The following is a 288,358-nucleotide window of genomic DNA, read 5'->3' on the forward strand; positions in this document are numbered from 1 at the left end:
CGTACCAGTTGTATATCGAGTTATGCTAAAGCATAAACATAGATTCGTATTCAACTCCTGCAAAAAGCATGTGTAACTCCTCTCAAGAGGAACGACAGACGCGTGTCTGGGCTTCTGATAACAACTTGAGTTGGGTTGATTTCTGAAAGAAATGTGTATAAATTAAGGGGTTGAAAGTAAACAAAGACAGAAGAACAAATATAGCTAAGGTTGCTTATGCGGTTCACATGCAGCAGGACCAGGCTCTCTAAAAATGAACACATCTAAAAACACACTTCACCCTGAGGATAAACTCAGAAAATCAATACCTCATTCTTTTTTTCAGTTGCTGTCACTTCTTTCTTTTCAGATAAGTGCTTTTTTTTAAATTAAACTAGTTTGTGTGACAGAATATGCTTTCTGCTTGACGAAGCAGCCGCTATGCCCTCCGTAATTATCGGCACATTGGTGAATATGAGCCACAAACTGCAGAAAAAGAAAAGTAGTCTTTTTGTATTCTGAGTTGTAGTCTTGTTTACCCAGCGTGTGCTACCTTTTAATACCTATTTACTAGTTTTCTTCCTCTTCTGTATATCTGTCGTCTGTCCACCATCTCCCCTCATTCACCCTCCCTCACGCTCTTCCTTCACTCCCTCCTTCAGATGGCCGTCCTCCCGTCTGCGGCGGTGACCCTCGGCCCCTCTCCTCCTGGCTCCGGGTGAGTCAGCTCCCTGGACCCCAGCGTCTCGGCCTCCTTCCTCCCCGTCCTCTGCTCCCATCTCCTCCACCACGTGCTCTTCATCCTCTTTCTCCTCTTCGTCATCCTCCTCACTTCTCTCAGAGTCTGACTCATCGGAGTTGTCCTCTTCCAGGTAGCGGTAGCCTTTGACCTGCGGACACAAATGATATATTAAAATCGACGACTGAGGAGAGTTGCCCTCGAGTCAAAAATGTGTTTGCTCACCTTTTAGTCGCCAGTAAAAAGTTTTACAATAAATAAAGATCTGACTATAATAACAATTCATTGATTCTCGCACAACTGACTGAGATTATTTCCATAGAGGACTGGACATATCACTGTTAGCAGGAACTCACACCGGGCCTTATGAGTCAAGGCCTGGCCACTGGACACTCACAAGCTCCCCTCCAGGGTCTGGCCCAAGGTGGGGGCCCCAGTTGGTTCTATATGTAATAGGGATGCTGATTTTGAATTTTTTTTTTTTGTAAAAGCAAAACTGTACTTTTATTTGGCACTTTTCTAAAAGCTCTGTGGATGTGTTATTTTTTTTAAAATGATTCGGCTACATAAAAATGTTCTCAATATAACCTTTAAGAACAATGAAACAACTTCACAGTAATAGTGAAAGTGTCAGGTAATGACATTTAGGGAACATTGGTATCGTCAACCAATAGTTTACATATAAGTCAATCCAATGTCTCCGTCTAGCCTATATATGTTATATTTCCATTCCATAAATATTTTTAATTTAGCCTACATTAAATAATGTTTAAACATATATTTTAAAATATTATCATTATATAATCAGGTGATCCGGTTCCGTAGCTCTCTGTTTGGGCCCCATAGTGGCAAGGAGGCCCTAGGCATGTGCGTAGAATGCCTGTGCGTACAGTAGATCCGGCACTGTGATTGGTTACCTTGTGCCGTGGCCGAGGGATGCGAGGCAGTCTGAAAGGCACTTTCCTGGCCAGCCGACGCTCCATCAGCCAGTAACAGTAGCAGGCCAGCAATAAAGTGGCCAACAGGATGGAGAGTTTGGCCTGAGGAAGAGGGACAAAACGGGTGAAGAAAGGATTTTTTCCTTTAAAATGTTGATCCAAATGATGCCTCTATTCTCAGAGGTGTTTTACTTGAGACACATTAAACAGTCTCTAAACACACACACACACACACACACACATCATCATACCCTCATAGGCAGGTTGGACCAGAGGTAGACTATGAAGATGGCGATGGCCTGCCACCAGTGATAGATGGTATAGACAAAGTCTAGCCGTTCCTTTTCCTCAGCGTACAGCATACCGAGCAGAGCTGTCACACACACAGAGAGAGGAGTTCATGTTGACATCATGTCATGTGTGAACAAAGTTAGTGTGGAGGACGTACAAACACCTCGGCCGCAGCCGTTACTCACTGCTGACGCCCGTCTTGTTCAAGGCGGTGCCAAGTCCCCACAGCGCAGCGATCACCAGCAGAGGGCCCAAATAATCTGGACTTTTAGGAGGTGGAGAAAACACCATTAGAACCACCAGCAGCACCACATGCACGACGGCGCCCCCCACCAGACACACCCAGCGAGGGAGGCGTAGGAGGCAGAGGGAGAGGGAGGAAAAGACGGAGCAGGAGAGGCCATAGACGACTATAAGGAGCCACAGATAATCCAGGCCCAAAACGCAGACGCCGTACGACTGTGGAAGGAAAGAAAGAAAGACATTAGATGAAACACATATTTTCTATATTTCCTATCCTTATTACTAAAATGATCTGTATGCTCCTTTATGTGTTTGGTATCTGTTTATTTGTCATCTCAAACTATCTAAAGACACTAAATAGGGATGTCCCGATCCACTATCAAATATCGGGATCGGGGTAAATAAAAGGCATTTTTTAACTGATTGCATCGGCTATACTGAGCCCGATCTGATCCTTGGTTTTACGTCAGCTGTCACACAAGTGTTCTTACTCGCGAAGCTTTCGTGCACAGCAACACAACAAGTGCAGTTGTCGTCAACTCTTCAACTCTCCTCTGAGCTCTGTGTGTGTGTAAGAGCGGGGCTGCGGCGAAACACCACACACCATAAACAACAGGTAAACGCAGTGTGAGACTGTTTATTGATGTTATTTACCTAATGTATGTGCACTCGTTTCATTTCAGCTCAGAGTGAGAGTCTCTTGCTGTCATTACGGTGTGTGGTGTTTCACCAACAACATCATCATAAACGACATCGGCGACAACCACATTCACCACGCCACTGCAAGTGCAACAAAAAGCACAGCGAGCAAAAAGCTAATAAGAGTGATTTATCAATGTAATCCTCGCAAAAGATGATACAGACAACAGAAATAAACACTCAACGGAATACTGTTCATTCAGGTATCTCAGACAAGGCAGCACCGAAGCAAGGTTAACTTTTAAAGGGAGAGAGAAATTCCCTCTAGACAGCAACAAGGCCAAAACGATTATTTTTATACTTGTTATATTGAATTAAAAAAAAAAAACATCAAGGAATAGCTATTCAGGCAATTTTAGTCTTAATGTAAAAGCAGAGTTATTCAATAAAGAGGGTAAGTCCCTCCCCTTCCTGTGGACCACCATGGGACCTTATTTCTTAAAAATATGTACGGTAGTCAAAGGCAAGAGACAAGCGGTTTCACACAGAACTAAACGATACTACGGCAAACTGCGACTTTCTTGACGTGCAAAATTATGTTTTAAATTGACAAACATCATATGTGTGATTCATGACGCAATTCAAACCGGATCAAAAAATATTTGTCTCTCGCCGTTGAATACCGTTCATATTTTTTCTGAAATAAAGTCCCATGGTGGTCCGACGGAAGGGGCGGGACTTCACCTCTCTATTCAGCTGTATTATCTAGGAAAATACAAGTACTGAATAAAGACGCAGTATCGGCAGATACTCAACATTAAGTGACTCGGATCGGGACATCCCTAACTCGAACAAAATTACGCAATGCAAGTAACAAGCTATTCTGCTCTTCAACAAACTTGTTTGACAGCACAATACCAGGGAGAATCCGGTGACGGCAAACAGCACTTCAAATCCACTGTAGATGAAGAAAGGGCAGAGCAGTCGCAGGCGGTAGTCTCTCAGGTGTTTGAAAGGCAGCTGGAAGATGTTTCCCCAGCCAATACTGCGAAGGTCGATCTCTTCTGTCGGGCGGTAGGCAGCTCCACACAGCACAAGGAACTGTGGGTGGCGGCAAAAAAGCAATCAATTTAGTTTGAATCATTTGGAATGATTGTCATGGTTTTGTGCGTGCTTTGCTTTGAAATATACAGCAGTTCTTTCCAGCCCATTGTAGGACAAAATAACCAGCTGCACACACAGCGCTGAATAAGCCTTTGTATCTCTCTTAAGCCCTGCAACTACCTTCAAAAAGCCAAGCTGGGATAAATACGTTGGCCAATCAACACAATTTTCTGTACATTGACAACAATCCATTCCTCAAGCCAGACATCTAAATTGCTCTAAATTGTACTAAGGTGTGGAACTGAGAGAGTGTTTTTTCTGTTACCACTTTGATACTTTAAGAAAAACTGTCTCCCTCTGTTTTCATCTCTGAATGTAGCACTTGAAGTAGATCAGCACGTTTGATGAAGTTGCTGTACTTGCATGATTCTTGTACCCACATGGCTGAATGCCATTATTGTAAGTCGCTTTGGAGAAAAGCGCCATTGACTGGTTGCCCAATGGATGCTGGGATAGGTTCACCCAATGCATGCTGCCATCAGGGACACGTGCATCACACATGCATCAAACATGCATCACACGTGCATCACACGTGCCGGAGGGGGCACAAACATCCAGGCCATGACACTGCCGTTTGCCACTAAGGTGTCACAGACCTTGCGGTAAAGACAGCTCAACTTTGGAGCGATATTTACCCCCTTTCCCAGTAAGGTAGCATGACATGTTTGGTAACAACGGATTCATCGCAATCTCAAGATTCATATGATACCACTGTCTGTCCACTGTCTTATAAAATTGAAACCCGCAAATGCCTTCAATTGACAGTCAAGTTAATGCCAGTCAGATGATCCACCATCATTTTCAGAGGGTCAAAAGTCGAAAAGTACAAACCAAGAACTGAGGAGAATAATTCCAATGTTATAAATAGGCCTACTAGTAGGCTGCAGTTTAATTTTTGGCCTGTTCAAACAAGACAATTTAATTTAAAAGATTAAATGTTGTTTTTTTAGAATGTGTTAGTGTTACTTTTACATTCTGGTCAGTCTTTTGTTTTTATAAAAACAAGATTTGATCTTCAAAAAATCTTTTTCAAAAAAGGAGTCAAGGTCAAGACACTATGTCAATCCTGTATGCACAAAAATAACAATACTTTGCTTTGCTTCTGTGCGTGCCAAAAGAGGTTGATGGGCACCAGCTAAAATCTTGCCTAGGGCACCAAACTGGTCAGGGCCGGCTCTCTCTGTGTGTGTGTGTGTGTGTGTGTGTGTGTGCGTGTGTGTGTGTGTGTATGCGTGTGTGTGTGTGTGTGTGTGTGTGTGTGTGTGTGTGTGTGTGTGCGTGCGTGCGTGTGTGTGTGTGTGTCGGCGAGTTTGGATCTTACAATGATCATGGCGAGGAAGGCGAAGCCCATGAGGACACTCTCCACCTGGATGAGCAGCATGGAGCGAGGCAGGCTGGTGAGCACGGTGGTGTTGAAGCCAGGGATCACTCCACTGATGTTTGCTCCTGTCAGAGGAAGAGGACGGTTCAGCCATTAGACAGGAGGTGATGGGGAAACATCAACCAGCAGGTTTCATGACCTTTATTAAGTCAGACCTGAACACATGAGACTGCATCTCTGCTTTATGGAAAAAACTAAAAACATCACACAAGTGTCTTAAATGTACATTGAATAAATAACTAACAGAGCAGCAGCAGTGTGTGGTCATGGTTTTGTATTTTGAAGAGGTCGTCTGTGGTCATGTGGTGGTGTGAACCTCTCTACAGCTCTCTTTCCTACTATTATTGTTTACAAAAAAAAGGAAGCAACGTTGCCAGAAGTGAGATCCAAGTTAAACATGCCAGGAAAAACACTTCAGCTTTAGCAGAAGTGTTGCACTTCACTAGTTTCACAGCAGCTTTGGGTGGCCAACTCGTGTTTCCTTTAGCACCTTGCTGCCTGCTAGAGCATATTGGATGAAGCGTATATATTCTACTTGCCTGCCTTGCACATGCTCTCCTACTTCATGCAATCCTATGAAACTGCTTTTCTGTGAAACCATGAGTCAAGGACAAACCATGGGGAGATATGAGCATTTTTTTAGTGTGGTTGTTTCTTTTTTGTTGTTTTTAACAAACTTGAAATGAAACAAAAAATGTATACAAAACACAATACAAAATCTTTATGAGATGGTATATTTAGAAATACAGACAGTCAAGCACTTAAAGTAGGTCTGTCAAAGTTAACACAATAACGTGTTAACGCAAATTTGTTTTAACGCAATTAATTTCTTTAACGCATTAACGCAACTTGCGATTTTTACTGGTATCATATGAAACTAGAAAACCTAAGGCACAAAAGTAGGCATCCAGGAATGAGGATCCAAATGATGCCCCTATTCTCAGAGGTGTTTCACTTGAGACACAAACACACATTAACCCCTGAGACCCAGGGGACCAACTTGTCCACCTCTGTCTTTCAGAGGCTGTAACAGGTGAAACTGGAAAACCCAAGGTATCCATTGGTACTAACCAATCATAGTCATACTAGCTTGTCGCAAAAGAGGTTAAATAACTGTGAAATGTGCGATGAAAAAACTGGCATGGCCATTTTCAAAGGGGTCCCTTGACCTCTGACCTCAAGATTTGTGAATGTAAATGGGTTCTATGGGTACCCACAAGTCTCCCCTTTACAGACATGCCCACTTTATGATAATCACATGCAGTTTGGGACAAGTCATAGTCAAGTCAGCACACTGACACACTGACAGCTGTTGTTGCCTGTTGGGCTGCAGTTTGCCATGTTATGATTTGAGCATATATTTTATCCTAAATGCAGCCCAGTGAGGGTTTCTGGACAATATTTGTCATTGTTTTGTGTTGTTAATTGATTTCCAATAATAAATATATACATACATTTGCATAAAGCAAGCATACTGTATTTGCCCACTCCCATGTTGATAAGAGTATTAAATACTTGACAAATCTCTCTTTAAGGTACATTTTGAACAGATAAAAAATGTGTGATTAATTTGCAATTCATCACAATTAACTACGGACAATCATGCGATTAATCTCGATTAAATAATTTAATCAATGGATAACCCTACTGAAAACACAAATTGACATATTATCACATTGTGAAGTTGTTAGCTCTGTTTTGGTTTCAACCACCTCCTGACAAAAAAATATCTGGCTCTTTAGCTGCTGAATGCGCCACTATAGCCCTGTTCACACCTGGCATTAACACAGGTGATACGATCACAAGTGGATAGCTCTAAGTACGTCAGTTCACACCTGGCATTAGAATGTGTCTCCACGCCATGCGTCCATGTGTCCACTTGTAATCGGATCTCATTATAACTGGTGTGTTAACTGCATGCCAAATTAATCAGAGCATACAAGGCCAAATTGCTTCCTAAGTTACCGTATGACCGGCTGCTGACAAGCAATGTAGCATTTAAAAGGCTATTTTTTAAATGAAGTCCACATAAAACGCACCGGGGCAACATTACATCACTTCCAGCAAACTTCACATAGAACAATGAGAGCAAAACAGCATCACTGATCTGTTTTAACCACATAGTCTCTGGTCTGGCTCAGCTAAAAACACAAAAACACCAAATCCATCAGCACCTTAACGTGTCGTTCGCTACTGATCCTGTTTATTACTGGTGCAGACAACCTCTGCACCGCTCCGTGCGTGTGTGTGTGTGTGTGTGCCACCGCACTCAGTGAAACACGTGACAAGAGAATGTCAATGATCGTAAGACATTTTAACAGTGCCGCCGTAGAATGAATATAACGGAAACACGGTTCCATCATCTTACAAGCTGTTGCGGATCACCTCTCAAGGTGAGCAACACACACGTCAGTTGAGTAGGCGGTCCTTCAATGTGGCCCAGGACACACTTTATGTACACACTACTGAAAGAATGTGGTCATTGTGCAAAGCTAAGCTAACCGGTGGCTGGCTATAGGCAGACTGCTATCAATCTTCTCATATAACTCCCTGCAAGAAAGTATTTAAGCGCAACATATGTCGAACTGTTGCTTTATATATCTCATTGGACAAAATGGACTGAATCCTTATACGCTGTTCTCCTGCACTTATTTATCTGTAATCATTCATCGGTGGAGGTGAAGGGACATGTGTCCTTACCACAGAAAAAGACGTTGCGGAGAATGTGTGTGCTTTCATGCAGGTAGTTGTTGAGGACAAAGCGCATGGGGAACTCCGCGAAGACAAAGCTCAGCTGATGAGAAAGAGAGAGAAGACACGGATCGTGCTTATTAGTTTCTGCAGCTGTACAAACTTCTCTTCACCACACGCAACAGGAGATGAATTGAAGCATTAGTGAACAAAAGATGGCTGAAGACTCACGTTGAAGATGATGTTGAAGACTGACTGGAAGACGATGATGTACCTGTGGCACGCTCCCTTAGGGAGCTTCTTCTGCTCCTGCACATGCTCTTCCTTGTAGTTGACGTACTCGTAGTACTGCTGCGCCATCCTGTATGTGTTCGTGTGAGAAGATCAAATTCACAACACATTCATTAAAACAAACATACTGCACAATCAGGTGTGTGTTAATTTGAGGCCTGTGTGGGAGTGTATGTGTTCACCCGCGCACTCACTATATGTCTACACGATCACTTTACCCCTGCCTCGGCGTTATGAGGTGCTTATACTGATCTGACCCACCGCAAAGCTCTCATGTGCACCCTCAACTTCCCACCTTCATAACTAAGTTCTGCTCTATAAATAGTGGATAGTAGGGGTGCCCCACATTTCCACGTTCTGTTTCTTTCTACATTCAGCTTTAGAAAAGCTCTATACTTGAGACATGGGGGGAAAAAACTGAATTTGGCTTGAGGGAATTGTGTTTTCTAAGCAGAATCAAAAACAAAACAATGCTTTGCAAAATAACAACCAAAAAAAAGTGCTGACAAAAAAAAAGATATGTCAGCTTGACTTCCACAGCGCTGCACAACAAAGTGACTTTGAAAAAAAAAATCTCACTCCACTTGAAGATTTTAAAGGGCGGGTCCAACTGTGTTCTTTTCCGTTTTTATCAAATGGAAACGCCCAATAAGCCCTTGCGAAAAGCAGTGACGTAGGTTACCAAAGTAAGCTAATCAATGAGGTTATGAATAATGTGAACGCTAGCACTTGCTGAGTCAAAGTTAGCTGTGTAACTGAAAGGGTTAGTTAGGATTATTTGAAGTGGGGTTGTATCTGTAGTCACACGTTCTGCGAGGTAAAATGACTGTTTTGTTGAATGGAGTCTGGCGGTGAGGTAAAGCGGCAGTGGACGGGAGCAGCAGAAAAACTTATTTTATTCACCAAAAAAAATGTATCAGTTTAAGTTTATGCTATATTTAGAATATTTTCACCCCTTTATCTTGCCATCAGACAGCCCTTTCTGACAGGCGACTGAAACCGTTATATCGTTGTCTTCAAGACCAGACCAGACATTAATTTTACCTCGCAGAACACGGGAGTTGCTGGTCTACCGCTGCATTGATCGGTTAGTTTGTTTGTGTTATTGTGTGACTTTCGGATCTGAACTAACGCGGCATCCACAGCAGTACATTGCTTAACTTCAGAGCATGTCTAGTGCTTCCACATGGCTCTCAACATGGCGACGGCGGCTCGCAGCTAACAGTGCCAACAGCGCTAACTACGGCAACAGTGCTGACAGAGTTAACAGTAACCTGAGGGGGAACCGGAGGGTGGTTGCTACGTTTACGCGAAGACAGCGTTATCAGCTGTAACCGCCGTATGAGAGCAATGCAGAGCGGTGGCCTTGAGCTAGCGAGTGGGGCACGCTCATTAGCACTAAAAACACGCGTGCTATGTCAAAAAAGCACGGAGAAGCTCTGATTAGAGGGAGAGAGACTTCATTCTCTGCTCAGGTAGACATTACTCCTCTATATCTTTAGTTGTTTGCTGCTATATCACTGCTCTAGATATTGTAAAGAGCACCTTTAAAGCTTTGACGGTAATTAGAAATGGTGAATATTAATGGTTAGATTCAGGGTAAAGGTGGTTATAAAGTTATCTTTAGGCATTGTAAGGTGAGAAACAATTAAGATAGAGAAGTTGAAATTTAGGTATTATTTTGGTGCAGTGAAGTAAGAGCAACTATCTGAGGCTGGTTGTCCCCGGAAGTCTAACTACGCTGGTAGACCTTCAGTACACTCTGTGTGCTGTGAAATAGCGAGGGTCAAGCTTCCGCCTCTTATGAAACATCTTCTTTATGAAACACCCTTCCACGTCCTGTTACTCACCTTGTGATGTAATTTCCCAAGGATGCCCAGAGAGGCACAATGGCCACGCCGATGGCGACGGCTGATGGAACCAAGGTGTAGTACCGCTCCCAGTAATTGGTTGAGACAAAGAGTGCATAGATTCCCGAAGCCAGGAACATCATCCACTTAGTACCTAGAAACCTTTCAGAGAGAAGAATATAGTATATATTGTTATTATTGTTATAGAGTATGTATAGGCAGAGCAAGGGCCTTCAGATAAAAAGATAAAGGTTTTATTATTTGTGTTTGCGTGTCTACCTGATAAGTACGGGGGTGTACAGCAGGCCTATGATGGGCGTGACGTTGATGCCCATCAGCATCTTGCGATCGATGTCCTCCAGGCCTAGGTTGCTGTACTTCACTTCACGGTAGGTCATATCATAATGGAGGATCAGCTGCATCTGCAGAAGGCCTTTAGCACACACACACACATCATTTACACACACAAAAATAGATCTAAAAAAAATATTAGAGTAAGTCTGCCTGTCTGTGTGTTTCTTTATCCATTCCAACGTGTATTTTTCAATCAAACCCACCCATGTACACACTGTACACAATCATGGCTCCAACACTGGCTGCAAGAACATTCTTGATGACTCCCAGCCTCTTCCTCCTGTAGTATTTCCTCTCCTCCTCCTCCTCATTGTACTCTGCCTGCGGGCCCAGAAACTCCTCCATCTGAGGAAAGAAGGAGGAAAAGTTAAAAACTTTTTAATAAGAGTGACGGTGGTGGAATGTTATCACACTCATGAATAAGTGAGTATTTTGCACTGGAAACCTGAGAATCACAGACTGGAGTTATTTTTCACAGGACGGCAGGGAGCTCACCTGGCCCTGCATGTTATCTTCTTGCCCCACATCCAGCAGTTCATTTATGACGCCATTGGAAGGTACAAGCTGATCAGTTTCCCCGACCAAGTCTTCTTGATCAGATGCCTCCATCTAGTGACCAAAAGGAGCAGTACACTGGTTCATTAGACGGTTCACTGCTAATCATCCAAACCAGTCAATCACTGAAATGTGTTCGTAACATTCCTATGAGGTACCTGTAGGGTTGTTGAATCTCTTCTGTACATACTAACAAGACTACATTTAGATGTTTGTTTTCACATGCCACAAAAATGTATTTCGAGATAAAATCTGGATAAATCTGAATTCTCAGTATTTCTCTTTGAAGTTATATGAACTTTTCATTTTATGAGATGGAGCAAATAACATGTGCATTAAGGCTAAACACGTCTCCATGGCGCACATCAGCCATCTTTTTGATGACACTATTTAATCTCTTTTTATTAGGGTTTACAAAGTTAACACAATAATGACGCGTTAACGCAAATTCACTTTAACGCCACTAATTTCTTTAACGCGTTAACGCAACCTTTGATTTTTAGGTTGTAGCAGGCTCAGGTTTTAAAGCTAGAGTGAAGATATCATCATCTGAAACTATAAAACCTAAAGAATTCATTTGTACCAACCATGGCATACTAGTTTGTCAGGAAGGAGGATAAATAACGCTCAAAACCTGCGCTAAATTCTGGCGAGGAAAAACTGGCATGGGCATTTTCAAAGGGATCCCTTGACCTCTGACCTCAAGATATGTGAATGAAAATGGGTTCTATGGGTACCCACGAGTCTCCCCTTTACATATTACATATTTCCTGTGTTATTTGTAGCCTTTACATTTCATATTTGTCATTGTTTTGTGTTGTTAATTGATTTCCAATAATAAATATATACATACATTTGTATAAAGAAAGCATATTTGCCCATTCCCATGTTGATAAGAGTATTAAATACTTGACAAATCTCCCTTTGAGGTACATTTTGAACAGATACATAATATGCGACTAATCGTAATAAATTATTTCCATCAATTGATAGCCTTATTTTGTTATATAATACATCTCACAAATATTAAATAAAAAAATTAGTTAAAAAATAAGAAAATACCCTCCTCTGCTCTCCCAAACAAGTGAGACTACCTTCCCCCTTTTCTGACACCCCCTCCTCCCCTAATAACTTTTGTGGGGTCCCTAATCTGGTCAAAAAATGTGTGACACTGTATTGTTTTAATAGCCTAGAGCTCTTAAAAATAATGCTTTGCTTTCTGTGCTACTTTGGAAAAAAATAAGTGTTTAGTACTCTTATTCACATGTTGGCGTGTGTATCGGCCGGTATCATCAATCTGTTGCGACTTATTCCTGTTTATTCATTATTTCTTTAAGCGTGTTATACTGGGTCAGTCATAATCAGCTGTGGTTTTATTACTATTGTTATACTTGGGCTATGCATCTTCTATATTACTGCTATAATACTCCAATAATACTCCAACTGGATCATTATAGGGTTAAGGTGGTGTGTTTAGTGTTAATAATTAAAGTGCTTTCCTGTGTTATTGGTAGCCTGTAGTAGGGTATCATTCAGTGTCCCAGTCAGGATGCTCCTACATATTATGCAGCAGGATAAAGAGACACATTCTGAATTTATGCAGTTGATAAAAGATACTAGGAGATATTGGGTTGGGGGGTCCTCCCCCAACCCAACCAACATGGTTATGTGGGCCCCACATGGGTTATGCTGGGGGTACCTGGGTTCCAAGTGGGTATGGGCCGAAAATGGGCATCTTATCTGGGGCCCACTTGGGTTAACTAAGTAGTTCCCACGTGGGCTCCCCAAGTGGACTACCCATGTGGGTCCTAGGTGGGTCACTAATGTCAAATTAGTGCATGGGCTCAGAATGGGCAACACAAATGGGGCCCACTTGGGTCAACTAAATTGATGTAAAATTGCATAGTCAAAAATGATTTTTGATTATGCAATTTTACATCAATTTGGACCATTATTATTATTAGCCTAGTTCAATGATTATTTTATTATTTACACATATCACAGTTTGTCTGAACATTTTATTCTTCTGGAAATGTTAGCCCTACAACAGCAGATTCAGAAAACTTTTAAATATTACATTAATAATATTTGTTCAAAAAAAAAAGAACTTGACAACTAACCTACATTGTTGTAAAAGAGGATGTGACCCACAACATGTTCCCCAAAATGTTAGCAAGAGATAGTTCTCTTATGGTCGCTACATACAGCCTATAGCTGTACAGTAGGTTGATGAATATCCTAGATGTAAATGGACTTGCATTTATATAGCGCTTTTCTAGTCTTTAACTGCTTTTCAAGTCTTTAATTGTAGTGTAAAGCTCTTTACACTACATGTCAGTATTCACCCAATTTGGGGTTAAGTGTCTTGCTCAAGGACACATCGACATGTGACAGGAGCAGCCGGGGATCGAACCCCCGACCTTCCGATTGGTGGACAACCTGCTTGAAGAGTCCTAACGTTAAGAAGTGCGTCAGAGCTCCTGTAGTTTTATTCCTTGATATCGCTTTTATATAATGTTTGACATAACGTTCCCTATTGGGACTTATTGGGGACGGTATTAGTTCACACGCAGTTTAAGTTTAAAGAGCACACCGAGTAGGAGTTAACTCACCTGTAGTTACCTATAACGTGCACTTCTTTTAACCATGTAAAGCTACAAACACCTTGATAATCACTTACCATGTTTCTCTCGCGGGGCTCCTCGCGGGCAGCGGAATGAAATGTGTCCACCTGCGTGACAGAAACACGACAGACCTCCTCTGTCCCTGTGTCTCTGTCCCCTGTGTCTCTGTCCCTTTAGGTTTCTGCAGCTGTTAGTTCCCCTTTCCAGTGTACAAGCTGCAGGTATAAATACAAGTTTCTCGAGGGAAACGAAAGTCAGCAGTGTTCACTTCCTCACACCAATCTGCCTCACTGCTTCTCTTAAAGGCACACACACATGTTTATATTTATATGCCCTAGCTGTTTTCTTTGTGGCAATAATAGTGCGAGATTACTACCAAAAAAACAAGAACAGAAAAAGTGGGTGGGACAGAGAATAGGATTTGTTGTTTTGGCATCATTGGGCAAATATTCTATAATAACCTTTCAGCATATTGTAATTCAAGTGATCTGAGAGAAAAATAGACTTCTGGACCTCCTCATGGCTCTGCTTTCAGGCTTTAAGCGTTCCTATTGGCTGTTCATTCAACAGAGGCAGCTGTCAATCACTCCTGAACTCCGATCAAACGTCAAACTAGGCAGCGCTGATCAAATAGGAATTAACATTCTGTTACTGTAATGCCTATTTCTTGTGTAAAATGTTTTCAGTAGGGCTGTCTATCGATTAATAAAAATAATAAAAATAAATAAATACAAATATTTAATCACGATTAATCGAATGATAGTCCAGAGTTAATCACGATTAATCACAAAATTAGTCACACATTTTTTATCTGTTCAAAATGTACCTTAAAGGGAGATTTGTCAAGTATCTAATACTCTTATCAACATGGGAGTGGACAAATATGCTGCTTTATACAAATATGTGTACACATTTATTATTGTAAATCAATTAACAACACAAAACAATGACAAATATTGTCCAGAAACCCTCACAGGTACTGCATTTAGCATAAAAAATATGCTCAAATTATAACATAGAAAACTGCAGCCCAACAGGCAACAACAGCTGTCAGTGTGTCAGTGTGCTGACTTGACTTTGACTTGCCCCAAACTGCATGTGATTATCATAAAGTGGGCATGTCTGTAAAGGGGAGACTCGTGGGTACCCATAGAACCCATTTTCATTCACATATCTTGAGGTCAAAGGTCAAGGGGATCCCTTTGAAAATGGCCATGCCAGTTTTTCCTCGCCAAAACTTTAGCACAAGTGTGGAGCGTTATTTAACCTCTGTCACGACAAGCTAGTATGGTTGGTAACAATGGATTCCTTAGGTTTTCTAGTTTCATGTTTTGCATCTTCACTCTAGCTTTAAAACTGAGCCAACCTAAACTACCTAAAAATTGCAATTTGCGTTAATACGTTAAAAAAATTAGTGGCGTTAAAATGAATTTGCATTAATGCGTTATCTTGTTAACTTTGACAGCCCTAGTAAACACATTTACCAGGCCTGATGGAGACACCAGGCTCAAACTCAGCCATATATCCATTTTTTCTACATTAACTGGCAACTTGATCACTGACAACACTGACTTCACTCTAGCTTTAAAACTGAGCCCGGTACAACCACCGGAAGATCGATTGCAATTAATGCGTTAAAAAAATTAGTACTGTTTAGCTGTAAAATGAGAACGTTTGCTCCGGCTGGTGGGCGGTGCTTGGTATTTCTTCAACTGATCTCAACATGGCTGCCGGGTCACAAACTTTCTCATTTTACAGCTAAGCAGTACACTACAAGATGTTTCTGAAAACATTTGAGGAGAGAAATAGGCATTACAGTTAGAGAATATTGATTAATATTTGATCAACGCTGCCTAGTTTGACCGTTTGATCAGAGTTTGTGAGTGATTGACAGCTGCTCAGAGACAGCAAGGCTCCAGCTCGGCTCTGATTGGTTGTTTTCTTCTGGTCTGTGAAATCTTGCAGATGCCGTTAGGAGCACCGGAGGATACCGGAAGACAAAGAGGACAAAGAGGAACATGATCTTTTCAGATTACCTGTCTCATGCACTACTGTCAGGATAAAGTGACCGTTTTATAAAAATAACTTTTTTTAAATCATATTTGCTCCATTTCTACCCACTGCAGCTTTAAATATCCTTATAACAACACTCATGATGTTAAGATAAATGATGACAGTTTTATTAGAGTACTTAATAACAACGAAACACTGTGCAGCTTCTCCAATATGCAGCTAAAAAGCTGCGTCACTGGCACAGTGGTTAGCACATGAAAAAAAAAAAAAAAAGTTTCACAGTCAAAACATGGTCCAGTCACATACAGCACAACACAGTCTACACTATGAGGGGTGGAAGTAACACAAACTAATTGATAAAAATAGAAGTGGTGAAAATGCATGTGAATTAAAAAAAATGGAGATAAATTATCAGGTGATTTGATTCATTTAAAGCCGATTGTACTAAAACAGTTGTGAAATGATTAAAACAGAGCCATGTTTCATCATTTTCACCATCTTATATTCACCATTTACAACACAGAATTGGCATTTATCATTTAAGGAAAGTGGCCTCGAGGGTGGAAGTAACAAAAACTAATTGAAGAAAAGGGGAAGTGATGAAAATGCTTATGAATTAATATTAGAAGTGATGAAAATGTATGCAAATTGAAATGGAGTGATAAATTGTCAATCGATTTGATAAACTTGATTGACATTTTATTTGAAAGTGTTGCTCTGATAATCAACTGTCGACTGTTCATCATTCACAACTGACATTCATCGTTTACAGCACGCATTTTTGTTACTCTCGCGCACTCAGCCAACCGCTCTACTCTCGACTTTTTCAGTCAGTTGCCGTGGTTTCTGATTGACATTTTGGGCGGAAGTAACAAAAAATGTGCGCGCTGTAATCGACAAACATCATTTGGGTTATCAGAGCAACACTGTTTCAAATAAAATGTCAATTAAGATTATCAAATCAATTGACAATTTATCACTATTTTTTCAATTCGCATACAATTCATCATTCCCATTATTAGCCTAATTCACAAACATTTTCATCACTTTCCTTTTTTTCCACTTTCCGTTTTTGTTACTTCCACCCTCGAGACCACTTTCCTTAAATGATAAATCACAATCGTGTGTTGTAAATGGTGAATGTAAGACGGGGAAAATGATAAAACATGCCTTTGTTTTCATCATATCACGTCTGTTTTAGTCAAATCGGCTTTAAATTAATCAAATCACTTGATAATTTATCACTCCATTTTTTCATTTCACATCCATTTTTACAGCTCTGTTTTTCAATTCACATGCAATTACATTTTTGTTACTTCCACCCGTCATACTACACAAGCATTGAGTTGAGTCCATCTTCGACACACGTCCGTGGAGCCAGAATGGCCTGGCTGGCAGTCTGCATCGGAGTAGTTGTAACAGACGAAGCCAACGCGGCACCGATCAGGGCTGAGTGAGAGTAAACTATGCATAGTGTCTTGTATAAAAAGACAAACAATACTGCTGTACATTATCCATTCAGTGCATGCCCTGATCCATCTGTATTTGACTTACTGTATTTCAAGGTTTTGTACAGAACTGATACTACCATATCTGCATAACAGACAACTTGTATCTACCTGAATACCATGTTGTGTTGCAACCTCATGAAGAGGGCCCATGTTTACTTACACCCCCCCCTTTCGTAAAAGGGTTCAAAGGGTGATGTGGGAACAAAGACGAAATGCAAATCATTCTTAGTGTTTGTTTAAACCTGCCACAAGTACCAGATGGTTGGTACAACAAAGCAAAGTATTTGAGTTTCTGCAGTAGAAGCAGCACCCTTCTCGCACTCCAAGCAGCTAAAAAACAAGCACAAAGTATGACTTAGAAATAATATTACATGTCCTTTCTCCTTTCAGGTGACTTCTTGATGACCGGGTCTAGCTGAATGTAAAACTTCATTGGACACATCCAGAGAGGCTGGTGGAGCAGTGAGCAGTTTCAAGGTGTCCGCGTGCTGTCGTCGTTCCACCAGGTCCTCCAGTCTCATCCTGTCTCGTCCTCTACTGCAGTAGAGTCTCTCAGTGGACCCTCAACAGCATTATTTTTTTTAAATTTTTAACTTCCCTAATAAAACCCACCCACTCAGTAAAACACAAAGTCTCTCATCTTAGAGAAACTACATATGCTGACCCCATCCCATAACCTTTTAATCCCCCACGATGCTGCTCTACTTCGTTTCCGTTCATCAGCGTCTTTATCCGCTCCCCAGGGCCGCCTTCCTCATCACTTCCTCGTCCTGGACGGAGAGCTCTGTCAGCTTGCGTCCCAGCCTCTCGTGGAGGTCCAGGTATTTGGCCACACAGCGGTCCAGGCACACCGCCTCGCCCTTCGACAGCTCGGCCTCTTTGTAATGTGGCGGCACGCACTTCCTGTGGCAGGCGTTGGTCATTCTGGGAAGAGAGGAAGCCGGGAGACAGACGGATTTGAATTTTATTCCATGTGTTTACCGGGCAGTTTTATTATACTTGAGCACCTTAAAAAGGTACAACTGATAACTTTGGACAGCCTGATGGAGGTGCCAGGGTCAACTTGATCACTGATGACACAAGAGATACCATGTGATACCAACGTCGGTATATTATTGGCTATGGGCTGCACAATGAATCGAATATTAATCGTGATCACGATTTTGGCTTCCCACAATTAAATGAACATGATCGACTGCGATATTGACGTTTAAAATGCTTCGCTCATAGAAAACTCTGCTGCATAAATCAAACGCTTCCTAAACTACCAGCTAGAGATGCACCGTCAGTCAGCAACCGATCGAAGCCATACAGTTTTCAGCAGTCTCATATTTCCAATTTTTTTGTCGGTCACACACACATGTGCAGCCGCCGCATGGTGGTTTTACGTCAGCACACAGCGGCACAGTCCGTAACGTCACACATACAACATGTTGTCGGTGTGGAAGTTCTTCAGCTGAGTGAAGAAGACATAAAGCTGCAATTTTTTTAACAACTGTAAGTCCAAAATAAGCTGTGGAGGAACAACATTAAAACATTTGGAAACAACAAACTAAATCAGACACTTATTTTATTGTGATTCATTCCCATGATGCTGCTCAGAGTCATCACAGCGACCGGCTCGTCTGCCGACAGCAGCAGAGGATCCATGGAGATACATTATGGTACATTCAAGATATGGGCGATGGCAAATTATAACCCTGTCATGATGCGTTCAAATGTACGCTTGTAAAACTTAGTTTTTGGTGAGAAACTCAAATAAATCCAGTTGTTTGAAGGAGATGTTTTTACAGCAATACAAAATAGATAATAAAGAGGGAATTATGACCTGTTAAACTTCCTAACACTAGCTCTAAGCAACTTATAATACATACAACTACTAATGCCAAAAAAAATAGTCAATGCTGTATAAATATAAATATATATAAATATTAAATATAAATTTAATCAAAGCAAATATTTAAATAAAAATACAACCATTGATTTGATAATCATTTGAATTGTGTTTGTATGCAAATAACCACAATAGATGACAATAACAAAGCAAAAGGATAACATTTAAGAGTTTTTGACAGTTGAAATGTAGCACAACATGGAAGTGAAAGCAGTGCTCTGTATATTTAAAATGTGAAGTTGCAATAAAAATATTTTGTCCCTAAAATCTATGAATAATTGTCATAAATAGCCTGATCTCTATATTGATCAAAATAATCCGTATCATCATTTTGGCCATAATCGTGCAGCCCTATTATTGGCTCACAAGCCTTGTTAGAAGTGGTCAGATATCGTCCACAGATATAAACAAAACATTCATTTTGGAACCGTCAATTTATAAAATGATTAATTCACAATCAGTTTTTTTTTTTATAGGAAAGGCCATACTTTTATTCAGCACCTTAATAAAAGCTCTGTGGATGTATTATTTTTTTTTTTAAATATTCGTCTACATAACAATGTTATCAATATAACCTTTAATATGATGTCCCACCAATACTGGCATATACTCAACGCCACTTGGTAAAACCATACAGCTCCATCTGCTGGAATCACTCAGCTTCTTTTTTAGATGGTGAGTGCAACTCTGCTTGACTAAATAAAAGCCCCTACTGTAGGAGTAGAGATTGTATGTGATTATAGCATCTATAAAATTATTCCGGCATTAAGTACTTTTCATATTGTATTAAGTAATCTCATGTACAAATGTATATGCCGGCTTAATCCCTCTGAGAGTGACGTCATTTTGCGGTTGTCTAACATCAGATTTGGCACCACACGGTACCAATCACAGCTGTGGAGGCACTGCTATAGTTCTTTATATGTAACGCACTGATCTATGTATATATTTATATTAATATTATTAATATCTTTTAATCATGACTTTCTATAGTGCTTCCTGTATTGTAATGTATTATATGTAATGTCTTGTTTTTTTTCTTTTTTTTTCTTATCAGGACCTTGAGTCTGCAATAAAGATTCAATTGAATTCAATTGAATTAGAGCTGCAACTATTATTTTTCATTATCAACTGATTTGACAATCAGCTTGTTATCGGTGGCTTGTTCAGTCCTGTAGGACATTTTATCTTTATGTAACGATGTAATGAATCTGTCACATGTAGCTGAACTCATTGATCCAGTAATCAGGCTGGGCGAGCATCATATGTAGGTTCCTCTTCACTAATATAAGCCTAGTTAACCTTTAGATGAGCCTTTGTTACCCTGTAACGACCAGTGTAATATTAATATTAATAAAGACAATGAGACGGTTTACTACTGACAGAGAGGTAGCATACATTAGAGATAGCACAAGTATAGTTCTGTATATGTAAGGCATTGATGTATGTATATATTTATATTAATATTTTTAATATCTTTTAATCATGACTTTTTATAGTGCTTCCTGTATTGTAATGTATTATATGTAATGTCTTGTTTTTTTCTTATCTGGACCTTGAGTCTGCAATAAAGTTTGAATTGAATTGAATTAGAGCTGCAACTATTATTTTCATGATCAACTGATTTGACAGTCAGTTTGTTATCGGTGGCTTGTTTTAGCTTTATGTAACGTTACAGTAGCAGCAGTCGGCCTGACTGATCAATGAATGTGTCTCATGTAGCTATAAAGTCATTGATCCAGTAATCAGGCGGAGCTATCAGCATCTGTAGGTTCCTCTTCACTAATATAAGCCTAGTTAACCTTTAGATGAGCCTTTGTTACCCTGTAACGACCAGTGTAATAAAGACTATGAATGAACGCAATGAGCCGGTTTCCTACTGACAGACGGGTCGCATACATTAGAGATAGCTTTATGGTTAGCTTGTTTGGGCTCTTACCGGTTGTACATGTCAGCCATCATCTCCACCTCCAGCTCCGCCGCCAGCTGCTGCGCCTTCATGGGATCCATGTCTAGTCTCTTCAGTCTCTTCACACACCCGGAGCTTTCACCACCAACACGCCGTCCTGGTGACCCTCTGCAGCGGACAGCCGGCAACAAACCTCCCAGGTGCTTCTTCTGTAACCTTCAAACCTGCAAGAAAACACGTGTGTACCGTTTCCTGCTCACACTTCCGCTGTCAATAAAGTTGGATTTAAACGGCAGGCAGAGATATTGCGCCCTCTCCTGGTGGTCGTGTCTAGAAAGGGAACCAGCAAATGGGGGGTAACTATCGCGAGACTAAAAGGTTGGATAGGTTCGTCGGGGAAGGGAGTCTCGCGAGAATCAAATCAGATTTCGCAATTTGCTGGTTACCTTCTAGACATGACATCATCTTCTTACCTTTCTGTATCTCCAGGAATTCATTTATATTTAATGGTGTAAAAAAAAAAACACAACAAACATGCATGAAAAGACGGATTTTTTTTTAATAAACCATAATAATAATTACATAATTATGTAATTTACAGAAAACACGGTGTGCTTTACAAATACAGGCTCAAAATAAGGTTTCTTTTCAACAATAGTTCCTTTCAGAGAGACACAATGCAGCTAAGTGCTTTTACCTTAATCAGTCTGACAATTCAAATCTTACTGAACATGTACAATTAATAAAATTATTGACAAATGTGAACAACAGTAAGAACTTTTTTTTCCCTTTATGTAATCGATGCTTTTAGCATATTATTAATGGGAATTAAACATCCATTTGAACCTTGTATGTTGAACTAAATGAAAGTGTCAAAACCAGCGCACAGCCCGTTATTCTTGCTTATAATCGCCAGACACTGACTGATGGTGAAAACAGAAAAAGGAAGGACATAAAAACATATAGCTTCACAGCATAATGGCCTGGTATCTCTGTGAACCTACATAAAACCAGAACAAAGAGAACATTAGGAAAGTGCTGAACTAATCACACAACATAGTAAAAAAAAATAAGCACATACAAAGGTTACTCTGCCTCATCTCCAGTTACATCAATGTCATTCACATCTTCCTCCTCTTCTTCCTCTGGAGTTATTTCCATGTTGTCGAGTCCATTCTCACACTCTACAGTCTGAGGCACTTTGTCTGGAGAGTAAAGCAGAACGTCCACCTCCACTTCCTCCTCTTCCTCGTGGTCGCAGCCTGAGCTCTTGCTGAACCCAACAGTGTGGGACAGAGGTGGACTAGTCCTCTCGGGGTTCAAGTTGTGGTCCAAAGGCACTTTGTCTTCTTGAGGCAGGTGCAGGTCACTGTGAGACGAGCCTTCATTGTTGATAGCAGTCTGCTGTGTTGTATCTGGAACTCCTGCATCACAGGCTTTTTGTGCTAAAAAAGAAAGAACTAAATTGGATTATCTAGAGTAATTGGGACATTGTTTTTGAAAATATACGTTGACACTTTGAGCACCACAAGCCGAGTGCTATCTGGTTCCATTATATTGGAGAGAAAGCATGCATGTCTACGGCCGATATCTCCAACACTCGGCAACTCAAAACAATCTTGATTGATAAATAGCACCACAGGTAAGAGGCAAAATATGAACTGTCCCTTTAAGTACATTTTGCTGATAATAGATTTGTATTTTTACTTATGAGTATGAATGCAGGACTTTCTTGTAATGGAGTATTTTTACATTGTTGGATTAATACTTTTACACAAGTTAAAGATGGGAGTACTTCTTCAACCACTGCTACGAGGCTTGATACCACTAAGGCTAAATTGGAAAAATGTGATTCGGATGCACCAAGCCTGTAAACAGGGTTCTACCAATACTTGAGTTTTTGAATGTAATGCTGCATGTCTCTTTATCTTAACAGCTCGTCTTAAAACTAGCCCAACATTCAAGCATCTTGTGGTCGTTGCCATCAGTCACAGTGTCATTCTTTATATTTCCACCAGATGGCACTAAAGTATTGAGGACGGACACTGCCTAAATCAAAAATAAATTAATAAATGACTCAATAAATAAACAAATGTCATTAAATGTAGCAAAAATCATATTGAGAATAAATGTAGCCATTAATTAATTGATAAAAATGTGACATAAACTGATATTTCTGTTTTAACTTGCTTCTTTCTTTTTCTTTGTATTGATTCCCTTATTTATTTACTCTTCTGTTTAATTTCTCCTTTATATATTTATTTTTATACATCTATCATTTTTTGCATAATTTATACATTTTTGCATTTATTTTTTATTTTATTTTTGCATTTATTTTTTATTTATTTTTAAATGTATGTATTTATGTATTTATTCATTTATTTATACACAATTTTCTCTTTTCATTTCATTTCAATTTATTTCCCCAAACTTGTTTATTTCTGTATCATTTTCTTTATACATTTATTTACAAATTTCTTTTTACATTTCTTTATGAGGGGGCCGTCATTCAACGTGTTTCGTCTTGATAACAATAAAGAAGCAAATTAAAACAGAAATATCTATGTCACATTTTATCAATTAATTAATGGCTACATCAGTTTTGCTACATTTAATACATTTATTTATTTATCGAGTCATTTATTCATGATTTTGGCAGGTTCCGTCCTCTATACCAAAGTAGGTTGTTTTTAATCTTACACATATTGTAGTAAAAAATTAGTTTTTCCAGCCTAACCAATAAATCAAAGATTCAATGGTTCAATAGTTGCCGTTCAGCTTTTCTCATTTTTCATTTCATATTTCCCAATTTCTACTCTCACTGTACACACTAAAAAGGGCTTGAAAATTCTGCCAACCATGACTACAGGAGCAAACACGTTACCTTCATCAGGATTCTTCCGTGGCTGATCCGTCTCAGCTGCTAACTTGGCCCCCTCTTCTCCCAAGACGTCAAAGGAAAACACTGCATCATGGGATTCATCACAAAACAGACTGGTCTCCTGACTAGTAGAAATGTTTCTCACATGTAGCTGTGATTTGCCATACTCTGCTGTTGGTTTGTTGAAAATCTGATTGTGATTTTTGTCACCTGTGACATAGACGAGGGCGTGAGACTCTTTAATCCCGTCCCTGTTCTGAGGCTGAGCAATGTCCACTTCAGTCTCCTTAGTTAATTCTTCACATCTGCCACCACACGCCTTCCCTTCTTCTCTTTCGACATCTCTTGCAGTTTCATTTGTTTCATTGGCTTCTTTTGACTTTCTTGTTTTTGAGTGTTGGCGTTTGATAAGCTTTTGAAACTCCTTCAGATTGACCATCTGTGGCCGTTTGGGTGCCCCAAATTTACTTCCCGCTGGGATTACATCATTGTTATTGCCTTCCTCAGCATTTATGGTCTTCTTAAGTGGAACTGCCTCCGCCTCACTTCTATTCCTGATCCGTTTTTTACGCTTTCTCTTTGGTTTTTCGCTCCCCTCCTTTGGCAAATTGCTGTCAATTTGTGCCTCACTTTTTACATCGCGGCTCTGTTTATCAATGACGGCAGGACAGCTCTCTGGAGGGCTCTCTTCGACCTTCTTTTTCCGTGGCCTTCCGGGTCCCCGCTTGAGGATTCCTTCTTTATTCACAATCTGAGCTCTGCCGGCCCTGGGTTTTAAAATTGAGTTACTTGGCATCTCTTGAGGTTTTTTTAAGAAGCCCCTGGTCCTGATCTGTGTCTGGTCAGTGTTGAGATCCCCGCTGGTTCTCTCTCCTTGACTTTCTGTGATGGTCGATGGTTCATTTGGTTTCCCTACTAATTTGTTTGCCGGGGTTGAAGAACTGGCGGCCATTTCTCTTTCCCTCGCCAGCACGTTGTTGCTCGACAAACTGACTGAACAAAGGCTCAGGTTGATTTGCCGCTTTGTTCCATCGCTGACTTTCACAAGCTTGAATGTATGGAAAAGAGAATCGGCTTCTTGTGGATGACCTGGGCGCTTCCGCTTCCTCCTTTTAGGCGCTGCAGCATCACCTTTAGTGTCACCTTGTCTACATTTTAAACTTTTCTTCATCTTCCTGGGATCAGATTCCAGTTCTGCCACATCTTGATGACCAGCAGATACTGCTCCTCTGTCTTCCACTTCGTTCACAGTACAAGATGCTGCCCGGGCTCCACCACTTTGTGGATTCAACTCCAGATGCTTCTGCCATTGCTTCGACGAAGAGCTGCGGTTTGTATCCTGTGGTGAAGACGTACTTTCATTTGCTTTGTGAGTGATGGCACTGAGAGGAAATTGTAGTGATCCAGGGTTTACTGTGAGCCAGGGTCGCCTATGTAGAGACGGCTGTGGCTGCATTTTATCGCTTTGGTCCGTTGAGTTGTTGAGGGCAGGCTGATGTTTTGCTGCTGAGGTAGATGGCTCTAATGGAGAGAGACATGGAGGAAGCTGCAATTCATCCATGCAAGGTAAAGAATGCGAGGACTGCGCCTCATTTCCATTCGTCAGGGGTAAAAACTCTAGGATGTTCCGACTATCTTGTGAAGACGGTTCCTGGCATAGTGGGTAATAAGTAAGGGTAGTAAGTAGCTTCTGCCCACTGGAGAAGAGAGCTGTGGGTATGACTGATGTGGTTGTGGGTACTTCAGGATATGGACAATTTTTACTTTTGGACGGTGGCATGACCTGGTGAATAGCTCCATCTCTTTGCCCCATTGGTGTGACAGATGAGTGATACTGAGAGGAGTGCTGCTGCTCCTGCTGCTGGATTAGCACAGCAGCTGGCTGTACAGATGAAAGGCTTGAGCAGCTGGGCTGGTTCTGAGCTGTAAAACAACAATAGACACCTGTACAACAGGTGAGAAGACTGCCATCAATCCATCTGGAAATTACAAAGCTGAGGTGGTTGGTGCTAGGGTGGGGGTTTTGGATTTAAAACAAAAACGATCTCCGTCCAGACGAGCATTTTAGAATTAATCTCCGTCCATACTACCATGCCTGAAAACGCATATCACATGACCATTCACACACACTGGGCATGCACCGTGCCGGTGTAAACAGGAAGCAGCGCTGGACACGGGAATTAATGTAAAGCGCTCGAATAATTGCTTGCTTGCTTCCTGCGCATGTAGGCAGTACTAGCATTATAAAATGCTGAATTTAACTGCACAACAGCTGCTAGCATAGACAACAAGGTCACAGACGCTTGTAACTCGTAACTGAAATTAACCACCGGTGGTCGAGGCTGATGTTTGTTTTCTTCTAGAAAAGGTTAGACGGACGGATGGACAGCGCAGAGGCATAAAATCACAGATAAAGGACTACATAGATTCAACACCCATCACATGTACAAAGCTATATTAGTAAATATAAAGGGGAAAAAGTCCCAACATTTCTGAAATTTCTTTTTCATTTTCCCAATTAACAAAACTCTCCCTCTTTGGATTAAAAGTGGCTACTAAGTTCATTAGCAGGAACTCTCTAGCTTGCGGGCCCCACTGCTAAGCAACATATTAACTTACAATTTATCAACAAGGCAATTGTAAAAGATAACAGCCTACACATCTTGTCAGGGGAAAAAAGTATATATCATAAGAAAACAAATGCATCTAGGTACCTGTATCGGTTGATGAGAGACCAATTTGCGTCCCAAAATCCTGGTAATACACGCACCCTGCTGGACTGACGGCAGCATGCATCCGACTCTGCTGTCGCTCGTTCTCTGTAACTGGGACCTGGCAAATGGCCGGTGCTCCGTCATGGTTTGGTGGAAGATAATGAGATTTCTTGCAGTCCCTCTCCAAGTTTGGCAGGATGTTCAGGCCCATCATGATGTCCTCCAACAGCTTCTCTATCTGCTCGTCACACTCCTCTGCAGTGCCCGGAGGCTGGGGCAGTGGGACTGACTCGAGGCCGTCATTTTGGTTTGGGGCGAAGCAGTCACTAGAGACAAGCTGGGAGGCAGAGGGGGTGATGGGGTGAGGTGGTGGTTCGGGGGAGATGGCGGTAGCATGTTGAACAATCTGGGTCTCTGGTTTATGAATTGGGCCTGGCTGGACAGAGGAGGGATGAGGCTCACTGTTTGTAAGGTCGGTCTGCGGCCTTTTGTGGTTGGACCCATTCTGTAGAAAGATAAAGAAGAAGTAACATATCTGTTATCATGTTTAGTTTGATAAGATTCAATTCATATCCGAACTAGGGCTGTCAAAGTTAATGCAATAACAACGCGTTAACGCAAATGCATTTTAACGCCATTAACGCATTAACGCATCTTGCGATTTTAAGGTTGTAGCGGGCTCAGTTTTAAAGCTACTGGTATCATATGTAACTAAACAATTTAAGGAATCCATTGGTACCAACCATGTCATGCTAGCTTGATGGGAAGGAGGATAAATAACGCTCAAAACCTGCGCTAAATTCTGGCGAGGAAAAACTGGCATGCCCCTTTTCAAAGGGGTCCCTTGACCTCTGACCTCAAGATATGTGAATGAAAATGGGTTCTATGGGTACCCACGAGTCTCCCCTTTACAGACATGTCCACTTTATGATAATCACATGCAGTTTGGGGCAAGTCATAGTCAAGTCAGCACACTGACACACTGACAGCTGTTGTTGCCTGTTCGGCTGCAGTTTGCCATGTTATGATTTGAGCATATTGTTTTATGCTAAATGCAGTACCTGTGAGGATTTCTGGACAATATTTGTCATTGATTTGTGTTGTTAATTGATAATAAATAAATCCAATAATAAATATATACGTACATTTGCATAAAGCAAGCATATTTGCCCACTACCATGTTGATAAGAGTATTACATACTTGACAAATCTCCCTATAAGGTACATTTTGAACAGAAAATGTGCGATTAATTTGCGACAAACTATGGACAATCGTGCGATTAATCACGATTAAATATTTTAATCGATAACAGCTATAATCAGAACCATAATCCTTTATTTCTGTTGTCATTTTATTTATTATGTAATTCCTAATAATTATCAGCGTGGCTGTGGTGCTGCTGATCTCAGGTGGAATCTGGGAGCGGATGATGAAACAGAGCTGCTGTCCATCAAGCCTCAGGCAGCTGCTCTGGCAGTTACTAAGTTAGGATTTTACCTGACGTTTGCATCACGCTGCCTTTGACTTCTCCCAGAGTGCAGCGCCTGAGCAACTTGCCAAAACTTCAGTCTGTCCACCTGCACCACCTCCTCCTTCCTCTGCCTACTCTACTCTCTCCAGAACGTGCATCATCAACTCTGACCACGGCTTCCGAATAACTAACGTCTTGTGGTTTTGCATCACCGTGTTTGTTGCACAATAAATTTGCCTATGGCTTTATTCTCTCTCTTAACACTTACCTTCCGTAATCCCATTCCTTTCGCAAGCAAAAAAAGACAGTTACATGTAAATAGTGAATTTGTTTCAAAAGATAAAGTTATTTGGTTTGGTGTGCATTTCATGAAAAGAGAGACCTGGCACTCAGCACTCAAAGCAATATGAGACAACAGCACCAAAGAGACGACATTAATTGTATTCACCACTGCAGGTGCATCAGTCACTGCCAAAATGATTAGGGTACACAAAAAAAAAGTACTGCTAATTGGCTAATACGACCCAGATTGTAGTTGTGTTTGCAAAGGTAATTTAGATACTTGTGTCTTCAAAGAAAAAGTCATAATAATTATAATGGAAATTATATTCCCTGTAGACCTTTTCATTGCCATTCTGTTGCTGGTGACACAGCTTTGTTCCAAGTTTACCTCCTGACAGCTACTGGATTAACCCTCTGAGACCCACAATAGACCCGTTTTTGTTTTTTATAGGGGGGTACAGGTGGTCTGTAGGGGGAGATAGCAGGTCAGCAGTAGATGTCACATAGAAGTGGTGTACATCATATGAAAGCTGGGAACCACAAGAGTCTCAGCTTTACAATGATACCCAATTTATGTAATTCCAAGACTGTTTAGGGATTTTTCACAGCCAAATTTTAGCCTAATTTTGGAGCGTTATTTAGCCTCCTTGCGGACAAGCTAGCATGACATTGTCGTTGTTACCAATGGATTTCTTAGGTGCTCTAGTGTCATATGATATCTGTAACGTCACTAGCTCTAAAACTGAACCTGCTACAGCCTCTGAAAGATAGTGAAGTCGGTCTGGATCGCCCGCGATCCCACGGCTCATTTAGAATGTTTATGTTGTCAAGTTTGAAAAGGTCTATACCCACAATGCATAAACATGAGCTACTGTCCTTAAAAAATATGTAATATCTTGCAGTTGCTGTGTCGTTCTTTTGGTAAATGCTGTGAAACAATAGTCTTGTTCTATCTCTGCACTGCCATGCATCACCAAGACTAATTATTATGGAGTATTTATTGCACTTGGCAGATTAAGTGATTCTAATTGTAATATAAACATCCAATCAAATCCAAGTGAATTGGATGAGAAGTGTGTCCGTGTACAAAAACACAGTCATACTTATTTACCTGTTTCAAGGAGGTAAGAACTGACAACGTCTCATCTGCGTCTTGAAGGCTCACAACCTCCCACACTTCTCCTTTGGTCCTCCTCCTCAGCTTCACCTGCACGGAGGGAAGAGAATATGGCGATGACGAAAACACCAAGGATAAAAACGAGTGGGCTTCCTACACATTTGTTCTGACAGACTGACGGCATCATGAACACATCAAAGCTGAGACGTGACAAAGCGTGTCATGAAACTAAATCCTCATTTCCTTTCTTCTCTTTGTTTGTGAAACGTAGGAATCCCGAGGCATTTTTACAGTCATGACTGCGCTCGAGGGGAAATGGAGACATGACTCAAACCTTTAGACAACAGCGGTTGAGTGATTGTGACACCCTGACAAATTTGCTTGATGGAAAATGAATCGTTCGCTACAGTAGGTAGTTGCAAACCGACAAAATGATCTCTAATCTTTCAATTGCCTTAAGACAAACGTCACACACTGGTTAAAGTGAAAGTATTCCCAGAATGTTTAGATCACAAATTGCATGACAACTTCATTAAATGCTCGCAGCAGCCTCAGTTAACAAACCAAACCTGTCTGTGAAAAGTGTCCCAAAGGAGGCAAAAAAAGGTATTTTTCAGCATTTTTATGTCTTCATTACAGACAGTAGACAGACGACAGGAAATGAGAGGGAAATATGTAACAAGATCCCCAGCTGAACTTGAACTGGTGACATTGCGGTTCGTGGTTGGCACCCTTACCCCTAAGTCATGGGTGTGCCCCGTATTTTGCCATTTTAAAATGCCAAATTGGCACTTCCTGCAAGCGAGGGAAGTCTCGATACTTGAGGGGGTACAGGACTTTTGTCTGTTGAGGTGTAATTCTGCCTGATAAACTTTACTGTCCATCACAAAGAAGGGGAATTTTGTCCTTGAGTTTGTTCACAATCAATCTGTAATCTCACCTAATAGAGTGCTACAGGAATGAGTCCTAAAACCCAGAAATGAGTCTTCTGGTTCCCTCGTCTGGAAGTCAATGGGTTTTTTTAATGGGTTTTTAGTTAGATGCCTGAAATAAGGTCTGTGGTTAACACGACGACATAAAATACATCAATAAATACCCCACTTGAGAATTTTGAAGCCTTTATGTGTCTTAAAAAAGGTGGTTGCTAACAAGTGGCTAAATGAGACTACTAAACGTCATCACGCCGACTCGTCCGCCTTTACAGCCTCGTTGTGTATACTCATGCTCATGGGACCGTGATGTAGTTTGTTTAAAGCCTAACGTTAGTTTTTCACTTCTGGCGATTGCATTCACACTTCAAAAATCATAAAAGTGGTGTTCATTTGTGGAGATTACTTTTCAGAGTTTATTTACTGCAATAATCCAAAAACCCAACGGAAATATCCCATTGGCTTTTGTCGAGGGAACCAGGGCAATGCTAACTTCCCGGTTGGCCTACAAAAATATGTTATCTCTGGAGCACTGTATATAGCTTTCGGGTTTATGCACACTCCAAGTCTTTTCTATGTGAAATAACTAATTAACTAATCCTTCTTACCTTGATAGAAATCTGTGCAGTCTCCGTCTCCATCATCTGCTGCATCTGTTTCATCTTAGCCAGGCTCTTTATCCCTAAATTTGCATGTGCATGCCTTTTCTCTGTGGAGTTTTCCTCTCCTCGCATCTCATCTCTGCAGCTGTGGGTTGGCTGCTCTGTATTTTCTCTATTGTCAGCTGGTTTGCCATTTGTTTCTCCATCTTCCAATCCTGTCCCTTCTTCAGCCAACACTTGTATATTGTCCCCAAACTCAGATGGCTGCTGGTAGGCGCCATCTTCCTGAGATGTTGGGGAGTTTGAGTCATCACTTAGGGAAATGGGGAAGGTCATCACGTTGCTGGACAAAGTTGAAGTTGACATGGGATTTGTTACACTGTCAGAGGATCGGTCTAATGCAGATTCTCCATCGCTTCGTGCTCCTCTATGCACATTGGAAACATGTGGGCAAGGAGTGGAACTAAAGTGTTTATCAAATGTGATGTTTTGGGATTGCAAGAAGATAGAAAAATCCAAACTTTGAGCTACAGAGGATGCAGGCTCTGGGGTTGGGCCTGTGGATACACAACTTCTCTTTTCAACTGGAGAGTCTGTATCCCTCCTTCCAGCCATCTCAGCCTGAACTTGCACTCTGCTTTCACTCCTCTCTCTGCTTGCTTCTGCTTTCTCTCTGCAACTCCCAAAACAATTTTTTTTCTGGGGTTCTCCCTCCTTTCCTCCTCCATTTGTCTGTCCTTCAACAAGGTCTGTGATCCCAAACTGGCGGGCTGCAGACAACACGTCATTCTGCTCTACACTTCCTTTTACCTCCAGTTCCCCGGAGTACAGAAGACTAACAAGCTTCAGCAGGGTCTGGGCCTTCACAGCCTGAAGCTGGAGCTCACGCTTCTGGCCCAATGGAGGAGACGGGGTGGCTGACAGCTTCTGAGACAGGTAGGGGCTGAGAGCTGCAAGGATGCAGCTGTGGGTTGGGACTGAGATGCCTTTTGTAAATAGTAAGAAAAACAATCTGGTTAATTATTTATTAACCTTCAATTTAAAACTTTAGGTATGTTACACAGCTCACCCTCGGTTTGCAGCAGAGTATCACAGAATTGGGCATTGTTTTGTTGTCTCTGCAGCTCTCTGAGAAGCTGCATCTCATAACCTGGCCACCGGTACCGCTGCATGTCCACATCGGCACTGGGAGTAAGGAAGGAGAGAAGAGATTAATAGATAGATAGATAGATAGATAGATAGATAGATAGATAGATAAATAGATAAATAGATAGTAACTTTATTGATCCCGAGGGAAATTCAAGTTTCCAGCATCACAGGTCCATAGTGCAAAACATGTTAATAAAAAGGCAGTAAAAAAGTTAGTAGTGCAAAGTACAAAAAAATATACCAGATATAAAAAATACAAGAAGATGAAGAAAACTGTTCAAACTGAATATAGTGCAGGGTAACAGCTGTGATACATGACTATTAAAAAAGTGAATATAATGCAGAAGAGACTGTTAAAAATGAGTATAGTGCAGGGTAACTCCTGTAGCTTAGTCTATGAAAGTGCACTGGGTGCATTATTATCTGTCCTGCAGACCTTCCTCCTTTGTCCCCCCCCTAAAGAAATATGGTTAAAATTACTGTTAACAGCCATATTAAGACAATTACAAAGACAGCCTACTATCACCTGAAGAATATAGCAAGAATTAGAAGACTGATGTCTCAGCAGGATTTGGAAAAACTAGTCCATGCATTTATCTTCAGCCGACTTGACTACTGTCACGGAGTCTTTACTGGTCTTCCTAAAAAATGGATCAGACAGCTGCAGCTGATTCAGAACCTGCTGCTAGAGTCCTCACTAAGACCAAGAAAGTGGATCACATCAGTCCAGTTCTGAGGTTTCTACACTGGCTCTCTGTCTCTCAGAGTCCTCACTAAGACCAAGAAAGTGGATCATATCAGTCCAGTTCTGAGGTTTCTACACTGGCTCCCTGTCTCTCAGAGCACTGATTTCAAAATACTCTAGCTGGTTTACAAAGCACTAAATGGTTTAGGGCCAAAATACATTTCTGATCTTCTATGTTCTGAACCATCCAGACCTCTCAGGTCATCTGGATCAGGTCTGCTTAGTGTCCCCAGAGTCACAACTAAACATGCAAAAGCAGCGTTAAGTTTTTATGCACCAAATATTTGGAACAAGATCCCAGAAACCTGCAGGACAGACTCCAACTCTGAGTTCTTTTAAATCAAAGCTTAAAACGTTCTTGTTTGCTGCCCTTTAATAAAGCAGATAATTATCTTATACTGCACTGGAGCTTTAACTCTTGTGTGTTATACTCTATTTTAACTTCTATCCTAGCTTTCATTTTTCAATCTTTAATGTTGTTATGTTTTTATAACTGTTTTAATTATGTCTTAATGTTCTTTTGCACTTTGTGGCAATGTTCTTGAATGTTTATGTAAAGCACTTTGAATTGCCCTGTTGCTGAAATGTGCTATACATATAAAGCTTGCCTTGCCTAAAGTACTCTTACTGCTGTTGGTGCCAACGTGGGCCCACTTCAATCTACCTGTTCAACATAGCCTACCATTAACTCTGCATAGCATGTGTATCACCAGCTTTTATTGTGGACTCTGAGCACGTGGAGGAGCACACCTGCCCTCGCGCAATGTGTCAACGTTGGTGAACTTCCTGTTAAAAACATGTCTGACGTTTTATTTTTGAGGGCAACTTTGTACTTTCACTTCCATTTATTCTATTTAGGCTATAATTTGACAAAATATGTTTCCTTCATGTGTTGCAATTAACATCTTCTGGTGGCTAAACGTTAGCTAGCGTTAGCTAACTTTATCTTTAGCAGACAAATCACACAAAAAAAGATTCAACGAATTAAATAAATGTACAAAGTCCACCTTATTTACGAATAGTTTTATAATGTAGACTGGAGTTTTAACGTCACCACAGTGCTGCACCTTCAACAATGTTATCTATAATGCTACCATGACGTCTAAAGTGAGGTAGCTAACAGTTAGCATTAGCTTGAACATGACACTTACCAGTAGCATCACATGTTGCACCAGCAGAAGAAGTGTTTTGGGACATTAAACTGGACACTAGCGTTAAACTCCGAAATTGCAGCAGCGTTACATGTTTCTTCTTGGTAGTGGCTAGAAGGGAACCAACAAACTGTAGAAACTCTCGCGAGATTGTTAGAGTTAGGTCGTCGGTCAGCGAGTTTCGCGAGAGTTTATGCAGATCTCGGATCAGATTTCGCTATTTGCGGGCTCCCTTCTAGACACGACCATGTTTCTTCATTTCCCCCAAGGCGCCACCTACTGGCCACTCTGTCACATGACAATGAGGAAAACTACCTTGACATGGCAAGAGGCTTTTCTCCTTTGTAAAAGCACAAAAGACCATTTCCATAATGCACTGCTCCTCACTGATTCATAATTATTTTTTTTTTTTAATGTGATAAACAAGAGGCAAAAGAAAACAAAAGCTCTGAGAAATCATTTTCTTTTTTATTAAAAACAGTATTGCTAGTTACATAATTCATTCATAAATGAGAATGTGCAACTTTAAGAGCCAAGGCAAAGAGATTAAGGTGTAGTTCACAATGAGATTTTTCCATTAGTGTTCCAGTATCTGATGACTTGTGTTGGAGGATTCTGTTAAACTAACTCGCTTTGCATTTAATTAAGACAAACTGAATGATTTCAATCAAAACATAGAAGCTGATTGCATATGCATTCACCAAGAGCACCCGAAACAATTAAACCCAAATCAATATAAAAAAAAAAAAGAAATACATAAAACCATTAAAATTAACAAATATTCTCTTGTATATATAGTTTAAATGTGCTTTTATTTTTTTCTCCGCTTTTTCTATTAGCAAATTCTGGTCTATGCCTCCTTACACTGCGATGTTCTGACACAAACCCTTGCTCTACTCTATTCCTCCTCTTTTAGTCGGTCCACTCTTGAAGGCAACTTGTTACTTTGAGAAAATGAGGCATCCTCTGTCGTGTTTCAATTGGCATGGAAATCAAAGGTAAAAAAAAGAAAAACACACATTATACCCCCCTAGTGCTTCTTTTAATCATCCACTCAGTTAAGTATCTACATCTCGCTCGGCACTAAGAATATGCATTCTTCTAAAGAACAAGCACTGTACTTGAAAGAAATGCAGGCAAAAACAGACAATACTGTGTCTTCTCCCATGTACTGTTCTGTAGTCTTAAAGCCAGGTAGGCTACGGGTTTGTGAAGCAGTAAATTATACTGAACTCAAGAGTTTTATACCTTATAAAAAATTCCAATAACAAGAATCAACTCTTACGTACACGTTCACATATATTTTGCAGAGTAGAAAACTGATGAGTTCCATATACAGTATACCCAACTAGTGACCTGCTGAGAAAAAGACACCTTGATTGGTTACCCATGTCATGATGGGCACACCCATCGGACCTATCCTGAATGAGCGAGGCACTCCAGTTAGCCCACACGGATGCTGTTAAGAGACGGTCTTGTATGAACACATTCATAAGATTACAGACCTTCAGATACGAGTAAATGCCCCCCATGAATCCTGTGATATCTCCCAAGAATTACAAAGTTAAGGGGCTTACATTTAACAGAAACATCACTTTAGAAACATGGACTATAACCGTCTATACCAACGAGATGGAGGATACTTTGTCTGCTCTATTTCTGTCTGTAGGAATATCCATACGGGGACCTCCACCCTTTTTATATCTATGGATCACAATCAAATACAGAAAACGCAGCGTCCCCATGCATCTCGTCACACCGACACAAGCTGCGCACGAAACAAAGCAGATGACAAGTGTTTTCAGTGTAGCTGCTGTAAAAGTCTTGAGTGTGTGTGAAGTTCTTGCATTCGGTATTGGCAGTCGCAGCGGTAGCGGTGTCATTTGGCACATGTACATTACTGTGGTACATAGCAAAGCAAGAAGAGGAACAACCACTACCAAAACAGAAGCAGAAGCTTTACACATATCTGATTAGGTCATTAAACATTGATTCTCAGTGGCAGGAAATCATTTTTTTTGTAATATTTAACCACCAGAGAGAGAAAGAGAAAAAAAAATACACATTTTCTTGATTTCTTTGAAACTGAGTGTAATAGAGAAGCAAGTCCCGCCCCTTCCGGTGGACCCCGTGGGACCTTATTTGAGAAAAAATATGTACGCTAGTCAACAATGAGACAAATATTTTTTTTGATCCCGTTTGAATTGCACCATAAATCACACATATTATGTTTGGCAATTTAAAAGGTACATTTTGTAAGTCGAGAAAGTCAGTTTGTCGTAGTATCATTTAGTTTTTTGCCAGCTAGCCAGCTAACTTAGCTATGTTCCACGCACAAATGAAACATTATCTTACCTAATGTGTGTTATCCAGCGACTCCTGGTCCTTTTAATCAGCTGGGAAGTGAAAAAACGAGCGAGACCCGTTGCTCGTGTGAGTACATCCCATTACGAAACACACAGGCATCGTAGCTTCAGCGAGAGATACGTCTCTTACGCGAGTTTTGGGTGTGTGGTCTTTCTAATTACGTATTCTCATAGTCTGATACTTTTTTACAACAAACTGTGACTTTCTCGACTTGCAAAATTATTATTACAAACATCATATGTGTGATTCATGGTGAAATTCAAACTGAATAAAAAAAAAATTGTCTCTCGCTGTTGACGATCGTTCACATTTTTTTTCAAAATAAGGTCCCATGGTGGTCCACCAGAAGGGGAGGGACTTTGCCTCTCTATAGCCATTTACATAATATTTCACAAAAAGTGTCCTGTTCTGATCCCGTTTCTAATTAGTTTAATTAGTCTAAGTCTACGCTCCGACCTCCAAGAAATAGAAAAGTTCTCAGATGAAGCCACAGTGTCTGCTTTTCATCGGAGAGAATTAGTGTCGTCCCGGCAAGTTGTAGTGTTGTAGTGTAGCGTGGAGGGGTAGTGTCGTGGCCATGGTGTCAGATCGAGTGGTTAAGAGTTCAGGGACTCGCAGAGCACAAAGTGGTCATAGCGTCTCGTCCAGTTTTCCACAGGGAGCGTAGATCCACGTCAGTTTTTTTTTTTCCTGTGTGGTTTCATTAGTTTGTCTGCTGCAAAGGAGGAATGTAACAAAAAGGAAAGAGAGACAGAAGAGAAAGCTGCAAAAGAGTGAAGAGGGACAAAAGAGTTGAGTTTTAAGGATGGAGTTTTAGTCCCATCGGTAGTGTAGTGGTCCCCCATTGTCAGTTCAGCAAGGGCAGTAGGTGGGAGGAGGCTGTCGTCTTGTGATGCACACAATCAGTTTTTCTGCAAGAGAAGAAGAGTGTGGGAATTGATCATGTGGGGCGGCTAATGTGAGGCGTTCATGCCTAGGCGGGAAGAATCGCACATTTAAAATTCGGATTCACAGCAGAGGCTTTAAAAAAAAAAAAAAGTAGGGCTGTCAAAGTTAACACGATAACGCGTTTTGTTTTAACGCCACTTATTTCTTTAACACATAACGCAATCGATCTTCTGTGAGGTTGTACCAGACTGTTTTAAAGCTAGAGTAAAGATACTGACATCATATGAAACTAAAAAACCAAAGGAATCCATTTCTTCCAACCATGTCATACTAGCTCGTCACAAAAGAGGTTAAATAACGCTCCAAACGTACGCTAAATTTTGGCGAGGAAAAACTGGCATGGCCATTTCAAAAGGGGTCCCTTGACCTCTGACCTCAAGATATGTGAATGAAAATGGGTTCTATGGGTACCCACGAGTCTCCCCTTTACAGACATGCCCACTTTATGATAATCACATGCAGTTTGGGGCAAGTCATAGTCAAGTCAGCACACTGACACACTGACAGCTGTTGTTGCCTGTTGGGCTGCAGTTTGCCATGTTATGATAAATTGTGATTAATTTGCAATTAATCATGGACATCCATGCGATTAATCGCGATTCAATATTTTAATCGATTGACAGCCCTAAAAAAAAATACATATAATACACAATAGTGGCTGCTGGCATCAAAGTCACCACACGTTAGACAAAAATCACACAAACTGTGCAGAGAAAAATAAAATAAAATCACATCTCAGGAGAACACAAATCACTTGACACTTATCACCAGCAGGGGGAGCAAAAACAGTCCAAATACAGTACAATGGGAGCTCATTGACAACACTGATCACTGTCAAACACACACAAAAAGTCACAGCTCTTAATACACAGCTAAAACATTAGGCCATGCGGTGAGTTGAGAGGAGCAGCCGGTGGGACACACATACCATGCGCTGACATGCAGTGTGACAGTGGGTGTATCCTAACCATCGTAAGAATCCATTAGAGGCAAAGAGGCCTGCCTCTCCCCATACATCCCTCCCTGAGAGAGAGAGACAGAGAGAAAAAGAACGAGAGTAGGATTGTGTGATAGCGAAAGGAGAGAGAGATACCAAAGGTGGCATACAGAGAGAGAGAGAGGATAACACAGCAAGGATACAGAAATAAGAAGGTTAAGTGTGAAAATCCAAAAAGAGAAGATAAGGAGACACAATATGGAAAAGAAAGACGTCAGGGAAAAAGAACAGCGTGTGAGAGAGAGAGAAAAAAGTGGAAGGAAATAAGGGCATCAGATGAGAAAAGAAAGAAGGGTTACAAAAAGGTTAGTTTAATGTTAGCTCATGTTTCAGGGGGGAAAAAAGAACACCGGTGAGAAATTATGTGCAAGACAGTGCTTTAACAAGACATGCATCAACATGCTGTCTGTGGGTGTGTGTGTGTGAGAGCATGTCCGTTCACACGGTAACATTTTTAGCAGTGAAGTTATTGGTCTGTGTATCATCCTGAAATCTGAAACCTCACAAGGTGTGTGTGTGTGTTGCACATGATTATCCAGCTTCATATTTCCAACAATTTTCCATCTTTTCAGCTAGATGATCATGTGCAATCAACGTCCAATCCAAAACTCAGCTTTGTGACGGCACAGACTCTCCACACTGACGTCTCCTGAATGAACTGGAATTATTCTCACAGAGAGGATGCGGAGGCAAACAGTATTAGCATGATAAGGTAACAGGAAGGAGCATCATGTGAAGGACTGCTCTACAGCAAGTTTGTTTCAATGTACTATTAGGGCCTTTCTCAAACCAGCCCCTCCCCACTTCCAGTCCGTGAGCCCAGTTTGTAGTCACACTCACAGCTCAATGAAGCTCCCTTCTTTAAGGTGTAGGGTATAAATACAGTCGCAAGTTTTGGGGCGAACTTTCACCTCTCCAACGGAAAGTGCCGTAACATTTCCTAACCATGGTTTTGTATCAAGCGGAGGGGATATACGAAGATTGACAGTATTAAGAATAAAAAGAATAAGCAATATCCATCCATCCATCCATCCATCCATCATATGTAACCCCTTATCATATTCAGGGTCGCGGGGGGGCTGGAGCCGATCCCAGCTGCCATTGGGCGAAGGAGGGGTACACCCTGGACAGGTCGCCATACTATCACAGGGCTGACACAGAGACAGAAATTCACACTCACATTCACACCTACCAGCAATTTAGAGTCAACAATTAACCTAACCTGCATGTCTTTGGGCTGTGGGAGGAAACCGGAGAACCCGGGAAAAAACCCACGCTAACACAGGGAGAACAAACTCCAAACAGAAGGGCCCCAAGCCGGGTTTGAACCTGCGACCCTCTTTCTGTGAGGCCAAGCGATATACAGAGAAACTAAAACAAAAATAAAACTTACTCCCATGCTTTTGTGGTGACATTTCTTTTCTTTTTTTTTGTAAACATCTTTTCGTTTTTTAACTCTGATGTAAATGAGCAGCTTGGTTTTTGCAACAGTCCCTGTAAATATATAACACTTTATAATCAAATGAACAAGTCTACCGTTTTCTAGACAAGAAAAGAGCAGATTTAACCCCTAAGTTGTTAACGTCTGTACGACAATATTAAATGTCTATCTTAGTTTGAGCAGTTTCTGTTTGTACAGGTAGTTGCACGGAACTTACATTTGTATGGAGCGTGTTCCATGACGAACACAAAACGCAGTTGCATGTGGCCAGTAAGTCGGCATCGATGCAGGCTCGCTGTTGGAGGGTTATATAACCCACTTCCACTCCCCACCAATTGGTTTGGGATGGCACTTAATATGGCAGACCCTCCATTCAAACATGCAAACGGAGTGGAAGTAGGTAGGGAGAGGGTGTAGGGGGCGGTTTGAGAAAGGATCTTTACTCTCACAAATTTTAATTTTCTAGAAACCGCAGGTAAGGTAAGTTAAGGGATGAAGGAAGTATGTAGTAAAGTTTATGTTAGGAGTGAGGGAGTTATTCTCCTTAAAGTGCAGTCATGCAGGGTTATGTGTGTGTGTTAATGTGTCCAGTTTTTACCTGTACTGCATCTTTGTCAGCAGGATCGAGTGTGTTATCCAGAGTGTTCCTTCTACCTCTCTGGTCCAGTGTGGAGTAGGCATCTGAAGAGGAGAAACAGATGTTAAACCAGAGGTGTGTGTGTGTGTTTGTAATGTAAGGATCTCACAAAAAAACTACTCATTGACAGGCTTCATCTGTTACACATGCCAATATCATAGCCTAGAGTGATACTGGCCAGTGAGTGTGTGTGTGTGTGTGTGTGTGTGTGTGTGTGTGTTGTCACACTTGCCTGGTCCCAAGTCATTCATTGGAATCATTTCCCGGTCCCCTTTGCCCCCTGTGTAATAAAGACACAAAAACAATGAGCATCAATATGTGATGAAAAATGGTTTTGTTCCCACAGAGAGGCAGTGTTAACAGCCGGACCTTCTCCTGCCAAAGATAGAATAGTGTGTAGGCGTGTGAGTGTTTTGTAAAGAGTCAGACATGAGCCAACTAGTATTTTTGCAAATATACCGTTTATGTTAATTTAGTGGGTGATGGGTTGGGTTTGGAAACTTTAAAAACCAGTGCCAAAGAATATCTTAAAGAGAAATGTTTAACATAAATGTGGTGACTGACAACCCGCGTTTGGATTAGCTAAAATGCTCCACTGTGGTAAACCCTTAAATGTCTTGCAGGTTGAGACAAACATTCTGTAAAGTCTGCAAACAGCCTATTATATGAACAATGTATCAACTGCAGCACATAAAAACACGGCGACATTGTAAGGAGTGCTGATTCTGACAATGCTCAAAACCACTGGATTTGGAAACATAAAAAGCTGTTGCCATATTTTAATTAAATCAGTCTTTAGAGCAGTCAGAATTGGACCTGTGTGCAAAGTTAAATGATATCGTGAAAAATGTAATATGCATTAGCAAATTAAACAGTAAGACAAAATGCCATATTTAAAGATATACATCTGGGGCTTCATTACAGAGAAATATCCCAACTGCTTGTCCTATCTTAACTTCAGTTTCAAAGATAGGACTTTTCCTTTCTTCCTATTATAGAAGTAGTTCCTAATCTCATGGCTGTGTTCTATCCTATCTCAGACATCCTATCTTATCTTAACTTAATAAATCCTAACTAGATCTGTACATTTGATTCTTTAAATCGGCATAAAAATGGGTTCTGTGGGTACCCACAAGTCTCCCCTTTACAGACATGCCCACTTTATGATAATCAGATGCAGTTTGGGTCAAGTCATAGTCAAGTCAGCACACTGACACACTGACAGCTGTTGTTGCCTGTTGGGCTGCAGTTTGCCATGTTATGATTTGAGCATATTTTTTTATGCTAAATGCAGTACCTGTGAGGGTTTCTGGATAATATTTGTCATTGTTTTTTCTTGTTAATTGATTTACAATAATAAATATATACTGTAATACATTTGCATAAAGCAAGCATAATTGCCCACTCCCATGTTGATTAGAGTATTAAATACGTGACAAATCTCCCTTTAAGGTCCGATTAACTTGCAATTAATTACAATTAATTGTGGACAATCATGCAATTAATCCAAATTAAATCATTTTTAATTAATAAGATAAGATTGATAAGATAGACTTTATTGTCCCAAAGGAAATTTGTCTTGGACACATTCAGTATCTGCTGTTAAGAAATACAAAATATTATGTATATATAATACATGATCCGGGAAATTTAAAGCGTCATCATACGGTTTTTAGTAGCCTTTCATGCATTATATTTCTGTGTTGTGTTGTTCCCCATCTTCATTGTCATTGCCATACAGACCTAACAACAGGGCTGCAGCCATTTTTGGCAGTTATTTTTTAATTAAGGACAGGGTCTATGCCATCCTAACTTGGGATTACTAACTTCCCTAAATTAGTACGGTTCTGTAATAGCTAAATTCCTATCCTAAGATAAGATAAGATTTTTTTTCCTAAATGCATTTAGGAGACATGTTTCTGTAATACCAAAATTCCTAAATGTCAACCTAAACTGAGATAAGATAGGATTTCAGACTCAGGAAGTTTCTGTAATGAGGCCCCCTGATCGCTAATGGTTTGACTTCCAGCAGTAGGTCATATGCTACAATACAAACACAAAGGCAATAAGTCAAATACTTTAACTGGACAGGAGACACTGCTTTCACTAATGAAACTGTGAGATACTTGGCCTTGCAGAGCAGCACACTTTACATGCATGAGTTTCCCTTTTGCTTCCTGACCTTTGTCTATGAGCGGCAGAGTGCTGTCCTCATATCCTCCGTTGGCCCTGGTGTTGTTGCTGGGGGGGTTTAGGTTGACCATGAAGTCCGTCTTCTTCCAGCCGTCCTTCTCCAAAGTGCGCCGCAGCTCCTTGTAGCCCCACACTGTCTGCAGCACCAGGCCGGCCCCACGCACCTCCCGCTCAGAGCGATTACTGGTGATCCCAGTGGACAGGAGAGGCAGAGAGTGGGAATTAAAAACAAGATAGGACTTATGATGCACACATAATGAAGTATTTCAAGGTTGCAGTTTCAACTGGCCACAAACACGTAGACACGGACAGAAAAAGATCTCACGCCATACCCGTCCTTGTTAATGAGCACCAGTCTCTCTATTCCCTGCGAGGCCCTGAGGGTCTTGGCTGCTTCCATGCTGGAGCCCAGCACCTCGTGGAGCGTGCTCAATACCGACACCACCGTCTCTTCCGACAGCGCTCGCACCGGCTGACTCTGACCACCGCCGGGCAGGTTGGCCACCAGGTGAGGCACCGCATGTTTGCCTGACAAAACAAGTACGAGAAGAGCATTAACAATTAAAACACACTTAAAAACGGACTCTATCCTCTTGACACAATAAATCATTGTGCAACAGAGCGCTTCAAGTCTCACCTAGTAGATCTCTGTTGCGTGCGTCAATGGCCATGTTGCGAAGGGCTCCAGACATGGCGCGGACCACGCGGTCATTGCCGTGGGCCAGCAGCTCAGTCATCATGGGCAGACCCTTCTCCTGGCGCAGCAAGGCACGGATGTATCGCCCATACTAAACAGACACACAATTACATTTTGTTTCATTTAATTAGGGCACTAACTACTCTACATTTTGTTGTATTTTCAGACACAGCCTAATCCAAATGCTTGATGATACATGCCAAAGGTGCTCCCCTGAGTAGACGCACCACTGTTTTACAAGTGCCCCTCTAGCACTATTGTGTACAAACAAACCTTTGCATGGTCATTTTCCAAGTGGTTTCCCTTTGTAAGGGGAACCGATTATTTGTATCATGTGAATCTAATTTCAAATATATCCATAAAACAAGTGCACAAAGCACCGACTTTGGTTAAATTTGCATGAAGACAGCCATGTAGTACATTTACAGCATTTTGTTGTACATAATACCGTTCAGAGAAACCTTAATTATTGAGTGCTACAGGAATGAGTCCTAAAACCCAGAAATGAGTTAGCATTTTAGCACTTCCGGTTCCCTCATCTTGAAGTCAATAGGTTTTTGAATGGGTTTTCATTTAGATGCCTGAAATAAGGTCTGCTTAAGCTTAAGAGATTTTCAAGTTTTTTTCTACGACCTAAAATACATCAATAAATACCCCAATCGTGAATTTTTAAGCCTTTATGTGGCTTTAAAAAGGCACTTGCTAACAAGTGGCTAAATGAGACTACTAAACCTCATCACTTTGACTTGTCCGCCTTTACAGCCTCGTTGTGTATACTCGCACTTATGCGTCCGTGGTGTAGTTCACTTATAGCCTAACGTTTGCTGTTTTCTTCTGGCGACTGCTTTCATACTTCAAAAATCATGAAGGTGGTGTTTATTTGTGAAGATTATCTTGCTGAACAAAACGTGTAGGCCTAAGTATCATAAGCGTTTGTTTGCCACAGAGTTTATTTTCTGCAATAATCCAAAACCCGATGCAAAAATCCCATCGGGGTTTTGTCAAGGGAACCCAGGGCGATGCTAAATTCCTGGTTGGCCTACAAAAATACATCCCTGTATTTATATATGGAGGTACGCAAGTCTGGCATTAGGCGTCTTTCCCAAGGAGACTTAAAGCGTAAGAACTCCCATTTCCCCGGATTATTCCATTCTAATCTTACGAGCGGCAGTCTTAAACTCTTAGCCACAGTACTTAGAAAGTGTCATTCAAAACTGGACATGCCTCCTTTATCCCAGGGGATGACAGTAAGTGTTTCCTCTGCCGTAATGTGTGGATTTCCAAGGTCAGGACAAGGTCAAAGTAGAGGCAAGTAAAGTAGTGGGAGTGATCCAAGAAAAGGCAAGCAAGCACTTTGGAAATGAGTGTGTACTAATGCCTCAGTCCACTCCCAAAACACCCTCAGATTGGATTGACTACCATCTTACAAGCTGTTTGGCATGCTGTACGCTGTAAGAGCTGTGCACAGGTCTGTGTTCATGTTTGTTCGGGTCCCACAATCTGGGATAATGTACACACTAGTGTGTGTGTGAAGGTCTTCGCACACAAAGTCCGTATTTTTCTTCTGAAATTGTCACACGTTTAAAAATAAATATGACTTCACGTTTTGTCAATCAGGTTTACACACCGCTTTTCGTCCGTCAAAGTTCTCAGAACTGGTCCGATTTTCTGCGTTTTATTCGCATCCGTCAAAAGGCAAAAGAGGGTTGTTTGACCACTCAGAGCCACCGCTAATGTCATTCATTCATTAGTCCCATTGGGATTAGCGCTATCTATGAAACCACATAATTAATTCAGTATTGTCTTGTAATGCAAATTTTTGCAACGAATAGAACAATAAAACGTATCGGACTCAGTGTGCAAGGTTTCTGCGCTTTCTGACTTTATCGGAAGACGGATTTAAAAAACGCATACAAAAAAATACGGACTTGGTGTGCAAAGACCTTTTTACTAAGCACAGGGAGTGTTGGTGAACTGGAATAGGATGATAATGGATAGGGGTTCTTACAGTCCAGCGTCCGGCACACAGATTCTGAACGGCTCCAGCCGAGGCTTCCAGCACGGTGGGGTTCTTGGACTCCTTTAGCAGAGAGGTATAGATGCGGACCACCTCCGGCTGGTACAGCAGCTCATAGCCTACAGGAAAGAAGAAGAGAGTGGGGAAGTGTGGAGAAGCAAGTGAGGATAGCAGGAGTGATTGATGGGAATATGCAGAAGAAACGGGAGGGAGATGGGCAAAAGGAGGTTTGAGAAGGACAAATATAAATGTTATGAACAAATGCATTTTTTCACTTTTTCTCTACTGCATGATACATATACAGTACAAGTGTTGACTGAGCCTGTGGTTACCTTTAGCAGGTGTGGTCCTCTTTGGAATGTCTATTATGTCTGCAGCTGCATCCTCTTCTTTCCTACCTGGAATCAACATTACAGCCTTAGAAACACACAGCGTCTAAACATGATACATTTATTTTAGAGAATTAGTTCTACGTTTTTTTCTAGTTTGGTTAGACGTAAACTATGACCAAAAACTGAGATGCATGAGGCATGCAGGTTAGTACTAAGACAGTTACAAGCTCAGCTACTCTATTACTACAACAATAACAACAACAGGCAGCAAAAGCAAAGTGCAGTCGTACAGAGGTAAAGAGCTTACCTTTGGAAAACCACTCATCTGTAGCCCAGCGCGGAAAAGGGGAGAGAAGAATAGGGAGGAGGGAGGAGAGATAAAAAAGGGTTGAAGAGGGAGAGGAGAAAGGCAGAACAGGAGGAAGAGAGAGCATTTACAGTAAGTAAGAGGAAAGCAGCCATAACTGAGCCACCCAGTTTAACACCTGCTTACATCCCAACAGCACTGCTGCCACCACTCAGACATCAGCAATGTGACATGCCAAGTATGAAGGCCAAATAAAGCAAAACAAAGGGCACAGTGTAACCATTTTATATACAGTACACACACATCACATCGTAACTGCTCTCTACGGCATCTGTTTGAGAATTTGTTGCCGTAATATATATCTGGGCAGGTTAAATTAAAAATGAACAGAAAAGCATTTACTTAACCAATAAACTGATATCCCGTGTATGATATCAAGTGATCTGACACAGTTCTTGTGTGCTACTCCAATGAGTGATCTTTCTTGCATTGCAGCTACTTTGATGCAATTTTCTCTTTCATACAGTAATACAGTTTTTCCCAACCTGGGGTCTGGGCCCCCCTTAGGGGGCGGGGAGCAAAGATCACAGAGGATGAGCCAGGATTTGTCTCCTCTGAGGTTGTGAAATTTAGATTTGCTCGGTATAACTAAAATCATAAAAACATACTTACTGGATAATTTATACAAAAGTCTGTATATAAAACTATTTAAAAAGATATATATTAAATATTCTGCTTCAGTTCTTATTTGTTGGCATTTAGCCTTTCAAAAACAACATTATCACTGCAGCCAGCTTCAAGGAAAAAAGGTTGGGAACCTACCTAGTCTGGTGGAGGCAAAAACAATAATATTTGTTTGTTGCAGCTTTACATTTTCTTAATTCTTCATTATTATTTTTTTGTTAACATGTAAACTGTTAGTGCTTTCATGAATAAATTGCATTGCATTCTATATTGCCTCATTATATCCAAGTAAAAAGAAAAAATTTAAAAACAAAGAAAACTACTAGAGAGGATATACAACATCTGACTTATTCATATGAATGTTGGCAGATGCAAGATTATGTTATAATAACATATTCAAAGCCACAAAACAGTAAAAAGGGGTTGTGTAGTTGGGGAAAAAAATCAATACTCTCGGTGAAACACAAACAGAGAGCAGCAGGAGAAAGGATGAGCTTTCTCGCAGTTGTGGAAATTGCTAACATTCCTGGGCGAGTGAGTGGTTTTGTTTGTGCAAGTGTGTGTGTGTGTGTGTGTGTGTGTGTCTGTGAGTGCGTGTGCGTGTTAGTATCAGTTTAGTGAGACAATGACATCACCGCAAATGTTCCTCCTACTGACTGAACAAATACAGTCTCTCTCTGACACAGACCTTTGCTCTTGCGAGAGCTGAAGCAGCCCCCCTTCTGGCTGGAGGGGGCGGGGCCCTGGTTGAGGGGCGCGGCCTCCTGGTAGCGCTCATAGCCGGGGATTTCACGATGCACCTGATAGGACAAGTTCCTCAGCAGGCACACGCTGTTCTCTATCAACTGCAAAGATGGAGGACAATCAGTGGGGGATGTGGAGGAAAGAGATAAGAGGAGAAAAAAGTTAGAATTATTCAAATGAAAACTCTCAACCTGCCTAGTATCTCACTAGAGTTACATTACATCACCTACTCGCAAATCACACACCCACTTGTTTTAATAATTAATTATATTTGGTTTAAAAGAGCACTCCATTGATTTAGCATTGCACTCTTATTAACATTGTCAGACTTAGAATGGACTGTTTGGGGAAAATAGGATCAATATTGATACAGCAGAACCAGTCTTTTGTATTCCATAAATTACCCGCAATGCGCTGACAGTTTGGTCGGAGATTTGGGTGTGTTATGCATGGATGTATTAAGAGAACTGGATACAGCGTTGGAGTAGGGCTCCTGTTCATTCCTATGAGAGTTGCTCAGTGGCCCATGAAGCCAAACTGGCTCAACTGCCGAGTGATAAACAAGGACTATGGAAAGGAGGCTGGGTCACATTTCTAAGACGAAAACACGCATAACTCCCAAACCGGACAACGTTGTGGTAGCGACCTGTCAATCACAAGGTAGCCACGCCCTAAAGCATCCCCTGCTTTATGGTCTATTTGACTTTAAATGGGACCATAAGTTACTAAATGAACATCATGCTGTATTGAAGAAGACTTGAAACTAGCGATTGAGACCATAAACTCAGGCTCAATTTCTCATAGTCTTCTGTACAATCAGACTTCTTTTTGCAACCAGAGGAGTCGCCCCCTGCTGGCTGTTAGAAAGAATGCAAATTTAAGGCACTTCCAGATTGGCTTCACCTCTCAGACCCGGAGGTTGCCTCCTGGTAAGTTCACTTCATTCTAACTATACACCCCCATATTTTTTTCTATTTTCTAACTTGTAGTCTTCAGCCCCAACCGATGCTGACTCAAGTGACATCACCTGAGGCAATTTATCAGACTTTGCACATCTCCCTCTAGAGCCACAGTTATTCATATAACTTTTTTTCCCCCACATACTCCCAAAGACATGTAAACAGACTGATGTGTAAAATTGGTTCCCCTTTAATATCAAATAAATCAGAGTTCCGCTTACCTTATTGTCAACGTCTTTACAGTCAATCTGGGATTGGACAATGTACATGAGCGAGTCGACCAATCCTGTGCACTCCCTCAGCTTCCTCCTTGCCTCGCTTCGCTCTGAACTCACATTTCTTTGCAGGAGTGGAAAGTTGAGAAGAGGAGAAACAAGAATGTAAAACAAAATGTGGATTAGCAGTGTGAATGGTTGGAGAAATAATTGAGGCAGTTAAGAGGTTAAAGGGGACAGGAAAGAGTCAATTTGAGTGACTACAAAAGGATTCCAGTATACAATGCTTGAACACACCCCCAAGAGTTGTTTGAATGAAACTCCTGTTAAATCTACTGGTTTACAAAGAGAGTACAGTTTGGCGAGATCAAGTTACAGCTCTGGACCAGAGCTGCTCTCTGACTCAGTCCCACTTAGAGATCTAACAGGACTGGATGGATGGAAACGTGTGGAAACAGAGATCCAGTTAGTTCTTCGGTCAATGATGTAGAAGGCATGTAAAGAAAGGAACATAAGGGAGAAAACGCTGTGGAATGATACTCAGCCTTGGTCTTTTGTGCCAGCTTGTTTTTCACAGTGACAGGCCCGCCCTCTCACACAATACTAGGACACATTCCCTTACACAGCATGGGGCACCGATTCCACTTCACTGCATAGTTCAGGAAGTTTATTTACATGTTGCAGTCGGCAAACAAAGAAAAGCTTTTCGAAGGGAAAAAAAAGAAAAGCTTTAAATTTGCTATATTTATAAAATTCTCAATTTGTCAAGTGTGGTCACTGGAAGCAAATCCTCTCTGTGCACAGGAAGAGAGTGAAATAAAAACTCCACTATTAAACAGAAAGTGAATGCTTCGATCAGAGGAGGATGGATTAATCCGTGTTCGACCTCTTTACGAAGACCCGCTGGACAATTTACTGACACGGTTGCTCTACGGTCCACCAGTTTGGTTCAGACTGAAATATCTCAAAAACTACTGCATAGATTGCCATGAAATTTAGAATGAGTTGTAATAATTTAAATGATCCCTTAATTTTCCATTTAGCTCCATCATGATGGTTAAAATTGTAATTTATCCAATACTTTGGTTCAAATATCTGCAAAATGAATGACATTCCCATCACCCTTGCTAACAAGCTGATATAGATGTAATGAAGTTGCATATAACAAGTATTAAAGTCCACAACTCTACTAAACTCAGATTCAAATTCAGATTGTACTGGATTTACCTTAAACTCATCATGATCATCTTTTCATACAAAATTGACAAACAAGGATTTTCTCTTCCTTTTTATAATAGGCCACTGACAGGATGTTTACCCAAAGCAGTTCTCTGTAAGCAAGTTCCACCTATTGTCTATTTCAAACCTCCATTACCAGGAGAAGTCACACACACTTTTCTGCAAGTTAAAGGGACTCTATGTAAGTTTTTTTACCTTCTGTGACTTTCTAGGTTTCCTCTAGCAGCCTGTAGACTGCTTTTAATGTGAAGAATGCAGGTTTTTTTCCCGAAAATAACACATAACTCAGACTCCAACACAAACTCCACTGAAGCACAAAAATGCCAAAATTCTATCGGGTGAGGCCAGTCTGGCAAAATAGGAATGTGACCACCATCAGGGGGAAAACTAGGATCAACATCGACCGGGCCTTCGATTCAAGGAGGGACCTTCGATTGGTTTTGGGTATCGAAACGGACCCCAAGCTGGTAAAATTCCTATTGGACAGGTAAGCTAACATAACATAAGCTAACATCAACTACTGCCAAGCATGTGGAATACATAGTGATATTGTGCTTTTAGCTGGCTAATGTTGCAAACGTTTATCAACCTGATACCTGTCAATCACGTTCAGTCTTGTTTGTGTCTCCTCACTGTTTTGACCGACACTCGCAAGCGTCTATGTAGTGCGAGCAGTTTCAAAATCATCGGACAACTTCTCCTTACACTTCTTAATTAGATTTTAAGACACTGTTGGTCAATGCTCAGTATAGTTTTAAATCACTTATCAGTATCAGTATCTATAAAAATGAAAACATATATTGTATTTTAATGACAGTGCAGACCTTCTACTCCATGGTGTACTGAGACGATACTGTCCAGACTATTTCTGCAAATACCAAACTTTTGAAGTCTTCCAAGATTACCAAGTTATTCACACATACTTTTCTAGACCTAGACCTAATTAACCGTGTGGTCAAGGGGAATGCATAGATAACAGTCAGAACATGCTGTTTACACTGTATGTGTCAATGCCCCACTGTCCTCTGCCTGCTCCCTCCCTGTGACATTCTCTTCTTCCCCCTCTTCCGATCTCACTGTGAGGCTGCACTTCTCTTCAGCTCTGCCAGATCTCTTCTTTAATAAATAACTAACATTTAACCCTTAAGGCTATTAATGAGCACAATATCAAATTAAATAAGATATCCTGTTTATATGTGCTAGCAGTCCGAGTAAAGGCTTGCGACGCGCACAATAAACACAAACTTTTGAATATGATGGACCTGCATGAAGAGCTTGGTGCTTATTTCTTTCTACTGAAAGTGTAGCAGTTATTGTATGGATATTACCCAAAAATAGAAAAGCAATCAGAAGCATTTTCTATCTGTTAAAACTGATTATAAAAACGAAATAAAATGTCTTTAATGGGCATTTTTATTCTGACTTGATCATCCTGCTGATTATAAGTAAAGGTGTGGAAATTTCTCGATTCTAAGATGCATCGAGATGCGGACGTGAAAGATTCTGCATCGATGCAGTGACAGGACATAATCAGGAGTTTGGTTTCATTTCAGCACAGTGTGAGACTTTACTGCATTTTGCTGTCATTTACTGTCATGTTAGTTTCTCTCCTCTGATCTCTGTGTTTCCCCGAGGGCAAAGCTAACAAACACACCGTGTGCACAGAGCTGAGAGACGGCACTCTGCAGTTCCCTAGCTTGTTGCTCTCGCTAGTTGCTACCAATATCAACTCCATAATGTCAACAATGTTGGGTTGAAAAAATGTGCATGTAGGCTGAAACTCACCCGTGGCGTTGTTATGTCGGGAGATGCAGTGACTTACACCAAGTAAGAGTAGAAGAGCTATGAGTATGGGGAAAAGTCCACAAGTCGCTCGGCTAATTTATGCAGTGGAAAATGCTATAGGCATGCAGGAAGTGCTATGTCTTAGAGCTGCTATGTGAAAACCGTATTTTTGTAGATTACAGCACACTTGTAATGCACTGCAGGATTTATGTTTGGTTTTTGTAATAATTATGTACTGAGGTGGGTCACAGATACTGGTATTGAAAAGATTAAGCTTTTTATATTATAGACTGTTGTAGTCTGTTTTTTGAAACACTTTCTAAATAAAGAGGGAGTTCAGAATTATCTGACAGTTTGTATTAATTGAAGAGAAAGTAGCCATGTGCAGTAATATAAAAATTGAAGATGCGATAGATTGAGATGCATCGAGAATCGTTGTGTATTTGAATCTTCGACAGGTGATAATTGAATATTCCAATCGTGAGGCCAGTGAAGATTCACACCTCTAATTATTAGTGGAATAAAAGTCTTCACATAAACATAGCTTCTCTCCTCTCTCCGTGTTCATCAAGACCACTCCATGATGTTTTTCCCCTCTCTTCTGCTCTGTTAACTGCTCCCTTCCTCCCTCATACATCCCACTGCTCTGTCAGTCTGTTAAGCTGGCATGTTTCCATCTTCCTCACTTGTCTACCATCTCCCCTCCCTCCTTCCACCCCATTCATATCATCAGTAGCAGTCAAACAGCTTTTCCTTCCATACCTCAGGCAGCCTGCTGTGTTGGTGAGGGCCGTCTCCCACTCAAGATGTCTGGGCTTGCAGTTCTCCTCCCCTCCTCCTGCTCCGTTGCTCCCTCGCTCCCAGCCTGAATGGGGCACCATCACCTCGTCGGAGAGGGCGTGCAGTGCATGGTCCACGATCTCCATTTTCACAGAGTCGTGGGACGACAGGTTCCACAGCGTCCCTGCGAAAAAAAGAATAATGTAATTATGAAGCCTAACTCAATTCTTGCTAAATGTCACTTTAAACGGTTGAATGTAATAATATTTTCACACAACAAGAAGGTGTAGAAACATGGGAACATCCAAATATTACAACTAAGGCTATAAATAAGTGTGGGAATTTTCGAAGCCGGTGTCTTTTTGGATATGTTTGACATTTTCAACACGTTCTATAGTATGTTTTTTGTCTCATGATGAACAAACTACCAAAAATGTGATAAAATAAAGTTATCTCAAAAGGAATCTAGTTGTAGTTTTGTAAATAGTGACCCCGCAAGATCCCCAGTCTTTGCAAAATATTATAGTCTGTGACTAAAACCTCTAAGACTTAAGACACATTGTCTTAAAATGTGAGAGGGTGTCAGACTTCATTCTTTTAAAAGTCTTTTAAAAGTCTCCTTGTGTATGGTAGACATTTCTGCCGTTTCCCATTGAGCTGATTGGTCAATGGTGCTGTTGCATGTGCCTCTAACCTGTGATGGTGTCAGTGAGGTCCTGGTCACGGGTCTTCCTCAGCAGCCTGACCAGAGCAGGCACCCCGTCACAGTTCTTGATGGCGATCTTGTTGTCTTGATCTTTTCCATACGAGATGTTCTTTAGCGCTCCACAGGCTGCGTAGTGAACCTATAACAAAAGGTGCAATAAAAGCTTATTGATCCATTGAGTATCATGGAGTATCACTGCTCTCACATACATGGATTTAGTCTAGTAGAAAACAGTGTTGTGCCCTTGTAACTGTTAGATTGTACTACGCAAATGACATGGGTCTTGGAATTTCTACTCATGCAAGTAATTGTCTATAATTGATAATAACTACTTGGCCACATTTCTGACATATTTTCACTATAAAGCAGTGTTAATTTCAGCACAAGTTCATGAACATCCTATAATCAATATTGCATGTCACTTTTACATACATTTGTACTGTGTAATTGAAATTGCTGAGCATGTTTGCATGGTACTACACAGCTGATCAACACACTCACACACAAACAGAGACACAAAGTGTGTGTAGTCTTTGGAACCACTTAAAAACATTAAGAACATGCATTCGCCGTTTGACCCATTTCTCCAGCCAGCAAGTCATCCGACACACACTCAGACTTCAAACTTGTCACTGGCCGTAGAGCATGAAATGTGAAATTAAGATGCTTCTTTGCCTCGAGACTGGAATGCATGATGTGGTTTGTCTGGTTTTGCCCGTATAAAGATCAGCAAAAACCTGCCGCAGCTTGTGCTAAATGAAAGGGAATCATAGAAAAACCCCAGAATGTTTTGGCCGAAACTATATTTAGCACAAATGTTGACCTACGGGATTTGATCAAGAGAAGTCAAATACGTAATGCTTATTTCTATTTCCCTTTCAAATCTGTATTAGAGCCGAGTCTCAAGTTCACCTTATCTCAGGCCGATGAACTGTCTATTGCATAAGAAATACACTACATCCCTTAAGCCTCACTTTTACCCCACCTAGTCAAATCACAACAAACTTCTAGTGAGCAAAGAATGAACAGAAAGCCATGGAGAAAAACAGCAAACTGACCTCTTTGTTTGGGTTGTCAAGCATACAGACCAGAGCTGGGATTCCTTTCAGTCGACGCACATCGCACTTCACCTGGAAAGCAAAAAGGATGGACATTAACGCTGAGGGGCCAAGGAAAGACCAGTTTACTGTTTCTTTAAACAGCCCAGCATATCCAAATTATGTCAACATCAATCAATTAAAAAAGTAAAAAAGACGCAATGATGTACAGACAAATTTAATCAGAGCACCAATGAAGAAAAGAAAAGCACAGGAGAGCATATTAAAGATCCTCAGTGAAGAAGAAATCTCTTGTAAAATCCTTATGGCGGAAAAAAAAAGTACCCAGGCAAATTCATAAAGGAAGTCCCACCATGACAGCTGAGTTTTAATAGTATTACTAGTCTTTTACATGTTGTTGCTAAAAGTCTAGTCATGAGCCTGCTGTCCTATAAAACTAAACTTCCCTTCGGAACAGACAATCTGCATATTCCAGCCATCTGCGGCTCCATATTATGATTTTGGGTAACACTTTATTTGGATAGTCTGCCTACAAATAGTTTATAGAGTATCGGTAACATTTCAACAGCTTGTGAGTTGAGATTCAACGATACAACTGTTTCAATTGAACTTCAAGTTCTACTAAATCATTCTGAGAATATTTAGCTACGTTCATGAATTGTCACATAAATTCTCTAATTCACAGATAATCTGTTAAACATCTACAGACAAAGTGAAACAGTTGTAATTGAAATCTTACAAATACTCTATAAACTACTTGTTGGTGGACTATCCAAATAGTGTTACCTTATTTTTTTTCCTTCTTACAGTGAAACTGCACAAAGTTAACACTGCCTTTCTCCTTTTTTATCATCATTGTTGAGGAGGCAACAGTACGTCATCTTGTTTGAATAAACTTTATTGAAATTGTCACTAGACAAAAACAACCGCAGGCTCCGTGCTTATGTTCAGTGTGAGCATAGAAGTCACAGGTTGGTGCAGAAAGGCATCAAAACGTGTAGTGTGAGTTAACACGACATACAAGATCAATAAAGACACAGAGTGTCTGCCCAGCTTGAGACAGACTTCCTCACTGGATGTTTTTCTTTCCTTGACTGTTAAGTTTTGCTATTGTAAACACAACAAGTGCATTACCACATGGTTAAGCAACCAGCAATGCTGACTGAGCATTGACTTCACTGATCAATAAGTGAAATCTATTAGCATCTTTTAGTTCCAATTCAAAATCAGCTCTATATCCAATATTCAGAGATCCAAAAAAAAAGGGTTGTCACTGTTTACTCCCTGAAATTAAGTTTTCCACCAATCCAGCTACTCCTTATCTTACTCCCACTCATGTAGAATTATTACTTTCGGTCTGTGGCTGTACTATATCCTCTATCATACATGCCTCAGTCATTCCTAGAAAACACATGACTAACATCCTGAGAGATAACAGCGCTGATCTCTGCGCTCCTCAACTAATTGCTTTTAACTAAAGTCTAATCCAATCTACATTACACTGGATACACCACCGTTTTACACCATAAAAACAAATGCTTGCACATGTGCATCTCTTACTTTATCATTCTTGTAGGTGAGATGCTGCAGGTATGCAGCTGCGTTGCTCCTGACGGGGTCCAGCCTGTAGTTCAGCATGGCGATGACCTCTGGCAGCTCCGGTTGACGCCAGCCGCCGGGGCCGGGGCCGGGAGCTTTCCTTAGAGTGCTGTCCAATGAAGCCATGCTGCCTCTTTCACCCTGGGCCAGTGGCGCTCCTCCTCCCCAATAGTACATGTCCCCTGGGCCGCTCATGTCACCATCCAAGGTACCCTCGTAACTCCTGGGGAGGGAAGAGGATAACATATGTGAATGTACACACTTTTCATCTTTATCTTTTCATAATTTCTCTAAAATATAAATGACTGTGAAAGGAACATTATTATGAGCACTTCTTACACACAAACATCACTCTGGAAGATGACTCAGAGACATTACATACAGTGCATACACACAGATACATCTAGATGTTACTCATCCCTGAAACACAGATGAGTCACTACAAAAACACGCAGCTTACCCAGTCCTGCGTGGGGGCCCATGAGGGAACCCATGAAGGTTGCGGGGTACAGTGCTGTAGTGCATTGGGTGTCCCATGCCATAGTCAGGCTCATCATAGCCCATGCTGCGCTGGTCATCCTCCAGACCGTACGGTTCTGGGACAAACCTCTGGATTGAGGATAGCTCCATGGCACTTCCCATACGCCCCACCTACACAGGGACACGGTCCAAAATAATGCAAGTTACAATCCAAATGCTGTGGCAAATTTAGGCTATGGCTTTAAAACAAATGGTGTACTCCTGTAATCCTATTCAATTCTTAACATATAGCATAGAAGCAAAACAGCAAAATTAGCAAGTGAATCTTGAAGTGTCAGCAGACCAAGTTAAAACCCTGTTAAAAGCAAGTGATACAATGACTATGTTTACATGCACACTAATATTCTGAATATGACAATATAGTGAGTTTGATACGGGTCATGTAAACAGCATATTCCATTTAGATATCCTGAATTATTCCAAGTGGAGCATTCTCAGATTAAGACATGTGGGATATGCAGATATTATTCAGGTTTTAGGAGCATTCTTTGGACATGTATACATCACATTCAGAATATGCGTCTCAACTGGGGTTTTTCTGGCAGTTTGGGACACACAGCCTCTTGCCTGTTTACAGCTCTGCGCGTTGTACACAAACCAACTAGTCGACAGTTTGTAGAGATGCAAAAGAAAAGCCCATATTTTTGGCCAGAAGGGGAAACACACCTACTTTTAAACATTATGAAAGACTTGGATATCAACAGGTTTTTGGTAGGGCTGTCAAAGTTAACGCGATATATATACTGTATATACACAAGATATGTGAATGAAAATGGGTTCTACGGGTACCCACAAGCCTCCCCTTTACAGACATGCCCACTTTATGATAATCACATGCAGTTTGGGGGAAGTCATAGTCAAGTCAGCACACTGACATTTGTTGTTGACTGTTGGGCTTGAGTTTGCCATGTTATGATTTGAGCATATTTTTTATGCTAAATGCAGTACCTGTGAGGGTTTCTGGACAATAGTTGTCATAGTTTTGTGTTGTTAATTGATTTCCAATAATAAATATATACATACATTTGCATAAAGCAGCATATTTTTCCACTCATGTTGATAAGAGTATTAAATACTTGACAAATGTCTCTTTAAGGTACATTTTGAACAGATAAAATGTTTTTAACTATGGACAATCATGCAATTAATCATGATTAAATATTTTAATCGATTGACAGCCCTAGTTTTTGGATATGTGCAAATATCGCAACGCCAACCTTTTCAAGGTGGTGATTGAAGGAATTAAAGAGTGAGGCTGTGTTCGCACGATTGAACAAGTCTGCCGTCGGTTACATTAATCAGAGTATGCACGGCTGCATGTAAACGGGAATAATAGTAGAATATTCATTTTCATTTGCAATGTAAATAGCTTAGTAGGAATATTGTCTGTTTTTTTTTTTAATAAGGGCAGTCAATGACTGTTGAACATACCTGTGGCTGAGCAGCATAGGGGTCCAGTTGGTTCCTGCTGGGGGCTCTGTAGCTTGGATCCAGAGTTCTGTAACCATCTGGATGAACCGGTCTGGAGATAGGAGGCACAGGGAAGTTGAGCATGACAATAGAGAGAGATGGAAATATTGGCCAGATTATCATTTGAATTGCAAAGTTAATGTCTCGATGGTTTGAATCCTTGATCAGCTGGACTTACATGAACCTTCGACATACTAGTTTCAACAAACACTATACCTGTAGCGATCATCCATGCGAGCTCCCCTGCTAAGGCTAGCGTAGGCATCAGTTGAGGGTCCAGTGCGGTAGTCGTCGTAGCCCCCTGGCGGTGCGTAGTGGTAGTTGCGGGGCACGGTGTGAGTGGGGTAGTCCATGGGCACGGTGTGAGTGGGGTAGTCCATGGGCACGACACCCCCGGGTGCCTGTCTGTAGACCACGGGTGCATTGTAGCCCCCCATACCTGTCACTGAACCCCCACCATCCAGGGAAAGTGTGTCTGACACGGAGGGGATGACTGTGCGAGTGGTGGTGGTCTTTACCACTTTCTTTACCTTAAAGAGCAAAAGAAGGGAGGCAGGAGACAAGATTCAACAGTTAATATTTACAATCTTAAACTGATGTCACTTATACCCCTTTCACACTGAGGACTCAACCAGGGTTGAACCAGGGTTGGTTGTGTATATGAAAGGGTTAACCCGCGATGATCGACTCGTCTTTGCAACCCAGGTCGAGAGGTGGGTCGGACCAGGGTTGGACCAGGGTCGATTTCGATGTGAAAATAGTGTAACGTTAAAACGAACATAACAAGGCTGCTGAATGAGAGAGACATCCGCCGTTACGTTACAGGGAAGCACACCGTGTTAATAATACCTCCCAGTACCGCCAGCTGTACGCACATCTGTTTTTAAAGCTTGTTTTCACATCTTCTATTTGTAACGTTACCTTATTAAACTTTTATCTTTCAAAATAAACCTGCTAAAAGATCCATCTGTCATCTGTTCTCTCTGTTGTAAACCAGGCATGGTTTATTACTTTATCAAGCAACTAGCAAACTAAATGAAATATAAACTAATTTTATTATGTTTGGACAAACTGTCATATTATCCAACAGTTGCCACATGTCCAGCTGAAAAACTTTAGTAGGTGTACTATATGAAGCCAATCTTTGCTGGGATGGTGGAGTGAGTGGAATATACATTTCAGTCTTCAGAAGTGTCTAATCCTTTTGTAAAGGTTGCCTATATTATCATATTAGATAACATAATGTAGTCTAATATATGATAAAATGGGTACTGTAGATAGATGTAGGAAAAAAGGTTCATGTTGATGAATAGATACTGTAAATCTGTACAGTATGTTGTCTGTATGTGTTTGCATACCTTACAGCTCCATACATACAACATAGTTAAAGATTTTATAAAGCTAAAAATGCTGTGTGTACTATATTTACACTGTATCCCAAAAACATGCATCATTCTGTGACATTTTATGTTTTTGCACACATTGACGATGCCACTTTCATCCCCTCTCTCTATAATCCTCCAGAGGTGTAAAATTAAATTAAATAAATTTCAAAATCGTCACTTTGCAAAGTGTGTAGTTTACACTACACACTTTGCAAAGTGAATTTCCATTTTCCATCAACTCATGTTACCGTGGTTTCTGTGCGCCGCGTGGTCCCATCTTCACTGGTCTCTACAGAGACAACAGGTGGCGCCTCCTGGGGATCTTCCTCCACCGTGTATGTCTCCTGCACCACCTGACCAGGCTCCATCCTGAACTGAACACACATTTCAGAGAAAAGCTAAAATATAGATCTTACATGGGATATCCTCAGGGTTAACCTGCTTAAGAATTGAACCTGTGAAACAAGAGAGGGTTCCGAAAGATGCTTACATGATGTGTCCCGTTGATGTAACCCTCGTTCAGTGTCAGCCTCTCTATGTCTGCATCACAAGGAATGCGGCCGTTCTGCAGGGAGGACGAAATACACGTGAGGATCCAACACACACACACACACACACACAGCTTCGGATGAAAGGATGAATATGCATTTATGAACACACACACACACATCACAACATTGAGCAGTTGAACCTTTCCAGCCATTCAGAGCAACGACTGTACTCATGTCCAGTATTGACCTAAATAAAAAATAAAAAAAAGTGGAAGCAGCAACCGTCGTCAACTTTAATTTTATTGGCGCCCAGCTTTATCTTTTGAAGATTAGGCACTTTAATGCTGTGTTCACACTACGAGCGACAAAAGCAACAAAACGGCCAAGCGTGGCCAGCAACATTGTCGCAGAGTCGCCATTGAAGTGTTACTCAAGCGCTTGTTGATGTCGTTAAATAGCAATGGGAACTGGCTAACAGCAAGAATATGTTGCTTCAACATGTCATTGGAGCGCTAAAAAAAGTTGAGGCCAGCTCAACTTTGATTTATAGCGCTTCACGCACGTCACGCAGCGACACGTGTCGGGCATCAGTTTCTAGCTTCATGTCATCAGCTTCCAGTGAAAAGGACTTGTGGCCTGTTGCTTTGTCACTCATAGTGTGAACACTGCATAAGTTGCTTTGCTGCTGCAAAAGAAAACACAGTTTTTTTTTCTTAGGCATTACGCGTGGTACGCACAGAGCCGGCACAGACAGACTGCATAATTTAAAATGAGAGATAATGTTTCGGTTACGTGAGATGTGCAAGTAAAAAAATGCACATTGACATGCTTGAAGTCTAGACACGGGGTAAGAATGACACTGCATGAACTCCAAAGGTATGTAAACGTCATGAACATGAAGACAAACAAGAGACTTTTATGTATAAGCTCTTCACCCCCAAACACAAACAACTGAATGGAACACACTCATCCAACAAACTGAATGAATGAACTGCGATAATGCAATGAAAAGATGAAATAATTAGTTATGAAATGAATAGAAAGACAAACAAAGAGACAAACTTCTTCGACACCACCAGCATTGCCTGCCCGGGAGTGGAGATGGGTGTGGTGCACTTCCCATTCCAGCCACAGGGGGAGCTCTATGTATCTCTCCTGCCGTCTCTGCAGTTTTATCTCCACTACTATGGGGGTAAAGGGGGCACAGCCAAGGGGGGGAATTGCTCAACAGTTGATTAACTGATTCAGAGATGGGAAACAGTTGTCTCATGCTGACAGAAATGTTGTATTTTTAAATAGAAAAGCTGCGAATAATACTTGCTGGAGGAGCAGTGACAATCTTTTTAAGTGCCACTCTGCCCATATCGTAGAAACAAGACTTAGATTAAGCAAATGCACACACTCTTTAGTTCAGATAAGGACTCAGAAGGGGAGAATACTAGAAAGTGCCGGGCAGATGTAAGCGTGTGGGAACCTGTCAGTGAAGATTGAGGTCGGGTTTGCGCTGCCTGGGAGAGTGGCAGAGGCATGCCGAAGCCTTTGGGCTATGTAAACACACACAGGAGAGATAAGAGCCAGCACAGGCTACATTTCTGTCCTGCTCTCACTGTAACACACACACACACACTCCACCTATATATTTCTGCTCCTTATCAGCCACTAGAATTAATGCGTGTCCACATGCAAGAGCGACAAACGAAAGAGAGAGAGTGAATGAGCGGGAGAGCCCAGTTGTTTATGAGAGTGTGTTTCAAAGGTTGCTTCAGGGCTCAAAGTGTATGTGTGTGGGTGTGTGTGTATGTGTACGCTGGTTTACTCACGCACGCTAATGACCGAGCGTGTCAATAAGGAAGCGAAAGAATGAGCGAGAGCGGGTGGGTGTGCCTGTCTGTCTGTCTGTGAGGTAAACTCAGAGCATGAAGTCACTCGGCAGTCTCTGAACCAGGTAACTGACTCACGCATGATAAAGAGGGTGTGTAAGCGAACAGCAGGACACACTTTAGCTATGAGACAGAGACTCACAATTTTACATCTGATGAAACAGGTCTGACTGGACACTTGTCCTAGTTAATGGACTTAGCCCCACTGAAAAAGCAGGTGAGGGACGTCTGCCTTATACCAAAGAATAAATTACAACAAATTCTAAATAAACCAGCTGGCTGACATACTGGAGCTACAAAGGTAAACTCTTGACGATGGTCCGGGAAAAGCCCAATATCACAAATGTCAAGCAAGACATCGCTCTGCATGCAAACTCCGATGGACAAGTCAAGACAAACATGATGGGTTACACTGGGTTGTTACGCTTGAATGTTGGAGGGATGGGAGGATGATGGGAGGACTTTGATTTTGAGATGAGACATGGACAGTTACTGAGGAACCAATGGAGGATGGAAAAAGTGTTTGATCTCAAGCTGTGAGGAGCAACAGAGGGAGCAAATTACTTCCTCAGGAAGGCTGTATCGGAAGGTGCTTCAGTCGCTTTATTTGACTCAACTTTTAACTAGGCTTGTCGCGGTAGTCGGTGTTACACGGTGGTCGGGCATACACCGATTACATTACTTGCCCACTGCCCCCACCGTCGTTTTCTTTTCTTTTTTTTAACAGAAATAAAACCCATTTAGTTTATTTTGGTGTATCAGCGGCGTGTTATCAATACTTAGTCAGACGATGGACACTACAATCTGAAAGTGAAAGCGTCTGCTCCGTACGGAGTCTCAGCACAGAGTAGCAGGAGTCAGATTTCACACACACGGGACGAGAGACAGTTGACAGACAAGACGATGGCGGAAGATTTGGTGTCAAAGTGAAAAGCAAAAGCGCCTATTTGGCAATACTTCAGATTTAAATCCAATATGCTATTAGGGAACTATAATGAGGGAGGCAATCGCTGTGCGGAGGACGGAGCGGTCACAGCCGATGTGTGCAGCGCAGCAGCGCCGGATAGAAACCTGCAGCCTCACAGCGAATTCTGGACCGAAGAGGTCAGACACACCGCCATCTTACGGTAAAGATCAAAGTAAGCGCTCTACAGATATTGAGTGCCGTCTTTTCTTGTAAAATGTCTAGTGTAATCGGTAACACCGGTATTTTCACAAGTTTATTAACCGGTGGGAAAATTTCCTCACCGTCACATCCCTACTTTTAACACCAAAAAAATCAAGTTAAATTCAAGCGCACTTCAGGACTCCCACCTGACTAAAATCTACAGAGGAGGTATTTTCCCCCACAGGTTTGGTTTAGGTTCTGCTTCCATCCAGCCAGTCGACACAGATGGGATGGAGGTGACCATGGAGATGACATTGGATGAACTCACTCGGATCAAAGGTGAATCCGAAGGACTTTTCGATGAAAGATGTGCGTGAGGGTGGGTGGAAAGGGGGGTGGCAGGGGTTTGTTCCGTGTTACCTGCATGTTGGGGAGGGGGCGGGGCAGGGTGCCGGCACACGACCTCCGCTCCTCCTCCAGAGCTCGGCTCAGCATCTCAAACTGCCTCTCCTGCTCCCGCACCGAGGCCAGCAGGGAGGCCGTACTCGCACACTGCTCCATTCACACGCTGGGAGCAGAGCAGAGCACAGGACAGGACAGGACAGGACAGGACAAGGTCAACACTAGAGAGGAGAAGATATTCACCCAACACCGATTTAATCAAAGAATAAGACATACAGCGAGGCTGAATCACCCATGCACACAGATATAAAAAGCAGATGGGCCCTGGCACCGTGCACATCTGGGAATGCACACACTGAGGTGCTAATGAAGTTGAAATTCAGAGGTTAAAAAGCAGCAGGAGCTGACGCAGCAAGGCGAAGCGAGAGAAGATAAATGAGGCTAGACAGACAACTGCGGAGATAAAGAAGCAGGTACAGAGAAAATGTGAGTACAGATGGAACAAGAGCAAGAAACACGGTGAGGACGAACAGCAGGCACAAAGAAAGAGCTCACTTGGTTGAAAATTCATGGACAAAAGTGATTATTCCGTTCAAATTCAAGGTGGGACCGGCATCAGCAGAGCAGGGATGGAATTGAAGCACATTTTCAGTGTGTTTCTTCACCTTCTGCTATGAAGGTATAAAAATAGAGGGGAAGTGAGAAACATGACGAGAGACAACTTCAGCTTGTTTTCAGCATGTGGAGCTTGTTAGCACTTCTTCATTCCAGGGATGTAGAGAAAGTGAGGTGAGAAGGAAGACGAGTGCAAGTGTGAGAGCATTCAGAGGAGTTATGAAGAGACGGCATCACACCATCAAGTTGCACCGAATTTGAAAATCCAGAGGTGTTTTTAATTGAGAGGGTGTGTTCTCCACAGCTGGGAAAAAGATGGCAGGCCTTGTTTTCCTCCCTTTCAACGATACTTACTATGCTCTGCAAGTTATAGCCTAACATGGATGGCATCTATGACAATTTACTGTAACAAGAGATTAAATTAGGACCATTTCTTTATAGGCTGCTATTATCTCTACAAACTGAAAGCAATAAACCAGATTCAAAATCGCAAGAAAAGTCATAAAAACAGGGGCTGGCCAATGAACTACTATGCACTGGACTTCAGTCAATGAGTGCTTCAGCAGCATCAACCAGCTTTAGATAAAAAAAAATAAAAACATTTACAAGCAACCAAAACAACAAGCCGCTAAGGGTACAACTTCCTGATATTAATGTTAAAGACACATAGGGCTGCATACCAATGATTCATTCCTCTTTGCTTAAAAACAAAGTGAATATTCAGTGCTTTAGGGCACGACTTTACCCCAAAGGAAAATTCCATCTGGTTTACAAATCAGACTATGGTGATCTCAGACAACAATTCACATTTGAATTCAGAAGAAAAAATATATTTATTTATATATACCTGTCTGCTACTCCTCCTGAACTAGGGATAAACCGATCTGAATTTTTCAATCCCGATACCGATAGCGATACCTGGGCTTTAGGTATCGGCCGATACCGAGTAAATAAGTAGGTGAACTACATGACTGTTAATTATTGAATCATGACACACAACCAATGATCCACTGTGCATTTTTTTTTTTTAAATGGTCAACCTGGACTTTTGGAAGATAATGCAGATTAAACACATGCCACAGACGACCTACGCATAAATAACAGAGGCATGACAATTAGTGAACGTCACTCCAGCCCAAATTAAGACAATAACAAAGTCCCTTTTCTCAGACGCCCTCAACAGGGACGCTGGTGAGGGAGAAATGAGGAATCTGGGGGAGATTACTTCAACAGTGTCTGTCTAATAACGGGATGACACAAGCGTGGCTCATCTCCAAACCAGGGCAAAAAACATTTTCTACTTCAAAGTTCACTGACTCATGTAGATCAAATCTGCTCTCCATCTGCACACACACAGGACTGGCTGAGTGAACAAAGACTCCTGTATGAAGTTCTGAGTGTGCACAAAATGCCAGCGTGAGTGTGTGCACACGTCTGTGTGAGGGCGAGTGATTGTGTACGTGGGTCAGAGACTAAATAAAGGTGGCAAGTGTGCGTGGCTGACGTTGGTTGTATCCTTGAATACTCAAACAGTGCATTTTAGTGAAGTTAGTGCAGCCTTGTTTCTATTCTTTTGTTTGTGTGTGTGGGGGGGGGACACATTTGTGGACAGAATCACACATGAGCCGCACAAACACGCACCGCCATTGTCATACATTCCACAGTGAGATTTAGCATGTCATATCCTGTCTCAGCTGTTGGAAGCTGTCCTAATAAGGGAGCCCTTCACTCTTTCATTGTGCTGCTCTCATCAATCTCCCACACCAGCATTTCTTTTTCTTTCCAACCAAACACTTCAACAATCCGGGAAAGAGAGAGCGGGCCCCATTATGTTCTCTGACCCAATCAGGGCATCCGACCACAAACCGACAAAGTGCTTCTTTAGTGGATAATGCTCACAAATTGAGAGATGCTTTTGAAATGATGATTTCAAGTGGGTATATAAGCCCTTGTGCAGAGCTATGAATACCTCAAAGCTTCAGTAGGCAGAAAGTTTTTGGCATCATTGGGCAAAAATTCCATAATAACCTTTCAGCATATTGTAATGCACCTCCTCATGGCTCTGTTTTCAGACAGATCCAGCCGTGACGGGAGACTTTGGACAATCACAGGTCATTTCCGAGAGCACGTTCCTATTGAGCGTTCCTATTGGCTGTGCTCCGGCTGGTGGGCGGTGCTTGGTATTTCCTCAACGGATCTCAACATGGCTGCCGGCTCACAAACTTTCTCATTTTACAGCTAAACAGTACACTACAAGATGTTTCTGAAAACATTTTATGCAAGAGTTGGGCATTACAGTAACAGAATATTGATTCATATTTGATCAGCGCGGCCTAGTTTGACCGTTTGATCGGAGTTCGTGAGTGGTTGACAGCTGTTCAGAGATGGCAAGGCTCAAGCTCGGCTCTGATTGGTTGTTTTCCTCCGGTCTGTGAAATCTTGCAGATGCCATTAGGAGCACCGGAGGACACCAGAGGACACAGGCACATGATTTTTTTTCAATTACCTGTCTCATGCACTACTGTCAGGATATAGCAACCATTTTATTAAAAAAAACTTTTTTAAATCATATTGCCTCTATTTCTACCCACTGCAGCTTTAAAACTTAAATTGAAACCTTGACTTCACTCAACGATGACAGATATCTTTGTTGAGATCCCCAAACACAAAAATAAAACAGGGAACTAGATGTGACAGCAAGCTACAGATAAATGTTTGTTGTATTGTGAACGTTGCCTATAGCAGCCTTCAAGTTTTACATAATAGGGACCAAGATTTCAACTTGGCAATGGAGTACTGACACTGTACATCAGATAAGTCGACGTACCGCAGTGTGGGTTATCCTTTGTGGCTCTGTCAAAACATCAACACTTCTTTGAGAGCGTAGAGGAAGACGGTCTCTTGTGCCTCCGTGCAACAGACAGACAGACCCACACAACCTCTACAGCTATGCGAGTCCCACCGCTAGCATTCTTGCGGCAGGGAGCAGTTGCCTGTGAGAGACTTTTAAACGGCTTTAGCCACTTAAAGTCCGGCATTAGTCATTCATCTATTGTAAGGCCATTAGCAGCAACGCTAAATCGTATCTGCTAATGGGATAGCCCTAGATTTACACTGCTAAGCCACTTAGCATCCTGAGCCAAAGCACAACACAGATGTACAGCCATCACACCATCAGTGTCCACTACTCGCTGAAAACTTTGTGCATAGTAGTGACACACGCAGCCAGTTTGTCTATCACAAAGTGCCCACTGAGTGTTGTGACTGCAGTGTGTAATCCCTCATTATCATATCATATGCTATCATTGCTATTTCAGCAACTTAGTCACTGGTGGTTGTGGCAGACTGACATGCATTCTGTTTCAGTCTGCACACACACACACACACACATACACAGCTGAGGTGAAGCTATGGTAAAATGCTGTTGTGGCTTGGCCAAGTGCTCCGCTGACTCAGCCTCATTTGAATGGTCACACAGAGATTTGGCCTCTGTGTGTGTTTTGTGTGTTAGCATTGGCCCACGTCCAAATACTACCGCCTTTGCCGTCCTGACTTAAAACCATGAACCCCCCCCATCTCCCATGTGGTAGCTGCAGAGAGAGCGCACATGCACACACGCCCACCCACGCTCACACTCCACACACACTTTTCAGGGACCTCTGCAAGGCCAGCTGTCTCATCTACAGGACACCAACTTACTATTCTTAGTGTGGAAGGAAACGTGCAGACAACTGTAACTCAGAAAGCATGAAAGAGCCAAAAAAACGGGCAATCAGATCAAGTCTATGTTCACCTAAATGCAGCTAAGTAATGTTGATATATGCCTCTATATCATCTGAGTTTTAGGTAATTGTAATATTGTGATAAAGCTTTAATGTTGACTTTTCCAACTCGTAAATGCAGCATTACAGTTAGGTCTTGGCTATCATGCCCACATTACAAATTAATTTCTCCTCAGGCACAATATCACCTAGCCTGCATCCAGGTTAGGTGAAATATTGTATCACATAAGGGCTGCATGCAATTAAAGATTATTTTCATTACTGAATATTTCATAGTTTATTTCTGAGAATGGCCATCACAATTTCCCAAAGCCCGAGGTGACATCTTCAAATTGCCTGATTTGTCCAGTTAACAGTCCAAGATATTGCGTTTACATTGATAAAAACAGGTAAAAAGTAGCAAGCCCTCACATTTGAAAAGCTAGAACCAGAACATGTTGCTTGCTTAATAACTTAAAACATTTATTGATTTATCAAAATTGTAGTTCGGTATTTTTCTGTCGACTGACCAGTCTACTAATTGTTTTCGCTGTGTGAAGTAAATGAACAATGAATGCCACAAAAAGAGCGGAGGCCTATTTATTTCACACATCAAATGACTATATTTAACAATTTTGGCTATTGATTAGGTCATAATCTACTTATTAAATTGATCACAAGAGAATAAGCATTAGTATCTGGGTGGCTAACTACCTCAGAAAAGATTACATCAGACAAAACTCCCTACACATGTAACATTTAAACAGATAGTTCAGGTGGTTTGAAGTGGGGTTGTATGAGGTACTAATCTTTCGTACATTGCTTTGATTCTGTGCTGTAACTCCTGTCTGCTTTTACAAACTGGGGGCGTGCCAACCGCTATCTACTGTAGGTAATACACTGACTAAGGATAAGTACCTCATATAACCCTACTTCAAAACACTTGAACCATCCTTTTAAGTTATTTGTTTTTTGACTTTGACTAATGTCATAAACTAATGTTTGTGACTCTTTGATCATACGAGTCCACTGTAAGTCAACAAATGATAGAGTATTGTCACCCCAACTCTAAGATATTGTCATATTCGATTTAGTCAACATTGGCTAGCTCTACATCTAGGCACGTACATCATCTTAGTCTTCAATTCAACTTCAGTCAATAATGAGATGTACACAGAAATTCAGTAATGTGATATTTCAAATTTCAAAACCCATGTAAAAACTTGACAAATAGTGAACATTCCTGGCCATTTGGCCAATCGCTTTCTGCAAAATGGCAAGGCCTACTAAAAAACAACGTTCAGCAGTTGGTAAAGATCTAACACTGGTGACTTGCAATCAGACTGTGACCACCGCCTAACAAGGAAGTGGGTTAAATTGCTGCAGTGAGGACCATAAAAGTGTTAAGTAACTGACGCTCAATCTTTCCAAGAAGTAAACCACCAGCACTGAGGCAGGGTACTGTGCGTCAGTTTCGCTTCACGGCTTTAGAAATCTGAGCACTTTGATTTCGCCCAGTGTATGCTATCTCACATGTCCTCCCCTGCATGGAAAGAGAGCTGACGCGCTCACCGTTCAAATAAAAACACAGACTGCAGGTGTGTAACCGTTGGGAGTAGAGAGAGGAAGACAGAAATGGAGAGGGAGAGAAAGAAGACAGACAGGGAGGAGGAGCGAATATAAGAAAACCCCAGCTTCTGTGTCAGAGGGACACACCCGTGGTGTGCTCTCGAAGCCCGTCATTACCGAGGCTCACAAATGATAGCCCTGGTTAAAACAACTGGCTAAGCAGCAAGACTTCAGCCCCCACAGACAAAATGGCTCGGAACAAGTTCTAGGCAGCGAAAGAAATGTCCAACTTGAGATTTTTTGCCCCTCCTTTTTTTGCATCTTAACAGAAGGGACATTTCTGAGAACAGCACGTCCAAACTTGCTCACAATCTCTCCCATCTCTGTTCTAGCAGGTCAAAGTAGACATATTTAGAGGAATATGACAGGCATGTCCAAGCTGCACTGTGAAACTCACCGATCAGCTGACCGTACCAACTCAAATCAACAAATCCACAGTTACTTTCAGACAAGCTGTCAAACATGTCTCGGGTTTTATCTGTATGTTGTTATGCAGCATCACACACAGAAACTAAAGAAGACCAAGGACAGCAAATTGAAAAGCTTACACCAAAAGTTATCCACAGATTTTAGCCAGGTCCCTGTGAGTAATCCACCATCCGTTTCCCAGTGACCGAAGAACTGTAAATTGAGAGGGGGTCTGTGTAGCAAGCCTCTCTCTACACAAGGGACTGAATAATGAAGCAACAAACAAGCCTACCACTTTACCACACCCACACATCCAGACCTACACAACAGGTTCTTGCTTTTTTCCCCCTCCCTCCCTGCTCCACCTCCACCACTACCACCACTCCTCCTGTCTCCGTCCTCTACCTGGCAGACCACATCAAAAGACAGCGGCTGAAACATTAAACCCACAACAAAAATTTAACAAAAGTCCAAAGGCAATCTGCCAAAAGCAATAACGCCATTCAAGCACAGTCACCTGGACGCAGCATGCAGCTCCACAGTCCGCAGAGAGTGGGCGTCTCAGGTACAATGCATAATAGCAGATTGATAAGTAAGCAGAGAGCTGGACTTTGACTCCTAACTTGCGGTCTGTGACGCGGCGGGCTGGCCGGTCACTTCCGTGTACTCACCTGTCCTGAACACCTGAATAGCGAGGGGGAAAACTGGCGGACAAGTCTGGTGTTTAAAGACAGCGACCAGAAAAGACTCAACAGTTAATGCCATGACATTATACCATAAAGCCACCCATAAACAACACAATGTATGTAATAAACTAACGTCACGTTAGCAGTATAATTTACATTTTAGCTGTCTTCATATCAGCTAGTTTTAACTGCATGTATAAGTTGTATTAAACTTTCCCCCCCCAAGTCTCACTCTAGATAGTCATACATCAAGCTAACGACAGGAATACACCAATGCTAGCTGAGTTAGCTTGAGTTCAAGGCCTATGTAAAGGAGGATGGGACTCGCGTAGACCAAAAAGGGTATTGCACATGCGCAGTAAAAATCTGGTCTGCACTCGTAGAAATTGAGCCAATCGTAACGCAGCTTCAGTCACACTGCGCATGCGTCATACACCTCATCCCAAGACCAGTGACCCAGCCTCCTTCTATAGGCCTTGCTAGGTAGCCTGCTAACGCTGCATTCACAACAACCAAGTTCACCAAATTAAAGGTGTCACTCCTCTTTTCCTGCTACAACACATCGTCAACCAGCCGTACCGAGCACGAAACACCAAAAAGACAGGCTCATTACCGGTTCTGGAGACTGTTAGGCTTGTTTTTCAAAGTCCATAAGAGGTGGATTCAGGCCTAGCCTAGCCTAGCTTAGCTTAGCCTAGCCTAGTGCTGCTGCTGCTGCCGCCGCTGTTGCTGCGCTGACACGATCCGCAGCTCGGAGGAGAAGTGAGTTGAGATGAGGCAACAGAAACAGCTCGGCGTGGTGGAGATAACACCTTTATAACCTCAACACATGAACTGTCCACCGCAGTCAGAGAGCACTCTGAATGAAGACGGAGAAAACACCCACCTCTGCAGTCTGCTATCTCCCCTTTGCTCTGGCTTGTTGTTCACTTGTCTGTGCTCTTCCTCTCCGCTGGGGGGAAGAGGTGGGGACGAGCAGCACAGAGGGAACAGCCAGCAGCAGAGAGGAGAACAGCCCGGGGGGGAGGGTGTAGAAATATGTAGGTAGACATCAGAATCAGACTGATGTTTATTGCCAGGTGTAAGAGGTATACACTAGGAATTTGCTTTGGTTTTGTTGGTGCAAGTAAGCAGTATAATAACAAAAGAATAGATAAAAACGTTAGAATAAAATAAGAATAAAAAAAATTGAAATTCTACCAATATATAATATACTAAATAAGCTATAAAAAGAAATAAACATGATATAAACAGATAATGCAAATATTGCCGGTGTGCATACCACTTTATTATAAATCATTTTGTCTGACAGCTAGTGTTCATTGGCCACACCACTTCAACTCAAATAGTGCAATAATATTTACTGAAGATTTAGAGTGTCTTTTGATGAATATTAATACAATAAAATCCTTATTTAATAATAATAATAATAATAATTCATTAATTGAATTTGATTTACCTTCCTCCATCATAAAGAAAAAATAAATACTATTTTCAGAGAAGCTTTTCTCATTTCACAGCTTAGAGTATAATTTAAAAAAAAATATCTTATACTGTATATGTTTTTAATGTATATGTTCTTAATATGCCTGTATATATTATTAGTATGCCCTTGTAAAAAGTATTTCCTTTTATAATTGTAATGTAAATGTAATATAATTTATTATTTGAATGGAGCTTCCAAGCAAAAAGTATTTCACACGATTTTACCTGTATAACCGGCGTGACAATAAACATCTTTAATCTTGAATCTTGAATCTTAATTCAGCCCATTCTCCTTTATCCTTTGTCCAATATTATTATTATCTCTCATTCGAATCTTCCAGCCATTAAACAGAACACCTCACATTATTTTTGTTTCGCATATTAGAAATATCCTCTAAAAAATTAAAGTTGCCACTTCACATCAGAAGAGTTCCGATATTGCCCTCATGTGGTCATGGTGGTGCTATTACAGAACAGAAATAATAGCCAATACATCAGTTGTACTCAACTTTATCTTAGAGACAGTGGTGGCCAGTAACAAAGTACTTAAGCACTGTACCTTCGACAAATTTGAGGTACTTGTACCTTACTTGAGTATCTCCATTTTAAGCTACTCTATACTTCTACTCTTCACATTTCAGAGGTAAATATTGTACTTTTACTGCAACACATTTATGACATTGTACTTACATGCTATAGTTAACGATACTTTGCAAGTTTGCATTCAAAATATGTGATTAGTTTCTAATATCTTGATGATTTGTTTGAGCTTAAAATACCCAGCAGTATGTAAACTAGATAAAAACTAGTTTAAAAAAAATATTTTTACGATTAATTGTTTCATTGTTTGTCTTTGAAATGTCAGAAGCTAGTGAAAAATGCCACAGTAATAATCAGAAATAATAAACCAACAATATAATAATTTATTTTAACCTTCTGAGACCCACAATAGACCAGTTTTTGTCTTTTTTAGGGGGGTACAGGGGGTCTTTAGGGGGAGATAGCAGGTCAACAGTAGATGTCACATAGAAGTGATGTACATCATCTGAAAGCTGGGAACCTGAAGATTAATCTGAGATGCACGGCTCAGCACTGTGTGTTAAGTTGTTCTGGTCATTAATAAGAAATAAACATTAATTCATTTAATTGTGAAAGTGTATAAGGGTTTAGAACATTATGATAGAGGTATATGATGGCCATCCCCATGCTCTATTATGTCTCATAAGTTGCTGCAGCAATTTTTGGGTTGATACCATTTGTTACACAGATTTGGTCCTAAATTTAACCACTTTTTATCACTCGATAATTGATCAAAAATAATCAATAATCCCTCTAAAATACCACATTAATATAACATTCAGAAAGGGGTCATCCCGTATAAAAGAGTACTTTTGATACTTTATGTACATTTTGATGCTAATACTTTACTTTTACAAGAATTAGGCGTAACTGAGCTTTCAAATCCAAGCAGACACAGTGTAGTTTTGAGCAGAAAGGGTCTTATTTACACACAAAATGTGTTTTGTTGGAAAAATCACCTCTATTAGTAATAACATGCTTACAAGAATTTATGTGATTATGTGTACGGTGCCAAAAAAAGTTCCTCCTTAAGTAAAAATCTGAATGCTGGACTTCACACTGTGGTATTACAACTTTTATTCAAGTAAAGGAACTGAATACTTCTGGCATTACTGCAGTGCACATTAATTGACAAATAAAACAGACAAAGCAGATCAAAACAATGGCATTATCTTGTTTTAGATGAACGGTGTTACACAAAAATCTCTGACCACCGAAATCTGTGACAGCAGAGGAACCAGCACCATGTTGTCACCATTTCTGACAGCTGTCGTCAGAAAATGTGACCCCACTGTTACTATATTTTGCTTTTCTTTTAGAGATTTGTGAATATATCTTTGAAGTAAAAATATTGAAATATTTTTTAAAAATTAACAATCTAGTTTTGTGTGTTTTCTGTCACTTATGTATGACATATTACACAGGTAACAGTGGGGTCACATTTTCTGACGACAGCCGCCAGAAATGGTGACCTCATATGTTGCTGCTCCTCTGGGGTCACAGATTTCGGTGTAACACCGGAATTAACAATTTTCTAGTCCCACAAACAGCCAGTAAGCAGCGCTATAGTGTAACTAAAGAGGTTCAGGGTTCCTCTGCCACCTGTTATGTTTATATGTATTTTTACTCCATATTCCATGACAGAGCATGATGTAGCATTAACAACAAACAGCACAGAGTATGAAGGGATGCTCTGATAATTAATCATCTAATTATTCAGGAAATATAGTGTATGACATCACTTGAACCTGATGTTGTTATAAATACTTCCACTTTTCTCCAGTGCCACACATGAAACATCCTGTCATCTGGGTGCTGTGCATGCACAGCAAAGAAGAAAGTGTAACACAGAAGTGAGACAAAACTGTGTGCCGCAGCATCAGGCATACAGGGAAGTGATACTGGAAAAGAACAACAAAACACAACCCTAATCCTTATTTAAGAACAAGTCACCTAAATTGTCCTATTTGTTAGATGGAGTTTGGTGTTAGTTTGAAGAAACAAGAGGCCAAACAGAACAGAACACAAATCTTGATGTCAGGTAGACAGAATGTCTGAGTGCATTTATCTCAATGATCCTGGTGAACAAATTAAAGCCTTAAATACAACAGGAGAGAGTGATGATGTGGAGGAGAGGGCAGTGGTTACTTATTGAAAGCTCAGACATCTACAGGGGTCACTGACACGCAACACAGTGCAACAGCAGCCAGGTGAGTAACACATACTCTCTCACACACACACACACACACATCTCCATGTTCCCTTTGCTGTTTGAATCCCTATTAAAAAAGTTCCTCTGTGCCATCCTCCACCCAGGCAAGTCTTTTTTTCAGAGCTGTTACTGTGTGCCTGGTGCTGCTCTGTGCTCTCCTCCTGGCTGTCATTATAAGCACTGGACTCCACTGTAAGAAATGTACATTTATTAAGTGATATTTGCACTGCCAAACATCCATTAACCAGCCTCAACTGTTTTCCCATGCAGTTAATATGAACACTGATGGTGGATCAGAAGAGTCTCACAGAGTCAATTTACTGTCCCTTGCAGGCAGAATCAAACCGTAGACCCACAGCCAGAGCTGGGCTGACAAGAGAAACCAGACTTTGGTTTGTCAAGCTAGAGTGAAGATACTGGCATCATATGAAACTAGAAAACCTAAGGAATCCATTGGTACCATGTAATGTCATATCATACTAATTTTGGTGAGGAAAAACTGGCATGGCCATTTTCAAAGGGGTCCCTTGACCTCTGACCTTAAGATATGTGAATGAAAATGGGTTCTATGGGTACCCACGAGTCTCCCCTTTACAGACATGCCCACTTTATGATAATCACATGCTTGTTGCCTGTTTGGCTTGAGTTTGCCATGTTATGATTTGAGCATATTTTTTTTTCTGAACCATCTTTGTCATTGTTTTGTGTCGTTAATTGATTTCCAATAGTAAATATGGATAAAGCAGCATATTTACCCACTGCCATGCTGATAAGAGTATTAAATACTTGACAAATCTCCTTTTAAGATACATTTTGAACAGATAAAAAATGTGTGATTAATTTGCGATTAATCGCGATTAACTATTTTATTCGATTGACATCCCTAGTTTGTATTCATCTGACTGAGCCTGTTTCTGTGTGTTTGCAATGGACATTTGACACTTTTACTTCATGTATTGTCTATGCTTGCAGATCACCTCTGTAAGAGAGATGTAGGCCTACGTCACTCAACAACAGTTTTTACTACATTTCTTCTAAACTCATGAGCTGCAAACCGGACTGCAAAGACAAGAGGGGCCGATTTGTCATTGTAAAGAGCAAAGAAGAGCAGGTAAAAGATGATTTGATTTGATACCATACGTTGCTGTTTGACTGTAAAACATTCAGCGCAGGCTCAATACTGTAATAAGAACTCACATTTTAACAGTTTTGTCAACTTTGGCTACAGTTGCAGGTATTCATCAGTTCCTTAAACCGTATATTCTGGATTGGTCTTACTGACAGAGAAGAAGAGGGAACAAGGGAATGGATAGATGATTCAGCTCTGAACAGCACAAGACTGTTTTCCTTCACTGCTACTTTACAGCCTGTTTGTGAATGGATGGTGCATTGTGCATCATGTTCTGCAATCATTCTATATTTGTCTGTTTTTGAAAATGTTTTGTAAAACATGCCAGCCCAGTGGGAAGTTTGGAGGACTGCAGGAAGACTGTGTGACACTTTTTGGTATGGATGGCTGAGCAATTGGAATGATGACTACTGTGCCACCTTGCGACACGGGATCTGTGAAAAACGTATTGACTTTAAACATTATTTGTCAATATGCTGTGAGGAGCACCTTACCGCAAAAAACAAACAAAGACATTATCACATTGTTTGAGGGGGAGGAGAGTTCTTCCTTGTAGCTATGTTGCTTTGTGTATGTATATATTCCCAGAAGACAATAATCCCCATACAGACCTTGTGTAATTTACATGATCCCTTCTGGTGTGGATCTGTATGTAATTATTATGCTGCCTATTTGACCCCCTGCACCACTGATGAAGGTGAGGATGAGGAGGCCTACTGGGGTTTTGGTGGTGATGAGGGACTCTGGGTGTCACAACTGATTCACCAAAAGTTGATAGGCTATGGAGGATGGAACATGCCCAAATAAAAAATGTATGAATAAATAAATAAATGACTCGATAAATGAATAAGAAAAAGAAAGGGGGAAGGAAAAACCCGGGTCCCGACCCACCCTTTTTGTGGACTAATGAGAGTGAACAGGCCTTTCAGTCCCTCAAAGAAAAGCTGACGACTGCTCCAGTGCTGGGCTATCCAGATTACAGCCTGCCTTTTGTGCTCCAGACTGATGCCTCAGGAGAGGGGCTTGGCGCCGTCTTGGTTCAAGTCCAGGCTGGAGAAGAGAGGGTCATAGCCTACGTCAGCAGAGGATTGAGCCCAGCTGAGACGAGGTATCCTGCACACAAACTCGAGTTCCTCGCTCTCAAGTGGGCAGTGACGGATAAGTTCTATGACCATCTCTATGGGCGTAAATTCTCAGTGCTGACGGACAATAACAGCGAAGCTGGATGCCACAGGCCAGCGGTGGGTGTCTCGGCTGTCTACGTTTGACTTTGACACCCAGTATCGAAGGGGAAAGAGTAATGCAAATGCCGATGCGCTCTCCCGTATGTCCAACCAGGAGGTCATCCAGGTTCTGCAAACCTGCCCTCAGCGTGCGAGGGCCAGTGAAAAGGGCCAGGAGGACAAACAGCCCACCCCAGAACAGGAAAGCTTCCCAGGCGAGAACAGTGCGGCCTCCGAGGAACCTGAACCACAAGAACCTCGATTGCTCAGGTCAAGTGAGCCCTACAGAGATGTGGGGACGGAGTCCCTGCCTGCCATGACAAAACAAGAGCTCCGGGCAGGGCAGAAGGAGGATCCTGTCATCGGCCCTGTCTTGCACTTTAAAAGCCTCAACCAAAAACCAAGCCGTGGTGAGAGGATCAGTAGTGGTGAGCAAGTACGGCTTCTCTTAAAGGAGTGGAGGAGGTTAGTGATAAGGGATGGTGTCATGTACCGCCGCATCCAAGATGGCCAAAGGGGAGTAGTGGAGCAGTTAGTATTGCCAGAGAAGCTGCATACATCAGTCAAGACTGCTCTCCATGATGACTCAGGGCACCTAGGATTGGAGAGAACACTGCAGATGATAAGGGAGAGATTTTATTGGCCGAGGATGTTCCAGGAAATCAAAGCTTGGTGCGAGCAGTGTGAGAGGTGCTGCCTCAGAAAGACCCCAACTGCAGGCCTCAGGGCTCCTCTGGTCAGTATTCACAGCAGTGCAGTACATTTTGACCCTGGAGAAATCAAAGGGTGGCATAGAAAATGTTCTCATTGTTACCGACCACTTCTCCCGATACGCCCAGGCCTACCCCACTAAAGACCAAAAGGCCTGCACAGTGGCTAAGGTACTGTGGAAAAACTTTTTCTGTCGCTTTGGCTTTCCAGCAAAATTGCATGCAGACCAAGGGCGCAATTTTGAAAGTGCTATTGTGAAGGAACTGTGTAAGTGCACTGGCATCACTAAGACCCACACAACCCCCTACCACCCCCAGGGCAACGGGACAACCGAAAGGTTCAACCAGACCCTCATGAACATGCTGGGGACATTAGAGCCTCATTTGAAGCCACGCTGGCATGAATACGTGGATGCAATGACGCATGCCTACAACTGCACACGACATGACTCAACTGGATACACACCATACTACCTTATATTTGGTAGACATCCCAGGCTCCCAGTCGACCTGATCTTTGGGCTTCCTACCACCAGTGAGTCATGTGAGTACAGCGAGTATGTCCAAACTCTGCACGACTGCCTGTCGCAGGCCTGTGCCCAGGCCAATCAGACCTCTCAACATGCTAAGGGGCAACAGAAAAAATACTACGACCAAAAAGCAAAAAGTCAAGTCTTCAGCCCAGGGGACAGAGTCCTGATCAAAGTATGTCATGTGGAGGGGAGGCAGAAACTGGGAGACAGATGGGAGTCGCGCCCAAACATTGTGGTGAAGAAGCAACCCAGCATACCTGTGTACGTGGTACGATCAGAGGATGGCGGAAGAGAAAAAGTGGTCCACCGCAACCTCCTTACACAGTGTATGTTTCTACCAGTGGAACAGGCCGATGAAGCGATAAGAGAGGAGAGTGAGTCAGATACAGCAGAGGACGGGGAAATGGACGACACAGAGGAGATTGTGGAGAGAGTCCTACCTGAGACAACAACTGGACAGGATGAACACACAAGAATGGATGAAGTGGATGTAGAGACAGGACAAATGAGTGAAGGAGGGGAGGTAAATGTCAGTGGTGCCAACTCACCTCACAGGCCCAGTTCTCCAAGGAGAAACCCGCCGAGAAGTCGACGTCCCCCAAAGAGACTATCCTATGAGTCACAAGTTGTGACATCGGAAGAGGACCAGCAGAAGATAGAAAGGGGGTGGAAGTTGTGGCAAAAGGCCAAAGCAAGACGAGCAGCAGGACATATGTAACACAACAAAGCTAGTACATCCACCTTGATAAGACACACACACACAAACAAACATTATCTATGCAACACTGTCATTCATTCATCATATTTATCATTCTGTTCAAGTTTTTTTGTGTTTAGTGGGTGTTCTTTGTTTTATTTTGTTTGGTCAGATGGCTGGGACGCCATCAATTAAAGAGGAGGGAGATGTAAGGCAGTATCCTAAATCAGCCACCAGGTGTTGCTGGTGCGCTGTAATTCCCATCCTGAATTGAGCAATAGACATGTTTGTCCCTTACAGGACACCGTAGTTCAAAAGTTACGTGGGAACACAATGTTTTTTCTTGTTTTCTCTTCTTTATTGCTTCGTAAGGTAAGCGTGGCGACCCGCATCGTCTTACAATATATTATTTTTATTATTTATTTATTTATTATTTATTTCCTGTTAATCTTTTTCTACTAAATGTATAATTAAGATGTTGCCTTTCACTTATTATTATTATAGATATGTTTTATATGTAAATAGTGGCCGTAATGTTGGCTTGTTACCGTGCAGAGCAGAGCAGCCTCTCTAATGCAGGCGGGAGAATAAGCCTGTTGACTTATTGTTTGCTAGCTGTCTTGTTGTTTCATTTAAATTATTTTCACATTAAGAGTGCTTTATATCATTTTATGTGTTGTAATTTACTTTCAGTGTTAGTGTTTAGTGTTTATTTTTGTACTAGAATATATGTTTTCATGGAGTTCATACTTTTCTTTATTGCTTCGTAAGGTTGTGGACTAACAAGTGAGATGACAGCAGATGTTGTGGACAAATAAAGTGTTCCCGGTGTTACGGTTTAACAGGCGACCCTGTTAACTGGCGACTTTCAGCCGAATGAGTCTGTGGTTGTCGTAGTTACGGCAGCTGTTGAAAGCAGGAAGAGAATACGTAGCTGTCCTCGTGAATGCCTCTTTGTTTAGTATTTCATTACAATGTTTAAACATACCGGATTGGTCTTTGGAGCTTTGGAGTCTTGTTTGTGGAAACGTGTCCGCTATATTCTGCTCGCGTTTGAAACGTTGCTTGTTATGATGAATATGTTGAAAACATTAAGAGCAGCGTCGCTCTTCCTGTAAGCTAATACAAGTTTCTAAATACACATATTCGTCTTTGGAGCCTATTTTAGTAAACATGTGTCACGTAGAAGAACTATTCATCCCTTTAAGAAAAAAAAAAGAAAGAATACAAATGTCAGGTTTTACGGGATTTGAACTCATACCAAAATCACAACTTGTGTGACAGACTGGAGTTTGCTCCAATGCGCCACCAGCACTGGGGTGGTCACAGGTGAATGTCATATTTATCTCAAATATCATCCGCTAAGTAGTCACTCTGAGACGCAGAAGGCAGCCAGATTAACTTGTGACCACACTGTCCGTGTACTTCAGACCATCTGATTTACAACACAAATAAGTGTCTGTTTATGTTTATGTTGTTGTATTCACGTGGAAACAGTGAAGATTGAAGATCTTCTTCGAAAGAAAATGTTTTCAAACCAAAAAGGCACTGGATTGAGAATTGACCCAGACAACAACACAGAAGTCAAACACTGAAGTTATTTTTATTCAGGAGAGGCCAACAAATTTCACTTGTAGCCAATCAATCTGCACAACATATGACCCTCTCAAGGGGGAAGCATACTATTTACACAAAGGGAGAAGAGGCAGAGAATATTGCAGGGAGTACATGATGTTAATGTTCACAATATATGCATCCATTTTTGACATATGGATTGTCCATGTTATATTTTCATTATATTGTTACTCTGTACACACACACACACACACACCACATCTATTGCACGTATGTACATTCTGCTACTATTTAATATTATATTCACAAAGCAGCCATTTAACACAGGTTCTTTCTAAGATCAATTATATATTTATGTTAGTAGCTATTACATTTAAAAGTTAAGCTCATCAGTTATAGAAAACATACACTAGCCTATAATATATGACCACAAGTATGTGATTACCCAAACACACACCCATATGTGATTGTTGACCATACATGGGCATTAACCACATGAAGTTGCCTGGTTCAAAATGGGTGAACCCATCAAACCAAGCCTTTGGCCAATCAGCAAATTACCACCAATTTATGGAAACATATATAAAGGTTGTGGATTATATTATAGTATTAAATAGTAGCAGAATGTACATACGTGCAATAGATGTGGTGTGTGTGTGTGTGTGTGTACAGAGTAACAATATAATGAAAATATAACATGGACAATCCATATGTCAAAAATGGATGCATATATTGTGAACATTAACATCATGTACTCCCTGCAATATTCTCTGCCTCTTCTCCCTTTGTGTAAATAGTATGCTTCCCCCTTGAGAGGGTCATATGTTGTGCAGATTGATTGGCTACAAGTGAAATTTGTTGGCCTCTCCTGAATAAAAATAACTTCAGTGTTTGACTTCTGTGTTGTTGTCTGGGTCAATTCTCAATCCAGTGCCTTTTTGGTTTGAAAACATTTTCTTTCGAAGAAGATCTTCAATCTTCACTATTTCCACGTGAATACAACAACATAAACATAAACAGACACTTATTTGTGTTGTAAATCAGATGGTCTGAAGTACACGGACAGTGTGGTCACAAGTTAATCTGGCTGCCTTCTGCGTCTCAGAGTGACTACTTGGCGGATGATATTTGAGATAAATATGACATTCACCTGTGACCACCCCAGTGCTGGTGGCGCATTGGAGCAAACTCCAGTCTGTCACACAAGTTGTGATTTTGGTATGAGTTCAAATCCCGTAAAACCTGACATTTGTATTCTTTTTTTTTTTTCTTAAAGGGATGAATAGTTCTTCTACGTGACACATGTTTACTAAAATAGGCTCCAAAGACGAATATGTGTATTTAGAAACTTTTATGAGCTTACAGGAAGAGCGACGCTGCTCTTAATGTTTTCAACATAATCATCATAACAAGCAACGTTTCAAACGCGAGCAGAATATAGCGGACACGTTTCCACAAACAAGACTCCAAAGCTCCAAAGACGAATCCGGTATGTTTAAACATTGTAATGAAATACTAAACAAAGAGGCATTCACGAGGACAGCTACGTATTCTCTTCCTGCTTTCAACAGCTGCCGTAACTACGACAACCACAGACTCATTCGGCTGAAAGTCGCCAGTTAACAGGGTCGCCTGTTAAACCGTAACACCGGTCTCAACTACACTCAGAAAGACTGCCGGTGTTTCCCTTAATCTGCACCACACCCCATAACATAACTATAAACACAATGCAGAGTCCCAGGGTGTGCAGAGAGGCTCCAGCATGTGGGTTACAGTAGCAAAAATTTTAATTAAAAGTAAATGTAGCCATTAATGAATTGATAACATGTGACATAAATAGACATTTCTGTTTTAATTTGCTTCTTTATTTATTTATCTTTGTTTTAATTTAACTTATTCATTCAGTCTTCTGTTTAATTTTCCCTTATTTATTGTATTCATTTTTTTATTAAATTTACAATTATCCAATTATTATTATTTTTTTCATTTATTTTATATTTGTAATTTATAATTGTATTTCCGTGATTTATATTTTTATATATTATTTACAGGTATTTAATTACCAATGAAGCTGCTGTGCCGACCGTGGCCACTAGATGCCGATGTAGGCCAACACAATGTGAGCATGTCAAATCAAAGAGTCAGTTAGAGCAGCGGTCCCCAACCCCCGGGCCGCGGACCGGTACCGGTCCGTGGGTCATTTGGTACCGGGCCGCACAGAAAGAATAAATAACTTACATTATTTCCGTTTTATTTATTATCTGAATCTGAATGATGTTTTATTTTGAAAAATGACCGGATTCTCTCCGTTACATCGTAGTGATACGTTAATAAAGTAGCTGCATTTAAAGCCAAACTGGATTTGTGGGGACGGCGCGTGAACAGAGGCATATTGGACATGTTTCAAACATTAGCGGGGATTTTGGGTGAGACTGAGCCCGAGCCTTCATTCTCCCAGCTGGTGCACGATCACCTGTCTTTGCTTTTAAAAGAGTTCGAGCGCTACTTCCCAACCACAAAAGACCCACGAACTGCCAAGGAATGGATCCGCGACCCATTTGTCAACAAACCAGGAGAATCCAGCATGTCTGTGCAAGAAGAAGATCAGCTGCTGGAGATCGCAAATGACGGCGGCCTTAAAAGTGTGTTCGAGACAACAACTCTGCCGGTGTTCTGGATTAAAGTCTCGGCAGAATACCCTGAGATCGCCACAACAGCACTGAAAACCCTGTTGCCATTTCCGACATCCTATCTGTGTGAAGCGGGGTTTTCTGCAGTGACAGCAACCAAAACTAAATTACGGAGTAGACTGGACATAAGCAACACACTTCGGGTGTCACTGTCTCCTATTACCCCTAGATGGGACCGTCTCGTTGCAGAGAAACAAGCTCAGGGCTCACATTGATTTAGCGTTATGGTGAGTTAATTTTTTCATGCACTTTATATTCGTTTTTGTGGTGTATCTGTATCTTATTTTTGTAGGCATGTTTAAACGTTACCATAGCGACCAGAGAGCGTTAGGGGGCAGAGAGGATGATACTCATGTTATGTTGTTGGCGCGATGTTAAGAGGACGCTGCTAATAAAGTTGCATATGAGTACACAGTGCATTCACGTTTATTATTATATTTACAATATACCACTGTTTTTATGCCGGTCGTATCATTTTATTTTGTTGTATTTATCCGCCACACCTTGAAGGCCTGTCCGTGAAAATATTGTCTGACGTTAAACCGGTCCTTGGCGCTAAAAAGGTTGGGGACCGCTGAGTTAGAGGAACAAGAGCGTTACCGTCTCCTCATACTATTACCATAGTGCATCACAGGATCACTGTGTGTAAACTCTTGTGTTTAAAAACATATCTTTGAATACGAAAAACTCACTCCAAGTTCACTATACATTCATAACAGGGCAGCCTACAGCCCGTCTGTCATCACTGATGAACCTGGTCGTTATATCTGATTCACTTTTCCAACGTTTTTTCCCCCTCCCTTTATATTCTTTTTTTTTTTTAAACTTTGATTTTTATTTTGCATTTACAGCTCTGGGTTGAACATCATGAGCATCCATACAGAATTTAACAAACATTACAACACTTAACAAATTCAGCAAACATTACAACATTTAACAAAAACAGTCGTCAGGGGCAGTCAAACAATGTATATATTCTCCAACAACACATGTCTCATGTTTCATGTTCCATGTAAATGATCAATTTTTCCCAGTTTTTGTCAAAGATATTGCTTTTCATTTTTAGTTGGTATGTCAGTTTTTCCATTGAAAAAATATCACGGACAATCTCAAACCAGTGATCTTTCCCTGGAGGTTCTGCTTTACACCAGTTTCTTGTTATAGCTTTTTTGCTGGCTATAAGCAGAATTTTTGTCAGATATCTATCTGCTCCATGCACAACCTCTTCAATGTTCCCTAGGTACATTACAACACAATTGTTCGGAATAGCATATCCCATAATGTCATTAATAATTACATTTACATTATTCCAGAAAGGCTTCAGTTTAGTGCAGCTCCAGAAAACATGGGTATGGTTGGCCTCCAGATTGCCACAGAGCCTCCAACATGGTTGCTGGGTCTTTAGCTGTCTGCTTTTGATTTGTGGTGTTATGAAGAACCTAGTAAGATTCTTCCAACCAAATTCTCTCCATACTCGTGAACTAGTAGTGGTACACTGTGTCATACACATTTTATACCATTCTTCATCTGAAATTTCTATATTTAGCTCCGATTCCCATTTGTTTTTTATATATAGTGTTGAGCTTCCTCTATTCTCCCCTAAGGCTTTGTAGAAGGCTGAGATGACACGAGATCTACCCTGGTGATATGAATCCACTATAATTTTAATGATACCATTCAGATCTATTTTAGGATCAATTTTCACCTCTTTCATAAAATAGTCTCGTATTTGTAAGTATCTAAATAAATCTTGTCTTTCCAGACCAAATTTCACCTTTAAGTCTTGAAAGCTTATACATGTCCCATCTTTAAGAATGGTACATAGAGCAGTGATACCTTTCTCTGTCCATTGTTTGAACCTCAGGTCATATACCCCTGGTTTAAATTTTGGATCATATGCAACCCATTTCAGTATATTTCTTTCCCTTTCAAGTTTAGATTTTTTAATTACTTTATCCCAGATTTCTAGTGTAAATGTTGTAATTGGATCCATTAAATGTGTTATAGTTCCTGTTTGATCTTTGTTTCCTACTAAAACTGGAATTTGTATATCCTTAACTTTCATCTCTATATCCTTCCGTCTTGCTTCATAATCTGAGTTGCACCAACAGGCTAGAGGCCTTAGCTGTGCTGCGTAGAAGTATTCTTGTAGGTTTGGTAAGGACATTCCTCCTTTATCTTTAGAGAGTTAGAGTGTTGTATATCTTGTTCTGGGTTTTTTACCATTCCAAATGAACCTTGATATTTGTTTATCCCAGGAGATGAATTTGTTTTGTGGTATCGTTGTTGGTAAAGACTGAAATAGATACAGCAATCTTGGTACAATATTCATCTTAACCACCTGGATTCTAGAGCTGAGGTCCAGGGGAAAAGTTGACCATCTCTGTATATCTTTTTGAATATTTTGTTCTACAACACTGTAGTTGGCTTCATACAGTTTGCTAAGTCTCTTGGTTATAATCACTCCTAGATATTTTATAGTTTTATAGTCTCATTTTAAGTTGTATGTAACCCTAATTGGTTGAGATGGAGAGTAATTAAATGTAAGGATTTGAGTTTTTGCCACATTGATTTTATATCCTGAGTAGTGACCGTAGACCTTGAGAAAATTCATCAGCAGGGGTAATCCTCTCTCGGGATTCTCTAAAAAAATTATTATGTCATCCGCGAAAAGGCCAATAACGTGTTCTTTGTCTCCTATCTCTATTCCCTTCAGATCCTTATTTTGCCTGATTGCTTGCGCTCTGGATTGATTGTTTATTAAACCCAAATCTTTCAAGTACCAAATATAAGAATGCCCAGCTGACACTATCAAAGGCCTTTTCTGCGTCAAGGCTGATCAAGGTTGCACTAATGCCTTTACTTTGTATTTGTTCTACAATGTGGAGAGTTCTTCTAATATTATCCTGGGTCTGGCGCCCTTTAATGAACCCGGTTTGGTCCTCATTAATTAAATCCGGTACAAAGGTCTCAAATCTTTTACATAGTATTGAGGTATACAGTTTATAATCAACATTTAGAACTGAAATTGGTCTAAAGTTGCTGCATTGTTCTATATCCTTGCCTTCTTTGGGTATGAGGGATATAATCCCTCTCTCAAAGTCCAATTAAAGGAAGACGTAAGCAGAAGAGTTAGTTCATTTTTAAATCCTCTGTACCACTCAGATGGGAACCCATCACTACCAGGAGATTTATTGGCCTTCAGTCTACTAATTGCATCTTGTATTTCTTCACTTTTTTATTCTGAAGTAAGAGTGTTATTCTGCATTTCGCCAATGGATGGCAAATCGAGTGAGTTGAGGAAATTTCTGATTGTGTTTTCAGCAGCTAGGGGAGGTTCCGAGTATAACTTTTTATAGTATTCCTCAAACACATTTAATATTTCCTCTGGTTCATGTAATATTTGGTTGGTCTGAGGTTCTCTTATCTTGTTAATCATGTTAGAGGCCAGCTGTTTACGCAGACTCCTTGCCAATAATCTAGTTGCCTTGGGACCTGATTCATAATAAGTCTGCTTTATAAATCTAGCTCTCTTTTCTATCTCACCTTTCAGGATGTCATCTATTTCTCCCCTTACCTTCTTCATTTGTTGAAAAACTACTGGATCATGTGATGCTTTGTTGTTTTTCCAATTCCTTCAAGATTTCCACCTGCTGTTGATATCTGGCTCTTTGAGCCTTCTTCTGTACTGTCATTAGAGCAATCAATTTTCCACGTATAACTGCTTTTAAAGCATCCCACACTATGACAGGATCCACCTCACCATTATTATTTTCTTCTATATATCTTTTGATCTCTGTCCTTATTTGTTCCACTACTGTCTTATTATTCAAAATACCAACATTAAGCCTCCATAAAGTGTTTTGTTTTCTTTTGTTTAGGCCAATTGTCACAGAAATTAGACTATGGTCTGAGACATCCACCACCCCAATCACACTCCTCTCCGCTCTATACCTTTCATTAATGTTCATAAAAAAATAATCAATTCTGGAGTAGACAGAATGAGGAACTGAGTGGTGGGTGTAGTCTCTTTCCAGGGGATGAAATTCCCTCCAAACATCAAACATTCCCATTTCCTGCAATGTTGTGTTGATAAACCTTGTTAAATGCATTTTGTCTTTACGAGAACTTGTTGTGTCTAAACTATGACACAAAATCACATTAAAATCACCTCCACATATCAAGATACCTTCGGCTTCTAGTGCTATAAGATTAAACAAGGCTCTGAAAAAACATGTCCTACTTTATGAAGGGGCATACACATTAACTAGAGTTACCACCTCATTTTGTAATTTCCCTTTAACCAAAACGTATCTCCCGTCTTTATCTCTTACTTCCTTATAGTTTTCAAATTGTATAGAATTTGGTATGAGTATTGTGTGGTGGCAGTTTCTGTTAAAACAAGACACAAACCAACGTAACAACTTGTCTTTCAGTGAATTTAATAAAAAGGGATACATTAATAACTAAAACATCTGCAGATGGACTGCAGATGGACTCACGAGCACAGCCACCTGTTGTGGACTGTGGCAAGTGAGCCCCGAATACAAAGAGTAGTCAGTATTTATACATTTAAAGCATAACATGAAGATAAGTGCAAAGAAGAAAGGAAGAGAAGGATAGAAAGTGTATCAATGCGTCAGCACACAGCAGACAACAGAGCATCACAAGACATAACAAGTATTTCAGCAATCTGTTGTTTGCAGTTACAGAGATCTAAAATGTCAGGTCACTGTCCTATGGTGACGAAGTTGAACATGTGAGGCCCTGAGATTGTCTAAAGGTACAGTGTTAAACTGCAGATATGAAAATTGCCATTACATTCCTCCCTTTGAGCATTCTATGCTCACTATAATAATTAACATATCTGATTACTACTAGCACCGTTGTAATACACAAAATCAAAGTGTGAAGATACTATGTGATTTTGATTTAAGTATATGAGAAAGAAGGAATTAAACTCAGACAATATCATCATAAAATGGTGGCGTCCACCCTGGAGGTGGAAAAAGGTCAGGAATGCCTTTCTCCAGCTGTGGTGTATGTACATATTGTCCAACAGTAGATTTGATCAAAGAGGCAATCATAGCTTTAGCACAAGGAAAATGCATAATCAATTTAACAAGTCTGATGTACTCTGTAACACATATAAGATAATGAAAAAAATAAATAACTCATATAATATAGGCATAGGAATGAAAATAAAAATGAAAAATAAAAAAGATAAAAAGATGGCCATGTGTTTTCTCCAGGTTTGGTCAGTTTGTCAGAGAAGTTGTGCAACAGGTCTCTGTCGTCCCCCATGCTCCTGCATTAGTATTATGTCATGTACCCACCCCGGTCATCAAAAGTCTGTGTCAATGGTCTGGTGTAGTCTGTTAGGTCCAATGTTGGAGGAGATTTAGAGCTAGCCTCAAATCAACAAAAGCTTTTTCTGCTTCAGGTGTCCAGATAATCTTATATTGTGTAAGGGCAAAATTTGTCAGTTTCCCACAGCAGAGAATCAGAGACCCCGTGAAAATCAACTTTGGGGTCCACTGTTTACTCCCAACCTGTAGCATCATTACACCTTTTAGTCTAAGGTCCCAATTCTTGCCACCTTTCATCCTTCGATTTGACCAGTGAGACGTTGGGATCAGAGTGTTGTATCTGAAATAGAGACTGAAAAAGTGTGTCAGGCAGAGTCACTGAAACAGCCAGTCAAGCTTCAGTTTGTCCTTATCAAGGCCCTCTCTGTACCATTTGTTTTCAAACTCACTGTCTACTCCAAAAAGAGATAAGCGAGTTGCATTGCAAGTCATGTTTTCTCATAATATCTGTGTGTGGCTGTGGAGAGAGCTGTAGCTTGGTTTATGAGAGTGTCATTAACAGAGTTAAGTGCAGTGTTTGGGATTTTCCATTGGTAGGCATATAACAGGTCCTCTTTACTATATTTAAAAAAAGATGTTGTTTGCTAATTCTGGTTACAACTATGCCCTGTGGTGTAGATATCAAAACTATCCCCAGTAAAACAATAAAATCTCTCCCCATCAGGTTAATCGGACAGTGTTTTGATAACAGAAAAGAGTGTTTGAAATCCCCCTCAATGTTATCCCAGCATGGTAGTGGTACTGTGTATCTTTTTACCACAGATGATGTCTTTACCATGTATAGTAAGTTTTAACTTTGGCATCTGTTTATATGTGTCATGTGAGTACTTAGCATATAGTTCAATAGCTTTCTCTTTACCAGTTTCCTGTACAGCTTCAAGATATTCAATTGCTTGTGAAATCATGAGTTGTGTGTCTGTGTTCTTACATGTCTGATGTGCAGATAGGTCACTGTTTCCCGTCTCCGTGTCAAAGCTAGATGAATCCTTCACTGTCCTCGACCCCTCCGCTAGTCAATCAGCCTGTGTGTCCTGGTTCTCAGGGCAATTCCTTGCCCAGTATCCCATCTTTCCACATCTGAAGCAAGCGTTGGATCTCCCCCTGCCTCCACCACTTCTGCCATGGCGTGATTCTCGACAGTCTCAAGGTTTCCGCATTCCCAAGTGATGCAATTGCGTTTTATCATCTCACTGATCTCTGGTCTCATTGATGAAGCGGTCCCGAAGATGAGCTTCCCAGGGACCGACCTCATTGTTTCCCCTCACGGCAGCTGGTCGTAGGAGGCCACTGTGTGTTGTGAACCTCTGTGAGTCTGATAAGGTACGCAGACACAGTCTCATAGTCTCTCTGCTTGCACAGTGAGATTTTGCCAATGTCCATTCTCACTGGGAAAGCAGTCTTTACACCGTTGCAAAGTCCAGTTATGGTGTGCCAGGGGCAGTGTATGGTAACGACTTGGTTGCTGAGCTTGTTTTGCCCTCTTCCTCCGTCATGGCTCCTTCCACTGGTGGAGGTAGAGGTGGCGATGGAGGTGGAGATGGAGCGCTGGGCAGCACTGCCTGGGCCGGCTGTTGTCGTTGCGGGGTCGAGTCCAGATCAGGATCTAGTTTGAGACACTGAGACATGGATTTTAGTAGTGCTGTCCCTGATTTTTTTGTTTTCTCTCCCTGATGGTTGCTTCTTCTACTTTGTTTTTTAAAGTTTGGAGCTGTCTTATGCTAAAACTGCCAGTGCTTAGAAATCCACACTCGTTAACCCACACGTCAAGCTGGTCAAATACCTTTTATCTTTGATGTTAGGCGACATTAATTGAGGTGGATTATCACAATCCTTTGAGTTTACTATGATTTGCACCTATTTTAAAATATAGTTTTCAAGATCTCTTCAATATCAATGTACTTTTTAGTTAAAGGCCATGGACTAAGGAAGGGAAATCATTTTTTATCAAGATTTTTGCTTAGAGATTTCTACAGGTGGTTGTACCTTTATATACTTCAACTCCTACAGGTGGTTATGCTTTAACTCCAGTAAGGTCTTACTTCCAGTTACTCTTTCTCCCCCTCTTTTTTCTTTTTCTTCTAGTGGGTGATCAGTCCACTGGATCAAAAGAAAAAAGATAGCAATATTATTATTATTATTATTATTATTTTTTTTTTTTTTTTTACACTATGTGTGATTACAGTGTATTGATGTTATCCCTCTGAGTTCCCAGAACTCCTTGTGTATTTACACTTATACAAGAAAAAACAGTGTATTGATGTTATCCCTCTGAGTTCCCTGAACTCCTTGGTACCGTATTGTGCTAGCCCTGGATTCTACAGCGGTCGTCTAACACCTGCCCTGTTGACACGTCTGTCACAACCACCCTCGAAGTGGGAGAATCACTTTCTTCATTCCCAGAACAGCGCTTTATCCCCCTGTACAGATACTGTATCCCCCTGTACAGACGCCGTATGAATGAAATCTTACTTGGTACCGTATTGCGCTAGCCCTGGATTCTACAGCGGTTTCCAAAACCTGCCCTGTTGACACGTCTGTCACAACCACCCTCGAGGTGGGAGAATCACTTTCTCTTCATTCCCCCAACAGCGCTTTATCCCCCTGTACAGATACTGTATCCCCCTGTACAGACGCCGTATGAATTAAATCTTTTAATGTATGCCTTTTTATCAATGAATTCTTACTTACCAGAAAGACAGAGTTGTTTATTTTTTTCTTTGCCACCTAGTTCTTTGGATCACAGCGGTGAGCGAGACTTGGTCCTCCTTGGCGTCAGGCCCCCACTTCAACACCCTTTTTATGGGGAGGTTGAGGTTAGAGTCCCGGACTCCAGAAGTGCACGGTCTTTACCCTCGCACAGAGTTCCAGCGGTCTCGCTCACACGAGTGATCCTGCCGACAACGCCAAATTGCGGTGGCAGTTTCTGTTAAAACAAGACACAAACCAACGTAACAACTTGTCTTTCAGTGAATTTAATAAAAAGGCATACATTAATAACTAAAACATCTGCAGATGGACTCACGAGCACAGCCACCTGTTGTGGACTGTGGCAAGTGAGCCCCGAATACAAAGAGTAGTCAGTATTTATACATTTAAAGCATAACATGAAGATAAGTGCAAAGAAGAAAGGAAGAGAAGGATAGAAAGTGTATCAATGCATTAGCACACAGCAGACAACAGAGCATCACAAGACATAACAAGTATTTCAGCAATCTGTTGTTTGCAGTTACAGAGATCTAAAATGTCAGGTCACTGTCCCATGGTGACGAAGTTGAACATGTGAGGCCCTGAGATTGTCTAAAGGTACAGTGTTAAACTGCAGATATGAAAATTGCCATTACAATTGCTACCCCCCTTTTGTGCTTAGATTCGTAGGAGCTGTAAAAAGTATTTCTGTAACCCATTTTTTTTAGTTTCTCATGTTCTTGTTGATTCAGCCTTGTTTCTTGTAAAAACAGTACTTGAGCCCTTTCTTTTTTTAACTTGGAAAAAACCTTATTTCTCTTAATGACATTATTCAGACCATTTACATTGAGTGATACCACTTTTACACTGTTATGCATTGTCCCTGTTCATAGTCCATTCATGTGCACCCTGACAACTGAAAACAATACAGACCTGAACATTTGGCCTATTAACACTGACGAAAAAAGAAACAGAAGGTGTTGACTTCCAAATAAGGATGATGACGTCGCACCACCCTGAGTCCCCGTTGGTGGGAAGAGGGGAATTCCTCTCACATGAAGAGGGCCCCTCACTAGTGGTGAAAAGGGATATTCCACACATTCTAGCAGTCCAACTGTGTAGGGACCCAGCATCTGGCTGGTTTCAAGTGACCTCATGACCTCAGTAACCTGATCCTTGACCACAGGACTCATCTCAGTCCTCATTGGCTACAGTAACATTTCACACCTAGGTGTGAAATTCACACAGAACAAAACCAGAGGAATGTTCTTTGTTCCTCCTCTTTCGTCTCTTTCTTCTCATCTGATCATCTCTCCTGACGTGCCAGAGGTGAGCTGCTGCGCTCTCTCTGCTCTTCATCTCCTCAACCCAGGCTGACCTGGTTGAGGTGAACGGCTCTCAAGTCCAGAACTTGCAAAACAGTTCTGGTTCTGATCAATGGCCTGTTAGGAAACAGCCATTGCAACCAAGGAACCAAACGGCAAACGACGCGAGTGCTCTGCCCTTTTCACCAGCTAACTTCAAGCTATCAAGCAAAGAAGTTAGCACCAAACTAACAGCAAAGACGACCTCTTTGACTTGGAACCACAACTTCAACACATGGAATCACAAAACCGGTTCTTCCATGGATTGGTAACGTACTGGGCCTTAGCATTAGCAATCGCACAGGGCTGAGCAAGACTGTCCAACTTTGATTTCTAGAAAGTACTTGTATTGATTTGGTTTAATGTTATTCATTGAGTTTGACTGTGGTGATTTATCTGTATTTGATTTTTGGGTAACTGGCTTCGCCACATCTGATGTGTTTAGTTATGCTTCACATAGACAAGGTCTTGCATGCAACTAACCATCTTTTCTAACCCACTGCATATCTAACACACATTAAGATCACATACAGAAACTGTGAATTAGTTAAACATAAACATACAGCTTCAGATAATCTTAACCCCACATCACCCCCCCCCCCCTTTGTCCTTCTTCTCAGAAGAACAAAGAGGTCATGTGGTGACATGCTGATGGCCATCTTTGATTCCGCCATCTTTGATTCAGCCATCTTTGTAGTTTTACAGTGCCCGCCATTTTGTTTGTAGGCCATACAGACATTTTGAGACAAGAACCCATCTTGTTTCCCCCCCCTCTCTCTCTCTCACACACACACACCCACACACACACACTGTGTTTGGTTTGTTTAGTTTAGTTATTTAGTTAGATTAATATTGTGTTTTGAACCTTTATTATCTTGTAAATAAATGTTTGTGGAATATACATGCTGGTCTCTTTAATGTTGCACAAGAGTGAATAATGCCAACCTCTGCTATGTCAAGAACTCCGATATCCTTCAACCTTTACTATCTATTTTGGTTATAGTTATTAATTTAATTATTAATCAACGTTCCAAATTGATAGTTTAGCATATATAATGAGACTATATTAACGTTTTGGTCATTGGTCCCTGATTCCAGGGTGGTGCCCCGTTTATTATTGATGTTTATTGATAATCTTTATTAAAAATAATAATTCTATTATTATTTATTAATTAATTTGCTAATAACCAAAACCTACCAAAGTAGAACCCCTACAACTGTTTATGGTTCAATTGTTCCCCGATAGAAAAGACTATAATCCAGGTGAGGTAACTGGTGTTGGTTAATTAGTAGGACTATTTATCCTCTGAGAGATATAAAAGTCTGATAATACCTGCATGTGAAGGATTAGTTACTGTGGGGGAATCCGCTCAAATCCTTGCAGCCTCACCTTTGCTCGTTGGGCCGCGCTGCCGCCCTCTCTCCCTCCTCCGACTCGTTGCCATGGTTGCGCCTGATGCAGCCGTTCCATCGTTCCATCTGTATCCATGATGGTGGATCCCGGTAGCTCCACCGTATATTCCCATTTCCTCAGGTCGTAGGCTGCGTCCTGCGTGGTCTCATACAGTTTCGGTCCGGAGTCCCAGTGAATTCTCATTTTGGAGAGGGGGGGTTTGAAAACGGATCCCTTTCTCCTTTAGTATTTTCTTGATCCCGCTGTATGCCTTACGTTTCTGAACCACTTCTGTTGCGTAGTCGTGATCAAACATCAGCTGTCGTCCTTCCATGACAATTTTCTTCTGCCAAGCTTTTTTCAGAACCATGTCCTTAACGGTGAATTCCATAAAGTTAACAACCATGGACCGTGGTGGAGAGTTGCGGTTGGTTTTCTGAGCTGGCACTCTGTGAGCCCGCTGGATGTGCAGGTTAACGTCAGGTGGCAGCGACAGCTCGGTTACGAGCAGCTGCTCAACAAACTTTATGGACGAGTCCCCCTCTTTGTCCTCCGGTATACCAAAGATACGAATGTTGTTCCTTCTGCTCCTACCTTCGATGTCTGTCAGCTTGTTTTGCAGAAGTCTCTGTTCTTTCAAAGATCTGCATAGTGCGTCCTTTACTTCCAGATTCCACCTCTCTATTTCCTCGATTCGGTCCTCTGCTTCAGTAATTTGGGCATCGTGTGTTTGTATGGTTTTTGGTGTCAACCGCGAGTTGCTGGTATATCTCCTGCTTTAGCTCGCTGATTTCAGACTTAATGTCTTTCGTGACTTGGTCTTTGAGTGTATTTAAGTCCGTCTTCATTTCAGCTTTGAGTTCACGTATCTCTTCTCGAGTTGCTCCACGTTGTCCTCCGCCTCGTCCATCACGGGCGAATTACGTCCTTTCTTCTTGTTACGGTTTTTCTTTTTACCTCTTGTTTCAACTCCCCTACTCATTACACTTCAGTTTTATCGAGTCTGTTAATTGTTTTATGAATTACAGGGAGTTAGTTTAAGCTAGCTATCGGGAGATCAAATTCACGCAGCCATTTTCTTCGCCTACCGGACCCCTCCCTTTATATTCACCTTAAATTTCATGTGACTCACTAACGCTGAAGAACGTAACCCCCAAAGCTGCAAAACTCTCGCGAGATGGTTGAGGTTAGCTATTGACCTTAAATGGTCTATGATGTATAGGTTATGTGGTCTCGCGAGAGTTGCCGCACGTTTTCTCAACTTGGCAGTTACCTTCTAGTCACGCCCTAGACAGTATAAGGTAATAAACAGTAGCCTGCAAACACCATTCGAGCAGTGAAAAAGTCACAAGTGAGGACACGGGGCAGGGCAGTGGGAGGATATCAGTTCCTAGTAATGTAATAAGAGGCCAAGCCTGAGGTGCAGAAGACACAGAGGGAGGGACGATGGTCGAGGTCATTTACAAGATCTGTCACAGGATGTCTGTAAACCGTGTTCAGAACAGCAACAGGTACGACTTGTAGGATTAGAGAGGTTGATATAGCTAATCATACAAACACAATTTAATGCAATGCAATACAACAGCACTGTGATAAATACTAAATACTTTGTGAAGCGTATAATGTTGTTTTTTGCTTTTGCTGAGACTGTCAGAAGTGTTGAGTCAATTAGACCAGTGCATGGCTAGTGTGGGTGTGGGTGACACGAGAGACAGATTAATACAAAGACTATCAGTGTTTATGTGATTCTTGTAGTCGAAACAGAACCTGCTGCACACACTCTTGTGCCAATAAATACAAAGGTCAATGTGTGTGGATTGATCTCTGTACATACTGTAGTCAGTAACAATGTCTGTCCTCAGGTAACCTCTGTGATCCTGGTTATTGCTGCGACAGTTTTCCAACTCCACTGGTCACAATTAGACATCATCATCACACATCTGGCACAGCTGTTTAGGGAAGCAGCAGCATTTTGCAGCATGTTGGAATGCCAAGGAGTCAAGCTGCGCTACTATTTGACAGTGCTATCTGGACTCGTGGAGAGTTTGTTCTTCACAGGGGTCTTCTTCGGCTGGGCTTCCCTGGTGTTTGTGCTGAAAGTTGATGGATACTTTGCTGGATACTGCGCCAACACCACCAGAGATGAGGACGATGCTGTGCACATAGGTATATGAACATGCACGTATATAATAACATATAGAATATGTGGACAAATACGCACAAGCAGGCATGTTACCGAAGTTTTTACGCTTCGTAGTAGTGAAATTAGGACCATTGTTTGCTTGAGGTGTGTCATGGCATTGAAATTATTTCAGCTTGCAAAATAATAGTAAGGGCAAACTCAAAACCTGCTCTACTGCTCTATTAACATTATTGTAGGCATAGTTCATGTGATTAATATTCCTGCTCTGCCTCCACTTTACATAACTAGATTACAATAATCCAACCAACCTGTTATTTAGGACATAAAGTGTATATTTTCATACTTTTTAGGGACGTTGGTTTTGATGATACATTTTCTGACTTTAAAGAACACAATTAGCCTTAGTGCCCCCATGTTCCAACAAACTGCATCAAAAGTGCCCTCTAGGGTGCCCTTCCAGTAGAGAAAACGTGATGAAGTGCCTTCTAGGGTGCCCTCCCAGTAGAGAAAACGTGATGAAGTGCTTTCTAGGGTGCCCTTCCAGTAGAGAAACTGTGATGAAGTGCCCTATAGGGTGCCCTCCCAGTAGAGAAAACGTGATGAAGTGCCCTCTAGGGTGCCCTCCCAGTAGAGAAAACATGATGAAGTGCCCTCTAGGGTGCCCTCCCAGTAGAGAAAACATGATGAAGTGCCCTCTAGGGGGCCCTTCCAGTAGAGTGTGGAGGCAATTTCTGTTTAATAAGGACTCAAAAACAAGAGAGCGTCTTTCAGAGTTTTACTACACACTTGCAAGTGGGCGCACAACCATCAACATAGAATGTTCAGGACTGAGAGCACTGAGTCTCTCGATTTAGCGACATTTATAACCTTGCATGAATGCTCACAGTGGTATATCTCACATTGACCTCTCTGTCTGACACGTCCTCAAATAGGCACTACATGTTTGTTGACTAGTTATGCAACACAGAAACTGAAATAGACTTCAAGGGCAATGAGTGCAACATGGCAAGACCTTAGGAATGTGCTGCATGTATGTACTGTATTTTTCTAACACAAGAGAAAACATAAAGTGCCCTCTAGGCCTAGGGTGCCCTTCTTGTAGAGAAAACATGATGATCTGCCCTCTAGGGTGCCCTTCCAGTAGAGAAAGCGTGATGAAGTGCCCTCTAGGTTGCCCTTCCAGAAGAGAAAATGTGATAAAGTGCCTTCTAGGGTGCCTTTCCAATAGAGAAAACGTGATGAAGTGGCCTTAAAATGGAGAAAACGTGATGCAGTGCCATATAGGCTGCCCTACATGCTAGAAACCTTTCTGCGTGCTGGTGCCACACCGCGTAAAGCTGGTTCCCTTTTTATTTGTTTTTGCCCCTGCCCCTCAGACAGCCCGAGTCCACCCTTGAGTATACATACACAAACATTCAACTCTTTCTATATTGACCTCTTTTCTTTGTTTAATCTTTCTTTCTTTCTTCCAGATTGTAGTGGTCAGGATGAGCACTTGTCTCGGGTCATGTCTGTCGCTTTCATCGCCAACACATTATTACGCTTCCCAGTTGGATATTTCTTCGATCGTTATGGAACCACAGCAGCGAGGCTAATAGCTATGTGAGCATGCCATCACAGAAACTGTATTTTATGATTTGATGTTTGTCATGTTTGGATTGTAATGGTTCATTATCTTCCTGGTGAGGTCACTTATGGGACCTTCAGGATGCAAATTAAAGGGATAGTTTGGGTGTTTTGAAGTGGGGTTGTATGAGGTACTTACCTCTAGTTAGTATATTACCTACAGTAGATGGCAGTTAGCACGCCCCCAGATTGGAGAAACAGACAGGAGTACTAGCACGGGAGCAAAGCAATGTACTGGTGTGGACGGGGCCGGCAGCGAAACGTATTTTAACCACCTAAAAAAAATCAATATAATATAAATGTTTTTAGTGTAAACTGTTAGAGCTTGCAGATTAGCTAGCTAACATAGCTTTCCACAGAAACAAAATTGCACAACTTTTCATACCACCTTGATATGTGACCTGTTCAATCTGATAATCTGATTCATTATATCTGATCCTGCAGATCTTTTTACACCACTGGCACACTGCTCATCACACTGTCAAACACAGGTACTGTAGGTTGTTTTGCACATTGTAGATTTTAGAGCAGATAGAAACCTTCATCTCTCTCCGCTCTGTCTCTCACACACAGAGACGTCGGTGATGCTGTACCCTGCGACTGCATGTCTTGTTGTTGCTGGAACAATCCTGTACATCACCAATGTTCAGGTTTGTGTTGACCACCCTAACAATTTGCGTGGTATGAGTGAGAATGTGGTTGTGGGAAAGGAGGACATACAATGGCAATACCAGCAGTTATAAGAAGTAGATTATCTGTTAAGGTGGGGAACCTGTTTGACTCCTATCGCTCCACCGTCATCAACATCTACAATGGGGCTTATGACTCCTCTGCTGCCGTCTTTCTCATCATAAAGGTAATGAATATTTGATGCAATAAAACATGCAATAAAATACATTGAATAAAAAATAAAATGTGCTCCTCAATCCACATAAAAAATTGTAAGTGTACATCTTCTCCTTTTGTCTTTCTGTCTTTAGCTGCTGCATGAAAAAGGAGTGTCTCTTCATTCGTCTTTTATCTTCCTCACCTTCTGTAGCATACCCCTCCTTCTACGTACCTTCTTCTTAATGCCCAGAGGACACATCCCCTACCCGCTGCCAGAAACATACACTTATGGGTCAGGACAAACTACACCATCCCAATGAAGTTTAACCGCCTGCTTGTTCCTGTAACAGTTGAACTGTCCTCACTCACCACCTCTGCTCTGACAGACTAAGCTGCCCCAGCCAAAGGAGAGAAAGAAGAGAGGAGGAGGAGGAGGAGGAGGAGGAGAACGATGAGGAGGAAGAAATAAAGGAAGTAGATGCGAAAAGGAATGAAAAGGACAAGAGAGCAGAGGCTGAGACGTCTGCCTGCCTACTCAAAGAGCCACTGCATGGGCAAGAGGAAGGTATTGTCATTATCAATGTTTTTTCTTGAATGTGGCTTACAATGTGTGCAGCCCGGTAGAGATAAAATAAATATACCAAGGCCACGATTTATTAATTTGTGCGCACGAGGTGTAATTTGTTAACCTGACCCTGTCAGATGGTTTGTTATACAGAACCATCTGAAAAGCCGTCACAGGAAACCGTTTGGAAAAGGGTATGCACTTTCAAAAAATACTTGGCAGGTGATTGGAGGAACCATCTGTCAATCAAACTAATGGAAGCTAAACTAATCGTCTCACACATCTCAAGCCACGCCCGTAGCTGCAGTAGCTCCTCACAGGATGCTGATTGGTCTGTTGTCTGGCAAGCCGGACCCAAACGCATCACTTGAAGCCTGACAAGCTGGATTTTCGTGTGCCATTTGATACCGCGATTCTCGCGTGATCTCGTGACATCGCGAGAATCCAGCTGCCGTGCAAGGTTAGTAATTTGTGGCCAGGGTAAGGAGGGTTACTTTAAAAAAATAATCCAATACAATCACTAATTACCTGGTAAAAAGAAATTTAATCAGTAACCTAATCCAAGTATCACAATATAAAAGTAATGTAATCTGATTACTTTCAATTACTTTTACCAAATATGCAAAGAAAGACAAGAGAAAAGAAACATGTTGAAATTTCAACATTATTTTGTCTGTAAAGCAGAAACGGGAAGAACATCACAGTATGCCTTCCAGCTGTGAAAATGCTGTCATCATCTGCATAGTATATCATTCTTTATTCTAAATATAATTTAAAATGTAATCCTGCTAGTAATCCACATTTTTACTAAATGTATCAGTAATCTGATTATGTCTTTTTTTCTATAACTGTCACGGAATTACCTTCTTTCTTGTATCCTAATTACGTAACGCCATTCCACGTAATTCCCAAGACTGTTTGTGGCCTCAATTTAATGAAATTGTTCGGTGGTTTGTGGTTAATTAGCGTGCAAGATAAGTCTATATACAGAGCCAGCACAACAGACCAGCCTTTCTCCCCGAAGCATGAAGTGCAGTGTACCTGCTTCAAGTACATCTATCCACCAGTAAGCATGAAGTTTTCCAGGGCCTTCCAATTGACCAACTATAAAGTCGATAGCATCCTCCAAGTCAGTACATTGCGGACGATATTATCCACAAGCTCTCAATATCCTCGTTAACTGCCTTTTACAAACAATAACCCCTTGCAAAGTAAGTGTTGTCAACATGTCTTGATAACTCATCCCCAAGCTAAAGTAAGGCTTAATTAATGAGTCTCTATCCAAAGCTATCTTCAAACAAGGACTAGTGTCTTAAGCAGGTGGCGGCTGGAATGAATGACTTGGCCTTGTGTCCTGCCAAAGTTATTTAATTATTTAATTCATGCCCACTAGTTAAACTAACTCGTGCGCACAAATGAGTTAATCGTGGTCTTGCTATTTTTAATACTGGCAGCAGCTTCAGTGGCCCCTAATGCATTGCTGTCACAACTTTCTGGATCTGCCTTCTCTGTCTAAAGTAATTCTGGGAAAACTCTTACCTCAAGATTAAGTAGGAGACAAGGCAGGTATTGTACAGGGAAAGTAGATATACAACGGACTACACAGTAACATTCACAACAAAATAACTCCCAGAACATATTACATGTTACAAGTTGATGAGGTCTAATAGTGTTAGAGTAACCAAAGCTAACCTTTTCCTCTAAAGACAGTGACTTTCCTGTTTCCCACTCGTCTCTTTCCTTACATCCAGAAGCTAGTTTCCGGAGCTGTGCGATGTCCTGGCTCTTCCTGTGGCACATGGTGTGGGTGGTCACCATCCTCCTCTGTCAGATCATCTACTTATCCAACGTCAACCCCATGCTCAGCCGGCTGGCCAATAATGACCAAACCTTGGGTGAGGTATAAAATGATTGAATTTCTAGGAGCATTTTTCAGGTGCGTCACTCGCTGCTTGTCCAAGTTAAGAGCAAAATACCAAGGTCACATGACATGTGGTCATTAGGGTGGACTTTCATCGTGACTATGCTGCAGTGGCTGCAGTATGTACAGTATGTTGATTGCACCAGTGGCATGTGATGTAATGTGGTGTGTGGCGCGTTAGTGTTGCATGCGCTGTAACCACTCAGCTACGAAGGCGTTCCCTCACAAGTAAACAGTCTAACCACTTCTCCAGCAGCATAACATGGTTATGATTGGGCGGTGCAATTTTTTTTTTTGGGGTCCTCACCCAAAAAAAATTATTTGAAAATAGCCTAGCTCTGCTTATAAAACATCAGTAGTGAGTAATATACATACACATGAGTTATAGCTGATGGTCTATAACACATTTTTCTCCTTTGTAATTGTTATTGTTTACCACAGTGTTTCACCTACAAACTAAACTTTCTCTTTCCTTCCACCCCTCCAGTGAGTCACTACACCAATGCATTTGCCTTCACCCAGCTGTGTGGAGTGCTGTGTGCTCCCTTGAACGGCCTCATCATGGACAGACACAAGCGCAGGCCTCTGGCTCTAGGTTCGTTAAATTTACCTTCAAATTATTATCACTGTTCGTGATCGGCTCAAAGCCTAATTGCTACTAAGTAGACTGTAGTGTGTTTCAGAGAACAATAGATGAGGAATCCAAGCTCAAAATGCTGAGCAGTTGTATTTTATTTGTAGATCTCCTGTCTAGACACTAGACACTCCTGTCTGGGTGTGGTTTATGCGGTGAATCCTTCTGTGTACATTCGTTAATATTGAGACTGATCTGACACCATAAGAAAATCCTTCAAAAATAAATCCTTAAATGTTGTGCTTTTCATCAGAGGTATTATTTAACCGAATACATACTCCAAAAACATACTTATTTGCAGGTGTTCCAAAATATATTTTTTATATATTTGCCTGCATCAACCTTAAAGGGACTGTTTGTAACTTTTTAAGCGTATAACTATACCGGGTCGGGATCCCATGTGCGCTCGCTCGCATATGCGCGCTCACATGTGGCCGGAGTCTCGTCTCCTCTGCCTGCTTGCCTTCACTCACACGGCGCACGTTCTCGCTGTCTCGCTCCACCTCTACATGTGAACGCGCGGTCACTACACACTGCAGAAGAGTTAGTTTAGCTCTGAGAATATCTAGTGAATGCACAGTGGACGTTTGTGCAGAAATAAATGCTGCAGCCCCTCCAGACCAACAGAGGTTTCCCGTGTCTTGTGAAGTGACGGGGCTCCGCAGCGAGAAACGTTATCGTCTCCGACCGGGTGCCGGTGTCTCCCTGCGGGCGCAGTTGGGAGGCGATAGCGTTTCTCTTCCTGCTTCAGCCCCGGCACCGACCCGCTTTTCCTGCTTCAGCTCGGAGGCTGAAGCAGGAAAAGCCAACACTAGGATCAGCATTGATTCATGGAGAGACCTACGTCTGGTCAGCTAACATTACTGCCAAGCAGGTGAAATATGGAGTGATATTGTGGTTTTAGCTGACGTGTGTCGCCTCACTGTTTTGAGCGATGCTCGTTCATGTCTATTTAGAGCGAGCAAGCGCGAGCCCGACGCTGACTTTCATTGACTTAACGGCCACAGGTTTCGCTGTTAACAAGCAGTTCTGAAAGTTACAAATAGTCCCTTTAAGTCATTTTTCTATTGGTAGTACAAAGACTTAATAGTTCTGTTAACCATCATCATCTTTCATCTTTTTCTTAGGAGAAACCAAGCGGGAAGCAGACCTGCGTTCATCCCCTCTCGCCCTCTTCCTGACCTCCCTGCAGTGTTTCCTCTTCTGTGTGTGTTTCACCTGTCCTGTCCTCCCTCTGCAGTACCTCACCTTTATCCTGCAGGTTGTCAACAGCTCCTTCTTTTACGGAGGCCACCAAGCATTTGTCAGCATTGCGTACGTTCACATTTCCTCCTCAGTCCCATGACACTTAGAGTAGATAGCAAATTCAGTCAACAATATCCTTCTTATCCCTCTATCTGCCACCCCTCTATGTCTTCTTTTGACGGTTCTCCTCTGCTACTCTCTCCTCTCTCAATCACTCCTATACATGTAGCTTCCCAATGTCTCATTTTGGGAAGATGTCAGGGATGGCGATGTCGTTATCAGCTCTGGTGCTGCTTCTCCAGCTTCCACTCCAACATCTCATCACGCACCAGCTCCACGGTGATCCGCTCTATGTAAGTGTCAAAAGGATGTGTGACACTCTGTAATTAGCCTTGCTTGAACCTGATGAGTCAGGTTAACCAGTTCAATAACCAGTTTGTCTCTTTTACCCCCATCTCTCTCTCACATCCCTCATCTGTCTTTATAACAGGTGAACGTGGGAGTCACCTTGGTGTCTCTGCTCGCCTTCATTCACCCAGTCCACGTCAGTCTCTACTGCAAAAAGCTGGCCAAACAGAGAAAGACAGGACAAGAAGTGATTGATCAAGGGTCGGAAAAATGTTGACATTATCCAATGTAACCAATTGAAATAGAAAAGAGTAGTTTACCCTTTTGGAAACCACAATTTTAATTGAATATATTTTTTAATGTATCAGAGAGAGATGAACAGAGAGAGAGAGAGAGGAGATGGATGGGTCTAAGTGATGGTAGCTTGTGTTGTTACTGTTAAATATTTTATGAGAAATATATGAATTTTCACTTACCATTTTATTCCAGTGGCACTTGGTAGGTTCTTTTAACTCTCATGAAATAAGTTTTAAAAAATTAAGATATTTGGGTATATGCTAACTCTGTTTGAGTTCACATTGGGAAATGTCAATTACATTAGGTGAAGAATGCATTAAAATATGTTTAGGACTTGGGACTTGATTGTCAACTTGCCAAAGAAGCAACACCTAGTGGAGTTGGAGGGGTCATCAAAGTTGACATTCATCACAGTAGACATCACATCTACTTATATATTGTCAGATGATCTTTGCATGGTAAGCAGTTGAAAGCCTGCACTGATTTCAGCAGCCTTAACTGCATTTGAAAGATAACGTAACTATTATTCACAACAGTGGAAGCAGACATGAATCTGTATTTGAGTATGGAAATTCATTCTTGACCTTGGTGACACTGACACATATCTGTGTACATCTAAATAAAAGCGAGGAATCTCTGTCTGTTTGTCTGTGTGTCCTTCGCATATCTCGAGAACCGCTCATCAGATCTACTTCACACTTGTTGGGTGTATAGCTGGGGGCCCAAGGGAGTGCTCTGCAGAGAGTCCAGCATTTCGTCCCCAGCTGGGCCGACAGCTGCTCATTGATTGCATTTCACTTTTACTGCTGGATGCTGGATACATTACATGGATCCTGGATGCCAAATATTTGCTGGTTATACTAACGTTACATGGATGCTGGATATACTGGTACTAATGTTACAACAGGACTCTTCTTCACTTCCCTGGAGTCAACACTAGTGGATAGTGAACTGGAAGCAGAATCAAACCAGAGTGTATTTCACCGGTGTTTCTCACCACGAGTAAACTTGGGTGTGATTTTCTCCTGTGAGTAAGACTATATTTCCCCACTGTCAGACTTGATGTTAAATTATAACACTAACAACTATACCGCCAGCAAAATACCTCCACTATATAACCGCAGTGGTTATGTCAAAGCAAGCGACTATTATGCCTATTTGGAAATTACCTCAACAAAGTTTATTTCACCGATGTTTCTGACAGCAGCCAGGACCTGGGTGTTTTTTTTATTTTTTCCCATAAACCAGAGTGTATTTCACCAGTGTTTTTTACCATGAGTAGTTGCGACTTGGGTGTGTGAGGCGACTCTGTCATGGCAGGTGTACTGCTCAGGAGGAGCCAGCGCAGTGTCGAGTGTGAAGTTGTTGGTATGAGCGGTTCGCTGCAAGCAGCAATATCACAGACCAAAAGCATTCAGCCTGTTCTGAACAGGCACTAGAAAAACTTTATTGTCCGTTCACACAAAAATGTGTCCTGTATCACAGACTCACACACACAAAATAAAACATCTGCCAGGTCCTCCAGCAACCATCAAAAAACATGACACAACATTGCAACGTCTGAGAAAAACACTCCCATTCCTTGGAAAGCATGCACGCACGCACACACACACACATACACACATACATAGTTTTACTCACAAATGAAAATAAGTTGGTTGTGTTACTCAGAAAATCATGCAAGCTTATTAGGCTTGTTTTACTTATCTTTACAAAAACGTTGCTTGAACAGCATCAGAAAACGTTGATAACTTAGATGTCGAAAGTGTTAGTTGATGTATATAAAGACCTGTCAATAGTGCATTTTATTCACAGATTTAAATGACACTGGGCTGCAAATGTCAGATCAGATTACCATGTCCCTAAAGCTGCAGTCAGTAACTTTAAGCAAATATGATCGAACGTTATTTTTATAAAACTGTCACTATATCCTGACAGTAGTGCATGAGACAGATAAGCTGTGAAAAAAATCATATTCCTGTGACCCCTGTGCTCCTATAACGGCATTTGCAAAACTTCACCGCGCCCAAAGGGAAATGACCAACCAGAGCCGAGCAGTCTCTAAAACAGCTGTCAATCAAACTGCTCCGATCAAACTGTCAAACTAGGCAGCGCTGATCAAATATGAATCATGATGCTGTTACTGAATGCCTATTTCTCGCCTCAAATGTTTTCAGATACATATTTTATACTATTTAGCTGTAAAATGTGAATGTTTGTGACTCGGCCGCCATGTTGAAAACAGTGGAGCCAAAACTGCCCACCGCCCACCGCCCACCAACCGGAGCAAATTTCTAATTTCACAACGGTGTGGTAGCTGTGATGGAATAATTGATACACAAGTTATCTTTGGAAGGAAGAGGTCCGGAGCTGATGATGTCTTACAAAAGAAGGTTTATTGAAGCTTGATCAAGGAGAATTGACAGGTCTCCACAATAGATGCTCTCTGCGTTAAGGCCTCACAACTCTGTCCTTCCTCCCCGGTGCTCAGTGTCTTACCCCTTATCATGTTTTGACTTACTCCGTTCCTCTGGCATCTCTGACCCTGGTTGCCCTAGCGACTGGCTCTACGGTCTCCACTACAGGCACAGCTGTACAGATAACGGTGGCTCCTCTAGACAGGACTCCAACCCAATAATGTCAACGGAGGGACACTCTGACAAACACTCTGACCTTTCTACCAATAAGAGAGGAATTGATGGAAAATTCCATCACAGTAGCAACCTGTCAATCACAAGGTAGCCACGCTCTAAAGCATCCCCTGCTTTATGGTCTATTTGACTCTAAATGGGACCATAAATTACTAAATGAACATCATGCTGTGATTGCTCAACTAGCGATTAAACCATAAACTCATGTCTACAATGTTTACTGAGGTAATAAATCAAATGAGAAGTAGGCTCATTTTCTCATAGACTTCTATACAATCAGACTTCTATTTGCAACCAAAGGAGTCGCCCCCTGCTGGCTATTAGAGAGAATGACAGATTAAGGCACTTCAGCATTGGCTTCACTTTTCAGACCCAGAGATTGACAACCAATTATTGTAGTCTTTAGACTACAGAGAGAGGGAAGTGAATACACTATAGCTAACTGAAGCAGAGATATAACAGAGACATGCCTGAAGACATCAGATATCATGAGGACGAAATATACTGTATGATTCATTATAAGCACCTCCATGGCTGAAACATCTCGTGACACCAGTGTTTTAGGCATCAAGCCCTCTTTTGTGTGCTGAAAAAGGCTTAGAATAGACATCTTTGTTGTCCACTTGCGTAGAATTTTGTCTTTGGCTTCGCAGACACGCACACTTGACAGACATACATACACTTGAAAGCTTCCTTTGCCATGGGTTAAGTTACATAAAATGGAAACCATTTCTTCTACTTTAATAGACTGCAAATTTACTTCCAAATGTAGGGTAGCTCCTGAAGAGCAACCAGAGCTGAGGTTAACATACAATATTATTGCTAAATAAAATAATATTACCATGTCAGTTCTGATCATTCTAATGACTGTGACGACCTTTGCTTCTGCTGTGGAGTAGCTCCTCCTGCCCACCTGTCGTCAGGATCAGGATTCAGCTGAACAGAGCTTGTTGTGGTTGTGCAGTGAACCTCCAGAGGACAGCAAAGCTCTAGTCTACACACAGACTACAAGCAGTCTGTGGAAACCCACTTAGGTATTTTCCAGTCCAACATCTCATCACGCACCAGCTCCACGGTGATTCGCTCTGTAATTGGCCTTGCTTGAACCTGAGGAGTAAGGTTAACCAGGTACAATAGTTGTCTCTTTTCACACCCATCTGTCTCACTTTCTTTGTCTTTCATGGTCACAGGTAAATGTGGGTGTCACCTTGTTGCAGTGTCTGCGTTAGGGATGCCCAAGGCCCATCCAAAAAGGTGGGATTTCTCGCTAATTCTCTCCTGAGGAAAAAACTAAACCGAAATACTTTTACAGCTATTAGTCAAATTAACTCATACAATTTGGTAATGGAAGTATTTTCTTATTATACTAGCCTATAAAACTCCCCCCTCCCTAGCCAATTAAGAGCAACTACCATTTTTTTTGTCTGTAAAATAGAATAGATAATTGTGTAAGCGAATGTGTCTAAGTGGATATCTATATGAATGCCCGTGTGGATATAGATATACAGTGGAGGAAATAAGTATTTGATCCCTTGCCGATTTTGTAAGTTTGCCCACTGACAAAGAAAAGAACGGTCTATAATTTTAATGGTAGGTTTATATTAACAGTGAGAGACAGAATATTAAAAAAAAAATCCAGAAAATCACATCATTTAAAAGTTATAAATTGATTTGCATTTTATTGTGGGAAATAAGTATTTGATCCCCTAGCAACCAGCAAGAATTCTGGCCCCCACAGACCGGTTAGATTAGTCCTCTCGCTTTAAGAAAGTACTCCGAAATCTCAACTCGTGACCTGTATAAAAGACACCTGTCTCAACTCATTACCTGTATAAAAGACACCTGGCCACAATCAGATTCCAACCTCTCCACCATGGGCAAGACCAAAGGGCTGTCTAAGGACGTCAGGGACAAGATTGTAGACCTTCACAAGACTGGAATGGGCTACAAGATCATCAGCAAGCAGCTTGGTGAGAAGGAGACAACTGTTGGTGCCATTATTCGGAAATGGAAGAAACACAAAATGACCATCAATCGCCCTCGGTCTGGGGCTCCACGCAAGATCTCGTCTCGTGGGGTATCGATGATCATGAGAAAGGTGAGGGATCAGCCCAGAACTACACGGGAGGAACTTCTTAATGATCGCAAGACAGCTGGGACCACAATCACCAAGAAAACCATTGGTAACACACTACGCCGTAACGGATTAAAATCCTGCAGCGCCCGCAAGGTCCCCCTGCTCAAGAAGGCACGTGTACAGGCCCGTCTGTTTATCAATGAACACCAAAATTATTCAGAGAAGGCTTGGGAGAAGGTGATGTGGTCAGATGAGACCAAAATCGAGCTCTTTGGCATCAACTCGACTCGCCGTGTTTGGAGGAAGAGAAATGCTGACTGTAACCCCAAGAACACCATCCCCACCGTCAAGCATGGAGGTGGAAACATTATGTTTTGGGGGTGTTTCTCTGCTAAGGGGACAGGACGACTTCACCGCATCGAAGGGAGGATCGACAGGGCCATGTACCGTGAAATGTTGGGCGACAACCTCCTTCCCTCAGCCAGGACACTGAAAATGGGACGTGGATGGGTCTTCCAGCACGACAATGACCCAAAACATACGGCCAAGGCAACAAAGGAGTGGCTCAAGAAGAAGCACATTAAGGTCATGGAGTGGCCTAGCCAGTCTCCGGACCTTAATCCCATAAAAAATCTGTGGAGGGAGCTGAAGCTTCGAGTTGCAAAGCGACAGCCTCGAAACCTTAAGGATTTGGAGATGATCTGCAAAGAGGAGTGGACCAAAATCCCTCCTGAGATGTGCGTAAACCTGGTGACCAACTACAAGAAACGTCTGACCTCTGTGCTTGCCACCAACGGTTTCTCCACCAAGTACTGAGTCATGTTTTGCTAGGGGATCAAATACTTATTTCCCACAATCAAATGCAAATCAATTTATAACTTTTTTATGATGTGATTTTCTGGATTTTTTTTTTATATTCTGTCTCTCACTGTTAATATAAACCTACCATTAAAATTATAGACCGTTCTTTTCTTTGTCAGTGGGCAAACTTACAAAATCGGCAAGGGATCAAATACTTATTTCCTCCACTGTATGTATATATATATATATATATATATATATATATATGAGGTTGGTTGTATGTATATGAATATGAACTTACCTCTTGACACTGCACTATTACAACAGGTAGTACTTTTTTTTCTTTTATTTTTCTAATGTTTTTACTTTTTTATATATATGTAGTTGCTGTTGTCTGTATGTCCCTTTACAAGTTTGTGTATGTATTCCTTTAACCTTAAATAAAAAAAACAAAAAAAAACAACTACCATATCCAGCATTGTATGAGCAGCCAGTGGGCATGATCTTACTCTAAAATTGCGAAACAATGGAAAGAAGTTGTGTTGAGGAGCTTCTGCACTCACAGTCTCCAGAGATTCCAGCTGTTCCAGTGGTGAGTTCATAAATCCACTCATCACACATCTTGATAAAATGTCTCTCCTGCTTTTTAGTAGGCTGCACTGTGAGTGGGATTATTTCCACTTTTCTAGATGAGCGCACATATTGTGGTTGTAATTGCATACCGGTTCATGATGTGGCTCAAAGATGTTGTTTATCTTTTAATTAGTTGTGTAACCGGTGAAAGTGGCCCAGTGTTAAAGGTTTATTAATGCAAACAAAATTCCACTGTGTATCTGAATACACCTCTGGTTTTGTGGATGTATAACGTGTGGGAGTGCGTGCGCGCTTGTGCGCATAGAGAGTGACACTGTGTGGATGAGCGCCTGAGCCTCTCTGTCACAGTTTATTTCTTTCATGACAATGTGAAGGTGGGCCAATGTTAAAGGTTTATTCAATGCAAACACATTACACAGATTTCCCGCTGTGCATCCTAGTTTATAACCTCTGGTTTTGTGGACGTAATAGCATGTGCGTGCGTGAGTTGGTGCGTGCCTTTGTCACAGTTTTTTTCTTTCATGGATCATGATAATGCAACTAGGCGGAAGTCCATCTGTAACTACTGTGGGAAGGGTTACCTTTTCCTGAGCATGATTAACAGAGATTTTCCGCTAAAATCACATGCTTGTTGCTGTTTAAGGTGTAGATATCTCATTCAGTGTTAAAGTGGCAGTAGGCAGTATATTTTTGGCATCATTGGGCAAAAAATCCATAATAACCCTTCAGCATATTGTAATTAAAGTGTTCTGAGAGAAAACTAGACTTCTGCACCTCCTCATGGCTCTGTTTTCAGGCTTTAGAAAATCTAGCCTGTGACGGGAGACTTTGTCCAATCACAGGTCATTTCATTGAGAGAGTTCAGTTTAATGCTAGAGTGAAGATACTGGCATCATATGAAACTAGAAAACGTAAGGAATGAATGTCATAGCTTTTTGGGAGGGAGGTTAAATAACGCTCCAAACTTGCGCTAAATTTTGGCAAGGAAAAACTGGCATGGCCATTTTCAAAGGGGTCCCTTGACCTCTGACCTCTAGATATGTGAATGAGAATGGGTTCTATGGGTACCCACGAGTCTCCCCTTTACAGACATGCCCACTTTATGATAATCACATGCAGTTTGGGGTAAGTCATAGTCAAGTCAGCACATTGACACACTGACAGCTGTTGTTGCCTGTTGGGCTGCAGTTTGCCATGTTATGATTTGAGCATATTTTTTTATGCTAAATGCAGTACCTGTGAGGGTTTCTGGACAATATTTGTCATTGTTTTGTGTTGTTAATTGATTTCCAATAATAAATATATACATACATTTGCATAAAGCAAGCATATTTGCCCACTGCAATGTTGATAAGAGTATTAAATACTTGACAAATCTCCCCTTCAGGCACATTTTGAACAGATAAAAAATGTGTGACTAATTTGCGATTAATTCAACTACGGACAATCATGCGATTAATCGCGATTAAATGGATTTTAATCGTGACTTTATGGCTTGATAGTTGATTATTTTCTTTTTGACAGAGTAAACCTCTTGTTTAGTTGATTTTAAACTAAATTTACCGCCATTCACTACATGAAACTAGAATGAGATGTAACAGATTTAAAATGATGTTTTAAAAGAGGTATGACTTTCTCCAATGTATCAGAAATGTAAGTGCAAGTGTCTTTTTTCCACTTTGTCCATATACTGTATTAATGCCAATTCTCCTGAAGATGTTAGTGGCACAGCTGGACATACAGTAAATCATATGGTAGCCATACTATGTTTTTCACTAAGTCAGCTCAATGAATGAATTAGGGTTCAAGGTTCGAGGTTCTTTATTTGTCTTTTGTCATTGGCAATGAAAATCTTTGGTCTTGGGTTCCCTCAACAATACTCATAAAATATGTATATGGAAAATGGAAAATCACACAAGTAAAAGTAAAAGCAAAACGATAATGTAAGGCAAAAAATAGTGCAGTTAAAATATAGGGCTTAAATATAAGCATAAGTAAATATAAAATAGTATTTGAATTGTAAATTTAAAATTTTGTGGAAGTCAGTAGAACAAAGCGCTACAGGAACAGCTTTGTTCCAGCTGCAATTGTTAATTTAAATAAGTCCTAGCAGCTTTTGCACATATTTATGGAAAGTTTCTCCCTTTTCTCATTTTATTGTCTTTTTTGTCCTGATATTTCAGTGTTTTTTTATATTGTTCTGTGGCCTTCTTTTTGCTGTGTCCTGATCCCAGTAAGCCTTTGAGTACTCTTTGTCATGTTTTTGGTATGTCTGTCTCTCATCTGTGCTCTACTTTATTGTCAATACGGATGTCATCCTCTATTTTTGATGCAAAACAAATCTACCTACGGCCACAAATAAAGTCACCTGAACCTGAACCTGAACCTGTATTTCAGATGGGAAAACTGAATGTAAACAGTATGTATATGCATGATGAGAAGTAATATACATGTATGTACACAGGTGTAAATAGGAATGAATTAGACCATGTGATGACCTCCAGAGGTCAGCAGAGAGCTCCACTCAGCCTGCAGAAGCAGTGGAAGTACTGTATGTAGTACTACTGTATATAGTGTTGTACATATTGTAGTTAACCGGGCATTTGCACAACAAACTTCAACGACTGAGGTTAAGTTTTTGCACACAAACCTATTTCTACATCAATGAGTCCATACATACATATATACAGTGTGCTGTGCAGTATAAAAGTGGTGGCACCATGACAGCAGTTTCTAATGCCATCATCGTTATAAAGACGCTATGTTTGTAGACTGAAAAAGAAAATCTTTTTAATATTCCTGCAAGTCCTACCATGTGTGGGTTTGTATTGTATTTATAGTACTTTAGTATATTTTATCTCAAGGTTTCATGGAGATAAGATTAATTTAAATGTTGTCATCATGTCGGCTAAATAATATAAAATCCGAAAGATTATCCTATAATTCACAACAACAGCTGCTAATGAGAATTACTGCATATATAATAGAGACCCATATGTTTCCCGCCCTGTGTCCACCTGTTGCTATTACAACTGGATCTCTGGCTAACAGAAAGACAGACAGACAGACAGACAGACAGACGCAGCTCTGCATGTCAGACTGCGTAACAGTGCAAGGTGCGTTACTGTCCTGCTGAGTCCCTGCACAAGAGGACTGTAATGTTTGGATTACTGGCTCGAAATTACAAGGTAAACATCATTTAACATGTAAATGGAATAAGGTGTTGGCGAAACGATGCGTTTTGTAACAAGACTGAGGTGAGTTGAATCTCCACATAGAGAAATAGAGAATAAAGTGTTTTAAAGCCTTCTCATATTTAGGATATCACATGTCCACTCATGTTGTGTTGAATGATAACTGCTATAAAGTCTTGTAACGGTCTAATAACAGGCGGTTTTGTGTCCACATTGTGCCGTGTGCGTCAGTACACACATAGATTAAGTTAACTAATCTGGATTACAGTCTGGCGATTACCACACACACACACTGTCCTCATGTTGCAATGTGAGTTGGACATAAAGATAAGGGACATCTTTTTCAGTGAGGCCTATGTGAAGTTTAAAGGGGAAAGCCACCTTGTAATTTGTACAGTATCCACAAATACAGTGGAGGGTGAAGTATTAGAGTCCTTTATTCAAATATCAAAATGTAAAAATAACAGTAAAAGGACAGAAATATTTGGTACGGTACCATTTTATAATATAGAACGCAAGTTACAATGTAATTTCATTACATTTACATAAAATACTTAAATGTAGGACTGTGGGAAACAAGGGTGTATTACAATTGGGAAGCTTAGAGGAAAGGAGCAATAATAATAATAATTAAAGCTGCAAGCAGCGTTGAACGGGCCCTCGCCCCTTTGCGCACACGTAGGGGGTACCCGCTGCAGTGCATTTCCATGAAAGTCGGACACTGCACGCAACAGTTAGAGGGTATTTTCTGCGTGGGGCGCGTGGCTCTGTAAATGACCTGTTGAGAACTTGTGAGGCATCCTTAAAAGGCACTTCTATGAGGATGGGTGGCAGTATACAACCATTTCTTGTTGCCAGTAGGTGGCGCTATCACTATAACTCAATAATGGAACGTATATGTCTTCAGGCCGGGATTCTTATCCAGCTTGTGAAGTTTGGAGCAGATTGGAATATGTAGAGTCAAGTTACAACAGCCTCCTGTGTCATGTCGTATGCCTCGAATGGTTGAGGTTAGGTTAGGTCGTCAGGCAGCAAGTCTCACGAGAGTTTTTGCAGATCTCAGATCAAATTTCGCAATTTACAGGCTCCCTTGTAGTCGCTAGTCTGGAAGCGGAAAATCAGGGCTAAAGTCGAGTAGAGTGAACTCGCTATAACCAAACTGCCAATCACTGGGCATTTTCATAATGTAATAATCACATTTAGTTCCAACTCGAAGGGACTGGAAGATCTTTACTCATTTGTTGTTTTTTGTTGTACATCTGAACACTTTGTTCAAACTCTGTATAAGCTGAACCTGTTTGTCCTCTGAACACCCACACACCCACCAGTGGCGGAGATCTCGTAACATCTGTTTGTGGCTTTTATGGTCAAGTCCATGAGTCTGAGTCAATATTGAGGACATCCAACAGGGGGGCATAACTATTTGATCTCCGTTATACCATATACCATCAAACTGTTCTATAGCTCCCTTATCTTCCCAGATGGTTCGTTCTGCTGCTGTGGCAGATTCCTGAGCTTGTATGATGGAGAAATCAGTTATCTCAGAACCGAAATCTGCTGTGGTCATGACCATCATAGTAGGTAAATACCCTGCCGCCTTTTTAGCGGCTGCATCCGCTGCTTCGTTTCCTATACTCTCTAAGTCAGTGCCCTGACTGTGTCCTTTCACTTTGATCACAGCTACCCTCTGTGGTAACTGGATTGCTTCCAACAACTCTTTCATCAACTCCTCATGAGCCATAGGTTTATTCTGACTAGTCTTAAAACCCGCTTGCACCCAGCCAGACATATCTCTGTGAATTGCATTGCACACATACGCAGAGCCTGTGAAAATATTCACTGCCTTCCCTTCCGCTAACCGCAGAGCACAAACTACAGCCGTAAGTTCTGCTGCCTGATGTTTTGGAGCTATGGCTAGGGACACATGGGGAACAGCTTCTTCTGACATGCGATACCATTGTTCTTGTGCTGGGGTTAGTTTTTACTGCGGCTGCTACTCCTGCTGGTGCTATATAAACATCTCTTACTCCTATCCCCCAGGTTGTATCTAACAGGTTCTGTTGGAACTCATCTTGATACGTAAGATCATTATTTCTGTCATAATTCAGAGTGCAGTGGGGAGGATCGGGAACAGGGAGGTAAGGGTGTAGAGCCCTAATCCATGGTTGCCACATGTTGTAAAAGTCAATCAGAGAGTTTCTGTCGGCTAGCAGGGCCCAATATATGTCTGCACAGGGTGGTGGGGCATCAGGTGAGGTATCAGGACTCAACATGCACATGCGATCAGCACTGGAGGGGGAGGAGCACACCATTTCTTCTCCTCCGGGGAAACTCACTATCACAGCTTCTGGTGAACAATGTACAGAAGCCCCCAGTGCTGCCAAAACATCTCTTCCCAGGAGATCACGTGGACAATCAGGTGCATACAAAAAAGGGTGCTCCATCACCTGTCTCCCAAGCCGGACAGGAAGGGGAACAGTAAAAGGCAGTCTTTGTTCAGTGCCGGAAAATCCCAAAACGGAAACATAGTGAGAGGAAAGGGAACACATAGGTTCAGCTAAGGTGGAGTAACGTGCTCCCGTATCCACCATGAACCATCTTCGTTTTCCGTTCACTGTCAACTGGAGACAGGGCTCTGCCAGCCCCTGCCCCTCCATCTCCGTCGGGCACCCCTATGGGAACATTCCTGGTGTATATGGACCAGGTGGAGGTCCCTGCGCAGAGTACCCGCTGTATGCCTGCATTGGAGCTAGCTGTTGGTTTGGTGGAGTCTGTATTGCTGGCTGATATGACTGCTGTGGAGGCCCTCTCATCTGCTGTTGTTGTTTCTGAAGACAGTCACGTGCCCAGTGATCCGGGCTTCCGCAGATGTAACAACTGCCTCCTCTTGGTTGGGCATACCCCCTCCCCCTGCCTCCTCCTCTCCCTCTGCTTCTATTCCGTCCTTCATGATAAGGGGGCTGCTGATATGGGGCAGCTTGGTAAGGAACATGATACTGGGGTTGATACATAGCCTGTGGCGGGCCTTGCAGTGGATAAGGATTCTGTGGCGGGGCTGGAGCTGGTGTTACAATTTGAGCCATCTGGGTATCTTTCTCTTTCCCTCCCTTTTTCTTATCTGTCGCACGAGTCCGTGCATCTGCCAACTGTAATTTAGTCAACTGAGCTACCATCTCTTTTAATGACTCATTTTCCTCTTCTAGTTCCAAAGTACCATCTAACACTTGAAACAATGGTGCCATAACTTCGTTTGTATAATCACTGTCCTGTGGGGTTGGTACCGGACTAGGGGTAGGAGGAGGATAAGGAGGGGGGTCGGGATGTGGGCCAGGTGGGTACTGCTGATGGAGGGACATGTAATGTGGCGGCTGGCTAGTATGTGGGTTTGGTGGTGGGGGTGCGCTAGGACTGGGTGAGGGTTTCACTAGTGGTTTTGCTTCAGCGGTTTTTGCGTGGGTGGCTTTCGTCTGGCTGCCTAAGGCTGATAGTGCAGCCATCTGTATCACATTATATTTTACCAATTTACTTGCCAACTCGTCTTCTTTCTTCCTCAATTTCCTCCTTACAAACATATGTCCCTTTTCTTTGTCTTGTCCTGCTTGCAGCAGCTTTCTATGAACCACCTGTATTAATGCTCTCATCACTGGCATGAATTTGGCTTCACTTCCCGTGGCTGGAAAATGCCCTTCCTTCACTGTCATGTTATACCACTCATCTAGGTCTTGAGTCTCTTTATTTCTAGTCTTGGGATCAAATGTACAGATTACATTGGTCTTGACTTTAGCCCATTGCTGTCCAAATGATAAACGGGGAGGCCCACAGCCACCCCGTTCCTCACAGTCTTTGTCAAATTCTCCGTCCATTCTGTCCAGTACTATTTCACACAGGTTTATTCAGTTTATGACAGTAACTAGATTCAGAGTAAATGGGTCGCTATGCCCCTCGCTGTGATCCTACCAACATAAGCTTCTACTGGACACTTTGATGTTCCAGCGATGTTGGCCCAGTATCAACAGTAAGTTTTAATTTTCCTCTGAATACTAGTTATTAATGTACACTCATACAGGCGCTTCAAGCGCTATTTTTACTAAACTCTAACGTCCTAGACGTTACTAAAAGGGCAACTTTCCTCCTTTTAGTTTTAAAGGGCAACTTTCCTCCTTTTAGTTTTCTAACGTCCCAGACGTTACTAAAAGGGCAACTTTCCTCCTTTTAGTTTTCTAACGTCCCAGACGTTACTAAAAGGGCAACTTTCCTCCTTTTAGTTTTCCAGACATTACTAAAAGGGCAACTTTCCTCCTTTTAGTTTTCCAGACGTTACTAAAAGGGCAACTTTCCTCCTTTTAGTTTTCAACACTAAACTCTAACGTCCCAGACGTTACTAAAAGGGCAACTTTCCTCCTTTTAGTTTTCAACACTAAACTCTAACGTCCCAGACGTTACTAAAAGGGCAACTTTCCTCCTTTTAGTTTTCAACACTAAACTCTAACGTCCCAGACGTTACTAAAAGGGCAACTTTCCTCCTTTTAGTTTTCAACAGAAAGTCTTTACTTTTGCAACATTTATCACTACAAAGGAGATTCAGCACAACAAGAGAGATAATTTAGAGTAAGCCAATATGCAGAGTTCGATACAACAGGTTCTGCTTACCTTAAGATTTCAGGGCCCTTTCTCTCTCTCGCCGGTCTGTCCGTCCTTTGGACACGCTTCTCAATGCCGAAGATCACGTCGGGGTCACCAATTGAAGGAACTGGCCTTCTACCTCCGAGAGGTCAAGGCCCAGTTACGTGCTGGTTAATCTTGTGTGACAAAGAGATTTTCCAAACAGACGGGTTAAAGCATAATAATACAATTTATTCCGAACAATCAATGTTGCATAAGTAAAATAAAAGAATTTACAGATATCTGGATCCAATCAACGTGTCCCTGACAACATACAGTGCATGGGTCAGTTCGCGAAGTCTGAACCCCGAGCTATCCCTGATCCAGTCTATTCATGGTTTACACAATATTAATATTCATGAGATTATGACACGTGATATTTTTGCTGCATATCTTCTTCTTTGTTTCTCCTTCTGACTCCTTTCTCTCTTTGACCTTGCAAAAAGAACAACACCTGCCACCTCCCTTTCCTCGCAATCACTCCATTCACAACAAATCCAACAGTCAGGTTATTGCAGGTCATTGTAAGCACTTTTGCACATAATAAATCCAACAATCGCTTGAATCCTCTAGGAGGAGTATAGCAAAGTTCCATACCAAAAAAGTGACAAAATAGCGTCTTCTCACATGACGTATGACATCACCGTTCGAGCGATCAAATATTTCTTCGCAATTTAGCATCACAGTAGTTTGAGGGTTATACCACCCAAATTTGACGCGGATCCGATAAACTCTCTAGGAGGAGTTCGTAAAAGTATGCATAAAATACATGAAAAACGCACAAAATCCAATATGGCCGACTTCCGGGTGGGCGGAGCTAATGAAACCCGATGAGGAATATGTTTGAAATAATGAGTGGGATATGCATACCAAATTTCATGAATATAGGATCAACTTTGACCAAACTATAGCCTTCCACGCGTTAGGGGGCGCTAGAGAGCCGGCTAAACCCACTGAACCTAATGGCTGTACATTTAGATAAAGTTCACAGGTGTCCATGTTTTTGCCAACTTTCATGAGTTTTCGAGTATCCCAAGGGCGTCAAAGGCATGTTCAAATGCTAAAAGACATAAGGGTGCGCTAGAGAGCCAACATGCCACGCCCAAGCAAAATTTCACAACTCAATCAAAGTAATTACTAGTTTGGATGTGTGTGTAAAGTTTCATGAGTTTTTGTGCATCCTAAAGTCTTCAAAGATGTGTTCGTAAATTTGAAAAAAACGCAGGAAGTCCAAGATCGCTGACTTCCTGCTGGCCGAAAAAATCTCAAAAATATTTAATCCAGGTATGAGGATGTGAGCAATGACATACTTGAATTTCGTGACGATTGAAGAAACTTTCTCTGAAAAACTGCCTACATTAGGGGGCGCTATCTCGCCCGCTGGTGACACCCGAGCCCAATCACTCCAGAACATTGAATTTCCCACCAGTTCTGACGCATATTCCACTTTTGGTGAGTTTTTGGGGATGGCTAAGGTCCCAAAAAGGCAATCTCCCAGCGGAAAAATAATAATCCTTAGAAAAACAATAGGTTTCCTTGCACTTCGTGCCAGGACACCGTTGGGGTCCTGGCACTTTCGTGCTCGGGCCCTAATAATTATACTGTTAGTAAGAGTCCATGTTGTACTGTTTGAGCTGTAAATGAAAGATAGAAAACACCTTTGTTTTGTTCTGCATTGTAGAAACTGTAACGCAGCAGAGACCTTGTGAAGCATGGAGAGGTACATCTCGGTCGGTACCAGGCTGCGCTACGGGCTGACTCTGGCCTCGGGAATGCTGGAGTGTCTGTGCTTCGCCGGCGTGGTATTTGGTTACGCCTCTCTGGTGTTTGTGCTGAAGGAGGATGGCTACTTCAGTCAGCTTTGTGTCAGCGTCCAAGGTACCAACAGTACAGGTGAGCAACTCTGGAGCTCAGGTTTGACAGGTGGTCTTGTTGCCGGGATGCTCACCCGATTATCAGAATAGAACAAATACTTAGCAGTTTGTTTTTTTACAAAATAAAGGCACACATATACTTAAACTGAAGCAAAAAAGTACAATCAGTACTGATAATTAACCCTCTGAGACCCACAATAGACCTGTTTTTGTCTTTTTTAGATGGGTGGGGGGGGGTTGGGGGTCTTTAGTGGGAGATAGCAGGTCAACAGTAGATGTCACATAGAAGTGGTGTATGTACAGCATCTGAAAGATGCTCTATTATGTCTGATAAGTTGTTAACCCATTTCTTGGGTTGATACCATTTGTTACACAGATCTGGTGCTAAATTTAACCATTTTTTACCACTCGAGAATTGATAAAAAAATGATCAATAATCCCTCCAAAATACCACATTAAGACACCAAGACCTTGAGGAACACCATAGAAAAAGCCAGGCTGTGATTTGGTTTAAACAACTTTTGACATTTGGAGATTTCTGCAAGAATTGCATTTTTCGGCAACTGGATGGCAAGCACTTCTTTTCTGGAAACAGCTCAGAAACCCCCTTATTGTCAATCTACCTAGTAAAGCCATCCATCCTCTGAATGCTCTAGGTCTCTAGTTTGTGGCTGTAAAGTTTCATGAGGCTGTGATTATCCTAGAAGTCACCACAGGTCATTTTATACAGTGAGGTCAATTTCCAAAAAATGGTCTCACTACTACAATTGGGCTCTTTGGATCCACAAGAGTCTCAGCTTTACACTGATACTCAATTAGGCTAATTCCAAGACTGTTTAGGGACCCCAGTATGGGCAAAAATCACACATTTATATAGCAGTCAAAAATGTTTTGCCCAGGGTTTTTGAGGTCAGAGGTCAAGGGACCCCTTTGAAAATGGCCATGCCAGTTTTTCCTTCCTTATTTTGAAACGTTATTTAGCTTCCTTTCCAATAAGCTAACAAATCTGCTACAGCCTCTGAAGAACAGTAAAGTCGGCCGGGATCGGCCGGGATCACCCGCAATCCCATGGGTCTCAGAGGGTTAAAGCTATCTGAATAGAATTTTGGCCACTTGGGGGCAGACATACTGTAACCTTTGTCATTATGGCTAATGTATGCTAATAATTTCCACAGACACATCCAGCAGACACAGAGTAACATTATCATCCCATTGCTTTCATCCCGCCTGAGGAACCCAATTCCAATATTTATTCTACTTTTAGTGGACACATTGTGGTTTCAACTATCAGTTTGCTCAATATCCCATAATATCCCAGGCTTTCTCTGTTTCTCTTTCTTACAGACTGTAGTAGACAGGATGAGCAGTTCTCTCTGGTCTTCACCATCGCCTCGTTCCTCAACAACTTCCTGTCTCTAGTCAATGGCTACCTGTTTGATCGATTTGGCACCATGGTAACCAGGCTGCTGGGAATGTGAGTTCATTGTTTGTTTGTTTTTATCTCCAGACACAAAAAAAGAGCATCAGTTTTGCAATGCTGTCACAATCTCTAAACCCATCGTCGATCGATCTGATGTTGATTTAGCCTCTGGGGACAACGGAGGATATTTCTGGGGTTCTGGTGTAGCCAGCGGATATCTGGGCCGAGACTTCCTCTTCCATGCGCTGGCCATTGTGTACAGTCCGATTAGGAACTTGAGAAGTGAGAATGGAGTTGGAGTTGAGAGACGACGTCTATGGCGGATCTGTATAAACAGATAAATGCATACCAATGCAGATACATTCTTTTAAAAAACGCTAATAAAAAGCTAAATCGTCGTCAGATGACAGCCGATTGGTTCTGAGATTGCATTTTGGCCAATGGGTTCCATCTGTTTTGCTTTCCACTGTTTACCAGCATGCAACCAAATCCCGCTCAAATTTGATTGGTCAATACTACAAACGGACTACAAAAGGAAACCAGAATGCTTCCGATACCACAATGTTGTCCCATTGCCTACAGATTCTGCATTCATAGGAAGATATCTGTTTACGGATTAGTAATGTTATAGTTGATTGACAAATTAGACAAAAGTCAGACCTCAGATTGCATAAAGAAACAAAAGCTTCAGACGTTTGGTAGGTAAAACAAGCTGGTAACAGTTTGAAATAAGTTATTATTCAGTGCATGATGATACCCACACGGGATCCATGAGCTCAAATGTATATTTCAGTTTGCAGTTCAGTTATTTCTACAGTTTACAGTTAGAATAAAGGGGGGAAGGTACAGAGATAAAAGTATGGTGTTTCTAACAGATAGAGAGATTACAGCAAAGCAGATCCAACCTCATTTGACCCTTCCTTATATTGACTTTATTTGATTATTTACTCTTCGAGACAAACTGAGTAGGCCGAGTTCAGTCAAGTACTAACCCTTTGACCCCAGACTTTCTGTCTGTAAATGGATCATTTTATTAAAAACGTGTCTGCAGATGTGACACACATCTACATGCACGTTGGTGTTGGAAAGAGCCTAATAGTAAATATATCCTGCTGATACTAATAATTATATCCCCTATTTTATTGTGGCATCACAAGTGTCTGATATCAAATCCTCTCTTTGCTGGGATAGTGAGGAATGTTGATTTCTGGAGATTTTGAAGTTATACATTGAAAATTTAGGTTACTTATTTATTGCTCAGGTTATCATGTTAAAGAGCCCTCCCGTGAAAAAGACTTAGACAGAGATTGGGTTTTAAAAATGTCAACCTACCTCCTTATTTATTAAATAAATGTATCTGAAGCAAATCTTCCACTCAAAGACTGCATCATATTTTTTTCTTCAAATGCCAAAATATAATAAATCTAAATGTAACAAATATGAGTTCATAGGGTACTAGAACTATATTTTTTTGTGTGAAGTGTGAAAATAGCTGTCAGCTTTCTAGTGTGTCTGAGTGTGTGTGTGTGCTTCAGAGACTCTTATGTAGCTGCACTAAATTCAGTCATATCTCTCTCTCCAGATCTTTATACACGACTGGAACCCTTCTCGTGGCCTTCTCCAGTGCAGGTAGGTGCACACACATTAATAATCAAGTGACCATCTCAAGCAGTTTACTACTAACTTTTTCAAACATTTAAAGCAAGTATATCTGCTCATTTTAATCATTTTAAAAGTTATTAGGCAACAGGCTTGGCGAGTAACGGATCACATGGAACGACGTTACGTAATTAGGATACCAAAAAAAAGGGTAACTGTAATCTGTTACAGTAACAGAAAAAAAAGATGTTATGAGATTACTGATGCATTTGGTAAAAATGGAGAATACTAGCAGGATAACAATTTTAAAATACATTTAAAATAAAGAACAATATACTATGCAGATGTGCACACATCGCTTACAGCGGCCCACTGCTCCTAAATGCTTAGGATGGGTTAAATGTAGAGGTCAAATTTCGTGTATGTATATGACAAATGTAATAAAGTTTAAAGTTTAAAGAAATGAGCGAACCGCTTAAAATTTCTGGTCCAGCAAACATAATACTGGACAAACAGGGAAATTTTAGGGCTGTACCGAATAGTTCATAATTTCATCCATAACATTGACATTCAAATGATTATTATTAACAATTTAGAGAAACATTGCGTGCACATTCAACCTTCTCTTCCCCTCCTCTCTCTCTCACAGAGCGAGCGACGCGGCGCTCAGTCGTCGCTGTAATTGTCGCAGTCCAAAAGTAAAACTTTAGTAGCTATAGTAGCATTCTAACAGCACCATAAATTACATGTATATAACCACAATAACACATGGTAAAGCCCTAGAAATTTGAATGTAGGCTAATTTAATTTAGTTTAATTTATATGGGCTCTACTGGTGCTCTAAGTTAAAATCTGGTAACTAACGTGGCAGTGACTCGAGACCTTGGATGACGATGCATTTTCACAGCTGGAAGGCAGAACTTGCACTGTACTGTGATGTTGTTCCCTTTTCTGCTTTACAGACAAAATAATAGTGACATTTCAGCATTTATCTTTTCTCTTGCCCAGGTGATTACCATACAATATGTATTTTACCCCTTAATCATATCAGATCCATTTACATTACTACCACAGAACCAAACAAGTTAAGCTTTCTTCTTCGCTGCTTAAATACCCAACTTTTCTGCTGTTCTCGCTACTCTTCGACTCTGTAATCTAGCACTATAGTGAAGGGGATGGGTCTGAGTTTACAATAATGTCATGAGCACATAATCAAGGGAATCATTTCTTAACTTGTCAGTAAAGTTTGTCTTCCACTGTCATGTAGCATTTTCAGAGCTGCTTTTTCCTGCCTTGTCCTGCATCGCTGTGGGAGGAATTCTGCTCCTTCTAACCAACATCCAGGTGAATTCTGACATAATATTACACAGAAACATACTCTATGTCCAAAATAAATTATATTTAAAACACATTTGAACTCTCCAATAACCCATATCCACAATTTTTCTGTCCCTATATTTAATCTCTGTGTGTCGGGAAGGTGGCAAACCTGTTCGCTGCTCATCGCTCCACCATCATCACCCTCTACAATGGTGCCTTTGACTCCTCCTCTGGTGTCTTTCTAATCATCAAGGTAAATGTGGAGCCATTATAATGCTATATTCTGCCAGCATCTGAAATCATTTACTAAAAAAAAATAATATAAGGCACCATTCAGGGCGTTCACATTGCAGGATGGTTTGTTGCACTTGGCTTTGACTTTGACTTTGTCACTTCTTCATTATTTTTTATTATGCTACATAGTCCACTATAATCATTGTCACTAGAGTCAATCAGCTTAATGCAAAGTGGCTGACACAAAAAGGTTGACAATATAGTGAACAGGTAATGATTTCACACATCACATCAAGACAATGCAAATCCAATTTTTTGCCAGGTCTTCTATGAAGTGTTTTTCTCTACAGCAAAAAAAACATGGAATCTGATCTTTTGACATCAAATCCACTTTAACTTGTGGTTTGAAATGCAATTGAAACCATAGACTGAATATAAGAAGTGGACGTAGTTACCGTGATGTCACCCATTGGTCTGTGGACTGCCGTTTTGAAGCCTCAAGTTCAGCATTTTGGCCGTCGCCATCTAGGTTTTTGGCCGTAGTCATCTTGTTTTTTTGCTTCCAGAAGTGACACAAACACAAGACTTTCAATCAGGAGGCCGGTGTTCGTGTCCCGTGTGAAACTAAAAGTAACGTTGACTTATTTTGTCACATCAGTTGTTAGTCACTTGAGTCGTCGGTATCGTCAGTCCCGTGAGTCCCATGAGTCACTAGTCAGTGAAGTTAACGTCAACCACGACCGTTTCCTAACCCTACCTAAGTGGTTGTGTTGCCTAAACCTAACTTCCTGTGAAAACGGAAGTTTATTTTGAAAGGATGCTATGCATGTAACGAACGTAGATTGACATGCGGTCCCCGGTCCGTCCAAAAGTAACGCAAGAGGGGTACCCCGTGCATTGGTCTCCAATGCCGAGGGGCACTGACCAAGCGGCGGTATTTGACGAGTTGGGAGTGAGAATGTGTTCAAAAGGGTTAAAGTTCTAAGACGAAAACACGGACACACCCAGACCGGACAACACCGTGGCAACATTAGACTCTAAATGGGACCATAATTTACTAAGTGAACATCATGCTGTATTGAGGAAGACTTGAAACTAGCGATTGAGACCATAAACTCAAATTACTTTTTTTGCTCAGATTTTATGCATATGGTAGTATGCTTTTTACAGTTTTCCTAAAATTAGATTTAAAAACTCTCAATACATCGCGTTGTTTACAGTATCGCGATATGTCCCGATATATTGAATCGCAACCCCTGTATCACGATACGTATCGTATCGCCAGATTATTGCCAATACACAGCCCTACTTCCACATTTGCTTCACTTTTCAGACCCAGAGTTTGCTCATTGATTGAAACACAACATTTGAGGTCAAGGTGCTTCTTTGACATCTACTGTGTTTTTATTTGAGCAGAAAGCAACACGTACGTTAACTTCTACAGAATTGTCGATTAATTTTCTTGAAGTTTCTCCTCTGCTTTCCAGATTCTGCATGAACAGGGAATCTCTCTCCGCTACTCCCTCCTTGTTTTGTCCTTCTGCAGCATCATACACCTGGTGAGGACCTTCCTGCTGATGCCCAGAACCCACATCCCTTACCCTCTGCCACCACACTACACCTACGGGTGAGAACATCAGCTTTTCTTTGAAGCAGCTGCTGTATCCGGTCATGCACATCATCTTCACGGCCAAGAAATGACTTCGACATTCACTTTTCCTGATGTACAGATTGAATTGCGGAATGGCCAACCCTCAAAATGTTGAGCAGTTTGAGAGGATGAGGATGAATGATGGTGCCATGACAGTTTCACAGGGGTCCAGTGTCCAGGACAACGTGCCACCAGAGGACGAGACAGAGGCCCAAGACTCGGGAAACGGTAGCCTCATTGTTGCCACCACCTCCAAATTCACATTATCAACACATGACATATTACATATTATATACACTGTACATCGCTGTATATATTTTTTAATGGCATTCACAATTTCCCAAAACCCACGGTGATGTCTTCAATTAGCTTGTTTTTACCGGAACAGTCCAAAAGCTAAAGAATTTTAATTTACTGTCACATGACATGGATTTAAAGGTGCTCTTTATAATATCCTCGCAAGATAGTGCATGTGAGCGTGCCCCACTGGCTTGCTCACGGTTCAACAAAATTTCTTTCAAACATCAGTAGTAGATACTGGTACATTTATTTAACTTTAAACTTCGACTTTCTTACATTTTTCTGTAAATGTCCACGTGTTTAGTGGCGAGTTTCCAGAGCTGTGTGAGGTCCTGGTTCTTCCTGTGGCACCTGTTGTGGTTGTCCATAATGCAGCTGAGGCACTACCTCTTCATTGGCACGCTCAACCCCATGCTCAACCGGCTGGCCAACGATGACCCCGACCTGGGTAATCTATAAAAATGTATTATAAAAGTCACTGACTCGTCTTTGTCACATATTAACTGACTGTGATTTAAACCTTTCTCCTTGTCCTCTCATCACCTTTCCATTCCCTCTTCTCATCATCATCACCATCCAACCCGAACTCCTGTTTTGTTTCTTTGCTTCTCTCCGTGGCTGTTTCCCTCCCTTCATCACATCTCCCTCAGTGAGTCAGTACACCAATGCTTTTGCCATGACCCAGCTGTGTGGAGTGCTGTGCGCTCCCTGGAACGGACTCATCATGGACAGACACAAGGGAAAGCCCCTGGCTCCTGGTAAATCAGTGTCTGCTGTTATAACTGTCTGCATGTGTGTGTGTGTGTGTGTGTGTGTGTGTGTGTTGTGTGTGTGTGCAACAGAGCAACTCTACTCCTTCCTTCTTCACCGTTTTTCCTCCTGCAGGAGAAACCATGCAGGAGGCAGACCTGCGCTCCTCCTCTCTGTCTCTGTTCCTGACCTCCCTGCAGTGCCTGCTGTTCTCTGTGTGCGCCTCCGTTCCTCTCCTCCCACTGCAGTACCTCACCTTTGTTCTACAAGTCCTCAATCGCTCCTTCCTTTACGGGGGAAATGCAGCGTTTGTTAGCATTGCGTGAGTAGCAATCACACATACGGGATGGACAAAATCAAAAAAACACCTTACAACACAATAGTCCTGCAGAAACGGCCGACTAGCTTAGAATGTGAGTTAGCTTTGAATGTGCCCTTCATATCTACACAGGGAGTGGGTCCTCTTCAGGGAGTCCGACATCTTGCTCCGCCATGTTTCTACAGTAGCCCAGAACGGACAAACTAAACACTGGCTCTAGAGAGGGTCTTTCACATTTTTATGTTACCTGAAGGCCACCGTAGTTCTCCGACACTCAGTGCTAAACCGTGGTACCACCAGCCACCATCTTACTTCCGTTGCTCCTAAAGTAGTGTTATTATAAACTGGAAAAACAAAGTTCGGAAACTTGTGTTTGGTGGATTATTTCTCTGTTGTTACAATGCTAATTTGCATTGTATTTTACATCGTTGGAAAGCCTGTTTATTTACCTTCGCAATGATGTCCAACTTGTAAGGATCATGCATTTGTGGGATGAGCAGCACAGCTGATTATGTGGGTAGCGCCCAAGAAAAATTTGCCATGCCAATTTTTCCTGGCCAAAATTTAGCGTAAGTTTGGAGCGTTATTTAACCTCCTTCGCAGCAAGCTAGAATGCCAATGGATTCCTTAGGTTTTCTAGTTTCATAATGATACCACTATCTTCTCTCTAGCTTTAAAACTGAGCCCACTACAACCTCTGAAATCGCAAGTTGAAAAGGGAAATTAGTGCCGTTAAAGCGAATTTGCGTTAACGCGTTATTATTGCGTTAACTTTGACAGCCCTAATATACAATATATATATATATATTATTCATTTTTTATTTTTTTATTTTATATATGTATTTCTACACTATGGTATAAAAGATCTGAGTACTTCTTCCACCACTGCTCATCACAGACGATAATGTGCTTTTGTCATTGGCATACCTATGGAAACAGCACGTCTCTCTCTCTCTCTCTCTCTCTCTCAGGTTTCCAGCCCGTCACTTTGGGAAGCTGTACGGCCTGGTGATGTCCATGTCTGCTTTTGTCTCTCTGCTGCAGTACCCCTGCTTTGCCCTGGTCAAAGGAGCTCTGGGCGGAGACCCCTTCTTTGTAAGTGCTCAAGAAAAGTTCAAGAACTAGTTTTACAAAAGAACTGCTGGCTGAATATCAAATCCTCGTAGGGGACACATTTAGGTGGATGGCAGTACCGTATTGTCAGTACGGTACGTTGACATGTAAACTAAATAAAACAAGAGAAGTGTGATATTATAACTGACTTCAGACAAATGGATAACTGTTGTTCTGATCTGTTACAGGTGGACGTTGCTCTGGTTCTCCTCAGTCTGCTGGCGTTTATCCATCCTGTTTACGTCTTCATCCATTGCAGGAAAGCAGCCCGCTACAAAGAGGACAACGGCCAGACTGACGTGGCCAACGGCTCCGAAATACATGAAGCCAAGTTATAGTTATTGGGATACTAAGTGTCCAAATTTTACTTTTCAGGTTCTTTTGACTTGCCTGTCTGTTCCTGTTCAGGAGTTTTAACCCATTTTGTATATATTCTTTTCTTTTTTTTATCCAAGTGCACTGATAAAATTGTTTTTAATGCTTGTTAGTACAGACACATACATTTTCAAATGTTTTGTATAATCGTTTAATAAAAAAACGTGTATTACTAAATAACTGTTGTAAATGTTTTATTGAGTGGGCAACATTTTGAGTGCTTTACGGACATTTCGTTTAGCTGTAATATGTTGTTTACTGCATATATGTCCATGTGTTTGTATTAACCACAGTAAAAAATGTACTACTGAACCTTGTGCTATGTTTATACACAGTGTATTATTCATGATTCATATGGTAATATATTTTATTTTTAAAAAAGGTATGACCGGTATATTTACATTACAGTGAGGCACCTAAAACAAAGAACAGTTATTCTGCACGTAAGACTTCAACAACAACACAGTCTACAACAATACAGACATTGTGCTAATAAGCTTCACCCATTGTGTTAACAGTGTAATTGTAATCAGTTACAGTTACTGAGAAAGAGTACGTAATTAAATTACAGCGACTAATCAAAATGTTGATGATTACAAAGGGGTTACATCTGAATACATTTTCGGTAAAAAGCTTATAGGTAGAATATAACATTCATGCTCTGTTCCAATCTTAATTCAAGTTATTTTGAACAGCAGTGTTGAGGACTGTTGTGAGGTTTACACTGCCTGGTTTGTGTTTTTAGAACTTTTCAGCTTTGTTGACCACTTTCAAACATTTGTTAAAAAAGCAATCAAATGTAATAAGTTACATAACTTTGATGAAGTATTTAAAACAGTCACATTACTTATTAGATTTTTAACAGGGTTACTAGTAGTGGTCGACAGATAGGCGAATTTTAAAGGCTGATATAATAACGATAGTTTGGAGCAGGTAAAAGCCGATAAATCGGCCGATATTTTCTTTACTTCTGCAGCAGCCTAGTCAGCTACTTTTGCATATGCCGCTTTTAATAAATCCGTTTTTTTTTCACTTCAAATTTTATAATTCGTAAGAGAATATCCTTAAGTGCGATTTGGTGGATTACATCATTGGAAAAAACGTTTCTATTTATTTGCAATGGGCGATGCTGTTCTGCGGCTTACAGTATGACTGGCCAGGATTACTTCTGTTGCGCGTCTCATACATTGTTAAATGCAAACCATTAATGTTCATGCATATTCCCAGGGTAAGGGGGATCCTTAAATGAAATCATTTAATTTCATGAATGGATGGTTTTACTTCATGGTTTTATTACATGAGAGCAGCACATCCGGGAACTTTGCCCCCGCCTCCTTTTGGGTGAAAACGGACCCTCTAATTTGACAGGTGGTAAATACAAATTCAGAGGTCTTTGCTAATTAAATAGCATAAAACAAGAAAATCATTTTTAGCTATTAGGAGCCCAAATCATATGGCCTGTCAAGTAAACAATTATGCCATGTTGTTGCCGGTTACATAGAAAACAATTTAAGAAATAGGGGATGATGAGTGGCCTTTCAGTATGCCTCCATCAATGTGGACGAACGACCCCACCCAGTGGCCGGAGGTGTCACTTCCTGACATTTACAACTACCGTATTGAATCTCCAGGTAATGTATTCTTTTGCTGTTTTGGTCTGTTCAATGGGACGTCATTGTACACTAATTACATCCCCAGTGGTGGAATGTAACTAAGTAGGCTACTCAAATAGGCCTACTGTACTTCAGTACAATTTTGAGGTACTTGTATTTTACTTGAGTATTTCCATTTTCTGCTACTTTACACTTCTACTCCACTACATCTCAGAGGGAAATATTGTATTTTTTCCTTCACTACATTTATTTGACAGCTTTAGTTATTCTACTAGTTACTTTGCAGATTCAGATTATTAATACAAAATATGGATCAACTAATAAATGATGATGTATTATTATAAGGTAAGCTACCCACCAATAAATAAAGTAGTTAAAATGAGCTCCTCCTTTACCAGCTGCAACATTAAAGTGATGAACACATGAATGCATCAAAAGGTATAATACAATAATATACTGTATATTATTCTGAAATGGGCCATTCTGCATAAGGAGTACTTTTACTTTTGGAACTTTTAAGTATATTTTGTATAACCTGTGATGAAGTGTTTGCCACAGATGTGCAGGCATCGACTGGGCGGGTCCCACGGTTTACATCCTCTCTGCGGATGGCCTGGAGCCACAGATCTCGTCTTTTATCGTCCTTTGCTCTTTGGGGAGTAAAGAAAATCGTACACCTGTGGGTTTTTTTTTATTGTTTGACGTGCAAAACCCAACGCAGCAGCTTTTAGGCATTATGTCACTAGTTTTTTTAAATTTCCCACCAGCACTTTTACAGCATTTGTTTTCACCCAAAAGGGGGCATGGTCATTCTGATGGCAAGAAAGCGACGTATGCCTGCTCTCACGTACAGTACAGTTACAGTAAGCAAGTTAAAGTAACTGTGAATGATTTATTTTCATTCCTGTCTGCCTGTCTTGTATCTGGGACAAAGAGCTGATATTGTTGCGTTATATATTGGAGACATACAGTAGATTGACTTTGTGTATTTAGCCTCCACGCAAAACGGTGATGTACATCCCTGTGTGACTGGTGGCGGCCGTACAGCCATCGGCCATGATCAGAGCCCAGTTCCGCCGAATGTAAAACGCCCTATCGACACCCCTTCCTCTAGTAACCGGTAATCTGTAACCTCTTACATTTCAACACTGCCCACGGTCTACATCCGGTGAGTCAGACTACACTAAACGTAAAACAAATTACAGCAGTAACAAAGAGTAAACAATGTTTCCTCTAAAATTAAAATGTAATAACAAACATCTGTTCGAGACAAGGAGCATTAAGTAAGATTATATTCAGTCTTTGGAGTCTTCTTTCATAATATACTGATTCATAAAACAAAACACTTATGCAAAAGCAAAGGCACATGGTAGCAGTTTTACACAACGCTACCATGGAGGACTTTCATCTATGTTTTGACGGACAAACTACACACTTGTAATCACACCTATAGGTTAGAAATTATAGCATTAGGCTATAGTTGTATCCAAAAGAGGAAAGGCACTAGGCGCTACAAGGTACTTAATACAAGTTGAATGTAGATCAGAAGTATAACAGTCCAAATTGGACACAGTACAAAACAGATTCTCTTTCTTTCTTCTCTTTACTCTACAGGAAGTAAAAAATAAAATATCACGCTACCGTTACTTTGATATATTAAAGTTACATTTTAAACCTTCGCTGCACAAAGAGGGTAAGTGTTACACACATAGAAATAAAATAGGAGTAGAAGGCAATTGTATTTAGTTGTTATGGTGACAACAGAACCCACGTTAGTGCGTCCTTAAAATATGTGGTCGCAGGAAGAGGACGGACGCAGCTCCTGGAGACAGCTGTTGGGCTCATTTTCTGTAATCAGTGCAGCACCAACACCTGGCGGAACCAGCCCAAGAGCTAACCAGCCAGCTGTTCGCTAACTAGCTAATTCCACCATGCTTCAGCACCACCCTGGTTACAGAAAACAAACCTTACAAAGTTGTCACTTATCTGACGATAGCTTTCCTCTGCTGTGGCAAGAGTGTGTGGATGATGGGGCTGGGACGATTCGCCCATCTCCCGATTCGATACTATCACGAAACTCGGGTGCCGATTCGACATGTATTGCGATTTTTAAGAATTGCGATTCAATATTACGATTTATTGCGATTTTTGTTAAATACTACACCATAGGGAAAAGTTGAATCATACACTTCTCGGGCCTTTACTTTGGAAAATATCTAAATTAATACAGTAAAAATTTTGATTTTTAGCATGTTTGTAGTCAGAGATGTCCTGAAGTCAAATATATCAGTTATTGTCAGGCATTATTATTTTTTTTTTTTTTTTCTCAGCAAAAATAAAGACATTTCCCTCACAATTTTGTTGTGTAATTTATAACGGACATGTAATGTTTTATACTTCTCGTCAATATAATACAATCAATTTTATTTCCATATGTGTATTTTGTATGTACAGTTCCCTTTGTTAACACCTTATTTTGAAAACCGGACGTAGTCGCACGTGTATACTTCCGCTAACTTCGCCAAGTCCATTGCTACCTCTCCCCCCGTCAGCTCTGTTCTCTTTATACATCCATGGTCAGCTCCATCGGGGCCGTTTGAATGCATTTAACATAATGCATTAAACTTTACTGGATGTGTAGTGTTTACCAATTTGGATTTAATATTTGAGTGTGCAGGTCGTATCCACGCGGACCCTCCGCAGTTTTCTACTTTCTCATTTCGGCCGCCTGCGGTTTGTTTTAATTGACGGATACGGAACGGATATAACGTCACGTTACTCTGACTACAACAATAAAAGAGGTAACTTCCTTCTACCTCCGCATAGACTCAAATGAAGCAAATATATCGATTCTGGCATTAAAAAATCAATTTAAAAATCGTAACTTACTGCAAAAACTCACCTCTGTGAGTCCGCGACTTGCCACAAGTCAATTTAGTTTAGGCGGAAGTCAGCCCGCTACAACGGTCACTATGGCAACGGTACACATATAAAAATGTCCGCCTCTCTGCTACGTTGATTTGAACGGGATTGTCCGTTCTACTCCTGTATTCTATTTCTATGGTTACACATGTAGCTGAGAAGGTTCAAATCAGAGCTTATGAAACAAAGTACTGAAAGTGGTTTGTGTGTTTATTGGATCCTTTCAATCCCACTGTTCTTGTCGTCATTCCTAGCTGCTGCGTGCCCGCCCTCAGTGGTGGGCATGTGGTTGTGGTGCAGAAACAAGATGGAGTCCAAACTTTCTGGTGGTATGTTGGCTCTCTTCCTGTACGTGGCTCCCGCTCCTTCCTGCGTAAAGTTCTGCGCAGCGCTACCTGCCACTGCCGGGGCCGCCAGGTAGGCCCGTGCCACTGTGGCCAACAGTGGGAACTGCACCGCCTTCGTCCTCCACCACTGCAGCGGCTCCACCCCCAGCGAGGCCCCCTTGTCGGCTCTGAAGACGGACATCTCCATGTCTACGGACTCCTCCACGGAGCTCTGCCTGCTCTTGGGGGCGGAGCAGAACAGGTCTCCCAGGAGGTACTCCATACCAGAGAGTCCGCCCTGAGGGCCTGGATCTGCCGGCTCGCTCTCATCAGGCTCCCACGCGTCACTCTCTTCGTCTTCATAGTCCATCTCTCGGAAGTTAATCGGGCGGGATTCTTTGAGGCGCTTGCTCCTCCGTAGGAGGTCGCTCTCGGACTCTGGCGACGCAGGTGAGGGGCTTCTCTTGCTCTGGCTTTGCTTCGGACCCTGGTTTCTCCTCCTGTCCTCCTTCACAATCCTCACAGCCTCTTTCTTCAGCCAATCAAAAGTGGCTGTCTGCTCCTTAAAGACAATCACAAGAGGAGAGAGAAAAAGATTTCATGTGTGAGTATCCTTCATTTTACAGAGATTGGGAATTACTGAGAGGATTAGTCAAGTTACATAGAAAGATTTTGTACGAGAGATCAAGAAGGCAGACCCAAAAATGAATGTAATTCAGTCTTCCTGACCAATGACGTTCATTAGCACCAGAAATGGACACAAGCAGCAAAACAGAAATTTCTCAGTATGTATGAATCATTAATATGTATTTTAAAACAAAATAGAAATCCCAAAAGGAACTGACAGATATACAGTGAAAAAAGGAGCCTATAGATTTGTGCAGGAATGAGTCCTAAAACCCAGAAATGAGTTAGCATTTTAGCACTTCTGGTTCCCTCGTCTGGAAGTCGATGTTTTTTTTTAATGGGTTTTTAGTTAGATGCTTTAAATAAGGTCTATGCTTAACACAAGCTTAAGAGATTTTAACGTTTTGTTCTATGATATAAAATACTTCAGTAAATATCCCACTCGTGAATTTTGAAGCCTTTATGTGTCTTTAAAAAGGCAGTTGCTGACAAGTGGCTAAAAGAGACTATTAAACGTCATCACGCCGACTCGTCCGTCTTTACTGTCCCGTTATGTATACTTGCGTTCACGTGACCGTGGTGTAGTTCGTTTATAGCCTAATGTTAGCTTTTTACTTCTGGCGATTGCATTCATGCTTCAAGAAACGTAAAAGTGGTGTTCATTTGTGGAGATTATCTTGTTGAACAAAATGTGTAAGTATCATAAACGTTTGTTTGCCACAGAATTTATTTTCTGCAATAATCCAAAACTCAATGGAAAAATCCTATATGGGGTTTTGACGAGGGAACCAGGGCGATGCGGACTTCCTGGTTGGCCTACAAAAATATATCATCCCTGCAGCACTCTATTAAAGATGTTTTAATAGCAAGCCTGTTACAACACTGGCTTTAATGAAATGTTCAGTGTCACACTTGCATGTGTGTGGCTATGCTTAGTGGTATGTGCTATTCTGAAGGCGGGACATCAATCCTTAATGTTTTGGTTCCAACCGAAATGTGTCCATAGCACAGAGTATGGAAAACTGTAAAGGACTGAAAGCTGGAATGAAACGCCTATTCCGCTTCATCGGCGCGCTTACTTATTCTTTGATCGGATGGTTCCAGATTTAAATCAAAATTTTGCCCATTTAAGACTGCATTTTATTTTGGAAAAGTTATTTTACGGCTGCTTGTGTTGAGAAATTTAACAGTGGCCAGACAGTTCATTTTACAATCTGTGTGTATCTATCCATCCATCTATATGCATGTTGTAGTATACATTTATATTTATTTTACCAACAAGCTGGTAAACCATCACAACAGTATACATATTTATGTGCATTGCCTGTCTACATCCTGTTCTTACGTGTCCATAACTGGTTCCCATGTACATATACTACATTACTGCACAACCTGTCTGCATTTCAGTTTATTCATATGTTTTAACTACTCCACTATTTTACATCTTGGTATTCTCATTTTAACTTGCGTAATTTTCTTTTTATAAATATTGTATGAACAAATAATTTCATTGCCACTATAATAGTTGTACATATGAAAGATAAAGCACTTGAACATCTGTTACAGTATGACCGTAAAATGCATATGTTCCGTGCAAGACCAGAAAACTTGACAGGCGTTGCCACGGTAACTAAGAAGGGCGGGTTTAGCGAAAAGTCAACTTTGCAACTCACCTTTTCCTCCATGAACCCCAGCCCATGGAACTGGGGGTCGAGGGAACACGCCACACACAGAACCCTGTTGACAACGGGGTTTTCATAACAGCTCGCCAAGTTCCGCCTCATCATCCTCTTCACCTCCTTCAGGATGGATGATGAATCTCCCGTCCGCGGCACGAGGTGGCGGGAAAGCAGGCCCGTGAGAATGGGTTTGATGAGGGACAGGCGAGGGAACGCCTCCTTGGCGAGAGTTCGACACGCCACGTCCAGGGGTCTGAGAACCAAACACAGCTCCTCCACGACCCTCCATTCAGACCGCAAAGACGCGACGCTCGTTGAGGATGTGTTGGAGGTGGAGTTTGCGTAGCAGCTGCCAGACGAACTGGTTTCTGAACCGGCGTCTTCCGAAGACAAGCCCTCGCTTTTAATCTCTCTTAGCATATCACAGAAAAGGCTTTTGTGTTTGGTGAGCATGCTCAGCAGAAGGTACAGCTTATTCCACGTCGGCCGGCTGTGAGCCCACGACTTCAGCTCCGCCCGTTCTTGTTTCGTCAGGGTCTGCAACAGACCCTGGGCGTGGTGCTGCTGATACGAGCCTTTGATTTGAGCGTGTGGCAAGAACAGGGTCGCGAGAACACCCTGGAATTGGCCGAGGGTCTTGGAGATGACAGAGTGTGACATCACTTCCTCTATGCAGCCTTGCACGGCGCTGAAGAAACACGGCACGGACGGTAGTCCTTCGCTAGAATGGCCGTGCTCCGAGCCACGCGGTTCCTCGAGTGACACGGGCTCCTCCCTCTCGAGAAATGTCGTTGAGTTCGGGTGAGGGACGCTTCCCGTAGCTTCTCCACTTTTCACGCTCTTCTTTGGCCCCGGCCTCATCTTGTTCCTTCCTTCCCCTCCCAGCAGGACCAGATTAGGCTGGGAGATTCCCCACTCCTGAGCCATCACTTTCACTTGAGCCTCCACTGCTTGAAGGCTGTAGTCTTTCCCACCACTCTCTGTCAGTCTTTGGGTTGCCAGGGCCAGGTTCTGAAATCTAAAACTACAGTCTATGTAATGTGCCCAGAGGGTGAGGTACCTCTCGGTGTTGCCCTGCCAGTTGTGGAACCAAACATCCACACTCACGGTGACAAAGTGAGGCACTTCCCTCCGATGGCTGGGAGGTCGCCCGCGTCTCCTGGTCTCAAACTCCATGGGAGCAGTGTAGTCAGGTATATCCTCGTGTTCGCTGCTTGCCCGTTTCTTCCTCAGCAGCAGAGCCAGGCTCGTCTTGCCTTTGGCGTGGTGTTCTTTGAGGAGGTTCCCGAGCTGGCGAGTAGAAGGCAGCTCCTTGTAGGAGGGCAGGAGGGTGTGGATCAGCTGTTTGAAGCCGTCCCCTTCTACCAGAGCCGGAGGCAGGAGATCCATGATGAGGAAGTTGGCGATGGCATTGGTCACATGAGTGGACGACACCTGGGGGAGTGTACTGACCAGGCCGCTGTTTACCATCATTGGCTGTGGGCGTTGCTGAGCTTTTGTGAAAAACAACAAATCAAATCCGCAAATCAGCTTCAACAGATTGACAACACATTTTTACAAAGCCTGTTCAAAAAATGAATATAATAAAGTAGCCGGCTGGACTTAAATGAGTAATCGGCTGATTGGCCAGCAGCCGTCGCTTTTACTGTACATCAGACCTGCAATACGCCATCCAGAGTAGGCTCTCATGACCACGCCCCCTTTTAGGGGAAAACAATCCTGAGTCCTTCATAGACGGTAACAGAGTAACCAGAAGAAGTTGAAACAAGTATTCAAACTTCTACTTTAAACTAACCGGTAGTAGTAACAACGCTATGCTGAGGAGTTGTGTTGTGTAGTTGGTTGCACCAACAATAAATCCAAAAATGCTGATCTCTGATTTGTTCTCCTGCCATGTCCTAAAAAATATATGATAGGGTGGCTTTATGGCTCCAAGTTATAGACCAGACCAGCATGGCGTCATCGCTGAGGCTGCCCTCCCTTTTAGGGGAAAGAAACTCGCTGTCACAGGAGAGGAATTAGCTTGAGTGACTGCTGCTGTAATACAGTCATACATTTACGTTATAGCAGCATCAGACTGTCGTTTCCAACTAAATCTCAGCCTACAGATCACACAGATGACTATTAACACGTTGGTTATTTACAGACAACACTTAGCCTGACGTGATTCAATCAAATGTGTAGAGATGTCTGGATAAGCAATATCTGGCCACTGTGTTGGACGGGGGAAGACTGAAGAGACATGACGGCAATCAACCTTAATTTAATCGCGAACGCTCAGGTTCCGGCAGGATCACAAAATAATTATTAGACATGTGTATAAAACTAATGTTTGTTTAACAAGAGATGAATGCATATGAACTTGTCAAAATTACAATCCAAACATACGTAAAATTGCATTGAAGTCTATGAGATCTTCGGTTATCTATCCCCCAAAAGGGGGCGTGGCCTTGACTTTGTGCCGGTCTGATGTATAGAAAGCTTTGATCTTTTATGTTATGGATTGTCCTAAAATTTGGTACACACATTCATGTTACCAAGATGATGAATCCTAATAACTTTGGTGATAATCAGACTTTCCATCTACCCCCATCTACAGGCCAAAAGGCCAGATACTTTATTAACAAATGACATTCCCATCAGCCTTAGGTGTACTCTCTGTGTACAGTAATAGTTACCTATTGTCGGAAGACACCGATCCTTGTTACTGTCACGTGGAGGTCTGATGTGGTGCTTGCCGGTCAGGTGGTTTTGGAGATCCGCTGCTCCTCCTCCTCCACAGCCCACATGTTCCCCACACAGCTTACACACCGCAGTGCTCCGATCTAGAGGCCGACCCGTAGGGTCCGGCTCCAACCCGAAAAAGTACCACGGGCTGTTCTGTGTGGCATTTGGGTTACTCAGCAGTTTCTCACTTCCAGGCATAAAGTCGTACTTTTCTAATATATGAGAGCTTGGGGACGGCAAGGAGATCAGGGGAGGGAAGGCAGAGCCGGGAATCATGCCCAAGTCGCCGACTGCGTCCGGGTTTGACATCGTTGTCACGTCACTGATGACAAGCATGGGGCTCTGTGACTGGCTGTGGTCTGACCAAAGAGAAGAGCTGCTGGGCTCTGGGAGGGTGACCAACTGGATGTCTTGCAGAAGGCGCAGGAATGTCTCTTTGTCTCCAATTTCACATTTCACATTGTCACCTGTATGTAATGAAAAACAAAAGCAAAGGATGTTGGCCCACTTTAGCAAGCTACATTTTCAGTTTGAAGACTTTCAAAATAATAGCTGTAATTCAATTTAATGCCGACCTTACACCAAATGACTTTTCAAGTCGCAGACATATTTCAAAGTCAGAATAAATTCAGAACAGTTTTGCTAGAGTTGCGGCGCGCTCCCCTGATCTTGATCATTTAGTGTAAGGTGGTCAAAAACCTCAGTCCAAGCTGTCTTAAGTCAGTCTTTTTCTCGTCTTGACGTTCCGATAAAATCGAACAAGTTTAATATTATCGTAAGTTCAATGACGCGAACATTGTCAACAACCAATAGGTGCGCTCTCTCCAGCACCAAACAGGAAGCAGCAAACTGGGTAGAAAGTAGACATGGAGGAACTGGTGGAGTTGAGGAGAGAACAAGAGCTGCAGCTCTCGAAATCCCCGCTGAGTATTCTCTAAGCTAAAGCTAGCTAGCTAGCTAACCACTGTCCCAAACGGGGCTTCTTGCAAGCTAACTTTAGCTGTCGTACAGTTAGCTCATAGGTTAATAGCAAACATTCCAGTAGCTAACGTTAGCTTGCAAGTAAGCGCATTCGGGGCAGTGGTTAGCTAGCTAACTAACTAGCTAATCCCATGAAATAAGGAACAATCCCTCAACATTATTCATTTATATTCAACATGAATTATTATTAGTTATTCTCAGAAGGATTTCGCCGTTTGTTGTGTGTAGAGATGTGTGTGTGTACAGTAGTGCGGCGACAGACAGATAGAAAAACATGTCAGCCTGCTGCGCCGCAAAGCTTCGAATACGTCTCACTGAAGCTTCGAAGCCCAAAAAATGGTATTCGGGACAGCCTTAGTCTGTGACTAAAATCTCTGTGACTTAAGACACATTGTCTTTAGATGTGAGAGGGTGTCGGACTTTTAAAGGTCTTTTCAAAGTCTTCTAGTGTCTGGTAGGCATAAGTCTACTGCTGGTTGAAAATTAATGTTGAAGGGAAATATATAGATCTGCGAGTCTGCTTCTACCACATGTCATCCCATGCTTCGGTGAGATAACTCACCCATACCAAGGCCCAGCAAGGTGGCGTAATCCTTGCCGATCCAGACCCTGAGCTCTGCTCCCTCCGTGATGGGCTGGGAAACCTTGTAGTAGATGTGGCGGTAGAACTGGAAGATGACCAGGTTGTGTCCCTCCTCACGGCTGGTATACGTTACATACCTGAAACATAGAGCAAACGTGTATAGTATGTAACTGTGACCAGGAAAGAAAGAGACAATCTCTGTCAGACCAGTGCTCTGATTGACCAGTAAGGAGTGCCCACCTCATCCAGTTAGATTTGCTTTCATCAGAAGCGTCGACGTAGATAAAAGCAGCATCATCTCTGATCTGGAGATAGGAACAACGTATATGTCAACTCTTTTTTATGACCATGTCCATATTCTATATGGAATTCCTGATGGTTATCAACACAAATCACAAATTACATCATGGATTATAAGTGGCACAAAAAGCATCACCTTTTGCCATAACTTAATTTTAAACTACCTCTTTACGTCTTCTCAAACCGGTGTACTTACAGCCCAGGCGTATTTGAGGTTGCTCGGCATTTGTCCTCTGCACACTTCTCCTACAAACGGCCCAAACATGACGCCCTGTTGTAGGTGACACTTGGCATACACTTTGATCTCTCCCATCTGCTCATCGCCAGAAGATCCAGGACCAGACATCCCAGATCCAACGTCTCCGCACAGGCACAGGCAGGAGGGCAGGGACAGCACTGCCCGGGAGGGGCCGCCATGGAGCCACGGCTCTCCGGGCGGCAGCACGGCGTCTGGGACGTAGTTTGTGTTTGTCGCTGACTGGAGAAACGGAACATCCTCGAAGAATTCATCATGGTTTAAATCCAAACCTGCAGAGGCAAAAAAAAAATAGATTGATTGTTATTAACAATCCAGAGGAGGAGCATGGAGCATGTTTACTGTACAGGAAATAGAGACAAGACCTTTGGAGGATGTTACAGCATTAGAATATGATTGGTACTATACTAAATTATAGTAAGTATACAACATTTTACACTTTATAGCAAAGACAGAAGCTTGGGAGTTTGTTTTGATTTGTTTTATTCTGTTCCCCCACCAAGCGAAATTTGTTTCTAAAGCGTCTTATATCCATCTTATAGTTCAATCATTCAGACTTTCTGTAGATATTGTTTTTTAACATTTCACTCAGACTGTAAGATAATGACTCCATTGCAGAATGTGTGTGCTTGACTGGACGTCTGTTAAGAGTGCCCACTTGTCTGGTGGCAGACCTGCTGGGCCAGCTGATTTGCTCTCGCTCCACGGCCTGCAGCTCCCGACGGGCGGCGTCTGGTGACTTTGGAGGGAGCTTTCAGACCTGTTGTACAAGTGACATTGGAGTCATTTCAGCAGGTGTAATGGGATTAGAGATGCACCGATCCAACTTTTGAACACCCGATACGGTCACTGATACCTGGGCTTTGGGTATCGGCTGATCCTGTGTACTGATCCGATACCAGTGTTTAATTAATAAGCTGCGTAGAAGTGACTGGGATCGTTCTTTTATGTGTAAGGCAACCTCAGGCTTGACTTAAACAGTTTTCTTAAATTTGTAAAACAAAATGTAGCAAATAAATACAAATATTAATTTTATTTATACAAATTGAATTTTTTATTTATTATTAAAATAATAAATCATATAACAGCAACTTGGTAAAAAAATCTTCAAAATTAACAGGAATTACAATTCAAATGTAAACCTTTTTAATGCAGCAACAAAATTGGTTCAAATGTAAATAGGAATTCAAATTCCAGTATATAATGTATATAGTATATAAACATAGAATAGGCTTGAATAGATCTGCCCCATTGTCACCGATACCCGATCCAGCTATTTGAGTCAGCATCAGCCCGATATCCGATCTGGTATTGGTATCAGTATCGGTGCATCCCTAAAATGGGATAAATGTAAATTAAGATGGCAACAATAGGTGAAAAAAACTCATCCTACCTGTGTACAATGACTGGAATAACTTTCCTTCCCTCCAGCCCAGCGTCACACAGTTGTTGAAAGGGTGTGTTTCTGATGCAGTGATTGGTATAGATGACTGATGTGCCAGCTTCTTTAGACATGCGAGACAACATTGAGCCCAGGTAATTGACTCCTAGGGGGAGGTGGCTGTACCACATCTCATCAATGACTTCCTTCTTGGGCTGCAAGTAGAGGGCGGTTGCGTTGGATGGGAGCTTGCTCAGGTACTTTAACAGAGAAGTAATGGGACAGAATTCACTGCCCGGCTTCTCAAACATAGAGCACCTGTCCTTCTGAATGTGATTTCTTGTCTCGTCGACGAAAAAACGGCGTGCAGTATCTCAGACCTCTCTCGTCTTTTCTGATTACAAACGAATCTGGCCTCAGACTCCTGTTGGCCTGCTTCCCTCTGCGGCCGAAATGTACCTGGATATCAAACCAGACTTTGCTCAGAAGTCCTCTCGGAGTGCTGGTGTCCATCGCACGGGAGTGTCTGAGGATGCGAATATCATCCGGAGACAGTGCCTGATGGTGTGATGTTATGTCTCGACCGGCCTTCCTGATTCTCTTGAGCACTCCCAAGAACACCTTGTTGGCTGACATGAACTCAGCATCTCTCATTAAGCTCACGGGCCTGCTGACAGGAGGCTCTTTGAAGTAACGGTTCAGTCCGGCTCTCAGCGCAATGTAACTAGGGATCCCATACAGCTCTCCTTTGCTGTTTCGTACCGATCCGTAGAAGTGTCTCAGCAGCCCGTTCAGGTCAGTCTTGTCCACTGTAGCCAGGTCCACCACCTGGAGCCCCTGGGTCTCCATCCAGCCGGTGAAGCAGTTCACAGCCCATATCGTCTGCTTCTTTGTGAGCTTACTTACGGTCCTGCTGTCCTCCAGTTCATCCAGTTCCAAGTCTGTCACCAGTGCATGTCTGCAAAGGTCAGCTGCATTTAGTGTTAAATCATAGTCTTCCTCATCTTGTGACTCATCCTCTTCTTTGAGAATAACCTCCTCTATAGTTCTCACATCAGGCTCAAACAGTAGAGACTCCTTCAGCTCTGCATTCATACTGTTAGCTGTTAGCTCCATTAGCTGCCCAAGGTAGAGTGTCTTTAAACCTCAAAATGAGGCGAGCAGGTGTTTGTATGCTGGCCTTGTAAACAAAGCGGAGTGATACCGCTCCAGTAGTCAGGCTCCGGTGCTATACGGCGATTATACCACAGTCGTTATCAGTCTGTATTGAAGAGATGGAGCCAGTCGGTTTAGAGAAAAGGATATTAACCCTCTAAAGATGGCGGTGTGACTGCAGCAGCCGTAGTCCGCTCCGTGTCGTGTCTATAACCATGGTAACACCGCCCCTCGCTGTGGTAAAACCACTGTAAATCACGGCCTCGCTGTGCTTTATTGATTAGTTTAACACGATAAAGATGGCGGCTCGGACTGCACCAACCGCACAAACGGGACAACATCTATCTTCACCAAATCAATATTAAACAGCAAAAACATTACCAAGTGTTAACCTTCAGCTCCATACAATGGGCAATGTTTAGGTGATACCATGGCAACAACAACAACAAGGGTATGAGACTGCCGTAAAACACACTTCACAGCTTCTGGGTCGTATCTCCTTTAGCGCATGCGTACAAACACGTTTAGGCGGTTCAAAGAGTGTTTGTTTGTTTTGTAATAGCACTGTTACATCTGTTACATGGCAAAACATAACACTAATGTTACTAAAATGTGGAATTACGTTATGTACAAATTATATATTAGATAACCTCCTGTTTAAAAGAAAGAGATACTGTTTATACTTTGAAACTTGCTGGTCGGTGTCACTCACACGTCGTTTTTGAGTGTAAGTTATTATCTTGATTATATACACTCTTTGAATGTGTCGGATACAATGTCAATGGAATTAAATGTTGCATTCATAGAAGTGACACACTAAATACACTCACTATCAGTCTGTCAGTCTAAGTATAATGAGGTCTAGTGCTCCCACGTGTCCACACCTTTAACTACTCACATATCTATAAATGCAACTTTATAAACCATATACTAGCGCCCCTCTGCACACAGTGTGAAGGGGGTGGATGAATGAGGCAGTGTGGCAAAAGGCGGCCAATGCAACAACACTCACATTTCATGCACTCTTTAAAATGCATAATTCTTGCAAGTGAAAGTGGTGCATTTTGGTGTATACCTTGAGAATCAAACAAAGCTCCAGAGGTCGTGGAAGAAATGTTCTCGAAGAAATCAGCACGATGTCGCCGTCTCAGATGACTTCTCAGATTCGTGGTGTTTCCACCTTTTGCAAGTACTATTTTTCGACACAGACGACAGATGGCCTCGCCCTGGTTCAAAGGTTGGCCCCTCTCATCTGCTTTCAAGCCAAAATACAACCACACGATTGACTTGCTCCTCGGTTTACTGATCAGATCCATGTTTCTGTGGCCCTTCTCTGCCTTGTTTCTGCAGGCTGCAGGCTGTCCGCTCCACTGGCTGGCTGGCTGCAGCACTGCTGCAAGAGCTAGGTCGCATAGAAAGGACACCGCGTTGGAAAACTACACCAATTATTTAAGATGCGCTATTTAAAAATGTAGTGTTAGTGTGTGGTAATGATGATGAGAACTTTCTGTGTGAAAAAAAACATGAGACTCCAATTCATATCTTCATGACCAGCCCATAATTGTGAACATATTTCAATAAAACTGTGCTATTTCTTTTTATAATCTTTTTATTAATTGTCAATAATCGATAGAACAGTCACTATACAGGGAAAGTTAATTTTTGTTTTTCTGAACAACACCCACCCGTGACACAACACATCAATCAATCATACCTGACAACAACATACACACAAACAGCCACAGCTGGCCACAAAAGACCTAACTGATTCTCCATCATGGATACATAAAATTAAAATTGTAGAGAATACAACCCAGGGAGAGTATCCACAAATAAGTCATGAAATAATAATAATAATAAGAGAAAAAATAAATACAAAACGTTTAAAATATATATATATATACCTACATACACACACATACACACACATACACATATATACACGTATACACATATACACATATACACATACATACATATTTATATATATATATAAATATATATTTAAAACTGTGCTATTTCAATAGGAAAGCATTCCATCATTTCGTGACATGTGCCACTACTTGTAATAAAAAGTCACTTTCAGTGGCATAACAATAAAAAAACACAGGATGACAGCCATTGAATGTGGTGGCTCATCGTCTACCTGCTCTATTTCTATGCTCGCTACGTCTTTATTTGTGGACCAACTACAACATACTGCGACGACTCAGGGTTGCCAGGTCCTGTAGACCTGCACAACCATAGACATATATATACATGTCTATGTGCACATTCTTCAAGTCTAAACTCAGAATCACGTTGTGGGCTATTAGTTTTTGGTTGTCAAATCAATTGCACACGTTTGGAAATATGGACCACTAAATATGAATTGTAACGATAAGGACCTTAAGGTGGCTCTTGCATATCTAGGCTAATCATGAGGCACTGTCTTGCACAGGGGCCACCATGTAAAAATCAAGTTGATATCTTTATTATGTTTGATAATATCATCCTTGCATGCTGCATATTCAAACATACATTTATGTGTAATCAAATTACCACAAACTAACTGACAAATAGCAAACCTGGGGCATATGTAGCTTTAAAATACTAATGTTTACAGAGACTGGGGCCAAAAATATAATTATCATGTGTAATCTGTGTTGCACACTGTACTGTAACTGTTGGGTAGGCTACAGCAAAGAGAGTGTGAGGAACCAGAGGGACAATGTGACATCAAAGAAATTTTTTTTCAGGAACATCCTAATCTGGCCCTGTGCATGACTCTCTGTCAAGTTAGAATGATCTATAAAAACAGACAACCAGAGGTACATATACATATATGTATATACAGTATACACAAACACACACACACACACACACACATATGAGCATAAAATACTTATAGTACTTATTATGCAGAATGGCCATTACAGAATGATGTGTATTACATAATTGGATTATAATCATTATATAACAATGATAATAATAAACTTTATTGGTATAGCCCTTTTCATACAAGAAATGCAGCACAAATTGCTTTACAATAAGGGAAAATATACCTAAAATAAAAATAAAAACAGGGACAATAAGATGGAAAATAAAACACATTTGATTAAATAAGATTAAAAAAAAAAAGATACAATGAAATATAATACTTATTTTCCACATCAGTGGTGGAGATTAGAATTTTTAAGATGAAAACAGACCTTGAGTGCACTCTCTACCAATCACTGATAATGTACAGTGGGGACAGTTATAATTACTTTATATAGTCTACTGCTGTGTACCTTGAGCTATAATATATCAGATTTTATTTGTTGATAATATTTTGTATCAATAATCTGAATGAATCTGAAACTGAATTCATTAAAGGTGCAGTGTGTAGGATCTGGCAGCATCTAGTGGTGAGGTTGCAGTTTGCAACCCGCTGAAACTTGTCCCGTGTGCAAAGCGTGTAGAACAACTTCGGTGGCCGACACGAAAATGTGAAAACGTGAGTGGCCTTTCTAGAGCTAGTATTTGGTTTGTCCGTTCTGGGCTACTGTAGAAACATGGCGGCCGGCTCCGTGAAGAGGACTCCCTATGTAGATATAAACAGCTCAATTTAAGGAAACGAAAACACCTTGATTCTTAGTTTCAGGAGATGATACACTAAAGAAAACTAATACTTAATACTTATTAATTATTAATATTATATGTAATTTCTGCCAATAGATCCCCTTAAAGGGACTGTTTGTAAGATTCAGAAATGCTTGTTAACAGCGACACCTGTGGCCGTTAAATCAACGAAAGTCAGCGCCGCGCTTGCGCTTGTGCTCGCTCTTAATAGACATGAACGCATCGCTCAAAACAGTGAGGCGACACACGTCAGCTAAAACCACAATATCACTCTATATTTCAGCTGCTTGGCAGTAATGTTAGCTGACCAGACGAAGGTCTCTCCATGAATCAATGCTGATCCTAGTGTTGACTTTTCCTGCCTCAGACTCCCGACCGCGGTCTGAGGGAGACACCGGCAGCCGGTCAGAGAAGATAATGTTTCTCGCTGCGGAGCCCCGTCACTTCACAAGACACCGGAAACCTCTGTTGGTCTGGAGGAGCGAACGTCCACTGTACATTTACTAGATATTCTCAGAGCTAAACTAACTCTTCTGCAGTGTGTAGTGTGTGCGCATGCACGTGAGGTGGAGCAAGCTGAGTGCAGCCAGAGGAGCAGAGTACAGCAGAGACTCCGGCCCTGGAGTCTCTGGACCTCCCACACCGCGGCCAACACTGTTTAACAGACGGGCTTCACTAGATAGAACTTTGAGGTTTTGGTGCATCCCTGTAGTTTGTGTTGGAGTCTGAGTCTGAACAGCGTAGCCACACGCGAGTGCGCATGGGACACCGACCCGGATTGATTTATACGTGTAAGAAGTTAGAAACAGTCCCTTTAAATGTTACACGCTGTTCTTTTAAGAAGAAAAAAATGAGTAAAAAGTACAATATTTGCCTATGAAATGTAGTTTAGTAGAAGTATAAAGTATCAAAAAAATGGGAATACTCCAGTAAAATACAAGTACCTCAGGATTGTACTCAAGTGCAGTACTTAAGTAAATGTATTCAGTTACTTTCCACCACTATAGGCTATGTGACAGCACATCACCCACGTTTTTAACGTGAAATCTTCAAACCTGGCAACCCGTGGGCTCCTGCTCCCTGCTAAGAGCATCTCTGCTTCAGTCTGAATCTGGTCTTCAGCTCATATAGTCACACACCTACTGGGAAGCCGAGGCTGTTCCCAAATGTCTACATATGTCAGGTAAGCACTCGCTAACTAAACCCGCTGTTGATGAAACTGTGACAATAACATTGGGTGTTTTCAGGACAGGAGTCGCATCATGCTCTCTCGTAGGACCACACGTTGTTTTCATGCTTCAAATGCGAAGGTCACCCAACTTGTCTGGTTATCTAAACTTAGCTTTAGCTCACATTTCTCTGCGGTACGACAACCTGGTTTCGCGTATACTGGCGGTTAGCTTGTGGTTAGCTTGTGGTTAGCCATAATGCTAACAGCCTTGTGGCCTCGCGGACTTGCCGTAGCATGCTGTCTTCGTGGTGGGTGTTAGCTGTTACCATAGCAACCCTACTCACAAGTGGTAGAGTGTAACTGAACTTATACTGCAGACACACCTCCGAGCATAAAAGACACAAACCTCGGAGCAGAAGAGACACACACGGATAAAAACATGGCTTCTTGCCTGGTGCCTGAGTTCCCGGCCGTCATGGTGGCTCTGGAGCATCTAAAGGAGCTGGACAAGCAGCTGAAGGAGGAGGGAGTACCTTTCTCACCTGAAGCCAGCCTCCACCTGACTGAGATAACAACTGCTATCACTGACCTGGAGGCGGACCGGCGTGCTACTCATGAACATTTAGAAGTGGAAACCATAGAAAACAGCAAGCTGAGACACCAAATTAACAATATAAGAGAAAGGATGACCCAGGACATCATGGCTGACGTAGCAGCAGCCCGGGCATCTAACGCTGAGGAGATAGAGCAGCTGCACAAACACATCAATGCGGTTTCTCAGCTGCAGGAAGCCACTGCGAAGAGGCAGGAAGACCTCCTGAGCCAGAACGAAGCACTGCTCCCAGAGCGAGAGCAGGTGAAGGCTGAACATGAGGAGATCGTCGCTGCTCAGAACAATGCAATCACCTTGAAGTATGGCTCCCAGATGCAGCTGGATCAGACACGGGATCAGACGGAGGAGTTGAAGTCCTGCATCGCTGCCGTCCAACAGGACAAAATAACACTACAGCAAAATATGGTGCTGGAGAAGGAGGCATTTGTTGTGGAAAAAGACAACCTGTGCATAGAGGTGGACCAGGTCGAGGATGAAATTAAGCAGCAGAAGCAATTGATCAAGAGCAGCAGAAGAGAGTTGGACAGTCTTAATGACAAGAGACGAGAAACCCATGAGCGCCTGGGCCTGCTCATGATCGACATGGCCAAGCTGGAGAGCAGTTTACGAAGACTGGGGGATTCTCGGAACCAGTGCGAGAAACAGCTGCAGGGGGAAACCCAAAAGCATCAAGAATTCGAGCAACAGAGAGAAATGCTTAAGAAGGACTTGCGTGAGTTAGGGGAATCCTTCAGCGCTACCATCCTGCGTCTCAAAGAGGAAATTGAGAGAGTGGAAGGTAAAATAGAGGAGCGTCGTGCATCGAGATTGCTCTGTCAAGACACCCTGGCTAAAATCTATGAGATATTCAAGTGTCGGCGCAACGAAGAGAACAAAGAGAGGGCAGAGCATTTCCACATCACCAGCCAGCTGGAGCAATCCAAGCTGCGGCTGATGAAGCGCATTGCCTCCGTGGTCAAATACCGCACCGAGACCAAAAAGATGGACATGCAGATCATAGAACTCCTGGAGACGGACAAGATCACCAAGCGCGTGTTTGATAGGAATCTGGAAGAGCTGTGCGAAAACGTGGATGCGGAGAAGAAGAACATCGACCACGTCACGGAGGAGAAGAGGCGGCTGACGACGCTCTTGGAGGAGGCGCAGAGGAAGCAGAAGGAGCACATGGCGAAGATGACCTCCGGCACCAGCGGCGCCAGGAGTAGATACCAGGAGCTTCAACGAGAGCAGGCCACGCTCCTGAAACATCAGCCCAAGAGCGCAAATGTTGGCTTGCTGATGAGCCACGTGACCCAGTGTGAGGTGGAGTACAGACAAAAAGAGATTGAACATCGTGAGGAAGTAGAGCAGGTTACCGCAGAGGTCGCGAGCATCACAAGGAGCTACGAGGAGAAGCAGAGAGAGGTGGAGGAGAAAGAGGTGATGCTGAAGGAGGTGGAAGCAAAGGTGAATGAAGAGCAATCCAGGCACCGGAGACTGAAAACGCTGACCTCCGAGCTGAGGACGAAGAGGAACGATCTGGAGCTGTTGATTCAGGGGCTGAAGGAGAAAACGGGCTCTCTGCTTCAGCCCAAAGAGGAAATGAAGGCAGAGCTGGAGGACATGCGAGGCGGTTACATGAACGTGCTCGACAAACAGGCCTCAGAGCTGAGAGCCGTAGAGATAAGCATCTATGACAATAGCGTGAAACTGGAGCAGGTCAACATGGAGAACAGCAGGCTGCATCTCCGTATCAGACCGATGACAGAGGATGCTGGCAGAGAGCGGGAGAACAAAGAGCGATACAGGCAGGAGGTCCACCAGTTCAAGCGAGACATAAAGGCCTTGCTCGAGAGCTTACAGGAAGCATGGAGAGAGGATTCATTGGTAACTCAGGACTGTCAGAACAGCGACGGTGTTCTGTTGGCGTCGATGAGCGCCATGTTGGACCGCCTGAAGACCAGGAGACAACAGCTGGGGAAAGTCACCACACACCTACACAAACTAATGTTAGATTTCAGCAAACGACTGGGGGATAAATCAGTGACAGTACAGCAGAGTTGAGTTGACCTGTAGTGTCTGTGAAATCACTATGGCTGCCAATCGATTAAAATCGCAAAGAAATCGCACATTTTTTATCTGTTCAAAATGTACCTTTTAAAGGGAGATTTGTCAAGTAATTATCAACATGGGAGTGGGCAAATATCCTTGTTTTATGCAAATGTATGTATATATTTATTACTGGAAATCAATTTACAACACAAAACAATGACAAATATTGTCCAGAAACCCTCACAGGTACTGCATTTAGCATTAAAAAAATATGTTCTAATCATAACATGGCAAACTGCAGCCCAACAGGCAACAACAGCTGTCAGTGTGTCAGTGTGCTGACTTGACTGACTTGCCTCAAACTGCATGTGATTATCATAAAGTGGGCATGTCTGTAAAGGGGAGACTTGTGGGTACCCATAGAAACCATTTTCATCCACATATCTGGAGGTCAGAGGTCAAGGGACCCCTTTGAAAATGGCCATTTAGCGCAAGTTTGGGATATTATTTAGCCTACTTCGCAACAAGCTAGGTACCAACCTAGACATGGTTAAAATGTGCTTGTATACACATCGTTGATATTTATTTGTAATCAGAAATTTTAATAAAGCTCACAGCAACAAGAAGATGAAGATGTCAAGTTTATTTTTAATGCAAGCTTGTATACATAAAAATACAATACAATTTTGAACAACTCTCCTGAGCGGACTTCAGTACCAACCTGGAACATTTTCACTCTTTTAATTTCTAATTTATGTTGACATTTGAATAATGGTGTAATATACAGTAAGTATAGTAGATGCTTTATGAATTTTAGTGGACCTTTTTCACAACATTTTGACTTGGTGTCACTAATAGCATGATTTTCTACATTGTCTTAATTGCTGCAACAGAGCTATTGTTAAAGGATAACTTTGGTATTTTTCAGTCTGGACCCTTTTTTCCCATGTTTTTGTCCTAATAAGGACAACACTTTTTTGGAATTGGTCCAGTATTGAGGGAGAACGCTGCAGCCGCCAGCCGCTAAACGAGCTGTAATGTAATCATTTGGGGCAACCTGGCACCGTCTGTTTATGTCCACTAAAAGTGTTTGTTTTTGACACTGACAGGCTCAGATTGTTGATATAAATGTCTGACAACATTATGGAAAGGACCCTACAGAGAAATAAAACATTTTTTCTTACCTTTCTCTTGATCTGGTTGTTATTGTGTCCAAGTCCCACTCAAGAAGAAGTCTCGTTGTGAAATCTGAATAATTGTATGCTCTGGCTCAAATAAATACGGGCGGTCATCGAATTCAAAGACCTCATCCACATTGTCGAAATCATCTAAATATTCAGCCATGACATTGAAAATCTTTTTTAGGTAACACTAAGCAACTCTTTCTATACTCCAACATAACACACTCTGCCTGGCTGGCACTCACGTTTCCACCATGGACGTATTCCGCCGTTGTCTTCGGGCATGAAATGCTTTTCTTCCTTTTGATTTCCACTTGTCATTGTGTCATGTGACTTGTAAGACAGGAAGACAGCGGTGGAAACGTGAGTGAGAGTGGAGAGAGGAGTACCATGGGACACCGGTGTTGTCAGAGTTTGTTGTGTTGGACTACAGAAAGTATAGCTTAATGTTATCAATTAAGATTTTCAATGTCATGGCTGAATATTTAGCTGATTTGACGCGACATTTCACAACGAGGCCTCTCTAACATACAATAACAAACAGACCGGATCAAGAAAAAGGTATAATTTCTGTGTGGTGTCCTTTTCCATAATGTTGTCAGACACTTATAATAACAATCAGAGCCTGTCAGTGGCAAAAACAAACACTTTTAGTGGACGTAAACTGACGGTGCCAGGTTGCCCCAAAGGATTACATCACAGCTTATTTATCGGCTGGCAGCTGCAGCGTTCTCCCTCAATACGGGACCAGTTTCAAAAATTGTTGTCCCCATTAGTCAATTAGACACATAAACATGGGAAAATAGGGTCCAGGTTGAAAAATACCAAAGTTATCCTTTAATGTTATTAGTTCCTCCTGTGCTTTTCCTGCAACAACAAGTCAAAGTGTCTGCTTGTGGAACCACTGATATAACCTGGGCGAATTTATTACTAAAAAAAGTGCCATGTAAAGCACTGAGAATTGCCTCTGTGTTTGAAATGTGCTCTATAAATAAAGCTGCCTTGCCTCGCCTAACATAATTTAACATGGTTTATTTTTGGATTTAACTGGTTCAAATGGAATTTCCGTCATACTTCATATTTTATGACTTCATCAGGTCTAATGTTTCTTATCAATAGGCCTTTTTCACAGAAGACTCCTTGATCTGTCGCTGTAGGAAAAGCACGCAGGTGTAAATAATCAAATCAACGATGGCTTCAGGGTCCTGGTACTGTGTATGCTGTTTACAAAATCCTATAACAGGTCACAAATTTAGTACTTTTCTTTGTATTTCTTACGTACACAGTGTTTGCTACATGCAGCAGCTGTTGTCATCTTCCAACATGGAGGACAAACAGCCGCTAATGAAGTAATTCTGAAGCTAAGTTATACAAGCTAACTATATTTAACTGCGGCAGCAACAGAAGTATTATATTGTCTACAGTGAGAGCAGCAGAAGACTCATGAATGAATGTGAAGTGCGTGTCTTTAATTTCATACCCTGTTGTAATACCTCATGTTAGTGATGTGACTTTACCCACTAAATGATCTCCTCTAGACTGTTTCCTTTTATTAAAGAATCACCATTTTGTCCCAAAGGTTAGCAGTGTTTTTTGTTTTTTTTATAACTTTTTTCTGCTGTCATTGTGATGCTCAAATAGTCAAAGGACATATAGACTGTTATTTGGGTTATTCTCACAAAATCCTGGTTTCAAAGATTTCAAACATGAAAATTTTAAAAAGACAAATATTAGAACATTTTCTTTTGAAACCTAAAAAAACAAGATCTAAAGTAATCAGGACTATTAATCTCAAAACATTTTTTATTCACATTTCACCCAACAAGTCCTTGAAAAATCTCATTACTGCAACTATCCAAAACAATTACTAACAGACCTGTACAGAGTTACATGAAACTCTGGAAAAAAAATTTTAACATACATATATTTATTTTATTTTACTTATTTTTATTTACGGTAAAATCTACAACCTGCTTTTTTTGTGATATTTCACATTACACATATACTGTACATTTCTAGAAATATTCTTATTTGATTTTCTTATTTATACCATTCTTGAATTTATATTTAACACACTTAATAGATCACACTTCTCAGCATTTGTATTTACATATTTGCACTATGGTTATTTCTTATATATTATATATGTCTTAATGCAAGTATTTGTACATATTTCTTATATTCTCATTTCTTATTATTTACTTATATCTCTACATATATTGTGTTTGTATTGTAGCATTATGTACACAATTTACATATTACATACTCCTTTATTCCTATTTCTTTATGTTTATATAAGAGCAACTGTAACCTTTCCCCCTAAAGATCAATAAAGTATATTATTAGTATATATTATTTTATTACATATTTTTGAAGTCATGCTGCAAAAACTGAAATAACAAAACTTATGTTCTTTAAACACATTGAAAAGCAAAATATTATTTGTTAATTAATTAATTAACCTTTCAATTAGAACCTGTTTTGGTAATGATATACATGTTTCGGAAATGAGTATGAATTTGGTAATGAGAATTGGTGGTATATACAGTATTTAGTTACCGACTTACATGTTTGATTGAGAATGCACAGTAACTCCACAAATATCCACTAGCCTAACTGTGAGAGCCAGCTGTCACCCACTGCAATTTTAAATATAGGCTATTAGTTTATTGATAAATGCTATTAAATTTTAGTGTAGCAAACCAAACCAAATGTCAAAATTAAAAAGAAAACCTTAAAGAGTATGATTGATTGGCAAGTTTGAAGAAGAGTTATTAGTAAAATTCAAAATGCGAAGGTACTTTTATATTCATATTCATTTTAAGTGTGTAAATATAATTGACCGTCAACTTTTCTTTCTCTTCAGACTGTATGAAGTTTGACACTTGGTCCCTGTGTGGCTCCTACCAGCAGATGGCAGAGGAGACCGGCTTTCTCTCCACTGTGACCTTGCCCTGCAGCTAAAGGGTCAAGCAACCACCCACTTCCCACTGAACAAAAACACGCAGACGCATGCACATAGAGGTACATTCCCACCGTCTATGTCACACACTATTAGGACCACATGGAGGCAGAGAAAGAGAGCTGAAAGACAAGGCAGCGGCTGCACAAACAAGAGCTGAAGGGGAATCGGCAGTTAATTCCAGTAAACAAGGTAAGTCTTCAGATAAACATGCAGTAAACTTTGCTCTGAACTCCTTTGTGCCATGTGATCTGTGGCTCTACGGTATGGTCACACTGTATCATTCAATATATTTGAAACTGTTTTTTGTTTGTAAGTGACTTTGAATTATCTTAAGTATGTTCTCTGGCTGTGTTCGTCTTTGGTTGCTCCACAATATCAGCATTATGTCTGCGTGTGATAGATACCCGTAACAGAGCTCTTCTTCCAAGTAGATTTAGTACCACAGAAGCACAGTTGTACATCAGTACGTTTTGCTGTGTCGTATGGGAACTTTTTTTGATGATTTCCACTTGTTATCTTCAGTTGAAGGACACATGCTGCTGTAAAGTTGAAAAGCCTCCTTTTAAGTTATGTAATGTTTTAGATTTTGAACAGCTTATTTCTGGTACTGAAAAGTTGACAAGACAGAAGATTTTCACTGGATAGTGACCATTTTTGAACCAGTTTTTATATATTGACTTAAATCATGAATATTAAAGTCTTATTGTCCTCTAAAATAATACTCTATAAAGAGAACACAAAACCCTTTTAAAGGGCTAGTTCGTGGGTTGTATGAGGTACTTATCCATAGTCAGTGTATTACCTACAGTAGATGATGGTCGGCACACCCCTAGTTTGGACAGCAGCAAAACATATTTTAGCCACCTAAAAAAATCAATATCAGTTTAAGTGTATACTATATTTAGAATATTTTCACTGCTTTACTTTGCCGTAAGAAAGCTTTTTCTGACGGGACTGAAGCCGTTGTCAATGCTCTTTTCAAAGCCACCAGACTCCTTTTTACAAAAACAGTCATTTTACCTTGCAGAACTTGATTGGGTAGTTTGTTTTAGTTTGCTTATGTTATTGTGTGACTTTGGTGGATCCGAACTAACCTGTTAAATCGCCAAAGTCACACTAACCGATCGAGGCAGCGGTAGACCAGCAACTCCCGTGTTCTGCGAGGTTAAATTGCTGTTTTTGTCAAAGGAGTCTGGTGGCTTTGAAGAGAGCATAGATGGATATAACAGCTTCAGTTCCCCCTCAGAAAGGGCTGTCTGACAGCAAGGTAAAGCAGTGAAAATATTCTAAATATAGTGTACACTTAAACTGATATTAATATTATAGCAGTACATTGCTTAGCTTCTGTGCTGGTACTTCTGCCTGATTCTCCAAACTGGTGGTGTCCATGCATAGTTTTTCTTATTCAAGTCCCAGTTGCTCGTTAATGTTACATCTCAGGAAATGTGGAAGCAGTTGCCTACATGTGTGGTGTATCATCTGTGTAACAGGGAACCCAGATCTGTTAAATTGAGCAATATGTTAACGGAGTCTGGTAGTGTAGGCAGAAAGATCGGATCTGTGCAAAAAATGGGAAGTGAGCTTTAAGCCCTGCAATGTGAACGTAGCATATGTTGCATTATGATTTGTGTTCACTCAGCTTTGCAGTGGAGGAGGCTGCCTGTCTAAAGGTCAGAGAGTAAAGTAGCAATTTAATACCACAAACTAGATAACATACACGATGCTGACTTTAGGGTCTGCAAGACATCACACATACATACTCGCACAAGCATCTGCACACGCGTTGGTGCAAGATTTAAGAAAATATTGAAATGCATTGGCATAAGTTTGGAGAATTGTGTTTTTTAAATAAGGGTTCCTTGCAGTTGAAAATAGATTTTTAATGGATTTCTAAGTGCACTGTTAAGATTCGATTGAGGTTATGGTTTCACTCCCAGTCTTGACTTACAGTGTATGTCACATGTAAACAAACACTTTCAGAAATGCTTGTTAACAGCGACACCTGTGGCCGTTAAGTCAACGAAAGTCAGCGTCGGGCTCGAGCTTGCTCGCTCTAAAAAGACATGACCGAGCATCGCTCAAAACAGTGAGACGACACACGTCAGCTAAAATATAGAGAGAGATATTCTCAGAGCTACTAACTCTTCTGCAGTGTGGAGTGAGCGCGCGTTCTGTTGGATTTATTATGTACAAAAGTGCTTACAATGACCTGCAATAACCTGATTGTTGGATTTGTTGTGCATGAAGTGTTTGCGAGGACAGGGAGGATGGCACGTTCTGTTCTTTTTGCAAGGTCAAGGAGAGAAAGGAGTCAGAAGGAGAAACAAAGAAGAAGATATGCAGCAAAAACATCATGTGCCATAAGCTCATGACTATTGATATTGTGTAAACCATAAAAACGCTGGATCAGGGATAGCTCGGGGTTCAGACTTCGCGAACTGACCCATGCACTGTATGTTGTCAGGGACACGTAGATTGGATCCAGATATCTGTAAACTCTTTTATTTTTACTTATGCAACATTAATTGTTCGGAATAAATTGAATCATTATGCTTTAACTCATCTGTTTGGAAATTCTCTTTGTCACACAAGATTAACCAACACGTAACTGGGCCTTGACCTCTTGGAGGTAGAAGGCCAGTTCCTTCAGTTCACGTCTAGAGGTGGAGCGAGTGAGCGAGAATGCGCGCGGTGTACGTGAGTGAAGGCAGGCAGAGGAGCAGTGACTCTGGCCACACGTGAGCGCGCATATGCGAGCGCGCATATGCGAGCGCGACCTACATTTATACGCTGAAAAAGCTACAAACAGTCCCTTTAAGTCACTCAACAAAATAAAACTTCAGATTTATTTTCCATAGCCATGCTAGGATCAATGTTGGTCTGTCGGCCGGTCGACAACTTTTGGTCTAGACTCTACTGGCAGAAATGGAATATGATATTAATAAGTATGTTTTCTTTAGTGTATAATCACCTGAAAATAAGAATTCATCACCCAGTCATTCACTCACTCAGTCAGTGACAGACTTTTGCGTTTGTAGGGCTGGCCGTCTGCGGTCCAGCCAAAAAATGTATGAACTGTTGGATACAGATACAAAGATCTGTCAATTGGCTCTAGTTTGTTTCGTTTATATGTAGTAGTGGTACTTTAAGATCACAAATAGACAACCATCACAGTGAAATTGTTTCAGCTGTGTGGAAGACACAAACACACACACACACACACACACACACACGCACAAGCCACCCACATATTGTAATGTCATGAGGCAGCTGCCCTTTCAATGTGGAAATATCAATAAGCCACTAAAAGATGTAGTGACATCCTATCCCTCTCACACAATCACCACTACAGTAAATGATTCTGCCTGAAGTCACAAGAGGTTATCTACAGGATATGAGTCACACTGACCTCACGGCAGCAAACACACACACACACACACACACACACACACACACACACACACACACACACACAGACTTACATCATCAATGAATGCACAGTCACCCTGTGTGGACATTAGTTGTGGAGGATGATTTTTATTCTGCTGCTTAAATAAACAACCTCCATTCTGTAGAAATCATGTATGTCCACCTAGTGCCACGGCTACCATGAATGTGTCGTGACTTGTGGTTAATGTTTAGAGACTATTTACGGTCTGAGTGTTGCGTCTACAGACGTGAGTCACCGCTCACCAGACACAAGAGCTTTAAGTTCTTTGTCGTAGCTGTGTGTTGACACACTGACGTCAAAGCAGCAGAGTGGAGTTGACAACATTCGCTCCTTGACTCCATTCTGTTGGATTAAGGGATCCAGATAGAGAGGAATAACATGGCTTTGTCTCTGCTCATAAGACATGAGAATTATTTTGATCACGCAGTACACGCACAAGTGCAGGGATTTGTCTTGTTTATATTCATAGAGGAACAAAGGTAGGGCTGTCGCACTAACCGCACTATTGACAAGTCAGGTGCAGGGGATGGCAAACAACCGCCACAATCACTATGTCCACATTTCTTTCTGTTTGTTTTGAATTCTTTGCAATGGGAGCGCCACGGCAGCAGCGTGACGAGGTATTTGCACGTTTTGTTTTGTTTTTCTGGTCGCCGTGAGTGGAAAAATTTTCAACTTTGGGTAAAACGGTCACCAAAATCAGTGTCACCTTTTACCCAGCCGTCCAATCACAGGGGCAGGACAAATACCACAATGACCAACCGTCACATCCTACATGTAGGGTACTATGGCGAGCCGTTTTAACATTTAATAGCTAGACAGGATATTCATTAGAGGTATCTGCATCATAATTTTGCCTAGTCAAAACTCAAATTCAAGATATCCCTACTTCTATTATGATTAGGCAAAACTCTAATCTTAGATATCCGTAATTACATTTTGACTAGTGCGATTCAAACTACTTTTGCCATTTATGTGTACGGGGTTTGTCATTACGGATATCCACATTGTGAATATCTGCAACTGAATTATGACTAGTCGTAATTCCAGTTCCAGATATCTCTAATTCCCCTCTATTGAAGATATCTACATTGTCCATCTAAAATTAAATTTTGACTAGTCAGAATGACGTTGTATACTGTATATCTCTAGCTGGAGTTAGGGATAGTCAAAATATAATTACAGATATCTTAAATTAGAGTTTTCACTAGGCGAAATGACGTGCAGATATCTGTAATTACGTCAGCAGCAATTGCAAGTGGGAGCCTGAAGCTATTCAAAGATAATATGGCGCTGCACTGCAGCCGTACGGGTTTATAAAGTGTGTCTGGAGACAATAAATCTGCAATACGCTGTAAATTTCTACCACAACTCTCTAGCAAACAAAGCTCTTGTTCGCCACAAATTCCTTGATGATAAGCTCTTTCTATTTCATGGCATCTTATCCACAACGGTCCCTGACCACTCGCCTCACAGCCAGCTGCACATAGAGACCGATGTTATGTGTCCAGCTTGGAGGACAGCCCCATGGTTAGCCCTTCTGCATGAAATTTTATGACAATCCATTCAACATTGTTGGGACATTTCACTCTGTGTCGGACTGCGTGTGTACAGGAGTGGTATAGGTTGTGTGTCTTTTGTAGTTAAGACAGTTTGCTTGGTGTTAGTTCCTTTTAGGAGGCAGTATCAGTAAGAACAGTGATCTAAGACTAGACTTCACTAGAGCCAACGGTGCGGGACACACCACAAAAACTAGGCCGACAGACGCTCACTGACGGCCCCAAACTGCCTGACGGTCGACCGTCGGCTTAGTGTGTCAGGGCCTTTAGGGGAGCCATGAACCACAGCTTTGGAGCTTCATACTGTAATTATACCGTCTCAATGAACAATTTTGATTCTAGCCCAAAATATAATTACATTTTAGTTCTATCAGTTTGGAAAAGTACAATGTACTACTTACTGTACATGGAAAATAACACCGAGAACTAAGAACACTGACTGATGTAACATAAGTGACGGTAAGTTGTGGTCACCGACCTGCGTGCTGTTACAACACGCATATTAAGGAACTTATTGCAAAACGCACACACGTTGAGCACATTTGTTTAGTCATGCAGTCATTGTTGTACAGCAGTTCTAGTTAAACTGTTAAACCACTGACATGTACTCATTCTCCACTGTGACCCTGACTTTCCTGTGTGTGTATTTATGAGGACGTGACTCCTTGTTACTCTGGTTTTCAGCTTTTGTTCAGTGTTTGTACAAATTTACGTATCGTTAATATATTCGCCACACACTTGAGCTTGTGTGTGTGTGTGTGTGTGTGTGAGACTGTGAGAGAGCAGCAGTTTGCATTGCGCAGTGTGTCCCTCTCTCCCTCCCTCACCAGCACATGACCTGTAATACACCATATGGCCTGGTGACGTCTATACTTCCTAATCTCTCTCTCTCTGTCTCCCTCTCCCTCCCCGAGGCTTTATAGGCAGGAGTGGACAGCGAGAAGTCAGATTTCTGTGTTCACATAGACAAAGACACATCTGTCTCTTGTAGCAGTGAAAACACTTTTAGCTCAGAACAGGAAGCTTAAATCATCTGACAGTGACATTACAGTATCTGCTAGGGTGCCGGCAGCGTTTAAAGGAAGCGTTAAGGACAATTTACTCAAGTGCAGAGTGGACGTAGCTGTGGACAGTGATGGAGACTATGGGTAAGAGGCAGCTATTCTCTATTTTACTGTAGATGAGGCCATGTTTGGATGTATAATATCTACCGTACACACACGACTGGTGTCATTTTGAATGTACAAAATCAAAGATCAGAGGTGAAAGATCAGAGTGACAGTGAGGTTCTGTATATCTGGTGGTGCCGTGAGTGTGGATTTATCTATTTACCATCTTAATGGATAAACATGGACCCACATAATTATTCACATTAATGTCAGAATGAGTACAAAGGTCTGCTTGTTTATCTAAATGCACCATGGTGTGTTTGATATGTGTGGGAAGGAGTGGTAGCTGGCTCTTGTCACAGATGTCCTTTTATCTTTCTCTCTCTCACACAGAGCTGGATAGATCTTAAACAAACAGGATGTGATCTGTCCTTTTATAGTCATAGACTTCTGGCCTAGTGGAGCAGAGGAGAAGTTAATCATCAGAATTTGTTTGACAGAGCAGAGGTCAGTCTCAGTTTTGTGCACTTTAACATGTTTTCCACCCAGATTTGCAGAACACATATTGTTGAATCATTGTGGCGGACCATTACAGAGAAGTGTGCATTACTCTGTTTGACAAACCACTAGTGCGTCTATGCAAAGCAATTAGGACTCTTGCTGGAATTTAATTGGCTGAAATACATCTGCTTTTAGAAAATGAAGGCACAAACCTTAACATAAATATATTTTTTGTAATGTTGGAGACCCAATGCTGCTTATAACATTCAGTTTAAGTTAAGCGTAAATACTTTTAATATTATTTTTTTATTTGTCTGCAACATTTGGAAGTGAACCAGCCTGATGCCGCTTGGCAAACTGCCAGTCAATTTGACCCACTTTGGTTTGACCTGCTGCCGTTCAATGTTCTCACAAACAAACACAGCCAACATGGTAAATAGTCATGGAGACAAACTGCATGAACAGATGACGTGGGTGTGTATGCGCACGTGACAGGGTGCGACCTCTTCAAACTTTAACCTACACTTTAAAATTGAAAGTTGTCTCCAATTAGTGCTTGTATTTAGCCAAGCCTGTTTTTCCAAGAGTATGAGAACACGGTATACTAACCCAGCTCTGCAGCTCCCCTCTGCTTTATGCAGCGTTTTAGCCACTTTTAGCTTGTTGTTTTGTTTGGGGTTATTTTGGCTTTGCAACTTTAATATTTTAGTTCACTCTCACTGCTCAGGTATAGACCCACTGTATGCTACCAGACAGACACAGTTAATAACTAGCTGGTGACCATAGTGGATCGTTTAGCAGCTAAAGAGACAGAATTTTCCCTCAACAGAGCTAAAAGCGAGTGAATATTGGATTTAAATTCATCTGGTGGCCAGAAACACAACTCCAAATAAATTACAATGTTGCTCCGTGTCTGCTGGATGTGTAAATAATAGGGCTGTCAATCGATTAAAATATTGAATCACTATTAATCGCATGATTTTCCATAGTTAATCGTGATTAATCGTAAATTACACACACAATTCGCACATTTTGTATCTGTTCAAAATGTAGCTTAAAGGGAGATTTGTCAAGTATTTAATACTCTTATCAACATGGGAGGGGGCAAATATGCTTGTTTTATGCAAATGTATGTATATATTTATTATTGGAAATCAATTAACACAAAACAATAACAAATATTGTCGCCAAAATTTAGCACAAGTTTGGAGCATTATTTAACTTCCTTCTCGACAAGCTAGTATGACATGGTTGGTACCAGTGAAAGTAGTGTCATTAAAACAAATTTGCGTTAATGCGTTATGGTGTTAACTTTGACAGCCTTAGTAAAAACGCAACTGTTTGCCAAAGCAACTATATATGGTGATAATATGTCTTGGCTTATTTGCGCTGCCCCCAAGTGGCCAAAAATGGGTTATTGCTGGTTTAAATTGTGTCACCACAGAACCACAGTGGTGGAGATACATTGAAGATCAAGGTAGAGAGTGTGTGATGTGGCAGACAGTGGCATTGGTTAAAACTGTTAATACTCAGTGGCAGTCGATGGGAAGCACCAGTCTTATTTTTAGGTTGTATTCATGAATTAGTTCACATGTGAATGGACAGATGTTGAAGGGGGACAAAAAGTGAGCTGGACTGAAACACTTTAGCCACCGTGGGATTTAAAAAAGCTGGGATTTGTCACAGTTGGGCTGCTCCAGATGACTTGGCAGCTGAGGCAGTCGAGCCTAGGATAGTTGCTCATTCCCTCGTCTCTTAATCTGAGCTGAAGGTCAACAGACACATTAAATAGAAAGCGGCACCACCTGCTCATCAGAGGTATTCCTGGCCATTCATTTACAGACGTGTCTGAGATTTAAAAGATCTCTCAACTCCAGTTGCTTCACCACAGATGTAGCTTTGGAATTACAAATAGGCTTAATGTTTTATTTTCTTCCATCCTCACACACTCATCTCACCGTCTCTGTCTTTTTCTTCCAATCAGTGTATTCGATGGGTGGAGGAGCCACCCGGCTGTACAGCGCCCTGACTCAGACCAGTAGCAGCTCTCCTCTCCCCCTCTCTCCGTCCCACCAGCCTGCGGACACAAACCTGGATCCAGCTTTCTGCAAGGTGACTCCTTCTCTTCTGTTCATGGTACAGATTACAAAAAGTGACACAGCAGCAGATATGTATAGTAATCCGCTTCCTCAGGTGAAATAAATGGTTAAATGTCGTGTCTGTCTTGCAGAAGGGGTCCCCTGTGTGTCCCCCCGATCCAGTGGAGCTGCTTCGACAGTGTGAGGAGGCCCTCAGGGACCGACCGACTCGCTTCCACAGGAAGTTCACTCACCTCAATGATGGAGACAGCGCCCCCGGCAGTCCCATCAGGGTGATGCAGTGGAACATACTGGCCCAAGGTAGACTGCTTTTAGCCCGTCTAATATCACATCACACTGGATTGTAGGCTCTATAATATATCGAATGACACATCAGCTTCTAAAACAGGAAAAAAAAATACAGAGGTTATCCTTTACGCTATTTGGTGGAGAACATTGAAACCCTATTTTGCTAACATAAAATATGGAGCATTGTTTAGCTACTGAAGGTTAACTCCATACTGAAGTCAGATCTCCCTCTTTCTCCTGTCCTGCAGCTCTGGGCGAGGGACTTGACAGTTTCGTCCAGTGTCCCCCGGAGGCCCTCAGCTGGTCCCGCAGGAAGTACCTGATCTTAGAGGAGATCCTCACCTACCGACCTCATATCCTGTGTCTGCAGGAAGTCGACCACTACTATGACACCCTCCAGCCGGTCCTGGCAGGTCTGGGTTACAGCAGCGACTTTTGCCCTAAACCTTGGTCGCCATGCCTGGATGTGGAAGGCAACAACGGCCCCGACGGCTGTGCGCTGTTCTTCGATCAGTCGCGGTTCGAGTTCCTGGATAGCGTGAACATTCGGCTCTCTGCCATGAGGATTCCAACCAATCAGGTGGGTGGAATCTGTGTGAAGCCATGCTTGGACACATAAAAAAAAACATATCTACCCATGAGCACCTCTAACACACTACTCTTTTGCCGACAGGTTGCTGTGGTGACGATGCTGCGTTGTCGGAGCACAGGGAGATGCGTTTGCGTGGCCGTGACCCATCTGAAGGCTCGTGCTGGCTGGGAGTGGCTCCGCAGCGCTCAGGGCTCTGACCTCCTGCGACAACTCCAGAACCTGGTCCAGAAACATGCCGGCGATCCCGCGGGTGCCCCCAGCTCTGACATTCCTCTGCTCATATGTGGAGATTTCAACGCAGTCCCAACTGAGGAGGTGTACCGACGTTTCGCCACATCGCCTCTGGGTTTGGACTCGGCCTATAAGAAACTCAGTCAAGACGGTTTGACCGAACCGGATTACACGTCATGGAAGATTCGGTCTACAGGGGAATGCTGTACCACTCTGGACTACATCTGGTACAGTCAGGACACACTGAGAGTGGACGCAGTTTTGGACATGCCCACAGAGGAACAGATTGGGCCAAACAGGCTTCCGTCCTTTAGCTATCCGTCAGACCACCTCTCTCTGATTTGTGACGTCAGCTTTAAGGAGAAGGAGTGAGGATGGTAAATGATGAACCAGCACACAGGAAGGCACGACGCCGAGAAGAGACACAGTCGAGATCGGCTCCTGGTCGGCTTCACTCGACAAGAAGGCGTGCAGATGAGACGCCACGTGGGAGTGACAGGGAGAGGATGAAGACGGGACACACAGAGAAACCAGGACACAGAGAAACCAAATTGGGAAGCTGGTTATTTCAACTGGATGGAAAAGTCCGATAACTTATGACGCAGAAGTTGCAGAGATACATGCTGCAACAACATAGTCTACCTCCCCAAAGCCTAATACTGTGCGAGTGTGTTTTCTGCACCAGGTTACTGATCTCTACCTTCACCTGTACTCAAACACAAATTGCACAGTGAAAGTAATGAATGGGATTGGAAACATGATTGTTTTTATTATATATATATATACAGTATAAAAATAATCCTGAATTCCAAATGTTTTATTGAAACTGTAGTAAATGTTGCCATTGCACTACAGAGTGACTGACAATAAAGGGTTTTTGCTGAACATGTATGGTTTATATTTGATTACTGTTGCTTTTGTAGTATAGTGTTAAATATTTTTATTTTGCTTTTGATATATTTAAAGGGACTATTTTTAACTTTCAGAATTGCTTGTTAACAGCGACACCTGTGGCCGTTAAGTCAACGAAAGTCAGCGTCGGGCTCGCGCTTGCTCGCTCGAAATATACCTGAACGAGCATCGATCAAAACAGTCAGCTTAAACCACAATATCACACTATATTTCAGCTGCTTGGCAGTAATGTTAGCTGACCAGACGAAGGTCTCTCCATGAATCAATGCTGATACTAGTGTTGGCTTTTCCTGCTTCAGCGCAGGCTGAGGCGGCGGGGCTCCGCAGCGAGTAACGTTATCGTCTCGTCTCCGCCAGCAGCCGGAGTGAACAGGAAGACACCGGCACCCGGTCGGGGCAATAACGTTTCTCGCTGCGGAGCCCCGTCACTTCACAAGACACGGGAAACCTCTGTTGGTCTGGAGAAGCTGCAGCATTTATTTCTGCACAAACGTCCACTGTACATTCACTAGATATTAATAATAATAATAATAATACATTTTATTTGGTGGCGCCTTTCTGGACACCCAAGGACACCTTACAAGAATTAATTAAAACATAGACAGATAAAACAATATAAAAACAACAGGACATGACAGAGACATATTTGTACAGACACATAGGATGGGTGATGATGAGTGCTAGAGAGAGTATGCCAGTTTAAACAGGTGGGTTTTGAGGAAGGATTTGAATGATGTGATATTTTCAGACTGCCGGATGTGTGGGGGGAGTGAGTTCCATAACCTGGGAGCAGAGCAGCTGAACGCCCTGGCTCCCATGGTGCTGAGGCGTGAGGTGGGGGTAGTCAGAAGTCCGGCTGATGATGAGCGGAGGGAACGGGAGGGGGCGTACTCCTGGAGGAGGTCTGTGAGGTAGGTGGGGGCGAGGTTATGGATATTCTCAGAGCTAAACTAACTCTTCTGCAGTGTGTAGTGAGCGCGCATTCACGTCTAGAGGTGGAGCGAGTACGCGAGAACGCGCGCGCTGTCTGAGTGAAGGCGAGCAGGCAGAGGAGGAGAGACAGCGGCCACACGAGAGCACGCATGTGTCCCGACCCGGTACATTTATACGCTTAAAAAGTTACAAACAGTCCCTTTAACCTTGGGCTGCACAGTCTGCAGTGGTTAGCACTGTCGCCTCACAGCAAGAGGGTCACAGGTTTGAATCCGGCTTGGAGCTCTTCTGTGTGGAGTTTGCATGTTCTCCTCTTGTCAGCGTGGGTTTTCTCCGGGTTCTCTGGTTCCCTCCCACAGTCCAAAGACATGCAGGTTAGGTTCATGTTGAGTCTAAATGTTCTGCAGGTGTAAATGTGAGTGTGAATGGTTGTCTGTCTTCATTTGTCAGTCCTGTGATAGTCTGTTCAGGGTGTACCCCGCCTTCGCCCAATGTCAGCTGGGAACAGCTCCAGCCCCCCCGCGACCCTGAATAGGATAAGCGGTTACAGATAATGGATGGATATTTAACCTTTATTTAGCCAGGATAATCCCATTGAGATTTTGAATCTGATTTGCAGGTGGGTCCTGGCCAAGATGCAGCGTCGATGTTAGGGGCGGGCCTTGGGGGTCCAGGCCCATAAACAGGGGCGTTGCACCTGTGGGTGTTGTGGGTTTTGCGACACCCGCACTTTCACAGAAACATAATTTCATCACCCTTCTTTTTCCTGAGATGAAACAAAACTAAAATTTGTGAAAACAGTGCTTCAGAGAATGAGTTCTTTATACACGAAAGGCTATTTGTCAAGTTAGATTGATTGACCGGTCATCCAGCCAATCACAGCCATTTGTCCAACCCACCAGGCCAGTGCAGAGTAAACCTTGGAAGTACGTGCTGCGACAGAAACGGGGCTTCAAGCTGACGCCGGCTGTCGCTGACTGTGATGACAATTAGATAAACCAGAGGTAAGAAACGGCTGTTAAAGTGGCAGTAGTCAGTATATTTTTGGCATCATTGGTCAAAAATTCCATAATAACCTTTCAGCATATTCTAATTCAAATGTTCTGAGAGAAAACTAGACTTCTGCACCTCCTCATGGTTCTGTTTTCAGGCTTTAGAAAATCTAGCCCGTGACGGGAGACTTTGACCAATCACAGGTCAGTTCAGAGAGAGCGTTCCTATTGGCTGTAATCCAGTCATGTGACCGGAACTTGGCGTTCCTTCACCAGATTTCACAATGGTGGCGGCGTCACAAACTCTCTCATTTTACAGCTAAACCGTGCACTACAAGATGATTCTGAAAACATTTGAGGCGACAAATAGGCATTACAGTAACAGAATATTGATTCATATTTGATCAGCGCGGCCTAGTTTGACCGTTTGGTCGGAGTTCGCAAGTGATTGACAGCTGGCTCTCATAGATGGCAGATGGACACCAGAGGCCTGTACTACGAAGCGAGTTCAACATACCCAGGGTATCTTTTCGTTATCTGGCTTCACTTAACCTAACAAACGAGATCTCGCTAAACTGTACTACGAAGCTGGTTATCAACTCGGTAAGTCAACCCAGGGTTTTCCAATCTGGTTATGAGCGCGTTCACATGAACGAGGAGGTGTTTCCAGCATCTGGCCAATGTCTGACCAATCACAGACACGGACAAGTCTACTGACGGACAGGCAGAGAGACACGTTTAACAAAGAGTAAACTATATAAAACAAATACGAAGAAATTAAACACTTAATCCAGACTAAAAGTAACACAGTTGAAGCTGCCAAATGCAGGAAGAACAGCTGGCAAAAGAAAAAACTCCCGATGTGTGAATGTGTAAATTGACGGACTTATTAATTTAACGGAACACTCAAAAGTCAGATTTACTCGTCTAAATATAAATAGCGTTTAAGACTGTAATAGATGAAAGGATTACTCATTTTTGTACCCTGTGCACTTGGTGGCATCTATGACTACTTGAACCTTCTTCCAGCTGCGTCCCCCCTCTCCGATGGTGTGAAACGGACTCAAGAGGAAGTAAAAAAATAGAAACATAAAAATAAAATTCAAAGCGGTAAACACCCACAGCATAAAGTCAGCTGTCCTTCCTGTATTTATCAGTTTAAACTGTGTCGTTTTTAGTCTGGATTATGATTTAAATTTCTTCGTATGTGTATAATATTATCATACAATCACCGCACTGAGCTCTGATGGTCAGTAGGAGGTGCTTTCATAGGAGTTGATCTCTGATCTGGAACATAACCTGCTCCGGAACATGTTAGCCGTTCAGCATAAATTACCATGGTGATCTACCTCGATAAGAAGTGAACCAGCTTCGTAGTACCGAAAACCAAGAGTTAACCCTGAAGTTACCTCGATAACCGCAAATCCTGCTTCGTAGTACAGGCCTCTGATTTCAGATCAGCTCTTACTGCTTGTTTCCCTCCGGTCTGAAAAAATCTTGCAGATGCCGTTAGGATTACCGGAGCACACGGGCACATGATTTTTTTCCGGTTACTTGTTTCATGTACTACCATTAGGATATAGCAACCGTTTTATATAAATGACTTCTTTTAATCATATTTGCTCCAATCTCGCCTACTTCAGCTTTAAGTAGTTAATAATGTAGAAATTTCTTCAGTAACTTTGTCTTGTTATGTGATGTCTCAGCTAACATTAGTCAGTCAACATAAAGGGAAATATGCTGTTGTGCTAGCCAGCTTAACACTAGCTGACCGGTAGTGAAAAAAGGATCCAGATACAGTAACGTTACTAACGTCACAATGTGAAAATACTCACCTCTACTACTAGTTAAAGTCCTGCATTCAAACCTTACTTGAGTGAAAGTATGTAGGCTAAGTATTATCAGTAAAATGTGCTTAAAGTATCCAAAGTTTAAAAAGTACTAATTCAGCAGTGAAATGTTCCCTGTGTTGGATTTATTATGTACAAAAGTGCTTACAATGACCTGCAATAACCTGATTGTTGGATTTGTTGTGCTTGAAGTGTTTGCGAGGACAGGAAGGCACGCGGGAACTGCATGCTCTGTTCTTTTTGCAAGGTCAAGGAGAGAAAGGAGTCAGAAGGAGATAACAAAGAAGAAGATATGCAGCAAAAATATCACGTGTCATAAGCTCATGAATATTACTATTGTGTAAACCATGAATAGGCTGGATCAGGGATAGCTCGGGGTTCAGACTTCGCGAACTGACCCATGCACTGTATGTTGTCAGGGACACGTAGGTTGGATCCAGATATCTGTAAACTCTTTTATTTTACTTATGCAACATTGATTGTTCGGAATAAATTGTATTATTATGCTTTAACCCGTCTGTTTGGAAATTCTCTTTGTCACACAAGATTAACCAGCACGTAACTGGGCCTTGACCTCTCGGAGGTAGAAGGCCAGTTCCTTCACCTGTCAGTGTTTTCCTATTATATCTGATGTTTCTGGATTAATATTATTGTTGCATTAATGTGCATGTTGCATTTTACTGCTGTACATGTTTAAGGTCGGGCTAATTTTAACTACTTTATATACCGTTGGGTAGTTTAATCTATGCATCATATTATTATCATGAATTATATTTATAGCATAGCTGTCCTGTGAGAACCACATATCTGTCTAAAAAGTCAACTTTTCATCAGAAAAACAATGCACTTCCAGCTGATCTAAGAGGGTTTGAAATAGTTTATTTAGAGTAGAAAGTACAATATTTGCCTCTGAGATGTAGCGGAGTGCAGTAGACGTACAAAGCTGCATAAAATGGAAATAGTTAAGTAAAGTACAAATACCTCAAATTTGTACTCAAGCACGGTATAACTGTGAGGAAGCACCAACTTCCTCACTCACTATTTGTTTAAGCCAAGTGGGGTGGATCACACAGTTTTCTTTGTTTTCTTTGCTCTGTAGTTGAGTGGTTCATTGGCTGACGGGGACTAAGTGACTCCAGAGGCCTGTACTACGAAGCGAGTTCAACATACCCAGGGTATCTTCTCGTTATCTGGCTTCACTAACCCTAACAACCGAGATCTCGCTAAACTGTACTATGAAGCTGGTTATCAACTCGATAAATCAACCCAGGGTTTTCCAATCTCGTTATGAGCGCGTTCACATGAACGGGACGGTGTTTGCCGAATCTGACCAATCACAGACATGAACAAGTCCACTGACAGACAGGCATAGAGATGCACATTTAACAAAGAGTAAACTATATTAGACAAATACGAAGAAGTTAAACACATAATCCAGGATAAAAGTAACACAGTTGAAGCTGCCAAATGCAGGAAGAACAGCTGGCAAAAGAAAGAACTCCTGATGTGTGAATGTGTAAATTAACCGACTTATTAATTTAACGGAACACTCAAAAGTCAGATATAGTCGTCTAAATATAAATAGCGTTTAAGACTGTAATAGATGAAAGGATTACTCATTTTTGTACCCTGTGCACTTGGTGGTATCTATGACTATTTGAACCTTCTTCCAGCTGCGTTCCCCCTCTCCGATGGTGTGAAACGGACTCAAGAGGAAGTAAAACAAAATAGAAATATAAAAATATAAATCAAAGCGGTAAACACCCACAGCATATAGCCAGCTGTCCTTCCTGCATTCATCAGTTTAAACTATGTTAATTTAAGCCTGGATTATGACTTATTCACTTATTCATTTGTGTGTAATATTATCATACGATCACCGCACTGAGCTCTGATTGGTCAGTCGGCGGGGCTTTTATACGAGTTGATCTCTTATCTGGAACATAACCTGCTGCGGAACAGGTTAGCTGTTCAGCATCAGTTACCATGGTGATCTACCCCTGTAAGAAGAGATCCAGCTTTGTAGTACAGAAAACCCAGGGTTAACCCTGAAGTTACCTCGCTAACACCAAATCCTACTTCGTAGTACAGGCCTCAGGTGTCTCCAGTCTCAGCTGACAGTTGTCCTCACCTGATAGGCCAGTTTGAACTAGAAGGGCGGGCTCTCAGGTTATATTAGGATGTGTGAAGGCAGAGGTTTTCTCCAAAAGAGCAGCACCAGACCTGTGGTGAGCAGAGTGTTTGAAGGCAGAGGAATTTTCCCTCCCTGTCTTTTTATAACAGGTTATATCCACCAACCCGGTCTGTCAGGTCCCATGTCAGTGAACCCAGAATACCTGACTTCAAAGAAGGTGAAGATCCAGAGAGCTACTTAGTTCAGTTTAAGTGGGTAGCCAGAACATGGGGGTGGCAGCCAGAGTGGTCACATTATTGACAGGAAAAGCTTTTGAGGCTTATGTTGGAAGAACAAGCAGAATCCTATGAGGCCATTACAGCTGCAGTGTTAATGAAGTTCAATGTGACAGAGGAGACTTAAAGACAGCGTTTCCGGAGCACTATTGTGACAGTGGGAGAAACTGCGTGAAACCTACAACTGGATAAAGGGACTTTACAAACGATGGATGCGATCAAACAGCCGCACTAAGGAGCAGATTGGTGAAACCATTGTTTTAGAGCAATACCTCCGTGTGCTCCATCCAGACATCCGCACCTAGGTAAATGAGAACAATCCCCAGACAGGAGAGGAAGCAGCGGACCTGGCAGAAAGCTACACAGCCGCCCACTGGGATCCTTCAAAGAAAAAGGTGACTGTTGCAATAGGACAATACAGGCACTGGGGTTGGTAAGAAACCTGTTCATTCAAATGTAAAACCTAACTTTACGTGTTATTACTGTCAGCATTCTGGCCACAAAGCGTCATTATGTCCTTTAAAAAGATCAAAAACAGTTGAGTTGTGTTCTGTACCTCGTCCTGAAAATGATGACCATGAAATGATTCCACATAGACATGTAGTGGATGTCACAGTTAATGGTCATGTGGCAAAGGCTCTAGCTGACACTGGTAGTTCACAAACCTTGGTAAAGTCCAGCTTACTCAACAATGCACTAACTAACTTTGGATGAAATGTTAATATCACACGTGTTCATGGATGTAAGAAAGATTAGCCAACTGCAGAAGTGATCATTGAGGTTGAAGGACAAGCCTTTATGTTAACTGTTGGTGTGTTAGATCACCTAGTCTAGTCTAGGAGAATGGCTCATCTCTGAAACTTCTCTTTGCAAAAGTTTGTGAAATAGATGGGGTCCAAAAAGCTGGCACAGGGGGGCTGAAAAGTGTAATTGGGGATCCCTTCATCATAAAAGACAACCTTTTGTGTTTGGCAGACATTGAGAAGTCTAGACTTGTTATTCCTAAAGAGTATCTTCAAGTAATCCTGCATTTGGGTCATAGTGTTCCATGGGCTGGGCATTTAGGGCAGGCCAAGACCTATAACCGCATTGTTCAGCGCTTCTATTGGCCAGGATTAGAGGTACTGGAGTATTGCAAAACATGTCATGACTGCCAGGTGGTAGCCCCCCACCAAAATTTCAGACCGAGTCCAATTACAACCATTGCCTATCACGAGTGCCTTATGAGAGAATAGTTATGGATATCATTGGTCCCCTGCCATAAAGTAGCAATGGACACAAATTTGTCCCGGTCCTATGTCACTACGCAACCAGATATCCAGATGTCTATCCACTGCACTCCATTCAGGTCAAACATATAGTTTGATGTTTAGTGGAGTTATTCTCTGGAGTTGGCATCCATAAAGAGATCTGAATAGATCAAGGCACAAACTTTATGTCACATCTAATGAAGTATTCCCAACTTGGTGTGAAAGGGATAAGAACCGCTCCTTTATACCCTGAAACTGATGGTCTTGTCGAGTGATTTAAATGGTACCCTGAAACAAATGTTGAGGACATTTGTTGATGATACTGGCAAAGACTGGGAAAAATGGTTGCCTTTCCTTGTGTTTGCATATCGAGAGGTACCCCAGGTGAGAGGCCCTTTGGACATGCTGAAGGAGAACTGGGTGGCTGGTGCGGCAATTTCGGCAACAACCAACATCATCTTCTACATTCTGCAGATGAGAGACAAACTGGAAAGTTGCAGAGGAGAAGTGAAAGAACATATGATGGAAGCTCAATAAAAACAAAAGGTATGGTACAACAAATATGCTTGTGAAAGAGAACTGAAAACTGGACAGAAAGCATTGGTACTGCTCCCTACTGGGCACAGTAAGTTACTGGCTAGGTGGCAAGGCCCCCTATACTGTGACCAGAAAGGTGGGCCCAGTAACATATGAAATTTCCTGTCCTGATAAACAAAAAGACAAGCAACTGCTCCATATAAACCTGTTAAAGGAATACCATGAAAGAAATCCCCAGGAAACAGGTGGGGAGCCTGTTCTGATGGTCCAGGATGTCCAGTCTGAAGATGATGCAGTGGAGGCTGAGGAAACGGACTTTTGTACAAAGTTTCTTAAAGTTGCTCTACATGATATTCAGAGTATTAATAACGCAGCAAACTATTTTTTTATGTAAAGATATAGAGTAGTAATGTCTACCTGAGCAGAGAATGAGTCGCTCTCCCTCTGTGTGTTCTCATCCGGGCTTCTGCTTTGTTTACATAGCCGGGCTGGCTGCACATGAATTTAGGGCATGTTCGTGCATGTGAGCGTGCCCCACTGACTAGCTCACAGCTGCCGCTCCGCTCCGCTCACATACAGCGGTTACAGCTGATAACGCCGTCCCAACCGAAGCACACCCTTCAGTTCAACAATGTTGGCTCTAGCAGCAGTATTGACGTTTTCACTTTTAGCACCGTTAGCGTTAAGAATAAATCCATAAAACCATAATGAAAAAGACAACAGTCAGGTTTCAAATGTTTTTTTTATATTTCAGTAAAATCTACTTTAATACACTTTGAAACAAGAGTACAACAAAATAGAATATACTTCAAATGTTGAATATAGAAACAGTTCAGTCTGAACACAAACATCTTTCTCTCTTCCCTATTTAGATAAAAAATAATAATGATGAAATGTAGGGGCAGGGCCAAAAAGGCAGTAAAAAAATGTATGCTGGCAAATTGACCCTCTGTTTTAAGTAAAGTGACCTGGGATCCACAGTGGTTTTATATTTTTTGCAGCCATTTTGCATAAACTTGTGATTTTCAATGCCTCTTTTTAATAATTAAAATAATTGCTTCTAGATCTCTGAGTTTACATACATTCCTATTTAGATTTTTTTTGTTTTTTTTGAGACATGGCAGCATGCATCAGCTCCGAGTCGCATTTCTTTGCATTTCCGTGCAGCCAGACTGGGTAAAGTTGTGAAAAGAGCAAACATTTGGGTCAAAAAATTAAAAGAATTGACAATAGCCAAGATCATTTAGTCAAATAAGTCTGAAATTCAAGCCTAGAGATTTTCCTAGACGCTGGAGGACACACTGCAAAGCAATCTGGCCACTGTTCTACAACATGTTGCTGTTTCAATCTATATGAGCATTAAACAGCCTGATAGTGAGAGAGGAACTAATAATAATACAAATATTAGTTCCCCTAGTTTCAATAATACTGTGCTTGGTACAAGGTATCAAAACACAAAAACAAAATTTCAGCTTACTGTTCAGACAATACATGAAAAAGAAAGTCAAAATTAAAATCTAAGGCTGTTAACTTTAGCTCTGTAAACTGTATATAGTATATATATTTATATATATAAATATGTACATACATGACCATTTTCTGTCTGATATCGTTCCTTCTTAGAGCTTCTCAGAGCTCCACTTTCTCTCGCTCTCTTAGCACTCACGTAGCACCACCCACACTTGATCTGCACAGTGATATAAGTAAAAAAGAAAAAGAATAAGTTGCTGGTTTTAACATCTGAAGAGGCTAAATTATAAACAAATGGTCTCTACAAAAGCTTCATTACACCCCCCACTGTGTATTTCTTTTATTTGAAAGTTCACATTTTGGTTAGTTGTAATTATTTGCCTCGTTTTGTAGTGTTTCAGCTTTTTTTTTTTTTTTTTTGTAACTTCAAGGGTCTTTCCTTTCCCCCCCAATTTGAGTCAGTTGTGGCGATCCATTTAGAAGGCATACATTGTAGTGATCAAGGTTGGTCCCTTTACCTTTCCCAACAAGTCCCTTTTTAAAGTCCGTGTGTATTCCTGTGTTGTAGAGCGCAGTTTGAACTCCATACACAGACACTCAGAGAGGTTTCAGTGTGGTTCTGAGGACCGGCTTGGATCGGTAAAGTTCTAGGTAGCAACAGAGAAGATGTGAAGACGGGTTGAGGACTTAAAAACAGGCCTTCAGGAGTCTTTAAAGTCTTACAGACTGCTGCTGGTTATTACAAGAGTAAAAATTACGTCAGACATGTACAAACTAACCCTCTGAAATGTGTTGCATTTCAACACTCGGGCTCTTCAGTCTTTATCGTCACGTTGGGCGCTTCCAGTTTGATAACCACCTCGGCGTCCACGGCCTCCGATTGGACGTTCTGGACAGTTTTGGGATTCATCTGGTTCTGCTGGACTGCCACCGGCATCTGCAAAGTTTGGACCTGGACTCCTGCGGCCTTCAGCTTCTCCATCGTGACTCCTCCGGTCGCGGACGCTCCTATCAACAGCTCTGAACCGTTAATGATGCCGCTTATGATCCGAGGGTGTGCCGCCATCGTCTGATTTGCCGTCGATACCGTTACTACCCCAGTTCCGCTACCCGCCTGTGACACGAGCAGAGTCTGTTGTTGCGACTGCGTTGGCATGGTGAGTCTCATCACTTGTGTTCCCGGGGGGACGTTGACGGGTCCCAGGGCCCGGACCGTCAGGGGGCTCCCGAGGAGGCTGATGCCCGCTGGGCAGCTCCCGATGCCGTGCTTGTTTGAGCCTATGGAGGTCTGGAGGTGACACTGAGCTAACTGGTGGGCCGGGATTGTGATGATCTTGGCGAGCTGGACAGTGATCTTGTCTCCGTTCTCTGCTGTGGCTGGAACCATGGTGGGGATGGTCTGGATCATAACCTACCCAAAAAAAAAAAAGAGAATCACAAATTAAAAAGAAAAGTTCATGAAAGTTAACAAAACCAAGAATGTTACATGTACACAATTTCCTTGATTGATCTATAAGCCTGTACTGGAATTCTGCAGGGTTCCCAAAATTAAATGTAAGACCTTTTTAATACCAGTTTCACAATCATACAAGTATAAATGTATGATGGAAAACCATTAGGGATCATGTGGCCTAGAATTATTCATTAGTATTTCACATTTTCCAGCCGTATAGAATAACAATTCCCATGGACCCAGATAAACGGCAGAAAATGGATGGATAGAGGAATTAATTAAAAATGATTCATTCAAAAGTTCCTTTCAAGTTTTTGCTAAAAGATTAATGCTATCGGTTAAAAGAAATATTAATAATTATTTATTAAAAAGCTGAGCAAAACGCAGAGGAGCGGCTCGTCCAGAAAAGCTGGCCCACCTCAACAGCCCACCTTAAGAGAGTCTGAGCCGGCGTTGAACGATACAGGAAGTTGGCTCGGCTCTTGAGCGGAGGAGTTGTAGCACTTATTCACCGATAAATAAACTGTACACACACTGTCTCCTGCACTTACGTTCACAGCTATAACGCCACCGACAACCCCACACTCACCGCCGCCACACACACGGTCTGTCGGACACTCGCTAAAATTACGCCGCACTGAGAGACCGTATGTGTGTGACGATGGAGAGCACGAAGCCTCCAGCAACGCTTCAGCTGTGAAAGTAGCACAAACACACATGGTTTGTGGGACAGTCGCTATCGTTACACCGGGCTGACAGAGTAACGTCGTTAACGGTTAATAATGGCCATTTTCAAAGGGGTCCCTTAACCTCTGACCTCCAGATATGTGAATGAAAATGGGTTCTATGGGTACCCACGAGTCTCCCCTTTACAGACATGCCCACTTTATGATAATCACATGCAGTTTGGGGCAAGTCATAGTCAAGTCAGCACACTGACACACTGACAGCTGTTGTTGCCTGTTGGGCTGCAGTTTGCCATGTACCTGTGAGGGTTTCTGGACAATATTTGTCATTGTTTTGTGTTGTTAATTGATTTCCAATAATAAATATATACATTTGCATAAAGCAAGCATATTTGCCCACTCCCATGTTGATAAGAGTATTAAATACTTGACAAATCTCCCTTTAATGTACGTTTTGAAAGGACAAAAATGTGTGATTAATGTGTGATTAAATCGCAATTAACTATTTAAATCGATTGACAGCCTCAGCTAAACTGCTTGTCAGTGAAGGAGTTTCCACATGTACACACCTTCTGTTGCGAGTTGGTGTTACCAGCAGCGCCGATGGCAGAAGCGTTGGTGAGAAGGGTGGTGTGGCCGCCTGCCCCCGTCGTTCCTGTCTGCTGCTGCACGGCCATAGTGGAGATCTTCTGACCCAGTGATGTTGTCACGACTACAGGCACCTGCATCGCCACCCTCACTGTCCTGTAGACGAGAGGTAACACAGAATCTAAAGTCAATACTTACTGTAGGGAAAAGATGTTGCCATTTGCATGAGCATGTGAGGAAAACCCTTTAACTGGCGTTTCTCATCTCTCTGCGGGAGTCTTACCTGGGCCCAGTGGCGGTAGGGATGATAGCCGTGTGAGTCTGCTGACTCCCATCCGATGCTCCTGAAACAGACAATATCCTTGGCATCCCGGTCACCATCGTTGCTGCGCCGCCTCCTGCCAACGTCTTGCTGCCTGTGGCGACGGTAGCGTGGACCACGTGGGCCCTGTTCCCGCCCCGCAGGATGTTGGGCTTCTTGGAGGATGACAGCTCGGTCGCCTGCAGCAGCATGTCTGACGGAGGCAGTACGCGCTCGAAGGACACGGTCTCGGAGCCGATCAGGTCGTCGGGGGAGGGCATTTCTGCCTTGTCGTCGTCGATGATGACGATGTTTTTGGGCATGTCTTTGAACTGGTAAACCAGCCGCTGGCCCTCCACCTTGGCGAGGATGCCGCGCTGGTAGTAATATCTGAGGGAAAAGCATACCCAGGAGTTATGATGCTGCTTCCTAAAAAAACACCCCCACGCTCCCATACACACACACACACAGCTCACCTGAGTGCCCGTCCCATGGTCTCATAGTTCATGTCTGGCTTGTTCTTGTGTTTGCCCCACAGCCTGGACACAGCCTTTGAGTCGACCAGTTTGAAGATGCCCTTCTCCCTCTGAGTCCACTTGATGAACTTGGGACAGGTGTTCTTGTTCTGGAGGAGGTCCAACAGGAACTCCCACAGGTAGGTGGTGCTTCCTGCTGGAAATCAAGCAAATTGAATGCACTGCTAAATACTGTATATATAATCCATATTTATCACACATTACCATGGCAACAGATTTATGTCTACATCCATGTTAATTATAGCCAGTAACGTTAGCAGTGTTTGGTACCTTTCCCTTCTCTTGGTTTCTTCTTGATGCCAAGGTCCAGGGAGCCGTTGGAAATAGCCGACTGGTGAGTCTTTGGCTTTCGTCCAGCTATGACAAGGAAACATTTCAAATAGGACTCAATCATTTGCTTTAAAAACCTGCAGTAAGCAGAATGTTTTTGGCATCATTGGGCAAAAATTCCATAATAACCTTTCAGCATATTGTAATTCAAGTGTTCTGAGAGAAAACTAGACTTCTGCACCTCCTCATGGCTCTGTTTTCAGGCTTTAGAAAAATTTATTGGCTGTTCATTCAACAGAGGCAGCTGTCGCGAATTCTGATCAAACGGTCAAACTAGGCAGCGCTGATCAAATATGAATCAATATTCTGTTACTGTAATGCCTATTTCTCTCCTCAAATGTTTTCAGAATCATCTTGTAGTGTACTGTTTAGCTGTAAAATGAGAAAGTTTGCTCTGGCTTGTGGGCAGTGCTTGGTATTTCCTCAACTGATCTCAACATGGCTGCCGGGTCACAAACTTTCTCATTTTACAGCGAAACAGTACACTACAAGATGTTTTTCTGAAAACATTTGAGGCGAGAAATAGGCATTACAGTAACAGAATATTGATTCATATTTGATCAGCTCTGCCTAGGAGCACCGGAGGACACAGAGGAACATGATTTTTTTTACCCGTCTCATGCACTACTGTCAGGATATAGTGAGCGTTTTATAAAGAATAACTTTTTTTAAATCATATTTGCTCCAATCCTATCTACTGCTGCTTTAATGCCTGAATCACTGACTTGTGAGGTTGAATTTAGATCCAACTGTAAGATTGTACCAGTAGATGGAGCTCTTGGGTAAACCCAATAATCAACAGTGTAACTCAAGGTTGTGGTTTGAGGTTTGTGGCCTGGCTTGTGAAGTAAGGTTAATCACAGAGTCGCCAGATGTTTTCCATTTAAAACTTTGCGTTTTTCCAAAGCTTAACTTCCTACAATACGGTGCCGATAGTGGTTCTACGGCTTTTGAATGGTTTTCCACAGCTTTGGACTACTGGGGGTTTCACTCTCCTCACTTTAGAGATGAATTCTGTGTTGGCACAAACTGTAAGCTTTTTCTGTCTACCTCTCCTCTTCCTGACAGGCTCGTGGCCTGGCTCTGGTTCTTCAAGCAGGGTGACCATCTCCTCGTCTTCCTCCTCGCAGCACTCCTCTGTCGATATCTCTACCTCCGTCTCCGTAATCATGTCGGGACGCATGGCGGCGTGAAGGAAGTCTGGCGTCACTATGCAGGGCGGGATGAAAGCTTCTGGATGGAGGAATTAAAGAGGGAAAAGCTCAACTTTAGGAAATATTTAAGCTGGACTACATTACTTTCTGCATGTTCAAACTACAGCAAAGATAACAGACCAACCACAAATTAGTACTTTACTCCACCTTACAGATGAATACAATTATGTTGAGTTAATTATGAAACATTACAAGCATCAGTTTCAAGTGTAAACATTTCTAAATTGTGTTTTGGGGTGTTATTAGATAGCATGTGTTACCTGGGCTGCGGTCTTCTCTGAGACTGGAAGGTGAATCCATGCGTAGCAGAGCCTCTGCAGCCTCAATGGTCTTGTCAGAGCAGTGAATACTGGTGCCATGGACAGAAGCCTCCACTGAAACACACACACAGAATCAATTAGTAAATAGTTTAGGGAAAATAAAGTTACTGGTTGATCCCAGTAGAAGTAGTTGCTTTCCCATATCTAAGCTAAGAACACAATATCTATATATTAATGGTTAACTTAATAAATTCCCAAAGGAAAAATAATAAAATACTACCACCAACTATCACACTTGTAACACAGTGCTGCATATGCAGTACACAAAATAAAGCTATATGGCGCCCCCTAGTGAAAAGACAAATTGCTAAAAAATTATCTGGCAATTTCAGTAAACAACAATTCACTGTTATCCAGACACGGTATGTCTTGATGTAAAGGACACAGTAGGGAATATCTTCATTATTGTTCCTCTTTGTTTCTGTTAGACTAGTTATGACACTTTTTACACTGCACCTTTGGCTTTTATTTGAAGTTTACTGAAGAATGTCATCCTTATTTACTATCTCAAATATGGCAAGACATGTCACACAAAAAAAGACAATGCTGTTTAAATAAAAAAAATAAAAAATGGGATTCAGCCTGAAGGAAATGGTACGTGGCCCCATCTGGGACCCTGAGAAGGAACCCAGGGCACCTGCTGTTAGTGTCAATCACTGGTGGGAGACGAGATCGCGTTACACCCAGCCCTGTCCATGTTTGGCTATCTCACTGAGGCAACAGGCACGGCATAGGGGAGAAATGGGCTATCTTTAGATTGTCCCAACTCATTGAATCCCTCGCACAAACAAACAGGACATGCTGGTAGCCATCCCAGCAGAGACCCTATAGCTTACCGTGCTGCCCTTGAAACCAGGCAGCTGTGCTGTAATATTACCACCACAAAGGTGTGAGGTCGGAGAGCTGCAGCTCGGCTTGACCTACATAACCACATATAGACACTTTGGTCATTTCTAGTCTGTCCAGAATTGTAGGATTTTGATTTATCCTTTAATAATTGAATATTAATAAAACATACAAACAGAGCATTGTGTAACAATGTGCAGTATGTGTGGGCAGCATATAATAATAAAAGTATTGGATTATTTTCACAACTTATCTATTATGAACCTATACTACTAGGTATAACGGCGCCAAGAATAACAGCAAGTCCGACAGAAAGTAGTGCAGCCTGTGATGACTTCCGTGTTTACAGTCCTCATCCTTTCCCTCCACTTCTCTTCGAAGAAGCTCACAAATCCTCCTGTCACTCAACCACCCGCCTCGCCTCCTATTGGCTCGTTCTCACACTAACAGCCCGCCCCTGCTTGAATCTGATTGGACTGCTGCTGACGTCATAACCCAGTGCTTCACGCTTATTGGACTAACGGGCACGTCAATCAACCAGCACACCACGCCCTTATCCGTACACACAATGCTTCCGCCATCGAAATAAGACACAAATACTTTCAAATTTGCGTAAAAAAACTAAAACCCAGAGTTGGAAACGACGCGGTGTTTTCACAATACATAGCTCATTAACATAAACTGTTAAAAGGCCAGTGAAATTACATAAAAACAGTGTATTTTGCAGGTCAGTGTGGAAGTGGAGCCGCACTAGAAACAACTAGAGGAGAAGAAAGCGAGCCGAGCCGAGCCAGGCCGTCCCACGCCGCTACCAGCGGCTGCATAGCAACCAGAACGGAAACAACTAAGATATAAAAACCTCTCTCATTAGAACTGTGTAAAATGAGCCGACTGTGCACAATACCTACAATAAACACAAATACAACCCTATTAGTGTCCAGGTGTAGGGATACTCAGGGACAACGTGTGAAGACTAGTACTGCTGCACACAATGTCCCTCTAAACGAGCAAACTTAGTGAAATACTACCACATCATAACACCAGAGGTGATATCTGTCTGTGTGGATCAGGTTTAAGCCAGTAAAAATAAACCCACATGTCCTTCCGCCCTCAGACAGCGTGGCAGAGACGTAGGACAGACAACATCTCTCCACTTCCTGGTTGTGCAGAGCCCGAGCTGCAGACCGTTATTATAACTCCCGCTGCGGAGGAAACAGCCTGCTCCTACATGCAAAACACACTCCGTGCAGATACCGAGCTATTCCTGCACACTAGCAAGCTCTGCGGAAGTTTTGCACGTCTTAAATCGGTTGTGTAAACCGCGTAGCAACGCCACCATGCAGGGCTGCTACCAAGGTGATCACTTCCTGATCCTCCTCCTCCATTACTTCACTACACTACTCACTGAGGCGCAGCGGTCGAGGGTAAAAACACAACCCCTGCGTTAACATTAAGCTCTCGGATTGTACTAAGTATACAGAGATTGTGTTACCGGCTCTGATGAGTAGGTCGAGCTGGTTTGCGTGCCCCTCATGCTGCGAAGTCGCCATGTTTTTCCCCCTTGCTGCAGATTCACATTGACTGACTTCTCACTCAATTGTATAGGAAGCTACTAGCTCAGATCACTCCGCCGCTAATGGGAAATCTCCTCGAATTCAACGAGACGCACTACTACGGGCGGCAGAAAAGATATCCCTCCGCGCAGCCCGACACAGGAAATCCTTCCTTCGCCCTCCCTCAACTTGCGTAGTGACTACGTCATATAAAGCTGTACTGTAAAAAAACGGTTCTAAAATTAACTCATAAATAAATCAAATTATTACAAATCAAGTTTGCACAACGAATATACTGATAAGAATAGTAAACTTCTACACAAATATAAATATTTAATAATGATTCTCTTGGCAAGTAGTAAGAAAGCAATAACTCCAAAGTGGATGCAGACTGATCCTCCAACATTAGACCAATGGCGGGGTATTGTAAATTAAATATATTGTATGGAAAGACTCACATTTATTTTAAGGCTTAAATTGGAAAAAAAGCATTGAGTACTGGGAAAAATGGATTGTATATTTACACCGTTGATTGAAGTGTGACATTGTATATTAAGATGTATTTACAAAAATGTACTGTGATCTGACATTGTAACACCCACGATGACCTCATGTTCTTTGTTCTCAAATAAAAGTTTTAAACAATGGTAAACTTCAACAAGACAGTACATCTAACCCATTTCAGTTTAAATCAATGAACACCAGGTTTTATAATGACTGACTACATTGTTTGTTGCTGTTTTAACTATAGATTAGAATTACTTCACAGCGTGTGTTTTGCTGTTTTTTGTTTTTAATTGTAGTATTTCTGTACAAGCCAAATAACAGTCCAATAAATGAATTAATCTATTACAGTATATGTCATTATTATTTCCATAATTTAAATGGCTTCTTTTGCAATACTTAAATGCCTTCGAGGAACATACAGTAAATTTATGGAGGGCGAAGATTGAAATTATGTAAAATAAAATATTATCGGTCAACGCTAACTAAATAACAATTAAAGTGCAAATCATCATTAACATTTTTTTTTACAAAATATTCTTTAGGTTTGCTATAAATTTCTGTGAAATATAACATTAGTGTGTTGCCCAAACAGAATCAGAAATGTCACAATACATGACCCAAACCCTTAAGGTAAACTCTTACATTTCAGTTGACAACTACAGTATACAGAATTGTTAACTACTAATGTGCTTCACATGCAGCTAGCATTGTATAGTGGACGTGTGGCATCTACATTTACAGCATTTTCAAGCTTTTTTTTTATCAGTGCACCTGTTTTTTTGTTAGGTCAGTTGTCATTGTCTTTTTGTCTCTATGAGATTATACAGACAACGCAATAAATTACACAACAAAACAACAATCATGTATTTACAGTGGGCCATTTTGAACACTCTACTGTAGTTTCTTCAACGAAGGGTCACTATCCATGGCATTACTATTACATTTTCAGTTTTCTTCTGCTTGAGACAGCACGTTTTATATTTGGAACCAGGCTTAAAAATAGATTCATTGCAAAATAATCACACATTTTTTTATCTGTTCAAAATATACCTTAAAAGGAAGATTTGTCAAGTATTTAATACTCTTATCAACATGGGAGTGTACAAAAAATGCCCACAAGGTGGCGGTGTGTGAACACAGAGGCCTGTAACCCTCACAGCCTACTTTAACAGACCGTGACAAAGATGAAGCATTTCAGCCCAACCACAATAAACAGAAGCAACCCTTTGTAAGCTTGAATATATAAAAGCGATGTGTGGACCTTGAATCTAGATTCAGGTGAACTCACAACATTTTCATTACATACCCTAACCTCTATAATATACCAAAAAACATTTGAAAAAATGTACTACAGGCACACCACAAAAACAATACTTTAAAAACGTCGGAGAAGTTACTTTCCAAGATTTTAGCGTCTAGACTGGAAGGTTTTTTACCAAAACTTATTCACCCAGACAAAGTGGGTTTCATTAAAAATAGGATAACATCGCAAGTTACTTCATCTCATGTGACGAGCTGGAAATGATGCGGACGCAACTGTAGCTTTCTCACTTGATGCTGAGAAAGCATTTGACAGGGTAGAGTGAGCTCTTCCTGACAAAGTTATAAAATTATCAATAGAACTTAGTGGACCCCAAGTACAATGGCAAGGCTAGCACTCGGAAACTCTGACTCGTGTTGGACATGTGATACCACTTGTGGCACTCTTTTATTTTATAAGCTGATGGATAGGCAAGATAGTTACATGAAAATATGGGGCCCTTTTGTTACGGTAACCTGATGTGCTGAAGAGTTCCACCCTTTCCAATTAATTAAAAACATAAAAATATAATAATGTGATGTACTATATGACATGTATAACTTCTGGTACTATTTTCTTCACATAATATGGTGTACTATTCGGTGCATACAGCATATCTTGTAGAATGTATACTATATATATATAACGCTCTACCTCTGTTATATTCCCTTCCCTTCCCAATATTCTATTGTCCTTGTTTCTTTTCTTTAATCCGTCTTAAGGCCTTTTCACACCGGGGACGAAAACGAAAAAATGAAATGAAATGAACAAAGTGAAATATTTTTTGGCGTTCAAACCTTTCTCACCAAGGCAGATAAATATTTTAATTCCGTGCACTTCACCCAAAATTACAGTTTTGCACTGTCACACAATTATCAATGCTTAAGTTGTTTTTACTTTAATAAACCCACACTCAACTCTACGCACTGGAGACGGGCTCGTTATCATTCCAAGTGTGCAGGTCTGTGTAGAAATTTTAGACCCAACAAAAACACAAAACAAATACGAAAGTTTCGAATTCAGGGTGGATAGGCTCATAGAGATACAGTAGATGGATTTGAATTTTTAAATTGACCTGATTTATTCACAAAAATTATTTGCGTTTGGTCTGAAAAGACCTTTAGGTGTAGTTTGCTGTGATACTTTGATATTTGGATATGTATATTTTACAGGCTATGTATGTATTTTTTTTTTGTTTGAAAAAAAGATTTTAGAAGGTGTAATTTCAAAGAATGACTGAATTTTTACTTGGTGGTTCCAATACTAGGACAGAGTAAGGGAAAAATCAACTAAATCATTGGATTTAGCTAATTTAATGGTCTGCCTCCAAAGAAGGCGAGCCACCAACGAGCCGCTGCAGCGAGGCAGCTGCTCCAAGGGCGACCGCACAGCAGACAGATACAGCGAGGGGAAACCGGTCTGTAGAGCCGGCATATTTTCACATCTTACTTGGTGAATTAAGGATTTACTTTGACCAAACCAGAGTCGCTGCTTGGTGGAACAGTGGAAAGACTAAGATGTGTTTGGTCAGTTTTATTTTGTTTCTGTCCAGTTTGAATGAAGTGTGTTTTATGATGAGTTGGCCCTGTTTTCTGGGGAGTTAGGTGGTCTGTGAGGTATTTTTTTTTGATTGGGTAAGTGGTCCTTGGTCTGAAAAAGTTTGAGAAACACGGTTCTACACAATCATACACAATTCAAAAAATAAACATGTTATGATAGGCATTTCATTTTCGCGCAATTTGAGCAATATACCCGTGTGTGCCAGTTGTAATACAAACTGTCGCGGGTAAATAATAATCTATCACGGCATTGAAAATGTTTTAGAAAAAAGTGTCATTATCAACCACATGCACTTGTCGCCTTCCGCGGCATGATATCAGTTATTTTTTCTACCAGTTGGAAACCGTCAAAGGGCAAACAGTATTAATGGAGTATTAATTAGCCAGGCCGGCAGTATTAGCCGGCCTGGCAGCGTCAACGAAGCGTGGGAAAGTGACTTCATTCTCTGCTCAGGTAGACATTACTCCTCTTTACATAGCAATTACTTGTTTGCTGCTATATTAATGCTCTGGACATAGAATTTAGATCCTTAAACTTCTGTAATTAAAAGTCCCAGTCAAAATGACTTTGGCCCATCCAAAATTGAAATCCTGGCGCTGTGCCTGTAACACCGTCTTATTTTGCCTGTGACTCACAGACCTAACACCGCATGTGTGCTGCAGGTGTAGCCAGTAAAAAGATACATTCCACAGCACATCCACTCCACCTTCAATGTAGCCAAACTGTTATAAAAAGTATCCTATATTTGATTGCTCATTACTTGCATCATCTTTTTCTCATTGTCTTTGAAGATTTTACCAATTATGTTTGAAACATTATTTTGGATGAATCAATGGACAAATTTGTACTTGACAGTGTCACTAACATGCGGGATAAGAGGGCGCGCTTTGCCTGGAGCAGATGACCGTATGAAGAAATCCGGCACAACTCACGTAAGCTTGTAGCCAAAGTAGAAAAAAGCGTTGGAAACAGAAGCCAGTCTGAAGCCTGATGTTTTTGCACACAGGAAATACATATGTTTACCTCATTATTTGACAATTTGGCCACATTAAATATGAACAGCCGACATTGTAACGCTATATATATATGACAGAAAATAAGGAAAAGCATAATAGGTCCCTTTTAAGTTAAATTTCTGCTAAATACAGGAAGATTTATGTCTCACCTGCCTCCCCTTCTGTCTCCACCTCCTGCTCATCGCCCACTTCCTGCATCAGGTAGGCCTCGTCATTATACACGAACACCTGGGCTGAGTAACCTTGCTCATCGGCCAGGCTGGCGCCGGGTACCTCCTCCACTATGACTGCTGGGTAGTTGTCAGCATCCTCTCTGTCCTGTACTTCTTCATAGGCCTCCTCAGCTTCACACTCGCCTTCTACCTCTCCTTCACACTCCAGGTCCACCTCACACTCTCCCTCCTGCAGGGAAAAGGGATCGGGGGAAGAAAGAGAGCAATTTCAATAAGAGAAAAAGACAGATATGAAAGAAGAAGGCAAGATTCTGTTGTGAACTGCAGTTGCAGTGTTACTCCTGCTTGTGTCTGACCCACCTGCTCGGCATCCTCCTCTTCTGCTGTGACATACTCCACCACCGTCCCACCAGTGTCGACCAGGACCACTGAGGTCATGACTCATGCTCCTCAGGGATCAGCAAACACAGCCAGTGATCAGCCACAGCACCTCTGTCTGGTGGACTCCACCAGTTTGGTGAATAAAGCCCCCTGGAGAGAGAAGACACACTTAATAAACAAAACGTTGTTTAAAACAATAAAGTCTGTGATGCAGATTTTGTCAAAAGTGAGTTTTATGGTGAGTTTGATGATGACAGACACACACAGCGGGCTGTGGCTTCGTATTTACCCAGTGCTCGAAGTGGGCCGGTACTCACCGGGACGCCGTACCAGCACTTCTACATTTTACTCTTTGGCGTATTGTGCCTTTTTCTTACGTACCGGAACTTCTCAAAAGCTATCAAATTCCCTGGAGATTCATAATCATACGGCACAGCGCCAGCGTTTTTGCGCCGCCCCTCATACGTCGTATGAACATAAAAAATGTGTAAACAATGTGGAGAGCATCTGGACGTGCACGGGGGAGGGGGTCAGTGAAAACAACGCTGCTGTAATTTGTTGATACAATACATCCTTCACATCCTTTTTGTAAAATAATTAGTGATAACTAATAATATAATATAATAATAATAACTTTTTGAAGTTGTAAGTATAATTAATGGAACATTACTTAAAATGTAAACGTTTTCTGAATCAGCTCTTTTGATTTACAGATGATTTTACAGGGCAAACATTTCCAGAAGAGTTCAATGTTCAGACAAACGCTGTGATATGTGTAAATAATAAAATCATTATTCAACTATAGTACGTTTTTGGAGTTATCTACAGTAATAATAATGGTCCAAAATTATGTAAAATTGCATAGTTTTAAGTCAAAAGCCTTAAAATGTTCTTGGGGGAGAAATCCAAAACCCAATAAAAAAGTTTTGTTGGAACATTGGCCAGTCTTCACTGCTCACTGTACAATTCTTTACACAATAAGAAAATCACCAGATCTTCATCTGTCCCAACTGTAGACTCAGACCTCATAAAAGGCCGGCATCTCTTGTATCTCTTCCATCTCTTTCCTTCTAGCTTTGGTGTGCAGGAAGTGCCTGTCTGCTGCTATTACAGGAAGAAATGCACTGACAGGAAGCCAAGTCAGTCCCTTGAACACGCACACGGTGTCCAGTGGAAGATGTAGGAAGGGCAGACTGGAGCCATGGTAACAGTTGCTAAGAACCACAGGACTCTCAGTCCTGCAGTCATGCTGCTCTGCGGGGTGACAACAGGATACAAGACAAAGGGAACGCAGGAGGGAGCATGGAGAGGCAGACAGTTATGACACAAACTGCATGAACTGATGCTCCACCTACTCTGACTTTACGCACTTTTAAAAGGGCTGACTTGGCAACTGACCTAATGGGAGTTGATATATTATTATACTGGTGGGTCTTTACAACATCATCCATCCTTGGAACAGCAGCGTATGTGGGACAAGGCAGATATTCCATAGTATGGAGGGTGGTGTCTTTTTTGTTGGCCTTTCCAAAATCAAAAACGCCATGACAAAAGTGTGTTTTGTCTGCTCTTATATTAAGCTACAAACATCAGCATGTTTAGGTAACTATCTTACTACAGATTATGTTAAAAAAAACAACTATACTATATCAGAGGGTGACATTAGCTCTGTCCTGCTCTTTATTAGGGATGGGTTATGATTTCACAAATTAATCACACATTTTTTTTATCTGTTCAAAATGTGTTAAAAACCTCAAAGGGAAATTTGTTAATATTCTTATCAACACAGGAGTGGGAAAATATGTTTGCTTTATGCAAATGTATGAATATATTTATGACTGGAAAACAATTAACAACACAAAACAATGACAAGTATTGTCCAGAAACCCTCACAGGTACTGCGTTTAACATTAAAAAATGCCTGTATCTTCACTCGAGCTTTAAAACTGAGCCCGCTACAACCTAAAAATTGCAGGTTGCGTTAATGCGTTAAAGAAATTAGTGGCATTAAAACTAATCTGCGTTCACGCGCTAATATCGCGTTAACTTTAACAGCCCTATTTTCAACATCGACAAGGTTCCAAACAGAACAAACTCCATACTCCTCATCAACCACAGCACATCTCCACACTTGTACAGCCAAGGCAGCCAACCCTCTAATTAAAGATAATCCTACGCAAAATTCTTCTGTACACACAAAGACAAGGATTAGAAATAACTTTTTTCTCACAGACACCTTTTCCACATTTTCCAGTACAAAAGTAATGACTCATTCCCCTCAGTTTTTCCTCATCCAATGAGAGGGTTGTACTGTAAAGGACAGAGGGTGTCGTATCCTGTACAGATTGTAAAGCCCCATGAGGCAAATTTGTGATTTGTGAAATTGGGCTATACCAATAAATTGACACATTTCAAAATAGCCAGAACACAATGTAAAATCCATGCATGATCCAGGGCGTTTGTAATTCTGTACAGACCCACTGACCATGCAACGTCCTCTAACATGGTGTGTATGAGGACATGCTCGGTTACTCTGATTGCTGTATAATGGATGAGCCATGCTGTGCTGGTGTTCCCTCCGCTGCTGAGACCAACAAGCTATCAGCTCGGATGGAAATCCTCCGTTCAATTATTCAACAGCATAGAGCAGACACTCGTCTTCAGAGGGTTATATGTTCTGTTTTGGAGGTGCTAGGTTCCTTCAGATTTGCAGCATGCATGCAGGGGTATTGTTTTTCAATAACCATGTGACACATCCACAGGTCTCCGAGAAGGGCATCTAACTAACATGTGCTGCTCCAGAGTCCCAGGATGTCAGGACAGAGTACTTCATACTTTATACTACCAGTTTCATTTTCTGATGTTAAAGGAAGTCGACTCCCTCCGATCTCTATTTCTTATCATCCTTCCATTCTAAGTTTGTTTGAATACTTCATGCTTCACTTGTTGTTTCATTGCCAGGAATCTGGCACTAAAACAGGCTGACCAAAGAAAGGTGTGTGCATGTGCTACACTATGTGCCGTTATTTGGCTGTTAAGCTATGCTGGCTTATGTAAACTCATGGAGGAGAACCACCGACCTGCTCTACCCTCTGAGTCACAGTGAGTCATTTCATTAGCAAGTCAGAAAAGGGATTGGGTGAAAGGGGAGGGTCAATGTGCAGAGTCCTGTATGATTTCACTTGGTCAACAGAATGATCTGGCCCTAAAATGACAACAAATACGTCAGTACGGCAATAACCTCATTGCAGTGCTGTGTATCTTCTTTCTCTCTCTAAAGCTATTCCTTTTATTTTTTTCTCTCTTGGTTTCCTTTTATCCTTTCTTTAATTTCACCTACTAAGATATTGAGAACATCCATCTAAGTGGACAAATACAGACCCTCCCAACAACAATCGTCACATTCAGTTAGGATATGGACACCATAATCTCATTGAGACACACGGTCTCATTCTCAAGAAAGACCTGATAAAACTTGGTGGCCACAGAAGGCCACCTACAGGGGATATTAGGGCTGGGCAACATGGAGAAAATCAAATATCACGATATTTGACCCAATACCTCGATATCGATATTGCGACGATATTGTAGGGTTGACTATTGGTGCTTTCCCAAAATATTTACGCAATGAGATTTTTGATAATCATCAGTAGTGTGGATATAATGACTAAGTGGGTATAGGTAAATAACAGAACAGCTAGAACAGTCTGGTAAGTTCAGAAAATTATATCACGTTACTGTAATGCAGCCTTTAAAACCAGGAAAAGACTAAACTTATGCCATATTACGATATCCAAAAATCTACGACGATATCTAGTCTCATATCACGATATCAATATAATATGCTATAAATATATATAAACAGCCCTACCTTAAGGTCTGTCCAAAGTGAGGACCGGCCAAATTGTCCTCACTTTACAATGATGTCCTCACTCTGAAGGTCTAAAACTAAAACTAAAACTGAAATTGGTCCTCACAAAGATCCCCCCCCCACCACCCCACCCACACACACAAATCAAACAAGATCTGTTAGGTGTCGAGTCTCTCAAGCAGGACTTGCAGGTTAAATTGATTCAAACAAGTATTACAGGACCTGCTGGCCGACTGCAAACACGTGGCTGCCTTGTCTCTACTGAGCTCAAACAGATATGAGTCAATGAGACGTTGCATTATTACCATTGCAACAAACTACTTCATTCAGAAACTAACAGCAGATACTCGTCACGTTAAAAGGAAAGGAATTAATCATTTTAAAAAGTCAAAAGCAGTCACTGTGACCTCATTTTGGTATTTCAGGAATTGAAAATATTTCTGCTGCAAAGTCAAGTCATTGTATAAGAGCTACAGCTACACGTCTCACTGTAAATGCGTCATAATTCAGTTCGCTTTTAACCTTTGATCACGAGGGTGGAAGCACACGAGACGCTTGATTCTTTAACAAATGTTGTTTGGGTTCATGGGGAGTCAGTAGCAGTCTCGAGACTTAATCAAGACTCACAGACAAAAACGCTCAAGATAAAATACAGCAGAGTCATCCTGACAGGCCAACTTTCCCCATTATGAAATCCCAACAAAACTAAAAAAGGAAAAGAGTCCAAACTTGCCTCGCCGCAGAAATGTTGACATGAGTCAAAATGCAGGCTTGCATCTTCACACGGCTGCTGTTTCAAAATCCACAAAGAGTCGAAAGAATGAGAGTGGTGCTTTCTTGTCGTGGTAAGAGAAAGCAATGGGACTTTTTTCTGCACCTTTCTCTCTCTCTCCGCCTGTCTCTGACTCTCTCCCACGTCTCCTCTCTGTCTGACATCCATCCATCCATCCACCTGGCCATCCATCTCCTCTCTGTGCCTGCATGCTTGCTGTCTGCCTGTTCCCTGGATAGAAGGAACCTCTCAGAGCGAGTCAGCACTTCTCAGACCCTCCCTACCCTGAGCTGAGATCACATGACAAGGGTGGAACATTCACACACACACACACGCACACACACACAGTCACATGATCTTTCAACAACAGTGCTTTTGTTCCAAGTAACTGGGGCAGCTGGTAAAGAAACAACGCCCTGCCTTGTGCCCTTCCCTCTACCAAACACATATTCACAACGATGACACAACGACCAAATACACGGCAAGCATGACCTCAGGATTTGCTTGACATCCACCCAACCCACACACACACATTTATGCAAATACAGGCAAGTTCCACTATAATGCAGTTGCTATGATGATATGGTCATAAGGAAGTTGTGTATAAATACTCTGCAGTGTTATAGTGTCTGGTGTAAGCCTGAAACTGTCACAGTTTGTTCTACAATACAAATTCGTCTAGCCTAATATCTCAACATTGAGATGCTTAAGAGGGGTGGGGGAAATAGCAGCAAGTTGTGCTATTTTAACTATGCTCTCACATAACCAACACCAACACATAAAATGTACTAGATTACATCTTTGAGCCTTTAACATTACGTTTAGTGCTGAAACAACTAGTCCATTAATCGATTACCTGATCGACCGAAAATGATTTGCCAACTACTTTGATAACCGATTCATCCTTTAAGTCCTTTATCAAGCAAAAATGCCGGATACATGCAGTATGAAGCCTCTCAGACGTGAGGATTTCTCTTTTTCTCTGTCATTGTAAATGAATGAGCTGAACTTCTTATTTCGTCAAACCTCTTTGCAGAAGTTCCAGTGGAAATCATTAGGAGGCAGCCCTGGATGGATGGACGAGTTATGAGGGTTTACAAAAAGTAAGACAATAAAATAATAATAAAAATAGAAATAGAAATAAAAGTTCGAACTGGCCACGAGCGATACATAATACATTGATAAAACTACTAATGCCAATCAAATCAAAGCAAATCTTTAAATAAAAATACAATAATTTATTTCCTAATCATTTGAATTGTGCGTTTTTATGCCAAAAAGATACCGTATCTTTTGGAGTGCACTAAGAGACTGAAAGAATAACGAACTTTAGTTTTTAAATACGTTCACATTTTGGCCACCAAAAATGTACTTGTACTGGCCACCAAATTTAGGGGCTTGGTGTCCCGTCGGGCCAGTGCTTAAAGATATTTGCGTCTATCCCTGGCCTCCCAATGATTGCATTCCCGTCTACTCAACTCTACTAAAAACACAGTAGAAGCCCCCAATTGTAGTATGCAAACCCAACATTTGCGGTTTACTGATATCACACCCCACTTCCCCAATCAGCCATCTCTGTAGTTCCAATCTTTGCGTTCAGTGTCTGTATCTTTTCCTAACAGGCCTCTTGTGGTTTAGCCCCACTACAGAATATTCAGCAGAAACCTTCAGACAGCAGTTCATACCAGTTGAGCAAAAGGCGGGCTGGTCAATCATTTAACAGCACAAAGCACAGACACTTCAGTACAGCTCACACTCGACAGAGCAGGTCCAACAACACTACCTCACCACCCACAATTAAAACTGCCACTAAAACATAAAGAAAGAAAAGAATACTGTGCTACATCAGGACATTACATGATGCTAATTTACAGTGTCATCAAAGATAGGTACTGAGGCAGATGGCGGTGCTGAGGATTGTAAAATGTAAGGGAAATTATTAAATGTTTAGTCTTTTTTCTAGGGCTATCAAAGTTAATGTGATAGTAACCCAAATTCTTTTTAACCCCACAAATTTCTTTAACGCATTAACTGAACTGGCAATTTTTAGGTTGTAGCGGCCTCAGTTTTAAAGCTAGAGTGAAGATCAGATGGCATCATATGAAACTAGAAAAACCTAAGGAATTCATTGATACCAATCATGTCATACTGTTTGTCGGGAAGGAGGCTAAATAACGCTCCAAACTTACGCTAAATTTTGGCGAGGAAAAACGGGCATAGCCATTTTCAAAGGAGTCCCTTGACCTCTGACCTCAAGATATGTGAATGACAATGGGTCCTCCCCTTTACAAACATGCCCCCGTCAAGTCATTATCAAGTCAGCACACTGACACACTGACACATTGACAGCTGTTGTTGCCTGTTGGACTTGAGTTTGCCATGTTATGATTTGAGCATATTTTTTACTCTAAATGCAGTACCTGTGAGGGTTTCTGAATAATATTTGTCATTGTTTTGTGTTGTTAATTGATTTTCTAATAATAAATATATACATATATTTGCATAAAGCAGCATATTTGCCCACTCCCATGTTGACAAGAGTATTAAATACTTGACAAATCTCATTTTAAGGTACATTTTGAACAGATAAAAAATGTGAGATTAATTTGCGATTAACCACGATTAACTATGGACAATCATGCGACTAATCTCGATTAAATATTTTAATCGATTGACAGTCCTAGTTTTTTCATCCATCAAGCACAAGTTGAAAGTTTGATTTTGTGTTTTAAACAATTGCTTGATTATGATTAGCTGCATTTTTGACATTTTGTACACTAAATAATTAGCAGTTAAGTCATCATAAAAAACTCTATAGTTTTTGATTACTTCCCAAACACCCCAAATCACACTTTCCAAATAAACAAAACTATATGAATGTCAAAAAGTGGTATAAGGAGGGAAGTAAATCCTTAAATTGGTTATTATCTATATGAATTATTCAACAAGCAATGAGAAAATGTAAAAAGCTACTAACAAAGTCTTACAGAGTTAACAGCTTGCCACCAGCATCAATGGCCTACTTCTCACCACCTGATGCTACAGCACACTGCAGGGTTACAATAACAAGCCCTCACTTGCTCTCCTACAAAGCCAATGTAGTTTCAGTGTGTTGACACAAAGCTTTGTTTGCCTGTTAGCAATGCCTCTGACACATAAACAGCAGTGACTTGCTTATTTGCTTGTATTTTGACATAATATGCTATGGTTCAACCACTAATGAATCATATTACATCTGTACTCTGTGAATAGTATTAACTTGAACCCATAGGTCCTGTGTTGTGTGTTGGGTTGTGTCTTGAATATTGTTGTGTTTTTGTTGCTGTCATTGTTGGTAAAGACTGTAATGTGATTGTATACTGAAATGTAGCAGTTCAAAGTGATTTAAGTGGACTCCAGGAAGAATAGCTGGGCTTCAGCTACAGCTAATGGAGATCCCAATAAAAGATAAAGTGACGTTAGATCCAAAACCATAGTTAGTTAAGCTCACACTGTTGGCTGGCCGCCTGTTTGCAATGCTTTTACACATGAAGACATGAAACACAACAGAGAGATTATATCAGGCGAGTCACACACAGGAGGGAACTCACTGTTGTTGCAATGGTACCTTTGCACTTCTCTAACCACATCAATGAATTATTAGCCAGCTCTTTAACACTATTGTGCCGAGCTGGTCATCTAATGCTGTGCTATAGAGACTATGAGAACACGTCGCACACGAGAAACAGACACTGGACGTTGACATGAACTTGGCTAGCGTGAGCTAGCTGTGTTAGCATGGTGAGGAAAACAAGCTGTCAGAACAGAAACAACAAACCATGCTGGCTCTAATGCGGGCTAATGTCAGCTCAGCTCACTCACCTCGCCTCGCTCCTTCTGCTGGGACACAACTTAGTTTACAACTTGACGTTAGCTGGCTGGCTAATGAGCCGTGTGTCTGTCTGTGTAGCTCCAGTAACCTCTCCTCCTCCTCCTCTCCTCCTCTCCTCCTCCTCTCCGGACGGCTCTCTGCTCTGCTCTGGTCACCGCTGCTGCTGCTGCTGCTGTCGACAGGCTGACAGTACCTCTAGCTAACCTACTGTAGCGTTAAGGTTAGCTGTTTGCCCTGGAGCCTCCAGACAGATGTGGATAACAGCCTCTTGGTGTTTCATGTGGGACAGTAAATGAGTAAAGAAGCAGTCCCTTGTTCAGGAGGACAGGCTAATGGAGACTGACTCTGTTGTTGTCACAGTAACTCTCTGCTGCTGCTGGTTGTTACAGGCGAAGTACACTCGTGACGTCACGCCGTACAATAAACAATCAGAGCTCACCAAAATAAAATAAACTTTTAATAAACTCATCAATTTCTGTTTGATTTGTTTTATTATCACGTTTTGTTTTCTTTATTTGAAAAAATATATATATATAAATAATAAATCTTTCCCTGTCCCATCAGTTAGGCTATAAAGGATCAATAATGTGACATTTTATTAGGAATTTATTTTACGATGATCACAAGTTATTCCAAAACTCCTGAAAAGCTATAATATTATTATTATTATTATTATTATTAATAATAATAATAATAATAATAATAATAATAATAATAATAATAATAATAAAAAAATATTATCACGTTTTGTTTTCTTTGTTTGAAAAAAAAAAAAACTAAATCCTTCCCTGTCCCATCAGTTAGGCTATACGTTTGTCTGTGCAATATATCCTTGAGCAATATACACCTCAAGTGCAACTTCCTTTCTTTACATTTTATTTATTACATCTACCCTACCTATTTTACCATTGCAATTACCTCTGTTTACATTACATCTATTTTTATATTTTAAACTTCTAGTGTAACACTTCTGTTTATATTTATTTATTACATCTACTTTACCTGTTTTATTTGCTTTATAACTGTGTGTGTTTTTACCTGTTATATGTTTTATCTGCCTCGTTTAGTCTTGTCGAGTATTGTTTTAAAGCACTGACCAGAAGTGGCAACTGTGAATCTCGTTGTATTTAATACAATGACAATAAAGCTTTCTATAAAGGATCAATAATGTGACATTTTATTAGGAATTTATTTTATGATGGTCACGATGGTTACAAGTTATTCCCAAAACTCCTGAAGATATAATAATAATAATAATAATAATAATAATGATATCCATAAGCTTAGACAAATGATTAGATAATAGATATCTGTCTCCACCAAGTGGTTAGTTCACTGACAGCTGTCAGACTCCACAACCAGCACCGCTCCCAGTAGACCACTTACACTTACACACCAAAAACTGACAATAACTGCACTATACTGTATAATGACTGTGCAATATCATTATCATTATTACTACTCAGGTGTAATTCATACTGTGCAATATTTTCAGGTGAAATTTAATTTAATTCTCACTGTGCAATATCATTTTCCACTTGTGCAATTTTGTTAACAGTCTGTTTATTGTCAATACTGTATATACTGTTCCTTTTTTATACTTCCTTCTATTTAAATGGTTCATATTTTGTTACACTTTGTTTAGCTCTTTGTTTTACTGTGTTAGCTGATGCATCTTGTTTTTTGCACTATCCCCTTTGTTGCTTCGCACTGCAAATTTCCCAACTGTGGGACTAATAAAGCAATATCTTATCTTATCTTATCTTATCCCCTATAGCATAGTGCAAATCCATGTTGATTAATAACACAGATTAACACACAAATCATTGTATGCACAGCCAATTAAATGGTTTATACGTCACTTTATTTAAAGGGTCTATGTGAGCACGTTATCATGACAACAGAGACAAATAAATACAAATAAAAATTGGTATATATACTATTTAATAGGTTGATATGATATATATATAATATATGATAATTTATGAAGTGCACCTACAAATATATCTACAACTCTTAGAGAATTGGAGGAATGTTACTGTTGAATATAATTGTCCAAGTGAAAAGGTACAAAATCAATTTATATTAGTTTGATTCTGTATATAATGTATCAATCTTTTGTTGCAGAAGGTAAAAAAAAATTGACAACAATATCACAGAAAATAGATATGCACCAAAATATGGATTTACTATTGATATCAGTTGAAATCAGCTTTGAAAAGCAATATTTTCTACTGGTATTTTTTGTCAGTTTTCCTTCTAGGAATGCATAGTTTTCAAATTAGCAACACAATAAAAGTGTAATGGGCTTAAAACATTTAACGTCTGCACCAACATCTGTACCAATCCCCCACTTAAAACTCTTTGTACAGTCTTGGTTTGTAGATTTTGTTAGAGTGATTAGGCAATATCTATGAAAATCAGTCTATCACAACATCACATGAACAACAAACCTTTTCCTCCGCCTACTACTGTACAACAGAAGCAACTACAAAATAAACTTGTGTTCCATACAACTGGTCATGAAAAGCTTTGCAACAGTGGCACCTAGAGGACAAGAGACAACATGGGAATCATTTCACAAATGCTAATAAAGATTAATCAGAAACAGATGGGTAACATTTTTTAAAAAACACCTCTGATAATATTTCAAAAAAGGACACTGGTTAAAACAGTGGCTGGTTCTCCTCGTGTTGTTTTCGTCCGGTCATCCTGGCTTGATTGACAGAGAAGCAAGTGTTGTGGAAGGCACACTGTCTGTCATGTCATGACTGGGTTGTCACCACCACCATGGTCTCTGTGGCTGAAACAAACAAGCACAGCACCAGTTTGTACGGTAGAAATGCACAAGTTAAGTGTACGTGATGTCATTTTGCAACATACATATCCTAGAGTGTAAATAAGTAGAATGGACATGGGCAGCAGGATTTAAATAGAGTGCAAAGCAAAGTGTAGTAATAGTGTATATGAGTCACACTGGCCTCATAAACTGAGCATCTAAAATGTGGCTATCTGAGATTAATACCTATATCCTGAAGATGTCCATTCTACTGTCTCTAGCTCTACACAGACAGCTGTGCTTATAGCTGTGCTGCTTTACCTTCTTAACTGTACTATTACATCACTGAGCAGCTTTTTACAGTCCCGATAGACACCATTGGCTCTGTGGATATAGGCAGAAATACATGCGGTCAGAGCCAAATACAGGAAGACTCAGATTATATCGGTTATTTTAATGGTAAAATTGAACATCGGTGAATTCAGCCACATTGTGTCATGTTAATGTGATGCTCAACAATTAAGATTTATTTGAATCTAGAAATCTAGCAGCACTCAAAAGGCCTTTTTAAAGTGCACCTCTGTGTGCTGACAGTTTTTATTTTTTTAACATAATTTTAAGACTCAAAGTAGCAGAACAAACATGTAGACATAGTTTACATTTTCACATAGGATGCATGCTCAGTCTATATGTTTCTAATTGGGATTGATGAGGTGGTCTTCATAAACCACTAATTAAGAGTTCTTAGGATCTGAGAGCTTTCCAATTGAAAAGCCCTTTAATATAAAGATGTCACAGTACATTGAGCCCAAAGTTCAAGCTGCTTCGCAAACTCTTCGCACTCCGCTGCGCTAGTTTGCTCGGTGCAGTGACAAGCCTTTGTTGCGCCACGCAAGCCATGGTAAATAATTGGTTTCAGGCTGCAGAGGTGCCGTTGCACAGCGCAAACTGCATTCTGTGTGAAAGGCCCAATAAAGGGCGGCTTTTTGCTATGCCCATAAAAGGCCTTTCATACAGAACCCGGTTTGTGCTGAGCTCGCCACTGATGCTGCGCCCAAAGTTCAACCAGTTTTTGGGCCTTTCACACCGAACGTGGCCACGGCACCACTTCACTTTGAAACCAATTATTTCCAATGGCTTGCGTGGCGCAACAACAGCTTTTCGCTACGCCGAGCAAACTGGTTGAACTTTGAGCGCAGCGCACTGTGATATGTGCTGAGCCCAGCGGTGAGCGCAGTGCAATCTGCGTTCTATGTGAAAGGCCTTTTTAAACTTTGGGCGCAGTGCACCGATTGTGCTCCGCTGCGCTCGCGCTTTGCTTTGCGCATCGAAAAGCATGCAACACATTGGAAATAATAGGTTTCAGAGAGCAGTGGTGCTGTATTCTGTGTGAAAGGCCTATTAAAGTTGACAACGCTGTCCCGACCGACGTCACTGTTGCAGAAGCAAAGCACCCACCCTCCGGTTCCCCCCAGGTTAACACTGTTATTACATTTTAGATGCTTTTTAAAGTTATAATGTTTGTTATATATTCAAACACATGAATCCATGTCTACTTTTACTGCAGTTGCAGTTTCTCAAAGCAGGAAAAGCATCGGTGGAACTAACAACGTTAATGATGGCTCACTTCCATTCAGGTGTATCATTAAGTCATGTCAGTGAGCCAGTATGTACATTACCAGAACCCTGACACTGGCACACCTAAATGGAATTAAGTGATTATTACCTCCGCCAAGGCCTTTGGCCTAGGAAGGAGGTTATGCTTTCACCGGCGTTGGTTTGTTGGTTTGTTTGTCTGTTAGCAGGATTACTCCAAAAGTTCGCTATGGATTTGAATGAAATCGTTTGGAGGGGTGAGGTGTGGCACAATGAACAATCCATTAGATTCGGTGGTGATCCGGATTCTGATCAGCCTGAGCATTAAAACCACAGGGTATAACACATGCGCAGTGTATCTGATGACGCGTTGATGACATGTGACCCTGCCTCCTTCTTCCTTTTGAAAGCAGAGAGATACGTGTGTGGATGTGTGTGCAGAAGCTGCTGGCTGTCCGCGGTGAGAAAGAATAAAGCTTTAGCTGACGGGATGAGAGACAACATAGTGTACACCTCACGCGGTCACCCCGCCAGCTGTGAGCTGTGCCCACACAATGATTTGTGATGTCAGACTATTTTGTCTTTTTGGCAGCCTTTTCCTCACCTTACCATACTTACCTTAGTCAATTATATAAGGATAATATATGTATTGTCTGACAGGTGGATACAAGGTGATACTTTATGTGTGATTTATCATATTTTAGCTTTGGGGGGAGTGGAGAGGGCCTTATTCTACAACTATTTATCTTACTTTATATTTAACAAAACAACAGAGCAACCAGTGTAACTATTATGCAGCATTATAGATAATACTAACGTAGGTATGGGGTGTTCAAAATCTTTTGACTGGCAATTCATACAGTGTGTTCTTACTTTGTCCTTCCACCAGTGACTCTGCCTCCTTGACCTCATGCATTATATCCACAACGCCCCCACAGGCCAGCTGCCTGCCCAAAGCAGCAGATGGTGCCACCTCCTCTGCTGCTGATGGAGCAGAGTGGCAGGAGTGGCAGTGCTTGGCCTCATGCACTGGAGCCTCTGATGCAGATTCTGGTTCAGCAGCCGAAAGGACCTCCAGGTCTGACCCAGAAGAGGCTGCTGCCAGCTGAGTCGTGTCCACAACTGCTGCACCTTCACCGTGTGTTGTTGCCACAGCTTCAACTGTCTCCTCTGAAGCTGCTGCCGCCTCCTCCGCTGATGTCTCGGCCGCAGGTGTCACCTCACCAGGAGCAGCTTCAGCAGCGGTGGTGGCCTCCTCAGCTGGTGCAGCTTCCTCGGCGGGAGCAGCGTGTTCAGGTGAGGCCTCTGAAGAGGAGACGGCTCCAGGGACCGCAGCCTGATCTTCAGCTTCAGCCTCACCCACCTCCTCCTCTGTTGGGGCTGAAGTTGTAGGTTCCTCCGACGGAGATGCAGCTGCCACTTCCTCCTCCTCCTCTGCTGCTCCTACAGGAGCAGATGTCTCCTCTTTAATCAGCTCTTCAGCAGCTGGAGCTTCTGCATCATCTTCTGCATCAGCACCAACCTCGGCAGACTTCAGCTCCTCCTCGTTCACTACAACAGACGCCTCTTCTTTAGCTACCACCTCTGTGGCTGCTTCCAGGACTTCTGGTTCTGCCACCTCCAGAGTGAAGTCCAAACCTTTGACATCATCCTCTATTTGCTGGACAGCTCTCACCAGACTCATCTCACCAACAGACGCTGCCGCAATCTCAACTGGAGAGCCGGACAACATCTTCACAGCTATGAGCAGATCAGGCACAGACTCTGAAGGACAGAGGGGGGACAGGAAGTAGTGACTGAGAACGATTTTAAATACAATATAGAACAGAAGTTTACACATTACAACAGCTCTTAATATTTGAGTATAAATTAACGTCATTTGCAGTAAAATGTCTTTAATATTTACATATATACTCATTCTAAGCTAACGAAAACATGATTCCTAGTTTCAGGTGATTATACACTATGAAAACAGTTCTGAATGTTATATTCCATTTCTGCTAATAGATCCCCCGAAACGCTAAAAAATGTTCTTTTAAATAATTGGAAATGGACTATCTTTGGGTTTTGGACTCTTGGTCAGAAAAAACAAGACATTTGAAGACTTTGGGCTCTGGAAACTTGTGATGGACATTTGTTGCTCTTAAGAATTGTTCAAAAAGTAATTGCCAGATTAACCAATAATGGAAATAATCATTTGTTGCAGCAATCATGTCAAATTAGGATTACACCTCATGTAGACTGAACAAAAAGTATGTGCAGCACTTATCCTGGTGTATACAGTGCTTTGTGTGGGTTCCACTTACCTTGAGCGGGTGTCTATCACTGCATGGTCTACAGTCACCTCAGGGTCAGGGAATACTCTACAGGAGACTAGCTGCCCAGTTCATGCTCCCTTTGCTGGTGTAACCTTTTTAGAAATAGTGTAGAACATGGCACTTGAAAAAGCAGTTAGCTTCTTATATAGAGTGTAGCTTACACACCTGTATGGTGAGCACTCATCACTCTTATTGGAGACAATTGATTTGATAGCATTAAATTTTAATACAAAACCTTTAAGTCTTGTGCCTCACTAGGGACAATTTGGACTTTTTAATTATTAATAAAAATAATAAATATAAAATGAATTAATACATTTTCGAGATTGACTGTTAATGCATATGGCGTCCATTTGGCCTTTTTTTTCTCCATATTTTGGAAGTTCAACCTCAGCTCCTATAAGAAGTCTATAATAAACTGTGTAACCAAAATACAGACACTCATACGCTTATATGGACAAAATAAACACATTTTTTGAGGTCATAACAGTGGCATTATGTAAACAGACTGGCATTTTAAGGGATCAAATTCTGAATATTTGGTAGTTGGTAGGACTGAAGATGGTAAAAGATTTAACTCAGTGAAAGTGGAAAATTATAATTTTATGGCAGTTTTGACATTTGTGTCCTCTAAAGTGAGGCACAAGGGATAAGTGTTGTTTTTTAGCAGACCCTATATTATGGACATTTTTATAAAGACGTTTCCCACACGACGTTCAAATAATTTGGAATTTAGTTGCATGACATGTATGTGCTGCTGCAACGCGTTCTCATCCCTACTCGTCATATACTGACATGTCAGACCCTCGGCGTCTTTTTTTTGGTCGCAGTAAACACGTTCTTAATGTTGAGGGTTAAACAAAAACACTTGCTTAGGTTCAGGCAATAAAACCTCTATAGTTAGGTTTAGGAAAAAACAACATTGGGTTTAAAACTACTACGTTTGTACAGTAAAAATGACACCGAACGTTGTGAATACGAGACACGAACGAACAGTTGATTGTAACATGACGCACAGGATCCAAACAGCGGTCTCCTGGATGAAAGCCTTGTTTGTTGGATCCCTCCTCTTTCACTCTTTAAACCAGGTCAGCACAGCACTTTCCCTGAGCTTTTAATATTGACACAGATGGGTTTACATTGTAGTTAATGGAAAGCTCGGTGCGTCTCTTTCCAACGCTAAAGGGTCGGTGCTAAAAGTGTCAGTATTCAACGCCAACAGCCGTGACAAAAAGAAAGAGGAAAAAAAAAAAAAAAGCATTTAAAGTTGTTACTAAGATAAACATCCCTGAATTGCCACCCCATGAGTCCATCTGTCATCCTGGTGGTGAGCCACCAGACACCCTAAAACAAGCATTGTAATCTAGGATTAGTCTTAACCACTTTGTGAGTGCTTTAAACTGCACTTGTTGCAATTAAGATTCATAAAAAGGCAAATACAGATCTGAAAGAATTTTTAGTGATACTGTTTTACTGTTAAAGCTGCATCCATATGGTCGAGTGCTCGCAGTTTTGTTTTTTTTCTCCCTCGACCTGTTGAGCTGGACCTGCCACATCCATCTGACAACAGTTATTTGCTCATCATCTTTAAAATAAATACCCTGGAGAAGACAGGATTTCTTTAGCTTGTTGTCTTTCAGTCTTCATCTTGAAGGCACAGGAGCATGAACATGGCACAGGGATTCCTCAGGAAATGAAGCATTTCTACAAGAAGTGGGTGTTTCTACACCTATGACCCTCTACAATCAAAGCAACAAGCAGGGAAGACATCGCAGACTAGATTCTAGGCCACAAATTAGCACTGGACAAATAAGATTCTTAACCAGTTAATTTACAACTTACAGAACTTTTGATTGATGCAAACCCCCCGCCCCCCCCAAAAAAAAAAATATTATAATTTCAATCATACATTGACCACAGAACCATATAGCACTTTAAAAAAAAAAAAGAAAAATGCAATATTGAGACACTTCCTTCTCATCCAGTGATGTTTTATTCTTTGAAATCTTAACTGTTGCAATCATAAAGACAACATACGCAAAGACAGGTGAATGAATTTTCTGTAGTGTTCCCTGAAAGATTTCACATTAAAGAGACAGGAGAAGTAACTTTAACACTGAAAAAAACCAAAAAAAAAAACCTTGTACATGGCTGGTAAAAAGTATTTGAACGTGCGAGAGAAAAAAAAAGAAAAAGAGAATATGGTCATTACGATAAGAGGAGATGTGCGAAGACTATCGAGAAAACTAGGCAAGCGCTGCAGCAAGGAAAAGAAGAGCTAACTGGTATTTGGTCAAACTGAATGTGTTCCATCTCTGTCCCGTTTGCATGATAATCCTAACCAGAGCAAAGATTCGTGGGATATAGCTGGAAGTAAGCATTCGCTGAGCAGAAGACGACCCAAGTGCAAAAGATGTTGGAGCGAGACAAGACAACTTATCAAATGGGCTACATTCATTCACCGTGCGGACATCTTTAGATAAGGAAAAGAGAGGCAAATTTGTCATGTTTTAAGGGCACTTGGAACAACATTTCACAGAACATTAGTCATCAACTCCGTTCCATCCCTTATAATCACCTAGTTCGACACTCCTCTATCGACTGTACAGTAGCCAAACCATAATTTGGATTTGCTCTGGTTATAAAAAAATTCCTATAGAAACTTGAATTTTCCAAACTGAATCTAAACAGACAGCCTAAATGCCAAATGTTCTGGTTTGGGTCTGAAGGTTGGGGTGAGGTAAGGGAAGGAAAGTACCCGAAAACTGGACTGATGAACCTCTAACTGGTATTTATTAACCAACCGGAAGACAAATAGGGGTTCATGAGTCCTTTTTTCATCCCGGGGCCAGAGAGGTGGACACGGCACGACTAACTCCCAAGCCCTACTTTCTGGGCAACTACTGCACCGTCACAGCTTTATGCAGCCAACTCTGCAGCAGGGGCAGCGGCCTCAGCCTCGGGGGCTGCAGAGCCAGTCTCTGCCTCAGCGGGGGGAGCGGGAGGGGCTTCATCTACTGCTGCCGTACCAGCGCTCTCTGCCGCGGGGGCCTCTTCTGTGGCGGCAACTTCCACGCTGACGGGTGCAGCTTCAGGAGCGGCTTCAGGAACTGCCTCCACCGCTACAGCTGGAGCGGCTTCTTCTGTGGCTGCTGGCTCGGCAACAACCACCTCAGAGACAACTGCGGCTGCTACTTCAGCGACGGCCTCGACGACGGGTTCGGCAGCGGTCTCTGCTACTGGTTCTGCAGGAGCAGGGACAGACTCGGCGACGACCTCTGCGACGACCTCGGCGACGACCTCTGGGGCCGGGGCTGCCTCCTCAACTGGAGCGGGCGCTGCCTCCTCAACTGGAGCGGGCGCTGCCTCCTCAGCTGGGGCAGGTTCAGCTGCAGGAGCTGCTACTTCTGGTGCTGCAGATTAAGAGATTGGGAGCAGAAACAAATAAATACCAACCTTTCATGACTTGTTTCTTTTCATCAATTGCTATGTGCATCAGGAAAAATTAAACCAAACTAATTTGAAAGAACAGCCAGTGCAATATGCATATGTATTACACGGCTTTGTTGAATACTCGATTCTGATTTGTCAATCACAGCGTTCGATGGTCTGTTATTTCTTTATAGCCAGTCTGTTATTTTTATATATATATATATATATATATATATATATATATATATATATCTTTGCTATGTATAACAGACAGTTGCCATGGACGCAGTTCTGATGTCAGACTCTGGAAGACCATTTTTGTGTCAAATTGATTGAAGTAAGTAGCCGTGTAATACCCAGGATAACATACAGCTGGCGGGTTATTGTTGTAAAATAAACCCCTTCAGATCTTGATCAGCGATGCCTAGTTTGAAAGTTTGGTCGGAGTTTGTGAGTGATTGACTCAGAGGGAGGCTGGACGGCAGACTTCAGATCATCTTTGTTTACCTCTCGTCTCCGGACAAGAATCCTGCAGATACCATTAGGAGCACACAAAGGCACATGATTTTTTTTTTTAGACTACCCGTCTCATGCTAATATCAGGATATAGTGGCCGTTTTATAAAAATAACTTATTTTTTTTATATCATAATTGCTCCAATCTTGCCTACTTCAGCTTTAAGACCTTTGTGACAAGAATCGGTTAAAACAGTATATGGCTGGACCGTGTATGGTCAGTGTGTTTTGTGGCTGAATTGTTACAGAACCACTCAGTGACAGACTTTTGCGTTTATAGGGCTCTGCGGTCCAGCCAAAAAGGTCAGATCTGAAGTATACAACTCCTGTCAACAACTATAGGGTTGAAGGTCAAGACGGTCTTTAAGGTCTAAAAACGTAAAGCAGCATAATGCAAGTAAAGGGAAGGATAATCCTTAATCCTAGCATGTCATCCTCAGGACAGATATATAACTTCTGACCTCACTGAAGATGTTGTTCTTAATATCTACAGTTTATGTAGTAATGCAATGTACAATTTTAGTTCATACCGATCCTTAAACAGTAGAGGTGGAAAACGGCATGTAGTATTTACTTTGGGTACCGATTAGACGATTGCAATCATTCAATAGGGAGTGCGTTTTTTTGTCAAAGTTGAATGACCCCAGCACAAATTCCAAGCTAGAAGTCGAGCTAAGGTGCAGTTTTACAGATCATGTAGTTTAAATGTTCCTTTACTGAATATGCATTTACAAAATAAAGTTGGCAAATAAGCTTTTAAAAATGCTAATGGACATCTGAAAGGAATGCACATCAGTACAGTACACAACCCTGAACACTCATTATCAACGGGGGAGACAAGATCATGCGTGGAAAAGTTTGGTATTTCTATCATTCTCATTGATTTATCATGTTTACCCCTCACAGTAAAGAATGTTACCATCCCACCTACAACCATCAGTTCTGGTATCTGAAAAAAAAAAATCTACTGCTGATTAAGAGCATCAATACCAAGGACCTGGATCAGTGCCCATACAGATTGCTATGAATAGAACTTTTGGCCTTTCCAGCAACAATAATACTGACAAGTTCATCAATAACAAAACACCACCCACAGAAATAAACACTATTTTATAAAAGGGCACACCTCTATGAAATAAAAATGTTCCAGAGTGTCAGCCTATAAGAACCAACAGCTTATATTTAATACTTTCTAACATCATCTCCCAGTTAGTGTAACCAAATGATTTATAACTGAATAGTTGAAATAGTGAAACAAGAACTTGATAATGAAACCACAGTGGATCTGCTATGATGTTTATATAATCTTGTGTCGAGTGTGCATACTAAATGTTGCTAGCTTTAAGGGTACCCACGAGTCTCCCCTTTACAGACATGCCCACTTTATGATAATCACATGCAGTTTGGGGCAAGTCATAGTCAAGTCAGCACACTGACAGCTGTTGTTGCCTGTTGGGCTGCAATTTGCCACGTTGTGATGTGAACATATATTGTTTATGCTAAATGCAGTACCTGTGAGGGTTTATGGACAATATTTGTCATTGTTTTGTGTTAATTTTTTTTCCAATAAGAAATATTTCCATACATTTGCATAAAGCAAGCATATTTGCCCACTCCCATGTTGATAAGACTATTAAATACTTGAAAAATCTCTCTTTAAGGTACATTTTGAACAGCTAAAAAAAAAATTGCAATTAATTTGCAGTTAACTGTGGACAATCGTGATTAAATATTTTATTTTTTTATATTGGTTCAACACAGACATGTGACGTAATATAAGATACTAGAGTTGAGAATTCAGCAGACAAACAAGACTGTGCAGATCAGCACACTAAATTGCACTGTAATGATTCTCAGTGATGTGTACTCTGATTAAATGTGTCAGGACAATATGATCCTCGATCACAATCACTTTAACCACTATCACGACGTGCGTCAAGATGTTTCTGCAACCTAGTTTCCAGGACGTTTTTTGCCCGATTACATAACGTGATCACTGGCCTGTTTAAAGCCAGAGCAGAGCACTCTCCAGCGCTGTAGTGAGCAGAGCTTTATACCCCCGGGACCAAAAACAACACTTCCAGGCTCCATGTACACAACTGAACCAGGGGCAGCCGCTGCTCATCCCCATTACAGGCTAGTTAGCCGCTCTGGGCGCGGAGCCACAATCTCTCCGGGCTCATACTGGCTGAATAGACAAATAATTTGCAGACAGAAATCGAAACAGACAGGCAAGATAAAGCTATTGAGAGTGATCATTCTACCATGTTTGATATTTGGGTGGTGAAGCCAGAACCAACTAGGAAATACAGCAAGATCTTCTGCTTTCCCCTCCCCCCTTTCCATTTCTCAGAACAGTCCAGTTATTCAACTCATCAGTACGTATGTACATTGAGCAAAATCAAGGCCCTAAATCAACATCACATTATATTTCTCTAAAAGCCAAAAGGTAGTTACTCAATTAAAATCTGGCTGATTCAAAAATATTAAAAGATAAAAGATTGAGTGATCTTGGAAAATGTGAAACCCACTTTCTTCTGTGGGCTATAGTACTATTAATCTTTCATGAAATGCATCAACAAAACTCTGAAATATTCTTGTTTAGAATTGATCAAACAGCTAATTTAATGTTTGGTATTTTTAGGTTAGCTAGATTTGTCAAAAAAAACAACCTGGATACAGAAAGTCAGACAAGTTCTTAATTAGATTTTTAGCCATGCTAGCAGCATGGCTTTAGGGATGACAATGTCAGAGTTGGTTCACCTCTTTGTACAAAATCATCATCATGGCAATCTATCCGAGAGATTTCAGTCTGGACCACACACACACTCATGGCCCCTTAAAGGCACAATGAGTAGGAACACAACTTTCCACATTCCTCCCACCGGCTAAACGAAACCTGAAGCACACGCCTCCTGAACACGGTTAGGTTTAGGGTGCTCACTACTCTCGTTTTAGAACGAGCTTTGTCTGCTTGGCGTTTTGCCAAGATATATTTGCGTTTTTTCGGCCCAGTGTCCGCCATTTTCATAGCTTCCTCTTGGATGCGTGATTACAACCTGCCACCTGCTTACTATGTTGATGCCCAGAAAGGTCTCGAACACAGCAAAAAAAGAGAATCCAGGAGTCTCTACAGATACAGACCCCACCACTGCACACTTCTAGTGGGTCATAAGTGATTGAGAGAGATTGTAGTCTATATTGTTTTTTTAGGAAAATCCTGGTCATTTAGCTTTCAATGACATTTGATATTTTACGCTAGCTAGCTTTGTCAAAAAATAAATAAATGGGTAACAAAAAGCTGGACAATTTATGAGTCTTTATCTTGATTTTTTACCACGCTAGCAGCGTGGCTTTAAGATGGCAATGTTGGTCCACCACTATGGTCCAGACAGACATATCAAAAATAATCCTTTTGATTATACATCAGGTCAAACATTTGCACAATAATTTGATTTATGACCAAATACCTGCAAAACTAATGTCGGCTACTTAAGTGCCAATTAGCAAGAGTTAGCATGCCAACATACTAAACTGAGATAGTGAACATGGTATAGATACCTGCTCAACATCAGCAAGTGTGTCTGGTCATTGTGAGCATGCTGAGGTTAACAATTAGCTCAAAAACACCTCAATAAAAAGGCACTAGCATGACAGTAGACTGTCTCATCTGTAATCAAGGAATTTGCTGTAGATATGAAAGTCTGAATTTTAAATTATGAAATTTACAAGAAATGGGTGTTATTTTTGGACTTTCTGTAGTATTATTTGGAAATCATTTTTTGTGTGTGTCAGCAACTGACCTTTCGCTGTGGAGTCCATGCTGGCGAGTCTGTCCTCATAGCGCTCAGTATCACCATTGACTGTCTTGTAGGCCTGAAAGAAAGGAGGGCAGATATGCACTTATTACATTCCAGCACACATCAAATGATAACAGTACAAAATGGTTAACAGTATTACAAAATGCCAGCTTACACTGACATTTTGTCCGACATGGACAAACACAGCCGATGTAAACTTGCGCTTTGCACAAGAGCCTGACGGCTATTGTCTGGAGAAAGCACAAAGGACCTTGTATGTATGTCCTTCAGTGTCTGAGCTGTGGTGATGTCTGCCACACACAGTCCAGTCTGTCCTGAGGAATCATGTTTAAGTGGCTCCCAGTTTACACCAGCCAAGACATCGCACTGTATAACTACAGATTGGATGATCACAAGTAGCCGGTGCTGATCTTAATGGTTTGGAATCACAAGTGGAGGTCAATCATTGCACAATATGGATTCACATATCTCACCTTCTTGTGGATGATGCCCTCCTACATTTATAAGTCAATTATCAATACATGGCAGTAGAGTGGCAGTATAAGCAGGGCTCTCTCAACTAACTTTTCACCCTTCGTGACCTTTATTATAGTCGAACATCAAAAGTAATGTTTATTTTTGTTCATAAATTTATCCAAAACATTGTTTTTCCATTTTAAAAAGTAATTTTATTGGTTTGTCATTTATAATTTGCCCTTTTGTTTTGATTTGAATGTTAACGATACAACTAAGTTAAGGATCAGGGGCACTGACAGAGTGTGCGCATTTGTTTATGTTGCCAAGGAGGTTTAATAAGAAATGTGCGCTACACAATTATAATTTTCACCGCCGGTCATTCTAACGGTTATTTTTCTTTCAAATCGAGTCCAAAAATTAATTTTCATCCTCCCCGATCACATTTATTTCAGCCCCAGGACGACGGGATGTCCTTAAGCCCGTACCCTGACACTTTAACAACTTTTTTCTTAACATAGAAAGTGTACTTAACATAAATTTTGCATTCTGACTAAATCTATTAAGTTCCTTGAGAAAAACATGCTCACTTTTTCATGTAATTTACTGTGTGGAATAAGGAGAGGGCCAAGTCTTCCGGAGCATTCAAGTAATCCAATTCCATCCAAAGTCTTTCAGTTATTCTCACCACAGACACTGAGAGGACAGATTTTGAGTGGAATACCACTTTAAGAAATATCCCAAGGACAAAAATAAGTAAATAAGTAAATAAATAAGTAATGCAGAGTTGCAGGTCGGGTGAACCTGGAGTGGAGCAACAGATACTCACATAGACGACTGCAGCAGTGAGGCCTCCTCCACAGAGAACAAAGTACGCCATGTTGCTGGAGCCTCCAGGGATCCCGAAGGCCATGTGTCGCACTGGAGCTGCTGAGAGACACACAAGGGCAGAGTTACAGGGTTAGTTTGGAAAGTTGATCGACAGCTAGCTGACCTTCAGCAGGGAGGTTTACATTAACTGAAATCAACTGTAATTTTGGACTAGGATGGAGTCTTGTGCACCTTCAATCCAACTGCTGATTGAACATATGCAGGGCATTTGCCTTTTGCGTCATGAGATCCAAACTGAGCATCAATAACATACAAAAATCAGAGGGAAGGTACGATAAATTTGATAATTTGTGGGTGTTTTACTCAGGAAACTGTCCCATCACAAGTACTTGGCACAAAGACTAGTGCACTCCGATAGCGTCAACATGTCTCCATCCCTTAATCCAGTTACACAATACAGCCATGGTCATTTGCAGCAGAGGAGATGGAAAGATTTAGCAGCGGCCAAGCTAAACACCAAATTGTCCCTTAAATTAAATCCCCCAATAACACTGAAACACTTCCTGCTTCACGATCTGAAAAAACAAACTCTACAAATAAATGTATCTAGTGGGCTTGAATTGGTATGAATTAGTTCCTCAACACACATGTCGGTTACTTAGGATCTGTCAAATGCATCTTAATATACCATTTTTTGTGGCTGTGGCTGGCTGCAGCCCGTGCACACTGAAAAGATTTGCTAGTGTTTAAAGGATTGCCAGTGGTGCATGCAGAGGAGGCCGTAAATAAAACCACCCTGCATCCCAAACACTGCCTCAGCCTAATCTCTTCCTACCTAGAGCTCTCTCACACAAACCCCCCCCCCCCCTCCAGAGTGTACACATGCACACAGTACATACGTTTATCTTTAGCATGACCCACACCCCCTGTGTGTACATGTAGTTTACCCGGCAACCCAAGTAGGCCATCTGAAGACGTGAAAGAACACAATGTACAGCCAACCCCGCCCCTTTACGTCCTTCCCATGTTTCATGTGTGTTCAGGCAACGCATAACTCACCCTGTGACTTTTCAACTTACAACTATATAAAGACGTGGAGTACACAGGAGTTGGTGTTGCATCAGTAGCAAAGGTCAAGATCTCCTAATTGCATATTTCTAAGAGCAATAATTAGTAAAATGTTCCCTTCAATAATGTCTAGAACAGGATTACGGTGTGAAAACAATGTGAAAGGAGTCGTGACCATCCTAAAGTGTGACTGTAGGGGGCGCAGCTGCGTAAATGTTACTTTGTACAAGTGATTGTTGTTAACATTATTTGCTTTTTTAAACCGGTGAAAGGCCAAGTACCTGACAATATATAGATGCTGCATATTGTTTATTTCCAGGCACCGTAGGGTCAAAATTTGTAACAGTCTGTTGTACTTCTGCTGACCGCTGACAGATTTGTTGGTGTTATTCTGTCTTTAAATAAATGCGAGAGAAATACCAAGTACCTGATAATTACTAAACGCAGCAATTTATTTTTTATTTTCAGTTACAGGTCAACAGAAGCATCGGTTTAAAGATTGAACAACATTAATAGCAATAACCACATCCATGCAACAGCACCCCCTACAGTCACACAATGTGGTGCAATAGCCTACCACAACGCAACTTCATTGTTTTGTTTCAATGTTTGTTTTAATGACAAGGCTCTAAAAGCCCACTGTACACGACCTGCTCAGCACAAATTTATTTGTGAATCAAGTGGAGCATTCAGCAGCTAAAGAGGTGAATATTTGCATCAGGAGTTGGTTGAGACCAAAAACAGAGCATGAAGAGTGAATATTGAACTTAATTCATCAAGTGGTCAGAAATATGAATGCCAATGTGGCTCTGTAAATGCTGAATGTGTAAATAAGCACGCATTTGCTAACAAGTTCATCATATCAAGTTAAGGTGATATGTCAATGTGTTCACAAAAAAGTATTTCTGTATAACATTGAATATCCATGACTTACAAAGTTACAGTTACTAGAAAGGCAACAAACTATCTAGCCTGGATATGTCGAACTGTAACAAAAAAAAATCACCCTACCAGCTCCATTAAAGATCACTAAATGTTTTCTCATTTGTTTAAAAGGGACAGTGTGTTGGATTTGGCGGCATCTAGTGGTGTGGTTGCAAATTGCAACCAACTGAGTAGCCCTCTGCTCGCTCCTCCCTTTCCAAGACTGCGGTAATGTGAGTCGCCAAGTGCAAAACCGTGGTAACACCGTTCGCCTCGCTCAGAGGCCATCTTTACCATAACAACACTACTTTAGGAGCAACGGAAGTCAGACGGCAGCTGGAGATTTTGCTACCGTTTGCCCCCCGTTTCCAGTCTTTATGCTAAGCTAAGCTAACTAGCTGCTGGCTCAAGCTAAATATTCAATGCAGTACCACTAAATCACAAGTGATAAATTAATAAAACTCTGAACACATTAAAAACAGCGCTGGACATTGTACTGTTGTGGATGCTGAACCCGTATAGCAGTAAGTTGTCCATCCTCCTCTAATACCCATGACACAGCAGCGCTATGCGGGGACAAGGCCAAGTACGGGTTATTTATACAGGTAATCAGTTAATCCCTGCGGTGAGGTTCAAGCCTGTAGAAATGGACACACGCATGTCAGGCAACAACAGGCAAGATGGCTGCTATGATGACATGTGTGGGTGTGCTCTCCTGCTACTGTCCTGCAGACCTGCAGGACAACCAGGGTCAGGCCTGAGGTCACACATGCACTTTTTTTTTCTTTTTTTACAGAATGCAGAGAAAGCTTCACAGCTACCACTGGGATATTCTTGCAGGTATTATTCATTTTGTCTGCACCATGTTTCAAAACAGGAAATTAAAGGAGCAGTTTGACCTCAGGCTGAATTCCACATGCTCAGATCCCAAAGTCAAAGTCAAGGATGATTTGGCCTAGGATGCATGAACAGGCCTAAAAATCCAAGTCATCTAAATCCCCCTTCACTTTCAATGCAGAGTTGAGGTTTAAAATACAAATTCATCAGCAAAATAAATGCTGATTTGGGTGTAACAGATGTGAACAATTATTGGCTGTTAATCTTAAATATTGTGTAGGCCTAAATGTATTAGTTTTTTTTTTTTTTTTTTTTTTTAAATATAGCTGCTCAGGAGTGCTGACACACATGTAGCTGATCTCCATGTGGTCCAGCTCTCTGGAAGTCGTAGGACAACGTGTGACCAGGACAAAGAATCGCTCGTAAATCAATATTTCTTTGCAAATACTAGACTACACGCTAGAAACTTGAATACTTGTATTAAAAAAATCGATTGCACTCGAAAACTACTTGTTTATAAAGCCTTTAAATCAAACAGAGTTGTTTTTGTCGTGTGTGATGCTCTTTCATAACCAGTGTGCAGCTAGAACGGTGTGTTCCCAAAGCAGGACACACCTCCTCCTCACTGCTGCTCCGCACAATGAAAACCCTCACAATGAGCCTCTTTATGGGACTTTTACACACTTATCATACAAAATGCAACGATTTAAAGCTACTGCAGAAATTAACTTAAAAAAAAAAAAGTCACTGCATTTGCACGCGTTAGGCAGTTTTGCTAAAGGAATAGGCAGTCATTGAGAAAAGCTTCCAATAAGCTCGTTCATCTGAATCTAGTCCAGCGGGTAGACGCACCAGACAGCGGTCTTTACTCCACTTTCATTCATTTTGACGACAAAATCGTGTAAACTCAACTCACAAGTCACTAAACTGACACGTTTTTTATTCAACTATAACTCACCATTTCTGGATGTTGGTTGGAAAGCCCTCCGTGCCAGCGGCCCGACTCTCTGCAATGCTCGTCTGCAGAACATGTTCACAGGTTATCAGCAGCAGCTAGATGAATGTGTGTCTCTGGGTGTTTGCTGCAGGTTTTAAAGGTGATTGAGGAGGAGCATTCAACACAGCTGCTGTCCAATGCTGATTGCAGAGAGGACACCTCCTTTCGGAGGAGATTAATAGGGCACTAGCGCGCCCTCTGCAGGCGAACCGGAACAACTATGTACTCCGTGTTTTGCTGTGGTGAAGCACAAGGGGTATGGAGGACTTAACCTGCCAAAATAAATGAGTAAATAAATAAATGACGCGATAAATGATTTTATTAATTTTTGTATTTTATTTTTATCAATTAAAAAAAAAAAAAAAATTTACATTTATTTTTCTATTTATTCATTTATTTTTGCATTTAAAAAAACAGAATAACAATGTATGTCACATTTCATTGATTAATTAATGGCTACATTTATTTTTAATATTATTTTTGCAAAATGTATTTATCGAGTCATTTATTATTATTATTATTATTATTATTATTATTATAGTATCATATATTATTATTATCATTATTATTATTATTATCATTATTATTATTATTAGTAGTAGCAGTAGTAGTATTTTGGCAGGTTCCGTCCTCCATTTAAGTATCAATGTTGTGATGTTATGGATTTACAGTGACATTATAAAACAAAATGTATTTATTAAATAAAGAAATATATAATGCTTGTATTTAGAGTTTGTAGATTGAGCAGTTTCTTTTCTGTGGCATGCTGTGTAATGAGATGAAAACATGTTGACTGTACTGTGGAGGATCAGACATCCCTCACGCTGTTTTCAGGTGGATTACAGTCCCATGTGGTTGCATGGGAAGAGACAGTAAACTGTGGTTGCATAACATACACTGCCCCAGAGCTATTGTGGGCTTGCACCATGCATGCATGGCTCTGATAATAATAAATAATGCAACTCCAATGTGTCAACATACAAATAAAGATTGGCCCTCCATATTTTTGAATTGTTCAGCCCCCAGCCTCCAAATCACCCAAACCTCACCTACTGCTGGTGCAAAAAAAAGGATAAAAAAAATAAAAAATACAATTTTAATTTAAAAATAAATAATATCAACATTAATGATGGCAATAACAATTATAAGATAAATTCCAAAATATCCCTGTTATTTTTTTTGTGAACATTTTTTTTAAATTATTTTTCGATAAACAAATGAACTGCTAGTAGTCATTTCAGTGTACATAAGTCAGACATGATGTCATACATTTTAGCAGAAAAATACATCCCATGTACCATAACTATACAATGTGGCTATGTTCCAAATCGCATACTTTTTCTTTTTACTTTCAGTACATACTGCAGCTGCCCTTACAAAGTACATATGGTTGCATGTAGTATGCATACAATTGGGACATACTACTTCATCATAACATTATGCCTTGAATTTTGATCCTCTTGCTCATATATCCGCTGTGCAGAGGACTGTGGGTCAGAATACCCAGAAAAGCATCCTGGCTCACATAGTGCAAAATATGGATGTAGTAGGACTTCCTAGTATTTTTGGCATAGTAGTATGCATTTGCATACTGAAATGTAAAAAGAAATGTGTAAAGAAATGTATTAAAAAAAGAATAAAGAATTAAATTAGTTTGGGGAAATTAATAAGGGGTGAAATGCAAAAGGAAAATCATGCATAAATAAATAAATATATAAAAATAATGAATAAATACATACATTTAAAAATAAATATAAAATAAATACATAAATAAATAAATAAAAGGGAAAATTAAACAGAAGGGTAAATAAATACAGGAATTAATATAAATATAAATAAATAAAGAAGCAAATTAAAACAGAAATATCAATTTATGTAACATTTGATCAGTTAACAAGTACATTTATTTTCAATATTATTCTTGCCACATTTAATGACATTTATTTATTATTTATATATGTATTCATTTATTTTTGGCAGGTTCTGTTCTCCATTGCTATGTATTGGGACATCCTAAATAAATAAATAGTATGGTAGGATGGGTATTGGAACGCACGAGTGTCTTTTCAATTGTACCTTCCTGCCTGATAAACTCCCATGTCTTTCAAAGTCCACGCCCCCAGTTTCTAACTCTGTAAAGGCTTTTTTTCAAAAATTAATATATATATATATATATGTATATATATATATATATATATATCAGTGTCTACACACTGATTATTGATCTGTCAAAAATGTAAAATTATATGCATAGAGCTGTGTACTACTAGCTTGCAACAAAAAAAAATGGAATAATGAGAGTTTAAACATTCTTTTAACGCGAGCTGATTTTAACGTGCATGTTTTAAGTCACAAAAGGGAAGCTAGCGTTCGCAGCCATCATGACAGTTTACAGTTTAATATATAATATATATATATATATATATATATATCATATATTAAACTGTAGGAGATATATATATATATATATATATATCTCCTATAATATATCCTTCAAGCTGAAATAACCCTGATGACATCACCGGTCGAAGCAGATGGCCGCCCACCCAGAGCCTGGTTCTGCATGAGGTTTCTACCCGCTAAAGGGGAGTTTTTTCCTCGCCACAGTGCATTACCATAACAATGCAATGCTCATGGGGGATGTCTTGTTGGGTCTCTAAACTATAGAGTACGGTCTAGACCTGCTCTATAGAAAAAGTGTCTCAAAATAACTTCTGTTATTATTTGACGCTATAAAAAAATGAATTGAATCGAATTGAATTGAACTAAATTATGACATCTCCGGGAATTATTTTCTCACTTAAAGCTCCTTTGGAGTACAGCCCTGTGTGAAATTAGTGGAATGCCCCTTTAAGTAGGCTTGCTTTGAAGTTTTGTACAGTGGAAATCGCATCTCCAGGAGTGACAATATTGTCAGATGTTCAGATGTTTTCCCTTGAAAGTAAGTGAAGTTGTGTCGGAAATCCATACTCTGCTTCTGCAAATAGAAGCATCAGAAATTATGGAGCTGTTCACAGTAAAGTCAGCTAAATAGAGAATATTGTTTCCTACACATTCATTTGTTATTTCCACTTTTCAAGTTTATTCAGTACATTACATTTGATTTAAATGATTATGCAAATTAGACAAATAATAAAAAAAATACTCTCCTCCAGTTATTGTCTTTCTTGAGTTAAGAGTAAGACATCTACCAGTTGGCCGTTGAATGTTGCACCAATGTGACACTTGCATGTGCACACAGACACACACACACACACACACACACACACACACACACACACACTCAGCCGTCCGTACCTTTGGTGTGGTGTGTTGCAGGATCTACAGTTGTCTTGACCATTGAGCAGAAGAGGTTTGCCCTCATCATGTGACGACCTCTGAATCATCGATTGGACACACAATCACAACACGTGATACATAACGCCCACACGGCCCCTGCACAAGACCGGTTGCATGACTAGGGTGACAATTTGTCCATCCGGACACAGTCCTTAAAGCTGCAGTTGGTAACTTTGAGCAAATATGATAAAAAGTTATTAAAGTTAAGTTAACAAAACGGTCACTATTTCCTGACAGTAGTGCATGTGAGAGATAAACTCTGAAAAAAATCATGATCCTCTGTGTCCTCTTGTGCTCCTTATGGCATTTGCGAGATTTGAACGTGCCTGAAGGGAAACAACCAATCAGAGCCGAGCTGACTCTGAGCAGCTGTCAATCACTGCTTGAGAAGCTCTGAACTCCGATCAAACAGTCAAACTAGGCAGCAATGATCAAACATGTATCAATATTCTGTTACTGTAATGCCTATTTCTCACATGAAATGTTTACAGAAACATATTTTAGTGTACTGTTTAACTGTAAAATGAGAAAGTTTGTGACCCGGCCACCATGTTGAAAACAGTCAAGCCACAACCAAGCACCGCCCACCAGCTGGAGCAAACTTTTTCAATTAAAGCTGCAGTAAGCACAATGTTTTTGGCATCATTGGGAAAAAAATCTCTAATAACCTTTCAGCATATTGTAACTCAAGTGTTCTGAGAGAAAACTAGACTTCTGCACCTCCTTATGGCTCTGTTTTCAGGCTTTAGAAAATCTAGCCCTTGACGGGAGACTTTGGCCATGTGAGAGAGGTCATTTCAGAGAGAGAGAGCGTTCCTATTGGCTGTTCATTCAACAGAGGCAGCTGTCAATCACTCGCAAACTCCGATCAAACGGTCAAACTAGGCAGCGCTGATCAAATATGAATTAATATTTTGTTACTCTAATGTCTATTTCTCGCCTCAAATGTTTTCAGAAACATCTTGTAGTGTACTGTTTAGCTGTAAAATGAGAAAGCTTGCTCCGGCTGGTGGGCAGTGCTTGGTATTTCCTCAACTGATCTCAACTGCCTGGTCACAAACTTTCTCATTTTACAGCTTAACAGTACACTACAAGATGTTTCTGACAACATTTGAGGAGAGAAATAGGCATCACAGTAACAGAATCTTAATTCATATTTGATCAGCGCTGTCTAGTTTGACAGTTTGATCGGAGTTTGCGAGTTTCGCGAGCAGTGATTGACAGCTGATTAGAGACTGCTCGGCTCTGATTGGTTGTTTTCCTTCGGGCGTGGGGAAATCTTGCAAATGCCATTAGGAGCACTAAAAAGAGGCAGACAAACATGTTTTTTTCCACAGATCATCTGTTTCATACACGACTGTCATGATATAGTGACAGTTTTATAAAAAATAACCTTTTATCACATTTGCTCAAAGTTACCAACTGCAGCTTTAACAGCCAGGATTAAATTAACACCACTGTACTAAAGTTACTCGTATACAGAGCAGAATATAGTGGGCCGGGACAGACAGGACAGAGCCTCCACCAAATAATGTTTACATTCACAGTAATTTATTTTGTAGCTATTGTAAACAATATAAGATCACAAATATTGACAAAATTTCCAAGAAGGATGTCTCACACATTTAAGAGTATAAATATTAAAGTTCAGTGTGGGAGAAACAGCAACTTATTATTTATTTTATTTCTAATGTAAAAGAGGAAAAAGTGAACATTATGCACAACATGGTAATTCTCTTACTGACACAAACACACGTCCGTTCACACACAATCATACACTTAGAAAGAACTAAAAACATCCCATTGTTCCATCTGAAAAGGCCAACGGTTCCCTCTCTCTCTCTCTTTGTCTCAGCAGCAGGTCCACAGCTCTTTCTCTGGTCTTTTCTTGTTCAGGACTTTGAAGGACCCGTGCATCGAGGCGTTTGCTACTAAAGGTATCTTCTGTCTCTTCAGTTTGGCACCAAGAGCAAAAACGATGTCCTCCACATTATCCTGCTGAAACGGCACCTCCCCATCACCTCCTCGACTGTTCCCCCATTTGTTTGGCGAGTTCTTGGCAGACGTCTCAAAAGACGGCATGCCGTGGGCTTTGGCGAAGCTCGTCGCCCGCTCCTGGCTCACCTGGCCGTCAGTCCCGGAGGGGTCACGGAGGTCACTCTTATTACCCACCAGGAACCTGGGAGGAGTAAGTAAGTAAGTAAGTAAGTAAGTAAAGCTCTATTTATATAGCACCTTTTAAAACACACCGTTACAAAGTGCTTCACACACAAATGAAACATCAAACAATGATGAAAACAAGGAAAAATTACAATATGAAACACAGAAACAATGAGAAAGAGATCACACAAAAACAGACAAACACACATGTGGATGAGGCCTATAGTAAAGCTTGCCTATAGAGATGGGTTTTTAGAAGCCGCTTAAAACAGTCCAGAGATTCAGCAGCTCTAATAGATTGTGGGAGGTGAATCCAGAGAGTTGGGGCTAAGACAGAAAAAGCCCGATCACCTTTTGTTTTGCAGTTTGAGCGGGGGATGGATAAAAGGCCGAGATTAGAGGATCAAAGTGTTCGACAGGTCTAACATGGAACTAAGAGATCAGAAATGTAACTGGGGGTGAGGTCATGCAGTGCCTTAAATGTAATTAGCAAGATCTTAAAGTTGATTTTGAATTTTACAGGGAGCCAATGGAGGGATGCCAGAACAGGGGTGATGTGAGACCGACGGCTAGTTCTGGTTAATAACCTGGCCGCTGCATTTTGAACCACCTGAAGGCGATTTAAAGCAGATTGACTGAGGTAGGTGTAGAGGGAATTACAATAGTCTAGACGGGAGAATATGAAAATGTGAATTAATAGTTCAAGATCCGTTGAGGACAAGATGCATCTGATTTTTGCAATGTTTCTTAGCTGGAGAAAACAGGTCTGGACAAGTTTAGTGACGTGATGGTCAAAGAGGCAGCACCTCTTTTCACCCTCTGTCTGAGCTCCGAACTCTTCGGACTCCGCTCTAGCTCCACTTTAACTAACTTTGTTTGAGGGCGTACCAAACTAGCCACTAGGCAGGTACTATGCAAATGTGTTACTTGGTGACATCACCATGTTACGGAAGAAAAGGCAGGACTTCAAGCAAGGCGTTTCAGGCAGTTCAGGAGCAGTGTTTCTCTGGGGGAGAGTAACTCCCTTTGACCTGGACTTTGAGGCTTTCCAAACATTTTACATGCACAAAAAAACGATATAACACACTAAAGGAAAGGGAAAACGCATGACATTACCTGGGGATATCCTGGCCGAGGGAGTTCTGCCTGCACTCTTCTACCCAGGAAGTCAGGCCTCTGAAGCTGGCAGGGCAGTTGACATCATAAATGAAGAGCACAGCGTGGACGTTGCGATAGTAGTGTTGCACCATGGACTTACGGAAACGCTCCTGACCTGCTGTGTCCCACAGCTGGAGCTGGTGGCGAGGAGGAGGAGGACGAGGTGGTAGGGGCAAAAAACGTGACAAAGAGGAAATTCATGAGAAGGAAGGCACAGAGAGGAAAATATATCATGTGTTGAAATACCCTAAAACAGGCAGTGCATGCAGTGAATCATCACTGAGAGGGAACAAAGAAAAGGAATAAACAAGTTGATCTGATCATTCGAAAGAAAGTCAGATCTCTCTGCTAGGCTTTGTCATAATCTCCTTGAATAAGATAAATCAAGTGCTAGATGTCAGTTCAAATCAATGATAAACCATGCAACTCACTCTTAAAATAACTGATTCCTTTGAGACAACATAAACATACAAAATACAACAACAAGTATATTTGATTACGAGATCTACGCTTTGAAAGGACTTTGCATAAAAGCCTTTAAACAGATTTGAAAGGAAACTGCTGAGTCATTCGTCAGTCTCTGAAGACCTGAAGAACCTGCAACCAACTTTGACTTTGCTTATGAGGACTTGTGACCTGATTTGGACTTGAGTATTGACTTGATTGACTTGAGACCTGATTTGAACTGAGACTTGACTTGCGTGTCTTGGACTTGCCCCAGAAGTTGTTAACGCGTTAACACAATATGTTTTAACGCCACCAATCACTTTTACACATTAACGCAATCGATATTTCGGAGGTTGTAGCAGGCTCAGTTTTAAAGCTAGAGTGAAGATGCTGATGTCCTATGAAACTAAATAACCTAAGGAATCCATTGGTACCAACCATGTCATACTAGCTTCTCGAGAAGGAGGGTAAATAACGCTCCAAACATGCTATATTTTGGTGAGGAAAAACTGGCATGGCCATTTTCATTCACATATATTGACGTCAGAGGTCAAGGGACCCCCTTGACCTCTGACGTCAATATATGTGAATGAAAATGGGTTCTATGGGTACCCACGAGTCTCCCCTTTACAGACATGCCCACTTTATGATAATCACATGCAGTTTGGGGCAAGTCATAGTCAAGTCAGCACACTGACACACTGACAATAGACACAGGATTTGTCTCATTCCATAATCAATTTAAAGGGGAGATATCATCTGGAGTGCCTACCAACCCTCAAACTGTCAAATAAGACAAACCAGAGAGTTTTTGTGGGCTGACTAGATCAGAAAACATGTGATTAAACAAGCCATTCAGAAATGGCTCCCCTTCCTATGTCACATCTAGGCCTATTGAAAGGGGCTGGGTCACGCGTCATCAACGCGTCATATTTTTGGGGTACAACACAACAGCTTGAGAACTACCTTAGCAAAGGTGCACCATATTTTTCTCTCAAGCCAATCAGAGCAGACTGGGCTTTTTCGGGAGGGGTGCTTAAAGAGACAGGAGCGAGAAAATGGAGCGTTTCAGACAGAGGCTGAATACAGGTTAATTCAGACAGACTGTTTTTGAACATTAAAGTATGTAAACATGTTCTAGTAGAAACCCAAAATACAAATATGAACCTGGAAATGAGCATGATATATCCACTTTAATGTACTGGGAACAAAGCTAGAAGCCTCCTCTACCCTATAAACAAATCCCCAGTCACCATTGACAGACACTTCCTCTGTCATGTGGTTGTTTCAAAACACTCAGGAAACAGCACAATCCACGCAACACCCACAGTCTGTATATAGAATCATCGAATAAACACAGTTCCTCACATGCGTTTACAAGATGGGGTTCAAATTAAACGTAAGGATCAAAAATCAGACGGCTTTACGAAGCTGTTGATGTAACAGCTATCATGCCCCTAGGATCACGCATGCAATCTTCACAGTGATTTACAGGCTGCATTAGTTCTGCAAACACAAGCCGCTCTGCTGATTTTCATCCAGCCTGAGAATTCTCCGTCATTCAATTCTGGGACGAAATAACTCAGCAGACACACTGCAGTGTAGTACATTACTAAAGAGCCATAGAAACGCAGTATAAAAACACGATAAAGTCACTGTTAAAAAGCACAGACACTCTCAAATAACCTGCAGGAGTCTAACAGGAATATTACATCCTCTTTTACACATGGAGTCCCTTGCGGTTTACATGTTTGTCCAGGCTGATTCGACAGTTGCGTTGAGCCCATGAAGAGCCAGCCCAGTGGGACACTAGTTTTTGTGAAATAGTCACAAAATTTGATGTATTGATTCGTGTACATTCATGATGGTCAGCACAAAATCAATTCTGATGTAATCCACGTAACTGTGTATAAAGGAAGTATAAAGAGTGGCGAACGTCGTGAAGGGAGGGGGTCAGGGTGGACTTGTGGGTAAAAAAAAAAGGGACTTACCCAGGAGACTGGTGTTCGTGTCCTGTGTGAAACCAAGTCGTAACGAAGTCATTTTATTTTGAAAAGACTGGAGTGGACATGAGTCCCGTGTTGCTGGACATTTGCGGGAAAACATGCGAAAGATATGTTGTTGAAAGTTGTGCTGAGGTTCATGAAAAAAAGGAATATTCGTGTGTATGTACACGAATCAAATAGATCAACTTTTGCGACTATTTCAAGAACTGCTGTGAGACTGTGTTGCAGCAGCACTGAATTCATTGTGGAGTCAGTTTATTTACATTTTAAAACAAAACAACGGGTTATAATATGTGTTTGGCACAGTCCTGCACACAGTTAGTCTGTTCATTTGTCCACTGTTTCATTCTTTTGTTTTCAGGGGCGACACACCGGGTGAATAGGGTAAAAAGAATTAACTAATATATATCCACATAGAACCTCCCAGTTGATTACTTACATGAAGACATATTTTTTGTATTACAAGTTTTCTGATAATTTAAGTCTTAATATGCAAAAGAGTCATTATCTTAATAAATATGTGCTAATTTTCATACATTTCCAGAACAGAAATCTGAACATTTGATAAAGCCAGGCTCAAAACACTTCTTTCATTTTGTCGACAAATTAGAGTCAAAGGTTTTTACAGAGGGCCGTTGTTTGTGTTTTAACAACGTTTCAGTTATGAGTTATTGTTCCAGTAAGTTTGAATCTGTCAATATCTTTCCAACTTTACCGAAATATATCATCTAGGGGGCTGCGTACATCAGCAATGTGGACTGTCAGGAATGATTAGAGGAAGTGCACTATGCAGTAACTTGAGGGCACAAATTAATAAAACATTTCTCCTAGGGATGTAGGGGGGCTCCATAGATATCTCTTTATAACGCTCCAGAAAATAATGTCAACAGCCCAAAAAAAAAACATTTTCTCCATGTTTTTATGAATATATGTTGTATAAAACAAACCCCTCTTCAGAATATGGATAGGAATGAAACTGGGAAGTTTGGCGTATGTAAGTGCTACTGAAGTGGAGATTTCTGGCTCAGAGTCTGGGAAAAAAATCATTTTGAGAAAACGGCCTTTAGAGATATGGATTGTAAAATTCTAAACTAATAGATATCACCATGAAACTTCCCCAGTTGATTACTCACATTAAAGGATCAGTGTGTAACATTTCAGGGGATCTATTAGCAGAAATGGAATATAATATTCATAACTGTTTTCATTAGTGTGTAATCACCTGAAACTAAGACGTGTTTTCATTAGCTTAGAATGAGCCCTACATATCTACGTAGTGAGCAGCTCCGCCATTTTTCTACAGTAGCCAAGAACGGACAAACCAAACTCTGGCTCTAGAGAGCCTTTCACGTTTTTAACGTTACCTGAGAGCCACCGTAGTTCTCCAACACGCTTGTGAAACTGCATTAAAGTGAGCCGCAGAGTGCAAAACCGTGGTGCCGCCAGCAGCTGTCTGACGTCCATTGTGACGGTGACGCTGTTACCGCGGTTTTGCACTCGGCGGCTCACATTACTGCAGTCTTAGAAGGGGGGAGTGAGCGGAGGGGTACTCAGTTGGTTGCAATCTGCAACCACACCACTAGACAAAATCCAACACAATGTACCTTTAAGACAAGTATTTTTTTATATTAAAACTTTTTGGAAATGTTATGTTTAAATATACAAATGAGGCATTATCTAATACTACCCTCTGGTGACTTTAGTGGGTCCTAATTTAGATCATTTTAGAAATCTACAGACACAAATAGACAAAGTAGTAAAATAAACACCTAGATGTGTATTTTGGATGTTTTATTTCCACAAGTCTGATAGAAGACATGTTATGGAAGCAAAATAACCCAAAACTTCAAAATTGTCTCCCCTTAACTGATGCATAGTACATGTCACCTTAATGTTACCTTGATTCTCTCTCCGTGGATGTCCAGCTGCCTCTCGCGGAAGTCCACCCCGATGGTGGCCTCCACCCTGCGGGGGAAGTCTCCGGAGCAGAGCCGGTGAGTGAGACAAGTCTTCCCCACCCCGGAGTTTCCGATCACCAGCACCTTAAAGGTCCGACATCGAGTCAACAGTGAGGACACACTACCCAGAGAGCTGGAGAACTCCAGAGATGACTCCATGCAGCCGAATAGTTCACAGGAAATTCACTAGAAAACTAATTAAAGCGCACAAAACGCGCTGCGCGTCCAAACGTTGCGTCCTGTAGAAGAGAGGTTGCTGGAGATGCAGCTTGACCAGGTCTGAACTAGATAGAGCTAGTAGTAGGAGGACTTCTGGGGGGAAAACACTTTCTTTAAGGTGTTTTATTAGTGAAACCTTTCCGCCCAAACGCTCCTTGAGAACTGTTCACACTCAGCAGCGTGGATGAGAGGAGGAGAAGGAGGAGGAGATCTGACAGCATGGTGATGATGATTGGGTGTCTGAGGGTGGAGGGTTGATCAAATGACGAGCAGGCATCAGAAAACCTTTTGATATGTAAAAATTAAAATATTTAAATGTATGTTATACCTGCCAGAGAATGCACCAGCACAGAAAGTTGCGCACAGCCTTTCAGTTCATATTATTCTAGCTATTAGTTAGAAACTAGAGCTGTCAATGGATTAAAATGATTAATCACGATTAATCGCACTTTTTTCTGTTCAAAATGTACCTTAAAGGTAATTTGTCAAGTATTTACTACTCTTATCAACGTGGGAGTGGACAAATATGCTTCCTTTATGCAAATGTATGTATAAATGTATTGTTAGAAATCAATTAACAACACAAAACAATGACAAATGTTGTCCAGAAACACTCACAGGTACTGCAGTTAACATAAAAATATGTTCAAATCATTACATGGCAAACTGCAACCCAACAGGCAACAACAGCGGTCAGTGTGTCGACTTGACTTTGACTGAAAAACTGCATGGTTTTTGCCCCAAACTGCATGTGATTATCATAAAGTGGGCATATCTGTAAAGGGGAGACTCGTGGGTACCCATAAAACCCATTTTCATTCACATATCTTGAGGTCAGAGGTCAAGGGACCCCTTTGAACATGGCCATGCCAGTTTTACCTCGCCAAAATTCAGCCTAAGTTTGGAGCGTTATTTAGCCTCCTTCGCTACAAACTAGTATGACATGATTAGTGCCGATGGATTCCTTATGTTCTAGTTTCACATGATGCCAATATCTTCACTCTAGCTTTGATCTTGCTACAACCTAAAAATCGCAAGTCGCATAAATGCGTTAAAGAAGTTAGTGGCATTAAAATCAGTTTGCGTTAACTTTGACAGCCTAATTAGAAACCCTTTCATTATTGTGGAGCAGAGATTTCCCACTTACCCGCTGAACTAAACCGCTGGTCACTGGCTCACAAATACTTTATTACAAATAACATTAGAGGTTTCCTTTAAAATTAGACACAACTTTTACCCTGCATAACATTTTCTCAAGAAATGTAAAACTAATTTAGATATAAATTGTACTTTTTGCACAGCTCAACCTGAACCCGTGCCCTTTGTCGTGTGTCTTTTCTCTCAGTCTAGTAGCCTACCTACTAGGCCTGATCAAAGAAATTCTTAGTTGACTAACACTCGTACGACTAATCAATTATTGATTTAATCAATTAGTTGATTTAATCAATTAGTTGATTTAATCAACTAGTTGATTAAATCAACAGATCTGTGAAACTGACTTTCTCCACAAAAAATCACACAAAAGCACCTCTTTAAATCTTGTGTTTACCAGAAATGTGCTCATAAGTTTCTTGGAAATAAGTCATTCAGCACGAAAAAAGCATAAAAATATGACTAATCGACTCGACTGAAGAAATCTTAGCCGACTAAGACCAAAAGGACTGATTAGTCGACTAATCAGCTAAGAGGGGGCAGCCCAAGTACCCACTCTAAAAAAATATGGAAAGATGTTTCCAAATTTAGTATTAACATCTTGTACAAAGACTGCATTGTTTAATGAACATGTTATATTCGGATTCTTTACGACAGAACATTTGAGAAAAATGCATATATCATAAATCTATTGATTACTCAAAACAAATTCTATATAGATACATTAACAAGCCAGAGGCCCCTTTTTCCTGTTTTTGAACTGTATATATAAACTATTCAATCTTGTATAAAAAAGGACATAAAACTGAGGGCATGAGTTGCTTGTAAAGTAGGCTATGTATGCAAATTTACAATTGCAAATTGTGCCTATTAATCTTTTTTTTTTCATTATTTATTTTATTTTTTTCTATTTCTATTTATTTTTGTCTATTTTTCTCACCTTCTGCAGTTGCCCCCTTCCAGCATGTTTGAATGTATGAATTTTGCCCTGTTTCTAAATGTCAAAATGCATGACATGTGCAATTCGTTCAATATAAAAACAAACAAAAAAACAACCACATTCATGTCCACAGCTGTTCCCTCATCCAAGCACCTGCCCTGTCAGAGGAACACGCTGCTGCCCTCTACTGGTGGAACTACTTTACAGTCACATTTGTGTCTCCTGCAGTACATCACTGTGTCCTGCTGTTCACTGACCCCCACAGACACTTCTCTCCTGTAAGAAAAATGATCCAAATCATTTACACTTTGAGTAACTGAAGAATCACCTATAGTTTTTTCATATATTGGAAATATAATTACAATTATCTTCTTAGTTTGACTTACAAAAAAATGAGGGCTGCCAGTCAACGTGATAACGCAAATTTGCTTTAACGTCACAAATTTCTTTGCGAAACTTCTGGATTTTAGGTTGTAGCGGGCTCAGTTTTAAAGCCAGAGTGAGGATACTGGCATCATATGAAACTAGAAAAAACCTTAAGAATCCATTGGTACCAACCAGGTCAAACTAGCTTGTTGTGAAATAACACTCCACACCTGCGCTAAAGTTTTGGCAAAGAAAAACTGGCATGGTCATTTTCAAAGAGGTCCCTTGACCTCTGACCTCAAGATATGTGAATGAAAATGGGTTCTATGGGTACCCACGAGTCTCCTCTTTACAGACATGCCCACTTTATGATAATCAAATTCAGTTCGGGGCAAGTCATAGTCAAGTCAGCACACTGACACACTGACCGCTGTTGTTGCCTGTTGGGCTGCAGTTTGCCATGTTATGATTTGAGCATATTTTTTATGCTGAATGCAGTACCTGTGAGGGTTTCTGGACAATATTTGTTATTGTTTTGTGTTAATTGATTTCCAAAAATAAATATATACATACATTTGCATAAAGCAGCATAATTGTCCACTCCCATGTTGATAAGAGTATTAAATACTTGACAAATTCCCTTTAAAAGGTACATTTTGAACAGATAAATGTGTGATTAATCGCAATTAACTATTTTAATGATGGACCGAAAAATCCTAATTTTAAATAAACTATTATAAATAAACATTTTATATACAGTGGCTATAGCAGAAGACCAAGAGTGTGATGTCAGCCTCACTCACAATGCTGAGTCTGACCTGCGTGGTAGGAACACAGCAGCAGGTTTAACAGTGGCTTCACACACACAGATGAAAACAAGTCAATTATTTTTCTTTCGTTTGGTTTTAATACAAAAATCCAGAGATATCATACATCGCCATCTCAGATTTCATCTTTCACATTAGAACCCAAATTAGAGGAAAAAGGGGAAGAAAAGAGACCGAGGAGGAGGGGGAAAAAATAAAACAAATTCCAGATGCTCATACGTTTACTCGCCTTTTAACATTTTCACTTCTGTCACCTCGGGCAACAGGCTGGGATGCTGTTCTCTGACCTTTAGAGGAGCCGTGTTAATGAACAGAGAAGAGCCCTCTGAAACAGGATAGTTAAGAGTCCCTGTGTACATGCAGATCAAACCATTTCTAATAAGAACAACAACAAGTGACTCTGCCAGGAGGGCTCAGCGTAACCACTTCAACCAGATCTAGAAATGATTTATCATCAATAAGAAGAGCTTCGTCGATCCATTATGGACAGGAAAGTGTCTATGGTATTGCTTAGATCTATCCAACTCTCTCAGAACTATGTAAAAATGTTAAAGAGTAGCAGTGTATTTGAAACGGAGCACGACACACAACCTTTACAGTTTTTAAATCTGTGCTACAAGGTGCTCCCATATTAACAGACAGTGGATTACATATTCCCAAGTTTAAACAGGAACCATGAGGGAAGCACAGTCTGACGTTAAAAAACAAAAACAAAAAAAAAACTGTTCACATGTGAGGCGACGTTGTTCGTGCAGCGCCCCAGCACAGATCGGGACTTCCTCAAGCACACTCCACGGCAACCGCCACATGTAGATCAGCGATTTACTGGAGCGTTACAGCAGATCCAGATGCGCCTGCGGTCGCTGGATGTCCTCGGTATCTACGTCGGGTCCTCAGTAACTACGTCAGGTCCTCAGTAACTCTTCCTGCTCAGCTTCCTACAGATCTGTCAGAGATCAGATCCACTCAGCTCAGTCCTCCCGTCCCCCAGTGACAGTTGTGTCCTGTTTTTCATTTAAATTAGCTTTTTTTAAAATAAGGGGGGAACGCAGTATGCGATAGGCGTGTGTCGGAACAGCAGAGTCCAACTCGAGTGGTTGCTGTCACCGTTATTGATCGTCTCCGAGGAAACGGACAGTCCGTGTCGGTCCGTCGCCGTTTCTCCCGACAGTTTGCCAATAACTAACTGTTTATTATCATTTTCAGCTTGGTTGTCAGCTTTATTAAAAAAGTAAAATGGCCATTCTGTTATCTTCCTCTTCCCCCCCTCCCGCCCCCCCCCTCCCTCCCTCCCTCTTTCCCACAAATATACACAACCGCACACATGCTCTCAACACACACACACACGCGCACACACACACACACAGTCCTGATTTTCACCATGTGGGAGAGAGCTAAGCCATGCCAGGACAGACCCGATTAAGCTGAGCCAAAGAACGAAACACCCATTTTTCGCTTCCCTCCGTGTCTGGCTCTACAAAATGGCTGCCAGGCGTACCACAAGGCTCCGTGCTCGGCCCAATTCCTTTTCTCATCCGCTGTTGTTCCGTCGCGCTCACATCTCGTTGGCTAGCTCCTCCGTTTCCGTGGAAACGTCTCCGTTGGCGATCTTGGTGTTCTCCTCGTATCCCGGAGGCGTGAAAGCCAACGTGTAGGGGTAAAGCTTGCGACACTCGGCTCGGTACGACTCGGCGCGCTCCTTGCAGTCGCCCAGCACGCCGCTCCGGAGACACTCCAGGACCTCTGTGCAGATCTGAGGAGGGTAGAAACAAATGTCAAATGGGAGCTCTGCACATTTAGGGAATTTTATTTATTAAAAGTCAACCTTATTTACTACTGATCCATCCACATGGGCTATATAATATAATCAATATATCAAATTATTAACCCTCTGAGACCCACAATAGACCCGTTTATGTCTCTTTTAGGGGACTACAGGGAGTCTTTAGGAGGAGATAGCAGGTCAACAGTAGATGTCACATAGAAGTGGTGTACATCATCTGAAAGCCGGGAACCTGAAGATTAATTTGAGATGCAGCTCAGCACTGTGTGTCAAGTTGCTCTGGTCATAAATCAGAAATAACATTAATTAATTAAATAAATTGTTAAAGTGTATAAGGCTTTAGAACATTATGATAGAAGTATACGATGACCATCCCCATGCTCTATTTGGTCCTAAATTTAACCATTTTTACCTCACGAGAATTAATAAAAATGACCAATAATCCCTTCAAATAACCACAGTAAGACACCAAGACCTTGAGGAACACCATAGAAAAAGTCCCTGCTGTGATTTGGTATCAAAAACTTTTGACATTTGGAGATTTCTGCAAGAATTGCATTTTTCAGCGATTGGATGGCGAGCACTTCTGTTCTGGAAACTCCTCAGAAACCCCCTTATTGTCAATCTAGCTAGGAAAGCCATCCATTCTCTGAATGCTCTAGGTCTCTAGTTTGTGGCTGTAAAGTTTCATGAGGCTGTGATTATCCTAGAGGTCACCACAGCTCATTTTATAGAGTGAGGTAAAATTACTACTATGGGGGACTAACATCATCACATGAATACAATTGATCTCATTGGATCCACAAGAGTCTCAGCTTGACAGTGATACCCAATTTATGTAATTGTAAGACTGTTTAGGGACCCCAGTATGCAGAAATATCCAAACACCATTTTAGAATAGGTGAAAAAACATTTATATTGCATTCATATAACTGCATGGTTTTTGCCCCAAACTGCATGTGATTATCATAAAGTGGGCATGTCTGTAAAGAGGAGACTCGTGGGTAACCATAGAACTGATTTCCAGTCACATATCTTGAGGTCAGAGGTCAAGGGACCCCTTTAAAAATGGCCATGCCAGTTTTTCCTTGCCAAAATTTAGCGTAACTTTAGAGCGTTATTTATCGTTCTTCCTGACAAGCTAGCATGACATGTTTATCACCAATAGATTCCTTAGGTTTTTTTTAGTTTCAGATGATATCTGTACCTTCTAGCTCCAAAACTGAACCTGCTTCAGCCTCTGAAAGACAGTGAAGTCAATCGAGATTGCGGGTCTCAGGTGTTAATAAGGTTATAATTTTTTTCAGTACTATAAGGACTACATCAATATCAGTACTTCCACTGTGGTATCAATGCATAATTGCTAACATTGACAGTATGTATTCCAACTTTTTACCAGACAGTTGTGACACTGCATGATTCCATGAATGCGTACCTGTATGGTTCGGTTGTTGAGTGGCTCATCTAGTGCTGTGGCCAGCTCTGCTGCCTTTGTTTCAGTCGATGAGTCCAGGTACGCCATCATCTTAGCAGCTGCAGGAGGGAGAGAAGAGAAGTCAGTCTGTCAGTCTGAGGGAAAGTCCTGGAGAGGCAGGATTGTTTTTAGGTTTTTAAGTATTCTCGGTTTTTAAGTAGCCTACCAGCTAGTCGGTGTGGTATGGAGTTTGAGTGCTTGGTGAGGTAGGCCTGGTTGAAGCTCATGGCGTTGCTGTCTCCGAACAGTCGGGTGATCTCCTGCTTCAGCACCGTCCGGACCGTCTCCGGCAGCTCCTTGCTCTCAGAGACTGAAAGAAAGGAGGAGAGGAAGACGAGGGAGAGGTGTGAGAAATGGTGGGAGGAATGTTGAAAACAAAAAGAAGTAGGAAGAAAAGGGAAAGAGGAAGGTGGTGGGTAGTAAATTAGAAAGAGAAAGGATGCAGGAATAAAGGAACAAAAAAGGTATATAACAAAATGTGAAGGACATGAAATCAACAACATTCAACAGCTGTGATATTAATGAGGAACCCTCTCTCCTACCTCCTTTAAAGAAGCGTACTAGACACTGGTGTAACCATGGGTGGTCTCGGTCGATGGCCAACGCTCTCTTCACCGATTGGAGCATCAACAGGTATTTTTCTGAAAAGAGAAGACGGATTGTAAATCTGTGTGAAGCAGAAATTAAGTAAATGAGGTAAAGGACAACACGGTAAGAACTAGGGGATGTCACAAGAACCGATAGTTTGATACCAAGTTGATACAAAAATTCTGAGAACGTGACGGTACTCATTTTTCTACAGTGCAACATGTACCGTATCCCGTCCCGGGGACAACGGAAAATGTGTTTGGGATGCAGTAAACTCACTATCGATGCGTTCAGGGGATGAACCCTATTTTTCCTTTATAATGCTACATTGTGAACAACAAATCTGTGTTGAAAACGGCCGAACGAGAGCTAGTTAACTTTAGCTGTGGAGGACTGTGCTGCTTACCGGCTGCTAACAGCTAACGTTAACTAACTCTTGTTCTGCCGACTTCAACACAGGAGGTGTCATTGATTTACATAATGATACATGATGCGTTCAGGCTCTATTCAGTAAAAACTGAGTATTGAGCGAAGGTAAATTCCAACGTTATCATGATGTGTTCAAATGTAATCTTGTAAAATACAGTTTTTGGTGAGAAACTTGAGTAAATCCAGATGTTTGAAGGAGATGTTTTCACAGCAAAATAAAATAGACGATAGAGAGGGAATTATGACATGATTCACTTCCTAACAAAAACCAGTATGCAAACGGTAATAAAAGGAGTGGATGTTGAGGTAGCTGGGATTTATTGTTTTACTTTTGTTTTCTATTGTATCATCAAGAATTTGTATCGAGAATCCTGGAATTTCATTGGTATTGGTATCGACTACTAAATTTCTTGCATCGTGACACCCCTAGTAAAGGCCTTTGCACACCTAGTCCTTTTTTTTTTTTTTACACACCGACTCCGAAACTTTCGTTCGTCATTAAAGTTTGCGGAACTTTCGGCTAGACCTTCTGCATTTTTTTGCATTTGTCAAAAGGCAAAAGAGGGTTTTTTGACCACTCAGAGTCACCGACTGTGCAAACGTCTGCCAAAATGGCATCTGATAAAAGCACTTTACGGAGAAGATAGATTGTGGCAGGTGATTGCAGAAAAGCTTGGATTCGGGGATGGTCACAAAACAAAAGGATGTAGGAAAGATTAGAGAGTAGTGATCACAAACAACAGCTTCTTGCTAATGTCATTCATTCATTAGCCCCGTTTGGGACTAGCGCTATCCATCGCACCCACGTAATTAATTCAGTTTTGTCTCGTACTGTGAATCTTCGCAACAAATAGAATAATAAAGACGCATCGCACTCAGTGTGCAAGGTTTCTGTGTAAGTTTTTTTTTAATCAAATGACGAATTAATAAAATGCATACGCAGAAAAAACTAAAACGAACTTGGTGTGCAAAGATCTTAAGAACTAAAGAAAAAGTCAGTGAAGTGTCATTTAAATGTGCTTGCCAACCTTTCCTGAAGTAGATCTCAAAGGCCAGTAGGTGTGTGTCTATTTTGTCCTTGACCAGGTGTTTCAGGGGAATCAGGAACTTGACAGCTTCTTCCAGTGGATATTCTACCTGTAAACAGGAAGTGACAGAGAGGGAACACAAAATCACCTTAACTGACTCCGCTCACCTGATCGTATGTTATTCTACGTGTACCTGTGTGAGCAGCGGTGAAGACAAATTTCCATTGCCTTGCCACTGACTATAAACTTTTTATGATTCTTTATGTTTCTAACCTTGACCAGCTTATCAGGTATTAGCTCCTCCTTGGGCCCTCCGATCTCCTCGTCATCATCCTCCTTCTTCTTCTTCTGGTTCTTCAGCTGCTTCTCCTTCTCTGCGTTCTTCTTCTCCTCCTCCAGCTGGGCCTTCTTCTGGGCTCTCCGCTGCTTGTTCCTCAGCTTCTTCAGCTCTTTGTCCGAGAGGTTAGCTAGAGAAGAGAGCGGGGGCGTTAATGATGGACAAAATCTACTAATTTCAGCATTTAATACATATTGGACACTCAAAGTAGTGTCTCACCGGTGTCGGCCTGCAGCTCCTTGCTGTCGTCAGTCAGGGGATTGTCGTGGAGGCTCAGGTAAATCTGGATGGCGCTGATGGCAGCCTTGTAGTAGAAGGGATGCATCCGGAGCACGTCCTCCAGCTTCAGTAGGTCCACGTAGGAGCGTAGCGTCATCTTCCTCATGCAGTAGGTGTGGAAATCAAACTGGTCGTCTGTGATCTCCACAAAATGCTGATGAGGTTGGGGAGAAAGGAGGAGGAAGATGTAAACAAAACAAAAAAAACAAAAACAATCAAGGAACTCCTTAGCTAAGGAGTCTCATGCATGTAATAATACACCAGGTACAATCCCTGATAATAAAGGCTCACTCTTTCAATCTCGTGGCACTTCTTGAGGGCATCCCCGAACTTGTTCATGGACTTGTAGGCGAGTGCACACTCTGTCTGGAACCACATGCACTGCATCTCGTTGAGGTTCTCCACTGCTGATGCTCCCTCCTGGACCGAGACAAAGCAAAAAACACACGCATGAGCAAAGTGAATGACAAAACAAGGACGTGACCAATTATCATGTCAAGTGCTGCACACACATTTGTCTGGTCATTTTGTGTTACTGTGGATCTATTATTATTATTATACATGTATACAAATTGTGTTGCCAATCATGACCGGGCTTGTTTAGGTTCACTGTGTCTGAACTCCTTTGCAGATATGGCTGATAGAATTAGACAGGATTTTTAGGAGAGGCCTTTTGTAAGTTATATCGAGGTACAATGAGTTAGAATTAGGGCTGTTAATTGTGATTAATTGCACATTTTTTATCTGTTCAAAATGTACCTTAAAGGTAGATTTGTCAGGTATTTAATACTCTTATCAACATGGGAGTGGGAAAATATGCTGCTTTATGCAAATGTATGTATATATTTATTATTGGAAATAAATTAACAACACAAAACAATGACAAATATTGTACAGAAACCCTCACAGGTACTGCATTTAGCATAACAAATATGCTCAAATCATAACGTGACAAACTGCAGCCCAACAGGCAACAACAGCTGTCAGTGTGTCAGTGTGCTGACTTGACTATGACTTTCCCCAAAACTGCATGTGATTATCATAGCGTTATTTAGGCTCCTTTGATATAAGCTAGTATGACATGGTTGGTACCAATGGATTTAGGTTTTCTAGTTTCATGATGCCAGTATCTTCACACTTTAAAACTGAGTTGCGATAATGCCTTAAAGAAATTAGTAGCGTCAAAATGAATTTGCATTAATGCGTTATTATCTCGTTAACTGTGGCAGCCCTAATTTATAACCCTGTGTTAATCTGCCATAAGTGAAAAGAATTCCACCCTTAGGTATTTCAGGTTGTAGGCCAGTAATACTGAGGGATCATGAAGTCTTCAGGTTTTGACATTTTCAAAAGTTTTCCTCAGCTCGTCGGCTGTCTGTGTGGACTTTTGTGTGCACACCCACGGACAGTTTCTCTCACCCGGGTGAACTTGGAGCACATTTCCTCGGCCTCTTTGACCATGCCAGCCTTCAGCATGTACTTGGCACACTTGGAGTTGATGAATCTGTCAGCGGTGTCCAGAGCCTGGGCCTCGTCCATCCACTGAGCAGCCTCTTTGATGTTCCCAGCATGCTGCAGGAGGGTAAAGGTCAATACAACACGACAACAGCACGGCAACGCTCCATTGCTCCTCAGTTATAATCCCCTAAACATGTGTACAAATGTGTGCCGTATGCTACCTTGTAAATCTTGGCTTTGATAAGGAAGAGTTCGATGAGCGTCGGCGTGCTCTCGATGGCTGCGTTGATGTATTCTAGAGCCAGCGTCTGTTGGCCAATCATGTCGTAATGCTGTGCCAGGAAGTACTGCACCCAGAGCAATGTGGTCGGTGGTTCCTCCTTACCGTCATCTGCAACAGAGAGAGAGATTGTTTTGAGGTTACTTCTTCAGGGATTGTAAACAAAAGACTGCAATAGTTGTAGGTTCTGAACAGAAATGAGAATGTTGGTTATACTCCTTAAGATTTGAATGAAATCAATCCCCACTTTGGATACTTTTCTCAATATTATTGATTAGAAAGACATCAAATTTCTTATCATAATACTGATTAATACATTTTCTTCTCACCGTTCTGGTTGAACATTCTACAGCTTTTTAATGTGGTTTCATAGCTGACAACCAGCTCCTCTATTAATGCCACCTGCAAAGAGAAAGAAGACAGGGTACATTACCTGACCTGCAGTATAGAGTACATATCTGTGAGTGAATACTTCAATAATCAATCAATAACTTAACACCCTTAACATGCCCCGAATTTGGAGAAACAGACAGGAGTTAGCAGCACAGAAGCAAAGAAATGTACTGCTGTGGACGGGGACAGCAACAAAACGTATTTTAGACAGCTAAAAGAAAGGCTCACCTTAAAAAAATCAGTTCAAGTGTACATTATATTTAGAATATTTCCACTGCTTTTTCCTTGACAGCCCTTTCTGACAGGGAACGCCAAAGCCACCAGACTCTGGTCCGTCAGTTATGCCTAGTTCACACCGCACAATTTTAGCCCTGATTTTCCGCTCCGTGACAGTTTTTGTTGCTCACCAACAAAAGCCCCAGATCAGAGGCAAATCAGCATTGACTCACCGCTCGCACACTGGTGCTCGAGGGTCATGTGTGAACTGCCCAAAGACATGAGCCGAGAGGCGCGCTGAAGCTCGCCGATGCCTCGCAGACACGTTCCGGATATCTATCAAGCTAAAAAAAAAAATGTCGGGGACTTCGGCCTCAAGCTACAGCCAGTGAGAGTGCAAAATACGGGTTGAGGGGAAACCTGGGGGAGGAGGCCTGTAACAGTAGGAACTTACTCTAAAAGTTGTTGCTGCACCTAGAGGGAAAAAAATAGTAAAAAAAAAAAAAGTGTGGAAACAGGCTATTTTGTAAATGCATGTGCCAACGACATCAGCGATGTGTCTTGCGCATGGTATCACGTCATTTACTGTGTATTTCTCACGTGTGTTTTCGTGACAAAATGTAGTTTGGAGACCTCATCGGGGATTCCTCCCAGTGAAAGATCTTGTAGTGTGAAAACCACAATGACTTTTGTGTCACACAATAACACGAACAAACTAACCGACCGAGACGGCGGTAGACCAGCAACTCCCGTGTTCTGTAAGGTAAAATTACTGTTTTTTTCCAAAGGAGACTGGTGGCTTTGCAGATAGAGAACGGCTTCAGTTCCCCGTCAGAAAGGGCTGTATGACGGCAAGGTAAAGCAGTGAAAATATTCTAAATATAGTGTACACTTAGCACTTTTAGCTGGCAAAAATATGTTTTCCTGCTGCCCCCCTCCACAGCAGTACATTACTTTGCTCCCGTGCTGGTACTCCTGTCTATTTCTCCAAACTGGGGGCATGGCGACCGTCATTTACTGTAGGTAATACACTGACTATGGATAAGTACCTCATACAACCCCACTTCAAACAACCCGGACTATCCCCTTAAAACTAGTACAAAGGAATCTTTCCCCTTAGATTGACCTCTCTTCCTTCAGTGCATTATGTAAGCTGGTTTAAAGTGAAGTGAGGAAAAAGTCTTTGTGATTCAGAGCAGTCATCTGTCATGTGTTAGCAGCAGTGCTGTCACCTTTTCTTTGTCGTTGTACAGTGATTTCAGAGTGGTGAAGACGGGCGGACAGCCTTTACTGAAGTTCAACCGCAGATACCTGTCCAGACACTCTCTGAACTTCTCACCTGCAGAGAAATACGGGGAGATGGAGAAGATCATAAAACTTTACTCCACCTCTAATCACGCAGTTAATTTCATTCATGGTCAAAAAAATGAGTAACAAATAAAAGTAGAGTAAAAACTGGAAACCCAAATAGCATGAATACAATCAAACAACTGAAGCTGGAGACAGCTACTAGCGTGATCGTTTATTCCTACGACAAGGATGGAAAATTTGACTGAAGTCCCTGAAAGGAGACCCACCAGAGAGGAAGTTAAGGGGCAGCCGGCGAGGAACCAGTCCTTTGGGAAACTTCTCCCAGGCGTCTTCATAGATCTTTTGTCTCTCTTCTACACCACCTGGGAAAAAAACAAAAAAACAGAAAAATTAATTAGTGTAGACAACTGTAGCTTGTACAATGAATGTCAGTGATGATGATGTTGTGTCATACCTGGTTTTTGGGCATTTTCCAAGCCCCGGTAATAGGACCAGTTCTCAGGGTTCCTCTCCTGCAGACGGCGGTAGACCTCTGTTGCCTCATCCAGACGCTCCAACTTCAACAGTAACTCTCCTACAGAAACATGAGGAGAGATTTGGTGTCAAAGCACATAGAAAGAGTCCAAAGCTGCTCTGATTCAACCGAAGGTTAGAGAAGGTTAAGGTTGAAGAAGCTGAACAGCAAGTAAATATTCATTTGAATCTTGTAAAAAAAAAAATACAGCCCTGACATTCTATTAGTGAAATGCAGCAGAGCGTCACCTGCTCGGGTGAGCATTAAGATATCTTACAACGTGAACAAACGGTCCACACTGACTCTGGTCCAGCTGTATATTAACAGTCTGAAATATAGTGTGTGTGTGTGTGTGTGTATGTGTGTGTGTGTGTGTGTGTGTGTGTGTGTGTGCGTGTAAATAGAGTGGTGCGGAAATGACGAATATTTGAAAGCCAACTCGGAAGTAAAAAGTGAACATTAGGCTATAAACTAACTAACGTCGCATGACTTCAGGTCCCCACCACTAAGCTAAAGGAGGACTAGTGTTCGGCGTGATGATGTTTAGTAGTTTAATTTAGACACTTGTTAGCAAACGCCTTTTTTAGGACATGTAAAAGGATCGGAAGATCGACAGTTCGATCTCCGGCTCCTCCAGTCCGCATGTTGAAGTGTCCTTGGACGAGATCCTGAACCCCAAATGGCTCCCAAAGGCTGTGCCATTAATGTATGAATGAGTGTGTGGATGGGTGAAGGCTCACATGTAGTGTAAAGCGCTTTTGAGTGGTTGGAAGACTAGAATGGAGCTATAAAAAAGCAAGTCCATTTACTGACGTATTTTATGTCGTAGAACAAAACGTTAAAATCTCTTAAAAGGAGCGGTGTGTTGGATCTGGTGGCAGATTGCAAACACCTGAAACTTCTCCCCGGTGTACCAAGCGTGTAGGAGAACTACGGCGGCCAACGTTAAAACGTGAATGGCTCTCTCTAGAGCCAGTGTTTGGTTTGTCCGTCCTGGGTGACTGTAGAAACATGGTGGCCGGCTCCATGAAGAGGACCCGCTCGATATGTAGATATAAACGGCTCATTCTAAGGTAACGAAACCACAACGATTCTTATTTTCAGTTGATTATACACTAAAGAAAAACATACTTATTAATATTATATTACATGCCTGCCAATAGATGCCCCTAAACGCTACATTTTGCCCCTACATTTTTTAAAGGTTCACTCATCGAATTGCCTGTGATGTTTCAGAGACTTTGGCTGGATGCTTTTTGCCAAAATCTACTATAGTAGGTTTACTATGGCCGCTCTGGATTTACTAGTATACATGTGTTTACCCTTACATTCACCTGAGGCGCGTAGAGCCACCAAAGGCTAATCCCAAGGTTTTGGATTCAGTGTGACATTGACAGAGTACGTTTGGAGCACAGTGACCCACCTCGTGTCTCCTCCACAGCCAGTTTGTCACAGATCTGCTTCTCGTAGTTGGACAGATGCTCCAGGGCCTCCTTGTAAAGGCCTGCTTCTCTCAGCACCTGGTTCTGGTACAGCAGGAGCTCGCTGTACTCGTAGTCCACTTTGTCTGGAGACGTCTGGACAAACAAATGGGTTGTTTGGTGAATTCAACATTTTTCGACAAGCAACAGTGAAATACTACTGGAGTTGCTGGGTGAACTTCAGGACACTGCATCATTGTTGGTGTATATGTGCCGTTGCCTAGTCACAACAGCTTGTTGTATTACATATATGGCACAAAGACAGGAAGCAGAATGGTCTTATCAGGAGTAAGCCAGAGAGAGTGAGCTCTATTGTGCCCGATGCACAGAGGACAGAGACAACACCCATATTTAAAAACTCTGTCGAGAGGAAGGACTGACTGGCTTAAATCACGCACTGTAACTCAGAAGCATCAATCAGAAAGTCAGACACGTACGACATGACAAGAAATGTGAGTAATCCAGTTACTCATCTTACACTGCAGAGTGTTGAACAGCATCTGCGATACACAAGATACTTGATATTCATGGCTCAGTTTCTCAGTCCTGATCATAATACCATATCTCACCTCATGTATGAAGAATGAGAAGGAAAGTATTTTTATTTGGGCTGTCAATCGATTAAAATAGTTAATCGCAAAATAATCACACATTTTGTATCTGTTCAAAATGTACCTTAAAAGGGAGATAAATATTTAATACTCTTTCCAACATGGGAGCAAATATGCTGCTTTATGCAAATGTGTGTATCTAATTATTATTGGAAATCAATTAACACAAAACGATGACAAATACTGTCCAGAAACCCTCACAGGTTCTGCATTTAGCATAACAAATATGCTTAAATCATAACATGGCAAACTGCAGCCCAACAGGCAACAACACCCGTCAGTGTGTCAGTGTGCTGACTTGACTTTGACTTGCCCCAATGTGCATTTGATTATCATAAAGTGGGCATGTCTGTAAAGGGAAGACTCGTGGGTACCCATAGAACCCATTTACATTCACATATCTTGAGGTCAGAGGTCAAGGGACCCCTTTGAAAATGGCCATGCCAGTTTTTCCTCACCAAAATATAGCGCAAGTTTGGAGCGTTATTTATCCTCCTTCATGACAAGCTAGTATGACATGGTGGGTACCAATGGATTCCTTAGGTTTTTCTAGTTTCATATGATACCAGTATCTTCACTCAAGCTTTAAAACTGAACCTGTTACAACCTAAAAATCACAAGTTGTGTTAATGCTTTAAAGAAATTAGTGGCGTTAAAACAAATTTGAGTCAACGCGTTACTATCACATACTTTTGACGGCCCTAGTTTATATATATGAGAGACATGGTAAGCCGTCATTGGGTCTAACCTGTTGTGTTTTCCTGAACTCCTCAATGATCTTTGCAGCCATCTCGTAGTCCTCCAGGAGGTGATAGGCGATGGCGTAGCCGATCCAGGAGGCCCGCTGCGCTGGACGCAGCTGCAACAGCTGGTACCGTGTCTCCTACAGAGAAAAAAAAAATCCAAACACCAGTTTATTTAGCCATGCTTACTATCAGGACAAACTGGGTGACAAAAGAATGAACTAATGTCCTCTGTAAGACAACTCTTCATGTGGCCCAAAGGATTCGTAAAGCGATGTTTAGCTAGGGAGATAAACTAGGAGGAAATGTGGCGAAGAGATATTTTGCTGATTCATGGTTTTGACACCAGGTTGTTACCAGCTGGCTCAGGGAGAACTAAATAACAACACATCTAATACACTCCGATTCAGTGTCCCTCCCTTTCCCACTCTCGTCCATATTTTTAATCCTTTCAACCACACTTTCATCTCGCCATTTCATACCTCTCACTAAATAAGCATCTAAATCCCAGGCTGTGTCCCACGAGAGCTGTTCTACATTGTGAAGCCTGACTGCAACCTGATATCTGCCTGCTGATATGCTCCGTCCTCTCCAAATCGGTGCCATACTGCGTCCTGGACGAGGCAGAGCGACAGATAAGAGTGTGGTATTCCAGGAAGTTCTTTCCCCACAAATTATTCAAGTCGGTTTTATTCTTGAATTACAAAGAAAAGTTGCCATATTTCTTAAATCTGCTTCTCACAACTGAGTGTGGACTCTAGAGCGTGCTCTTCTACGGCTGACCTGACCCCTGAGTGGGGCTGGATGACTGAAAATTGGTTTTCATTCATGAAAATCTCACCCTGTAGCCCTCCAGGTCTCTCATCTGGATCTGCAGCAGGGACAGGTCTCGGAGGATCTGCAGGTTGTCCTTGTCCCACTTCAGAGCGTTGCGGTAACACTTGATGGCCTCATCGTACTTCTTGTCCGAGCGCTGCAGTAGGCCGTAAACATGCCAGCCTGGGACGCACGTGGAGTTAAGGAACAACCTCCATTCAATCTGATGTTATCAAACTACTATTAAAAAGGTACAGAGAAGTGCACAGAGGTGTTGTGGTTACTGGGCTCACTGAGGCCCAATGAGCCTCTTCTGGTTAGAGCAGACAACTGATTTGACTGATCCATAATGTATCAATCACTTAATGATGGTTCTTTAACAGTTTTTTTTTTTTCAAATGTTAACTTATTAAAGAAGTCACATTCTGCTAACAATTTGAGAAACAAAAATATATATAATAAACTGCTCATGCCATTGATTAACGTGAGCATCATACACACCCATGATTGTGGGTATACACCTGAATATGTGTTGAAGATAACGGTCACTGCTGACTTGGTTTTAAAGGTGCTATTGATAACATTCAGACACTAGATGTCTCATTCTCCCTCCCCTGTTCCATTGCATTGACTTCTCAACAAGTTGTTGCCAGACACTTACATTAATCTCAGCCATTTATCCGTTTTTTCCTCACTAAGAGATACCACGTGGTACCAACGTTGTTTTACTAATGGCTCACAAGCCTTGTTAGAAGTGGGAACTAAACGTCAGATATTTTCTACAGAGATAAACAAAACATTCATTTGGGACCCGCCAATTTTTTTTTAAATGTTTAATTCACAATCAGAATTCTTTTTCAGGAAAAGCCATACGTTTATTTGGCACCTTTCTAAAAGCTGTTTATTATTTTTTAAAATATATTTGTCTACATAAAAATGTTATCAATAAGACCTTTAAATAGGGCTGCAAATAACTAACTAAATGTCATCGTCTTCTCCATTAATCGATTAAGTGCCCCAAATGATGAAATAAATTCCCAAAATCACTACCTATGAGTTCAAATGATGACATAACACTTTGTATACCAGCATGCATCCCTCAAAGTATACACTACACAAACGAGACACACATTTGCCACAGGCTTCTCAAGATAAGAAATGACTGGTGAAGCTAAAAAAGATAGGATGTTGTCTGCTCAGAGATACAGTATGTTGACTTTAAACTTAGGCTGCTGCCCAGCACTTATCTGCTGGAAATGTGCACAGATTTCCGTCAGACGTGAGAGTCACAGGGAGAGGGAGAGAGAGAGAGAGAGAGGAGAGAGAGAGGAGAGAGAGAGAGAGAGAGAGAGAGCAATAGAGAGATGTACTGACTATACTCCACACAGACAAGAGCTCCTCAGCACAATGTGCATCTCAAGGTCCTGTAACATCAGACACACATTCACTCATTTTACAAAAGACAACAACTGAACGTCTTCAATCAGGGTTCTTGCACCATTTTTAAAGTTTAAATGTAATGCTTTTTGAAACTTCAACAAATATAAGACCCCAAAAATATCAAAACGATTTCTTTGAAAGAAAAGAGGGGAACTTCTGAAATTGTTTCGAGGGCTGCAGCAATTTCTGTCCAATTCTTTCTCAACAGCTTTTCTTTTTGTAAATTTCCACCAGGAACAGGATGTGACATCATCTCAAAAGGAATCTAGTTGTAGTCTTGTAAACAGTGACCCTGAAAGATCCCCAGTCTTTGCAAAATCTTATAGTCTGTGACTAAAAACTCTGAGACTTAAGACACATTGCCTTTAGATGTGAGAGGGTGTCAGATTGAAGTCTTTTAAAAGTATTTTCAAAGTCTTCTAGTGTCTGGTAGGCATTAAACGCACCATCTGCAAATGTAATACCTACAGCAAATTCACTGTAAATTTAAGACAATTTAAGTCCTTAATTTCCTTGATTTTACATTAAGACCTTTTCAAGACTTTTTAAGGAGCCGTGGGAACTCTTTAAGTGACAACAGCTTAACCCAGAGCATATCACCTTCACTAACACACAACATTAGGTGTGGCATGACATGAGTAAGGATACAGACGTGGCTCTTGAGGTCATTGCGCAGGCCTCTTCGCACCAGGTCGTAGGCCTCCTCCTTCTTCCCCAGACAGTTCAGGGTCAGTCCCTTCATCGCCAGCGTCTCTGCAGATAGTCAATGTTACAGCAGACGGTAAGAAATACAGCACATATTGTCCAATGACAGGAGAATTTTCTCATCCATCCGTACGCCTGCTGCTTACCTCCATGCTCTGCGAACTTGGGGTTGGACAGAATTTGTTTGCAGAACTTGAGCCCATTTCTGTACTGCTTGTGTTCGTAACATCGCTGTCAAAGGAAGGAGAGAAAAATTACGTTAAGCAAAGAGAACAAGAGTGACGTTTCAGAGAGACAGAGAAGCAGCACAACACTCATCCTGGAGTTCATAGCCTTGTCCCGACTCATAACAACTAGCTCAACTTTGCAAGTTGATTGAGTTGTTGGACACTCGCTAAATTTATGCCAGGCAGACACACAGCTGACAACCTGCTTAACTAAACTAAATATGCGGTAGAGACTTTTACTGGGAAGGTGGCTGCATGTCCGCGACACTACACGCAGCACCGTGGCAGCTAAGTTAACGCTCCCGGACGGTGAACTGAAGACAGTGAACGCAGCATCGTGGCTGCTACAGTAAACTCTCTTAATACGAGACCATTGGGAAAAGATGAACAATACCCTTCTAGGGACTTTTACTTTGGAAAATATCTAAATGTATCCATTAAAAATGTATCATATTGGGAGATACAGTAGGTCTATCGTTCCAGCCACAGACTTTGTACCCTATGACATCACAAATTTGAGTTTTAGCACTCCAGTTTTTGGATTTGGAAGCGAGTTGTTCATGTTTACTAATATTTTTTGGACTGTTTTAGACCAAAGGAATAACATGCATGTATTTTGAAAATGGGCCTAGTTCCCCTTTAAGAGCTCTGGTCACAGGCTGGGTTATAGTTATACAGCAATGATATTATTACAACAGCAGACCATGATCAGACAATGTACTCTAGAATTATTCCCCAAAACTATCCATATTAACATGCATCAGCCTTCTGCACACAGCCGAGCTTAAATGTTGAATCAGACTTTTTACTAATACACACAGTATAACACCACCTTAAAGGAATTACCAGCTTTTTGCCCTAAAGTTATATTTAGTATGCAGTTGCACAATCAACAGTACACCACCTCTCTTTTTAAGCCGATCACTGTGTGTGTGGGGATGTGTGTGAGTGTGTGTGTGTGTGTGTGTGTGTGTGTGTGTGTGTGTATCTGAGTGAGTGAGAGAGATGGGAAGAGTTAAGCTGGCAGATGGCATTTCGTTGTCCCACCGTCAACTTCACTAATGGTGAAAAAAAGATTACGTCAACCTCACATATGGCCGGGTGCCAAGGCTGGTTATGAAATTATAAGTAATTCACTGTTGAACTAAGCGGAGGATTGCACCACTTACAGAGACTTCAGGCTAGAGGACAGAAGAGACAGGCTGATGTCCCGTCAGTTGCCGGATGGTGCTGCCTTATCTACATACTGTACTCTAACTGAACTGCATAAAGGACAATGACAGAAAAGACCTGAAAAGATCCGTTCAAGGGTATAATGCAGAGTAATTGGACACACACTAGTAGTACTCGCCTCAATGGCACAACCTTTTCACCATATACCCAATCTCTGAACCCATCAGCAATCGGTCTGACAATGAATAAGCCTCAGGGGGGCAAGGGGCTATCTTTCTGGGATTTCGGTGTAGCCAGTGGTTTTCCGGGCTAAGACTCCCTTTTCCATGCGCTGCTCATTGTTTACAGTCTGATTAGCAACTTTAAATGTGAGACAGGATTTGGAGTTGAGAGGCGACGTGTACAACCGGATTGTTTCACAAGTAGCCAGTTTACAAGCTCATTTTAAACGAATAAAAAGCTAAGTCATCGTCAGACGATAGCCATTGGGTTCCCAGATTGCATTTCGGCCAATGTGTTCCGCCTCTTTTGCTCTCCATATGGAGAGCCTGCATTCAACAAATGCCTGCTCGAACGTGACAGGTCAATACTACTCGGACTACAAACGGAAAACCAGAACGTTTCCGATGCCAAAATCTTGTCCCGTTGCCTACAGATTCTACATGTGACTGCAGAATCTGTTTATAGAGATTACCATGTACCCAAACCCGAAGCATTTGATTCACTGACACCAATTTCTCTCCACATGTAGAAACCAAACCTTGAGGAACTATAAAAAACTGTTAAATCAAAACTTGTTATAGAACTAGTGGAAATGTTCGGTCCAGCTCAGTACTCCATTGTCCTGATTCATTCAATAATCAATGTAATGACAATCATGCATAGAGTCTTAGAATTGCATTGGGTTTTTAAAAATACTACTACTAAAAACAAAACACTGAGCTCCTGCAGAAAGCTACATTGGAAGGTGTAACACCATTTACTTTTAACACAAGTAAGGGTCAATTCAAAAAGTCACACATGTATTATGCAGGTATACAGATGCTAGTACACACCCAAACTGTACTGTTCAATATAAATTTAGCAACATTAACACCATCAGCTGTGCTTAATATCCAGCATGTTCTCTACCTCACCCAAAATAACTCAGCCCGCTGAGTTACAGAGAGAATGTGTCAGAGCGGTGGCTCTAAGCTGCAGGGCTCGCTGCAAGGAGAGCAAACGGTAGATTTAGTGGAAACATTTTCCAAAGCACTGACGTCACATTCGCGTCATATTGGTGGTGAGGAGGAGGAGAGTCTTGGGGATACAACTCGCAAGCGTCGACATTAGTGAAGAGCAACTGAAAATGATGATGCAAAATTGAATTACAACTCTTCACTCAGTAGTTGAATTAAAATGTAGTTAGGTTTCTGCTAAGTTAGGGCATTTATGTCCATAAGGTTTTCACACTCTTCTTCATTATGCAGAGCCTAGTCAGAAATATAAGATATCAGGAAAAGAGGAGTATTTGTAATCATACTAATCAATATTATCAGTTGTGTGCCAGCCTAAAGGTCCTGGCACCTATATTGTTCTATACACCAAATACTACCCATAATACATTTGGACTAGGGATGTCACAAGAACCGATACTTTGGTACCAACTTGATGCCATATTTCTGAAAATGTGACCGTACACGTTTTTTCTATGGTACCGTAAAGTACCAGGGATCAGGTCTCGAGATGAACGTCGTCCCATCGTCCCGGGGACGATAGAAAATGTCTCTGATAATTAGGGCTGTGTATTGGCAAGAATATGGTGATACGATACGTATCATGATACAGGATAACGATTCAATATATTGCGGTACTGTAAGCAAGGCAATATATTACGATTTATTTAATTTAATTTTAAGGAAAACTGTCATGGCATAAAGACGCCACAAATAAACCATTTTAGAATGAGCAAAAATAAAATGTATACAGCATGCAAAAAAAACTGCATGTTTTTTGTCCCAAACTGCATGTGATTAGCATAAACTGGACATGTCTGTGAAGGGGAGACTCGTGGGTATCCATAGAGCCCATTTTCATTCACACATCTGGAGGTCGGAGGTCAAGGGACCCCTGGGAAATCGCCATGTCTTTCCTCGCCAAAATTTTGCATAACTTTGGAGTGTTATGTAGCCTCCATCGCTAAAAGCTATGATGACATAGTTGGTACCAACGGACACTAGTTTCGTATGATGCCAGTTATGTCACTCTAGCTTTAAAACTGAGCCTGTTACAACCTCCTGGCCCGACCGGCAGATTTTTAAGAGAGAGACAGTCCTGGATAAATCATTTCAACAGGGAGACTCAGTTCCACTCTGCTGAACCTGTCACACAGCATGAAGAGCGCTGAATAAAAACCTAAGGGGCTCACCTTTGGTGTGGGCGTGTTGCTACAGGTATCAGTGTAATGACATGAAATACCTGGAAGTCCAGTTTAAAGAATTATATCTATTAGTCAGGATTTTTTTGGCAGTGCTCTGTGTGGCACCGTGGGACTTTTCAGTTTCTCTCTCACTCCTATTACATTTGTATTTTTTTTTTAACTTTACCCCCCTTTGTCTGCAACACAGTTTTATCATTTGTTAGCTTAGAGAGAAATGTGGAGCGCTTGGCTGGATGCAATTCATTGCCCTGTAAATTCAACTGCAGCACAAAAAGTTTTCATGTCAGAACATGACTGCAATAAAGCACTGATAATAAACTCAACCAACACCAGGGAAGGCAGTCTGCAATACATGCAAAGACCATGTCAGCATGGGAGGAACAACAGCAAAAAGTACAAATACTTCAAACTTTACTTGTCATTTTTACTGCAAATGTGTATCAGTTTCAAATATCAATCTCCTTGATTACTAATAATCTGTATCAGTATTGATTCTAAAAAAAACATATTGGTCAACCCGTTGTGCAGGGACCAACTTTAGGTTAAACTAACAGTGAGGGAAAAGTGTTCCCCCTACCACAACAGAACAAAATGGAAACTCATCAAACTCCAGTGCCATGCAGAAGTTGGAGACCTGCCAACTTCTAATAATGCATTTGGGCACTCAGTCTGGGAAAGCAAAAAATAAATAGGGGTGTGGTCCACTTCTGACTACGGCCAGAGAGAAAACTGTTTCAAATCTCATATCACATCCCCACAGCAGAAGGGGTCATGAATGACAGTACTTTTATTCCTGGTTTTCTCATTCAAACACTAATTTCAAACAGATGAAATGCTTTCAGACCTCTTAACAAGAACTAAAGGTCACCTCACTTTATTATAGACAAGTGTTGAACAATGATGTTTAGCTGAAAAAAGTTTGTGTTTGTGACATTAAACTCTAATAAATGCCTTCTACTTTATATAATCATAGCTCCTCATGCAGAAAGTAAGACTACCAGAAGATTTTGTAACCTGCAGCACCATACTTTAAAAAAGTAGCAGTATCATGCACAATTTAAAACGATTTGGTAATAAGTTAGTAAGTATGCTAGTGAAGGTTTTTCTGTAACTTTCTGTTAAAGCTGGAGAAGCCAGGTTAGAGTAAATATTATTTAAAAAAAAGTAATTTTTATAAAACGGTCACTATAACCTGACAGTAGTGCATGCCTCTACAGTGCATCTACAAGATTTCACAGACCGGAGGAAAACAAACAATCAGAGCCGAGCTGGAGCCATGCCGTCTCTGAGAAGCTGTCAATCACTCGAGAACTCCGATCAAACAGTCAAACTAGGCAGCGCTGATCAAATATGAATCAATATTTTGTCACTGTAATGCCTATTTCTCACCTCAAATATTTTCAGAAACATCTTTTAGTGTACTGTTTAGCTGTAAAATGAGAACGTTTGTGACCTGGCCGCCATGTTGAGATTAGTTGAGGAAATACCAAGCCCCGCCCACCAGCCGAAGCAAACTTTCTCATTTTACAGCTCAACAGTACACTTTAAGGGGAAAAGCTGGTCCACCTTAACACAGTCTGAGCCAGAGTTACAGATACAGGAAGTTTGTTCGGGTCTTGAGCTCGCTTGAGCGGAGGAGTTGTGGCCTCGTAGCATTTATTCACCGACAAATAAAGTGTACACACACTGTCTGCTACACTTACGTTCACAGCTATAACGCCACACACGGTCTGTTGGAAACTCGCTGAAGTTTCGCTGCGCTGACAGACCATATGTGTGTGTCTACGGGGGGGCACGAAGCTACCAGCAGAGCTACAGCTGCTAATGTGACACAACACACACACTGTTTGTTGGCCAATCGCTATCGTTAATCCGGGCAAACAGACAGCTGACAACCTGCTAAACTAAATGTGCGGTGGAGACTTTTACTGGGAAAGTGGCTGCATGTCCGTGACACTACACACAGCATCTGAGTTATCTATCTGCTAAGTTAACGCTCCCGGACGGTGAACTGCAGACAGTGAACGCAACATACGCTCCTGTACGGGTGAACTGGGGACTCTGTTGTCTGTTGTGCTTATACACTGCAGCTGGCGCACTGCTGCATGCGCGGCACAAATCTTGTCGGTTATGGTTAAAAACATTTTTCAAAATTAGCATCCCAAATCGGAGTTTCCGAGTGATTGACCGCTGTCTCTGTTGAATGAACAGACAATATGAATGCTCTCTCTCTCTCTCTCTCTCTCTCTCTGAAATGACCTGTGATTGGCCAAAGTCTCCCATAATGGGCTAGATTTTTTTAAAGCCTGAAAACAGAGCCATGAGGAGGTGCAGAAGTCTAGCTATCTCTCAGGACACTTGAATTACAATATGCTGAAAGGTTATTTTGAAAGGAATTTTCTGCCCAATGATGCCAAAAATATTCTGCCTACTGCCACTTTAAATGTTTCCTGCATTATTGTGCAACACAAAATAATCTCAATCTCAGTTTTTATTCACCCAGTGATTTAAATTAATTGCACACAATCTGCACTGTGTTCCCAGTCTGAGGTATGCACACAAACACAGACTAACTTTTCAAGATCAAGTGCAGGTCACAGGTCTGTTTTTTCCTGCCAGAGGCAGAGTTAATGAATGCCCTTCTGCCAATGTGCTGATAAACAGCCACCAACTCCCAGCAGAGCCCCTGCCTGCCTTTCAAAACAATGAAGGTTATCTGAACTGGTCAGTGACATTAAACGGGTCACTGCCAACGTGCTTTACACAGTCCCTGGAAAGTATGCAGCTAGTTGTCCATGCAGAGATGTTGAACAACACACACACACTGACAACCAATAAAGCATGGCAGAGGAAGAGGAAGAGGAAGACTTGTTTAACATGCAGCAAACTACTAAACTAGACTTCATCCACACCCGTTCAACAATTCCTCTGACCCACATAAACATGTGTGCAGATAGCAAACAAAGAGCAGGGCGACACGAGGATCCAGATATGGAGGAGAGGGATGGATGGATGGATGGATGGGTAGCTAGCTGCCAGAGCACAGCAGCAGGCCTGAAGCAGCTACAGATTTGCTGACACAGTCACGCCGGTCCGTCCCTTTGCTCCCTCTCATTTTCACACACATGCACACTACCAGTTAGACCTAATCCAAGAAGCTAGACTGGTGATGGTAATGAGTGCAGACAGGGGGTCCAACACACAGACAGATTAAGACTGACTATTATCTGCTGAAACAAGATATCTAACGCTAGCTGGCTACAAGGCCTATTAAAAGGAGGCTAGGTTACTGGTCTTGGAATGGGGGTGTGACGCATGCGCAGTGTAACTCAAGCTGCGTTGCGATTGGCTCAATTTCGGCCAGGGCAGATTAGATTCTACTGCGCATGTGCAGTATCCCCGCAGCTATGACGCGTGTCCCAGCCTCCTGTAATAGGCCTTGGCTGGCTAGCGTTAGCCGATTAGCTAACGTCAAATGAGCAGCCAGTGCTCGCATAGCTGGTTAGTTAGCATGGCCCACGGCTAACACAGTTAAAAACACGGTTAAAACCCTTCTATGCATTAAGTTAACAAGAAACAAACGCCAAAACACGTATAAGAGGTAGTTTGAGAAGCTAACTCAACAGCACACACGACCGTTACTTTGGCTAGCGGGTTAGCATCGTGCTAAGTAGCGTTGAGTTGCTGGTTGTTGTGTGAGCGGCGCTGAGGCCGATCAACACCAACTAGCTACATGTTGAACCAGCAGCGACGTGCTTCTGGTGCTGCTGCACTTTAATCACCACGAACACGTCAGTCAGAGTCACAGCAGAGTGAAGAACAACCATGCTGGCTTCACGTTGCGGTGACAGCGCATGTCAGGCCGGGCTACACTCAGCTAGCCCATTCAATGATGCCATCTTGCTAACACACTGGAGCTAACGGCTAACGGCTAGCAGCCGGAGAGCGACACAGAGAGCCGCCGATGAACGCTCAAACTCACACGTGAGTTGTCTCGTATCGTAATGCGACTGTTTAACATTAAACTCACCAGGATCCTCTTGAAGAGCGCGTTTTCTTTGGGCGGCAGAGTGACTGTCGGCATCGTTGCGGTTGAGATCAGTTCCCCCCTCGACCTCAGCACATGTAGCTAAAGTTAGCCCGGCTAGTCAAGACGAGTCGAGTCGAGCTGAGTGAGCGCTCCGCTGCTTCAGCCGCTCCGCTCCGCTCGATTGCTCCAGCTCCTCTTCCTCTCCTCACTCACTTCCTCCTCACGTGGTGAAGGAAGCTCCGACACCTTTCAAAATGGCGGCGGCTCACTTTTTTTATTTTTATTATTATTTTTTTTATTGAGAAATGTACATTACAATATGGCATCATACAGAACAGTCCACAACTACAAAGGAACAGACGAGCCTGGAAATTGGCATACAGTGCATAAGAGTGTGGATGAAGAGAGAAAAACAAAACAAAAAAACAAACAAAATCAAAAGTAAGGGATGTGTGAATAGTGTGAATAGTGTGAATAGTGCTATTAGTGTGAATAGTGTGAATAGTGTGAATAGTGTGAATAGTGCTATTAGTGCTTTAGGGGTTCTCTGTGAGGTTAAGGTCCTCAACTAACATTGAAAGCTTCATAGCATTCTTTTTCTTCATATGTTTCAGAGATGAAAAGTAAAGACACAGCCCCTTATGAAAAACATAGAAATTTGGTCTTGATTTCAGGAATCTGTTTTTATGTATGAAAAAATTTCCAAGAATGATTATGGAATTGATTGCCAGCTCATGTAACGGGATCTTTCACAATTGTACCAAATAAAACATTTTCCTTTGTTAGATTAGTGGGAGCTTACTTTTACACAACCAGCCTGGAAGATTGTGATAAATAAGATCCCCTCCAGACTTGTTTTTAAGACATATAAAAAATACATTCTGTTAAGTTTTTTGTCTCTAAAAAGTTCAATTAACTTATTAAAAAAGATTAAAATACATCTAGTTCTCCAATATCTCCTCCAATGTCCTCCAATTTTAACTCCGATCTATTTGATTTAATTTAAATGATCTATACAGTAGCACAATACATGTTATTCTTAAGATAATTCTGCTTTACCAACTTCTTTGAAGCTTTTAATGAAGCTTTACATAAATCAGGGTATTTCCCACCAAAAATCTTAACAACACAGCATAGTGTGAGCTGTGCTTGGTTTCCTACTGTCCAAATGTGGCAATAAGTTCTCTTTTCATGTAAATAATGCTAAAAACACAAAACGTCTCCCTCTCACTCACATCTGAACTGTCACAAGAGTCTCTAAAAAAACTAGGAGACAAATATACATATATGCAAATACACAAAAACAAATAACCCCCTCCATGTGGAATAATGGCATTTCTGGATCTGAAATGATAATTTCATATAAAAATATATAAAAAATCAAAGTAAAAATCAAAGTAAAAATCAAAGGAATTGGTGAGAAAAAAACATTGCTGCCAATCTAGGATAGCCCATCCAAGAGATTATTCAACCACCTTAAAATGCAGTTAAAATAATACTCACCACTATCATGAAGACTTTGGAGCATCACTCAAAGCAAAGCAGAAGTCAGTCAATGCCATGGGCACCAGTTGTCTATTTAAAAAAAGATATCAAATGTTAACATTTGAAACCAGCCTGGAAGATTGTCACAAATCTATCAGAAATAAACTATTCACATGTTACGAACTAAATATCTAAAATCCCCCATAACTCCCAAAGCAAAAGAAATCCATTTTAAAATATCAAACTGAGTGTATCCATCCAGTGATTTGTTGCGACAACGATTTGGAATTGAAACCAATAACTGTGTATTTTGTGATGATACAGAAACTACTGATCATTTATTTTTTCATTGTATGTATTCTGTAGCTTTATGGCTTTATGATATTCATGACTGGCTTTTCCCAAAAGCTTCTCATCTGGGAAACTTCTCTCAAAAGGACATTGTTTATGGTCTTGTCATGGACAACAACAAAGAAGACTTTCTGGTGAATAACATTCTCATTCTTGGAAAATTTGATTTGCACAAATCCAAGTATATGAAAGTGAAACCTAGGTTTAATGTGTTTCATTCTGAGTTTCTTTCTTAAATAAAAGCCCTTAAAGTCATGAAAAACAAAAATGCATTGCAACTTCTTAGTATAATAGAAGAATATGAATTACAGGTACAGCCCTAGCTCTTTATTTAATTTATTATTATTTTCATGTATAATTTTACATATTTGATCTGTTTTTGTTCTGTATGCACCTTGTCCTTTTACTCTAATATAATTATCTATGAGCCATGTTTGTAAATTTGAATTTGTTCAATAAAAAAAAGAAGCCTGGAAGATTGTGATAAATAAAATTAAAGATCCCCTCTAGACATGTTTTTAAGACATATAAAAATACTTTCTGTTATGTTTTTTGTCTCTAAAAAGTTCAATTAACTTCCATAATTCTGCATACCAACTTTTTCGAAGCTTTTGATGAAGCTTTACATAAATCAGGGTATTTCCCACCAACGTAAATCTAGGATAGCCCATCCAAGAGATTATTCAACCACCTTAAAATGCAATTAAAATAATACTCACCACTATCATGAAGACTTTGGAACCTCACTCAAAACAAAGCAGAAGTCAATCAATGCCACGGGCCCCAGCTGTCTATTTAAAAAATAAAACAAATGTAAACATTTGAAAAAGCTATATAATGTATGGGGGATCAAGAATAATGTATAGGCTAATTTGGATGATCTGATTAAATCTGCCCCATTCGTTTGGTAACATCCCTGAATCAATTGTATTCAACATCCTAGAAAAACTTCCAGTTTTGTCAATTTCTATCTCCCAAAAGAAACACACCATATAATGCATCCCTGTCCACATAGGCTACTCTTGTGTACTTTTGGTTTGGGGCTTTTTTTCCCTTGATTTTCCAAATCTCCCTTCTTAAATCTGAACTCTTTATGCTACAGTGCACAATTATATATTAAGGCCTTTCACTTTTCAAGATGACAGTGCCACCGTGCACAAAGCCAGGTCCAGAAAAGAGAGAGTTTTCCCAGTTTGGTGTGGAAGACCTTGACTGGTCTGCACACATTTGGCCATGCATGTATAAAATAACATGTACCCCCACTATTTTAATGATAATTCATCCTGACAGAATGACCTACACCTGCAAAAAAAAACCTTCCCAGTGCACAAAATGTACACACAATCCTCATTTTATATATATAGAGTACAGTCTAGACCTGCTCTATATGAAAAGCGTATCGAGATAACTTCTGTTATGATTTGATGCTATATGTTATAAAAATGAATTGAATTGAATTTTCACATGTATATTGTACAATATTTTATTTATGTCATCACTTTTTATCTTACAACTTATAATACCTACCTACCTTATTATTGTAATTTTATCTTATTTCATCTTTTATATGACTAGTGCTCTTATATGCAACTAGTGCTTTTATTGCTGAGCTGTTCCGTTCTCTCATCAAAAACATTTCATTGTATACCGTTGACCCCGTGTTAACCTACATGTGATGAAAAAAGAAAGAAAAAAAGAAACTTGAAATCAAATCAAGCACAAATTAAGACTGTTTAGGATCTGAGAGTTTGCCAATTGGATCTAAAATCCAGAGAAAAGGAAAGATTACTCTGAGGAATCAAAGATTACCTTAAAGAAGAACTATACAGTGTTGCTGTGAAGAAGGCTGATTTTGATGACCTCAGGACGGATTACCATAACATCTGCACAGATAAAATAATGCTGCCCAGAGGATGTGTCCTTGTAATTCAGTTGACAGCTTGACCTTTAATGTAGGGCCACTCAAAGGCTGCATGGTAACTGCTTTTGTATGTAATATAGCTCAAAATGTGATGAGTGTATTACCATGAGCACTTGAGGATGTGCCCCATGTATGGTCACTGTTAACTTTCCAGACCAAAAACAAACAACGATTGCCCTGCAAATCTCTGGACACTGTCATGTCCATCACAGGATAAACTGTTGTTACTGTTCAGTGTCACCTTTAGGCCAAACTTTTCCATTTTTGCCCTACTTATGGTATGGTTGTCTCTAAATTCTTCATCCATCCATGTTTTCTGGTGTGTAGTGAACACTGCAGCCTCATGGGGCTGCTATTAAGGTTCCAGTCTTGTAGTCCTGGTGAAAGAAGATGGCACAGGAAAGACCAACCTGTGTGGAAGAAAATACTAGAGAAAGAACATGCTGTTAACATATAAAGTAGCATCAAACATAAGATATTTTTTTTATTTCATTGTGATGGATAGTGCACAGCTATTACAACCTTAACTGATTTGTTAAATAAGGAGTCTAAGTTGCTATCTCTATCTCTCTCTATGTTGAAAAAAAAGTTGATGTATGGGAGGCTGCGCTAGCCAACATTTCAGCCCATTAGAATGGGTCAAACTCCAAAAATGCTGGATCCAACATTTCCCATCATGCAACTCAATGGCATCTTTTTGTTAAACCCTCCTGACAGGAATGGATGGATTACTGAATGAGCATACCGGGCACAGTGTGTCAGGGGCCCCCCTGGCCTTCACCTACAAAATGTCACTCAAAGAGACACGTACCAACCAAGAAGAGAATCAAAATGACCACAAAAAAAATAAAACCACTACAAAGAGACACAAAACGACTACAAAGAGATGCAAAACAGCTGCAAAGAGACACAAACAAACCTCAAAGACACTCACAACGACTGTGAAAAGGGAAAAAATAACCACAAAGAGACATAAAATGACTACAGAGAGACACAAAGCAACTACAAAGAGGCTCAAAATGACTACAAAGAGAAACAAAACAACTACAAAGTGACATAAAACAACTACAAAGAAATGCAAAGCAACTACAAAGGGATAAAAAAAACAACTACAAAAAGGGGTAAAACAACAACAGACAAAAAATAACTACAAAAAGACCAAAACAATTACAAAGAGACACAAAACAACCAAAGAGACTCAAAATGACTACAAAGAGACACACAGCAACTACAAAGAGACACAAAATGACATCAAAGAGACACACAGCAATTACAAAGAGACACAACATTACATCAAAGAGTCACAAAGCATATACAAAGAGACTCAAAATGACTACAAAAAGAAACAAAACAACTATAAAGAGACACAAAACAAAGAAAGAGACTCAAAACAACTACCAAGAGATACAAAACAACTACCAAGAGATACAAAACAACTAACGAGAGATACAAAACAACTACCAAGAGATACAAAACAACTACCAAGAGATACAAGACGACTAGAAAGAGATACAAAACCACTACCAAGAGATACAAAACAACTACCAAGAGATACAAGACGACTAGAAAGACATACAAAACAACTACCAAGAGATACATAACAACTACCAAAAGATACAAGACGACTACAAAAAAGATACAAAACAACTACCAAGAGATACAAAACAACTACCAAGAGATACAAAACAACTACCAAGAGATACAAAACGACTACCAGGAGATACAAAACAACTCCTAGGAGATACAAAACAACTACCAAGAGATACTAAACAACTACCAAGAGATACAAAACAACTACCAAGAGATATAAAACGACTACCAGGAGATACAAAACAACTACCAGGAGATACAAAACTACCAAGAGATACAAAACATCTACCAAGAGATACGACTACCGAGACATACAAGACGACTAGAAAGAGATACAAAACAACGACCAAGAGATACAAAACAACTACCAAGAGATACGACTACCAAGAGATTCAAGACGACTAGAAAGAGATACAAAACAACTAAGAGATACAAAACAACTACCAAGAGATACAAAAAGACTACAAAGAGATACAAAAAGACTACAAAGAGATACAAAACAACTACCGAGAGATACAAAACAACTACCAAGAGATACAAAAAGACTACAAAGGGATACAAAACAACTACCAAGAGATACAAGACGACTAGAAAGAGATACAAAACGACTACCAAGAGATACAAAACAACTACCAAGAGATACAAAACAACTACCAAGAGATACAAAACGACTACCAAGAGATACAAAACAACTACAAAGAGATACAAAACGACTACAAAGAGAGACAAAACAACTACAAAGAGATACAAAACAACTACCAAGAGATACAAAACAACTACAAAGAGATACAAAACGACTACCAAGAGATACAAAACAACTACCAAGAGATACAAAACAACTACCAATAGATACAAAATGACTACAAAGAGATACAAAACAACTACCAAGAGATACAAAACTAATACAAAGAGATACAAAACAACTACAAAAAGGGGCAAAACAACAACAGCCAAAAAATAACTACAAAAAGACTAAAACGATTACAGAGACACAAAACAATCAAAGAGACTCAAAATGACTAAAACGAGACACATAGCAACTATAAAGAGACCAGAACATCTACAAAGAGACACAAAGCAACTACAAAGAGACTCAAAATGACTACAAAGAGAAACAAAACAACTACAAAGAGACTCAAAACAACTACTAAGAGATACAAAGCAACTACTAAGAGATACAAACGACTACAAAAAGGGGCAAAACAACAACAGACAAAAAATAACTACAAAAAGAACAAATCCATTACAAAGAGACAAAAAACAACAAAAGAGGCCCAACAACCACAAAGTCTGTGTGTCTTGCTCCTGGTAGGAGAGGTGTTGAGGGCCTTTTGCATGTCTGTGCCCAGGGGCCTGTTGTAGGTAAACACCTACTGTATGTCTTTCAAACTCCATTCCAACTTCCTTCCTCATAACCCTAACCCTGTAATTACTATCCAATCCAAGTGAGATAACCCTGATGACATCACTATGACAGCATCAGGGTTATTTTCTCAGACTTTGGGAAGCTCCTCCAGAGCCACAGAAAGACATTATACAACTCTCTTGGCAGGCTGAGTAGCACTCCTTGCGACGAGCAAACTTACATGATGTGAAAAATTGGTGAGTGCCCCTCCTTGATTGGTGTAACATTTTGATTAACTTCATCGCTCCACACTCAAAACTACTGTTTCAATGCAAAGTGGGGAAATAAATGTAGCAGCACAGTGAGCAGTACGAAGCTTTTCTCAGTTCCTGCCAGCGTCAACTAGAGGGCACCACATCGACAGAAAAGAGGTGAAACCACATCACTGCTCACAACCAGACTATTTGTTGTTTATCATTAGCCAACAAGCAAACGTCGTACTACTTTGAAGTTGTGAGGGAGAATAGACAGTTCACTAAGCATGTGTGTAAGTGTGCGTGTGTGTATTGTATGCCGTAGGCTACATATACATGTGCAGGTTATCTTAAACAAGCCGGGGAAGCATACAGAGCACTTATCCCACAGTCTGATACTCTCCATTTAAATAACTCAATGAAACAGAAAGATAAAGTCATCTGAAGGTAATTAGAAATCCGTATGTGTGTGTGTATGTGTGTGTGTGTGTGTGTGTGTGTGAGTGAGAGAGAGAGAGATTTTCATGGTGTTTTATTCATGGTGTGAGACAGCCTAGGCCTTGCTCTGCTGTTATCTGGTGGCCTCCTAGTCCTCCACCACCACAATGGCTCCTGCTACCACATTCATCAACTTGACACCACACACACACACACACACACACACTTTCTCCCTCTCACTCCACACTATCCCATCCCCTGTTCCCTCGTTCCCCCTCCATATGTCTTTCCACTCCACATTTCTCCAGCTGCATTTCTTCACCTTATTACTCTCCGTGAGGGAGAGAGGGAGAGTGAATGATTCTTCTAACTCATCTCCCACTCTTTGTGACACATCATTTGTCGTTGTGATTAGAGCCCATAACAGTGCCTCTGGAGTGTGTGCAAGGCTGATGCTGATGGTGTGTGTGTGTGTGTAAGTGTTTGGCTGCAGGAGGAAGCTGGCTGTCATTAAGTTGGACTTGTGGTTGGCTTGTCGTCCGCGCTGCTGACGATCGACTGAGCACTGACGAGCAAGAAAGACGGTTGTGTATGAGTTCATGAGGCCTTTTACGTGCCACATACGAGGGCGGCTGTAGCTCGGTGGGTTGAACGGGTCGTCCTTTAACCACAAGGTTGCTGCTTACTACATTGCTTAGGATGGGTTAAATGCAGAGGTCAAATTTCATGTATTTACCCTGTTCTATTGCATTTACTTCATAACAAGTCGTTGCCAGACACTTTCCGTCAATCTCAGCCATTTATCCATTTTTTCCATACTAACTGACGACCCACGTGGTACCAACGTTGTTTTACTATTGGCTCACAAGCCTTGTTAGAAGTGGGAATGTAATGTCAGATATCTTCCACAGAGATAAACAAAATATTCATCTTGGACCCGCCAACATTTTTTAAATGATTAATTCACATTCATAATTATTTTTTTCAGGAAAAGCCATACTTTTATTTGGTACCTTTCTAAAGGCTCCGTAGACGTATAATTATTATTTTTTTTAATATTCGTCATCGTAAAATGTTATCAATAAGACCTTTAATTGCTGCAAAACTCAGCAATGTCACTTCTGCACTGTAAATTTATCTAGCTTTTAAGCCACGCTAGCGACAGACGGTTCATTACTTCATCACTTCATCACTGGTCTAGACTAAAATAGCTGAACAACTAGCCTATTGGATGGATCGCCATGAAATTTGGTACAGTCCTTTTTGTCGGAGGATGAAGCCCTTTGACTTTGGTGATCCTCTGACATTTTCTCTAGCACCACCATTTAACCAATTTTTATTTGTTCACTTTATTATTTTAATTTACATATTCTCCTTACTTCTCTCTCTTGACATACTACTAATTCTTATTTTGGAAAGTAGTCATTTTAGCAATTTATCAAGTACAAATACTTGCTAGTTTTAGCCTCTCAAATGTGCAGCGTGTTTAAAGCTAGCATTGGTAATGTTGAGAAAGTAGCAAGAGTACGTTCGATTTTAAAAATTATCCAACCGAAAAACCCAGCCCAATGTTGCCAACTCGTTTCCAATGAAAGTCGCTAGAAGCAATAACTCCTAGTCGCTAAATCTAGCGAGAAAGTTGCCAAGTCGGCAACACTGTACAGAGCGTATAAGCCTTACTGTTTCCACCCGGATGATAATACAGCTACACCAAATGTCGTTTCCCAGCGGATGAGAGCTGTTCGCGACACAACGGTTTGAGCTGCGCTCGCCGCACATCACACCGCGCAGCGCCCAAAGTTGGGCTTTGCTTGACGCAGCGAAAAGCCGTCATGACGCGACGCAAGCCGTTGGAAATAACGTGTTTTAAAGCGCAGTGGTGTCGTTGACGCGTTGTATCTGAAAGGACCTTCAGTGGCTGAGAGACGGAGAGAGAAATGGAGAGTACTAAGAGAAAGAAATTCTCAAGCAGGGGCAAAAAATAAAACTGATGAATATTAGTTGATGCCAGAGATTCCCACAAGTTCACACCAGAGGGCCGAATTATTCAGTTTTCTTTCCTGAGACTTAAAAGTAAAATGAAAAGTAGGCCTATTTAACATTAAAATGCTGTTGCAGAGTACTTACTGTATTATTTTGTTATTTTCATTCTTTAAAAGTCATCAGAATGCAGGAAACAAAGTCTCTGAAACTTGAAATTTTTCCAGTTTGGCAAGAATGTGTAGCCCATCCAATCGTTTAATTCGGGCCAAATTAAATGATTGTTACCGTCCTGAGACAGCCACAGTTATCAGATTTTTTTCTTTTTTTTGTCATAGCATATTGATTGCTGTCGGGATGTAATGAGGATTTTCAACAAATATAACAAAAAAAAAGTTTTGAATATTACCAACCCTAGCTTTAATTTATGTGATAGATATATAATGATAAATACATATATATACAATAAATAAATACATATAATAAAATATTTTTGTGTTTCTGTCTGTTGGAACTGTGGTCATGTGCGATAAGCATTTCATTATTTTTGTCACTTTATATAATAAATGGTTAATTGAAAGGAGCAGAAGATTTAGTGATAAAGGAAATAGTTGTTTAGCCCCGCAGCCGTTCTGGTCTGATTGGATTTGTGTAGAAAACCTGAGCTTCAATCTTCCAGGCTGCCGGTATACTATCAACAGTTGCTCTACTTTTTCCACACCAGTAATGAACACCTCAACATCGCGCTCTCTGGAGATGTTAAGGTGTGTGCTTGGGGGTGGATTGTAGCAAACACCCCCAACTGCAGCCTCCCTCCTCCACCCTCTACCCCTTCACTCCCCATCTTCCTCCTGTCCTGTCCTTCATCCTCCCTCATCCTCTCGTTTTTCTCTGTCCTAGGTGGTGTCGCTACTGAACATGAGTAATGATGTTGTCATCTCTGTTAGTCTCCATTTATCAATGTCAAATGGGAAGCAGGAGTGTGGTGTGTGTGTGTGTGTGTGTGTGTGGTGTGTGTGTGGTGTGTGTGTGTGGTGCTGGTGGGTGGGGGGCAGAGAGTGGAGGAGAAACGAGGCAGCTAGAGGTAGAGGGGAAAGGAAAGATGTAGCAGGAATGTGAGGAGAAGAGGTAGAGGAAGGTGGCCGTGATGAAGAGGAGAGATGAAGAAAAGGGGCGTGGCTGACAGAGGATGAGGAGGAGTGAGTTTGAAAGGGGTGGAAAAGATGAATTACAACAAAAAGGTTCTGGCCCTGCGTGTGGTCTGTCTGTCTGTCTGTCTGTCTGTCTGTCTGCTGACACCAACGGGGAGCCCGTGATTCATCGTCGCTATTACTGCCAGACAGAATTAAGGCTCTGCTCTTTAGCATATGCAAGTCTAATTATGCAAATCAGGTCTGTTAGACAAAACATTACTACAGCAGTTAGTCAGTCTGGTTTTAGGCGCTACATGAATGTGTGTGCATTTGTCTCCGTCAGTGTTGCAACCCTGAAATGAAATGAAATGACTTGCTTGTCAAGCTAACCGGGTAATATTGATGTTGCTGTGTATTTGCAGACGACATGTTGTGTTGTATGGAGCCCAGAAATGGACAATAACCGCTAACCATTGATAACATACATTGAAACTTACTCTTTTTTTTTTTACTTGTCTTCCCTATTTTCCCCATACAACATTTCCTTTTCATCACCATGTTTCCAATATTACCGGTACATACGAGTACTTTGCAAAAAAGTCAAGGCCCGCCCCCTTTTAGGGCATAGAAAACTGATCTCATAGACTTCAATTTGACACGTTTGGATTGTAATTTTGACAAGTTTGTATGCGTTCATCTCTTGTTATACAAACGTATGTTTTATACATGTCTAATAATTACTTTGTGTACCTTGCCTGAACCTGAGCGTTTGCGATACCTTAATAAATGAAGGTTAATCGCCGCTATGTCTCTTCAGTCTTCCCCCGTCCAACACAGTGGCTGGATATTGCTTCTCCAGACATCTCTACATGTTTGATTGAGTCACTTTAGGCTACTGTTTTATTTAGCGATTTACCACACTGACAGTGAATATTCACGTATCGCATGTGCCTCAAATCTCAGTGTGAAAGCCTCGGTTAACAACAGCTTTTAGTCATTTCCTCTCCTGTGACAGCAAGTTTCTTCCCCCAAAAAGGGAGCGCAGCCTCGGCGATGACGCCATGCTGGTCTGGTCTATAACTTGGAGCTTTTTTAGGAAATAGCAATGGAACAAATTGGAGATCAGCGTTTTGGTTTTACTGTTACTACTGTTACCGGTTAGTTTAAAGTAGAAGTTTGGAGACATGTTTCAACTTCTTCTGTCTACTCTGTTACCGTCTATGAAGGACACGGGATTGTTTTCCCCTAAAAGGGGGTGTGGTTATGCGAGCCTACTCTGGATGACGTACGGTATTGCCGGTCCGGCAACAAACCGGTAATAGTAATAACGCCAAGAGTTGCTGTGTAGTTGGTTGCACCAACAATAAATCCAAAAACGCTGATCTCCAATTTGTTCCCCTGCTTTGTCCTAAAAAAGATATAATAGAGGGGCTTTATGTTTCCAGGTTGTAGACCAGCCCAGCATGGCGTCATCGCTGAGACTGCGCTCCCTTTAGGGGGAAAGAAACTCGCTGTCACGTGAGAGAAAATGACAAAAAGCTGTTGTGTAGCGGGTTAACCGAGGCTTTCACACTGAGATTTGAGGCACATACGATATGTGAATATTCACTGTCAGTGTGGTAAATGGCTAAATGATGCTGGTGACAGTGACTAGCATGTAGAGATTTCTGGATAAGCAATATCCGGCCACTGTGTTGGACGGGGGAAGACTGAAGGGACATAGCGGCTATTAACCTTAATTTATTAAGGTATCATGAATGCTCAGGTTCAGGCAAGGTCATAAAATAATTATTAGACGTGTATAAAACTAATTTTAAATTTAACAAGACATATGACAATCCAAACATACGTCAAATTGCATTGAAGTCTATGGGACCTTCGGTTTTCTTTCCCCAAAAAGGAAGTGTGGCCTTGACTTTTTGTGAAGTACCCATATGTGCCGGTCTGATGTATACTGGGCTATTCTGCTATATTGCATCACTGTCTAAACTCTTGTAATGGTAATTGAAGCATTTTAGCCAACACTTTCAAGTGCTTGTCTCTTGTCTTCATCAAGGACCATAATGGAAATAAATATTGGACTTTACTGTGTCATCGTTGACATAATGGTAGATGTGTGTGATTTAATGGGCTTTATTGTAATGTAAACTAAACTCAAAGCTTTCTAGTAGTGTTAGCTGGCTAACTTTGATTGCGTTTGCTTGCTAAATGTTTTCATACATATTTCAATGTATTCAGTTCTATTTTTGACTTGTCTGATAACCTTTTACCACATTTCCTCTGTTCTGGGGCTCCACAGTTGTGGTCTAATGACTGCACTAATGAACCCAATGGACAATAGAAACTTTCATTTAATATGATCAGCGAGAACATTCTCTCTTTATTGTATCTTTTTGAAAAACAAACAAAAAAAAAAAAGTCTTTTGTAATTCTCTTTTGTTAACATTTCAGAATTCTGTACAGGATAAAAAGAAATAAGCACTGCTTAAGAACAGAGTCAAATCTCAAACTAGAAAAAAAAAAAATGAAAAAAAGAGAGGAGGTTTACAATACAAATTAGTAGTAAGACATTGTCTGAAGTGCAATGGCATAGCTCAGATGGGTTAAACGTGAAACCAAAAAACTTCAAAATAAAAATACTTCTCTATTTTCCAACAAACAGTAAATTCTTTACAGAGTAGAGACTGTATTATCTGATGTATTTAAACCTGTAAAAACATATTTACAAATAGCCATTATCTTTTATATACTTTTTCTCATAATCACATATATGTCAGCACCAGTAAAAAAAAACAAATAAAATAAAACATCAACAACAACAATTTTTGTTAAAATGTTGTCTACAGACTTGGTCCCGGTACATAATGATATTTGGAGGAAGCTTCCTTTCTCTTCCTGAAGGGATTTCAAACCATATCATGAACCCTTACTTTGAAGAAGACAAAAAGGTCACACAGTCTGTGAACTTAACACTGACCCAGAAGTGTTTCTCTACCTTCCTGCCTCCAGTTTGGAGTGGTAAACCTCAGGTGTTTTCCTACACACCGCCTCCATTTCACTGGTCTGACACTGACATTGTATTGGAGCCTGCCTGGAGCACTGGAGCGGTATTAAAGTTTTGGAAGCATGAGCAGTGGAGCAATCGAAGCGGTGAGTGCTCCGCTGCATTTCCTGCGTGAGGAAGGCTCAAACAATCCAAGAGTTTATCGAGACACCGACACAGGGTTTTTACTTAGTTCACCATCTCCCCCCTTGATGAAACCGTTGACCTTCAGACTCCACACAGTGAGACGGAGGCTCCCCAAACATGACAAAATCAAAGTACAGAACCTCATTCGTGAGTGCTACCGAACGCAGCGACGCTTACAGGACGATGGGCGTGGCGGTTAAAGTTTTGTATTTAAAGGGTTGGATTATACAACATCAACGACCATGAGAACAAATGTGTTGATGGCGAGGAGTTAGTTTACAGAGAAGAAGGCTTTTTGGTTTGTTGATTACAGCATCGTCCTCCAAACTTTCACTCTGATGAGCTAAATACAAAGTAATGCAAGTACAAACACGCTTTCATTCATCTGTTAACTGAGATTACAAAACAGTTAGAGAAGTAAGGTGTTATCTTACCGACGACTACTGTATTAAAACCTATTCGACACATATTTATTACTCAACCATCGGGGCTAAAAGAGTGGACAGCTTTGTTGATGATGAACGAAAAGGCCTGGAGTAAAGCCTACAGTTTGCTGAAATAAGCTCAGAGAAGGATGAGACACAGACTTCAGTGGAAGCACTGATTGTTTCGATGCTAACTGGCGCTAACCGTCGTCACCCTTTAGGCCCAATCAGCTTTCCGAAGTTCCTCTACCGTCTACGAAACAAACTCAAGGCTTAGCAGTGGTTCATTTTCCTAGTAAAGCGCTGGAAGGGAGACAACTCGTATTTCTTCACAGTAGTGTTACAGTATAGCACAGTTACGTTCTAGTTTTGGAGCGAGGGCGTTTTACAGCTGCGGTACGAGAGAGAAGCCACGATGTAAAGCAGGGCCACGGTGATTGACAACCAGCGGTGTCACAATGGAAGGGAAGGCTGTGCTGCGACGGGAGGACAAACAGATTTTCAAAAGACAACACAAACTAAAAGAAGGCTAACTTTTTTTTCTTTTTCTTTTTTAAAACTTTTTAAATCGACAAAAGACACAACCAGCATCATTGTTAGAGATTAAACACGGCAACAAACAAAATGTGGGTGGGCTTTCAATGAGCTCTTTTTTTTTTTTTCCCTTAAAAAGAAGAAGTCACTTGTGGTGCTTGAATACATTCAGTGCCCAGCGATCGTTTGTGTCAGCCTGATGCATGTGATGTGTTTTGTGTCACGCAGGCAGAGGGTTTAATGTAATATTAGCTCCGTTAGCTGCCTCTCACACGTCCGCTCATCCTCCCAGGCTGATGCTTGTTTGTCTGTTTGTATATGTGTGTGTGTGCATGAGCTTTTGAGTCCAAGTGCTTGCTTTAGCTGCCTATTCTCTCCCTCTTTCTCTGCTTTTCACTCTCTTTGTCTTCCTCGGCATCCGTCATCCACAGCCACGCACAGGAAATGAAACCCCCCCCCCCACCCCCCCAAAAAAAAAACGCCACCCGGGTCGGTTGCCTAGCAAAAGCACTAGAGGGCAGAGTGCGCTTGTGTGGCACAATAGAGGAACATCATTTGTTCTGTTGTGATGTTCGGGATTTAAACAGAGAAAGGAGTGTCGAGAGGTCTCTGGAGAGAGGGTGGGAAAGACGGGAGGAGAGAGAGAGGGAAGGAGGATGAGAGGGAGAGAGAGATCAAGTGAAGAGAACAAAGTGAGAGAGTGCCAAGGCGACAGATTTGTGTGTGTGTGTGTGTGTGTGTGTGTGTGTGTGTGTGCGTATATATGGGGGGGCACAAATCTAAGAGAGGAAATGGGAGCGCTGAGAGTGCTTTCTACTCCCTTCAGCTCCTCACATAGTTGAGAGATCTGAAGCACTGAGCTGGGTGGCACAAACACACAAACACAAATAAATTGCTGTCTTGAGAACAAGTCTTCCTTCCCCTTCATCAGTCTGCGGTGTTCAATCAGCCCCTGCTGAAGCTCGGGCTCAAAGCGCTGCTGTGTAAACGGGGCTCGCTTTCAAACACTGGAACATGAGAAAAAATTCATTCGGTGGAGAAAAAAGGGAAACTAATGAAACACACCTCTTAATCTCAATATTGGTTTTTCATTAATATGCACGAGACATTATGATCGCTCTCTCCATCTCATACGCACACGCATACACGCACACACGCACACACACACAAAACATAGCACAAGAACTCATTTACGTATAACCTTGCCCATGTTTTACAAAACAAAAACATGCCAGTCCACATCATGTCGTCCTTTTTGTTTTACTTTCTCAGGTTTTGTCCTACTTTTAATGTTTTAGTTCATCCAGTAAAAACTCATCTCCAGTTTCCCCGTTGGCTATTGGCTCGGGAAAAACTCCTCCATCCAACCGTCGCTCGAGTCCAGCTCCGCCCCTGAGCCATCGCCCAATCCGAAGGCTCCTCCCCCTGAGGGCCCGCCCCCATATCCATAGGATGACATGTCCTGATTGGCTGTCCTCTGGTAGCCCGGAGGCTGACCTCCAACCCCGACTCCCCCTGGTCCGTAGGGTCCACCTCCTCCTCCACCTGACCCTAACCCGGGCCCCCCAGGGCCCTGCCCGAATCCCCCCATCCCACTCATCCCCTGGCCCATCACCCCCTGGTTCATCCCCTGGTTCATGACCATGGGCCGGGGCTGGTTGGTCCTGGGCTGACCGCCCATGTGAGGGCCCATCATTGGGCCGCCCATACCGGCTGCCGGGTTGCCCACTCGGGGGTCCATTCCCTGGCTCATCCCCTGACCCGGACCCTGAAAGTGTTGCTTGGCCATGCGCGGAGGTTGACCCGGCTGCATCCCGTAACCCTGGGCGGAGCTGAACCCAACCATGTCCCCTCCAGCTCCTCCTGTAGTCCTTACGACTCCTCCCCCCATAGCCTGCAGACTCTGTCCTTGCTGCTGCGGCCAGCCACCCGCTGCCATTCCCCCGCCTCCTCCTCCTGCTCCCAGCATGCTTTGCAGTCTCTGTGCTTGGGCTTTCGGAGGGCCTTTGAGGGGTTGCTGAGTCATGGAGTTCATTAACATCCCCTGTCCTCCATACCCTCCAGCTCCACCACCTCCAGGGCCTCCGGGCATACCTCCGACCCCAGGACCTGCACCTGCCTGCCGGGGCGGCCCTCCGGCGGGGTTGTGCTGCGGTGGAAGACCCATGGAGGCTTGGACACTTTGGCTCTGGTGCTGCTGCTGGTGGATCATTTGGCTCATGGAGGGATTGAGCCCGTACAGGGAACCTTGGTTGGACCCCTGGTTGCCGTAGGATAAGCCCATGTCGGATGGGGGTCCCACGGAGCCCCCCTGGCCCTGAACAGAACTCATCTGGACCATCTGCTGCTGGTTCTGCTGCTGCTGCTGTAGGAGACGGGCAGCCCGGATGTTCTGGAGAGCCTGGCTTCTGGATGCCAGATCCTGAGGAGGACCTAGAAGAGAAGAACCAGAGGAGTTAAAACCAGAGACAATGGAGTTGGGAAAGACTTAAGGCCCAGACACGCCAACCCGACATCAAAGAACTAGCAGCGGCGAAGGCCAACCTTTGTGTCGCCTGATATCGACTTTGTCTTGGCGGAAAAAGTTACACTCGAACATACCGCAAAGACTACAGCCGATGGCCAACTACCACGTATTTGCGTTTGCCTACCATTTTCACACTCTCTCTCTCACCACTTAGCTTCATTCCAGATGGCCATGTCGTTGTGAAGATATCCGTGTGTTGGAATAATCAGATGAGATGAAGACGAAAAATTAGAAGAAACTTCTGCGTGTTCCCTCTTGACTTTACTCGTTGGCTTGCTTTCCTCACATCCGTTTCTCTTCTCGTGCACTGATTTGTTTGAGCTGAACAGCCAATCGGAGTGATTTCTCTCACCGACGGGTGCAGCCGCCGATTCAACATGATGAAAAATCTCAGACACGGGCAGACTAAAGACAACGGTGCGGAACACACCGCAAAAACTAGGTTGACAGATGCTCATCGACGGCCCAAAACTATCTGACAGTCGACCGTCCGCTTGGTGTGTCAGGGCCTTTAGAGAGGTTTATGTTCTTGAACCTCCCTCGGGATCAATAAAGTTACTATCTATCTATCTATCTATCTTATGGAGACAGAAATCACAAAGGAGCTGGACTTTTGTAAAACAGCTTCGGAGTCTGTATACTAGATCCACTTAAATCGCCAAATGGCGCGTAAGACCAATCTAATAAGTCAGTGCGGGAGCAAAGATTTATGTCCCGTGACAACCTGTTTTCTCTGGAAATGAATGCTTCCCTCCTAATTTAGTTCAAATCATAACCACACTAAAATAAAACTTAACACTCTAATGCGCTAGCACCTCACTTCCCCACTTCTTCCTATCAGAGCTTCAGTAGTAGCAGAGCTGAGGAGGTCTGCTAGCGTGGAAATGGCTCTAAATCCTCTAATAAACCCACTTCTGACATCATTCCACTAATCCCTCACCTCACAGCTTGGACTGTAACTGTAACAGAGGAGTCAGAACGAAGAGGATCACACACTCCAGACTCGTAAGTAAGCAGGGATTGAGCAGAGTTGTGGGTAATGTAACACGACACAACAGCCACATCTATTCCACGTAGCACTTCATGTAAATATAAATAAGTATAGAGAGTAGGATTATGTTCTGATTGCAGGCAGCACAATCATTGCTTTCAAATCAGTGACACGCTGCAGGATAGCTGAACTAACAGATGTATTTCTAGGCCAGAGTTTCATGCTGAAGCCCCCTCTTCCTCTCCATATTATCTCCTAGACTTGCAGACAGACTCTCTGATGGCTATAAATGGCTTTCGACTTGACTCTCCTCCTCCCTCTCTATATTTTTCTTCATCTCTCCATCATCCTCTCACCCACTCATCTCCTTCTCTCTCTTTCTTTCTCTTCCCAACCTCTCCATCTACCTACCAGACCATCTACCTATTCCTCTTGTTGCCAGCCTCCTCCCTCTCTCCCCCTCTCCCACTTCCCTCCTCTCATCCATCTCTCTGACTTCACCGGAACTCTGGGGGATCCAGGACAGACAAGTTGCCGTGGTAACAGGCAGAGCAGGAATATTCTATTTTTTTTTTCTTTTTCGGAGAGAGCGAGTGAGAGAGAGAGAGGAAGAGGCTGAAGAGCATCTGAGCGCCAACTGATGTGTCTGACAGACAGGCAGAGAGGACGAGGTTTGGTTTCAGGGTGATGCTCAGTCAGCGCTGCTGTTTGCATACATGTTTTAAGTGTTTGTGTGTCTATCTGTCTCTGAATATGTCAGAGAGTGAACTGTAAAATCTGTTAAACGTCTAAATGTCTTGGCTCTCTACCATGTATGCCATACTTGTTGCAGACCAAGTGTGCATGTGCAATTATGAGCCTTTTTTTTGTGTAACCATCAGGATGCTCTGTAAAGAACTGGAAAATGATTTACCCAAAATCCATTTACTAATGCGGCCATCAATAAAATGCTCATGAATTTAGGTCAGGTCTGGCCTCGTTTATTAGAAAATCTATCGGGGTGCTGCCATTCTTAAGTTTTTGCACAACTTATGTGCAATGTTGCCCAGATGGAATGGATGCATGTGTTTGTGTGTCTCACCGTGGTACTGATTGACTTGGGGGTATGGATTCCTCTGGCCTTGGCCCATCTGTCTGGGGAGATGCTGCTGCTGTTGGAGCTACACAAACATACACACACAGAGACACACAATTGTTAAGAGTGCAGGTTCAGATCATTCATACAGATGTTTGGTACAGTAGAGACAGATGTTTGGTACAGTCGCGAGAGATGTTTGGTACAGTAGAGACAGATGTTTGGTACAGTAGAGACAGATGTTTGGTACAGTAGAGACAGATGTTTGGTACAGTAAAGACGGATGTTTGGTACAGTAGAGATGGATGTTTGGTACAGGTGAGACAGATGTTCGGTACAGTTGAGACAGATGTTTGGTACAGTAAAGACGGATGTTTGGTACAGTAGAGATGGATGTTTGGTACAGGTGAGACAGATGTTCGGTACAGTTGAGACAGATGTTTGGTACCGTAGAGAGAGATGTTAAGTACAGTAGAGACAGATGTTTGGTACAGTAGAGACAGATCTTTGGTACAGTTGAGACAGATGTTTGGTACCGTAGAGAGAGATGTTTAGTACAGTAGAGACAGATGTTTGGTTCAGTAGAGACGGATGTTTGGTACAGTAGAGACAGATGTTTGGTACAGTCGCGAGAGATGTTTAGTAAAGGAGAGACGGATGTTTGGTAGAGTAGAGACAGATGTTTGGTACAGTTGAGACAGATGTTTGGTACAGTCAAGAGAGATGTTTAGTAGAGTAGAGACGGACGTTCGGTACAGTACAGACAGACGTTTGACATAGCAGAAGTGAGACAGATGTTTGGTATAGCAGAAGTGAGACAGATGTTTGGTACAGTAGAGGCAGACAGATGTTTGGTATAGCAGAAGTGAGTCAGATGTTTGGTATAGCAGAAGCGACACAGATGTGTGCTTCCAGGATTAGATTAGATTACAGTATCTGCAAGATGCTTTCCTACACAAATAATAACAGAACTGATCAATGTTTAAATGTAAAACCAAAGCCCTGATGCTCTATCATAGTCATAGCTGTGGTGCAGGTATAGAGAAGTAAATAGTCTGGGTCCTTGCTGCATAAAAGAAGCTACTGAATATGTGCCTGGAAAGCAGAAGGTGTTCCTCATTTAAATAGAGGTACGATATCCATTAACATACACTAAACCCCAGCAGGACGTGATTCCTTTCAGACACCTATATTTGTGTGTCTGTGTATGTTTTTGCAGATCCAATTAAAACCAACATAGTGGGTGGTGACTCAAGAGTTCAGAACTCTTTAACACTTGATTCCCTCACAGAGAGAGAAATAAAAAGAAAACACCACATTATCACAGCAGGCAGCATGTGGCAACAACACACACATACACATGCACACACACACACACACACACACACACACACACACACACACACACACACACACACACACACACACACACACACACACACACTCACACACACACACAATGCAGAGATGAAAAGGAAGCAGTGAAGAGGGGGCTGGTTGAGGGTAATTATACATGCAACCAGACAACAGTAAGGAAGAGGAGGGGATGAGCTGCTCTTGTTAAAGCTGCAGACACAGACACGTATACAGGAGTGCATGAACAAACAAAATTAGAATTTAATGCATGACAGATGAATCACACAGGCCTATCCGTTTTGTTTCATCCCCGCACAACCACACTAACATTATGCTACGAGCACACTGATTTGAAAACACTCACCTGCTCGGCCAGTAGTTGCTGCTGCTGCTGTTGTCTCTGCTCTCTGAAGAGCTGCTGTTTCTGCTGCTCTATCAATTGCATCTGCACCCTCTTCTCCTGCTCCATCGCCATCATCTGCTTCATCATGGCTGCCTGCTGCTGGTTGCCCACGTAGCCTGGAGGTGGTCCTGACCCCTGGTTGGGCCCCACCCCTGAGGCCACGCCCCCGGCAGGGTGAGGAGGCGGGATGGCGCCCGGTGGTCGTGACATTCCCACCACACCTTGTTCCTGTAGAGACAGAGAGGGGGAGGCAGCTGGTCAAATGGACTGTTGAGAAATCACTTATCAGGAAAGCAAGTGAAAGGAATATTTTCATATGCTTTTTCTGCTCCACTCAACCAAATAATGTATATACATACATATGTACATTGCAACATCAGCGCCCAGCAGCAATGCTAGGCTTCCGCCATTTTGGACTGTAAAGTGCCGTATGCAAGTAAAACTAAATAATTTCTATTTTATTGTCATATTCCACTGAAATGGCCTGTGTTGAACAATAAAATATTATGAATATAATAAGCCTTCTCAGTCCAAAATGGCGGCAGCAACTGTTGTCAAAAAAACACTGGACTGTCGTCTTTTTGCTTCTCCACTTTTTTTTTTTTTAAAGTTATTTTTTGGGGGGCATTTTCCATTTTATTGAGAGGACAGTGGATAGTCTTGGAAAGGGGGGAGAGAGAGTGGATGCGGAAAGGGCCACAGGCCGGATTCGAACCCGGGCCGCCGCGGTCAGGACCAAGCCTTGATACATGGACGCCCGCTCTACCAACTGAGCTAACCCAGGCGCCCATGCTTCTCCACTCTTTGACTCAACTGGCCGTTCAAGCGGTGACGTATCCTATCGTTGAATGCACCTGATTGGTCCCTGGTTTTCTGCTTGCCGTTTCAAACAGGAAACAACATGGCGGCCTGCTCGTAAACTTTTTACTTACTTATTCCATCTAAACAATCCACCAAAATCTACTTCTGAAAACATTTAAAGCAAGAAATAGTCTAAGCCACTGCTGAATCTTGTTTCATTTTAGAACTAGATCCCCATCTTTCACAGCTTGGTCCAAGCTTCGTGAGCCAGATGCGTCGCGCTGGTCAGGCTCATTTGCATAAAGGACTGTTCCCACCTTTTCATTTTGAAAGAGCAACGGCCAATGAGGAAACTCCATTACTCGGCTGACCAATCAAGTAACTTCATCACTCAGTGACAGACTTTTGCGTTTGTAGGGCTGGCCCTCTGTCGTCCAGCCAATGAGGCTATAACCAACAGCTGGTTAGCTTAGCTTAGCATAGTGACTGGAAACAGGGAGAAACAGCTAGCCAAGCTCTGTCCAAAGATAACAAAATCCACCGACTTGCACCTCTGAAGGTCACTAATTAACACGTATCATGTTATATCTACAGCTTCATGGAGTCTTCGCTGATGGCCTGGAAACTGCTCCCAGTTGAGAAGTAGTCTGGTACATAACCCCCCCCTTCATAAAATGGTTAATTGTCATTTTCACACTTTGGTTTAGAGAGATTGGGGTTATGGATTGAACAAATGAGATCTAACACATTTAGGCCATTTGTGTTATCTTCAGACGGAGCCAGGCTAGCCCTTTTCCTTCTGTTTCCAATCACTGTGCTAAGCTAAGCTACGTGACTGCTAGCAATAGCTTCATATTTACCTCACAGATATAACAGTGGTATTGGTTTTCTCATTTAACTTTCAGCAAGAAAGCAAATAAGTGTATTTGCCAAAAATGTTGAACTATTGCTTTACAGTCTATTTGAATGTTTGTACAGCTAAAAGGTAAAACCAATGAACCATTGGTACTGCTCTTTAACACAAGTCAATGTCGCACAATTACATCAGGTACAGAAGGAATGCATATTCAGTACACTCCCAACGTTGTCGCCATCTACAGTGACACCTTTGCACAGTCTGTTTTAGGCATAAACCCGTAGTCAGCCATTATGTTGTATGATAGCTCACAATCCAGCAGTGTGTGTGTGAATGAGAGTGAAATACAAGATAAAGGCAAGACTGCCTCAAGATTCAGCTCGCCGGGCCACCCTGAGTCCTCCCAATGGGGCATCGGTTGGTCCTCGCTGCATACATTATCTCCTCATTAGCATATAAAGAGCACTTCCTCCTCCACTCAGCCGTATGCTAATCTCTAATAGGATGAAATGGCCTGCTCTGGCCAATGGGAGGGGAGCGTTTATGAATCTATTAAAAGGTTAGACCGCTGAACGCGAGTGGACATCGTTTGGGCCCGCCGGCAGTAAGAGAGGGGAAAGGCCTGAGAGGAGAACGATTCAGGCCAGTAAAGAGTGTTTGCACACATAAAAATGCAACAACACACAGCCACCCACACACACACACACAGTGTACAACAAATCACATTTAACTGCGGGGCAAGAATGAAACAGCAAAGGCAGGATTACAGCAGCGCCGTAGCATTGGCAAGAGTCTGTAGCACATCACTATACTCAATATGTTTTGAAAGAGCCAAAGCCTCATAATCCGCATTGAGGCTCCGCTTTTCTTAGAAAGGAGTTAGGTGGAGATAAACCTCATATATTAGAGCACAAAAAAAACCCCGTGGAGCAAACAGAATCGTCTGCTTAAGACTGGCTCACCAGACAGCCAGACCAGACTGATCGATGTTCAGAGCTACGTGTCTCATCTTCGGTTGGCATGTTCCTGCCGGATGGCAGCAGGGCAGTAAGAGAGGAGCAGAGAGGGGGAAAGAGGAGGCGTAGTGTCAGAAAATGACCAACGGGTGGCAGTGGTGATCTTTAAGCACGGATGTGTGTATGTATGTGTGTTTGAGTCTCACTGGCCTCCTCTCAGCAGATGGCTCAATCATGACGGTTCTGATCTACGATCTCTCCCTCTCCCCCACTCACTCTGCCTCTTTTTTCTTCCCTTCTCTCTAAACACCCCGCCATCATCTCCTTTCTCCACTCTTCCTCCGGTTCTCTCTCTTTCTCTCCGTAGACAGGGGGCCCTGAGTCATGTCCGCACAATTGCCAGGGAACGAAGGAACGGAAGAGAGATGGATTTCAAAGGAAGGAGGAGAGGAAAAGTCTCAGAGAATTAAAGATTTTTGGTGGAGGTGGTGCGTATGTGTGATGCAGGGGAGAAGTGGCGGTAACAGCACATTAGCAGTTAGATGAAGAAATGACAGAAAGTATGTTTACACTGTTAAATAAAGACATGCTAAATGAGAGAGGCACATGAGGGAAGAGATGAATTAGCAGTAGTATTTCGATGTTAATAGTACCTCGCTGAAGCTTTGTTAATTTACACTGAATTGAATGTCATGCCAATAAAGCTTATTGAATAGATCATCAAATTAATTGAAGGAAAGAGAGAAGAACATGTGTGAGGAAAGAGGGAAGGCGTGATGAGGAAAAGGAGAGGAGATCCGATCTTTTTTTCGGGAAGGAAACGAGGAGGTGACGAGCCAAAAGAGGAGGAGTAAAAGGTGGGATAGAGGGGAGGAGAGCAGGTACCCTGGCAACAGTTGCTGCGGCGAGGAGCAGATGGCGCTCGGAGGAGCGGTTATGGCCGCCGCGCCTGGTCACCCTCCACAAACACACTCACATTCATCCTACAGTTTTACTTTCAACCTCTTCTTTCTTTTGTTTATCAGCACATCTTCCATTCTCGCTGTCTCCTCTGTTCCTAAAGAGAGCATCCACAGTCTGTCTGTCTCTTGTAGCCCCGTCGATCCAACTCTTTCTGTCTTTGCCTCTGTTTGCTCCGTCCGCTCCCCCAGACGCTTCATTCTGGCATCTTGGACCGGCTCGAGTTAGTCCCCGAACTCTGTGCTCTTCAGCAGAAATGGGTCAGCGGCTAATGAGACTCAATGGTTAGCTCCTAACTACAGGACGAATAGTTTGAAACTGCGACAGCTACTATAAGTTGCAAATAGACAGCCCAGTTGCACAGCAGTTCGTGAAATAGTCGTGAAATTGAATGTATTGATCTGTGTACATAGACACAATTTTCAGATTTTGTTTTTGTGATGGTCAGCACGAAATCAAGTCGTATGTAAACCATAGAATTGTGAACTGGGAAGTATAAAGAGCGGCGAACGTCACCTAGGGGAGGAGATCAGGATGGATGTGAGGGTCAAAAAACATTGGACTTTCGCCCAGGAGACCGGTGTTCGTGTTCCCTGTGAAACTACGAGTCAAAGTTGATTTATTTTTCTATCGGCACTTCTGGAGTTACTTTTCCTAAAGCTAACTAAATAGTTTTCGTCACGTAACTTCCGTACTTAAGATAAGCCACTTCCGATGTTATTTCAGCCCAAACCGCAATACTTTCCTAAACCTAACTACGTAGTTTGTTGCCTAAGCCTAACCAAGTTGATCTTTTCCTAAACCTTACCTTTATTTTGAAAAGACTGGAGCGGAAATTGACGAGTGTGTCACGTGTTGCTGGACATTTGTAGGAAAACGCACAAAAAATACGTTGTTGAAAGTCGTGCTGGGCGTCATGAAACAAAAGGGAAATTTGTGTCTATGTACACGAAATAAAATTGTGAAACTGTGTTGGATAAGATCAGTTTGTAGTAGGAAGGACCAGAGCGGATGAAATGAAAGGAGAGGTGAATGTATCACAGGTTGTTCCGGAGGATGTGTGTGTTTGTTTGTGTGTGTGTGTGTGTGCATGTGTGTGTGGTGGAGGCTGTCAGCGTTATTGAGTTAGGAAGCATGGAGAGCCCAGGTGATTACATTACACGTGAAGTGAGCGGAAATGTGCGTGTGCATGTGTGTAAGTGAGAGAGCGAGTGGGGGGGAAGAAAGGGGGATTATCCATTTCATCCCTATGTCTCACGGAGCAGGAATGTGTGTCTACTGTACTCAATGTATGTGTGTGTTTAAAGGTGTATCTGCCATACATCAGAACGGGACATACGGGTACTTCGCAAAAAGCAATTTGTCGTATGTTTGGATTGTAATTTTGACATGTTCTTATGCATTCATCTCTTGTTATATGGAAGTTTTTAATTGGACTTTATTAGTTGTAATCCACTGAAGACAATCCGCAAATGTGTACCATGATTTCCAAATATTTCAATATCCACAGACATGTATTTTTGTATTTGTGTTGTGTAATGTCACATCCACAAAAATAAAGGGCGATTTGCAAATAGGCATAACTTACTCTGTTAAATAAACGTGTTTTATATACATGTCTGATAATTATTTTGCGATCTTGCCTGAACCTGAGCGTTCGTGATACCTTAATAAATGAAGGTTGATCGCCATCATGGCCCTTCAGTCTTCCCTCGTCCAACACAGTGGTCAGATATTGCTTATCCAGACATCTCTACATATTTGATTGAATCACGTCAGGCTAAGTGTTGTCTGTAAATAACCAACGTGTTAATAGCCAACTGTTTGATCTATAGGCTGAGATTTAGTTGGAGACGACAGTCTGATGCTGCTATAACATTAATGTATGACTGTATTACTGCAGCAGCCTCCCTCTCAAGCTAACCTCAAGCATTTACCACACTGACAGTGAATATTCACGTATCGCATGTGCCTCAAATCTCAGTGTGAAAGCCTCGGATAGCCTGCTATACAACAACTTTTAGTCCTTTTCTCTCCGGTGACAACGAGTTTCTTTCCCTCAAAAGTTAGCGCAGCCTCTGTGATGACACAATGCTGGTCTGGTCTATAACTTGGAGACATAAAGCCCCTCTATCATATCTTTTTTAGGACACGGCAGGGGATCAAATCAGAGATCAGCGTTTTTGGATTTATTGTTGGTGCAACCAACTACACAGCACAACTCTTCGGCATAGCGTTATTAACAATTACTACCGGTTAGTTTAAAGTAGAAGTTTGGAGACATGTTTCAACTTCTTCTGTTTACTCTGTTCCCATCTATGAAGGACACAGGATTGTTTTCCCCCAAAAGGGGACGTGGTCATGAGAGCCTACTCTGGATGACGTACTGCCGGTCTGATGTACGCACACTACGATCATACACTCTCCAGTCGGGATTAAATCACCTCATCCCATGGTGACCACACAGTGCCGAGATTAAAGGCTGCACTTGCTACTATGAAATAACACACACACACCGCTGTGCACCCTCACGCACACACATACACAGTACATGCGACCACATTCAAAAACCAAAGACAAACACAGATGGACAGACTACTACAGCGCTACAGCGCTACACGATGCCTTACAGTTCATGCATAAAGGCATTCTGTGAAACACAATTGCACATCATGCGTAAACACACGCACACACACATACACACACGCCCACACACACACACACACACACACACACACAGCCTGTAAGAGCAGCGGCGCCTGGCAGCAGAGTGCTGGGTGTCTGTGTGCTCTCCAGAGTGGCTCACATCTGTCACCCACTTGTGTAAGAGAAGGAAGGGAGGGAGTGTGAAGAGCAGAGAGGAAACAGAGAGTGAGGGCTGGATAGATGAGGAGATGCTTCATTAGACTCTTACGCAGACCACAACTGCAATCAGACTGAGAAAGTGAACAGGAAGTACATCTGCCTGATGTTGCAGCAGCTGATGGTGTGTGTGGTACAGATGCATGGAGTGAGTTAAAGCTTGAAGGTCACAGAGTCACATCTCTTTCACAGCCAGCGCACATCAATGTCTGAATGTCCTTGAGCTCCACACTGGTTGACCTTGCACCCCGACCCCTCTGGTAACGTCTGCAGAAATATGCTAATCAAAAATCTGTAAGAGACGGCGGCGATAATCGGACCGGACGCCTCACAGAAGGTGTCTGCTGGAGTGGAGTTTTTGCATTCACATCCAGCCTGAATCAATGGATGTGTAGATAGCAAGTATTGATGTATGTAGGACGAATAGAAAGACAAATATAAAGGCTGTCATAGTTATTTTTGTCAATGCATGCCGGTGCAGTATACAGTACAGGATTTATTGTAGATGATATAATACACAATCTACAACAGTGGTTCCCAACCTTTTTTCCTTGCAGCCCCCCCTACTTCTATCTAAGAAAAGCTGAGCCCCACCAATGACGTCACCCTAAAAAAAACATTACAAATCCTCGAACAAAATCCTCAATTTGAATAAAGTGATTCAGTGTATTAAATGAGTTAGTCTTTTTTTTATTAAAGCAACTTTCTTTAATGAATAGAACTCGTCAGTTTCGTCAACATAAATAAAGTGATGCCATCTTGACGGATTTGCCAAGCAAATGTAAATACATAATATGATCATTTATTTTTGTAACGACTTAATTCATTTACTATAATAGTGTTAGAGCCAAAACAGATTTTTTGTTATTGCGGTTAAAAAAGGTTAGGTTGCTGCTAGACCGCCCTGTTAATACAGGCGGGTCCTCTATTTGTGTGTGTCAAGCGGGAGGGCAAATTTGGGGGTTTTTGACTGCAGTGAAAATGTTGTTATTGAAAGGCTAAACGCCAACAAATAAGGATTGAAGCTGAATATTTAGTTACATTTTAAATAGTTTTATATCCAGTCTTTTGTATGAATTATCCAGTAAGTATGTTATTATGATTTAAGTTGTACATGAGCAATTCTAATTTTGACAACCTCAGAACAGAAATAATTTTGTTTTACTTTTGTACGGCACTTTGAAGGTGGATGTTTTACTGGCGTCCGGTAGTCACTTTCAGTCCAAAATGGCAGAGGTGTAGCTCTGTTGCTGGGCGCTGACGTTGCAATGGAACGACTAATTGACTTTCACTTCTTATCAATATACGTTCTTTGATACTAAGCAGCCCATTTAGAATGTTTACGGTGTCAAGTTTGAAAAGGTCTATAGTCAAGAGTCCTGAAGCATCACACTCAACCTGCTCCTCATTGTAGGTTAACAACTGATAGAGTAGAGATGGGCTGCTAGCAGAGCTAACTAATCCACTACTTGATGTCTTACACAGATGACCGGGACACTGCCTATATACAATGTTTATGTGCATGTATGTGTATCACTGTAAGGCTTTAAGTCACCTTATAGGAGGACAGGACATGCATATGTTTTCAGTTTCTCTCTGCTTAACATGGCAGATGTGAAGTTGAGGAATAAAGTATTTGCCATGAAGGAAAAATAAATTGTGTATTAGAGCGCATGGTTAAAACACAAGTATTATGCAGCACCTGACACGCAACCGCAACGACACATGTATGTACAAAACACATGCGCACACACTAACCCCGAGCAGATGGCAGAGCCAGACCTCACAGTATCAAACTATCCCCACAGCGCCAAAGGTAAAGAAGACATCACTTTGACACCTACACACACACACACACAAACACACACCTTCATACACACAGCCGTGTACTTCTATCTTTGTGAGGACACTCATTGACGTAATGCATTCCCTAGCCCCTTACCTTAACTATCACAACTAAATGCCTGAGACCAACCCTTACCCTAACATTAACCTGAGCCTTATAAACAAGTCTGAACCCTCAAACAGGCCTTTGAAGCTCTGTCCGAAGGTGAGGACCAGCCAAAATGTCCTCACTTTACAAAAATGTCCTCACTCTGAAGGTCTCAAACTCAAATTGGTCCTCACAAAGATAGCTGTACAAGTACACACACACACACACACACACACACACACACACACACACACAGAGTAACACGGATAGCGAGAAGTAATAAGCCAGTGGTTTCATTCTTCGCCACCAGTTGTGTAGAACACATCCACCCACCTACCCTAACCCCACCCCCTCAAACACACTCGCACACACACACTTACTCCGTTTGTCCCTGAAGAGAGTTAAATTTAAACTGCTGGAGAGGAGTCTTGCTCCCCACAGAGGTCTGTTTAATCTCTTAACATCTCTCTGCTCTAAACCCTAACTGGCCTATTTCTGAATCTTCGGAATCTGCACACGCACACATCCCACAAAAAATATATAATTTAAGGGGCAATGCCAAAGTGAAATACACACAACCCTTCACTTTTTGCAAAAAAAACCCCCAACAATCTCCTCACAGACTCCAAAACAGTGGGCTAACAGGTTTTTTTAGGATCATCCTTTCACCATAACTGAACCAACACGTTGTCATACAGGGATGCTGTGAAATGCATGTAGGCATGCAGGAGTGGATCAATTTAAGTAAATGAATCCCTGCAGCATGAATGCTGTGTGGAGGGAGGCACTGTGCTTAACCAAGGCATTTCTCTCTACACACACACACACACTCACACACACACATACACTCACACACACACACACACACACAGGATGCCACCCACAGACAGCACAGTGCCTGGAATGTCAGTTCATGCTTGTTTGCAATTGTGTAGCATGGCATTCTTTAAATTACAATTCATCCATGTTTTTATTTACAGTTACTGACACAGTAAGTCTTTGATATTTACTCTATAGACTAATGACACAAAACTAAGTTGTCCCTTGATAGTCCCTGATTCAAAATTTCAATCAATACAATATTTTTAAGACCAACTACCTGCAAAACTGATTCCCATTACTTTGTGTTAAGGGCTAATTAAATAGTGTTATCATGCTAACACTCAAAGCTAAAATGGTGAACACAGTAGGCATTACACCTGCTAAACATCTGCATGTTAGCGCTATCAGACCCTGAGCATGTTAGTTAGCGTGCTGATGTTAGCATTTAGCTCAAAGCACCACTATGTCTACGTATAGTGTATTGAAGAGTCTTCGACTCACAAGAGGATTTACTGACTAAATTGTGGATTAATTTTCTTCCAATCAATTAAATCAGAATCAGCTTCATCTTTATTGGCCAAGTAAGTGTGTGGAATTGACTCCGGTTTTCGTACTACAAAGCACAGAAATAGAACAGCTAAAAACAAAGACAACAGATCTGAACGAGGTAAACATGAACCTTGACTATTATGTTCAGATATAAATTAGGGCTTATGATGCCAGCATGCAGTATGCTGTCACTCTAGCTTTAAAACTGGCTACAACCTCCGAAACATTGATTGCGTTAATGCATTAAAGAAATTAGTGCAGATTTGGCGGTTTCTTTGATATACAGTATATATATATACATATAGTTTATATAATTTATATATATAATACTGACATTTGTAGACAGTGAGATGATGCAATGGTGCAGAGTGCAAAGGGTGCTGGAATGAATATGGGATTATCAATGTAACAGGTTGCTTTATATACATGATGAGGTAGTTGAATTGGCAGTGTACAGTGTGCTTATATCCATATTGACAGTGATTATATTTACATGTTAAAAACTAAAATTACCGCCTTGCGGTTGTATGCCTCCGCCAACCAGTCAAGTTGCAGTTTACATCCATGTCTCTCGAAAATGTCATCACTTTAATCATTTTATCCTGTTAGACATTTGTGTGAAATTGTCATAATTAGCAAATTAATTCTTGAGTTATGGCCAATAACGTCTATTGTGAGGTCACAGTGACCTTGACCTTTGACCACCAAATTCTAATCAGGTCATCCTTGAGTCAAAGTGGATGTTTTTGCCAAATTTGAAGAAATCGATCTTTTGGAGGTTGTAGCAGGATCGGTTGTAAAGTTAGAGTGAAGATACTGGCATCATATGAAACTAAAAACATAAAGAATCTATTGGTACCAACCATGTCATACTAGCTTGTCGCAAAGGATGCTAAAAATTTTGGCGAGGAAAAGCTGGAATGGATATTTTCAAAGCTTGACCTCTGACCTCAAGATATGTGAATGAACATAGGTTCTATGGGTACCCACGAGTCTCCCCTTTACAGACATGCCCACTTTATGATAATCACATGCAGTTTGGAGCAAGTCATAGTCAAGTCAGCACACTGACACACTGACAGCTGTTGTTGCCTGTTGGGCTGCAGTTTACCATGTTATGATTTGAGCATATTTGTTTATGCTAAATGCAGTACCTGTGAGGGTTTATGGACAATATCTGTCATTGTTTTGTGTTGTTAATTGATTTCCAATAATAAATATAAACATACATTTGCATAAAGCAAACACATTTGAGTATTAAATACTTGACAAAATCATGCGATTCATCATGATCAAATATTTTAAATGATTGACAGCCCTAAAAAAATATGATTCACAGGTACAGTGAAGCTCAGTGGATGTTTGGTGTTACAGCGTTATTGACACTATATAACAGTTTCATTATTAAATCCACAAATAGTTTCAGCCCTACTTTTCACCGTTGTTTGTTTGGACTCTGTGAAGCAGATTACACTCTATTCTAAAGAGTTGCTTTTGCTTTCAAGAAGTTCCCTCTTATGAACATCATTACTGAGGTGGATAAACGGTCGCAGACAGCGGAATATGACGAGCGGCGAGAGGACAGAAGACAGGAGTAAATCAAGCTCGTGACAACAAGCGAGGAGAAGGGAGTGCGAGCGGTGCAAAGGGATGAGATCATTGGTGGCCGGGGAGTGATTGTGGCGAGCAGACGAGTGTACCACCCTGAGAGGGACCAGGTGCTATAGTAAATCACCCTGGAAACGGTCGCCATGGAGACCTTAAAGACACACGTGCGCACACGGGAGAGAGAGAGGCCATGTCTGGGAGAGTGTGTGAGTGAGGGATGTAAATGTGTGTATTACAAAACGGGAGGATAGTGTGTGTGTGTGTGTGTGTGTGTTTCTATGTAATCTAATCATGGCGGCTGAGAATGGTACATCTGAGTGACAACTTCCAGCCGCAGCAGGTGGATTGCTCTTTCTCTTCTCTTCTTCTCTCTCTATCACTCTCTCCGGTCCTGTGCGCTTTCATATCATAACCTCCTTTATTACTACTGTACGCACATATATGTGTATTGAGGGTAATATATGAAGCTTGTAGCTAGAGGTGGCAATAAACAGAGAGAGCGAGAGGAAATCAAACAGTGAGGTGAGTGTGTCCTGTTGTGTGGGACTGTGAGGTTATCACATTCGGGCTCTTCCCAGAGAGAATTCCCAACTAGAGGGTTTGAGTTATTCACAGCTGCGATCGGCGCTATAACACGGCTCTTAACGGAGGTAAAGATACGTTCCGCACATCCGTCGATCGTCTGTTCACCCCCCTCCCTCGCTCTCGTTGTGACAGTAAACTGCCTTTTTATCCATCCGGCCATCCTCCATCTCTCTGATTAACCTCCTCTTCAATTTCCTCCGTCACTGTCTCACCACGCGCCCTGTGCTCCTGTCTTCCTGTCTTCCTTTTTGCTCTCACTCAATCTATCCCTCCTTCTCCTCCTCATCTCATTCAATCTCTTTCCCTTTCCTCCACCGATCTCTCACTCATCTCTATCTTTTCTCAGATCCCTCCATCTAGCCACTCCTCTGCCCCTCGCCGCCCTTCCTCCCTTGTTCTCTGTCCACCCTTCCACTCCATCCATCTTCCATTTATTCCCTCCTTCTTTGTTCACCCGAAGGGCTGATCCTTCCTCTTCTCGCCTGCCTCATTCGCCCAACAGCGCTTCTCTCTCTCTCTCTCTCTCTCTCTCTCTCTCTTTCTTTCTCCTCCTCCTCTTCCTCCTTCACCCCCGCTTTCATTTGTTTTTCTACCTGTTTCAGATTTGTTTTTCTACATCCACGCTCATCCGTCTTTATTCTCGCCGTAGCTCATTTAACGTCTGGATCCATCCCTGCCTCGGCAGCTATCATTCTGCTCCCTCGTCTTCACCCCCTCCCTTTCATTTCCCTCTCTCTCACTCTCTCCTCCTGTTTTCCTTGACTCCATCTTTACCGAACGGCCGTATAACCTCCACCTCTCTTTGTCTGTCCCTCCATCTACCTCTCTAAATCTATCTCTGCCTCTGTCATAGCCCCCTCATTATGCCTTCTCCTCCTCTCCGCTCCCTCCCTCTCTCCAGAGAAGCCATTAGGTGCTGCTGTAAGGCTATCACTCTTTTGCTCTCCCCCTCTCTTTTCACTCTCTTTTTCTCTCTCTCCTGTAGTCTCGGGGCAATAGGCTCCCCCTTCCCTTCCGTTCTCTCTGTCCCCCCTGCCATTCCTCCTCTCCATCTCTCTCTCTCTCTTCCTGCATTTCTTCAGGCGCTCTTTCCTCTCCTCCTTTTCCCTCCCCCTCTCCCTCACGTCTTCACATCATCCGACTCCCTTCCGCTTCCATCGTCTTCGCCCTACCTCCATCTTGATTTCTCCACCCCCCACCTTTCCCTCTATCCTACCATATTCCAGTGAGATAGTCCGGTGTAGCAGCGGGCTTATATACACTCTATACTGTACGCATATATATAGACCTGTGGTTGTTTTTTTAAACATATTGCAGACCTTCAGGAATACATCTTACATACAGTAATCAGTCGTACACTGTCAATAACCCTTTAACACCAGATATACGCTGCTGCCGTTATAGATTATAATTCTTACAGTCTTTAAGGCACTTTTTTAGATTATAATTTACAGTCTTAAATGCACATTTTTTAGATTATAATTTACAGTTTTTAATGCACATTTTTGCACCTTTTTAGATTATAATTTACAGTCTTAAATGCAAATTTTTAGATTATAATTTACAGTTTTTAATGCACATTTTTGCACTTTTTAGATTATA

At 41.6% G+C, this 288,358-nt stretch overlaps 14 protein-coding genes and 1 long non-coding RNA gene across 45 annotated transcripts in view; 5 read left to right on the forward strand and 10 right to left on the reverse strand.

Moving 5' to 3' along the window:
• Nucleotides 1-335: 335 nt before the first annotated feature.
• On the reverse strand, nt 336-14,025 carry unc93b1 (unc-93 homolog B1, TLR signaling regulator). The gene is made up of 13 exons (XM_037763446.1): nt 13,796-14,025; nt 11,056-11,169; nt 10,764-10,905; nt 10,486-10,639; nt 10,207-10,368; nt 8,297-8,426; nt 8,075-8,168; nt 5,315-5,439; nt 3,748-3,930; nt 2,133-2,406; nt 1,908-2,029; nt 1,636-1,758; nt 336-869 (listed from the first exon to the last, which is right to left on the reverse strand). The coding sequence occupies exons 1-13, from the start codon at nt 13,796-13,798 to the stop codon at nt 603-605; spliced, it is 1,893 nt and encodes a 630-aa protein (XP_037619374.1). The 5' UTR covers nt 13,799-14,025; the 3' UTR covers nt 336-602.
• A 1,872-nt stretch (nt 14,026-15,897) lies between these two features.
• On the reverse strand, nt 15,898-21,328 carry timm10 (translocase of inner mitochondrial membrane 10 homolog (yeast)). The gene is made up of 2 exons (XM_037763493.1): nt 21,097-21,328; nt 15,898-18,187 (listed from the first exon to the last, which is right to left on the reverse strand). The coding sequence occupies exons 1-2, from the start codon at nt 21,165-21,167 to the stop codon at nt 17,992-17,994; spliced, it is 267 nt and encodes an 88-aa protein (XP_037619421.1). The 5' UTR covers nt 21,168-21,328; the 3' UTR covers nt 15,898-17,991.
• A 279-nt stretch (nt 21,329-21,607) lies between these two features.
• LOC119484555 lies at nt 21,608-36,748 on the reverse strand. Its single transcript, XM_037763416.1, has 7 exons — nt 34,109-36,748; nt 32,133-32,248; nt 31,070-32,049; nt 29,527-29,622; nt 26,662-27,166; nt 23,951-25,891; nt 21,608-22,511 (listed from the first exon to the last, which is right to left on the reverse strand). Exons 2-7 carry the CDS (start codon nt 32,233-32,235, stop codon nt 22,153-22,155), a joined length of 3,984 nt encoding a protein of 1,327 aa, XP_037619344.1. The 5' UTR covers nt 32,236-32,248; nt 34,109-36,748; the 3' UTR covers nt 21,608-22,152.
• A 323-nt stretch (nt 36,749-37,071) lies between these two features.
• On the reverse strand, nt 37,072-71,193 carry ctnnd1 (catenin (cadherin-associated protein), delta 1). Of its 7 annotated transcripts, none has more exons than XM_037763424.1 (23): nt 71,075-71,193; nt 63,108-63,255; nt 59,699-59,773; nt 59,457-59,582; nt 58,040-58,353; nt 57,785-57,875; nt 56,274-56,464; nt 55,775-56,036; nt 54,215-54,286; nt 53,145-53,295; nt 52,433-52,634; nt 48,653-48,770; nt 47,417-47,573; nt 46,045-46,062; nt 45,738-45,803; nt 45,397-45,524; nt 43,329-43,479; nt 43,024-43,219; nt 42,681-42,874; nt 40,731-40,778; nt 40,460-40,542; nt 38,392-38,446; nt 37,072-37,386 (listed from the first exon to the last, which is right to left on the reverse strand). In XM_037763424.1, the coding sequence occupies exons 2-23, from the start codon at nt 63,246-63,248 to the stop codon at nt 37,328-37,330; spliced, it is 2,898 nt and encodes a 965-aa protein (XP_037619352.1). In that variant the 5' UTR covers nt 63,249-63,255; nt 71,075-71,193; the 3' UTR covers nt 37,072-37,327. The 7 variants fall into 7 exon arrangements, with proteins under 7 accessions (XP_037619352.1, XP_037619353.1, XP_037619354.1 ...); XM_037763425.1 differs by lacking the exon at nt 71,075-71,193 and adding an exon at nt 70,802-71,068; XM_037763426.1 differs by lacking the exon at nt 46,045-46,062.
• Nucleotides 71,194-79,075: 7,882 nt separating this feature from the next.
• On the forward strand, nt 79,076-104,080 carry LOC119484568 (solute carrier family 43 member 3-like). Of its 3 annotated transcripts, none has more exons than XM_037763451.1 (13): nt 79,076-79,128; nt 95,695-95,998; nt 97,448-97,577; nt 98,046-98,092; nt 98,175-98,251; nt 98,365-98,457; nt 98,582-98,721; nt 98,816-98,994; nt 100,746-100,889; nt 101,403-101,510; nt 102,677-102,863; nt 103,024-103,147; nt 103,285-104,080. In XM_037763451.1, exons 1-13 carry the CDS (start codon nt 79,090-79,092, stop codon nt 103,417-103,419), a joined length of 1,707 nt encoding a protein of 568 aa, XP_037619379.1. In that variant the 5' UTR covers nt 79,076-79,089; the 3' UTR covers nt 103,420-104,080. The 3 variants fall into 3 exon arrangements, with proteins under 3 accessions (XP_037619379.1, XP_037619380.1, XP_037619381.1); XM_037763452.1 differs by having other exon boundaries at nt 100,749-100,889; XM_037763453.1 differs by lacking the exon at nt 79,076-79,128 and adding an exon at nt 94,996-95,343.
• Nucleotides 104,081-112,622: 8,542 nt separating this feature from the next.
• On the forward strand, nt 112,623-128,685 carry LOC119484571 (solute carrier family 43 member 3-like). 7 transcript variants are annotated; one of them, XR_005206043.1, is made up of 13 exons: nt 112,623-112,750; nt 119,100-119,311; nt 120,637-120,766; nt 122,295-122,341; nt 123,579-123,655; nt 123,792-123,884; nt 125,353-125,492; nt 125,596-125,744; nt 126,121-126,264; nt 126,467-126,574; nt 126,702-126,888; nt 127,857-128,105; nt 128,187-128,323. XR_005206043.1 is itself a non-coding variant. In XM_037763459.1 (13 exons), exons 2-13 carry the CDS (start codon nt 119,131-119,133, stop codon nt 128,413-128,415), a joined length of 1,536 nt encoding a protein of 511 aa, XP_037619387.1. In that variant the 5' UTR covers nt 112,623-112,750; nt 119,100-119,130; the 3' UTR covers nt 128,416-128,684. The 7 variants fall into 7 exon arrangements, 5 of the variants coding, with proteins under 5 accessions (XP_037619387.1, XP_037619389.1, XP_037619391.1 ...); XR_005206044.1 differs by having other exon boundaries at nt 127,930-128,105; XM_037763459.1 differs by having other exon boundaries at nt 127,930-127,980; nt 128,187-128,684.
• Nucleotides 128,686-133,098: 4,413 nt separating this feature from the next.
• Nucleotides 133,099-144,276, reverse strand: LOC119484556. 3 transcript variants are annotated; one of them, XM_037763418.1, is made up of 8 exons: nt 141,781-144,141; nt 141,062-141,147; nt 140,328-140,659; nt 140,072-140,136; nt 139,811-139,968; nt 138,219-138,734; nt 135,535-137,033; nt 133,099-133,790 (listed from the first exon to the last, which is right to left on the reverse strand). In XM_037763418.1, exons 1-8 carry the CDS (start codon nt 142,077-142,079, stop codon nt 133,119-133,121), a joined length of 3,627 nt encoding a protein of 1,208 aa, XP_037619346.1. In that variant the 5' UTR covers nt 142,080-144,141; the 3' UTR covers nt 133,099-133,118. The 3 variants fall into 3 exon arrangements, with proteins under 3 accessions (XP_037619346.1, XP_037619345.1, XP_037619348.1); XM_037763417.1 differs by having other exon boundaries at nt 133,099-133,796; XM_037763420.1 differs by lacking the exon at nt 141,062-141,147 and having other exon boundaries at nt 133,100-133,796; nt 143,999-144,276.
• LOC119484595 lies at nt 140,610-144,522 on the forward strand. Of its 2 annotated transcripts, none has more exons than XR_005206048.1 (2): nt 140,610-140,804; nt 144,274-144,522. It is a non-coding gene; the product is annotated as an uncharacterized LOC119484595 (long non-coding RNA). The 2 variants fall into 2 exon arrangements; XR_005206047.1 differs by lacking the exon at nt 140,610-140,804 and adding an exon at nt 144,025-144,160.
• Nucleotides 144,523-147,554: 3,032 nt separating this feature from the next.
• On the forward strand, nt 147,555-165,206 carry LOC119484576 (nocturnin-like). Of its 5 annotated transcripts, XM_037763471.1 has the most exons (7): nt 154,554-154,676; nt 160,412-160,645; nt 161,000-161,113; nt 163,092-163,243; nt 163,338-163,506; nt 163,743-164,074; nt 164,168-165,206. In XM_037763471.1, exons 4-7 carry the CDS (start codon nt 163,100-163,102, stop codon nt 164,687-164,689), a joined length of 1,167 nt encoding a protein of 388 aa, XP_037619399.1. In that variant the 5' UTR covers nt 154,554-154,676; nt 160,412-160,645; nt 161,000-161,113; nt 163,092-163,099; the 3' UTR covers nt 164,690-165,206. The 5 variants fall into 5 exon arrangements, with proteins under 5 accessions (XP_037619395.1, XP_037619396.1, XP_037619399.1 ...); XM_037763467.1 differs by lacking the exons at nt 160,412-160,645; nt 161,000-161,113 and adding an exon at nt 147,555-147,709 and having other exon boundaries at nt 154,389-154,676; XM_037763468.1 differs by lacking the exons at nt 160,412-160,645; nt 161,000-161,113 and adding an exon at nt 147,555-147,709 and having other exon boundaries at nt 154,389-154,676; nt 163,092-163,219.
• Nucleotides 147,758-150,515, forward strand: ccdc175 (coiled-coil domain containing 175). Its single transcript, XM_037763435.1, has one exon. The coding sequence runs from the start codon at nt 148,137-148,139 to the stop codon at nt 150,351-150,353; it is 2,217 nt and encodes a 738-aa protein (XP_037619363.1). The 5' UTR covers nt 147,758-148,136; the 3' UTR covers nt 150,354-150,515.
• An 8,717-nt stretch (nt 165,207-173,923) lies between the features above and the next one.
• LOC119484564 (ETS-related transcription factor Elf-2-like) lies at nt 173,924-196,331 on the reverse strand. 9 transcript variants are annotated; one of them, XM_037763440.1, is made up of 11 exons: nt 195,939-196,331; nt 187,419-187,584; nt 187,030-187,290; nt 180,039-180,152; nt 179,615-179,797; nt 178,505-178,591; nt 178,175-178,370; nt 177,681-178,088; nt 177,379-177,553; nt 175,450-176,081; nt 173,924-174,887 (listed from the first exon to the last, which is right to left on the reverse strand). In XM_037763440.1, the coding sequence occupies exons 2-10, from the start codon at nt 187,489-187,491 to the stop codon at nt 175,470-175,472; spliced, it is 2,109 nt and encodes a 702-aa protein (XP_037619368.1). In that variant the 5' UTR covers nt 187,492-187,584; nt 195,939-196,331; the 3' UTR covers nt 173,924-174,887; nt 175,450-175,469. The 9 variants fall into 9 exon arrangements, with proteins under 9 accessions (XP_037619368.1, XP_037619367.1, XP_037619370.1 ...); XM_037763439.1 differs by adding an exon at nt 188,459-188,688 and having other exon boundaries at nt 173,924-176,081; XM_037763442.1 differs by having other exon boundaries at nt 173,924-176,081; nt 178,175-178,367.
• Nucleotides 196,332-204,600: 8,269 nt separating this feature from the next.
• Nucleotides 204,601-215,659, reverse strand: LOC119484582 (skin secretory protein xP2-like). Of its 2 annotated transcripts, none has more exons than XM_037763480.1 (4): nt 215,481-215,659; nt 211,692-211,789; nt 210,392-210,464; nt 204,601-206,054 (listed from the first exon to the last, which is right to left on the reverse strand). In XM_037763480.1, exons 1-4 carry the CDS (start codon nt 215,551-215,553, stop codon nt 205,561-205,563), a joined length of 738 nt encoding a protein of 245 aa, XP_037619408.1. In that variant the 5' UTR covers nt 215,554-215,659; the 3' UTR covers nt 204,601-205,560. The 2 variants fall into 2 exon arrangements, with proteins under 2 accessions (XP_037619408.1, XP_037619407.1); XM_037763479.1 differs by having other exon boundaries at nt 211,692-211,792; nt 215,481-215,656.
• A 4,573-nt stretch (nt 215,660-220,232) lies between these two features.
• On the reverse strand, nt 220,233-227,049 carry LOC119484583 (ras-related protein Rab-33B-like). The gene is made up of 3 exons (XM_037763482.1): nt 226,528-227,049; nt 222,135-222,313; nt 220,233-221,037 (listed from the first exon to the last, which is right to left on the reverse strand). The coding sequence occupies exons 1-3, from the start codon at nt 226,744-226,746 to the stop codon at nt 220,710-220,712; spliced, it is 726 nt and encodes a 241-aa protein (XP_037619410.1). The 5' UTR covers nt 226,747-227,049; the 3' UTR covers nt 220,233-220,709.
• A 3,102-nt stretch (nt 227,050-230,151) lies between these two features.
• On the reverse strand, nt 230,152-254,052 carry LOC119484562 (N-alpha-acetyltransferase 15, NatA auxiliary subunit-like). Its single transcript, XM_037763434.1, is given in 21 exon segments — nt 230,152-231,754; nt 231,757-231,844; nt 233,310-233,407; nt 233,515-233,658; nt 233,891-233,989; nt 235,394-235,502; nt 235,667-235,860; nt 235,950-236,163; nt 236,301-236,429; nt 237,429-237,581; nt 237,689-237,858; nt 238,077-238,149; nt 239,589-239,695; nt 239,934-240,029; nt 240,122-240,241; nt 241,605-241,758; nt 243,022-243,156; nt 243,858-244,015; nt 245,921-246,025; nt 246,124-246,208; nt 253,827-254,052. Coding segments are annotated over 21 exon segments (2,754 nt in total). The 5' UTR covers nt 253,881-254,052; the 3' UTR covers nt 230,152-231,485.
• A 12,621-nt stretch (nt 254,053-266,673) lies between these two features.
• Nucleotides 266,674-288,358, reverse strand: part of maml3 (mastermind-like transcriptional coactivator 3) — a 138,714-nt gene continuing 117,029 nt past the window's right edge. The window contains exons 4-6 of the mRNA XM_037763421.1: nt 274,786-275,052; nt 273,072-273,150; nt 266,674-270,905 (exon numbers count right to left, since the gene is read on the reverse strand). Coding sequence (XP_037619349.1) covers nt 269,809-270,905; nt 273,072-273,150; nt 274,786-275,052 — 1,443 coding nt within the window. The 3' untranslated portion in view covers nt 266,674-269,808. The remainder of the gene's footprint in view (nt 270,906-273,071; nt 273,151-274,785; nt 275,053-288,358) is intronic.

The sequence above is a fragment of the Sebastes umbrosus genome, chromosome 3 (assembly GCF_015220745.1).
Source record: "Sebastes umbrosus isolate fSebUmb1 chromosome 3, fSebUmb1.pri, whole genome shotgun sequence".
NCBI lineage: Eukaryota > Metazoa > Chordata > Actinopteri > Perciformes > Sebastidae > Sebastes > Sebastes umbrosus.

Coding starts and splice junctions, on each gene's coding strand:
- unc93b1 (XM_037763446.1), bottom strand. Junction 10,640..10,763: donor TGTGTACAGTGTGTACATGG/GTGGGTTTGATT, acceptor TGTGTGCTAAAG/GCCTTCTGCAGATGCAGCTG. Junction 3,931..5,314: donor CCTTCCTCGCCATGATCATT/GTAAGATCCAAA, acceptor CGCCACCCACAG/TTCCTTGTGCTGTGTGGAGC.
- timm10 (XM_037763493.1), bottom strand. CDS start 21,167: ATGGATCCCATGAAGGCGCAGCAGCTGGCGGCGGAGCTGGAGGTGGAG. Junction 18,188..21,096: donor ATGGCTGACATGTACAACCG/GTAAGAGCCCAA, acceptor CTCTCTTCCCAG/AATGACCAACGCCTGCCACA.
- LOC119484555 (XM_037763416.1), bottom strand. CDS start 32,235: ATGCAGCGGTACCGGTGGCCAGGTTATGAGATGCAGCTTCTCAGAGAG. Junction 25,892..26,661: donor TCTCTCATCAACCGATACAG/GTACCTAGATGC, acceptor CCTGTTGTACAG/GTGTCTATTGTTGTTTTACA. Junction 22,512..23,950: donor ACGGAAGAATCCTGATGAAG/GTAACGTGTTTG, acceptor TTTCTTTTTTAG/CACAAAAAGCCTGTGATGCA.
- ctnnd1 (XM_037763424.1), bottom strand. CDS start 63,248: ATGGAGCAGTGTGCGAGTACGGCCTCCCTGCTGGCCTCGGTGCGGGAG. Junction 56,037..56,273: donor GGGCCCCCACGCAGGACTGG/GTAAGCTGCGTG, acceptor TTCCCTCCCCAG/GAGTTACGAGGGTACCTTGG. Junction 40,779..42,680: donor TCTGCCGCTCATAGACAAAG/GTCAGGAAGCAA, acceptor TTTATTACACAG/GGGGCAAAGGGGACCGGGAA.
- LOC119484568 (XM_037763451.1), top strand. CDS start 79,090: ATGTTTTTTCTTGTTTTCTCTTCTTTATTGCTTCGTAAG. Junction 98,458..98,581: donor CCGTCTTTCTCATCATAAAG/GTAATGAATATT, acceptor TTCTGTCTTTAG/CTGCTGCATGAAAAAGGAGT. Junction 100,890..101,402: donor CAATAATGACCAAACCTTGG/GTGAGGTATAAA, acceptor CCACCCCTCCAG/TGAGTCACTACACCAATGCA.
- LOC119484571 (XM_037763459.1), top strand. CDS start 119,131: ATGGAGAGGTACATCTCGGTCGGTACCAGGCTGCGCTACGGGCTGACT. Junction 119,312..120,636: donor CCAAGGTACCAACAGTACAG/GTGAGCAACTCT, acceptor TCTTTCTTACAG/ACTGTAGTAGACAGGATGAG. Junction 125,493..125,595: donor CCACCACACTACACCTACGG/GTGAGAACATCA, acceptor CCTGATGTACAG/ATTGAATTGCGGAATGGCCA.
- LOC119484556 (XM_037763417.1), bottom strand. CDS start 142,079: ATGTTTGAGAAGCCGGGCAGTGAATTCTGTCCCATTACTTCTCTGTTA. Junction 141,148..141,780: donor ATTCCAGTCATTGTACACAG/GTAGGATGAGTT, acceptor CTTGTACAACAG/GTCTGAAAGCTCCCTCCAAA. Junction 139,969..140,071: donor AGCAAATCTAACTGGATGAG/GTGGGCACTCCT, acceptor TCTATGTTTCAG/GTATGTAACGTATACCAGCC.
- ccdc175 (XM_037763435.1), top strand. CDS start 148,137: ATGGCTTCTTGCCTGGTGCCTGAGTTCCCGGCCGTCATGGTGGCTCTG.
- LOC119484576 (XM_037763467.1), top strand. CDS start 154,535: ATGCACATAGAGGTACATTCCCACCGTCTATGTCACACACTATTAGGA. Junction 154,677..163,091: donor AGTTAATTCCAGTAAACAAG/GTAAGTCTTCAG, acceptor TCTTCCAATCAG/TGTATTCGATGGGTGGAGGA. Junction 164,075..164,167: donor TGAGGATTCCAACCAATCAG/GTGGGTGGAATC, acceptor TTTTGCCGACAG/GTTGCTGTGGTGACGATGCT.
- LOC119484564 (XM_037763440.1), bottom strand. CDS start 187,491: ATGACCTCAGTGGTCCTGGTCGACACTGGTGGGACGGTGGTGGAGTAT. Junction 180,153..187,029: donor GGAGACAGAAGGGGAGGCAG/GTGAGACATAAA, acceptor TGTGTGTTTCAG/TGGAGGCTTCTGTCCATGGC. Junction 178,592..179,614: donor GCCTGTCAGGAAGAGGAGAG/GTAGACAGAAAA, acceptor TCCTTGTCATAG/CTGGACGAAAGCCAAAGACT.
- LOC119484582 (XM_037763479.1), bottom strand. CDS start 215,553: ATGTTCTGCAGACGAGCATTGCAGAGAGTCGGGCCGCTGGCACGGAGG. Junction 210,465..211,691: donor TCACTGCTGCAGTCGTCTAT/GTGAGTATCTGT, acceptor CCTTTCTTTCAG/GCCTACAAGACAGTCAATGG. Junction 206,055..210,391: donor CATGGACTCCACAGCGAAAG/GTCAGTTGCTGA, acceptor CTTAATCTGCAG/CACCAGAAGTAGCAGCTCCT.
- LOC119484583 (XM_037763482.1), bottom strand. CDS start 226,746: ATGGAGTCATCTCTGGAGTTCTCCAGCTCTCTGGGTAGTGTGTCCTCA. Junction 222,314..226,527: donor TCCACGGAGAGAGAATCAAG/GTAACATTAAGG, acceptor CCTCGCCACCAG/CTCCAGCTGTGGGACACAGC. Junction 221,038..222,134: donor CTCGGCCAGGATATCCCCAG/GTAATGTCATGC, acceptor TACTCCTCCCAG/GTTCCTGGTGGGTAATAAGA.